Consider the following 288358-nt stretch of genomic DNA (forward strand, 5'->3'; position numbering starts at 1 on the left):
AACCAGCAATATTTCTATTTCTATTACTAACACATCCATTCAGCATTGATCAGTAGATCAACAGACTTTCCTCAGGGAAAACTCAAGAGTAAAAGTGCAATGAAATTTTGAAAAGCGCTTCTAATAATTTCTTAAATCCTTAATTAATCTTTTTTTTTTCTATAAAATAATGAGCCGGTTAAGAAAAGTGTACAATATTCTCCCGAAGGATATTAATCCCCAATAATCTACCCTTGAAGAGCAACTAATGTAGGTCAGGCATGGAGAGGCAGATCCACAGTTTAATGGAAACATATGACACAACTCACTTAGTCATTAAATGAAAAATATATACTGTATATACTCGAGTATAAGCCTAGTTTTTCAGCACCCAAAATGTGCTGAAAAAGTCACCCTTGGCTTATACTCGAGTTGCTGTCCCACATTTTTTTTTTAATCTTTATGCCTGAACTGTCACTATGCTCTACCCCCAGGCATCCTTCTTTAGACTCTGGCTGCAACTTTTTTACCCCCAGTTGATTCATCTACCTTCCTCACCTGTCCCATTCTGCACTAGACATTGCACTTTATATTAATATATAAAGTATATATAGTTTTGAAGGATTTTAACTCTTTGTGTTTTATCTTGGTTGCTGATTGAGCTAAGGGGGTAGTACTCTTAAGGTGTCATTGTTCATACCATATTGTTCTTGTTGACCCTCTTCTCCACTTACAGAGCTAGTTTACTGTTTTACTTTGAAATAAATATTTAAAAACATATACCCCACTGATGCCTCAATTAATGTCATTGTGTTGGCATTTATTTTGATTATTGAAACTTAGCAGTAGCTGCTGCAGTTCCCACCCTAGGCTTATACTCGAGTCAATAAGTTTTTCCAGTTTTCTTAGGTAAAATTAGGTACCTCGGCTTATATTCGGATCAGCTTATACTCGAGTATATACAGTAGAAACAAACCATACCTGGCAGTGTAAAGTTGATCCCACTTTTATAATGAATGTAGATTAGTTAGCATAAGCTTTCCATTAATATAATTTTAATAATATAATTGTGCTATCTATTCAAGTAACTGTAGCATGCTCAGTGGAAGGTATTATTGGTCTATTTAACATTAGGGGCCAGATTCATTAAAGTACGAATCACGAAATCCGATAGTTTCTGATGTTTGCAAAAGTCACAAAAATTCCGTTAGTTTGAATACGAAGATTTTGTACTTACGAACCGAAACTTCAGAAATGTTCATATTGAAATGATTGTTTGCGAATGGCGATCTGATTTTCACAAATTGTTGCAAAGTACGAAAAAAGTCACGCAAATTAACAAAAATATCGCAGAAAATATGACAAGTTGTAAACTTTAGAAAAAATTTAAAAAATTTTGGTATTCGGACCTGACATACTTTAATGAATGTGCCCCTATCTGTCATATTTTTTATTACAATTTTCTTAACTAGCACCCAGGCATTCTGTGACTTTGGTTGAAAGGAGTGCTCCTCCATGAACTATATATACACTCGGATATATAGCCACTTTTAGTTGGGTAAAAAGAACCAGGAGAACATAATACATAAAAAAAGGTGGTCCACACACCACCTTCTACAGGCCAGGACTCTGCTGTATTTCTACACCTAAAACACAAGGGACACTTCTTTGAAAATAGCAATGTCCAAATTTTGGACAAAGAAGACCGCTGGTTTGAAAGAGGTGTAAAAGAGGCCATTCATGTTAAAGTGGAGAAACCATCCCTAAACAGAGGCGGGGGACTTCGACACCATCTGTCTGCTACATACAATGCTGTTCTAACATCTGTACCCCGGCAGTTTCAGAACTCTTCACACATCCATTCATGCAACTCTAACAAGTTGCATGAAGAGTTTGAAGAGTTGCATGATACTTGGGTAATCCTTTCAAAGTAACTCCACAGCATTCACACCTGTGAGTTTCAGATGTCACCTCTCTGAAGAGTTACAAAGTGCCATTGTGATTGGATTAGTGGAAGAGTATATATGCTGAGGACTTCCCATACCAACAAGTTGAACTGGCACTCTTCAGAAAGGGAAAAGGGTTCTGCAAAAAAAAACACCCATAGACTCTGTTGTACTGTAGTTTGTGCGAAAACATTTGCAATTCTGTGCGTTTATTATGTGCAAATATAGTCCAGATTTACTCTTTGCAAATATAAATTTGCAATTTACAAAATCAGTTTAGTGAATAATTTTTCCGCCACTGAAGTTGTGGTGTAACTCAGAGGCAGAGGGGGTAATTTATAAAATTCATACATTGCAGAATAATTCCCACAGTGAACATATTTGCACTGCCCGTGTTTATATTTATAAAGCTGCATGAATTTTATAAAGGACCCCCAGTGTGTGTGCATAAATATTAGCAATTTGCAAATATGCCATATTTAAAAAGTTTTAAAGGGATATGGTCATGATATTTATGGAGTACTTTATATTTCTAAATGACACTGTTACACAGCAAATAATTCCCTCTGCCATTTAACATTTTATTCTTAAACCAACAAATATATTTGTAGCTGTAATATTGGTGTGTAGGCGCCATCTCAGTGCATTGTGCCTGAGTCTGAGCTTTCAGCCAGCGCTACACATTAGAACTGCTTTCAGGTAACCTATTGATTCTCCTACTCCCATGTAACTGGAGGAGTCCCAAGCCGGACTTGGATTTCTTACTATTGAGTGCTATTCTGATACCTACTGGGAGCTGCTATCTTGCTCCCTTGCCATTGTTCTGCTGATCGGCTGCTGGGAGGGATATCACTCCAACTTGTAGCGCAGCAGTAAAGTGTGACTGAAGTTTATCAGAACGCAAGTCACATGGTTGTGGCACCCTGGGAAATAAAGAATATGTGACATTTCAAATTTATTGAATAATTCTGCACCGCAGGAATTTCACAAATACATATTGTGCAACACAAGGCTATATTAGCCCTTTAACCCACCTGTCTGAAACTGAAATAAACTTCCTTTTTAATTGCTTAATGACACAACCGTGTTGAAAGGCATAATTAATGTAAGGACCTAGAAGCTCTACACCTTGTAGATGAGTAGAGTTAATGATCTAACATTTGTCTGGAAATATAATAGTCAATATTGAGCAGATGTCGAAATAAACATTTACAATACATTGCAACTGCTTTTCTACATACCCAGCGCAGAGTGGGAATTTAGGAAAATAATCTCTGAGAGATGGAACCCTGCTATGATTTCCATATCAGTTCCTTGCGTCCTAAGGCAATTCATTTATCTCCTCAGCCTAACCCAACAAAAGAGTTCAATATAAGCCTTAGGAGGCCGAAGCAGTGCCTTAATAAAGGGGTGTGTTATAGACCTACTTTATTTTTATATAAGGATATGACAATACAATACTACAAATATAGAAATGTAAGAAATGCTATGACTTTATATATTTTACTGGTAGACGCTGGTCCAAACAAATAACTTTTGTCTGTATAAAATGTTGGAACTCTTATGGGTAAATTACAAATAAAAATTATAATGGCTTCTTGTAAAATATAATAGCGGTGCTGACTGCTGCACAAAGTGGCCATTTCAGCTGCTGATTCAATTGTTTTTATAAAAACCTAAAACCCCGACCGCTGCATAAAAGAGATAAGAGTGGGGATTTGACCTTTTTTTTTATTTCTTTTTCTTTTTTTTTTCTGCTTCTATAACTCTGGACCACACATTATTTGGAAAATCCATTTGTGTGTAGGAGAAAAATGGCTGATGAAAGTGCTGAGATTGGTAAGAAATAAAACTGCACAAACATTAATCATGCCTTTTCATCATGAAATTGAATATACGATTTCCAGCAGTGTCAAACCATTCACTTTTTTATATAATCCAACAAAAAAAAAACACTTTAAGGTAAAACTCTCTGGAGGGCTCAACTACTCATAACTGAAGTTCTATTGACCACAGTTTTGAAGAATCTACTAACCCACAGTATTTATTTTATAGTCCTTTACACATATTGAACCAACATTGAACTAATATTTAAGGATTAACTAAAAAATAGTTCCACTGATGTCACTTCCATGAAGTTTAATACTAACAATTAGCACAATAAGGGGCACATTTATCAAAGTATGATTGTTTCCGAATACAAAAAAATAGTATTCTTTCTACGTTTTCGTACTGTGTGTATTTTCTGTGGGGTTTTTTTGTTAATTTGCGCAACTTTTTCATACTTTGTGACAGATTTTACTTGACAAAGTCGTATTTTTCGCAACGAGTACGAAAGTTTTGGAATCGTGACTTTCCTTGGGCCGGGTTGGAGCTGCAGAGTGCCATTGAGCCCTATGGGAGACTTTCCTTGGGCCGGGTTGGAGCTGCAGAGTGCCATTGAGCCCTATGGGAGACTTTCCTTGGGCCAGGTTGGAGCTGCAGAGTGCCATTGAGCCCTATGGGAGACTTTCCTTGGGCCGGGTTGGAGCTGCAGAGTGCCATTGAGCCCTATGGGAGACTTTCCTTGGGCCAGGTTGGAGCTGCAGAGTGCCATTGAGCCCTATGGGAGGCTTTCCTTGGGACAGGTTGGAGCTGCAGAGTGCCATTGAGCCCTATGGGAGACTTTCCTTGGGCCGGGTTGGAGCTGCAGAGTGCCATTGAGCCCTATGGGAGGCTTTCCTTGGGCCGGGTTGGAGCTTTTCCTTGGGCCGGGTTGGAGCTGCAGAGTGCCATTGAGCCCTATGGGAGACTTTCCTTGGGCCAGGTTGGAGCTGCAGAGTGCCATTGAGCCCTATGGGAGGCTTTCCTTGGGACAGGTTGGAGCTGCAGAGTGCCATTGAGCCCTATGGGAGACTTTCCTTGGGCCGGGTTGGAGCTGCAGAGTGCCATTGAGCCCTATGGGAGGCTTTCCTTGGGCCGGGTTGGAGCTTTTCCTTGGGCCGGGTTGGAGCTGCAGAGTGCCATTGAGCCCTATGGGAGACTTTCCTTGGGCCGGGTTGGAGCTGCAGAGTGCCATTGAGCCCTATGGGAGGCTTTCCTTGGGCCGGGTTGGAGCTGCACAGTGCCATTGAGTCCTATGGGAGACTTTCCTTGGGCCGGGTTGGAGCTGCAGAGTGCCATTGAGCCCTATGGGAGACTTTCCTTGGGCTGGGTGGGAGCTGCAGAGTGCCATTGAGCCCTATGGGAGACTTTCCTTGGGCCAGGTTGGAGCTGCACAGTGCCATTGAGCCCTATGGGAGACTTACCTTGGGCCGGGTTGGAGCTGCAGAGTGCCATTGAGCCCTATGGGAGACTTTCCTTGGGCCGGGTTGGAGCTGCAGAGTGCCATTGAGCCCTAAGGGAGACTTTCCTTGGGCAAGGTTGGAGCTGCAGAGTGCCATTGAGCCCTATGGGAGACTTTCCTTGGGCCGGGTTGGAGCTGCAGAGTGCCATTGAGCCTTATGGGAGACTTTCCTTGGGCCGGGTTGGAGCTGCAGAGTGCCATTGAGCCCTATGGGAGACTTTCCTTGGGCCGGGTTGGAGCTGCACAGTGCCATTGAGTCCTATGGGAGACTTTCCTTGGGCCGGGTTGGAGCTGCAGAGTGCCATTGAGCCCTATGGGAGACTTTCCTTGGGCCGGGTTGGAGCTGCACAGTGCCATTGAGTCCTATGGGAGACTTTCCTTGGGCCGGGTTGGAGCTGCAGAGTGCCATTGAGCCCTATGGGAGACTTTCCTTGGGCCGGGTTGGAGCTGCAGAGTGCCATTGAGCCCTATGGGAGACTATCCTTGGGCCGGGTTGGAGCTGCAGAGTGCCATTGAGCCCTATGGGAGACTTTCCTTGGGCCGGGTTGGAGCTGCAGAGTGCCATTGAGCCCTATGGGAGACTTTCCTTGGGCCGGGTTGGAGCTGCAGAGTGCCATTGAGCCCTATGGGAGACTTTCCTTGGGCCGGGTTGGAGCTGCAGAGTGCCATTGAGCCCTATGGGAGACTTTCCTTGGGCCGGGTTGGAGCTGCAGAGTGCCATTGAGCCCTATGGGAGACTTTCCTTGGGCCGGGTTGGAGCTGCAGAGTTCCATTGAGCCCTATGGGAGACTTTCCTTGGGCCGGGTTGGAGCTGCAGAGTGCCATTGAGCCCTATGGGAGACTTTCCTTGGGCCGGGTTGGAGCTGCAGAGTGCCATTGAGGCCTATGGGAGACTTTCCTTGGGCCGGGTTGGAGCTGCAGAGTGCCATTGAGCCCTATGGGAGACTTTCCTTGGGCCGGGTTGGAGCTGCAGAGTGCCATTGAGGCCTATGGGAGACTTTCCTTGGGCCGGGTTGGAGCTGCAGAGTGCCATTGAGCCCTATGGGAGACTTTCCTTGGGCCGGGTTGGAGCTGCAGAGTGCCATTGAGCCCTATGGGAGACTTTCCTTGGGCCGGGTTGGAGCTGCAGAGTGCCATTGAGCCCTATGGGAGACTTTCCTTGGGCCGGGTTGGAGCTGCAGAGTGCCATTGAGCCCTATGGGAGACTTTCCTTGGGCCGGGTTGGAGCTGCAGAGTGCCATTGAGCCCTATGGGAGACTTTCCTTGGGCCGGGTTGGAGCTGCAGAGTGCCTTTGAGGCCTATGGGAGACTTTCCTTGGGCCGGGTTTGAGCTGCAGAGTGCCATTGAGCCCTATGGGAGACTTTCCTTGGGCCGGGTTGGAGCTGCAGAGTGCCATTGAGCCCTATGGGAGACTTTCCTTGGGCCGGGTTGGAGCTGCAGAGTGCCATTGAGCCCTATGGGAGACTTTCCTTGGGCCGGGTTGGAGCTGCAGAGTGCCATTGAGCCCTATGGGAGACTTTCCTTGGGCCGGGTTGGAGCTGCAGAGTGCCATTGAGCCCTATGGGAGACTTTCCTTGGGCCGGGTTGGAGCTGCAGAGTGCCATTGAGCCCTATGGGAGACTTTCCTTGGGCCGGGTTGGAGCTGCAGAGTGCCTTTGAGGCCTATGGGAGACTTTCCTTGGGCCGGGTTTGAGCTGCAGAGTGCCATTGAGCCCTATGGGAGACTTTCCTTGGGCCGGGTTGGAGCTGCAGAGTGCCATTGAGCCCTATGGGAGACTTTCCTTGGGCCGGGTTGGAGCTGCAGAGTGCCATTGAGCCCTATGGGAGACTTTCCTTGGGCCGGGTTGGAGCTGCAGAGTGCCATTGAGCCCTATGGGAGACTTTCCTTGGGCCGGGTTGGAGCTGCAGAGTGCCATTGAGCCCTATGGGAGACTTTCCTTGGGCCGGGTTGGAGCTGCAGAGTGCCATTGAGCCCTATGGGAGACTTTCCTTGGGCCGGGTTGGAGCTGCAGAGTGCCATTGAGCCCTATGGGAGACTTTCCTTGGGCCGGGTTGGAGCTGCAGAGTGCCATTGAGCCCTATGGGAGACTTTCCTTGGGCCGGGTTGGAGCTGCAGAGTGCCATTGAGCCCTATGGGAGACTTTCCTTGGGCCGGGTTGGAGCTGCAGAGTGCCATTGAGCCCTATGGGAGACTTTCCTTGGGCCGGGTTGGAACTGCAGAGTGCCATTGAGCCCTATGGGAGACTATCCTTGGGCCGGGTTGGAGCTGCAGAGTGCCATTGAGCCCTATGGGAGACTATCCTTGGGCCGGGTTGGAGCTGCAGAGTGCCATTGAGCCCTATGGGAGACTTTCCTTGGGCGGGGTTGGAGCTGCAGAGTGCCATTGAGCCCTATGGGAGACTTTCCTTGGGCCGGGTTGGAGCTGCAGAGTGCCATTGAGCCCTATGGGAGACTTTCCTTGGGCCGGGTTGGAGCTGCAGAGTGCCATTGAGCCCTATGGGAGACTTTCCTTGGGCCGGGTTGGAGCTGCAGAGTGCCATTGAGCCCTATGGGAGGCTTCCAAAATCATGCACAGAAGGATCAAAGTCAGAAATGTTTTCCTGCCGTTTACGATCATTCAGATACGAAAATTTTGTGACTTTCGGATCGCCAATACAATATTATCGTGACTATTACGATTTTTTCATAAGCATTTTCGTGACATTTCTGATCATCAAAAATTATCGTATTTAATCCGAATTTTACCCATTTCGGGATTCGAACTTGTACTTTGATGAATCTGTCCCAAAGTCTTAATATTTTAAAGAGTCAAGGAACCCCTAGAAAATAAATACAGAAAGCATAAAAAAAAATATAAAAACTAGCATCTTCTATACAAATTATAAACTAAGGATGCACTGAATCCAGGATTCGGTTCTGGATTAGGCCAAGATTCTGCCTTTTTCCCAGGATTCGAATTCGGCCGAACCCACGCTCCTGGCCAAACCGAATACTAAAAGTCACATGACTTTTTGTCATGTAAACACGGAATTACAGAGGGTTCGGAGAAGGGCAACTAAGCTGGTAAAGGGTATGGAAAGTCTCAGTTATGAAGAAAGACTGGCCAAGTTGGGTCTGTTTACACTGGAGAAGAGGCGCTTAAGAGGTGACATGATAACTATGTATAAATATATAAAGGGATCATATAATAACCTTTCTAATGTTTTATTTACCAGTAGGTCCTTCCAACGGGCACGAGGGCACCCACTCCGTTTAGAAGAAAGGATTTTTTACTGAGAGAGCTGTGAAGTTGTGCAATTCCCTCCCTGAATCAGTTGTACTGGCAGATACATTATATAGGTACAAGAAGGGGCTGGATGGATTCTAAGCAAGTGAGGGAATACAGGGTTATGGGAGATAGCTCTCAGTACAAGTGAGGGAATACAGGGGTAGGGGAGATAGCTCTTAGTACAAGTGAGGGAATACAGGGGTATGGGGGATAGCTCTCAGTACAAGTGAGGGAATACAGGGTTATGGGAGATAGCTCTCAGTACAAGTGAGGGAATACAGGGGTAGGGGAGATAGCTCTCAGTACAAGTGAGGGAATACAGGGGTAGGGGAGATAGCTCTCAGTACAAGTGAGGGAATACAGGGGTATGGGGGATAGCTCTCAGTACAAGTGAGGGAATACAGGGTTATGGGAGATAGCTCTCAGTACAAGTGAGGGAATACAGGGGTAGGGGAGATAGCTCTCAGTACAAGTGAGGGAATACAGGGGTAGGGGAGATAGCTCTCAGTACAAGTGAGGGAATACAGGGGTAGGGGAGATAGCTCTCAGTACAAGTGAGGGAATACAGGGGTAGGGGAGATAGCTCTCAGTACAAGTGAGGGAATACAGGGGTAGGGGAGATAGCTCTCAGTACAAGTGAGGGAATACAGGGGTAGGGGAGATAGCTCTCAGTACAAGTGAGGGAATACAGGGGTAGGGGAGATAGCTCTCAGTACAAGTGAGGGAATACAGGGTTATGGGAGATAGCTCTCAGTACAAGTGAGGGAATACAGGGGTAGGGGAGATAGCTCTCAGTACAAGTGAGGGAATACAGGGTTATGGGAGATAGCTCTCAGTGCAAGTGAGGGAATACAGGGGTAGGGGGGATAGCTCTCAGTACAAGTGAGGGAATACAGGGGTAGGGGGGATAGCTCTCAGTACAAGTGAGGGAATACAGGGGTAGGGGAGATAGCTCTCAGTACAAGTGAGGGAATACAGGGGTAGGGGGGATAGCTCTCAGTACAAGTGAGGGAATACAGGGTTATGGGAGATAGCTCTCAGTACAAGTGAGGGAATACAGGGGTATGGGAGATAGCTCTCAGTACAAGTGAGGGAATACAGGGGTAGGGGAGATAGCTCTCAGTACAAGTGAGGGAATACAGGGTTATGGGAGATAGCTCTCAGTACAAGTGAGGGAATACAGGGGTATGGGAGATAGCTCTCAGTACAAGTGAGGGAATACAGGGGTAGGGGAGATAACTCTCAGTACAAGTGAGGGAATACAGGGGTAGGGGGGATAGCTCTCAGTACAAGTGAGGGAATACAGGGGTAGGGGAGATAGCTCTCAGTACAAGTGAGGGAATACAGGGGTAGGGGGGATAGCTCTCAGTACAAGTGAGGGAATACAGGGGTATGGGAGATAGCTCTTAGTACAAGTTGATCCAGGGACTGGTCCGATTGCCATCTTGGAGTCAGGAAGGAATTTTTTCCCCTCTGCGGCAAATTAGAGAGGCTTCAGATGGGTTTTTGCCTTCCTCTGGATCAACTGGTAGTTAGGCAGGTTATATATAGGCATTATGGTTGGTTGAACGTGATGGACGTATGTCTTTTTTCAATCTAACTTACTATGTTACTATGTTGCAAATTTTTCGCTGCACAAACACCGACATTTAACCCTTCCAAAACCTAATTAGCCTATGCTTTTTGCTACCCAGTGAACAGGTGGGAGGTCAGTCCCTTGACACAGTAATAGTTATCTTCTCTAGTAACTGGTTGGATGAACTACAAACAGTATGGTCTTTGCTGCTGGAACTTAGTATTTCCTTTGTTTTCACAGCAGTATGAAACAAACACCAGTGTTAAGCAAAGTCTTTAAGTTGCTGATGTAGTGTCTATTTATAATCTGCATTTGGGATATTTATATACTTACATATGGTTTCCCCAGCTGTGAGAAAATATTTCAAACCACTGTGGTTTGTTGCTTTTGGTACTCTAATGTGTATGCTAAAATATTTTAGCTTGTGTGAACTAACATCGTGCGTTTGAAGGTATGAATTGATGCATCAGTTCCGCTTGTGTTCAATGAATGGAGGTCCCGTGTAGCCATGACATGCCACTACCACTGGGTCTCCTTTATACATTAACAAAAGTCACATTTAGGAATATAAAAATAATATCTAAATGGGCAGCATTGGTTCAAGGGAGAACTGCATTTGCTTATATATGAAAAATACAGTATGTCCCTTTAACGAAAACGATACCCCCGAATAACGTAGGTCTCTCTAAAAATATACTGCATAAACAAGCTCATATGTAAAACCCTGCTTCATCTTAATAAACCATTTTCATAAAAATATACTTTTTTAGTAGTATGTGCTATTGGGTAATCCTAAATAGAAAACTGCCATTTTAAGAATTAAGGGCCGCCCCCTGGGATCATAGGATTCACAGTGCACACAAACAAGCCAAGGCACACATACATGCTAGGCCCCATCAGCCAATGAATGGGCAGAGTTCTGCCTTTTGCTCCCACACTACTTCCTGTTACAGTTAGAGCTGCATTACTTCCTGTCAGCTGATCTCTGAGGGAGCACACAGCCCATCACTAAATGGCGGCTCAAGGGAAAGGATGTAAAAGGGCAATATTTACTGATATATATATACAGGTATGGGATCCCGTATCCGGAAACCCATTATCCAGAAAGCTCCAAATTACGGAAAGCCCGTCTCCCATAGACTCCATTTTAATCAAATAATTCAGGATTTTAAAACTGATTTCCTTTTTCTCTGTTGCAATAAAACAGTACCTTGTACTTGATCCCAACTAAGATATAATTACCCCTTATTGGGGGCAGAACAGCCCTATTGGGTTTATTTAATGGTTAAATGATTCCCTTTTCTCTGTAATAATAAAACAGTACCTGTACTTGATCCCAACTAAGATATAATTACCCCTTATTGGGGGCAGAACAGTCCTATTGGGTTTATTTAATGGTTAAATGATCCCCTTTTCTCTGTAATAATAAAACAGTACCTGTACTTGATCCCAACTAAGATATAATTACCCCTTATTGGGGCAGAACAGCCCTATTGGGTTTATTTAATGGTTAAATGATTCCCTTTTCTCTGTAATAATAAAACAGTACCTGTACTTGATCCCAACTAAGATATAATTACCCCTTATTGGGGGCAGAACAGCCCTATTGGGTTTATTTAATGGTTAAATGATTCCCTTTTCTCTGTAATAATAAAACAGTACTTGTACTTGATCCCAACTAAGATATAATTACCCCTTATTGGGGGCAGAACAGCCCTATTGGGTTTATTTAATGGTTAAATGATTCCCTTTTCTCTGTAATAATAAAACAGTACCTGTACTTGATCCCAACTAAGATATAATTACCCCTTATTGGGGGCAGAACAGCCCTATTGGGTTTAATTAATGTCTATTGATTTTTTAGTAGACTTAAGGTATGGAGATACAAATTACGGAAAGACCCCTTATCCAGAATACCCTTGGTCCCGAGCATTCTGGATAACGGGTCCAATACCTGTATTTCAGTTTGGCACGATTCTTTAATAGGCCACCTAACATAATATAAACTATCTGTTGGTTAAGTATTCATTTTGGGGGTATAGATTTTCTTTAAATCTGAGAAAATGTTTTCTCTCCTTATTACACAGTTGACACATTCCCTCTGCAAAGGTTAAGGTTTCTTCCATATAACTTACCATTTCTAGAGAGTAACATGATTAAAAGCGAAATGCCTTGAGTGATGAGTGGTGCAGACGACAATCTTCGAAGCAATTAAAGATGGAAATGCTGATTTTATGTTGAGCAGTAATGCAACATTCATCGGATAAAGTTGGAAGATCCACTGGAAGATTTGTAATAAGAACCAACCCCACATTAATTAAAGATGAGAAATTGCACAGAATTTTAGTTGAAACTCAATCCAATGGCTAATTTCTAGGAATGAAAGCGAGCAGCGTGTAACACCCGTGACTATAACATTAGTTTGAGATCTTGCATATAGCAAGGGCACCATTCCCATCTGCATTCCTCCGTGGCTCCCATCAGTGGCACAATGTATTTTGCCAGAGTCATTAGAGTAGCTTAGATGAATGGAGACCAGTCACTGAACATGGCATGTCATTTAACCTTGACAAAAGATTAGGCTACACATGATTTATGCATAGTATCAGCCTTGTGGCAGGGAAGTTCCATGGTGATCCATGGCGGAGAAGTTGTTCCACATCATTCTAATGTTAGTCATGCCTCTTCCCCGTGTCACCAGCAATCAATAATCTAATATTACAAGGTAAGGTACGAGGAGCATCACAAACAAAAACTATATAATGTGTTTAACCTTTTATATCTTTTTCCATTATCTGCGAAATGACACATTCTCCATGTGTCGCTCTATTTCTCACCAATGAAATGTGAGTGTTGTAGTAACTGATGAAAGTATAAGGCTACAAGATCATCGGATGATTGAAGGGCACAAAGTCTCATTCAGCCCTGTAATTTGGATGCTTATTGCAAGGGCCATAGAAACTACGGTGTGCATCTATATTAGGGTTATCGGATTACTTAAAAATTCAGGGATACATCTAGAAAACCCAGCTAGAATGGAAGCACTGAATGAAATTTAGATGTGTCCCTGCATTTTCTACAAGTCAAAACAGGTTTCTGGGAACAAATTCCTTAAGGCTCTTAGAAAAGTCCCATTTACATGGGTTTATCCTATAGGCTACAGCTCACCCACTGGGTTTTCAATGCAGAAGCCGGGATAATAGCTGATCAGATTCCCAACTACAGACCGGTTTCGCCTTTCTTGGGGCTCATCAGTGTAGTGCAGGGTTTTCTGATCAGCTTAGGTAGAGCCAGGAGTGGGGATTCACGAACAGGCTAAAAGGGTTGAGGAGGCCTCCTCATACGTATTTAGTTTTCTACATAAACTACAAATCTGCCATTCTATGCCTAGTTTGTCTGGTTTTTAACTGGATGACCTGGCAGCTAAGATCACCACAGTGACCCTTAACTCTTTAACTGCCAAGCATGTACCCAGGTTCTTGGGTAGATAGTAGTGATGAGCGAATCCATTTCCGCATATTTCCATATTTTGCGAAACTTCCGTGAAAATTCGCAGCGGAAAAATGCGTTGCACGTAAAAAAAAATTTTGCGGCATGTCAAATTTGGGTGCAGTCACGTCGAATAGAACACAGTCGTGTCAAAAAAGGCCATGGTCACGTAAAAAAAACCCGGGGGCGACCAAAAAAAGATGCGAGCGAAAAAAAAGACGCGGGCAATAAAAATATTGTGCAACAAATGCGTTTTGCTATTTTTCTTGCCGTTTTGCGAATTTTATGGCAAAGTGAAACGGGACAGATTCGCTCATCACTAGTAGATAGAGGTTTCAGACCACTAATTACCAAATTATACTCACTATTTTCATTTTGGGGTCTATACATATCACATACTTTGGCATATCTATGCATATTGGGCATCAAACTGTTTGGTAGACCTCCGGTGTTCATATTTAGGGTGTTTTATATGGTTACTTAATGACCTGTAGGAGATAAGAAGTTGTTAAGTCATTTTTTAAATTTGCAACCACAAGAAATAACCCTGCACTATAGTTTTCAGGGTGCACAGTGTGTAATAAGAGATCAAAACAGATTCATAGAGAGAAGGACACACAAGGAAACCTTTTTTGGCACACCTGCATTATATAAGTTAAAATACGCTTTATTGAGTCACTTAAAATCCCTATATACGCTAAAAACCAATAGAAATAGAAAAAGTAGGAAATTTTTTAAATTTGGTCAAAATTTACACTTTTTGGAAAGCTTTGCGGCTTGGTTCTTTGGGGTAGAAATACATGTGTATCCATTTTAGAGATGTAGCGAACTGTTCGCCGGAGAACTAATTCGCACGAAAATCGGGTGTTCGCAAGTTCGCAAGTTCGCGAACTTTTAGCGAAGTTCGCAATTTTGGGTTCGCCTTAGCTGGAGCCAAATTTTGACCTCTCACCCCAGAGCCAGCAGATACATGGCAGCCAATCAGGCAGCTCTCCCTCCTGGACCACCCCCGGACCACTCCCTTCCATATATAAACCGAAGCCCAGCAGCCATTTTACATTCTGCCTGTGTGTGCTTGATGAGTTAGCATAGGGAGAGAGCTGTGCAGGGGTTTGAGGGACAGTTTAGGTAGCTTTGCTGACTAGTAATCTACTTTCTACTGCTCTGTATGTAGCTGCTGGGGACAGCTGTCCTGCTGATCTCATCTGCTGTAACCCAATAGTCCTTGTAAAAGCAGTTTATTACACAAGTTTAGAAATGTTGTGTGATTTCTGTCCTTTACAGCACAAAACGCAACGCTGTGTCAACAACGTATTTTTCAGAGAAATGTTTGCACTTGATCCCCCTCCTGCATGCCACTGTCCAGGTCGTGGCACCCTTCAAACAACTTTAAAATCAGTTTTCTGGCCAGAAATGGCTTTTCTAGGTTTTAAAGTTCGCCTTCCCATTGAAGTCTATGGGGTTCGCAAAAGTTCGCACTTTTTGGCAGAAGTTCGCGAACGGGTTCGCGAACTTTTTTTGTGAGGTTCGCTACATCTCTAATCCATTTTGGATTTGGGAAATGTGTACTTTTCTAAATGGCTTTCTAAATACTTTTTTGTAGGATTACACAACATAAAATGTTGTGAGTGTGTTGATTTTATAGTCAAAGTGGTAGTTTTTTGTATGTGTGTTTATATTATGGGAAAAAAATATTTTTTAAAAGCCTATATCTTGTTACAAGTCAAACTACATAAAAATTCTAGTGTATTTTGTCCTGAAAAAAAAAAAAGAAATATCATTTTCCTTGGTAAATTAAAAGACCCCCAAGGAAAGACCCCAAAAGTGAAAGAGCCCAAAAAGTTCAAAAACGGTCTGGCAATAAAAGTTCCATAAGTGCCCAAATTGGCTAGCAGTGAAAGGGTTAATAGGGATAACTAGGAGTAATCAATGGCAATTAGGAATTTGTAAAAAAAAAATTACTCAAAAATCACAGACTGTAGTTCCCTTGAGGGCTTCAATACCAGGAAATTCCCTACCACTCTGTTGAACTGAAGAAGCCCTTGGATGGGTGGTGAAACGTTTTCAAGAAAACTCAAAGTCCAGTTGCTTTAGACTTAATTCTATTAAATACTGCATACATTTGGTTATACTTTGCTTGCAGACTAAAAGGGAAAAAATGATTTTGTCAGATATCAGTAGGGTTAGATGTCAATGGGCAATTTTGGACAACAGCAATTAAATCAGTAGCAACCAGCCGTTTTACTCATTCTGCTGCCGGCAGAATTCTAAAAGCAAATTTCTAATTTGTTACAGGTATGGGATCCCTTATCCGGAAACCCATTATCCAGAAAGCTCCAAATTATGGAAAGCCTAATCAAATAATTCAGAATTTTAAAACTGATTTCCTTTTTCTCTGTAATAATAAAACAGTACCTGTACTTGATCCCAACTAAGATATAATTACCCCTTATTGGGGGCAGAACAGCCCTATTGGGTTTATTTAATGGTTAAATGATTCCCTTTTCTCTGTAATAATAAAACAGTACCTGTACTTGATCCCAACTAAGATATAATTACCCCTTATTGGGGGCAGAACAGCCCTATTGGGTTTATTTCATGGTTAAATTATTCCCTTTTCTCTGTAATAAAAAAACAGTACCTGTACTTGATCCCAACTAAGATATAATTACCCCTTATTGGGGGCAGAACAGCCCTATTGGGTTTATTTAATGGTTAAATGATTCCCTTTTCTCTGTAATAATAAAACAGTACCTGTACTTGATCCCAACTAAGATATAATTACCCCTTATTGGGGGCAGAACAGCCCTATTGGGTTTATTTAATGGTTAAATGATTCCCTTTTCTCTGTAATAATAAAACAGTACCTGTACTTGATCCCAACTAAGATATAATTACCCCTTATTGGGGGCAGAACAGCCCTATTGGGTTTATTTAATGGTTAAATGATTCCCTTTTCTCTGTAATAATAAAACAGTACCTGTACTTGATTTTTTAGCAGACTTAAGGTATGGAAAACCAAATTACGGAAAGACCCCTTATCCGGAATACCCTTGGTTCCAAGCATTCTGGATAATGGGTCTTTGGTTTCTACCCTGATGCAAATTTTTATTGTATTGCTACTTGTATGTTTTGGAAAGGAATATGGAGAGGAAATGGATTTCTCTTTTTAAGAGAAATATTTTCAGACTATTTCTATTTGAAAATTGCCAGGACAGATACAAGGCAATGTCGCCTGGAACTGATTGTGCTATTGTCAGTTGTGATGAGAAAGCTGGAGAGAAGAACTTGGGTAAAGAACCTAGAGGTGTTGATATTAGATTTGTTTCTACTGTAGAATGTATATGGGCATTTTCAGGTTAGTCGGCCCATCTCAACATAAAACTAATTATCATCATTTTAAAGACCTGCCAGCTCAGTTTTCAATGAGGCTTTATTCCCCCTGCTCTTTAACCAGCTTTATATTGGTTTGCTATCAGTGTAATTTTATCAGAAGCACCAATGGAAAATAGAACAAGACTTGTAGAAGGGATAAACTTACTTTTCAAAGAAGGTTGCAAAATCGTTTCTGACATCTAAAATGATCCAGAATTGCACCTAATTTCAAATAGAATTTCTCTGCATACGGACTGGTCCCTATTTATTACTCTTCTCACTCGTTTAGTTTGGAGGAGAATAACTTAACTCTAGAAAAAAACTCTTATGATTTCTTCTTTGCAATAGGAATTAAGATTGAAGAACGCCCCGTATAAAAGCAAAATTTGTTAAGTAATGTTGAAATTAGGTATCTATTAAGAGATGAACTTTGAATTATTTTTATTTTGCTTTTCCACCTTAATATCTAAGAGGGTGTCAAGAGTTTTAGTTTCAGTCTGCACTTGTCTCGTGAAGAACCCTAGGCACATGCAGTGTCAGACTGGGCCTCCGGGGCCCCGCGAAAAAACCCAGTGGGCCCCGGCGGCCCTGACCCGAATCCCCCAGGGTGCTCCCACGATCTGTTGATCTTTCTCCACCGAGGTGCCGCAGGTAAGTTATATTTAGGGGCGCTCAGCAGAGTGGGTCAGAGGGTGTTGGGGGCTCTTGCGGGGGGGGGGGGGGAAGGTGGCAGGGCCATTGGGGGGTGCAAGGGCCCCTGAGGCAGAAGCCTCGGTGGGCCATGCACCCCCCAGTCTGACCCTAGGTACATGTCAGAAAAATGCTAATGCTACACACTAACTAACACATCAAGACCATTAAGAGCAGTACGAGAACGCTACTGTTCTATGGATTCTTCAATTACAATTCCCATTATTTGCAAACTATTGATGGCAGGACATTAACTTTCGTATTTATTGCTAGGATCTCATGTTTGAGAATAGTTTTATCAGTAACATATTAAACAACAGAATATTACTATTTTAGAAATTCAAAATAATGTATCAACATTAGGTGGCACTGTTCTGTAGCAGGCAAATAATGCTTCAGTCAATATTCAAGTAGGATTTGGCTGACAATTAGTAATATATAAATAAAAGAATATTTATGTAAAATAAAGGGAAATGATGAATGGTGAGGACTTTGTGGTTTCTACTAGTAAGGGGCAATTGAACAAGTATAGGACCTGTTATCCAGAAACCCGTTAACCCATCAAAAGAAATATATAATTTTACATTTGCCTTTCCATGGGGACTGTTGGATGATTTGTTGGCGCTAATAATATATACACATTTCCCGATAACCTGTAGAAATAAGTTGACTGAAGTGCCAAAGATAATGCACCAATAGTGATCATAGGCACTGTATAAATGACAGGAAACACAATCTGTATGAGAAAAAATTAAATTATTGTTAGAATATTTTTTTCTGGAAATGATAAAGAGAAAGCTTCAATGGTACATTTGGCTCACCGTGGTGCTACAGGACACATCCATTTTACATTGAGATAAATGGTGCTCCTCAGCAATTTGTAGTCATGGTGAGATACAGTTGCCCATTACACTCTGTCTTATCTGTACATTCTTTTTTGAAGTTCAAGATATTTACATATGGAGAAAAGTCAGATTTTTTTCTAGATAATTTGGAAATTTACAAGTGGGTTTTCATCAGAACTCATTTTTTTTTCATTATTATTCCCAGAAAATAGAAAATAATTCCCATAATTCTTGATTTATCAATCTTTAGTTAACTTTTTTTTGTAAAATAAAAATTTGACAGCTTTGATCTGTCGAGTACAATTAAGACCTTTGGAGGCTTAGAATAGTAGAGGAACAGCCTGTCCTTCAAGGGGAAGTTAATCCCATCATTGTTTTCAGTTTTACCCAGTTTCAAGTGAAACACATTATTGTTTTCTAAGAGTGCCAATGTTCCTAAAATGGCTGCTGGAGCACTTCCTGTTTTGGGAAAAATAAAGAGGATTCATGGAAACAAATGCCCATTTGAACTCTAATTTTTCGAGTTATAACAATGCTTTCAACTCAAAAACTCGAACATTTTTGTTCCATCGATTCAAGCATTATCGTGACATTTTATAAATACAGCAATGATCAAGTTTAATTCTAATTTATACCATGCCGAGTTTATACGACTTTCAAGGCCGGAAAAAAAGAAATTTCAGTAAATGTGCCCCTAAGGGGCTGATTTACTAACCCACGAATCCGACCCGAATTGGAAAAGTTCCGACTTGAAAACGAACATTTTGCGACTTTTTCGTATGTTTTGCGATTTTTTCGGCGTCTTTACGAATTTTTCGTTACCAATACGATTTTTGCGTAAAAACGCGAGTTTTTCGTAGCCTTTACGAAAGTTGCGTAAAATCTTGCGATTTTTCCGTAGCGTTAAAACTTACGCGAAAAGTTGCGCCTTTTTCGTAGCGTTAAAACTTAAAAGGTGCGAAGTTTCGCGTAAGTTTTAATGCTACGAAAAATCGCAAGATTTTACGCAACTTTCGTAATGGCTACGAAAAACTCGCGTTTTTACACAAAAATCGTATTGGTAACGAAAAAATCGCAAAAAATACGAAAAAATCGCAAAATACCGATCTTTACGAAAAAAACGCAATCGGACTCATTTCGACCCGTTCGTGGGTTAGTAAATCAGCCCCTTAGTGTAGATTACCTACCATATCACTCCATTTAATTTAATTATGTCATTTTCAAGCTATATGTAGAGATGCCACCTTCTTGATCCCTTCTAGGCACCCTCAGTGCAGGGAATTTATTGCCACTATGAAGGGGCAGCTTTTCATAGGATTTCCTACCTACCACTTTGCCTAGACCAAAGAAGCTCTACACCCAAAGACTTGCCATTTTGGAAGTAGGAGCCTTTATTACAAATAAAATAAGTTTTAACAGTGCACACAAAGTAAAGTTGAAATTAATTGGTGTTCTGCCTTTTAAATGGGTGTTAAGCGTGTGTTGGGTGTCTGTTTCCATGATTCTATCCATGGTTTGTGGAAAACTGTGAAAACCATGAAAAATATATGGTTATTTTCATTTTTTGTTTCGCATTTAATTTGTTTAATGCTCTTTCAATTTTGATCTTTTAATAAATAAATAGACCTTTGTGGTTTTAGTAAAAATGAATTTATCTGTGATTTCAAAACCTCTAAACCCACAAAAATCAGAATGTTGATAAATCTGCCCCTCAAGTACCAATAGAGAAGGCACTCCTATAATATTGCCCTTAGCTTGTGAAGAGAATAGACCTACCTGCCAGGATGAACATTTTCACCCAGGTGAAAAACAGTGAGAGACCTTAGGGTAGCTTCACTGTTTTTCACCTGGGGTATATTTATCATGCTGTGTAAAAAGTAGAGTAAAACATTACTGGTGATGTTGCTCATTGCAGCCAATCAGATGCTTTGCTTTGGTTTTAAAACTGTTAAAATCTAATTGCTGATTGGTTGCCCTGGGCAACATCCCCGGTAATGCTTCACTCCACTTTTTACACAGCATGATAGATATACCCCTAAGTGTCCGTGGGTGCAGGGGCGCCTATCCATGCGTGGTGCGACTGCGGGGAAGCGGTGCGTATGTGTGCCCCTTGCCATTCCCCCTCCCTCCCCCATCTGGGCCCCCAGCAGTTCCTACCTCCGGTGCTGGATAGAAGCGCCCGCCCCCTCTGTTTCCTCCATCTTCACATGTAGGAAGTGCAGCATGACATCACTTAATTTTAATGGTTATAAAATAAAATGGTTTCCGTTTGCATAAATATGGTTTCGATAAAGCAAGGATCCTTGTATAAACATCATAATAAAGCTGCAGCCGACCTCTACCCACAACCCATCGGTCTCACCTCTGTTTTATCGGCATAAGCCATACCAGAGAGGTGGGGGACATTACATGTGTTCATATTCCCCGCAGTCCTATCTGGAAGTATACAAGTGTCCTGTAGCATCTGGAGACCTCTCTGGGTGTTTATAGGGCTTGATAAATAACACTAAGGGGCAGATTTACTAATACACGAATCCGAATCCCAAATGGGAAAAAATCGGATTGGAAACTAACATTTTGCGAATTGTCGCGACTTTTTCATAGCCGTTACAACTTTTGGGAATTGCCACGACTTTTTCGTAGCTGTTACGACTTTCGCGAGTTGTCACGACTTTTTCGTATTGAGCACTTTCGTACTCCTCGACAGTACGATTTTTCCGCGGCGGAGACGTGATGGCGACGAAAAAGCCGCGACAATTTGCGAAAAAGTTGTGACAGCGACGGAAAAATCGCAAAATACTGATCATTACGAAAAAAAACGCATTCAGACGCTTTTGGTCCGTTCGTGGATTAGTACATCTGCCCCATAGCACAATTTACACCACTTTTTTTCGTTTTTGGGGTGTTAAATATTTTACACAGCTCAAGAAATGAGCCCCTATATCTTTAAAACATTTGCTCTTTATCCAGTAAAAGGAACAGTGTTGTTTTTTTGTTTTTGCAACCCCAAAACATACTAGAAGCAGCAATATAAATCACACCATCCAAATAACAAATTAAATTTTATAACTGGTGGTAAAACTTTATTATTCAAGTTTAGATGTAACAGACATCTTTACTGCCTGATATTTTTTTTATTTTTTTAACTTTAATGCAATAAAAATACACAGAGAACATGGTTGTGGGCAGAAATGAACATGCACAATGAACGAACAAAAACATATCCGGTGTTGTAAGACAGACATCCATATTTGTAAGCAATTCTCATCAGAACTAAACGGTTTCCTTTTGTGAGCAGAAAGAGTTTGTTTTTCCTCTAAAGAAAAAAAATATTTTTTTATTTTTTTTGGTTAATATTTTTACTTTTTTCCGCTGGTGTGTATTGCTTGGTACAAAACTGACATTTAAAACGGTATAATACAGTGGCATATTGAGATGTTCCACATACCCTATGCCATTTTCAAAATGCTTTTAAAGCACAACATAATTTCAGTGTCCATTTTTTCTTAGAGATCATTTTTAAGGTCAGGTCCAATGGGATTCAAACATAACCATATGTATGCTCAACACACATAGGCATCGTATAACAAGAGGGGCTCCATCTATTGGTCAAGTTTGTGAACTGGCTTTGTAAAAGTAAACTCAGCCAATGGTCAATTCTTCATTAGTGATGAGCGAATGTTTTCGCCAGGCATGGATTCGCAGAGAATTTCCGCATTTCGCCATTGGCAAATTGTTTCACAAAAACTTTCCTAAAAATCTGCCGCGCGTCAAAAAAAATTGCAGTTGCGTCAAATTAGGTGTGGTCAAAAAAGACCCGTTTGGCAAAAAAAGACACGGGCGACAAAAAAAATAAAAAGATGTGGGCAACAAAAAAAAAAAGATGTGGGCAACAAAAAAAATAAAAAGATGTGGGCAACAAAAAAAAAAAAGACACGGGCAACAAAAAAAAAAAGACACGGGCAACAAAAAAAAAAAGACACGGGCAACAAAAAAAAAAAGACACGGGCAACAAAAAAAATAAAAAGATGTGGGCAACAAAAAAAATAAAAAGATGTGGGCAACAAAAAAAAAAAAGACACGGGCAACAAAAAAAATAAAAAGATGTGGGCAACAAAAAAAAAAAGACACGGGCAACAAAAAAAAAAAAGATGTGGGCAACAAAAAAAAAAAGACACGGGCAGCAAAAAAAAAAAATGTGGGCAACAAAAAAAAACACGGGCAACAAAAATAAAATGTGGGCAACAAAAAAGTGTTTCACGGATTTATCGTCGGCTTGTGAAATTTCCTGTCATTCCGCAAACTATTCGCTGAAGCGAAACGGAACAGATTCGCTCATCACTATTCTTCATAATTAGTGATGGGCAAATAATTCGGCAGGCATAGATTTGATGTGCGTCAAAAATTTACGCATGCAATTTTTTTTTTTCCGCTGATCGAGATTTTCGCCGATTGAATTTTTCAGCGAAGTGAAACGGGACAGATTCGCTCATCACTATCCATAATGATTTTCTGTTATAAACTTTAGATTACCAAGAAAAAATGGACAGTTCCATACACCCGTTATTGTATCTAGGTATAAGATGTGCCAAAGGAAAAGGGTTCTTTTGTGGCTCATATACAGATGTCTTTTTTTTTTTTTAATTTGTTTTTTTGCAATTTTTTTTTTTTTTTTACTTTTTTTGTTTTATTTCATTTTTAACTTTCCTCTATACATGTAGCTTGTGTGAGGTCTTTAACTTTAAATTAAAAACTAAATTAAATCCAATAATCACAAATTCAATAAATGGTTTAACAGATATTAAGGTTTTGTTTTTTTTATAATCTAAACAAATTTCCACACTTAAAAACATGGCATTTCAATGTACACTAAAATATTGTCAATAATGCCTTTTTTAACATAAAAAATGCAATGTATCCTTAGCTTGAACTTGACTGTAGTAATATACAAAAAAATATAGAATAAATTTTTCTATCACTAAAAAAAAAAAAAAAAAAGCAAATATACCTGCTTGCAGGTAGCATATGAAATACAAGTTATTATATGAAAATGGTTTGTAATTTTTTTTTTTAATTATAGTAAATATGTAAATATGCTTAAATAATATGCTTTGTTTTTTTGTATTTCTATTGGGATTTTCTTTAGGGAATCACCAAATAGGTCATACCTTATTGTCAATCAGGTAACAGCTACTTTGAAAAATACATATCTGTGGTATAAAATGGAAAAAAAAAAAAGCAATGGAAGACATTAATGAATTATTGATCAAAAGCATCTTCACCTTATTGGCCGTAGAAAGAATGTAGTGCGTCGTTAGTTTGGCGAGATGCTCCTGTGCAGCCGAATGTATAAATATTGAAGCTATAACAGTAATGAATGGCATTTATTTATGTACCTTTATATATTGGGCTTGAGCAAAGCTTTCACTCAAACAATATAAAAAACATTTTCCTTTTTCTTTTTTTTTTTAGATGGGGGCACGAGGCAAGGGCTTTAGAATTGGAACTAGTAAATGAACTCCCTTTTTTTTTTATTGTATTGACCACAGCTTTGGGCAGCTAATTATTTTCAAAGTGTCTATGAGACACAAGTGAATATATAACATTATTATACACACAATATTCAAGTAGGTCTTATTTGAGTGCACTATCCTATATATTTCATTGGTACAGCCTTTGGGTGTTAATGGGTGCTGTTATTGTATTTGGACATGAAATAAAGGGCCACTGGTTGGGCAACATTAAAAGTGTTTCCAGGGAAGGACTGGGCCACGGGGATACTGGGAAAAAAGTTGGTGGGCCCTGGTGGCCCAGACCTGATCCCTGTTGCTGCTCCCTGGTCACCGGTGTCCTCCCCTGACGCGTTTCACTTACTCAAGTTCAGGGAAGGATGTTGGGTGGGTGGTGGGGGGCCCTGCTGGTGGTTAGGGGGGGTGCGGGGCCCCTGGGGTGGCAGCCCCGGTGGGCCCTGCACCCCCCCAGTCCGACCTCGAGTGTTTCTTGTCTTACTGTCACTATCTTTCCTTTTAACTATCCCCACTACAAAGACCACTCATAACACTGTCCACGACTCTCAAGGTAATGGTGAAGGATACAGTCTAGCTGTTCAGGCCAAAGAGTTGAGGTTTAGCAACAGAGAGGGAGCCAGCAATTTCTGTTTAAACAGACATAAGCAAATCAGGGTACAAGACTGGACAATTCCGACATTCATATATTCCTTTTTGAAAATGGAATTCAACGATTATGGCACTTTTTTGTGTGAATTTCTGAACCAATAAATGGCCTTTATCTTCTATTAAAAATATTAATTTATATTTCTCTATGTTATTTTTTTTTTAATCACATCTCAATATGTCATGTATGCTTTTAATGTTTAAGACCTTTAATTATTAACATGCAGATAAAAACAAACAATAAGCATTTTGCCCTCATTTTATAGAAAAAAAAAAAAAAAGAGCCTTCAAATGTATAATAGCTCTTAGGCCATTGGATTTTATTTACTGTAAAGTTTAAGCACTGATGAGGTTTTTTTAATCAATGCAATGCACCATTGGGATTACATAAATTAGTCGGGGGAAAGGCTATGCCAAATATGTAACCTACCCGCGCCCAACTTGAAAAAAATAAAAGAAATCAAAGGCTGACCAATGTAAAACGATGAGCGACGCTAAGAAACGATAAACATACTTGCTGCAATTCATACAGGGCATAAGAGAAACTCTGAAATGTTTCAGATGAAACATACACAAAGCAATAAAAAGGATATACAAGTTTCATTCTAAAGCATAACAATGTGAGTTAACACCTTAAGAATACAAAAGTACTTGGAATGAATAGTGCTACCCTTTTATCCTAGATAGGCAAAGTAATCCTTCTTATTTTTCCTACAATATGCAAAAAAACATTTGTTTCATGTAACAGATTAATGTTAACTCCCAAGTACAGAGATATGGCGCCCAAGGCGTTGTCATTTTCTCTGTTGGCATCTATGGAGTTATAGGACAAGGGGGGGGGAGTAAAACCAACTACTGCAATAGAAATAGTTGCTTCATTACCTTATTTGCTACATCTGCAAAATGTAAACAGTGAGGCTGAGCCAGACCGACTCTAATGCATGATGTAATATCTTTGTTGCATACGTACATAGTAGAAAATAATTATTTCATGTCAGGCACCATTATTTGAAATGTAATACATTAATAATTACTAGAAAAATAAGACTTTGTTCTCCCAACTTCGTTACTGAAAAAGGACAATCTGAAAGTGGATCGAGTAGCTTGTAACATCTATGTAGGGACCATCCAACTTATGGGCCACTATTTGTACTGCTGGACTACTACTCTAATACGGATTCATAGAGCCCCCCCTCCCAATTGGGTACCCATTATCTTTCTTATGCTTTAAAATAATAAGTTAATAGAAGTGCTCCTATCTAGTATGCTAAGCAAAAGTGTGGCTGAGCCAGATGATTATGTTGTTATAAATCAAGTATCCAACCATGTGTCCCTGAGAATTCATGCTAAGGAGAGTTTCCTGCCCCCCTTCTTTAACAAACTTAAGTCCTATAATAAAATAATTATAGTAAGGTACCACTCAACAAATGGATATGAGTGTGAAAAACTGTATATGTTGGGCAGGGTCGGACTGGGCTGCCCAGACACCGGGAAATACGTGGTGGGCCCCGGTGGCCCAGACTCAATCTCCACAGGGCACTATACTGAGCCGCCGGTCTCCCTCCCGCCTCCCCTGACCGTAAGTTTCATTTAGGCACGTTCGGGGGAGGGGGTCAGATGGGTGGGGTTGAAAGACTGGGGGCCATTGGGGGGTGCAGGGGTCACCGAGGCAGAAGCCCTGGTGGGCCCTGCACCCCCCAGTCCGACCCTGCTTTTGGGGATAGGACTTCAGTGTGAAATGTCAAAGGCAAAAATATTACTAAAAACACTGAAAATCTCAAGTATTTTGTCCAACAACAAACATTGTATGATGCAAGGGACAACACAAAAATAAATTTAAAAAAAATATTGAATTTAACTGCATAGTAAGCTCTATTTATTATTAAATCAATTATCAAATGTAATGGGTTCACCATTAAAAAACAAAAATGATTACCACCTGGTTGCCACTACCCACAATAAATGTTTTGCAGTAAAGCTGCTGAAGCTTTTTTCCTATTTTTTGGGGTTCACCATTAATCTTATAGAATGACCTATTCTCAGCAACTCTTCATTTAGTTTGATTTTTTTTTTATATAGTTTTTGAATTATTCTGCCTTCTTCTGAGTCTTTCCAGATTTCAGAATGGGTCCACTGACCCCCCAACAGCCAAAACAGGCCACAATTTCATTGTTATTGTAACTTTTTATTACTTATAATACTTAAGTATTTTTTAAGCATGAATTTCTCGAACAGGCAAAATTCAACATGGTATTATTTTGTGCTGAAGTTTAAAAAGTAAAATCTATATTTTAAAACAATATTATACAACTCTTGGAACACTCCTGGCATTTACTTCATGCTGGTTAATATTTTAGATAAAGCAAACTGCATAAAGCATTGCGTGTCTTGCTTATGAGTCAGTTGAACTTTTGCAATATCGTATTGAAGTAGGTAAGGTGACTTTCTAATTGAAAAAAAAAAATACCATAGAACTTCACCATAGAAATTCAAGGATATCTACTTGGTATTTCCATTTGGACAACTGGAAAATATTTAAACAAAAAACATTTTTGTCCATTTTTTATTTTGTTAAGGTAGGGGGGAAGGAAAAATGATGCGGAACAGTATAAGTAAATTATACTTCAATGAAAAAGTCTACTTTTTGAATGTGGAAATCCTGCTGTATAAAGTAACTGTATAATAATTCTAATACTTAACATTTTAGATATAAAACAAAACGTAGAAAAAATATGAATACAGCAAGACCTTCTTAGGTAATCGTGTACGGCTAACAAAATTTCAAATTATACTACAGGTTTTATGATAGTGGTGAAATGCTATTTTTATCTAGAAATATGCCCTTTGCAGGAACATTTATTCTGGATCTATTATCCAGAAACGGGTTATACCCAAGGATCCAAAATATGGGAATGCAGTTTTACATTGACTTCTAGTTAAACAAACAAGTCTTCATTTTGGCTGATTTGCTTTTTATGTTTAATAAGACAGTACCTTGTACCTGTTTAGATATGTTTTTTAGTAGCCTAAAGGCATGGTTCTCCAATTTTGAGAAGAATCCCTAATCCTAAAAATCATAGATCCAAGCACCCCATACCTGCACTGGAAATGCTGATACTTATGGCCGATACTTGATAAGCGGTAGTTACAAAGTACATGAACCTTTGAACATGCTTGAGGAAGTGCTTTACTGGCCCTCATTAGAAGTTACAAGCCACTGAATTACTATTCAGAAAACCCATTTCTACTAAATTGTGCTAAGTGCTAAAGTTTTACTCTTTAGTTTTTCCATTCTTTTCAGCTTGTGCAATGTTCCTATGTAGGCCTCTCTGAATATGAGTTGTGAAGTCATACTTGTCCGTGCAAAGATGTTGGCATATACTACATTGAAAAGGTCCATTTTCCCCATGGCAACTCATATGTAGAGCATACATAACTTCATCCAGAAAGACAATGCCGCAGTGCACACATTTTGTTGAAAGTTCATCTTGCGTACTTTTATCGGATTTCTCTATTTTAGTTACATTCAAAGGACCATCATCCTTTGCACTCAATGGCGACTTAGATTTTTCTTTAGAGGCCCCATTTGTTCCTGATCCAGGTCTGGAATGCTTCATTGCCAAATCTAGAGGAATGTCATTGTCTGACCCAACAGAGGAATATTGAGCAGGCAGATTAAAGGTGGGATAAGGCACATAATTTGGGCAGGGATTTGGCAGGCCAGGCACATGACTCAAGTAGTGCGGATTTCCAGGAACTGACAGCTTATATTTACTCCAGAATCTCAGCCAGTCAGCTTCGCTCTGGAAGTCATTGTGAACAAAAGGAAGTCCAAAGAGCGGGTACTGATATTTTTCTATTGGGCTTCCAGGTGGAGAGTAATTAGGATGCTTTATAGGTCTCATGTACTTTTCAATCGGACTTCCTCTCTCTGAGCTTCCTTTACCATCAGAAACAGATGAGCTATTTCCTGGTTCTCCACTGCTTTCCTGAGGGCTTTTTATCTGAATGTGCAAAGGTTGCATCCGTTTGTGGATATCCATGGTTTGGCTGACAATCATGGTCTGCTGAGCAGAATGGCTTTTAGTCAATGAAGCTTGGGACTCATATTTATTCATACTAAGCTGCTGATTTTCTCTTTGATGACCTTCCATTGAGTGGTCCTCTGACCTTCTTTCTAAAGGACTTCCATTAGCTTGTTCTTCACTACTCGGTCTTTGATGTTTATTTAACTGTTCAGGCTGCAGTGCTTCTGGGTTAAGGCGCTTTCTTGTTCGTCTCCTAATGATCTGTTCACCATTGTTCTGCTTAATTATATTTAACGGTCTGGGAGTCTGCAAGGGAGATAAAACAAAATTACATAAAAGTAATCCACATTTAATAGCAATGTTCAGTTTACAATAATAATAAAAAAAAAACTGGAATAAGAAACTGAATTAGTTTAAAAAAAAGAACAATTCAAAAGAAACAAAAGGACTGAATAATTATTTCCACTTGCAACACTTGTTAATATATAATCATGGCATGAACTGACTACATTGCTCATATTTAATGCATAATGTTTTGTTTATAAGATCTTTGAATGCATGGAAACTTTTATTGTTTCTGGACCAATTTATTTCCCATTAGTGGGTCCAACACACAAACCTTGGTGTAACACGGTCTGTTTCTCTTGTCATGTTTGTGTAGGCAAAATTATAAGGTTGGTCTTTTTTTTCTTAATCCCCTATTTTTTTACATATAATTGACAATAACATTATGAGAGGTGCCTTATAATGACCAACATTTGGCCCTAGAAAGAGACAACACACAGAGTCCTGGATTACAATAAAAACTATGAATTCTTTAATTTCATTATTTCCTAAGTCACAGATTTTCATTGCAATCTAGGGCACTTCAGGTCATATCTCATCTATGTCCAAATTCTTACCAAACACAACAAAAGAATGAAATGTAAAAAAGTGCACTGACAAATGACAATTATATAATTACTAGTGATGAGTAAAAATTGGTGAAACCTCGGAAAAATTTGCAAAATGGCGTAAAATTCACAAAACATGACTTTTTGTGATGCAACCATGACTTTTTGTGATGCAACTGTGTCCTTTTTTATGCAACCACAAATTTTTTGCAGTTAAATTTCAAAAAATTGGATGCTGGCGAAATTTCGCTGTGAATCCACGTTCATCACTAATCATACTATTAAAAATCCATAACCCTACACTTAAGGGCTTTTCTCTACTAACACCAGGGTACTCATGGTCCTTGTTAAGGTAGTGTTTTTCAAAAGAAATAGCTAGAAAATGTAAGCAAACCTACCACACTCCATGACAATATGACCACTAGAGGTCACTGATTAGCTGGAGTTTAGAAGATTTAAACTGTTGCTCATTTGAGGAAAATGATGGCTTTTCACATATACAAATAGAAATGGCTCCTTAGGTAAAATAACATAAGCCAATACGTAAATCAATAGCGCTTCCTTTAAACAGAGGCATATTGAAAGAAAATAATTAAAAGGGCATTATTAAGAAAATATGTTCAAGTAAACCATGGCAAAGCAATTAAGTGAGTAGGTGTAGTAATCTATATAGATCAGAAAGTAGCTATTCATGTAGGACTGATCTTCAGTTTAATTACGATTTACCTATAGATTTACATGACAAAATATCTTAAATATCTTATTAAATTAAATTCCACTGCAAAAAAATTATAATTTGATATTTAGCCACTGAAATGCTGCATCAAAATATACAAAATAAGTTTTCCCATAATAATGTAACAATATAGCTGAATTATAGTAAAACCCCCATTTTACATGTTTCAAAGGCCCAGAAGATAAATGATGTACAATTCAGAATAAGGTACACTTTACTGTGTTAGAGGTTTTCTGTGGGGTTTTTTTTTTGTGTAAGTCCACAAAGATTTGTAGGAAAAAAGTAAAAACCATGCAAATTGTGGTTTTCGTGTTCTTTTCGTTTTATTTCTGCATTTTTATTCATTTGTGCATTTTCAGTTCTGGTCTTTTGATAAATGACAAGACATTCGTGGTTTTAGCTGAAATGAGTTTATTTGTGGTTTAAAAAAAGTCTAAAAACCACTAAAATAAGAAAGTTGATAAAGGTGCCACTTACTATAGTTTATATAAAGAATCCAGTCGTTGGAATAAGGTTCCAATAAGTTGGAATAAGGCTAATGGTGGCCATACAGAGGCCATTAGACCGATTCAGCAGCTTATGGGCCACTGTATGGGCACTAACGATGGGCCTACTGACCGATATCTGGCCTAAAATCTGTCTGGTCTTAGTCGGGCAGGTTTGATTTTTTGTAGGATCGGCGACTGCATCGGCTCATTGCTGTGGTCCCCAAACCAACGGGTGCCTATAGACTTATATCCCCAAACCATAGGTGGGGATATCGGGAAAAGATCCGCTCCCTTGGCGACCTCGCTAAGCGAGCAGATCTTAGAGGTATGGCCACCATTAATGGCACAAGTTAATGCAGATAACAGATAAGCTCGGTAAAATGCAATGGGTTTAGAATCCTGCATAAAAACCTGTAAACTAAACCCATTGTACTGTACGAAGCTTATCTATTATCTGCTATACACCTGTGCCATTTAGTCCTATTTCAGCTTACATGGCTATTCCCAGAATTATACAGAAGCCTATTTATGTAAAACTATAGCAGAATTTCTGAACACTTGGGTTTTACCAGTGCGATCAATAGTACATTATAATAAGTTTGATGGTACTGTTCCTATGAGCAGTGCAGCATTAATGTTACACTATGGGACAGTATTGCAAGACCAGTGATTTGTGCATGGCCATAAGAGGTGCAAACTAACTGGAATTAACTAAAAGACTGACCCCCATATGTAATAAAAGATACTAGGTTTGCCCAGGAGGAGTAACCCTGGGCAAAACGTAAAATGCGGGAACTTAAACTCAAGGGTTGACTGAACATAAATGTATGGCTCATTTTGAAATTTGGATGATTCCTTTGATATATATTATTCAGGAGATAGGAATCTGAATTTTCTGTGACTGCAATTTTAGATAGAGAATCCTTACTTTTCCCAAATTTTAAGATCAAGGTTCTGTATTTAGAAAAAATACAGATGAATAAAAAGCCACAAATTAATTGTATTTATATGTATAATCTCTGTGCTCTATAAAAGCTAAATAACAGGAAAATAAATATATAATGATAATAAATAATGTGTATAGATATCAATACCAGATCCTAACAAATACCAAACCCAAATATCAAGATTCAATATTTGCAAATATATCAAATACAGATCCCCAAAAAAATACTAAATGCATTTTTTAATTCTAAAGAATCTAGTGTTTGGTAAACAAAAAATTAAGCAACTCTGAATATGACAAACTAACTTGAAAAATTGCACAAAATGCATCACAGGGGCTTTACATGGGCTGTCACATGGTGCACGGAGACCTAGTAAGGAGAAGTCACATTGTACAATGTTCCGAAGCAAATATTAGTCATGATACCAGTCATTAACACTGGCAAAATCCAGCCAGTTCCCAAGCTAGGAAGGTACACATCCGACTTATTCACTTGAAAATATATAATGCACAAAATTCTACTTATTCCAGTGTTAAAAATAGATCAGCTATTCTGAATTTAGGCTTCCTCTCTAAAAAATACGGAATATGCTTAAAAAAAATAGGTTGTCTAGTCTCATACATAAAGTAAAATAAAAATAAGCATTTGGAGAGAAGACCAACATTAAAGTGACATTTTTAGATATTAACAGACAGGTTTCAGGATGGATTGACAAGCATACTCTGCCTAATTCCTCATCTTAAACCTAGAGAGCAACACAAGCATGAAAAAAACGTTGCCGGAGGTTCCAATGAGCTATAATTGGCTATTTGATATCCCCTATGCTGACTGGAAGCCTACAGAAGGCTCTGTTTGGCAATTACACTGGGTTTTTAAGCAATCAAAGCAACATGTTGCTCACGAGCCACTGGTTGGGGATCACTGTCTTAAACTAAACCCCCTCATTCCCCATAACCTCCAATTAGTTAGACCCCATAGTGCTACATACAGCTCTCCCTTAGGAGTGACATTAGACTTGGAGGGTGGAGCAAAGACCCAATTGACTGGGAAACTGTTTACATCAGTTCTACAGCCAATCAGCTTTTGCCCTGCCCTCAAGGCCAACTTCACTCCTGAGAAAGATCCGTGGTCTGTCCCATAACTAAAATAGGGGCTGAGGGAAGGCAGGGCAACAGTTTTAGATGGTGTGTTTTGAAAATATAGCCATAAACACTACAATTAATCAGAAAACATGTGGATTCTAAATTAAAATTGCATCAGTCATTCTCTGTGGGGTCATTACGGGTGTACTTTTTACCGATCTCTTCCAGGAACATAGGAGTGCTTTATAGCAAGACACACTTGTTAATATGATTATATGGCCCAGATATTTTTGCTTTTTATAAAGGTTCCAGGAACATAGGAGTGCTTTATAGCAAGACACACTTGTCAATATGATTCTATGGCCCAGATATGTTTGCTTTTTATAAAGGTTCCAGGAACATAGGAGTGCTTTATACTAAGACACACTTGTTAATATGATTCTATGGCCCAGATATGTTTGCTTTTTATAAAGTTTAATATTAGTAAAAATAAAATTCCACTGAACTAGTGCAGGTTGTAAAGTAAAAGTAAAACAAAACCTGTCGGTGTTCTTATTGAATTAACATTTAGTGAACAAAAAGAGCAAAATTCTTACTGAGTGAAGTTTCTGGTAAAGGCCACACGCGTTGCAGACATAGCCACCATTGGCATTTTTTCTCCAAAGAGACGTCTTTGTGGTCAGACAGTTGGCACAGAAAACACCGGATCCTCTACGCCTCTAAAATAAAGCAAAAGAAAAATATCTATTTAATGTTTGCACTTTTTTTTTTGCCCAATATCTGTTCAGTCTGTTCAGAAATAAAAGCTGTGCAGCCCTGAGCTTTCAGTCTATCAATACAACTTGCTCAATGAAACCAAATGAATTTGCCTTAGTTGTAATTTATTTTTAATTACTTAAAAAATGTAGAAATACAGTCTTTTTGGCTTCTGTATAAATAGAACAGAAGCAATCTATGTTAAAGGCATACTATAATCAACTATTAAATAGGTTTATGCGCTCCTTATTCTTTGTTTTATTTCATTTCATTTGAAGCCTGTAACTGTGGCCTGTACGTCAGAATTCTCGGCTGTAGACTGTCTCTGCAGTTAGTACAGGTATGGGATCTGCTATCCAGAATGCTCGGGACCTGGGGTCTTCCGGATAAGGGATCTTTCCATAGTTTGGATCTCCATGCTTTAAGTTTACTAAAAAATCATTTAACCATTAAATAAACCCAATAGGGCTGTTCTGCCCCCAATAAGGGGTAATTATATCTTAGTTGGGATCAAGTACAGGTACTGTTTTATTATTACAGAGAAAAGGGAATCATTTAACCATGAAATAAACCCAATAGGGCTGTTCTGCCCCCAATAAGGGGTAATTATATCTTAGTTGGGATCAAGTACAGGTACTGTTTTATTATTACAGAGAAAAGGGAATCATTTAACCATGAAATAAACCCAATAGGGCTGTTCTGTCCCCAATAAGGGGTAATTATATCTTAGTTGGGATCAAGTACAGGTACTGTTTTATTATTACAGAGAAAAGGGAATCATTTAACCATTAAATAAACCCAATAGGGCTGTTCTGCCCCCAATAAGGGGTAATTATATCTTAGTTGGGATCAAGTACAGGTACTGTTTTATTATTACAGAGAAAAGGGAATCATTTAACCATTAAATAAACCCAATAGGGCTGTTCTGCCCCCAATAAGGGGTAATTATATCTTAGTTGGGATCAAGTACAGGTACTGTTTTATTATTACAGAGAAAAGGGAATCATTTAACCATTAAATAAACCCAATAGGGCTGTTCTGCCCCCAATAAGGGGTAATTATATCTTAGTTGGGATCAAGTACAGGTACTGTTTTATTATTACAGAGAAAAGGGAATCATTTAACCATTAAATAAACCCAATAGGGCTGTTCTGCCCCCAATAAGGGGTAATTATATCTTAGTTGGGATCAAGTACAGGTACTGTTTTATTATTACAGAGAAAAGGGAATCATTTAACCATTAAATAAACCCAATAGGGCTGTTCTGCCCCAATAAGGGGTAATTATATCTTAGTTGGGATCAAGTACAGGTACTGTTTTATTATTACAGAGAAAAGGGAATCATTTAACCATGAAATAAACCCAATAGGGCTGTTCTACCCCCAATAAGGGGTAATTATATCTTAGTTGGGATCAAGTACAAGGTACTGTTTTAATGCTACAGAGAAAAAGGATATTATTTCTAAAAATTAGAATCATTTGTTTAAAATGGAGTCTATGGGAGATGGGCTTTCTGTAATTCAGAACTTTCTGGATAACGGGTTTCCGGATAAGGGGTCCCATACCTGTATCTCGAAAATGGTTTGCAAAATGTTTTACCAACAGAAAGGCAAAAATGTATTTGTATGATGAAGTACACATAAAGGGAAACTTCTATTGTGACATTATTAATAGAGTAATGCCTATTTATTTGCTATTTGAAAACATTAGTTCATCTCCACCTCAAAGGGCCACAGTCCCTTCATTTTTATTTTGTCTTTGCATATGTCAAAATGTCAAATGAAAATGTTAAAAGGCGGGAGTATAATTGCTTTCCTTCCCCCTCCTCTGCTTCTATGTCACTGATACCTTGTGGTTTTAGCTCCGCTAAAGATGTCATTTTCTAAGACTGTATAGTCATATAACAAACACAGAGGGAGGTGATATTGTGTGGTCAGTCAAAAAGCAGAATAGGGAGGTTTCGTAGTCCCATTATTGGCAGCAAAACCACAGCAGCCCTTGTAATAAGGAAAACGTTTTATCGAAAATGTTTTATTGACTGATAGATATTTAAAGGCTTATAGAAGCAATATAATCTCTAAAACTCTATCTCTATAAACAAACTGGCCTTGTATGGCTGGGGACCAAAGAAAATGCTAAACCCATATGACGATCCCCCGCAATGGCCCCAATACTGGTTGGTTGGATATTCTACCCAATAAGAGTCTTACAAATGCAGTTTAGTTCTTCACTTCTGTTTATAGGGTTTTTTTTTGGCAATCTAGAGTCCAAACAAATTTCAACAAAAAGGGACGTATCGTGAGTTAAAGAGCGACCTTACAAAATTGAGCTAAAAGTCATCTAAACGACTTTATTATACAGAAAATTACCAGCATTATAGGTTGAAAAATTCAGGGTTTATTCCAACTGAACCAATTTATTTAACTTAAGTCCATGCTGCAGTAAATCCGACAGCTGCCAGAGGAATACAATGCCTATAATTGTGCTCCGATACATTTCAAATGAAAAAAAAAAAGAAAGAAGCTTTCCACAGACATCATTTTGGCCTCATGACTAGAGCAGTTTCTTGGCATTCGATGGGCATTTGATTTAAGTGTTTCGCAATGTATTACTGAGGGAAAGAAGAGAAAGTCCTGTCACATGGCCAGTTTTCTAGAAGATATTTTTCCACCCATATATAAGGGTTCTCAAAGGTCCTCCTTAGCCAAAATAAGTATTAGCTAGCGATTGGCCATCGTGAATGTATCTAAATACCAATTGGTAATCTTAAATGTATTAAGGTATTAAAGGAAATGATAAAATGCACTCCAATAATGTTTAGGCTTTGATTAGGGGAAAAGTCAGACACCTGAGCTACCTAAAAATATGGGCAGAAAAAGATATACCTTTATTGGCTAACTAAGATAATCACCTTGAAAAAGGAACTACTGTAAAATGTTCTGAAAGCTTGCTATGATTATCTTAGTTAGCCAATAAAGGTATCACCTTTATACCACTTTTGTTATTTTTTTTTTAATTCAAAAGGATTACCCTGTAAACCTGATGCCCCTGCAAACTGTGATAGTCAGTTCTTCTGATTAAACATTGGATTTACTTTAGAGGACCAATTTTCATTGGAATTTCATCCCATTGGTTCCCCTTGCCTCCAGGATTTGGCACAGTATAGGACTTCTTTCTTTATGCACAGTTACATCTTTTGTAATATTAAATACAAAAAGTTTTTTTCCTTGAGTTTGTGGGTGTTGGTTGGTTTTTTGGGTGCTGTGACACTAGTCTAACCTGGGTGCAAGGTGTGTGAGACTCAGTAAGTGACCCTTCTAGGCAGCCTAAAGTCACGTGCGTCTGGAAGTTGCCTAATGGTGACAGAGAGAATAGTGGTACCATTGCTTCTTCTCTACTTAATTGTTGTAGGCTATTGTTCAGCTTTCATTGGAAGAACAGAAAAATGACAAGTTTTATGTTCTATTATACAAATCTGTGCATCAAGGTAAGATTTTGTACAGGGCTGAGGGCTTTAATATTGCACAAGAAAAATCACTTAATAAAGAGTGGCACTGAATGAAGAGTCAGCACAAGGCTGTCAGGCTGATGAACGTCCCACCGCTGCAATGTGTAATAGAAAACAAAGTTTCTCCTGCAGTATCTGGAGAAACATTCATGATTAGCAATGACGCATTAATGCTCGGTGACAATGTCTCTGCTAATGCCTAAGGAACAGATCGAACTAATGTATGCTTGTAGGTTGGAATCTGTAAAACGGTAACTAAAATGGAAATATATGGGAGTAAAGGAATGTATTTTGCAAACGTTGCACAATATCCAGCCTTGAGCACTGGAACCCTTTGTTGAGGTATTTCTTACGGGGCTTTTGTATAAGAATAGAAAGGTCTGATATACGAGGCCTGGAAATTCCATACTGGGGAAAAACTACACACAGATGCCATTATTGATGCATCTGGCACACATGCTGCTCACAACACACTGTTTATTCTAATGGGAATGGCACCTACGTTTATTTTTTTAATTGTAAAAAGAATAAACTTGATAATTGAATTATCAGTATAACATGGGGCCAGTAAACGCACGTTTATCAGTCCATTGCTTTGTGTTCTTGTAGAAGCTTTGGCCAGATCAGAAGCCCTTGTACATGAACCTTACTAACCTCGAAGTGTTGTCACAATGCCTGTGCTGTTTTTGCGATTTAAATGACAGATTAAGCTTGAAGGCTATTGGTTTGGCATCCCTAATATAGATTCTAACAAATAATAATCTGAAGAGCTACATTGACTTTGTTTATGACATATTGGTGCATTTGTGGTTGGTGCATCCAATTCAAAGGTTGGGATCTGGGGTTTGCAGGATAAGGGATCTTTCCACAATTTGGATCTCCATGCCTTAAGTCTGCTAAAAAATCATTTAAATATTGAATAAACCCAATAGGATTGTTTTGCCTCCAATAAGGATTAATTATATCTTAGTTGGGATCAAGTACAGGTACTGTTTTATTATTACAGAGAAAAGGGAATCATTTAACCATGAAATAAACCCAATAGGGCTGTTCTGCCTCCAATAAAGATTAATTATATCTTAGTTGGGATCAAGTACAGGTACTGTTTTATTATTACAGAGAAAAGGGAATCATTTAACCATTAAATAAACCCAATAGGGCTGTTCTGCCCCCAATAAGGGGTAATTATATCTTAGTTGGGATCAAGTTCAGGTACTGTTTTATTATTACAGAGAAAAGGGAATCATTTTCAAAAATTTTTAATTATTTGCTTATAATGGAGTACATGGGAGATGGCCTTTCCGTAATTCGGAACCTTTTGGATAACGGGTTTCCAGATAATGGATCCCATACCTGTACTTGTTTAATGTTTGTACCATATGCTATGTATTACTGTACTATGTATAGTACTGTATCTTATCTTGATCGCACAAAGAGGGGTACCATGGCAAGGTTATCCCTGGGCCCCAAATTTCTATATGCAAAACGAACCTTCACCCGCACTCCCTCCGCTCTCCAAAATCCACTCACCGCTCGGTGCACAGTGCTTAGAGGGATCGGCACCCTCCCCACAACTTCCAAACAGATAGATAGCAACGGCACTCAGGAGCTTAATACGGGACTATGCCCTTTAAATATTTTATTGCGGAAAATGCAACGTTTCGAGGCAAAGACAGCCTCTTTGCCTCGAAATGTTGCATTTTCCGCAATAAAATATTTGAAGGGCATAGTCCCGTATTAAGCTCCTGAGTGCCGTCCCCAAATTTCTATGACACCCACATGGGTAGAAACTTTAGTAAAGGCAATAATGACATATTATATTATAATATTAGTCCCATTATAGCTTACATAAAGATTAAACCATTTGTCTCCTAGATGTTAAGGAGAAACCAGGACAACAGCTTCTCTACCTAATGGCTTTGAGGGCTGGGATCATTAAGGTTTCACCCCCACATTTTGGGAATCTGATATTTTCTTTCTTTTTTTTCTTTACTTTAAAGATGCCAGCCCATGGTCCTCTATTGTGAAATACAGAGTCTATGGCAGCCTCTGGATTATGCCTGAATTTCTCCTCTCTTGAACCACAGGCCAGAGCCAACCTGACTGCCATGTACAATTAAAACTCTATGAAAAGAAATCATGGGAAAACTACTAGATGTTATAGAAGGCAGTACGGATATACCATACAAAAAATAATTTCCACTTTCCTTGAAGCAGGAATTTACTTTGTTTTCTCACTGCATTAAATCAAAGGGAGTAACTTACAAAACAATGTACTGGCAAGAAAACATTTCATGCCATGGATAATGGCAGCCGTGAAACAGGTTTTTTGCACCCTGCTGATCCATTCACAGTGAAATCAGCAGCACCAAAAAAAAAAAAATCTGTGTTTTGTCCTATTCCAATGAGGTTTCTCAAGTGCTGGATAAAAGAGCCTGCTCCGAAACTGCAACGATTCCCCTTATTCTGTCTGACAGAGTCAAGAAATATTTGTGTTCCTAATCATCCACGCTAATTTTATTTTCGAATAGAGCTGACTAAACGGGGTTGGAGAAAGCACCTCCTTGTAAGGACAGGCGCAGTACCTCACAAATCACATGAGCTTCTGCCCTTGGGTGCATATTTAGGAGACAATAGGCTTAGATGGGCACTTTGCCATAACTGTTGAAGAATAAAAGTTCTTTTGGTCTTTGCCTCTATCAGAAACACTCGGTCATGTGAATAGGTGGCAGAGCAAATTCGTTTAACTCTTCAGATGATGGACGAGGAATGTATTACACATATTTCTCTCAACAGCGAATCTGGTCACATTTATTGATTGATAATTTAATATATAAGGAATTATATATTAAAATGGCAAGTGCTATGCACATTAATAGGACAAAAGTGCACCTATCAGCCTACAATTTATATAGTGCGTGTGTCTGGCACTAGCAGACAATGTGCACTGTTGTACTGTTAATGGCACAGAGCTCACAGGTACAACAGAGCCTAGTATTTAGCATTTGCCCCTTGCCTCCCCAGCTTTTCTTTCTTTGTGCAACATAAATGAGATGCAAGAAAGGGTAAAGTTGTGGGACACCCCCTGCTGACACATACAAGTAGAGCTACAGAGACAGACACAGATCTTGCCCATCCATTGACAACACTGAGTTGCCCACAAATAAGTCCATGGCTCCGTCCTTTATTAGAGATTGCAGTAGCTCTTTGTGGTTCAGGCTTGGAGCAACAGGAGTTGTGCCTGCCCTCCTTACCTTACCCCCAATATCTCAAGAAATATGAAGGAGTTTAGCTATTATCTATGATAGCCACAAACATATAGTTGCACCTCAGTTGGCTCCTGCAAAACATCCATCATCTTTGCAGGGACAAGAGATTTTGCAGGATTCAGAGGGAGAATTTTACCTGACTCTCATTCATACCCCTGACCCTTTCCAAAAAAAATCCAGTATTGCCACCAATAATGACTTAACAATAACACAACTTAATATTTAATCAACTAAAACACATCAGTGGCATTCACTGTTACCAATATAAGCTAATAGATGTATTCAAGTGGACTCAAGTGGAGTAAATCTAATTGTTTAGTTCTTTCAACCAAATAGTGTAATTATGTGGTATATTAGGAGTAAGATAAATTATATCATGTAAAAGTTGAAATCAGTTGCCAAGTAACTTGACAAATGGGGCTTTTTGTTTTATATGAATGAGGTCAAATGATGCCACACACGAAAAAAAAAAAAACCCCATTAGGTCTTGAACGCAATGGGTGCCATAATTATTTCTAATCACAAATGTCCTATGGACAGCCCTGTATTACGACTAGGCGATAGTTTTACCTGAGGGTTTCCTAAACTTTGTGACCAAGAAGGGATGGGGCTTCTAGCCAGTGGGCTCAGTTTTGAATAGATTTGGGTGTAAAGGTGCCCATACACGGGCTGATTCTAGCTTATATAATAGATTATATCGGTCCCTTAGACCGATTCGGCAGCTAATCGGCCCGTGTATGGGCACTACCGACGGGCCTGCCCGACCAATATCTGGCCTGAAATCGGACAGTTATCGATCGAGCAGGTTAAAAAATCTAGTCGGATCGGGGACTGCATCGGCTCGTTGATGCGGTCCCCGAACCGACTTTGCCTATACCCGTCGTGATAATTTGATTGTTCGGCCCCAGAGCCAAAGACCGAATTAGCCTGGATTCTCCCGACATCGCCCACCCGTAGGTGGGGGATATCCGGAGAAGATCCGTTCGCTTAGCGACATCACCAAGCGAGCGGATCTGAAGGTGTATGGGGACCTTAACTTGGCAACATATAGGAGTGGTTTGTTGATTTGTAGAGGTGCCCAAAATATCAAGGACTTTACTCTGTGTGGAAACAGTGTAAGAATCTAATGCACTTGGAAATGCAGTTCATAAAATGTATCAACATCTCCCAAGCTGCTTATAGAAGGTCACGATCCATGCGATCGCTATGAAGGACTAAATACAAACTCATCTACTGTAACCAAAAAATAGGCATATTAAAATTGTGAACTGCAATCACATGAACATATTTTGAAATGAAACATTCCTAACCAAGAAAAAAATGCATAAAGGTTCCTACGGCAGCAGTACTGGGCCACACCGAACATTACGGCACATAAACCCTTATTTAATGAAACGCAGCTTACATAGGCATATTAGTCTCACTCCTGCTGACAACTTGTATTAAAATATTTTTACTTCATAATAAAACACTGTAATCTTTTCGACTGCTACAATTGCTGCACATCTGGTTGCAATTTTTGATATGTAAAGCCTTCAGTGTCTTGCTTTATGAAGACATACACTTGGTTTTCCTCGCTGAAAAGGATATAAACAGTATGTACATATTTGTCAGATGTAGAACATGATAAGTTGCCATTTGCTGTCAGTGAAGGCATCTTATGAATAACCAAGTCTGAGCTAGAGGGGGAAAAGATACAAAATGCTTAACACATGATGCATTACAACTATAGATACAGGGCTGCTTCAAAGAACGGTAAAGCTTGGAGATAAGAAGCGCGCAACTCAGTGGCGCTCACTGTGCAGCCTTGGCTGTTGGTGGGACTTTGGGAGGTGTAGTTCAAAAAGAGCTTGAGAGTATGTTGGCCTATTCCTGCATGTGTATTACATATAGGTGCCTCCAAGACAAATTAAGTTTCTAAAGCAAAGTCAAACTAATAGCAGCTACCCTTTACCTAACTGCTAAATGGTAACAATAATTCCCTTTTCTACTAGAGCTTAAGGTGGCCATACATCGACTGAGTTGGCAGCCTACTGGCCTATGTAAGGTGTCAACAGACCGGCCTGCCAAAAAACTGGCCATGTATCCATTAGGCAGGTTTGATTTACAGATCAAGGGCCGCATCTGGGAATTGATGTAGTCCACACCCCAACGGCCAACATAGTAGCAATATGATTGCCAAATGATCGGATCAGCCCGATACTGCCACAAAAGCATATTGAGAAAAGATCCATTGGTTTGATGACGTTGCCAAATGGACAGATCATTACATAAATGGCCATGGGTTCTGCTGAGGTCAAAATGCAGTAATTTAGTTCAAACCTGCCTGCCTTTGGAACAGTTCAGATGTCTTTAAAGGAGAAGGAAAGGCTATGAAGGTATGCAGGCATACTTTCAGTTCTCTCAATAGTGCCCTTAAGTCTCCCCATATTTCTTCCGTTCAGATGATCATAAGCCTCATAGGAAAAAAAACACTGAGCTGTGTAAAGAAAGTTCCCATAATGCCTTGCTCCTTCACCAAGACCAAGACCTGTGTACATACTCAGTTTGTAAGAAGCTTCTTGCTGATTGGCTCAGATCATACATTCCTAAGGGGGGGGGAGAGGGAGTTCTTAGCATTCTTGAGGGAGGGGAGACAGGAGAGAGCTGCATGTCTCTGGACAGGAAAACAATGAGACAAGAAGTCCTGTTTCTTTTGACAGAGGACTCAGTGCAGCATTACTGTAAGTGCTTATGGCTGTATTTAGATAGACCTTTCTGATAAAGCTTACTTAGTTTTTACCTTTCCTTCTCCCTTAAGGACCTTAAATCCTACAGACTATACCGCAGGTATCATGTCATGAAGGCACCTCTATATAACAAACACAATGAGATGCTGAATTAAGAATACGAAAAGGTCCTGCAGGAAACTTGAGGGCTAAATGATTATTGCCACACTCACACAAGTTTGAAACACTTTCAAAGGAGAGTGCTCGACTCCCTCAGCCCCAGTCTATTAACCGACAGTGTTTGTGTTTATGGTGTTTCTGTGGTTTGTCTCCTGTTTACAGAATGAAAACAATAGTCATGAAGAAGCAAACTGCTTCAGGGCTAAGGAATCTCATTACTACCTACTGAAATTGTTCTTTTGGAGCCGGTCCAATGCAAACTGCAATAGATTTATGGCATCAATTTTACAGCTAGGTGATTTTAATACACCAATCCCCATGTATCAGTGCCTGTTTACATGCAGTATCCTAAACCAGCATGCAAATGCTCTTATCGAGGGCCCGTGGCTCTCCAGCTGTCCCTCCATTACAAATGGTTAGTGAAGTCTGGAACTTCTTGCACCGACAGTTGTTTTAGACATCAGTCCTTGGACATGATGGAGTAGCTTGTCTACTGTATCTTTTATACATGGGACAAGAAGATGTCCAAAGAAGACTTATATTAACGTAACAAGTATTCTCTGTCTTTCTGGCAAGTCATAGAATTCATTAGCAATGGTTAGTTGTATCTTCAGTCATCTAATTAACCCCTTATCCCTTCATTTTATGCATTTTTTCACGTGTGCCTCCATAACAGGTACAGGTATTGGACCCCTTATCCGGAAAGCTCCCAATTACTGAAAGCCTGTCTCCCATAGACCCCATTTTAATCAAATAATTCAGTATTTTAACACTGATTTCCTTTTTCTCTGTAGTAATAAAACAGTACCTTGTAATTGATCCCAACTAAGATATAATTACCCCTTATTGGGGGCAGAAAAATCCTATTGGGTTTATTTAATGGTTAAATGATTCCCTTTTCTCTGTAATAATAAAACAGTACCTTGTAATTGATCCCAACTAAGATATAAATAATCCTTATTGGGGGCAGAACAGTCCTATTGGGTTTATTTAATGGTTAAATGATTCCCTTTTCTCTGTAATAATAAAACAGTACCTGAACTTGATCCCAACTAAGATATAATTACCCCTTATTGGGGGCAGAACAGCCCTATTGGGTTTATTTCATGGTTAAATGATTCCCTTTTCTCTGTAATAATAAAACAGTACCTGTACTTGATCCCAACTAAGATATAATTACCCTTTATTGGGGGCAGAACAGCCCTATTGGGTTTATTTCATGGTTAAATGATTCCCTTTTCTCTGTAATAATAAAACAGTACCTGTAATTGATCCAAACTAAGATATAAATAATCCTTATTGGATGCAAAACAATCCTGTTGGGGTTAATTAATGTTTTATTGATTTTTTAGCAGACTTAAGGTATGGAGATCCAAATTATTGAAAGATGCCTTATCTGGAATACCCTTGGTACCGAGCATTCTGGATAACAGGTCCTATACCTGTACATCATTTTACAAGATGACCAGGGACAGACATCATTGTGTAGGGTATAGAGCAGTGGTCCCCAACCAGTGGCTCGTGAGCAACATGTTGCTCCCCAACCCCTTGGATGTTGCTCCCAGGAGCCTCAAAGCAGGTGCTTATGTTTGAATTCCTGGCTTGGAGGCAAGTTTTGGTTGCATAAAAACCACATGTACTGCCAAACAGAACCTTATGTAGTCTTCCAGTCCATATAGGGTCTATCAAATAGCCAATAAAAGCCCTTATTTGGCACCCCCAGGAACATCTTTTATGCTTGTGTTGCTCCCCAAGTCTTTTTACATTTGAAGGTGGCTCACGAGTAAGAAAGGTTGGGGATCCCTGGTATAGAGGTTCCAGAACAGATCAAAAGGCCTGCAGGCTGTATCAGTTAGTGCCAATAAACCTGTGAGGCTGTACTGCGTATAAAGGTTGTAAGGCGAATGCCATATAAGTGTAGCCTTGGCTTCTCTCACCTGCATTTTCTCTGTAGGCTAAACATGTATAAATAAAAAAACAATGAAAAACTGGGAATTGATCTCTGTTGAGCCTAATGAGTGGGAGTCAATTACCAGATCAAGACCAAGGGGTGATTGTGGTATTACTCAGACACCAGGGAAGAAACAGAGTAGGGATTAGATGTCTGCCAAAGTAAGGATTAATATTTTAAATGTGATTGTTGAACTCTAAAAACTTCAGTCTGATGCATGAAGCTATTCTGCATTTTTAGCAATACATTGCCTGCTTATTTAAAATACATCCAAAATACGAAGGATAATTGCGGCAGTTTATCAACAGCAGAAAAAGGGACACTAGCACCAATTATAACAGTTTGCCTGTATACGTAGAGTTTAATTGGCTAATGACCTTCCCTCGATTCTTTATGCAACACTGTGTAAAGTGTATGATAATGCACAAGAGACACTTTCAGTCTCTGCAAATAGAAGAAAATTGTTGTCAAGAGAACTAATAAAATATTTTCTTGCCCGGCATAATGATGCTATTGCAAGCTAATGAGACCATTTTTTATCCATATGCCTGCAGAAGGTTTCCATGTCCGGCATAAGGTGATGCGCAAAGAACTTGTGTAGTAATATTAATGAGTAAGTACAGCATATGAAAAAAAATAAAAAAACGCTCTTGGAAAAAGTACGAGTGTATTTACAAAACAACATTAAAATATATATTAGCTATAAAATAGTTGGTAGTTATTTCAAAATATAATACTTGGTGATAAACAGCCAACGCCACTCACTCACTCATGTCTTGCTCGTTTACTCAAATTAAACTGGGCCCTCGTATAAACACACAAAGCTGAAAAAGGTGGCCCAACAACCCCTTTTACTTTTATTGGGGGATGTAAGGATATTTACAACATTTCACAAGATCTGACCAAATATCCTTGCAGGGTGGCCAGGTTTAGAGCTTTAGTTGGCCTTTGGTGCCAGTCTGTTTTACGTTAGTTGTTGCAACTAGAACTGGGGCTGTATGGATATGTTCATAGGTTTGATGATGAGGTAAAATGGTTTTGGGAAGAAAAGAGAACATTTAATTAAAGGAGAGAGTTCAAACAAGAATTAAACAAAGGTTATATCATATATTCCTGTCCTCGGTACCAATCCAAGGCCACCACAGCCCTTGAGCTGCTGTTCTTTTCTGATTTCCAGAACATACTATGGGCTGCTGCTATTTACCTGAGCTTAGGGACTGTATGTAGACTAAAATCCAAGATACAAAGCTAATTATTAATTCATTAAGATTTACTTTACATGGCAGCATAGAGCCAGGAAAGCTTGGGAGCACCTATGAAGGCCTGGATCAGGCATGGCCAGTAAAACAATTACACTTAATGCTAATGAAAAAAGGCAAAAATATAGGAAGGCTGGTATTTTTTTTCCAGAAAAAGTGGCCCTACTTGGATCATTACATTACGGTTATTGGGCTGCTGAACCTCTGGGCAGGTACGGTAAGCTCAGTACAGGTGTAGGACCTGTTATCCAGAATGCTCGGGACCTGGGGTTTTCCAGATAAGGGATCTTTCCGTAATTTGGATCTCCATAACTTAAGTCTACTAAAAAATCATTTAAATATTAAATAAACCCAATAGGGCTGTTCTGCCCCCAATAAGGGGTAATTATATCTTAGTTGGGATCAAGTACAGGTACTGTTTTATTATTACAGAGAAAAGGGAATCATTTAACCATTAAATAAACCCAATAGGGCTGTTCTGCCCCCAATAAGGGGTAATTATATCTTAGTTGGGATCAAGTACAGGTACTGTTTTATTATTACAGAGAAAAAGGAATCATTTAACCATTAAATAAACCCAATAGGGCTGTTCTGCCCCAATAAGGGGTAATTATATCTTAGTTGGGATCAAGTACAGGTACTGTTTTATTATTACAGAGAAAAGGGAATCATTTAACCATTAAATAAACCCAATAGGGCTGTTCTGCCCCAATAAGGGGTAATTATATTTTAGTTGGGATCAAGTACAGGTACTGTTTTATAATTACAGAGAAAAGGGAATCATTTAACCATTAAATAAACCCAATAGGGCTGTTCTGCCCCAATAAAGGGTAATTATATCTTAGTTGGGATCAAGTACAGGTACTGTTTTATTATTACAGAGAAAAGGGAATCATTTAACCATTAAATAAACCCAATAGGGCTGTTCTGCCCCAATAAGGGGTAATTATATTTTAGTTGGGATCAAGTACAGGTACTGTTTTATAATTACAGAGAAAAGGGAATCATTTAACCATTAAATAAACCCAATAGGGCTGTTCTGCCCCAATAAAGGGTAATTATATCTTAGTTGGGATCAAGTACAGGTACTGTTTTATTATTACAGAGAAAAGGGAATCATTTAACTATGAAATAAACCCAATAGGGCTGTTCTGCCCCCAATAAGGGGTAATTATATCTTAGTTGGGATCAAGTACAGGTACTGTTTTATTATTACAGAGAAAAAGGAAATCATTTTTAAAAATTAGAATTATTTGCTTATAATGGAGTCTATGGGAGATGGCCTTTCCATAATTTGGAACTTTTTGGATAATGGGTTTCCGGATAAGGGATCCCATACCTGTATATAAAATACAGCATTTCTACCCGTGTTCATATTTAGGCTTTTGTTCTCTTTTATCTGCCACCGATACCTGCATTCTAATTTTGTTGCTTTCAAAGCCCACTATGAAGAGCCTTTGATTAGGGATTCGCTTTTTTCACTTTCAGTTTGAATATGTACATAAAATAAACCACATTATTGTTAAAATATAAGACTGTATGAAGATGGAATACTTGATTCTTGGAAATCCGCACAGTTTTGTTAAAGTCCTCACTGACAGTGTCTCTTTAATTCTCAGCTCATTGCGAACAAGAGAATCTCAGATAAAGAATGTGTTCTTGTGCCCTATGTGCTCAATTGTATAATATATTATGTAGCTGTCAGATAACATGACTGGACTGCTCAGAACATGCAGCACTCATAAAATGATTCCACATGTCAAAGAAAAAAAAACATAATAAAAATGAGAAAAAACATAAAAAAAATATAAAAATAAACCATACATTCTAGGCACAAAATCAATAAATAATCATAATGCTGCCAGGGGTGAAATTTCAGTCTGTCTTTCTCTCCAAAATCTGTCTACAGTGATATCCAACTCAGCCTCCAATAGATAAATACACAGTACTTGAATAATAAAAATCAGTTTCATTTGCAGACCAAAATAAGAAATCTAATCATTTGAAGAACGTAAATTAAAAATGAAGACCAGTTCGATAACAGGTCCAGTAAAATGGTGACAGTAAAATTATATTTTGACAATTGAACTTTCCCTTTAACAAAAGCTCAAGCCTTTCAAATTGACCTTCTGCTTTTAGCTATACTTAAGTAGTGATATTTTAAACTTCAGCCTATTATGGCCCTCTAATAAGTTCCAAGTATTTGGTTTACAAAAAATAACCTATACTCACTGCCAAAGGTAGGTCCCCATAAAATTACAGGGGCATGGGCTTTTGTGAGCAATTCTATCAGTAAAGAAAACTATCAAGTCTTACACTAAGCTAGAATGAAGATGAAGGTGATGTCAATTTTGACTGTAAGAAAGTAAATTCTGACCAGCAGGTCCTCCATGTGTATTATTAGTGTAATTGTTATTGTATTTGATGCTTTCATTGCATTTCTCAGTTCCCCTTTCCTCCTGTACCCCAAAACTTGAAAAACAATAGAGAAAGAACTATAAAAAAAGAAAGTAAATTCTGAAGTGGATATACTAATGTAGGGTATGTGGGGATGTGAGTCTACCTGCCCTGACCTGGGGGAAAAGGGGCGGGGTGTATCAAAGTGCCGGAAGAAGGAGGCCTCAGTAGAAGACTCACAAGACCTTAGGGTAAAGACACACGGAGCTACTAGTAGCAGCTACTTGTCATGGCTACATAAATAGACAATGCTGATCATTTACTGATAACAGTCTCTATGTGTGATTTACCAGAGGCAATTCTCAGTATTGTCTATGGCAAGGCATTTTCTGGAGTTTAGTAGCCACGACAAGTAGCTGCTACTAGTAGCTGTGTGTGTCTTCACCCTTAGCGAAGGCTGGCAAAAGGGACATATAAATGAGGTGACGATAAAGAGGCAGGTAATAGCATTCTGCTCCACCAAGGGGGTGTAGTAAAGGGTACTACTATGGGTAGTTTCCACATGACACACAGATAGTTGTAGGGACGTCTTGTAACTTGTAGTAGACTGTTGGTTGCTGTGGGTAACTGCACTGGGCCAAATTAGCACATTATTAATAAATTAGCCCCACAACATTTTATTTAAATAAATCAGAATAGGTACATCATTATCTTAGTTCCAAAACTGTTGGACTCAACAGTCCAACCATGGAAGAGTCTACCTATTCTTCACTTATATATCTGTAACTGCCTTCCTTTATTTGTCATTTTATTGTGTTCATTTTGTATCGTTTGTAACACATTTTCCCATACATGAGTTCAACTCAGTCCCTGGAACAAAAAACACTTTTCAGTTATCTTTTTTTTTTTTTCTCTCCCCGAATATTACAAATTCTAATCATAATGGATGATTCCTGAAAGAACCAACACCTGTTCCAAAGGATTATTATCTAAATAAGATACAAATGGATTTAATCTGAGAAAAATGTCCATTTTGGCAAATGCTTTTATGCTACAAGCAACAAATGTTAGATTTATGTCCAACGTGTTACTCATAAAGCATGCGAAGTCAAATAGCACTGCAAACAGCGACGTAACTGTCAGCAAGTTTGGAAAATTTAAATGGTGGCTTAAAATTATATAGCAACATTTTCTCAAAAGAAATCGGGGGGGATTTGGCAATGATCTTATTATTGAAATGACTCCACCCCGGGATTTTATTATCCCACCCTAAAACATCATTATTTATAGTTCTGGCTATAATACTATCCAGCTCTTCCCTCGAGTCAGCTTCCTCTCTCTCATGCAATGCTGAGCTTGAGTTTGGAATACGGTATGAAAAGTCTGGCTGTCTAAGGAAGCAGCGGGGAGATCCAGGATTTGGAGTTTATACACTCAGTAGGCAAAGGAGAAAGTAGAATGGATACGGGAAATACTTCTGCTGCAATGTTTTGGCATACAGTGATTTTTTTTTTAGGTTTTTTTAAAAAAACTTTGAGAAAATAAAATGACAAATTAGGAAAAACAATAGACGGGCACTTTATTTAATGGCCGAGGCAGCAAAAGAAAATACGAGCTGTTTCAGAAAAACACTACATCATGAAACCAAGTCCCGGAAGACTTTTCCCCCCTTCCTGATTAATGCTATGTTAATCACAGCCTGTGGTCCAAAATTCCCAATCAATCAAGCAAAATTGGGTTAACACGTCTACATATGTTGCCTTATTAATGTGCTATTCAAGTCTGGCAGAGGATCCTCTTTCACGAAAGTGAAGCTAATTCATTTGTTTTCACCTTACCGTTTTGTTATGGTGTACAGGCAACAAGCCTCATGTGGCCTTCCTAATCTGAAAATACGCCAAGAGAACGAACGTGCTCAGAAGTGTTGAAAGAAAGGCCTATTCTCTGCCCAGGGAACTTCAGCTAATACAGGAAATGAACACAAGTTTGCTGTAAGCCGGCCAGCTTCTGAATCAGCTGTTCCTAACTCAAAGTCTCGCTCTTTTTTTTTTTATATAGAAAGAGGGGGAAAGAAAAATTTGAGCTGCCAAATATTAGAGATGCAGAAATGCAATTTGCCCCCACTTTTTGTTTTTCAGTGTGCATTTAGGAGCGGCGTAAATCTAGCATGGACCTAATCTGCTTTATTTTAACAAGTGTTCAGCTTATCAAAGCTTGCATATCAAATTAAACCCAATGAATTCTGGACTTGTTTGAGAGTGGAAGCCAAAGAGGCCCTAACTCCCTGCGTTGTGCTTGGCCCGAAGCCAGACTTAGTAATAAAGTGCTAAGCAGAAGACAGGAAATTCTAGAGAAGTCGAACAATGTTATGACAATGTTTATAACTTTTACAGTCAGGCCTGGCTGCACATCTGCACAACATCAGATCCTAGTCAGGCCCACTGAGAGGAAACCATTCTTTCTCTGGCAGCGATTTGTTTCAGCCAGATGTTATCACATTAACCGATATCTTTTCACCAAACAGGGAGAAAGGAAAAAAAAAATAAAATAAAAGTCTTTACATTTCTAAAGAGGAAATGGGAGTTTCTTGTTTGTAAGAAACAGAACTATAAATTAATCTTAGCCGGCATTAGACGTTACCATTACAAGATCCAAGACAGCCCTTAGACAATAGGGACTTTTCCTCTTTGATGTGATAACATTAAATCTTGTCTTGTGCATAGGAAACAGACAACAGCGCGGCACAGAGTATAGGCCTATTGGCTGTTTGTTGTGCGAGTGTCTAGGAATGCTTGGATGCATCTCAATTGGCTGTAAAATCTACCATCGCCCAAGAGTTACTAGGCAGATGTCGATGGAATGCCAGCCGACTATGGCGGACGTTGGTGAGATGAGTTTGTCTTCAACATAAGCTTTCTGTTTCCTAAACTATTTATCTACAATGCATGCTATAAAACAAATGTCTCTCAGGCTGCCAATGGGAATAGACTATGCACAAAGGCCAATGAAATAATGGGTTGCATATGCTATTTTTAGGAAAGCAAAAGAGGACACCTAAATGGAAACTAATGATTTACTTAGTCTATGTATATATAGAAAAGGGATTTTGGATTAAATAAAACTAAAAAGAAGGTAAGCGATAGATAAATAAAATACATCTTTATTGTTATTGTTGGTGTATATGGTTTGCAACTTTAAATTCTACATCATTTTACATTTGAATATTTGAGTTTTAGGACAACTGCACACAGAATGGTTTTGGGCATTCTGCCTGGGACATTATTTCCCATGGATCAGCAAATACCCCAAATTACTATCAGTCTCCCCTTCCTTTTTGCTGCCATGGGGTTGAATTCTTGGCTTTGTACAGCGCTGCGGAATATGTTGGCGCTTTATAAATAAATGTTAATAATAATAATTTCTGAGTGACTTTAACATGGCAGGTAAAGCACTGAAACCACTCTTTGTGCCACGGTCCTTAGAAAGGTAAAGGTCATTCTATAGTCTATTAAACAGAACGGATCAGAGCCAGAATGACTCAGAAACCATAGATGGGCGGCTTTTTATCAATGACCTAATGGTTTTGGCACACAAAGCAAAATGTAAACAATGGAAGCCAAGGGCTCTCGATTCACGGACCGATCCAAGAGTTGCTGGTAAATGAGGCCAATTAATACTTTCCACGTCTGTCATCAGCTGCAGGGCAGTCAGGGCTGGGGATATGCCCAAGAAGGGAAAACAGACAAACCACTGAGCAGTCACCATGCCTGCCCACCTTCTAATATTACTGTTAACTGCACTTGAAATCTTAACCCTTTTATTGCTGGTGGCTCATTGATTTGGTGCCCTGGATGTTGCAAAGGAGGCATCTGTCAGAGCTGAGCAGAAACACAATATACAAGTGCTGGCAATTTTGGTCCTTCACAGCCAATGCTGTACCATCTATGATCCATGGCACTTAGTTGATTGGACTTACTAGATGCTCTGATTTTGACAAAACTATAGTTTTTTTTATTGATAGTTTGGTTATTATCATCTCATTAAATATATATGTATGTTTTTTCCTGAGCGCTGCCCAGGGGTTTCCCTCAGGCTCCGTCTCAGTGGATCTTACCGTCCGATTTGCCCACAAATCCTGAAACAAAGGTCAATATCAAAAGAAGCCAGCTAACCAAGTGACATGTTTAAGACTGTAGAAGGAAACCAGAACACCTCCAGAAACCCAAATACACACAGCGCAGAACACTCCACACGTGGGTCAGAATCAAACCCAAAGGGTTGTGCAGTACAAGGCAGTATTACAGTTATGCCACTGCCAAATAGGAAAATATGCTGACTGGTTTCTTGGGTCAAAGGACCAAGGCTCTCTTCACCTCTTGTATCGGTTATTGATTGCTTTATATGTTACTCTGTATGTCCAATGTATGTAACCCACATATTGTACAGCGCTGCGGAATATGTTGGCGCTTTATAAATAAATGTTAATAATAATAATAATAATTATACAACTTCAGAGCATTACAAACACAAATCCTCCAGCTGCTGTTAAACAACAACTCCCACCATTCCCCCAAGGCTGCTGGGGATTGCAGCTGAATAACAGGTTTGGTATCTTTAATGCATATATTGAACTGCTACACACTGTACCCTTTATACTGCCTTCAAGTATTCCCTATAATGCTGTTGACCCATCTTTGCCCTGTGCTTATACCGGCCCAGGAGTACAACGCAAAAACCTCCTGTGGTCAGTAAGGGGTTAAACCAAAACAAAGCAGGTTTTCACTATTCTATGGCGACTACTTATCTGGGAGAGTAAGTGGGAGACCTTATCCATAAAAAGGGGTGATTGGTGATATTATGGCCCCACAATAAGGACTCATTCATGGACATGAGTACACGTATGCCACACATATTGCATTAGGCTGGCCACTGTCTATTTATGACCACTAGGGGCAATGCTCTACAGGGTTTAATGTACACCATAAAATGCATCATACATTTCTTTAAGAGACAGAAGGAGACCTTCCGGCAATATTTATTATAAGGCTAAATAACGTACACGCGTGTGAGTGTTTAAATACCTCTACCCAACAGTTTGTAAGAACTATAAATCTATATATAAAATAAAGTCTAGATACAATCTCCCAATACCCACAGTGCAAATAAAACTGCAGCTGAAGTGTACTGATCGATAATGTAATCTGACTGCTCTCCCAGCACATAAGCTTTCCCATTTGACCCCATGGATATTCTCTTTTAGCAGATATATATATATATATTCGGGAGCTCTCACCCACAGGTGAAATATGTAGTGATGACAGGATCCTTAAGCAGAATCACTGGGAGCCTCCTAAGAGCATGACTGCGAAGCAGTATGGTTATTTGATGGGAATACAGGATACATACTATAGTAAATCAGTCTACCCTGAAAATATAAGGAATCCAGACACAGCCATTAATCACAGAAAACCACCATAAAAAAAAAAAATTAAAATCAGGAATATTTGGGAAGGCAGCGTTGAAATGCGCAGAAAGGCACCAATTGAAACACTTTCTAACAAAGGTCATATGACAGCTGGAACTTCAGCAGGACAAAAAGGCCAATCACGTGCATGGTTTTGACAGGATTATTAATGATGTGGCCCACGGACGCCCACTGGCATGGAGCTACAGATGACAAAATAATACCACCCACCTGGACTATGAAAACAAAAGGCTTGGCCAGCAGGTGGCGCTCCAAATTATTCAGTGCTGGATTATCACAACTCGCACACTATGGTCAGTTTTATTAGAAGCCAATTAACCTGCCTGTACAGTGTTGTAAGAACTGCAGTACCCAGAGGAAATCTACAAAAATACAGGGAGAACACGCTATATCTGTGCAGATAGCGCCCTGGCACTGTAAGGCAGCAGCTAAGCGTCGTGCCACCATACTGCCCAGCACTACAAATTAAATCAAAATATTCTGTTTATGCCTAATTCATTTAAGGGGAACCTATCACCAATTTAATGCTCCCCCTATGGAGATGCAGACAGAGAGCCCACTACGGTTGGGGGAAGCAATAGTATTGTACCTCCTGCGTGCTCACTTGTCATTTACAACCACATGGGCAAAGTGCAATTTTTTTTTTACTTTTTCTTACAATTAGTGATGAGCGAATCTGTCCTGAAAGTCTGGCGAAAATTTTGTGAAATGCAGTTGTGTCAAAAAAAGACGCACAATAGCCGCAAGTTTTTCCTCACTCGGGGAATAAATGCTTGTCAAAAAGTTTGTCTCGTCACTACATACAATGCAGTGTTCTATCTCCCAACTCCAGTAGCATTGAAGCTGAGTGCAGAGTTGTGTCCACCACAATTGTGCCCAAGGTGCCAAACAAAGGCAATTGTGCTTTCATTTTGATGCAAATCAGGTACAAGTCGCATCTAGCCTCAAAGCTTGAGTTTTGGAATGTGTGTTTAGAATGGCATTTGCATCAGATTTACTGAGCGCAAGCCTTGTGCGCCAATTAACACAACCCTCTATGGGAACCATGAATGTTCTAGACAACTTGGAGACCTTCCTTTCATACCCTGGCACACCAGGGTGAGGCGCTTGATGCACAATGCTGGAGGGATCGGCACCCTCCCAGACAATTCCAAAAAATAGAAAGCAATGGCAATTACAAGCCGGGCAAGTCCTTGCAAATTTTATTGTGGAGGTGCAACATTTCGAGGCAAAACAATCCCTTCATCAACCTTGAAGGTTCTGCCAGGTCCAGGGGGTGGTAGACTCAGGGTTCCCCAGCTTCAATAGGCACAGCTGTGCACCATTCATCAGAATAGTCAGAGCGGATGCTTTTTGGACCGTTTTGAACCAATGTAGAAGTCGAGGAGCATGTTTAGACACAAGTACTTTACTGAATTGCATCAATATAGACTTTCCATTCTGTCCACTTTGCAGGTGCATTCCTAAATAACCCCCAATATGCTTATTACTGGAATATCCGGCAACACCAAATTGAATTACTTATTATGCACGTGTGTGTGTATGTGTGGAGGGGTGTTAGTATACATCAAGGGGATATTCTTTAGAAAATTACTATTATTTTCCCCATCCAGAGTGCAGGTTCTGCTGACTTCCAGTGGGGAAAAGTTTATATTGGTAATAGGTACCATTTAATCCTTTATTACACACAGACATAAGGAGAGGTGCAATGGCAACAGGTACTGAGCAAACAGTCTCCTAAAATATAAACTAATCATGGAGAGACTGGTGAGTGGAACTGAAGCTCTGTGTTCTTGTTAATAAGCAAAACAAACTCTTAACGAGAGCATAAGAAAATGGCAGTAGCCTCTAAGCCACGGAGAGAATGGCTCTTATTGATAAAGTCATAAACACCTTATGGTCCCAAAAGTCCTGAAGATAAAACTTTCCAGAAGTCCAGCTGTGGAATAAATAGATATTTGTGCCTGTGCAAGCAAACAACAGCCGATAAGTAAGAACGATTAGAATGGAAATTACCTTGGAGAATTAGCAGAAACGTTCTGCACATCAGGCATAAGGGAGAACTTTCATTCTTCACGGATGTGTTTGTCAAGAACCCAAGAGAAATCCCTTTAGATACTCATCATATTAACCAAAAGCCCCTAGCCCTTGGACAGATAATAGTTCTAATATCACTAAAGAGACAGATGTTCTGAACCTATGAAAGGGAAATATTTGCTCTTAATTTCAGCATAAATAATAATTTTATGGATATTACAACAACCGGTTAAGATCTTAGAAAATAAAAACAATACACCTGGATACAAAGGCTTTAAAGAGAACAAACCCTCAAGCTTCATGTGCTAAATATGGCTAGTGTGGAGTATTTTTATCAGCCCAAATGTTACAGGCAAAATGGACAAACTTTTTTTTTTTTTGCACTATCATGGTTTTTGACAACATTAAACTAGTTGCACAGAGAAAGATTTGGACTGGCCCGTTGGGATACTGGGAGGGCCCTCGTTGCTTCCTGATAGCACCACTGGAGATAGTGGCTTTAGCATGGGCACCAGTGGCTTGTAAAGTGTCAGACTAAAGTGCTTTGGGTCCACCAGGGTAAGCAAACCCTCATGTCCCCAGCCACCAAATGCTGTCCCTCTTCTCCCCCTCACACCACACTTCAAGGCCACTGGTGCCCATGCTAAAGCCACTATCTCCAGTGGTGCTATCAGGAAGCAACGAGGGCCCTCTATTGGCTTTCTCTCTGACTAGCACCTACTAATTGGATTTCTAGACCTACTAATCGACTAACTAGCCCTCTATTGGCGTTCTCTCTGACTAGCACCTACTAATTGGCTTTCTAGACCTAATAATTGACTAACTAGCCCTCTATTGGCTTTCTCTCTGACTAGCTCCTACTAATGCAGCATTTTGTGGATGCGTACATTGACCAGATAGTTGGTAGGGCAAACTCCAGAGACTTGCCTTGTGTAATCAGATTAAAATGTGGCTCGGGTAATTACATATGCACCTATTGCGCCAATAGCAGTAGTCCTGTCAGTATTCCCATTTGAAACATTGACAATCTTGATTCACCCTGGACAGTGAGCCAGTTAGATACTTGTGCAATATGGGCACATACATAAATGGCCACACTGCATTGTCAGCTGGTTGGATCTCTATAAGGCAATTACCAGTGATTCCATTGTTGGCTGTTACAGAGCTGTAAGTGCAACCTGGTGCAAGCAGAACAGGGGTTTTTGCCAAAAACAATTTTAACAGTTATAGAACTGAAATGGCCACAAAAGGCAAATACATTAGTTTAAAATGTCAGTAGCGTCACCTGCTTTATCAGCTATTTGGCTTAGTGCATGGATGATTTTAACCAAAGGGGGGGGGGGAGGAAAGGGAAGAAAGATGAGTTCTTGGAAATCAAATTCCCGGTGGCAATATTATTGTCGAAGAGCCAACAAATAATGAGAAAGTTGCTATGACAAACAGCATTCCATAACACTGGTCAAGGAACAGCTTCACATAAGTAGAAAACGGGTAATTTTTTAAAGAAACTGTGTAACCGTGCAATATTCATTAGTAAAGTGCCTTAGTCAAAGCAGAATAAAGAAGATCTAAAACATTAACTAATAATTATTGGTTTATTAATTGTACCCTGGATGAACTGCATCATGAAAATCTTTCAACTGAAGTTATTTTGGGCCATTAAGAGGCCACATGTTTGGGGAAGGTGTCAGCAATTTTAAAGTAAGCTTTGAAATAAACCTTTAGGCTATGTAGTTTTATTGTGCTTGCCAAATCCGACACTTAACCACGCAGGGCACGGCCATGCAAAGTGTGCTTTCTCCTCTGCAATAGGTTATTATTAACATTTGGGGGGGGGAGAGGGACATTCGCTTACTCAGGCTGTGACCTGTGATGGATTAAATCAGGGATCCCTAACTTTTGTTCATATGTGAGCCACACTCAGATGTATAAAAAGAATTAGTGAGCCACACAAGCATGAAAAAAGTCCTTTGGGGATGCCAAATAAGGCTGTGATTGGCTATTTGGTAGCCCCAGTGGACTTCTAGACTGCAGGAGACTCTACTTAGAGTAAAAATGTGTCTCTATGCTTCCCAAACTTCAAGTCAGAAATGCAAAAATGGCACCTACTTTGGGGCCACTGAGAGCAACATCAAAGGGGGTGGAGTGATTTACAAGCCACTAGTTGTAGGATCATTGGATTAGAGGATGCACCTGTCAATCAGAGCAGAGATAAATTCATGTGCTAAGTCCCACCAACCCGACATACTGCAGAGCAAAAAGTTTGCTTATTATTTTACCACTTGTGAGGGCAATATTCTTCTGTTTATATATATTTATATTATAGGTTTTAATAACACTTCCCTAGAAACAGGTGTCTGATATTTTGTTTTTCCTTTTATGTATTACTTTTATTTTCTTTTTTATGTTGCACTTTACAGAGATTATACATGATTCCAATCAGTCCCTGCCCCAGTGGAGCTTACAATCTAAGGTCCCTATCGCATTCCCATCAGTCCCTGCCCCAGGGAGCTTACAATCTAAGGTCCCTATCACATTCCCATCAGTCCCTGCCCCAGTGAGCTTACAATCTAATGTCCCTATCCCATTCCCATCAGTCCCTGCCCCAGTGAGCTTACAATCTAAGGTCCCTATCACATTCCCATCAGTCCCTGCCCCAGTGAGCTTACAATCTAAGGTCCCTATCACATTCCAATCAGTCCCTGCCCCAGTGGAGCTTACAATCTAAGGTCCCAATCACATTCACACACACTAGAGTACATTTTTTGAATTAGCTGATTAACCTGCCTGTATATTTTCGGAGTCAGGTAGAAAACAGAAATACCTGGAAACTAACGCAGACATGGGTACGTATTGCAAATAGTGACCAAACAATTTGTAGATTGTAAGCTCTTTTGGGCAGGGCTCTCTTTACCTCTTGTATTGGTTATTGATTGCTTTATATGTTACTCTGTATGTCCAATGTATGTAACCCACTTATTGTACAGCGCTGCCGAATATGTTGGCACTTTATAAATAAATGTTAATAATAATAACCGGAACACAGGACCCCAGAGCAAGGCAGTAAATTGAACCGATTTTTGGATTATAGATAAAGAGTATACTTCTACTATTCATTCTGCCATCATTCTTTTCATCATACTAATTTGATTTTTCTTTCTATCCATCAGGGTTCATCAATCTATGATGTAAAGACTGGATTGTGGACAGTGGGCACTTGTTAGTTTTGTATTAGTCAAGCTCCATCTTAATTAGTTGGGTGATTATCATTTCCTCAATATTGGGTTTATTGATGGACAATCAGCTGCTGTCCATTTTTTGTTTTCCCAGCACTAAGCACAGGCAATTCAGGGGTTAGGCTATCATTCTGCTTACATGCAGATCAGTAGCTGAAAAACCTCATAAAAGATAAATTATTTTGAAAAACATAATACAAAACAAAACTAGCCAAGTTATCCCTTCTTGGACGAGACAAGAAGCAAAAGAGCTCAGCGTATTCCAGCTGATGACTCAGATGAAGTGAAGTCAACACAGGATAATTCTGAACAAAAAACATTCCTGCATTAAAAAACGATATATAAATGTTAATATATAAAAATTGTATATAATGTATAAAATTGTACATTTTTGTTACCCAGTAATAACAATAATTTTGGAGCATCACATACACATTTTATGTACAAATGTTCCACCCCCTGACAAACATGAATAAAATATGAATCCATAGATTATTCTGCGCACATGTTCTGCCTATGCAAAATTGCCTTTATGTATTTGAATGGGAGCGGTTATACTGCTTGTCCCTACGAGTGGATGAATGTATGTATGTATGTGCAAACTGTATATTAAAATTGTACCGAACATGGAATTTTTGCATTCATTCAATTACCAAACAAGCTAAAGGCTGACCCAAATCCAATCCCTAATTTATTCTTAAATAAGAAAAATAAAGGGCAAACTGTATCATATGGGGGAAAATTGCTTTACAGTCACCTGGTTTATGGTTTGGATTTGGTTTAACTAAACACCGAGGGGGCTATTTACTAACTGATTTTTTTTTTTCTGATTCTGATTTTTTAGCTCTAAAAGTCGCAAAAAAATATGCAACTTTTCGTATATACTCGAGTATAAGCCGATTCGAATATAAGCCGAGGTACCTAATTACCTAAAATAGTGCTAGTGGGAGCCTAGGCCAGGGCACTGGAGGGTCTGGTTGCGGGGGGCCTAATTTGCACACAAAGGACAAAAGGTGCTAGTCTAGAGGGACCCATGGCACCCGACTTGAGTATAAGCCTAGGGTGACTTTTTCAGCACATTTTGGGTGCTGAAAAACTAGGCTTATACTCGAGTATATACAGTACTATTCGTCAAAATGGCTAAAAATATGAATCTGACAATACGCAAGCTAAAACTTGCAGAGATGGTGTAGAAGTCAATGACAACTGTCCCTTCTCTTCCTCGGAGGATCCTTCTTTTGCTTAGAAGTTTTAGAGGTTTTCAGATTTTTAACGCTGTTTTTTTTGTGTGACAATTCAAAAAAGTAGAGGCTTCAGTGCAGACGAATAATTTGCACTTTTGCAAATTTCCTGCGACTTTTTCACACATACTTTTTCAGTTCAGATATTCGTGAAAATGACTTTATTATTCATTTCTCATTTTTTTCTTTTTAAAAATGCAAATAGAGTTTTAGTAAATGATCCCCGAAGGATTGGGCCAAATTCTGAATTCAGTGCAGTCTAATAGAAACGCATTAGGTAGTACCTTAGAACCAAGTATTTGAGATTTTCTTTTTGTTGTGGTTACTAGGGTCCATATTACTCTAGTAACCAGGCACTGATTTGAATGAGAGACAGGTATATGAATAGCAGAGGGACTGAATAAAAAGAGGAGTAATAAAAAGTAGCAATAACAATAAATTGAAAGCTTACAGAGCAATAGTTTTTTTGCTGCCGGGGTCAGTGACCGCAATTTGAAAGCTGGATAGATGTAGTAGAAAAAGGCATATAATTCAAAAACTATAAAAAAAAATTGATAATGTAGGCCTATTGCAAAGTTGCTTGGAATAGGTCATTCTATCACATACTAAAAGTTAGCTTAAAGGTGAACCACCCCTTTAATGAAAGTGGCGTTAGGCACAACTTACTGTGGTGAAACGTGCAAGATGCCCACTGCACTTGTGGGTGTAAATGAGCCTTATTATCTAAAAAATATTAACACCTGGAGATCTGCTGTACCCCAGGAACTACTAAAGGAGAAATAGGGTGATGGGAGTATCTCAACCTTCCTAATGCTGTGACCCTTTAATACAGTTCCGCTCGTGGTGACCCCCAACCATAAAATTATTCCTAAGACCATTGGAAATATGTGTTTTCCGATGGTCTTAGGCGACCCCTGTGAAAAGGTCGTTCGACCCCCAAAGGGGTCCCGACCCACAGATTGAGAACCGCTGGTATAGAAGCCTCAATAAAATGGTAAATAAAACGTGAAAAAAAATTCATAAACTTGGGCAAAAACAACTTTGTGTAGAAATAATCATTGACATTAAATAAAAGCAATAATAAGCAGCGATGAGTGCATTTTTTCAGCAGGCATGGATTTGCAGCGAAACTCCACACATACTGCAAATTTCTTTCAGAAACTGCTGCAAAAATTTACTGCGCCAAAAAAGTAGTGAGCATCAAAAAAGTTTACAAAAAGTAATGTGGTAGCTGAACTTTTTGCTGTTTCGTCAAATTTTCAGCAGTTTTATTAATTTTTAGTTGAAGCGAGACAGGACAGATTCACCCATAACTAATAATAAACATTTCAGCTTTGTGCACAAGTGGACGGAACCAGTGATGGGTGAAATAATTCGGCTGGCATGAATTCATGGCGAACTTGTGCGGGCAGATTTTTTTGTGAAATTGCCCGACAAAATTTGTCCCCAAAAATTCACAGAACGACAAAATATGTGTTGTTTTTTTGGACAGATGCCATTTTTGCAGTTTTTTTTGCCGCAGCGAAACGGGACAGATTCACTCATCACTAGACATAACCCGGCACGTAGGGAGAAGAACAAATCAGCGGAGTAATTACACTCCCATTCATCCATGTTCAAATCCGGTTGATCTGATAAAATCGTAATTGCACCAATAATAATATGAATAATGGGATTACAGATAAAGTATTTTTTTTGATCGCTATCCGGGATTGCGCAAGTTTTTGTGACGATATTGAGTAAAACGTTAAATCATGTTCTCCTTCTGATTCCTTTTATTCAGTTTTTTTGTAATACAACGCTGGTTACTGGAAAATGCCTTACAGCTCTGATTCAAAACACATGTTCAACGATCTGAATGAAAATAAAGCAACTTTAACTCTCCCTGGAACATCCAACCAATATATCATTTGTGCATTTAGAGGTTTTTTTTTTTAAACTCGGTGTCATGAACACTTTTATGTCTGTAAGATTTATTTAAACTAGTTTATTTTATAATGAAGCTTGTCAGATCATAAAGACAACGTTTTTACATTAAGCAATATATTAAACTTTAACTCCTAATACTGAAGGAGGAATAGTAACTGCATTTCTTAGACAAGTCTTGGATGAAACACCCAAGGTCATTTTTTTTTAGGGGGGGGGGACGGGGAAATAGAGGCTTGTTGTGACCACACACAGCAATGGTGGAAATGGTTGGCTTCCAAGTTGACCTTGCTTCTCTGCAGTCAGTGGACAACCATCATCATCATCAAACATCAAGACTGAAATTCACACCATGCATCAAGTGCCCTGTGCTAGAGAGTCTGTAGTATCCCATGCACCAGTACTTATAATAATTAATTCTTATTAGGAATAATTAATTGATAAATATGTTAGGTGGCCATACATGGGAAGATATTAGCTGCCGATTTGGGTCCTTTAGACCCATTCAGCAGCTTTTCTGCCTGAGTATGGGCACCCCAATGGGCCTACCCAACCTTAAATTGGCCAGATCTCAATCGGGATCCGAAGGCACCTATGCTCACCATTGTAATTAGATTGTTTGGCCCTAGGGCCAAACGGTTAAATTAGGCCAATATCGCCCAACTTTGGATGGGTCTATCAGGAGACGATCTGCTCACTTGACGAACTCCCCAAATGAGCAAATCTTCCCACAATTTTCATATTTACATTCATATTTTACTTTGAGAAGTTTCTGACATATTTGACATTTTTAGTCTGCTAATAGCAGGATTTTGGCTCAACTGAGTCTGAAATCCAAGGGTTAAGTGAATACAGGAAGAGCAGAGATAGTGCACAGACAATAAGGGTCACATTTAAACAGCTGTTGAGATGAAAGCCTAAAACTGCTCAGAAATCACTTAAAATAGAAAATGAATGTAAATTGAAAGTGCAGAGAGGACAAGCCTGATTAAGTTTAGACTAAATAATTTTTAAAGGGTAATTTGATAAAATGTTTATCCCATAGGAAGTTCTCTGTGGGTAACATTTTCTGGTCAGCTGTTTTAAAAAAACAAAACAAAAAAAAACTCCTGATTGGTTGCTGTGGGTTAGAAGACCTGGGCAAATGTTGTGCCTTTTATTACAGAACCCACTTTGAAATATTTTGTTTTGCCATGGTCACTTTCCATGATGCCCAGTTAACGTACATCTTTTCCATTATAAATGGTCTGATCTTTCTGCCTCTGTTTTACTAATCTGTCATTATCACAGTTTGGAAACACGAGCAAGATGGCATGTTTCCAATCTTCGTCCCCCCAATGCCATCCCACCGGCAAGAATGTAAATTGCCGGTGGGATGGCATACGCATTGCTACAATTTCCCGAAGTTGCATCTCAAGGCAACTTCGGGTGGCTTCAGGAAATCATATCGACACATGTGCCATCCCGCCGATTTACATTCTTGCTTGTGGGATGGCATTGGGGGATGATTAATCGCCCATGGTAAAGAAAATTTGTCGTGGGGTGACAAATGCCACTGCCCTAATAAACTGCCAGTCAAGCAGATCATACATGAACCAGTCTATTGGTGTTATCAAGCTCATAAGTCCACCAATGGACTTTACTCGTAGTAGCTTATTTCCCTATACTTGCTTCCTTTGTTCTTTGTTGACAGCTCTTCATGTTATCTACTGCAGGAGCCCCCAACCACCGGGCCAGGGACCGGTGCCGGGCCATGGGCTGTGCTGACGTGGGCCATCTCCAGTCCTAAATAACTGTTCAATTCCCCAATGTGTTACACAGCCATGACAACGGGAATATGAATAGTGATGAGTGAATCTGTTCCGTTTCGCTTCGCTGAAAAATTTGCAAATCTTTCAAAAGATGACGGGGCTATAATTTTGTCGCACGGCTATTATTTCGTCACGCGCGACTATTCTTTTCTGACACCGGCAACAATTTTTGGACGTGTGTGGAATTTTTCTGCAGCGATTTTTTTTCATCTGTTTCGCGAAACAATCCGCCAATGGTGAAAAACACGGAAATTCGCCGCAAATTCATGCCTGGCGAAAAATTTTGCCCATCACTAAATATGAAGCCTTGGAAGCTTTCTGCTGATTGGGACAAGGGTCAAAGCACTTAAACTCCATACTAAGCAGCAGGCGATGTCACCACTTAGGTGGGAGTAAGAAAAGCAAGGGTGCTGGGCGCATCTAGTTGCAGAGAAACAAGCTCAGGTTCCCTCCCCCCCCCCGCCCCCCAAACCCAACCCCGGTCCTTGGTTGGAAAAATTGCCTTGCTTGAAACCGGTCCGTGGTGCAAAAAAGGGGACCACTGATCTACTGTATGAATCATCTGTGTTACCTTTAGATTTCTACTTCACTTATGTACAAAAGGAAGCAGTTTTTATACTAATACCCCCCTGGGGAGAGACAGAAGCAGGAGGGCATAGAGCACAGAATCCTACTCCTGTATATGGAAACAGTAGCACACAACCATAATATATCAGATTCTACTTGAGCACAAGCAAACAAATAAATGCATTGTAAGAAACAGCAAAACACTATTTACTGCAAAAAGCCGGCAATATGAACAGCCCCACTCTCCACTTTGTTACACTACAAATTTTATTTTATATCAACATGATTCCTTCACATACTGTGATTTGAGTTTGACAGTAAAATACTATTTTCTCTACCGGAGACCTTTCAGGTTTTCATTTTATGCCACTTCTAAAGAGCAGGGAATTTTACAGCCTAACTATTTCCTATAAATCCATGTAAGTCTGTTGGTAACTACTGCAGTGTCTCACTCTTAAGTATGATTTATACCATATGAACCGAAATAGTAAGTAGGTTTTTATTAATATAGAACTTAGACATATGTCTGAGCTGCTTCTGAAGTCTCTTTGTTTCATCTTGTTAACATAATCCTTGCCAAGGGCTTCCCACATTACGTTTTCGGAGCGCTAAACTGACTGGGGCGTTCTCTAAGGAAGCTAAGCCAGTGAGCGTAGCGAGTGAAAGAGAAAGTAATCAGGCTCTGGCTGTTAGGGAGCGTACAGCTGACAAGTTAAACATTTATTAACCGTTATTTCTGAAATACAGAAGAACACCACCACCTATTGAGAGAAATCACCCTGAAAATGTAGAACATTTTCATTATTGCAAAAAGTTTCACATTTTCATGAGCCATTTTAATTTGATTTCAGCTGGTAAATAAAGGCTGGGATTAAAAAAGACAGTGATAACCAGGGTTATCACTGGTATAAACCCCCATATTTTTATTTTACTCACGCACAGTTCTTTCTATAACGATGTATACTGCTTTAGTCTCTAGGGGGTGCATTTTTTGTGATACCAAAACCCAATTTTGTCACAGAAAAAAGAATGCAAATTATTATGCAACAAAACCGCTACAAATCCAAATGGAAAAATATCTGAAACCTGTCGAGATCATGTAGAAGTCAATGATAGATTTCCATTTTACATAGTGGAAGATCTTTCTTTGCTTCTTGGTTTAAGAGGGTTTCGGAGGGTTGTGATGCCAGCTTTTGTGCCACAATACATACAAATGACACCGTTTTTCTTTGACAAAACAAATGTGACGGATTTCATATTTTTTCAGTGGTTTTTGTGTGGTTTCAGAAAACTAAAAAAGACACAAAAATCTGAAGATCTTAAGGGGTAACAGTTTATAATGATTTTTGTCCCCCAAACTTATTTGGAATTTAATTATTTACTGCAACTGCTATATAAATTACATGCTATATAATCGACACTGGACTAAGAGGCTGTGAGCCCCCTGCCCAAAAACTGGACCAGCAGACTACCTGGTCCATTGCTACCATGGCCATATGCTTGGAATCAAAGGCAAAATTTTTAGCAACCTCACTTTTGCACTGAGTAGCTTCCTGAGAAAAAAAAAAACATGGTACCCACATATAATAAAAGGAAGTATGTTTACCCAGTTGCAGCAGTTAATCAGATGTTAGCATTTACTGGTCACCTGTTTATGCAACCTGCTGATTGGTTGTTATGGTTCTCTATTACATAATCCAATTTGGGCCATTTATGAACACAGTGCTATTTAGGGTGCACATTGCCATGTTTAATACTCGGTTGAGACCATTATGCCAAAATCAATGCTGCATTTCCATGTTGATGCAGATCAGGTGTAAGTTTAGTCTAAATTTTCATAGAGGGGATTGCATCAGTTCCGGAGCGCACATTTAAAAAAGGTGTTTGCAGTGGCTTCACTGGGTGCAAGTCTGATACTCCTATTGACGTCGACACAACCCACTGGAGGAACCTTGAAGCTACTGCAACATCCAGGGTGGTGGTAGCTCACAGACTTCCTGGCATCAATAGGCACAGTTGAGCACCATGCATCAGAAGAAGGATGGACTCAATGGCAATCATGCATAGATAGGAGTGTCTACCTACCTTAAGAATGCATGTACCTTAATGAATTGGGTCAATATGCATTCTCCGTTGTGTACATTTTAGAGCACCCGCACTTGTGGTTGCATTCGTATTTGACCCCAACTGATTTGTTAACTTATGTAAAGCTCAACTGGGCAGCCCACTAACAGTATTGACCTTGGATCCTTAGGGCCCAACTGACCATCTCACAAAAATTAGATATAGATAGGGGCAAACAGTACAGGTTTTATATAGATCCACAGAGGCAATAGGAACGTCCTGATAGGAACTGTCTCAGATTGTAGCCCACCAAGAGATACTTTAGTAGGCCAGCCTGACCAAGCCCAGTAACTAAGCCCCAGAGATGGAGGCAGAGAGGAGAAGAGCACTCTTATTCAGAGTGTGTGGTGGGGGAATAAAATTCCCTTTCACATCTCTCTATGTGCACTGCTGTATCCAGATTAAACATAATTTACCAACAGCAACTTTTTGTTGTTTTTAAAGTAAACCTAAACCTGAGAATCTAATAATGGACCTTATATCACATTTTGATTGGAACAAAAGAAAATACTAACACTGCTACAGCCCCAAAACCAGTGTAAACAATTATCCATTTTTTTTTTTTTTTTGCAAACAAAGGCTTTTAGCGTTTCCAGATAGCTATGTGGGCAGAATATAAAGATGGAATAAATTGAATTTGTACATTCCTTAAAATAACCTCAACACTTCCACTGATTGTTATGCATTGAAGTTCTCTCTAAAAGTAAATGAGATCACCATTCATTTCAGATGCATCTAAAAAGCTTGGAAGATTGATGTAGGTGAATGGAAAAACACAAAAATAGAACTGAACTGCACCTTGTCATTAGGCAGAACAACAACTTGCAACAGAGCAGGACTTTCCCTGATAGATGGGCAATAGCCCAAGCTTGTGGGAAGGGAAGGCGTTATAGGGTTGCCACCTGTCCGGTTTTGAAGGAGACAACTTGGTTTTTTAAGGAGCTGTCCAGTCTAAGATTTCCTTTTGGGTTTTTACGGGTTTTAAAAACTCAAAACATTTCTTTTAAACCATGCAGTCCCTTAACATCATCTCGCCTGCCCAATGAGATTGTCCCACCCCCCCCCCCCACATCACCAGTCCTCCCCCAGATATCATTGCCCAGTCCCCTTTGTCTTGCAGTTGTACATCCATCAGATATTTAGCAATTAGGCCAGATAGCAGTATGTCCTAATTGTATTGTATTTATATAAGCAGCTAGGTAAGAGGAGGACTACCCTATCCCTGGTTTGCTGCAGATTTATGAAGAATGGGGTGCTTTAAACATATAACTAGTGATAAGCGAATCTGTCCTGTTTCGCTTCGCCATAAAATTAGCGAAACGGCAAGAAAATGAGTGAAATGTCGGAAATTTCGTGAAACGCATTTGTCATGCGATTTTTTTTTTTGTCGCCCGCGGCTATTTTTTCGTCGCCCCCATCTATTTTTTGCCACCGCGGCTATTTTTTTGTCGCGTCCATTTTGATGCGCAACAAAAAAAAAATCCGTTTTCCGTATTTTTACGCAAAACAATTCACCAATGGCGAAATTCGCTGCGAATCCATGCCTGCCGAAAAAATCCACTCATCACAACATATAACTAGTACCAAACTGACAGTGATGGGAATACAAGCCGCCGGGACATGCCCTATCTACATTTGGCCTATTTTCAGCCAGATATCAGTCGGTAGGCCCATCGACGGGCCCCATGCACAGGCAGATATATCTGAAGGGCCCGAATTAGCAGATTAAATCTGCACAGGTATGACCTTTACTAGTGACTTTAAGGAGCAGATTTATTAACATTCTCATTTTTGTGGTTTTAGACATTTTTGAAACCACAATTAAACTCATTTCCACTAAAATCACAAATGCCTAATCATTAATTAAAAGATTAGAATTGAAAAAGCACGAAAATGAGACACAGAAAAAAAAACGTGAAAATCACAACTTTTTCGTATTGTCACACAAAACCCCGCAAAACCTCTAAAACCACTAAGAAAAGAGAGATCTTCCAGTTGTAAAAGGACATCTGCCATTGACTTCTACGTGATCTCAGGAGCTTTTAGATGGCGTATATTTGTCTTTCGGATTTGACACAGTTCTGTTGCATAATAAATGACAAAATATCTTGTTTTTTTCATGAAAAAATCATATTTCGGAGAAATAAAATACGAATTATGAAAAAAAGAGAGAATTCTGTTTTAGTAAATGCCCCCTTTAATCTTTTGGACACATTTGTAATAGATCTAGTGACCCATAGCAACCACTCAGATAGCCAATAAATGCTACCTGGGTTCCTAGACCTGGTGCCAAGGTGGCCCATTTATTACATTACCCCTAGCTATTTGCTTTACTCACCAGCCTTTTGTATAGAGTTGGTATAAACTGAATTTCAGATCTTGACTTTTGTTTTTTATTTATTTTTATTTTTTTTAAACTCTCCATGCATTTTCAAATAATATAGAATATATAAAAAGAAAGAAAGAAAATAAAAAGGAAGCACAAACCTTTCAACTACTGTACAGCCTTCTCAGGAAGCGTGATCCATTATGCTTAATTGGCATCTGCACAATAAAATACTTCAAATCTGAAGTGTATTAATTACTGGTTTATGGCTCGGGGTTCTATTATTCCGGCTACGAAGCAGAAGCCATAAAAAGCCTGCCATTTTCTTGCACAAAGGGGCAGTATAAGTTATGTGTGATTCATGGACGTTTCATTAATATTTAAGCTCATGAGGTTTCGACTAGCGGAGTGGAAGAAGCTGTTTGTTCTTTCTTTCTGCCCATAGGATATTGTTCAAGTTGAAGGAAAGTGCAAGATTGGGCAGAAGAGGAAATATATATTCCCTATATTCAGTGTAAGCATGTAGTCTACACAAGTCAACTGTTACAGCGACGCTTTGAAATATTTTTCAGTTCAGCGGCTGCAGTCTCTTTTTATGGACTTTTTAAAATTCCCTTTTTTTTTTTTTTTTGTTATTTTTGCCATGGAGAGAAGTAAAATGCTTCCATTCAGAATACCCATCTGAAATACGCAAATCAGTTCCTCTGCTTATCTAAAGTAAATTTCCAGGTTAAGCAGCTTACTGTTATACCGTTAGAACTAAGAGCATGGTTAGACTTTTCCACAAGACTGATTCTGTTCATAATCTCAATGGCTCGTGGTGTACGAGCTCGTAGCTTTTCTTCCACATGAATAATTAGAAACTCACGATGAAGAAAAATCAGATCATTAAAGATTGGATTCTTTGATAAAATGAGAACCTTTTAGGACTATACAGTTCTTCCCAGAGAAAACAGAAATTAACTGACATTTACATCCCATTATTTTTTACTGCATCAACTAAATCACGTACGTGAAATACCAAATTGCCCTATTCTGTCGTATCATATGGCCAGAGCATTGGCTAAGGTACCAATTGGGTGAGCTAAGGACTCTACTGATGGGGTCAACAGTCAATGTAGTTTTCAGTGTTAAAGCCTGTACTTTTGCATCATTGTTGAATGAGCAAATTCTCCATAAATAGGGTGTCATACAATGGACCTCAGTGGAAATAGAAAAACTTGTATAAAAATATTCCTGCTTGCCTAAAAAGTAAGGCACGGTGCCATAGGCTTGTTCGGCAGTTGATTATACTTGATTACACTATGGTCCTCCAAGAGTTGCCAAAATCTGGTGTTAAGCTGGCCATACACGCACCAATGATATTGTACAAAACCTCGCTGCGGATATCGGTCGATGGGGCGGGTTAAAAAATTTTGATCGGGCGCACATTGAAGGCATCTGAGCAAAAGCTACCTTCAGGGCTGAATCGGCAGAAGGAGGTAGAAATCCCATTGTTTCTACCTCCATATCGGACGATTCAGCCCTGAATGTCTGTGGAGGGTGGGAACAATCTTTTGTGTGACCGATGGTCACACGAAAGATTGAAAATCGCCACGTGTGTGGCCACCTTTATGTTGATGGCTTGACCAATAAATCAGATATTTAGCAATTTGGCCACATGGAAGTATGTCCTAATTGTACTTATTTAGGCAACTAGGTGAGAGGAGCACTACCCTATCCCTGGTTTGCTGAAGATGTTTCAAGATTTTTTTCAAGCTTTGAACATATTACTCCTCCTACAGAAAGGGACACAACGCTATTTTATAAAGATGAAGCAGCATGCTTTTTATTCTAAAGTTATTAATCTTTATTAAAAGTGTTGTTTTTGTAAATATACACAGTTAAAACGCATGTTTGGAAGCACTTTATTGTACATTTCCTCCCATAACACAGCTAATTGGCCCAGCAGATGTCCTGATTATTGTGGTTACATGTTGTTAGTATTTGCTTTGCTGTAGAAAAATAAACTCAGGTTTCAAAGAATTTAGGTGGGGTGATGGGGGTATAAATGTATAGAGCTTCTCTGCCACAAAGCAGCAACTTCTCTAACTCAATCAAGGCTTCTCAGAAAGGAATTATAGCTTCATTCTCCTATATAGGGGGCATATTTACTAAAGTGTGAATTTTATTCTTGTTTAACGGTGCTAATTGTCACAATTCATCAGGTGTAGTTTCACAACATATTATATTTACTAAGAATCGTACGTACACTGTTGCAGGAGAAATAGGGTGAATTTTCTCTTAGAGTCAATGTGTAAATTCGGTAAACTTTGTGAAAGTTTACTCGTGTATTTTCACTATCCAATTCACTATCATACAGGTATAGGACCCATTTTCCAGAATGCTCGGGACCAAGGGTATTCTGTATAAGGGGTCTTTCTGTAATTTGGATCTCAATACCTTAAGTCTACTAAAAAATTAATAAAACGTTAATTAAAACCAATAGGATTGTTTTGCAACCAATAAGGATAATATTATCTTATTTGGGATCAATTACAAGGTACTGTTTTATTTCTACATAGAAAAAGGAAATCAGTTTTAAAATTCTGAATTATTTGATTAAAATGTAGTCTATGGGAGATGGGCTTTCCGTAATTCGGAGCTTTCTGGATAACATGTTTCCGGATAAGGGGTCCGATACCTGTATTAGCTTGGAGAAGGTGATGCAGATAAGAAGATGCAAAAATGGCTGCTCTATCTTTATAATGGTACTTCACCAACCTGAACCTGAAGAAATACATTATAGTGTTCTTAGTAAATCGGCAAATATTCACTGGAGAAATTTTCCCTGGCAAATTAAGCTGTTAATGCGCAAAGAGAATATTTGCCCCATGAAAAGCTCATTTGCCAAAACTTGTACTGTTCTTTTGGTAAATTGGCAAATTTTCATCTTTAGTGAAAATGCTCCAAGTTTTCCCACCTCATCAGTCTGTTATTTAAAAAAAAAAAAAAAAAAAGTCAAAATCGGTTGGAATGTTAGTAACTAAGCCAGCTTATGGAGATGGGGAATTAAATAGAACCAATCTAATCTAGGCATAACTAGGTGCCCTAAGCCATTAGTGAGATACAGCATTTAAGTACTTCACATATAAAACGGATCTTGCCACCTTCCCACACAACCCATTATATGTTTACCAAGAGCAAAACCATTAGTGCACCGCATAATAAAACTTAAAAACACAGTTTTTTTTTGAGTTTTTTGAGGTTTTTTTCTAGGTGTCATGTTGCTCTATTCTGAATTAATGGGCAAAGTAAATCTGTTTACATTCTGTGAAACTGGTGAAGGTGTGAATGTTCATGTAAGCAACTTCTGGCAGCTCTATGAAGCTATCTCACGTTCACTTCCGTGCAGCCTCTGCTTCTTTCATATTAACTGCTCCCTTCAGGTTATAGAAGCTTTTTAGCTATAGAGCAAAAGGTAATAACAGGTATTTGTTCATTGGCAATGGCAGAGTGAAAGGTCTTGTGGGCTTTAAAATGGCACTCTACATTGCCATTATGATGAAAAAAAACAGACACTTAGCACCAATAGATATAGGTCTTTGGGCTCCAAAACAGATCATCATATGGCACCAATAAAACCTGGTTTATCCATATAAGTCTAATCTGGGAAGAATATTACATTATGGCACTTGAGACCTTGTGGTCCTCTCCTAGTGGACTTCCATAAGTACCTCTTATGATCAGATAAATGGCCCAAGAACCAAAATGTTCACATTAGCCTGAATTGTTGCATATAGTGCCAAGTCTGCCATGGTAATAGACCCCAGTTTGTGGCATTACCTAGACCAGTTACAGGTCCCAGTGCACATCTGGGAAAAGAGGAGGACACAGAGAGAGATGGGGTTTGTAGCCAAATCCACAGGATAGGTAGAAGAGGTTATAAAGAAACCCCTGCTGCAGCATCCAGCCAGATCTGGAGAAGCAGAGAAAGAGCTGCCAGTAACATTAACTGGGTCCCTGTGAAAGGCTGTGGTGTGCTTGGCTTGGGAGAAGCCCAGAGCTCCAGCCATATAGAGAAAGTGTTTTGCTTCCTGCTCAGCTGCTTGTGGATGCCTTTTGCTAGCTGTGTGTGTCCCCTGTGTGAGAACAGATGTTATGCGTAAGTCTGCTATGTGGGAGCAACTGCCTTATCAAAAGAGACCCCATGAGTTCCCAATGCACAGTTTATATTGTTATACTTGCAATTAAGATTTATTGCTTATTCTATGTTATATAGAGTTTATTTTTGTGGCCGATTTAATTTCCTAGTGGAATTCCCCTAAGGTGCACTCTTCAGTGCCACTAGGTGGAGGCACTGTGCTGTAAATCTTAGTTCCCAGTATCTTTCAAAAGCAAAGAGGTTTAGGCTGCTGGATTGCTATCAGTAACAGCTATTGCAGGGGAGTGTGATCCTGTGCTATGGCAATGTGCCAAGAAAGGGTTATACTTGCTTCCGGCGGACGTTTCTACACTTCCTTGCCCTGGTCCATTTGCTGGAGGTGCAAAAAAAGTTAAAAAAGGGGCAGAAAGAGAGTAAACTTACAGCAGAATTTATACTCCTGTCTCTGCATTTGAAATCTGCACCCTTTTCGCACACTACAGGTTATAACAGTCCCACTTCCAGTTGCAATCACCATTGAACCGCATCAAAAGCGGAAATACGAGTCTGCGCATACGCAAAACCGCGGTGGAACAAAATGCTTTCCATCTATACGTGTCTGCACCGCAAATTTCAAATACAGACAGGAGTATAAATTCTGCTGTAAGTTTACTCTCTTTCTGCGCCTTTTTTTAACTTTTTTTTTTTCCCCTGATGAAGACCCTTTTGGGTTGAAACACGTTGGGTCTTATTTTCTATGTTTTGTATTTAATTAAAAAAAAAAATTCTTTAGTAATTTTTGAGTGTGCATACACTTTTTTGCTTCTATTATTTTTTCTGGGATTGCTGAATGGGTTTTATCCAGTGTACTGCACCTCTCTTTTGACTGAGGTTCTGGTAAGGTGTGCACTTTTTTGTATTATTGTTATTCATTTGCTGGAGGTATCCAGGTATCCTCAGGTGGCAGCAGACCCAGGCACTCCCTTGGCCAAATCAGAAGAATCAGATTAAGTTTTCACACTAGTAAATTTTTGTCAACATGCAATATTTAATTTCCAAAAAAAAATAATTTAGCCTTGGGTTAAAACAAAATAAACAAACAAAAAAAAAACTAAAGAGCTCAGCGCATTTGTATTTCAAGTAATGGCATTTTACTTGCATGCAGTACATCACTCATGGCGGTAATGTATGAAGAGGGGTTCATTGTGCTGCAGCCCACACATGAATGCTAAAATTCGTTCAGCCTCTGGCAAAGTGTTTGATAAGTAGTCTAGGAGTTTAATGATGCATCCGCTAATGGCAGGGGTGAAATATAGCCCGGCTCTGAATGCCCAGAGCCCACTGAATGACCTTTTATACCTGCCTTTGTGCTGGAGCTTTGCTCGTGTTTGGAAAAGTTTTGGGGAGGCTTTTATACCGTGTTTAAAGGTTTTTCGGAATGCCGATCATTAAAAATGAGAAGGAATATTTATTAGCATTTAACACTTTTTAGCTTGTGTTTCAGGATAGTGGAAACATACTCCCACATCTTCACACATAGCAAAATACTGAACTCAATGTTAAAGATTATTATTTGCCGTTTGCGAGACAGACAGCGGCATCTTCCATGTAAAATGCTCAGCTCGGCTGGTGCTATATTTATAATGTAAAAATACAGGGGCTTAATTATGAACACAAGCACAAAAGTAAAGCACTAAAGTACATAACTGCACCACTTTAAACAATATCCACAAAGCCAATGTATCTGTCTGAGCTCCTCTGGCCCAAACGCCAAGTGCTTCTGAATATGGTGCAAGGTGCAAAGTACAGGGAACATGGATACAAGGGAAGCCTAGAAGAAGCCAAAGGATTTAGCATTCAATTTTCTGGGCACCTTTCCTTAGACTGGAATACTAGGAAAAGAATCTGGATTGTGGGGAAACTGCCCACCTTCTTGCTGCTAGCATTTATACTGTTATAGAATAGTTTTATATAGAGCCAAATAATTACAGAAGGTTGCACACAACAAATATACCACTAAGGAACATATATGGCCAAAACGGGAGATAAAGAGAGCCCTGCTTGTTTGAGTTATCAGGGTCTTCCCCTTCCCCTACAGGAGGCCCCAAATATTACCCCACTGGTTACCTGGGTGCTGCCACCTGGGTTTAGCCCTCCCAATGGAAATTAAGCCCATTCCATTCACAGTCATGTCCACTCCCCAATTATGACAAAACTCTACTAGTGAAAATTTTTCAACAGGTTTTACCATGAAAAAAAATGCCCATAGTTCCACGGGCACAAAAGAAAAAAAAAAAAACAGTGTGAAAAGAGGCCCATTAACTTTAGTGCATTTCATAAATTTGGTGAATTTTTCAGCAAACCGAAATGGAACAAATTTGCTCATCAAACTCCAGCCATAAATTTTGCTCTCACCCCCACATACCCATTTCCTGAACTATGAATCACACTTTTCCATTTTGTCCCCCTATTCTACTGGGCCTCTGACAGCAGTACCCCTGTTTCCCCCTAATGGCTGCCTTAGCCACGTTCTTCATGGTCTTCAAGTAATGCCCACAAACTAAAAACAGATGCATTCAAATATACAGGTATAGAACCCATTATCCAGAATGCTCGGGACCAAGGCTATTCTGGATAAGGGATCTTTCTGTAATTTGGATCTCAATAAAACATGAATTAAACCCAATAGAATTGTTTTGCATCCAAAAAGTATTAATTATATCTTAGTTGGGATCAATTTCAAGGTTCTGTTTTATTATTACAGAGAATAGGGAATCATTTAACCATTAAATAAACCCAATAGGGCTGTTCTGCCCCCAATAAGGGGTAATTATATCTTAGTTGGGATCAATTTCAAGGTTCTGTTTTATTATTGCAGAGAAAAAGGAAATCAGTTTTAAAATTCTGAATCATTTGATTTAAATGGAGTCTATGGGAGAAAGGCTTTCCGTAATTCAGAGCTTTCTGGATAATGGGTTTCCAGATAACGGATCCCATACCTGTATAGTGATTATATATACAGTGGAACGGTGTTTCACCAAATATTACGAAACTATAAATATTATACATTTTTATTATTCAGGTGGATTGTTGCCTATTTTACCTGTACTAAAACATAAAAACTGAAGGATAGAATCTTTATCAGGCTATTGAATATGAAAAGACTCATAATTTGCCTTTAAAATCAAATTAATTTTTTTAAAAATATGTAGCATAAATATAAAAACATTTCAGGACTGCAGTAAGCCGACAACATTTCATTCCAGAACCCTAGAGTTAACAATGGAAGCGTGAACTGCTGTGTCCATGGTAACAGTAACTAATTCTTTTTTCCAATCATGGAGGTAATTCTCTCCCATAGCTTGAATCACTTGCAAAGAAAAAAAAAAAAAATTCAAAGGCTTTTCTCTGAGCCAATAGCTTTGCAGTTAATCTGCTAATAGGAAATAATCTGCGGCTAATACACACATTCCAGGGCAGCAGTATGTTTTCCTAATACTTTGCTTCATGGGCCTCTTTCCAAAGAAAGCACAGTAAAGAATAGAAAATAGACATTCATTAAAAACACCATAATGCTACCTGGTCACAACTAATGCTGAAAACGTGCTGCTACTTGCAAGGCTTAAAAAATGTATTGTTTCACAAAAAAAAAAAAAGGGGTTTAGTAGAATTTTTCAAAGTTTTCAACTTCTCTTGCTCAACTTCAGGCCCCCAAAGCGCATAATAGTCTTCAGTGTCTCAGGCCCACTATTGTTTTCTTGAGACGTTTTCTTTATTTTGTAATACAAAAACCACAATCTTGCCCTTCAGCCAAAGTGTGATGTGTTGCTACCCATTGTTCTGTTTCGGAACTGTCAGTTTAAAGGGAGGGGGGGGGGAGGGAAAGCTTAGGGAGCCAATAACTTACAGGGTTTGTGTCATGAGATTTGCATTCGACACGAGGGTTCAGTGGAAAAAAATCTCGTTGTAATTAAGAGCGATTGATCATCTCGTACCCACAAGAGTAAAAGTTGTGAGAGCTTGCTTCCTGTTGCTATCCACATCAACAAAAACAACATCTAAACGGACGGACGTCGTATAGTAGAACTGGGAGATCTGTTGAAACTTCATTTTATGTTATTTTCTTTTTTACAATGGACCAATATACAATATAGTTTTGTAGGGGCTTTATTTAATTTTTTCAAAAAACCTCTGTATGGTATTCTGGCGTATGTTATTCTGTTCAAATTATATATATATTATATAAATATACACTGATAAAAACTGAGAGGCTTTATTCCCCATTTAAAGAATTATGGGTGAAGTCAAATGACTCCTTTATGTCTAGGGTTGCCACCTCTCCTGCCCGAGAACTCTGGGCACGGAGGAGGAGAGTGATGTCACGGGGTGGGTGTGCCATCATGGGGATAGGCCAAACCATCATGGGGGTGGGGCTATGATGCAACGACCGGCATTTGACCAACCGCAGCGTCAATCTTAGAGACTCCTGCCAGGTAGTTTTGACCCGAACAGCCATACCGTAAAACGGGCTGTGCAAGTCAAACCCAGACAGGTGGCAACACTGTTTATGTCCCTTTGGCTCCCTAAACATAAGAACCCCTGGCATAATAGTACAGATACAGCCTCATAATTCACAGACAGCCTGATTAATCTTTTTAGATCTCAAATGGACAGGTACCAGAACATGGCTTTTGCAGAGTGAAACTAAAGGATGCCATACAAGGGCCTATAAAAACTGCAGATGGAGTCGACAGTTTTTCAGATGGGCCTACCTGACCGATATCTGGCCAAAAATTGGCCAGGTGTCAATAGGGTTTAAAAATGAGAATCACATTGGTGTGATGATGGGGTTCTCATCCCAATGGCCTCCTGTTGTAAAAAGCAGCGGATACTTGAAAATGCTCTGCCTATTGCAAAAATTGTTATCATGTGTTCAATTTTATTTTTTTCCCCATTTTATTGGAAAATGTAGTCAAATAGTGTTAATGTAATTAGGCAGCAAAAAAGCAAATATACAGATATATAATTTGCCATTTATTTTACCTTAACCTCCTTCTTAAAAAGTGCCCTCTAGTGGTCACATTGACAGCTTATACACGTGTTACATCAGATTTGAAACATTTGAGACCAGTTTACTGCCTTTTCCACACTTTTCCTTCCATCAGCAATCCACATCATTGGCAATAAAGTCACAAAGTGACATTTTAGAATTATATTCTAATAAACAGGGCATGTGAACCAGAAGCTACCATAAAAGTCAATGATTGGCATTCTGAATAATGTTGACGGAATTATTAAAAATAATGAAAAATAATTCCAACGCAGATACATAGATTAAAAAGGGTTAATTTAAGCAGTCATTATCACATATATATGCTATAATACACAAGAGCAATGCATTTCCTATAAATTATATCCTTATAAATGGTGCTTAGTGATATCATCAGTACTAATCAGTACTTAGTGATGTAATTCCTGTCACATGACTCATTGAAACTTGTGTATTATTATAGGCCTTCAGCCTATGGTTGTGGAACTCCTCCGTGACTTATATTCTTATATTTTACAGCAGGGGGTACATTATTCACTATATCTAAACCAATGTTAGGACTATTTGTATTGTGTTTCCAAAAACTTTAGGCTTCATGCCTCACATTAAGTTTAAATGCACCCATTTTCCATTTCTAGTTCTGGTATATAATGCTCTATGACCAAGTCACAAAAGCCACTGTAACTGAAGCTAATGACATTGATTGTGCTAGCAATACTCCCCCACGCCGCTATAAATCATACCCTTTCCCTTCATCCCCGGAGACACATGGATTGTTATTGCACTGGAAAATAAATGAAATAAAATGAAAATAAATAAAGTTAAATAATGAACTCATTGTTACATCTACTGTATCAGACATTGACGTTAACCCTGTTGCTTTGTTGCTATTCACCCTGCATATTTGATTTCCTAGTGGATTGTTTTGTTCCTTCCCGAAGTCGAGCCACGTGCATCAAACACAAGTAGACACATTTGGCACAAAACATTAACATTTTCATAATTGTTAAATCTGTTAAGAATATTCCAGCATAAACAAAGGACGGCTTATATTTCACCACCACATTCGTTTGCTTCTGCAGCAAAAAAAAAAATATACGAGAGCAATCCTCCACACCAATTCATTGGCAGCCTCTGGGTGCGAGCCAAAGTCATTTACAATTAATTACAAAAGCAATGTTCAAGCATTAGTGCCACTTAACAATTTAAATTGTGGTTGCAATAAAGTTAAAGAAGTCACCAATGTTAGCTCCATTGAGGACATGTGTTCTATCGTTATAAGATATGCTCAGCAGCTTTCAGAATTCTGGCACCAAGACAACAGTTCACAGCACTAAATTGCACTGCGCACACTGCTTTCCCCAAAGTGGAGAAAAGGGCAGAAATAAAGTCATATCACAAGCGGAGAGTAGAATGCAAACTGGTCTTGAGAAATTTAGAACAGCTGCCAAGCGAAATATTAACCGTAATCAATTTTCTTAGAGATATTAACGCAAAATCATGATGATAAACTATAACCTGGCAAAATCACGCACCAAACCAATAAATCAGTATATAACTAATATGGTCTTAAAAGCTGGACAGCCATGTTGATCCAATTAGTACAGTTACAAAAAGAAACATTAAACAGAAAAGATAAAACATGTCCCTTTATCTTTCACTAATAATTTGTTGATCCGCATTGATCAGACGCCGAGAAAGTTAAATAAATCTTGAACACAAATAAAAAGGGCAGTTTAAGCATTAATAGGGGAATGTAATAAAAGTTGTAAATGGTTAATTATATCTTAGTTGGGATCAAGTACAGGTACTGTTTTATTATTACAGAGAAAAGGGAATCATTTAACCATTAAATAAACCCAATAGGGCCGTTCTGCCCCCAATAAGGGGTAATTATATCTTAGTTGGGATCAAGTACAGGTACTGTTTTATTATTACAGAGAAAAGGGAATCATTTAACCATGAAATAAACCCAATAGGGCTGTTCTGCCCCCAATAAGGGGTAATTATATCTTAGTTGGGATCAAGTACAGGTACTGTTTTATTATTACAGAGAAAAGGGAATCATTTAACCATTAAATAAACCCAATAGGGCTGTTCTGCCCCCAATAAGGGGTCATTATATCTTAGTTGGGATCAAGTACAGGTACTGTTTTATTATTACAGAGAAAAGGGAATCATTTAACCATTAAATAAACCCAATAGGGCTGTTCTGCCCCCAATAAGGGGTCATTATATCTTAGTTGGGATCAAGTACAGGTACTATTTTACTATTACAGAGAAAAGGGAATCATTTAACCATTAAATAAACCCAATAGGGCTGTTCTGCCCCAATAAGGGGTAATTATATCTTAGTTGGGATCAAGTACAGGTACTGTTTTATTATTACAGAGAAAAGGGAATCATTTAACCATTAAATAAACCCAATAGGACTGTTCTGCCCCAATAAGGGGTAATTATATCTTAGTTGGGATCAAGTACAGGTACTGTTTTATTATTACAGAGAAAAGGGAATCATTTAACCATTAAATAAACCCAATAGGACTGTTCTGCCCCCAATAAGGGGTAATTATATCTTAGTTGGGATCAAGTACAGGTACTGTTTTATAATTACAGAGAAAAGGGAAATTATTTAAAAAAATTAGAACTATTTGCTTATAATGGAGTCTATGGGAGATGGCCTTTCTGTAATTCAGAACGTTCTGGATAATGGGTTTCCAGATAAGGGATCCCAAACCTGTACAAATATGAATAAAAATTCACATTTTACAATGTTATATTGCTCATTAGGCTGTTATTGATTTGTGAACAATAAAATTCACAAACTTTCTTCCACTGTCAGAAGTGGTCGCTAAACAGTTTCTGCGGTCCATACGAAATTTGCGTGAAGACAAATTTGTTTGCACAGAGGCACACATTCTTGCATTGCAAACAATATTTCCGTTACCGACTTTTATCACATTCCTCCCAGGAAACTACTAACTCTGATTGGAAAGTTTATAAAAAAGTATTCTGAAAAAAATATGCTATGCAAACAATTTTTCTGTAATTTTTGCAAAAAAAAAAAAAAAAAAAAGTATTTAGTGACCTATCTGCACATTTTATAGTTTGCATCAAGTTTTTGTTGTCCAAATACACCAGATTTACACGTGATACCTGCAATTACAATTCACATTTTAACTTTCAAATGAAACTTATTACATTGCAAAATTCTTGAATTTTGCAATTTCCTTGAACTAGTAAAAGACCTAAAATGTGTGACTACCACCAAGTAGTGATGAGTGATTCGGTCCCATTTCACTGAAAAAATTGTAAATATTTGAAAAGATTTGCTAAACGGTAAAAAATCAGCAAAACGGCAAGAATGTTGCCTATTTTTTACGTGTGCAATGCTTTCCGCCTGTATTTTGTCTCCCGTTTCGCGAAATAATCCGTGAAACATGGAAAGTCACCACAAGTCCATGCCTGGCGAATTATTTCGCCCATCACTACAACCAAGATATTTTTTATTGATAAGCAATCTAGATTTGATGGCACATATGCAAAAGTTTATCAGAAGACTTCATTTAGGGTTTCTAGATGGCACGTGAAAATGCAACATGTTATATACTTGGACCTTGAATACAAGTTACTCTAGTATTTTTAGTTTTATTGATTAGTTCCAGGGAGACAATATTAAGTTCTGTGTAGAAACACACTATACATCACTAAATGCAGACAAAACAGTAGCAGGGGCTACAACTGTAAATATTTTGGAGAGTTCTTGGAATCTAAAAAAAGTTCATGTATTAAAACAGTACAAATGCAATAAATATATAGATAAATTATAAATAAATAAAATAACATTCCACTGGCATTGAGAGACCTCCTGTGGTATATTATAAATTAAAGTCTCCCTGTTCTGTATATTCTTGAGAATAAGCTGAATAGAAGAATAAAGATCATTGTCAAACAATCCCACATGTTCTGCTGTCAAAAACCTTTTGGTATCTACTAAAAAAAGAACTCAAGAAGGCTTGATAAAGGGCTGCATTGAAGCCCAAAGTCATCATATTTCAAAATAACTGGTTTGCTGCTGTTTTCATCCTTTTTACTAAAAAAGAACTGTCTCCACCACTTTTCTTCTCTAGATCATTGAAGGCCTTCATTCTGACCCTCCTCAGTGCATCACTTGTGCCTCTATTGCTTCCAGGACACCTCTGTTTCTTTCAAAACCATTATTTCTTCATGCCTCCCTCTTCCTGCTCTTTACCGCTAGAGCACCATCCCTGAATTCCTCTCTTTCTCAAATGCTACAAAATTAAATTTAATCTAAACCTACAGGAGTATTATTCAAGAATTAAACTTGGAACTCTAGTACCGAACACCATTATCCCCGTGCCCATCATCCTTTCCTTATCCTGTTAGCTGCTGCTTGGCATTCTGGTTGTTTGTGGTCTCAACTGGGATCACCATGGGGCCATAGTTCAGTTAACAATATGTTTCTCCCAGGTTTTCTAGGAGTTTTAACATTATTATTAGACTGTGTTCTTACATGGGAGGTGGAGCTTTCTGGACCTGCCAAGCTCACTAATTTTGGATTTTTCTCCTTCAGACCATCGGGAGCAACAAATTCCTATTCCAAATAGTTTTGATTTTCCACCGTCCTCTTCCAGAGATCCACAGCAAAGGCATAGACTCTTCCTAGGACTGAGACTGCTTTTGTCCATAAGTCATGTTCTTCATCGGGACATTTGCCCAGTGGACTGGGGGGGGGGTGAATTTTGGTTGTAAGTTGTAATTATTGGCCGGCATGTCGGTCTGAGTTATGTTAATTCTTTCTTGTGAAGTTTTTAATAAAAACACATAAAAACCCTCTACCCTTCACCACTTCCCACCCTGCTTACAGCAAACCCTAATTGTCTGCTTACTTGTCACCTTATTCACATGTCTGGACTGCAGTGGTACTGTATGTGCCTAGGGTCCTTGACCCCACCCCACCACAACCACTGAACTCTAGACGTGTGCCTCTCCTGCCTACCTCAAGCTCTGCATCTGGCACTTTAGTGGGATATATTTATTGTATATCTCTGTTCCTTGCAAGGGCTTGGAATGGGTGCAGTAAAGCAAATGTTAACATTTTTATTTGAAAAAAACCCAAGTTCCTAGCATGGTAGGCTGTACAGTATCAGACTATTGCCACAGATGAGAACCCAACAAAACCAAGGACACCAGAAGCCATTTGTTTGATAAGAAAGCTTATATTAACACATATTAAAAAAGCAGCCTACAAAACTTGAGATTTTGGGACTCAAAAGGACTCCTGAAATGTCATATATTTAAGCTTTTTCTTAAACATACTTTAACATAAGCTTTCTTCTAAAACACAGGAGGGCCGGTGTCATTGGCTTTCTTATACATATCCATACATTGTTTCTTTATTAAATAAAAAGCAGGCAGTTAATTCAAAAGGACGCATTTCACAAGACATGTTTATTGTTTCTGGAAAAGTCGATTCTGCATTTAAAAAAAAAAAACTTATTTCCACATTCCTTTCTAGAAACTATTTTTACTAATTAAAGGTCAGATGAGCCATTTCCTATTGATTCTTGAGTGATAGATTAACAGTCCATGGTATTGAACATTACTCTATGAAGTGCGACAGACATCTTGACAATGCACTTATGGTATTAAATTCATTAGCTCTGTAGTGAAGTAAAACTTGAGGTTTAAAACAAAAAAGTATATGTACTCGGTCTCATCTTTCATTTAATACACAATCTGAGAAATAAATATAGATAACCCTATCACTGTGACTTTTACTTAAAATATGGAAGCAATTACAAGTCTGTATTGAAGGCTAGTCCCTAAGGTAAAGCAGAGCTTTAAGACTATAATTGCCCTTGCAAATTGGCCAGCTAGAACAACAGCTCTCAATGGGGTTTAATATTCCCTTTTAACGTATCATTTCAGGAGGTGACATTAAGGAATAAGAAAAAAAATGTAAATGTTGTAGTTGATTTTAAAAAGTCACAGTAAAATGCTGTCCGTTCTTTTCCTGGAAAAAGACAGCTCAGTGTATACATTATAGATAGCGAAAATGTATTAACCGCAGCCTTTGGCAAAGTGTGAGCCATTGATGATGCTTAGAGAGAATAAACTTTGGGAGTAAAGTTCGATAAAATAGACGGAAAAAAATGTTTGCACAGAGATAAAGTACTAAAGTAAAGCTGCACTACTTTTGCAGTTGAGTGCTACAAAATAGTGAAGAAACTACACCAGAAAGAAATAACAGGGACGAATTTTTATAAATACAGGCTGCCTGTGTTGTGCATCCGGTATCACCCTCATTCAGTGTAAGCGGGGCACCATGTATGCTTACTAAGCTAAATCTTATCTAAAGAAGCGTCTGGAAATGTTGTACAGGTATAGGACCCATTATCCGGAAACCCATTATCTAGAAAGCTCCAAATTATGGAAAGGCCATCTCCCATAGACTCCATTATAAGCAAATAATTCACACTTTTTATAAAAATGATTCCTTTTCCTCTGTAATAATTAAATAGAACCTTGTACTTGATCCCAACTAAGATATAATTACCCCTTATTGGGGCAGAACAGTTCTATTGGGTTTATTTAATGGTTAAATGATTCCCTTTTCTCTGTAATAATAAAACAGTACCTGTACTTGATCCCAACTAAGATGTAATTACCCCTTATTGGGGGCAGAACAATCCTATTGGGTTTATTTAATGGTTAAATGATTCCCTTTTCTCTGTAATAATAAAACAATACCTGTACTTGATCCCAACTAAGATATAATTACCCCTTATTGGGGGCAGAACAGCCCTATTGGGTTTATTTAATGGTTAAATGATTCCCTTTTCTCTGTAATAATAAAACAGTACCTGTACTTGATCCCAACTAAGATATAATTACCCCTTATTGGGGGCAGAACAGCCCTATTGGGTTTATTTAATGGTTAAATGATTCCCTTTTCTCTGTAATAATAAAACAGTACCTGTACTTGATCCCAACTAAGTTAAAATTACCCCTTATTGGAGGCAAAACAATCCTATTGGGTTTATTTCAGGTTTAAATTAATTTTTTAATAGACTTAAGGTATGGAGATCCAAATTACGGAAAGACCCCTTATCCGGAAAACCCCAGGTCCCGAGGATTCTGGATAACAGGTCCCATACCTGTACATTATGTTTTTGGGTTCATTACCAGCCCAAAGCATCCACAGCCCTTTAGCAGAGAAGATATGTGCCCCAAAGATGCCCCCCAGTAGCTGCTCCCCATTTTCTTTATGAGGATGCACTACACATGCTCTGTGCTGCTGTAACTTATCTGAGCATGTGCAGTGTCAATGACACTTCTAACAATATCCAAGGTACGTCTTGCCTGTAGCATCTTTTTCTTGGGCAACGGGGTAGATGACACCGTACAGTTGTTCAGTATATACTCACCAAAAGAACCTTCAGAAATATTTACTCAATCACTACAAGTAACCAATCTGTAGATATTTAAAGTGATAGTGACAGCAAAATAATACATTTCATTATATGATTCTACCTCCAAAAGTACCTACTACTCATGTTGACCGTTTTCTCTGGAAAGCACTTGTTTTTTAAATAAACGCTTTTTAAATCCTGGACATGACTGTGAGACAAACCCAACTCTGTTCATGAGCGACGACGTGTGCGTGATTATGTCATCGCGCACTGAAGCAAGAAAGGGCAGCGCAGGACCCGTCGCCAATTGGTGGAAAGGTAAGCTTTTTTTTTATTGCAGGGGCGGCGTTCCAGGAACCCGGAAGAGAAGATGGCGGCGTTGTGGGACTTAGATTCAGAAGGTGCGGACAGAGGACCAGCTGGACCGTGGGATTTTTTTTAATAGAGTTTCAGAAGCTATCAGGTAAGTACATAACATGGCAAGATAAAAAAAAAAATCCTAACACTGTCAGAATTGCTTTAAGAAAATATTCAACCCAAAGCTCAGGCCCTTCAAGTGGAACATCTACCACTAATTCTGTACAAGAGTCCCTATCCTGAGGGTAGTACACCCAGAATTCTAATCCTTCTACTTTCCTGGTAAAAGTATCAGGCTGCTCACTAACTACCCTGAACCTAACTACCACTCCTACAGTGAGAGATAAAAGAATATGTATGTATGTATGTATGTATATATGTATGTATGTATAACTTTATTTATAAAGCACCACAAGGGTACGCAGCGCTGTACAATCTTACAATATACAGAATTACACACAGGGAGGACAAGTGTTATAATAAATACAATAAATAAGTATAAATACACAGGGAGTAAGTGCCATGTGGTATGAGACACGGTAGGAAGGAGGTCCCTGTCCCGTAGAGCTTACTAGGCCTACCTCCGCCTAGGCTCCAGTCTTCTTCCACCTTTCTGACCAGGTACGTGGAATCCAAGAAGAAAGAGACTGAGCTCCATCACCTTCTCCCTTTTATATTATAGAACATTTTTGGAAATGTCAGGAACATACTTTAACACAGGATCAGGAAACTGTTTTCCTTCCTAACTGCAATTTCTGACCATACAACTTAGCTGCCTGATAAGTTTAGGGGACTACCTACAAACATAAAAGGGTAACTAATGAATCAGCCCCCTACATTTACATGAAAGCCTTCCACCATTTTTTTGTGGCTGCAGCCAGTCCAATAAGTAAAATAACAGATTTGCAGACAATCAAAAGCTCCCGGCGCAGAATAACCGACAAATATTTAGAAAAAAAAATAAAACGAATGGAAAGCTTCTTATAAACAGAACATATATCTTCCTATAAATGAAGTAATGTATTGTTTATGTACATTATGAATTATTAGACCCAGGCATCTCATTTTTACATGAGCAGCCCACCAAAAATCTTCAAAGTCAAAACAAAATGTCAAGTAAGAAAACAGAGATACCAGCAGGGTCATATTGTTTCTCTCCAACAGAGCGCTTCTGTCAGAGAGTGAAACTGCTGAAATAAAGACTCATGTGCCTTTTTGTGTATGAACAGTAGATGTAATTTTATCTGGTTAAAATAAATGTTTCAGCTGATAGAATAGTATATTTTTTCACCCCCCCCCCCCCAAGGAAAAAGATGCTTCAGTGATTATCTGCATGAATTATCACGAAGCATTGAGACAGATGCTTTTACCATACTTGGTACGGTCAGACAGATGGAGGCCAAAGAAACCTGACAAGTAAATTCCTTAAAGGGATACGCTCACTATTAGACCAATGCTACAGCGTATTTGCAGTTTTGCTCTGGAAAAAATCGTTGTGATCCAACAGATGATATTTTTGAGGAATTTTCATTGCCAGGACACACATTTACAGTTTGTTTAGACATATTCCATTTCCAGACCCAAGGTCTTAAACCATAGATTGCTGGGATTGCGGGTAAGGGATCCCATACCTGTACTTTACAGAATATTATGGCATGTAAAAGATATGTAAAGCCTAGGTTACTTGGGGTGCCAAAATGATAGCCCCCCTCTCCAGCCAAATAAATTGCTAATGTCTTCCTGGGCTTATGCACCGATCCCTGGAAAAAAATGTCTGAGCTGGAATTTTTCTAATTTTATTATTAATATTAATAACATTTATTTATAAAGCGCCAACATATTCCGCAGCGCTAACATATAAAGCAATCAATAACCGATACAAGAGGTGAAGAGAGCCCTGTCCAAAAGAGCTTACAATCTACAAGGAGAAAGGGTTGAGACACAAGGTGTGGGAATGGGCATGACCAGAGTTGTGAGAGGTGGGGCACAGGGTATTGCTAAACTAGATTAGGGTAAGCTTCTCTGAATAAATGCGTTTTAGAGATCTCTTGAAGGCAGAGAGATTGGGAGAAAATCTGACAGTTTGTGGGAGTGAATTCCAGAGAAGGGGGGCAGCCCTTGCAAAGTCTTGAATGCGAGAGTGTGAGGGGGGAATGAGAGAGGAGCTGAGGAGTTTGGGTAATTTTAACTGTCCAGTCATAATGCATGGATACAACTGCTAACTTACCTAACAATAGGGTCAGAATGAAAGGCCCCCGGTTATGTCCATCCATATCAGAAAACCAACCTTATATTACAGGTATCGGACCCCTTATCCGGAAACCCATTATCCTGAAAATTCCGAATTACAGAAAGGCCATCTCCCATAGACTCCATTGTAATCAAGTAATTCACATTTTTAAAAATGATTTCATTTTTCGCTCTAATAATAAAACAGTACCTTGTACTTGATCCCAACGAAGATATAATTAATTAATAATTAATCCTTACTGGAGCCTAAACAATTCTGTTGGGTTTAATTACTGTTTAAATAATTTTATTAGCAGACTTAAGGTAGGAGATCCGAATTATGGAAAGACCCCTTTATCCAGAAAACCCCAGGTCCCAAGCATTCTGGAAAACGGGTCCCATATCTGTATAAACAAAATCTAATGGGCCTATTAGGGGCCTATTTCTTTGTGCTGTTTAAGATGTTGGGAATGATTCCGATTAAAAGGTATGTGACATATGTTTAAAAAAAAAATACGTTAATATTGAATGTTTATCATTTTTGTATTGTAAACTGAGCTACAAATTTGTTTCCACACAAAGTGAAATATCTTATTTCTTTTTTTAATCTAGTTCCATTAAACGAGTACTTCATATATTTGTAAGGATTATACAATGTATGCCCTCCAACATAAAACTAACCAGATGCCTAGTCTTTTGTTTAACACAATTATGCTTGGTTTGCAATGAAACAGTAGGCAGTTAAAAAATTTCACAAATAATCATGCATTGAAAATTTTTAGAGGTTAATTATAACACTGATACGAGAAAGACTGTCCGTATGTGCCAAATTAAGCAAAAAGTTTCCAATTTTAACTGTCTAGCAAATCACTGGTGCAGATAGTAATTGGCTTTAGGCTAATAAACTCATTTCATGGTTTGATTTTTTGCTGTAAATGATTTCAAACACAATTTGAGATATAAATGTATCTATATATTTGTCACAAAGAAGCCATTTACAGAAAAAAAAGGTTTGGGTGTGTATAATGAATAATATAATATAATGAACAATAACAATGTTGCATTGCCATTGCATTGATAAAAAAGATACATAACGGACGACAAAATAAATATTAATGTATGTGTTATTCAAACTTCAAACAGAAGAGTTTATGGGGCTGAGATTATTGCCCCCAATTCAGTTCTTTGGTAGATATTTGTAGTTTATACTTCCTATATATCCAATGTTATTAGTGATATCAATGCACAGCAGGAAATGTAAAAGATCCAGTTAAATATCTCCCCTAGAGGGAAAATGATAAGTATGAGGAGGGCAATAAGGTCACTATACCTTTAAGAAAGAATAATAAAATTGAGCTTTTGGTTTTGACCTCGCAGCAATAATCACACTGTATTGATTCCAACAAATACACTCAGAAAAGCATTTAGTGCACTTTATGGTGTTTTGGCAGCCATATTTGTCAACTCAAGGCAACATTTGGGCCATGACCCCTTTTTATCATCATAAGGGTTTGTTTTTTATCTCTTAATTCATTTAAATGATGCATTACATCAAGATCATCATGTACTGATGGCAGATTTTGATTGGAGAGCTATAAATATATATTTTTTTAATTCTACAGAATGATAAATGCTGTTGGTGTCCACAGGATGACTATAGTCTGTCATCTGAAGATATAGCCCTACATTTTTCAAGTATGTCCAGGGTTATAAATGCTTGCTCAACCTTCTAAACCAAAATACTTTTTACCTCTTTCCCAGTCTGCTGTTACTATACCAAGACACCTTGATTAGCCGTCATTCCAAAAAACAAGGTCTTTTACACGTTCTGGGTGATGGAATAGATTACTAAATGTAAATTCATGTCCCCAATGAGGGGCTTGCTTCTTATATACATGAAATGTACTGAAGTAAGAAAGACAAATATAGGGCAGATTCCTCAATAATCAAATTTCCTGGCATGTGAGTTGAACAGTTAGTTGAGCGAATTGTGGTCACAAAAAGATATGAAACAATTGCTTAGATGTTTTGGCCTGCAGGATCCCGTTACATGAAATTTCTGAAGGTAGTTCGTCAACTGCTGTTTTTTGTTGGCAAATAACCTCCCATATGTACCTATAACCATTAGCTTTGGAGTTTAACTGCAAATAGCTGGACTCAGGGACTTGTACAGAGCGACCTCCAGGCAGAAACCAGTACAGAAACCAGCATCATTTATCACCCAATTTTGGTAGTATTTTTTTTAAGAAATAACTAGAATATGATGGATCATATTAAATAGACACACTGTGTTATCAGACCTTGGTCTGATAACACAAAGGTAGTTGATCTACTAGTATTAAACAAAGAAGTCTGAGGTGTTCATAGGCAGGCTGAGGTCCATTATAATACTCAGATAGCTCTATTCAACCTCCAAGACTTCAGTTTGACAGCCTTATCTGTAAGGTATGTGGCACTGGGGAATATTGTTGCCCTCATTGGTTTTAATTGAGGCAAGCAGTAGCACCAAAAAGTTGCTTCTGTTTAAATTAAAAACCAAGTGTCAAGTACATATCAGATCGGACCCCTTATCCGGAAACCCATTATCCAGAAAGTTCCGAATTACGGAAAGGCCATCTCCCATAGACTCCATTTCAACCAAATAATTTCCATTTTTACAAATTATTGCCTTTTTCTCTGTAATAATAAAACAGTACCTGTACTTGATCCCAACTAAGGTATAATTACCCCTTATTGGGTGCAGAACAGCCCTATTGGGTTTATTTAATGGTTAAATGATTCCCTTTTCTCTGTAATAATAAAACAGTACCTGTACTTGATCCCAACTAAGATATAATTAATCCTTATTATAGCAAAAACAATACTATTGGGTTTAATTACTGTTTAAATAATTTTTTTTAGTAGACTTAGGGGCTGATTTACTAACCCACGAATCCGACCCGAATTGGAAAAGTTCCGACTTGAAAACGAACATTTTGCGATTTTTTCGTATGTTTTGCGATTTTTTCGGATTCTGTACGAATTTTTCGTTACCAATACGATTTTTGCGTAAAAACGCGAGTTTTTCGTATCCATTACGAAAGTTGCGTAAAAAGTTGCGCATTTTTCGTAGCGTTAAAACTTACGCGAAAAATGCGCAACTTTTCGCGTAAGTTTTAACGCTACGAAAAATGCGCAACTTTTTACGCAACTTTCGTAATGGATAGGAAAACTCGCGTTTTTACGCAAAAATCGTATTGGTAACGAAAAATTCGTAAAGAATCCGAAAAAATCGCAAAACATACGAAAAAATCGCAAAATACCGATCATTACGAAAAAAACGCAATCGGACTCCATTCGACCCGTTCGTGGGTAAGTAAATCAGCCCCTTAGGGTAGGAGATCTGAATTACGGAAAGACCCCTTATCCGGAAAACCCCAGGTCCCAAGCATTTTGGATAACGGGTCCCATACCTGTACAAGCAAATGGTTTTGCAGAAATAAACTGATGGCTAACTTGGTCCCCGTACACTTTGCAGACAAGTCCATACTTTTCATGGTCATCTTAGCCCATGCTTTGAATCCACTACTTGTGACAACAGCTATGATGTAAAAACAAGTCTTGGAAACAAACACAATATCGTTTTTAGGGTTAGTACTTAATGGCACTGTTATATAATGTTTTCGTGCACACGAACCATTATGTTTTTAAGAGATTTGTAGGATGATGGGCCCAGATGATGAAGCGTTTTGCCTATGGTCAACATGGGCAAGTGTTATTGTTTTAGAATGCTGTGTACTTAAACACACAAGAATGATTTATTAAATTGTTCACTTGAAGAACTGCCAGAGGTAGATATAAGACAACCTCTAAATAGGAAAGAAAAAAAAAATTAAAACCAGTTGCAGAATTCGGAAAAGAGGATCTGACAGAAAAATTGCCATTTTCTGAGAAGCTATAAAGAATGACAGTGCGTTTTCATCGCAGCACATCAATGACAAGTTCACAAGTTTATCAGGGTCTAAGAGTGTTAACGCTGAAAATACGTATATGACCTTGGTATTCTCTATTTAGTTCATTTTGCAGTAAACATAAGTTTCTGCTTGGGGCTCCTTCTGTTGTTCATTCAATCAATCACCTTTCCTTGGTGGTTGTCACTTTGTTCCAGTTATCAATATTAGATAATTCTACCTACTGTGCCAAAGGACTACATCTATCCCATTGTCTCGGTGATGAATGTCAAGGTTATCAGAATTACAGGCTCAGCCCTCACTGCTGTGAAGTGATAGTAGATGGCAAAATTATACTCAGGGGTACCATAATTCTCTGTGTGTGTATTATTTAGCAAAGCGGCTTCACGGCTATCTGGCACCTTATTAAAATATAGGCTCACATAAAATATATTGAACTGCAGCCAAATACCTTTGTTTTGTTTTGCAAGGGATTATATAAAAATGTATTGAGGTAAAGCAATATAATGGCAAGAGAAATAATAAATAGAACAAAGTGATGTTAAGTGTAGAAGTTGCAGTTTTTATTGAACCACTTTATAAATCTAAATCAGTTGTGCGTGGTGGGGATATCCAATGAAAGCAAGCATTATTTTACATTAGGGTTTAACAATTTTAGTTGTTGGTGACCTTTCAACACTTGTGAAAAGTCATCAGGAGGCATTGCAGCTCCCCCCCCCCCCCCGTGAATTTACGGTCATTCTGCTCTTTGATTGACCAACAGAATCAGTTCTACCATCAAAACATTTGTCCAAATTGATGAGAAGTACAAAAATTGGCCGGCATGCCAATGGTTTCCTTTTGTTCTCAGAAAAGTCTATTACTACCAGCCACTTATGTTAAAACTTAGATTTTCCCCTTTGCATGTGAGTGGACAAGCCCAACAATAACCAGCCCAAGTCAACAATGTACATTGCCAACATCTTCTGTATTTCAAGGCAATTACAATGATGCAGACATTTTTAAAGAGCACACACACAACTGTTATCCAAACCTAGCCAAGCTGAAATATATGCCCAACAGTGCCCAGTCAATTCTACAGATGACCCAACTTTCAAGGTAGCTCAGTGATAAGATCTCTAAAATGACATGTTCACCACCAATGTCTAAACTGAACTTTATCTTGAATTTTAGTAATTAGTTTTCCAAGTGACAGAAAGACCCCTTATCTGGAAACACCCCAATCCCAACCTTTCTGGATTATAGGTCCCATATCCGTGACCTGTACCCAATACCTGTAGTATATTATTAGTCTAAAGTTTAAACAGTATAAACAGTATAGACAGTATAAACCATGTATTCCATGGCATGCTTGATATATGCATGATAAGCTTAACATCTTGTAGATTGTAAGCTCTTGTGGGCAGGGCTCTCTTTACCTCTTGTATCGGTTATTGATTGCTTTATATGTTACTCTGTATGTCCAATGTATGAAACCCACTTATTGTACAGCGCTGCGGAATATGTTAGCGCTTTATAAATAAATGTTATTAATAATAATAAACTCATGATGTGCCTTGAACTTCCCAGCACACTTGAAAAGGGATGGAAGGCTGGGTAAATGTATGCAGTGTTGAATATAGGCATATACCACACTGTCCCACTGGATAGATACAGGGAAATGGGAACGATAAGCCAGCTAGGAAGTATTTTATTTTATAAATACAATTTATATCTTTATCATTCTTGTTTCTATGTAGACAGATGTTTGTCAGTTCCTTTGGGCAGCATGCATACAGTGCCTTGCAATCTCCTTTCCATATAAAGATGACAGATGGTATATTGACTAGTAAGGGGGACAATTTAGCATTAAGGTAAATGCAAACAGTGAAATTACCTCTACAGCTGCAAAAAGAGTTCTACACTTTTTCTGCTTACATATCTTGATTTGCTTAGTACACTCTAGTCCTGGGCAACAAATCTTATATAAATAGCATCACTGGAAGTTCCATCCCAGGTTAATCTGAGCCTTCACTGGGATCTAAACACAGTCCCCAAAGAATCATAGTGTTCTGTTCATTAGAAGATATGTCAGACTAAGTCCTCAAGATGCTTAGATGCTTCGTCCCCATTTTTTTTTTTTAATTTGCTCAGTTTATCTTGTCTTTTAACCTATAAGCTGCCAACAAAGAATTTTTTGACCTTTTAAGAAGAAGCATTGACTGTTGTTCAAATTTTAATTTTTCAGGGTTTTTTTTTTTTTAAAGAAAACTCCAAATAGTAGATTGTAAGCTCTTTTGAGCAGGGCCCTCTTCACCTCTTGTATCGGTTATTGATTGCTTTATATGTTACTCTGTATGTCCAATGTATGTAACCCACTTATTGTACAGCGCTGCGGAATATGTTGGCGCTTTATAAATAAATGTTAATAATAATTATGGTTCAAAATATCAGATATTTATTAAGTGCAACAAAGCCCCAAAATCTCAAATATAAAACATCAGCATCTAAAAGTTTGGTAGTTTATGTGGAAGTCAATAGGAGTCATCCTAGGCAAAAATCAAGCCATATTTTCAATTCAAAGTATTTGAGTTTTTTTTATTTGACCAAGTTTGTCTTATTAATAAATAAGCAAACTTTTTTTTTTAAATACGAGTTTATTTGAATTAGAAAAAAAGCTCTCCAGTTTACAAACTCGAAAACCGATAAATAAGCCCATAAGCTCTGCAAGAGATGCTGTATGTTCGCAAATGCTATAGGAAAAACATGTGCCGCAACTTGCACACAATTGTGCAATTTGCACCAGAATTTTGCACTTTTCACACTGCACTTGCGACATAAATGAGTCCTATTAAGTAATATAAAGGTACTTTATTTATGAACAGATGCATTCATTTTAGAAGCTTAGAACAGTTGAGATGACTAACAGATGCAAGATGATAAAACGTTCTAAACTAAAAAGTTATGGCAATAAATGCAAATATCTTATCGTTTAAAACAGACCATGGTAAACAAAGTAACACGGTTAGCAAAGTTAAGACAGCTTCAGGCACTTTCCTTTTAAGTATGATAAAATTAACGCAGTGTTTATTTTTTTGGAACTGTAATCACGTCAAAATAAAAAAAACACATTTAGATATCCATGGTAGCAGTTTCTTGTTTAGAAGCCGGGAGAGCAAAAATCAAAGTTAGACTAAGTAAAATTTTACTGAATGAATGCATCCTGACAAAATGAGATCAAACACATTCTTGCAGGTCTTATTAAGACTTGGTCAATAACATAGAAAAGCAGCATTTCATAGTCTTCTGCCTGAAAGACAAACTGAAACATCAGAACTCGGGATGTTTAGGGGCAAATGTTTTAAAATACAATTCATGTTTTTTATGCTAAAAAGTTACAACTTAGCTTTGGGTCTAGTAACCCATAGCAACCGAACAGATGTTTGTTTTCAAACAGCCTACAAGTTAATGCTACATGCTGAGTAGTCAACATAGGTTATAAAAGTCGGACCATCTTTTTGTTCTATTATTGATCAGTGCTGTGGAGGGTGGAGGTGGAGGATTGTTGACTTGATGAAGGCCTCCTAGGGTTTCTAATGCCCTGTAGCCTAACCATTGGCTCCAAAGACTAGGCACTAGTATTTATATCTATAATTCTTCAAAATAGTATATTAGATTACTGTCATCTTTTGTAGTTGTTGTAGGGGGAAGACAGCAAAGTCTTCTCCATTTGTCCCAACTTAAATATGGGCAGCTGAAAGCCTATTGCTAAAATAATGCTGGAAAGGAGCATGTATCAGCTCAATTACCTTCCTAATTATTGTCAATGTGGTCTCAACATTGTATCTTTAGCACTTTGCATTTGCTAGTGTTATATATATCACTAGTGGGCAGACAGGAAACCAAGGTATGGAAAGCCTGTCCTATGCAAAACCTAAAAGGATCACTTGTATGATTATTTATCCTGCAAAAAGTCTATATGATAACTAGAATGGTTTACAAAAAGGCCAGATTAAATCAAAGACCAGGAATCAAGATTACGTTTTCTACAGACGCAGAACATCTCCAAACTAAGGACATCAGAAAAGAAGGCTAAGATAAAGGAATCCAAGAAGCAGCTTGAAAATATTTGCAGTAATCCAATCCTACACCTCCAATAAGAATTTAATAAAACAGTAGGTAGAGTGGAGTTTAAAACTAAAATTAGAAAGATGATCATACTGCATATTGTAAATTTCTATAAAGACTACTTATATGCATACCTATATGGTATGATGGCAGACATGTTTATTCAATACATGTAAGTGCAATTATGCAGAGAAGGAATGTTGTAAAGCCTAAAATAGTGTATGCTGTCAGATTTACAGGTAAATCAAGTGCACATATGGTGATAAGGAATGTTCTGTGCAAACAGTGAGCTTTGTTCTAGTGCTGTAGAGGCAGGAGGTTCTCAGTCTTATTCACTAAGGCCTCACATGCTTTCATAGTTCATGCCCAGGTGTTGCTCACAGAGTGACTTCATAAGTATGTGGAACAACACATCTACAAGAAAGCCTGCTTGACAGATTCATGTGTTACATATGTTAATTCTGTTTTCATTTCATTTTGAATTCCCCAACAGAAATGAACCTTGAACTTTTCCTCAATAAACTCCAGCAAAATCATGTTGTGGTCAAGAGGTTAGCAACTAGTCTGCAGAGAAGAAGCCCTGAATGAGGCGCAGGTGGTAGCAATTACCATGTGCCATTTGGCTCTTCCAATCATGCCTCTAATTCTAACTTTGACAAGTTAAACTTTCCATTATGTGTTTTTGTTCAAAGAACATGGAGTTCAAGTGACCACTAAGCAGGGAAATCCCTCCCAAAATGCTAAACGTTACTCACAAATATTAATTTGCAGGGAAGGGGCAAACATGGCAGAAGAGAGGAGAAAGAAACAGAGAGAGGAGTAAGAAATATTGATGTAGAGATAAAACCCAGAGAGGCTGAAAAGGGACATGAGCCAATGATACAAGAGATATAAGATGTATGATTGTAAGCTCTTTTGGGCAGGGCTCTCTTCAACTCTTGTATCGGTTATTGGTTGCTTTATATGATACTCTGTATGTCCAATGTATGAAACCCACTTACAGGGTTGCAGAATATGTTGGCACTTTATAAATAAATGTTAATAATAATAAAATAATAATATAAAATATATATAAAATGTTTGTGTCTATATCTACTTACTGCAACCACAAGAAATGTTGGTACTCATGTGTCTGGGAACCACAGTGCACTTTAGCAGCAACAAGTATCCAATCTCCAAAAGTAAAGCGCACTCACAGGGCTTATAGATGCTTGAAAAGATTTATTGAACAATCCAGGATTGTTCAATAAATCTTTTTTAGAGTATCTATAAGCCCAGCGAGAGTGGCTTGTTTTGGCGATTCGAAATATATATTTTTTATGTATATAGCATGTTGGAACACTCACCAGTGTGCCTATTGGTCTGAACGAAACTCAGCAGGGTTGAGCTTTGGAAATGTTTTATCTGAAAAAAAAAATCGAAAATGCCTAGAAATCTAGTCTTGGGAGAAAAACAAATATTTTCTGCCAAGATCAAGATAAATTTCAACCTTGAATAAATCACTACATTTTTAGAGCATTCTTAATTTGTTGCTTTTCACCAATTTCTAAGCGCTGGTTTATTTATTCAGAGCAGCAACTAGACGTCACACTTTTGCACATTTGCACATTTTGCTACCTAGCCCCTTCAATGAATAGGGCTGCATTTTCCAGGCCCCTTCTAAATACGCCCATAAGACGGAAGAGCTTTACAAATACAACAATTGCTGGATGGTAATAGAGAAAAATGAAACTTTCTGTCACACATCCTTAGGTTATGTGCCGAATCTCATTCATATAACCAGAAAAACCAGTTAACCCGAATGAGAGGAAAAAATGCTCCTACAGAACTCAAGTCATGCAGAGTATGTACAATGTCGTGTTCACGCGGATGCAAACCCTATTTTTGCTCTGTTACATTTTAAAAAAAGCTTGCAATAATAGAACAATTTGCTGTAAGACTTTCACCTCCACCGTGTAATTTAGTGAAAAGAAATAACTAGCAGAAGAGTAAATTTGTAAGACGTTTCTACTTGTTGTTCTTTTAGACACCTTAACATGCTGTTGTAGTATAATGTGTGCTATGAACATTCATTCTATGTACACTTGTATTTGTAAGGATTGGTGGGAAAAAGATTAAAACCAAATTAAGAAGTGATTCACAGACTCCTCTACAAAAAAATAAAAAAAAAACATTTCATTGAATTGGTCAAACAATCATTGACATTGGCAGACCAATGATAAGGCCTCTTAAGGGAAGTTAGGTTGGGGAGCAAAGTCAGCATAGTATTGCAAGAGAATGCAAGATACTGCCGCTGATGTACTGAGCAGTATCTGAATCACAGATCACTTTACAGGTAGGAGCCGCCCCAACCAATCAGAGAAGAAGGATTACGAAGGTTTATTTCTGGCATGAATCTAAAGTTTCATAATACGAGGAGCTTCTGTAGTTTCATGTATCAACTACTGGTGTTACAGTGGGAAGCAAAAACTGCATATATTATGTATATAGGTGTAAATGGATACAGAACACGCATAGCATATAGTCTCAAGCAAGGAAGCTACCTGGCAGGTAAAAAAGAAGTGTATTAAAAATTTAAAAAAAAAAAAATGGTCTCCAATCCAGCAGGTGGCACTGTTGAAAGGGCATTTTGCCCTTCTTTGTTATGGCTCCTGCTTCTTATTCTGTTCCTATATCCTTTGTCTTTTGGTAGCTGAATAACTTGATCAGCTTGACAACCCAATAAATTGACTAACCAGAATTTTTAATACAGCATTTGGCCATGTTGCTAGTCTTAATAGCTGTCCTATGTTCTAGTTTATGGCCAGACCTGTACATCTGATACTAATATTCTGCTGCTAAATCTGAATTTTAGCCCAACCTTACTTTTGTCTTCTCCTTGTCAGTATCTTGCTTTTCTGTTCTATATATTGTGTCTGCCCTTTCAAAGTTTGTATGTTCCTGTGTCTCACTGTCTATTTTTTCTCTTGCCTTTGCCAGTGGCTTTTTACTGCGTCTCCCTGTGCCTCACCTACCTCCTTAAGCTTGGCTATATATGTAATTCCTTATCCTAGCTTGCCATTTATGTAAACAAGCTGAAATCCCCCTGCAGAAACACAATGGGTTTAAGTTGGCACTGCTCCCATTTCATCACTAACAATGGACAATACTCTTTCTACTAATAAGAGCAAAGGAAGTGTTTACTATCTATGATGCAGTCTCTAACTGAGAGGAGTATCTTTGGGTTTGGTTTGTGCACACAAAGCACACTAACCTTTATAGAGATTTTCGATAGTATATTCACACTTGGTACATTTACTGGCCCAGAATGAACTCAGGATGTGAAGCACCACTGACCCAAAATAAAGAACTGGTCCAAAAACAGCAGCACCATGACTCTAAACTGGGGACAAGCAGTCTTGAACTGCTGCCCCCTTAGATTTTCACAGCCATTCTATAACTAGACTGAAAACTGAAGACCAACTTTGGTCATTGTACTTGAAAATATAGAAACCATTATCTATTTACACAAGATTAGATTTAACAGGACCACACATAATGGCCTCGACTGTGTGTCTTGCTTAAGCTTTTCTTCCCCCTGATATGTCAATATTACTCTTGACAAAGAAAAAAAATCTACTGGAAAATGTAATAAAAATTACTAACAGGAATAAAGGCCCAATATGAGCAACTTGGTTTTACCTGAATTTTATATTCAACCCACTAGTATTTAACAATCCATCCACCATTGTCTATTTTATAGTTTCTACAAGTATACAATGTAATAAACCTTATTTAAGCTGGTCTTAAAAACGTGCTAATTCAGAATTTAATATCTGTCCAGTGAAGAATATTGCTTATTAATTTCAGTTCTTATGTCATTATTATTTATGTTGATGCCTATTATTTCCCCAGGCATATTCATGTTTACAAGTTAATGCCAGAAGTTTTGACCTACAACAACAAAAGGTTAATACCTTATATACAAAACAAGATACTGGGAATTAGCCCCAAATGTTGATCTCCTAACTAGGTTTTAGGCACATAAACTCATAATGAAAGTAGCAGGCCATTGTCATGGACACAATTAGTTCACTGTAAGATGATCAGTGTGCCTGTCCCTGCCCTCGTATTGTTTCTGTGCCTGTTTGTATCTTCAGCAATGTCAGATAACACCACTCAGGCTGGACAAAAAGCAGTCTATTGACTGTTTAAAAAGGTAAGTATTTTTTTTTTAGTGCTGAAGGGTTCATCAAATGCCAATTAGGACACTTTGTTAAGGAGGACATGATGCCATTCTCCATTCCACCTCATAACACTGTGCAGCACCCTAATGCACGTATAGCAAATCCCCACATTTTTCATATTTAGAGTGACACTTTCTTTCTAGTTAGGCCTATCTGGTGCAATACTAATAGGGTAGGTAGGGAGACTCGAAATTAAGGTAGATGTAGAGCACAATTAATGTGGGAGATCGTCCGGACGCAAAACTCTGGTGCCTGACAGGTTCAACTAAAATATGAGTCAGGAATTATAAGTATGGTAAATTATGTGCATCTCTTAATCTCTTAATTCATAGCAACAAATGAGATGTTTTCTTTAAATCATCATCAACAAGCTACCTGCTATGGCTTATTCGACCTACAATGAACCACCAGTTACTATAGTCTCCCAAAACAAAAAGACGGATTCACTTAGCCTTTGCTTCCTGTCTAGTCAGAATCCCAAACAAGTGGTATATACTGGGTAAAAACTTAACACAAAAATTTAAACCAATCAGATGTTGGCTTTGCGCCTTTTCATTTTAACTACACCAATGAAAATTATGCTACAGGTTACATGACAAGAGTAAATGCTGTCTGTGTTTTCATGTGATCCCCCTCTCCAAATCAGTATTCATAATACACTAGACCTCAGTTCATTCTACAAAATTTCTGAAATTTCACGGCCAGCAGCATAACTTGGCAAAAGGATCACATAAAAGGAAAAAAAAAGTAATTACATAGATAACAGAATGTAATGCTAAATATACATTTCTGATATGTTCTGCGCAACTTATTTTTAAACGCACATGTAGAAAAAAGGTTGGTGCTACATAATAATGTAAAAACAGTCTCTGTTGTAAGTTAATGAAGAGCACAACAAATAAATGCAAATACGTTTATTTATCTACAACATATTATGCTTATATCTGCTTGAGTTAGCTGGGGACTGCTCATTGGCACATAAAACAGCCTTTGGCTGTTGGCCATCCATTATGAAATATACTTAAATACGCTCTACTGATGGTAATTTATGATGCCTTACCGCCTACTTGACATAAAGCTTATATGTCTGAAGGACAATGAAATTACAGTTATTTGGTGCCTATGCAGTTTAGAGGTATTCCGCATAAGATAACATATGGTTAATTTATAAAGCCAGGCATATTTCTTTTTATGAAATGGATGTTCTTTCAGAAAACTCACAATGCTTCATTTCTCATCCCGTATATTGGGAAATTAGGTTACAAGCTTGGTTTTTAGCTGTCAAGCACTGTCATCAATATACACTTATAAGAGTTCTCTACAGAATGCATTTCATTCTATGACCTTTTATCTTTTATTGATCTACTCCAATTTCCATTTAGAATAAACCTGATGCCTTTATAAAGCTGGACTAATATATTTTTCAACAAAGTTACATTGGATAAAACTAATATACTGGATGAACTGAAAGTAGGATGCGGATGCTAGAATGTCTGCATTAGTATTGAGTAGATAAGACACATTAAAATATTCCAGATGTCAGTGTAGAAAAATAACTGTATACATCAACATCAAAATAACTGTATACAAAAAACCTCAAAAACCAAAGGTCACAAAAACTCCCTCCTCCCATTCATTTGATTGGCATCACTATTGCCTTATGCATTGCATGCTTCAAGAGGGGTGCATTTGGGCCATACTTTATATTTGGTTAGTTATTAATTTACAATATTTTTTCTTCTACTTATATACTGTGGTTTACGTATCAATATATTTTTCTTCAGTAGAAAAAACTGCCCTTGTCCTCTTACAGTGCAGATGAGAACACCACATGCTCATAAATTACTCTTTAAGATAAATACTGTATTAGGTAGTGTACAGCAGGGACGCCAGAGATGTAATGCATTCAAGTGTCACTCAAGAGTGACACTTTCAGGGAGCCAATCAAACTCTTACTCATGTAGAGCAAAGGGTCATGAAAACATGATTGACATGAACAAAGAGCTATGAGCTGCCCATTTTAGCAAAGAAATTGTCTTGGTATTGGCCCCATGGTCACGGCACAAGGAAGAGAGTTAGGCGAGACCCTACTCATGAGCAAATATGAAATCTACATTGTAAATCGATGTGGTTAGTTGCTTTCCTACATCAGTGAGGTGCCAATAACAATGAACCTGAACAAAATTTATATTGACTAATATCACTTTACATGGATTCTACGACAGTGCAAACTACTTTGCAGTCAATGGGACGTTCTAATCCTACAGCAGTTCCAAAGAAAATGAATACATAGTGTGTATACTGTACATGGCAAACACATTATCAGCCAGAGTTTGGTTCCCTTCACAGATATGAAACAGCTTCTCTGGTGGGACAAATGTCAGTGAGATTTTCCCCTATAGGAAATATACAAGCTCTTAACTCTGTGTCCTACAATATACACCTGATGCCTATAGTCACAAGCATGAAATAGACCATGGATGTGTTAAATAAGGGCTCTGATTGGCTATATGGTATCCCCTATGTGGACTGGCAGCCTACAGGAGGCTCTGTTTGGCAATATACCTTGTTTTTATGCAACAAAAACTTGCCTCCAAGCCAGGACCACAAAAATAATACCCAAAGTCAGATTTGGTTATTTAGTACAGGTATAGGACCCGTTATCAAGAATGCTTGGGACCAAGGGTATTCCGGATAAGGGGTCTTTCTGTAATTTGGATCTTCATACCTTAAGGGGCTGATTTACTTACCCACGAACGGGTCGAATGGAGTCCGATTGCGTTTTTTTCGTAATGATCGTTATTTTGCGATTTTTTCGGATTCTTTACGAATTTTTCGTTACCAATACGATTTTTGCGTAAAAACGTGAGTTTTCCTATCCATTACGAAAGTTGCGTAAAAAGTTGCGCATTTTTCGTAGCGTTAAAACTTACGCGAAAAGTTGCGCATTTTTCGCGTAAGTTTTAACGCTACGAAAAATGCGCAACTTTTTACGCAACTTTCGTAATGGATACGAAAAACTCGCGTTTTTACGCAAAAATCGTATTGGTAACGAAAAATTCGTACAGAATCCGAAAAAATCGCAAAACATACGAAAAAGTCGCAAAATGTTCGTTTTCAAGTCGGAACTTTTCCAATTCGGGTCGGATTCGTGGGTTAGTAAATCAGCCCCTTAGTCTACTAAAAAAAACAATAAAACATTAATTAAACCCAATAGGATTGTTTTGCATCCAATAAGGATTCATTACATCTTAGTTGGGATCAAATACGAGGTACTGTTTTATTATGACAGAGAAAAAGGGAATCAATTTTAAAAATCTGAATTATTTGATTAAAATGGAGTCTATGGGAGAGAAGCTTTCTGTAAGTCGGAGCTTTCAGAATAACGGGTTTCCAGATCCCATACCTGTATTAAATATTTTCACTCATTTGCTAAAAGTTTATTTGGTTTTTCCCCAAGAAAAATATTGAATTCTTTTAATGTATATCTGTACCTTTAATCTGAATGTGACTGAAAAGAAAATACATTTTTTTAATATTACCTGTTGCTTTAAAATGACCTTTTATGGCCAAATAAAATCTTAAACAGGGATTCCACTATTTCCAAAGGAATACTGAATTACTGATTACACAGGAACAGATATTAGGCTAGCACAATACTGAAATTGCTCCGGTCGGTTTCTAAATGTAACCTCTATTCCAAAACAGGTGGAAAAAAAAAGTACATTTCAAAATTATTTTTGAATGAAAGAGTGAAATGTTCCTCTGAAGTGTTACTGCTGAGAATTGCATCGGTTCCAGTACATAAAGCCGAAGAATGATAAAATTCAAGAAAAGAGTGTTCCCTCATTTGTCACAGCACACTTTTTTTGGCCCAGAGAGGTCTTTTCAATCGCAACTGCAAGAGTTATATATTCTTTGTGACTATATTAACGTCAAAATGAAAATGTACGTTGAACATTCAAGGACGTAGGTATTTTAGATCAAGCTGAACATAACAGGAGATAGAACAGAGCACCACTGGCATCCAAAAAAGTCATAGCTCGGGGTATCATGTTATCAGGATGCTTCAGTTTTACCCAGAACTCTGGCTTTAGTTTTCTGCCCCAGTTGAAGCATGTAAAATGTGCTTTGGGTGCCATGTTTTTCCACATTGTGATGTTTATTGACTTGGTGGATATACGTGTGACAGGGTTATGTGGCCTTGGAGTGTTTTTGTATTTTTGACGGCTTGGTGTTATTGCTGTATCAGGATCTCCTTTTTCTTTAATAAAGCTGATAAATTATAAACATTGACTATATCACCGATACATTTGGAGAACTTTTTGAGTGCAAACTCATCCTGTGATTTAAATTGATAACCTTTAAAGCCCTTTCTAGTTCCACTCTCAAATAAAGTCTCCCTATAAGTCCAGGAAAATGTTATTAGTAGTTGACTCTTTGTAGCTGGTTATGCGTAATACACTCTACCCAGAAACAGAATTGGCTCACCTGTACTAAGTTTTATACAGGAAACATATCCAAACTTCTAGACAACACAGAGAACAGTGCTACATATTTCATGATTGCATTTTATTTCCCAGAAGGGTTTGCCGAGCTGCAGAAAGGTAACAATTCTAACTAACAGGCTTCCATAAAAATGATGGGAAATAAAAAAAAGAAAAGAAGCAGGGTATTGGAATCTGTCTCTTTGCAGCTGTGCTTTTTACTCACAAAACTCCGTCATTATGCCCAGTCAACAATGCATTCCTTTGGGGTACGTCCTCAAAGTGAATTAACATGAGTCCCAAACGTACGTAAAGCAGTCAAAAACGTTTTGTAGATCTGCAGATAGTTATACCAATGACAGCTCCAAACAACTGCTGCATTGTAAGGGCATTTCCTAAACGTATATTTAGTACTTCCTCAACCAAAATATCTCAGCTTTAAGTTCTGCAAAGTTTCCACCTCTCTTTCGAAATCTCTCTTTACAATTTAGCCCTGGTAACAAACCCATGTATTTTTTAGCTCAGTCAAGGGTGCATCTGGGTCTGCAAGAAAAAAGTCTCAAAATCTCTGGTTAAAAATACTAAAGGTTTGGTCCCTTAGACCAATTCGGCAGCTAATCGGCCCGTGTAGGGGCACAAACGACAGGCCTGCCCGACCAACATCTGGGCTGAAATCAGCCAGATATCGATCGGGCAGGTTAAAAAATTTAGTCGGATCGGGGATCGCATTGGCTTGTTGATGCGGCCCCCGAACCCCAGGGCCAAACAACAAAATTAGCCTAAATTCACCCGATATCGTCCACTCTTAGGCGACCTCAGCAGGCGAGCAGATCTTAACGTGTATGGCCACCTTTAATGTTACCAGGGACATTTTTTCCCGCAGGGCTACGAACAACACTAAGGGGCACATTTACAAAAGCACGAACGCACGGAGCGTATTTTTGCGAATTTTTCGGGCGTCCGCACGACTTTTTCGTACGCTTGTGCAAAAAAATTGGAAAGGTTTTACCGCTGTTTACAATGGTTCGGTACGAAAATTTTGTGACTTTCGGATCACCAATACGATAATATCGTGACTAAAACGATTTTTTCATAAGCATTTTTGGGATATTTGCGATCTTCAGAAATTTTCGTTTCCAATCCGAATTTTTCCCATTCGGGATTCGAATTCGTGGATTAGTAAATCTGCCCCATAGTGAAAAAAATATACAATCCCTGTAGGAAAGGTTTACCCCATTAAATACTGGAACATAATGATATGTGCCAAGTAGTTTTTACTTTAAATGCCTCCCCAAGCACTTTTCTTACACTTTTTGTCTACCCCTCTAACCATTTCTTAACAGTGATTGAGCCCTACTTCTCTTTTCTGATGAGTCTACAATGGTTAAGTCAGGTTTGAGGGGGAGTCAAAGACCAGATAGACTGGGGACATGGGGCCTTATGTACTTATGTCATTTTATTAATTTCCTCCCCTGTTTGTCAATATAGTTATTGCCAAAATAACACTTTTTTTATAGGGCAGGACTTGCCCAATTAGAACATCACTGAAGTAGGGGGTGGTAGTTGTCCTCCTCCAGTTCTTCCATATAGTGATCAGTAGCTGTTTGTCAGGATCAGGCAGGGGTTGTGCATGCTTCAAGCACTTCTGTGAATTCCCCATCCCTTCATTACTTATTTGCATAAGATTAATCAAATTGCAAGCCAATATCATTAATCTATGCAAATAAGCAGAAGACACAGTAATGGAACCTCAACGTCTCTTCCGGCTTGCTTCAGGATGACATTGTTCAGGCCCAGACTGGCAATCTGTGGGTTCTGGCAAATGCCAGAGGGGCTGCTGTAAGATGCCATAGACACTCACTATTTATTGGGCTGGGGGGGCTGTTTGGGCCTCTGTGTACTTGGAATGCCAGGACCCAGGCCCAGACTGGCAATCTGTGGGTTCTGACAAATGCCAGAGGGGCTGCTGTAAGATGCCATAGACACTCACTATTTATTGGGCTGGGGGGGCTGTTTGGGCCTCTGTGTACTTGGAATGCCAGGACCCAGGCCCAGACTGGCAATCTGTGGGTTCTGACAAATGCCAGAGGGGCTGCTGTAAGATGCCATAGACAGTCACTATTTATTGGGCTGGTGGGGCTGTTTGGGCCTCTGTGTACTTGGAATACTTGGAATGCCAGGACCCAGGCCCAGACTGGCAATCGGTGGGTTCTGGCAAATGCCAGAGGGGCTGCTGTAAGATGCCTTAGACAGGCACAATTTATTGGGCTGGGGGGGCTGTTTGGGCCTCTGTTTATTTGAAATGCCAGTATCTATTTTGAATCCCAGTCCAGACCTGACATTATTGACCCACTGATCAAAATAGAAAATGTAGACAAATAGGGCACAAAAGGTGAACTTGCCCTTTAGTATAACAAATATTAAGGCAGTACGGCTATAAAACAATCAGAAAAAAACTGTGCTGTAACAGATACATTAAAGGAAGCAACTAAGAAACAATTAGAATTATCAAAAGAAACAGCCGCACACATGTGAAGCCTCTTTCTCTGTTCCAATTTCACTCGCAGGTGTATCTCAAGGACTTCTCCTCCGATTCTTTGTATCACCCCTACAGACTAATGAGCATCCATCTTCAGATTTAATTATTGGTTTCTGACAAGCCTACATAATAGGAATCAACTTAAGCAAGCGCGGTCCCCTGTGGCATGTTCAATTACTCAGGTTGTTCCCGCACACTACAGGTCTGAAGGGTTGTTAATTTAACAGTGTCAAAAAATAAACATGTACATCTGCGCAGCGCTATCCTATGACCCTTTCTGTCCTGAAATATAGGGGAAGGTGGCTTATCATAATGAACAAACTCTTTAAATACATTCTGAATTTCATTCACAAATTACATTATCCGGTGCCTCTAAACCATTAACTATAGACACGCTTCATTAAACGCCAAACAAAACATCACTTGCAAATTCATTTCGTTCGTTTTCATGATTTATAATAAAGGTACAGTCGTAACCCTGTCTAAGGGTGTCAAGTCATTGCTCACTACAGCTCCCAGCATTCTTTGCAGGTCAATGACATCTTGAAATTAAAGAACATGGGTATTCATGCCTTCAGACAATTAAATGCCGGCGAATATGTCATGCCATTAGCCAATTAAATGCCAGTGAATATGTTATTACTATAAAAAGAACATGAAGTTTCTATCGGCATACAACGGGCTAATTACTCACCTACACGGTTTCTACTAGAAAAAGGACTAAGGGTAACGTGCAAAGGCTCCGTTCCATCTCTGCAACTTCATGGTGCCCAGAAAAAGAGAATGTTTTGGCTTGAACTTTGGACTGCTACCTGTAGTGGCTATAACCTGCATGTCTTATTTCTGGTGGAGAGTATACAAAGTACCCTTCCTATTCCCTAACTCAGTGATCCCCAACCAGTGGCTGGGGGGCAACATGTTGCTCCCCAACCCCTTTGATTTGCTCTCTGTGCCCCCAAACCAGGGAGTTATTTTTGAATTCCTGACTTGGGGGCAAGTTTTGGTTGAATAAAAACAAGATTTCCTACCAAATAAAGCCCCTTTAAGCTGATAGGGTGCATAGAGGCCCCTAATAGCCAATCTTAGCCCTTATTTGGCTCCTCCATGAACTTTATGGCGCTAGTGTTTCTCCCCAAGTCTTTTTACATTTAACTGTGGCTCACACGTGCCCTAACTGGTAAATGGCATATCAATTAATTTTGGAGCAGCAGCATTAAAGGAATGACGCAACATTTCCCCCATGTGTAGCAAAAAGGCACTCGGTTTACCCAGATGCAGTAACCCAAAGAACCCAATAATGCTACCTGCTTCTTGTTTACTATAGGTTAATGCACCTGGGCAAACTTTGTACCTTTTATTACATCACCCCCTTATCTATTCATTTTTAATACAATATTTCATTTTCAGCCAATCAGAGAACACTCACTGCTATCTATTTACAGAGAACAGCGGTGAGCTTCAGGGTACCCTGGGAGGGCTGGAAAAGGAAATGTATTTTTATGGCCAGAGTACTGTTGGCAACCCCATTCCAATGAGTTATCACCATGCAGGACACACTTAATGTAATTACACAGAGCAATTCTTCCACCAGGAAACTCTTTAAACACATGACAGAAAATGGTATCTGACAAACACTTGCTGTGTTAACGAAGGGTTTCAATGATATTGCAAAACAAATAAATACATAAAAATGTAATGGATTAATATACCTGGCAGCAAAACAAAGGGCAACATTACAATAAAGCATAAAAACGGTTCCCTAATTATCATAAAAGCGGTTTATTTTCATATCTTTTTCAGTAGAAAAGAGATGATTGTTAGTGTATTTACCAATATGACAAACACCCCAAAATAGATACAGATTGAAATTAAGACAGTGTCCCTAGTGCTAACATTGACAAGGCTTATTACAGCGCTTGCTCTCCATCCATCTCTTGATTATGGAAGGTAATTAATTTATCAATAAAAAAAACACACATAGAATTCATAAAAGTTCATCAGAATTCATCAACTCTACAGAGAGATTTCGACAGTAAAATCTCTCTGTAGAGTTGATAAATGTAGTTGCGTCTTGGGAATCTTCCATCGGAGGCAAATTACTTATATTAAATATACTGTAAGGATATCAATGGAGTTAGAGGATTTCCTTGGTAAAGGAAAACATCTCACTCCCCCTCACTCCCTTTCTGCATTTCAATCTGTAGAACCTTTTGAATTAAATTCATTCTGAGTAAAACTGTCGAAATTAGTTGGACCAATGGCAAAATACCTTGTATGGGACCCATGATTCATGTCCAGATTTTAGTAAACTGCAACCAACTCTCAATTTACCCAGATAGCCTTTGCTTTTTATATGATTACAGAACTCAACGACTATTGGGGTGCACTAATACACATATATATATTAGTGATGAGCAAAATGTTCCCATAGATTCCAGCAAAAAAATACCCCCCAAAAAAGTAGATTATAATGTGTTTGCCAAAGTGTTGCCATTTTGCAGATTTTTCGCCACAGTGAAACAGGACAGATTGGCCCATTATATACTATAGTTACCCCCAACATACATAATGAAGGATTAAACTACCCACCATTTTCTTATATTCAGAATTTTAAAGCTGCCAGAACACGTTTTTAACCTTGTTTGTAGCCAAAAAACCCTTTATTTGTCTCTTGGCTGAACGAGTTCAGCTCTCTATTTATATCACCCTTGGCAGGCTAATTCATGGGTAAGGGAAGAACCTGACAAGCGCTATCTCATTTAAGAAAATGTAAGCAATAATTATGCTGCTCGTCGTTAAATTCAAGCAGGTTTTATTTACAGCATTCAAATATTATTGGTCATGCTTTCATCTCAACATGTAATTATTATTAATGCCATTTGATTATATCTGCCTAAAAAAAACCAAAGCATTTAATCTGTGTCTGTGGGACAGAGACAGACCTGCAAAATCCATTGGAATATCAGAACTACCCAAGAACCTACAGATATCTGTATAGGAAAAACTAGACACCATTAGGCAACTACATAACCACTTTGTGCTCGGAATGCTGCTGTGGGGTATTGGTTTTGTCTAAAATTTCTTGTAAAAAATTTGAACCCTGGTTATTTAGAAAGTGCTGGATGCTCAGACCCAAGAGACGCTATTTTCAAAGGGGGATGGGGGGGAAAACTTGCGTTCATAAATGAGCCCTCATGCCACTTTGTCTCATTAAAACCTTTTACTTTTTTCCCCCCGATAATCTCAGTCTGAATTTTTGGTCCCACAAAGAATAACTATGTTTAATTATTCTGCAATAACCAATTAAAAAGGAGCATTCATACCAAAATAAGCACTGGGAACAATGGGATGTAAAAAAAAAAAATATCCTTCATGTTTTCTATTTTTTTGGAATTGGCTAAAATCCACATAAAAGATTATATATCCTAAGGCAAACCAGGTTAAATTAAAAATGCATGTATCAGCAGGAAAATGTCTTTGAAAACACTATATAATAGTATTTGTTGTAAGGTGCTCAAAAATGTGAGCAATGCAAGACAAGAAAGAACAGCAAAAGAAGAGGCAATATCTTATGGAAGCACTCTATTGGACTAATACATTTTTTTTTGTTACTATTGGCTATTATTATTATTGATATAACCATATTTCTTAAAAATGCGGTTCAATAATTTAGATGAAAATAAAATGCTTATTCTGTATATAAAAATAAAATACAGGTAAGGGATCCGTTATCCGGAAACCCATTATCCAGAAAGTTTCGAATTATGGAAAGCCCATCTCCCATAGACTCCACTTTAATAAAATAATTCAAATTTTAAATGATGATTTCCTTTTTCTCTGTAATAATAAAACAGTACCTGTACTTGATCCCAACTAAGATATAATTACCCCTTATTGGGGCAGAACAGCCCTATTGGGTTTATTTAATGGTTAAATGATTCCCTTTTCTCTGTAATAATAAAACAGTACCTGTACTTGATCCCAACTAAGATATAATTACCCCTTATTGGGGGCAGAACAGTCCTATTGGGTTTATTTAATGGTTAAATGATTCCCTTTTCTCTGTAATAATAAAACAGTACCTGTACTTGATCCCAACTAAGATATAATTACCCCTTATTGGGGCAGAACAGTCCTATTGGGTTTATTTATTGTCTAAATGATTTTAGTTAGTAGATTTAAGGTAGAAAGATCCATATTACGGAAAGAACCTTTATCTGGAAAACCCCAGGTCCCAAGCATTCTGGATAATAGGTCCTATACTTGTACTAACAATAAAACTAATAATTGAAATATTAGGTTGTAAATAGTGTTTTCAAGTATGGGGTATGTGTCAAAATATCTGTGAAGCTTCTAATTATACCCTTTGGATTCATCGATTTCATATTGATGGCGTCTTGCTATTAAAAGGCTTCAAACACAACAGTTTGCATTTCAAAAGACAGTAGAGAAAGGAAATCGGTGCTCTTGAACTAAATGGCATTATCTGTAGTCTGGCTGTAATTGGTCCTTTCAGCTGAAAATGTATTATGATTTTAAGTGATTTATATGCAAGTGAACCAAAATGTATAACCTAGAATTCAATCGTGCTACTGGTAATGCTATTATTAATGAAATGTGTGTTTTGGGTCATCTTAAAACACAACTAATCATAAAAATTGAATTGTCTTCATAAACACTTATTTTAGAGATGCAAATTAAACTGAAATTTAATTGGTCATTGGTCTCTAATGTGTGGAAGCGGTTACCTGCTCATCCCTCAACACTGCTTGTTTTTATAAGCAGCAGATTATTATTTTATGAAGATTTTTTTTAATACAGTCTACATAATGTTTAGGGTTAATATGCCAGAACATGTACCCACATGTTTGGGTTGATCAGTAAGCCTTAGGTCAAGAATTTTGCTACGTGAACATTTTTGTTTATAAAAAGCAGAGACCACAGAACATTTCTACCTGACAAACAAAAGGGTTCATGGATTTGAAGGTGATTTACATGGTCCTCATAAACAATAAATGTTTGGATTACAGGTCCCTTATCCTGAAACCTGTCATCCAGAAAGTTCTGAATTACGGAAAGGCCATCTCCCATAGACTCCATTATAAGCAAATTAATAAAGTTTTAAAAATGATTCCCTTTTCTCTGTAATAATAAAACAGTACCTGTACTTGATCCCAACTAAGATATAATTACCCCTTATTGGGGGCAGAACAGCCCTGTTGGGTTTATTTCATGGTCAAATGATTCCCTTTTCTCTGTAATAATAAAACAGTACCTGTACTTGATCCCAACTAAGATATAATTACCCCTTATTGGGGGCAGAACAGCCCTATTGGGTTTATTTCATGGTTAAATGATTCCCTTTTCTCTGTAATAATAAAACAGTACCTGTACTTGATCCCAACTAAGATATAATTACCCATTATTGGGGGCAGAACAGCCCTATTGGGTTTATTTCATGGTTAAATGATTCCCTTTTCTCTGTAATAATAAAACAGTACCTGTACTTGATCCCAACTAAGATATAATTACCCCTTATTGGGGGCAGAACAGCCCTATTGGGTTTATTTCATGGTTAAATGATTCCCTTTTCTCTGTAATAATAAAACAGTACCTGTACTTGATCCCAACTAAGATATAATTACCCCTTATTGGGGGCAGAACAGCCCTATTGGGTTTATTTAATGGTTAAATGATTCCCTTTTCTCTGTAATAATAAAACAGTACTTGTACTTGATCCCAACTAAGATATAATTATTCCTTATTGGATGCAAAACAATCCTATTGGGTTTAGTTAATGTTTAAATGATTTTTAGCAGACTTAAGTTATGGAGATCCAAATTAAGGAAAGACCCCTTATCCAGAAAACCCATGGTCCAGAGCATTCTGGATAACAGGTCCCATACCTGTATAATAAAATATTAAGGATATACAGTCTACAGACGTGGCAATAGGAAAATTTGAGTCATTTCTTATAAAACACATAAATTGTTGTTTTAAAACAACGTACCAAGAAAAACACCATTTAGGTCTAGAAAATAGGACAGATTTGCAACAGATGAATTTATTACTGTAAATATCTGAAGCTAATCAATTTCAACATTTGTGGACACCTAAAAAAGTTATAAAGATGGAAATATATCAGCAAGTGATATGCCAACTTAATAAAAAAAATACTTTTAGGATTTTTTTCAATTTATGAGACTTTTTTTTCTAAATATGATAAACCTAATTTTAAAAAAAATGTGCCGAATATTGTTTGATTAAACTTGTTTTTTACACTTCAATGTTATAAAAACAGTAGCTTAAGGTTGCAATACACGAAACCCCCGGCATTTCAAAGCCTTGAGAACGTACAGGGTATAACGTTTGTTATTTATCCCTTCCCATATTGTTATTTTGAATTGTGCCTAGCAACCGGATTATTAACGTATGTTTACCCAAAAAGCCCCCAGGCTAAAAGGCTTCCCTCGCTATTCCCTTTTATTTAAATTCTGATTCACCTTCTCCTGAAAATAATTATGTAATTCTGACCCACTTCACCACTGCTTTGCCGTCACACACCCAAATAATGATTTTAGCTGCCAACGCTTTCTACGCCCTTTTTCTTTCCCCTAGTAATGAATGTAATTAAGTGTAGTACATTCCATAGGGTGGAGTTGCCCATTATCTGCATCTGTACAGAATATAATGACTTTTTATCACACGTTATATTTGTTTAAAATGAAGGGGCTTGAGTTGGCATGTACACGTGGCATCAATCCCACTGCATGTTTCACTTAACATCCTAATCCTTCGTGGCAAAAAGAATGTGTTTTTTTCAACGCTTATTATCAGGTAGTTTTTAAACTCACAACTCCAAAACAAATGTATAAATAAAATTAGATTGAAATAATACTTATTATTTAGCTAAATGTTATTATCGTCAAGATAGGCAGCAGATATCTTGGCCAACACATAGAATTCTTTGACCCAAGACCCAAAATGCTAAACTAACCTCATACTGTGGTTACATAAAAGCAATGGAAGCAACCATTTAATGCGCTGCAGCCATTTCAGTAAATGTACTGTGACACTAATACATGCACGGAACATGAAAAGATGAATTACTCAATATATTGTTACTTGCCTCTACAATATTCTAAACATTCGTACAACTTCTTGCTTTATTTATTATACCAAGAAAAACACTGTCAGATTTCCAGACATAATCTTTTCCATATGACAATTCTGAAAGCAAATCTTGCTGTACGTTAGAATATCAAAACGAATGGCCCAACCGCATTTTCGGCTTGCTCAATCGTTTTGGAAATTTCCTTTCATTGCTGTTTTACTGTAGCGTTGACTTTCCTCTGTCTTTACTGGTTATTTACAGTTTTATGAAGTCAACGGCTACTGTTATGGGAAATCAGGAAAAAAAAGAACTGGCTGACAATGCTGAGTTTCTACAGCAGGTAGGGGGCCCTCAGGTTTGTCATTTCTAATCATTTTTTTATATATATAAATCTTACAGAGCTAAGATTTTCAAACTAAAGCTAAAACACATCTCGAAAAGCCAACTGGAAAAATGCCTGTTTTTAGTGTTTATGTTGTGAAGTACATTCACACAACCACTTATTCTTTTAAATTACCCATTTTAATTTCGTTTTTAGACTGAACAGTGTTAGCAGTGATTTACAAACGCCTCCTTGAGAGTCTGAGAAAAACGAGGTTTCTGAGGCAACCGTGTAACTCATCCTCTCTCTAATAGGGGCTATTTATAAAACTTTGTCTGGATTGAGGAATCTGAGAACAAGTTTATAAACCATGGAACTGTGCATTAAGTATGAAAAACATGAAACGAGAACACTTTAAAAATGGAAAAATGTCTTACCCTTAGCAATGACTGGGACTCATCCTTTGATTTGCCGTCTCCTGCTGTAGGGTACTGTGGTGTATGCTGCCCAGACTTTTCTCCACTTGCACCTGCTGTCACTCCTTGAAATCCCTTGGATTCTATAGACAAGCCATACAGTGGCCTTGCTAGATGTGCTGCTTCCACATTGGGGCTGTCTCTTGAGGACTTTTGCTGTTCTTGGTTCACAGACACTGTGGTTAGAAGGCCCAAGCCCATCTGCGAGTAGGACGGGCTTGTTCTCAAAATGTCTGGTGCTCGCCAGGCAACACCCCGAAGATCATCGACAGCACTATCAGACCAAGATTTCTCCCTGAGCGTTTCCTTATCCTCGAGCTTCTCTTTTTTCACAGTGCTGTCAAATATGGCTTCTCCCATTTTGGAATCAGGAGCGACAAGGTTATACACTTTTAGATCAGTTTTTGGTTCTTCCTTAATAGAAGATGCTCCGTGATGCTCTCCTCCATTAGATGTAGTGATTTCGGACTCCTGACAATGAGCAGAGTTAAAGTGATCCAATAGTGACTGCGTGTCTGCTGCTGTAAAGTTGCACTGACGACATTTGTAGCAGTTATGCACCCTCCTAAAAGAGAAAAAAAAATTGCATGTGAGGAATAGAATTGTTTATGTGACTATGAGTTTAATGAGAAAACAAAACTTTTTTTAGGGTTTACCCATGACCTAGTTGTAGCTGGCTAAATATAGATTTCATTGATTCCTGCAGGGTGCACAATGCATTTTCGTTTGCCTGACAGGAAACAATGAATCCTGTGTACAGTCAGCCTCAAGAACTTTGTGTGGTTTTATTCTTACATTCATTCAAAAACCCTCATTACAAATAAAATATTTAGAAAACCATATCTAAAAGGGAAAAACATAGTAAAAAACATCAAATACGAAACAGTTAGAATTTGTTTTCAAATCACTTTAGTTTAAATTGGAGCTCATGTGGTTTTTAATCATAGGTCTTGGGCAGGAGGGATACTTATAAAAAGTAAAATCTAAAAGTGAATTAAGCAAGGTTTGTGGTCAATGTAAAGTACCAAAAAATGTATGAGAGGTAAAGAGGGCAGGTAGAGGGTGTTATCAAGGATGTCTTTCAAAAACCTTGACGAAAAAGACAATTATAAAGGTTAAGTGTTCAAACCAAGCTAGGGGTTCAATGTGAAAGTTAGGGACTTTTGGCAATGATGCCATAAAACAGAAAATGATAGTAGAAACAATACCCTTGGGGATCTTGAGAAAGAGATACATTGCACAATAATATCCAGAGTGTACCAAAGGAACACTTTACGGAAATGGTGATTTTTTGGTAATCACGTTACTGAGCCATCATTGCCCCAGTAAAAGAAGCAGGGAACCCTGGACCAAACGGCCATAAGTAAGAGGCTTTAATATGCCCATGGCTTACTTACTTTTAGCTTTACTCAAACTTTGAAGTACTTTTGGGGGAAAAAAATAAATTTAAATTGGGCACAGAAAGGGAACTCCACCTGTGGGCAATACTGAAATTCTCAGCTGAAAAGATTCAGAATGAACAGATGTTGTCCTGGTTGGGACGTAACTTTCACGTAATGAGCAGAAGAATTTGGCTTGCCAACTGTGTGGCCAAAAACATAACAGATAAAGTCACATTTAGCCAACATTTAGCTTTATTTTAAAATGGTCTTTTAGTGTACTGAAAATAATGTGAGCACTAATCTCAAGTGAAAAGTGCACTCAATTATGTTGCTGCTTCTCATTTGGAAGTTTATATCGGTATAAAATGGTCGGACAGTTTTCCTAAGTTGTGTTTGTCTAATGATTTCTGTTCAGTTTTGGGGTAATTTCTAGTAAAGGAAGCGAATCCATCAGCTGGGAAGCATTGCTTGCCTTCAATGTGTTAACGGCTCCGCTTGTATATATATTTTTCAGAGACCGTATTATAACACTTTATACAAACAGGCATGCCAACTCTTAGCCTCTAATTACTCTGCTGTTTGCATTTTCCTTAAGGTAAACATGAACAAACTTAATTGATTTTAGAGATATTAAAGAAGAACGAACACTGGATTATGTGGCCGTTTATCAAGACAAGGTGTAAAACCAGAAGTACAGACACAAACGGATATTTTTATATATACATAAAGTATAAATTCATATAAATGAGAGAGATATCAAGTGGAGCAGATCTTCTTTCAATTAAAAACTATGCAACTAGAAGTAGGTGATCAGAGTTTTTAAACTAGGAGCCTGATAAAGCAAAACCTAATATCTCCTTCAACATAAATGTATTGCTTTCTGACCCACAAGACATTTCTTGAGGGCACCCAATCACTACCCACTATAAGCTGTATTACAGTAAATGTCATAGACCAAAGCCTGCTCAAACTTGCACTCAAACCTTCAACATTTAATTGTACCTAAAAAAAAAAAAAAACAGTAGTTAAAGGGGTTGTTCACCTTCAGTTTCCAAATCATTTTAATAAACCACCAACAATACTCTCAGCGTGTTTGGCCTTTTTACTTTTTTCATAGAAAAATGCTCTCTGTAAAAGCGACTTTTTATACCTGTTAAATCAGTCCTTCTGTCTCTCCGATCAGTTTTCTGAAGGGATGGGAGTGGCCTATTTTGAACCTGAGACACTTAGAACTCCCTTTATTCTTACATTATCACATCCAGGCTTTGCCCTTTCTTTTTTCCTATTAAACCAACTGTTTGTGCACCAAACAGACTGTGCATGTCACTAATGTAACATACTGTTATGTTAGATGTGCAGCACTTTGTCACAGGAAGCAGTTTCAGACTGACAGGAGACACAGCCAATAGGAGTTAAGTCTGGCAATACCATGCATGACATCATATAGACTAATATAAAAGCAACTGTAGTGTTTATAGGGGTCGCTTACGCCCCCAGTACAAGGTTTATTCAGAAGTGAAGAGTCAGCAGAGGGATGAATATCTCTTCAGATGTATATTTTTTGTTAACCATGTATATGGTAAGCATTGTTCTATTAAAGTGAACTGTTAAATTGTGTATGTTGGAAAAAAAGGACAACAACCCCTTTAAGACCTCCCTTTGTTGCTGAAGTCTGTCATATGCAGATAGTTGCTTAATGGTTATCAAATGCTACACCCACTGGGACTAAATATTTCTCTACTTTGTACTTCTATAACCAGACTTTACATCCGATAGACTAATTAGACATAATTCTTCAACATGGGCCTTTTCAGTTCATCCTGCACCTCTCCCCTGAAAGACCAATAAAGCCCATCTTCTGGCTTTTGCATTCTTTGTAGTGTGAGGTATTTTACAGAATAAGTAAACCTTTTTTTATATCAGTAAAATTACTCTAAACAGCCTCCAGAATTACCTACCTTTGTCCCAGCATTCTCTCTGACCTGGTTCCTCAGTCAGAAGGTGTTCATTTTTCTTTGCTTCCTTGTGCAGAGTGAAGCTTTGCCCCCCACTTCCTGTTCAGTTCTCTCATCCAAAAAAAAAACCTGCTAATGCAGACTGGCTCCTGCTGCCTCCAGGCATGCGCAGAAGGCTCTCCAGGTCGACAACAGAAGTCGAATTGAAGAGAGAACTGAACATGAAGTGGGGGCGGGGCTTCACGGGGCTGCACAAGGAAGCAAAGAAAAATGAACACCTTCTGACTGAGGAACCAGGTCAGAGAGAATGCTGGGACAAAGGTAGGTAATTCTGGAGGCTGTTTTGAGTAATTTTACTGATAGAAAAAAAAGGTTTACTTATTCTTTAAGTGAAGTTAGTGTCTATTCTATATCTTTGTTCCCTTAGAACCTATACATTTAATTCTGGTGAATGAGAATTTAAATATGAATGATTAATACAAATTCCAAATTATAAAATGATAACCACAGAGGTTATTGAGTGAGGCCAGTGACATCTTATGGGAAGGGGCCCCAACGTTACTAGTGAGCCACAGTCTCCAAAATTAATTGATATGCCATTTACCAGTTAGGGCACGTGTGAGCCACAGTTAAATGTAAAAAGACTTGGGGAGCAACACAAGCACCATAAAAGTTCATGGAGTTGCCAAATAAGGGCTGTGATTGGCTATTAGGGGCCTCTATGCACCCTATCAGCTTACAGGGGGCTTTATTTGGTAGGAAATCTTGTTTTAATTCAACCAAAACTTGCCCCCAAGTCAGGAATTCAAAAATAACTCCCTGGTTTGGGGGCACTGAGAGCAACATCCAAGGGGTTGGGGAGCAACATGTTGCCCTCGAGCCATTGGTTGGGGAACACTGACTTATGGGTTACTGCACTGAGGCAAATAATATGTTTCTGCATAATCCTGTTTTGGTGCGAGACACAATAAATACCATTTTATGTTTATTCTTTTACTTGAAAGACAACAAAAAATTTGAAAATGATTTCTGCAAATAATTGCAATAGCAACATTGCTTATGAATAATATGACTAACTTGGAAATATTTGACTTCTTGAACTGGCTACAAATTGATCTAGTGACATTAAAAAAAAAAAATCTGATTTTCCTGCCTCAAACCTGGTTGCTCACACACAAAAACTCGTTTTGTGTATATTGATGATTATGCTGAATAATGTCAGTAGATCTCCTCAGTGGGAAAATAAAACCACAACTAATGTTGTGAAACTATTATTTATGTAACAACTACACACGTATCATTGAAGTATGTGTTATGGTAACCACCGTGCCTACTCATTTAAAACAACAGGAAATATCTTAACGAGTATTACATTTTGTCATCATTTTCTAAGATGTTCACAGATGATGTTCAACAAACCTGGGGAAATGGAAACTTTACCGGTGGGTTTTTCCCATCTTTGTTCTGAAAACAAACTTATACACACATTCTAAAAGTCCTAAATCTTATCAAATCTAACCACAGAGAACAACTACCTTCCATTCTGAAAAAGTAACTATATGACTCTGTGCAATAGTAGTGCAACAATAACTGCAGGAAATAACAAATCCAGCAACGATTTTTTTTTTGTTTGTTTTGTTTTTGTTTTTTGATGCAGTATTTCATAGCCTCTTATGTGTTTGGACAGAGTTTGAGAACAATGCGTTATGTTATAATATAACAGAAGAATGTTGGATTTGCCATAAATGAAAAAAAGTCAGGAGTCCCCAACCTTTCTTACTAGTTAACCACAGTCAAACGTAAAAAGACTCGGAGAGCAACACAAGCACCATAAAAGTTCATGGAGGAGCCAAATAAGGGCTAAGATTGGCTATTAGGGGCCTCTATGCACACTATCAGCTTACAGGGGGCTTTATTTGGTAGGAAATCTTGTTTTTATTCAACCAAAACTTGCCCCCAAGTCAGGAATTCAAGAATAACTCCCTGGTTTGGGGGCACTGAGAGCAACATCCAAGGGGTTGGGGAGCAACATGTTGCCCCTGAGTCACTGGTTGGGGATCACTGTATACTACCTTTGTACGATTTTAGGTGTATAAACCTAAAATGGTATATATAAGTGACAATGAGGAGTTTAAGTGTTAAGCTATAATTTGGTTTCTCTCTAAAAGCAGATTTTGCTCAAATATTCGACTGTTCTTTTGTCAAAGAGATTTGCAGGATAAAGAATTATATGCTTCATGCTGACTATTCCTCAATTTTCCACTTGTGGGAAAAGGAGCTGTGCTTTGGATTTGATATACTTAAATCTAGACAGCAAAGGATGCCCTTTTTTAAGAGATAGCGTTTAGGTAGCACCTTTTCAATATTACAAGGAAAATGGAGTTTGCCCAAATAACATGAAAATGCTAAACCGGGCTTCTTTAAGCTGATAAATATAGGTCATTGTTTCCACTATTTAACAAGGTATCAAAATGTCCCAGTTGTCACAATAAAACACTTGAATGATGATCTAGTTTTGTGATCTAGTTCATAAAAATATATATAAATATAGATAAAATCTACAAAAATTTACACTAGGGTTAATGTAGTGCACAATAGTGAAAACTTAGAGCCTTCTGGCTTGGGCAATCATTACTGGAACTTTGCATTAAGTTAGGAAACTTATGTGAAGACACAATCATAAATATGACCCATAGGAAACTCACGGCAATGCTTGGACAAATCACAAATAGATGTCGACTAAAATTTGTGATAAAAGGAGAAAAATGACTATTTGCATTTTTAAAAATTCAAACCGAATTGTCGTTTGTGCTTTTTCATGAAAAAAAATACTTGCATGCTAGCCACTATCACATTGCTCCATTCATTTGCGACTAATCCCATTGACTTCTATAGACCCTTGCCAGCTTTTACTTACTGATTTTTTTTTTTTTACGGTGGCCTTTTCTTTTTTTAAATAAATCTATTCGACAAGATTTAAAAAATATGCAAATATATTTTTTTGCTCTGTTTTTTTAATGAATTGAGAAAAACGGTAAACTCAGCTTTTAATAAGTAACCCCCTTTGTGTCTTTCATTGCATATTGGGGATAAACTAAATTAAATTAAATAAGGTAGGCCACCCCATAACACAGCATGCAAAAAATATGCTGTATCTCAGTACATTAGCATGTCTGTTTTTATATATTACTACAAAATGTTTGTATCCCCCTGATAATGAAGATATCTTACAAGCAATGCTTCATATTAATAGGTGGTAATAGACTAAAGAAAAAAGCATGAAGATAAAATATAGCTGTTTCCAACATAAAAGCTCGGCATAATTATCTGCCATATGCCATGCTTTATATCTCCGCTATCCCTAGAGGTTTTAACTCTGCTTGGTAAAAAAACATTTAACGAGCACATTGTACAAGGAGGGAAAAACAGTCATGGATGCCTCATCCATTGCTCTGAAAAGAAAGAGTTAAGCTTTATCCTCCCAACCATTAGAAATAAAAGTTAACATAAATAGTTATTTCAATGCCTTATGTAGTTATATATCTAAGGATCATATAACTTTAATAAGCTTTTGATAGTTGTGCTATTTTAGTTTTAGGGCAATGATTTTATTTTTCCCCCAATACTGAATCTTATGGCACCGGAAGGGGTGGCCATAAGGGAGCCCATCTTCAAGAATTTGATGGCCACAAGCACTGCTTAAAAGGGTGGTTCACCTTTAAGCAAACATTTAGTATGCTATAGAATAGTTTATTCTGAGCAAATTTTCAATTGATCTTCAATTTTCATGTTTTACAGTTTTTGAATTTGTTTTCTTCTTCTGCCTCTTTCCAACTTTCAAATGGGGGTCATTGACCCCGGAAGCCCAAAAAAACGTTGCTCTGTAAGGCTACAATGTTATTGTTACTGTTACTTTTTATTACTCACCTTTATATTTGGGCCATTAATTATCCAGTATCTCATTCAAATTAAAGCCTGGTTGCTAGGGCAAATTTGGACTCTAGCAACCAGATAGCTGCTGAAATTCCAAACTGGAGAGCTGCTACATAAAAAGCTATATGCCACAAACAATGAAAAATAAAGACCAATTACAAATTGTCCCAGATTATCACTCTCTACATTATAATAAAAGTTAAGTTAAAAGTGAGCAACCCCTTTAAAAAAAATCTCAAAATGCAGAATGTGCTACTTCTTAATATTTAGTCCTGTGTCTTCTAATTCAGGTAGATACATTGTATGTGTTTTGAAGTTGGAGAGGGAAGGACTTGAAAGATGAAGATGGAAGGCATTGGCTTGTGAAGTGGGAATAATCACACAAGTGAGGAAATAAATCCTGTGAGTGTCGTTCTTCTGGACTGTATTATATATATATATATATATATATATATATCTCAATTCCTTGAGAAAGGTCCTAATGAGGATGGATATATATATATATATATATATATATATATATATACACATACATACACCAATAAATACTTTTTGATCACATTAAGTCCTGTGAGTGCGGTACACACAAAAACAAGTTGAGTCTGCTGCAGAGGAACTATTGAAGAAGTGACTAGAATGGTAGGATAAGAATTTTTAATATTTCACTGAAATCTAGGGGAAATTTAGGTTTCTGATAAAGTGGCCCCATACATCTGACCTATATTAGACTAAACCCTTGGTCATACATGGTCAACTTGCTCCACGATTATTATTAATTTGATCTACTGTCTGTTTTGCCTTTACATTTTCAATTTCCCTTTTTGTACCCCAAGAGCATTTTACATTGCAGATGACATTCTAAACCTTCGATCCCTGTGAATGTATCCCCGTTTAAAATGTAAAATGGTGCAGCTGCTTTCCATTTATCAACTGTATCATTTACTAATATCACTAAATCCTTCTGCAATAACTGCTAAAGTCCCATTATATATATAAACCATGCATCTGCATCTAAAATTCATAACCTTATATGTGGAACTGCTTCAATAAATGTGTCTTTCATATTCTCATTCCCCCAATTTATTTAAATCCCTCTGCAGAGATAAAACATTCTGCTCAGACTTGGCTACTTTACATAATATGTCATCAGCAAAAACTGTGACACTCCTATTAATACCTAAAGTTGAACAGGATTAATAAACAAATTAAAGAGCAGTGGGATTAGGTCTGATCCCTCGGGTTTTGTTCTGCCCAGCCTGAAATTGTTCAACCGGTGGCAACCGCCTGCATTTTAGCTTTTAGCCAGGTCACTCTGCATATACGGAGCCTACATCTCAAAATTCACAAAGTACCTTCCTTAATGGAAACTTTATCAAATTCACAAGGTGAACATTTAAGTTACGATTTAAATTCATATAATGGATTTGTAAAGAACAATTTGAAAGTCATATACAGGTGAATTTAATAACATCATAACATAGATGCAGATATACTTAAGCAAGGTGAATATTTGTTATCATTGCCAAGTATAAAGGTAAAGAGTTTTTGTCAAAGGCAAAAGCTACCTGTTGTAGCCACTCAATCCATCTGATCTCCTTGCTTATAATTCAATTGTTTTAAAAGTGCCACTTAATATCTTTAATTACTAAAGCTGTGCTATCTCAGTCCCCTTAGATTATTAGTACAGGTGTGGGATCCCTTATCTGGAAACCCATTATCCAGAAAGCTCCGAATTACGGAAAGCCTGTCTCCCATATACTCCATTTTAATCAAATAATTCAAAATTTTAAAATTGATTTCCTTTTTATCTGTAGTAATATAACAGTGCCTTGTAATTGATCCCAACTAAGATAAATAATCCCCATTGGTTGCAAAACAATCCTATTGGGTTTAATTAATGGTTTATTGATTTTTTAGTAGACTAAAGGTATGGAGATCCACATTATGGAAAGACCCCTTATCTTGAACACCCTTGGCCCCGAGCATTCTGGATAACAAGTCCTATACCTGTATTGCAGGTGTCTATCAGATTATATTATATTGAGTATAATCTTGCACATTTAAACCCAAGTTAGGATTTTGAGCAAATTAAAACTAAATAATAGCCCATACCTGTAGTGTCGGGACAGATCTTCTTCCACCTGGACAATAAAGTCACATTTGGTACATGAGTGTTCTTTGCTTTCTTTGATGCTCGGCTGCCCATCGGCCCCATGCTGGTGATTCAGTTCCTGCTTGACCTCACATGCCTGGGCTTCATGTGCATTCTCATAATGAAGCAGGAGGACATCTACATCAGGAGAGGAGAATGAGCATTGATCACACTGGTGTTTAACTCTTGTGCTCCCTGTCACCCCAGCAGACAAGTGCAACAGCAAGAGAGCACAGTGAGAACAATTACTTTTTTTGCAAGCAAACGGGTAAGTAATTTCTCCAAGGTGCTTTTCGGGGCTGCAAAGGCCTCTGGGACAAAATGGACAATGCTTAATAGTACACTTGTGAATATTGTGATGCTGTTGATAATGGCGTAGAAGTGGCCCAACCAATATTACTTCGGGGCCATGGCTCTTAGAGTACCTAAAGTCACAAAATTGACAATTGTAGTTTGTAACTATTATATCCTCAGTTGGTACACTGGAGACATCTTTCTTTTTAGCCAATCCTTTCTCTATTTTTGTTGGGAGCTGTTCATCAGAACTTTTGGTAATTTCATTTTGATTAATGACCGATCCCCTGAAGATCTTGTCATTCATATCTGAATTAGGGCTTTCTGATTTCCCTCCCCCATGCTGTTTGCTGTGGTGCTCTAACAGTTTGGAATTGCTGGATGATTCGCAGCTGAAACTACAAAACTTGCACCAGTAGTAGTTGGTATCATCTGTACCATTTTGCCTGCAGGAATCTACTGGTTTAATGGGTACTGAATATCCAACAGGTATATCATCTGCTGCTTTAACTGTGATTTTGTCTTGCCATTTTCCCAAATCTCCAGGCTCACAAGAACGAGGAATGGGGCTCGATTTATTGGTGCTTTTCTCAGAAGGTTTACCAGAATCGGAGGACATTTTCATTTTGTTTGGATGCGTCTTAAGAAAGTGTTGCTCCAACTCTGTGGCCGAGTTGCCCATATATGTGAAGTTGCAGAATTTGCAGCGAAAGTACTTGGTGTTTCCTTGGCAGTCTGGAGTTTTACGCCCAATGCCAATAAACGTTCCACCAAAGGTCACCTAGAAAACAAATTAAGAATAAGCTTAGTTACATTGTAAGCATTCTAGATAACACTTTTTAATAGCAGGAAAAAAACTATTTTAGAAAGGTGCTATCTGGCAATGGTCAATTTCAGGCCACTGTCTGTGTGGAAGATCAAACGGAAACAATATCCAGCCATCAGTCTATCGACCAACTGTTCAGTTAAGCTGGCTTTGTATAGAAAACATTAAGAAAGTTATCTCCAGCCTGTTGGCTGGAGCTCTTAACGGGTCATACCATAACCCTAATTATTACACCATATTGGGCCTATTTATTATGCTGTGTAAAATGAAATTTGCTGAACAAAAACGGTGTAAAACAAATCTAAAAGTTTGCCGTCCAAACCCCAGATTTTACACCGTTATTTCACGCGAGTTCCAGCAGAAGAAAAAATGCATAAAAAATTGTGCTGTTTTCTACACGGAGAAACCTGCCGACGTGCCACCATTTTTTACATAGCAGCATAATAAATCTGCCCCTATGTGTAGGCACAAATACAAACAATCTTTTGATGACCGTTTCCTTTTAAATTTGTAGAATTCACATGATAACCACAGTTATGTCAGTCTCTCCAGGGCCTTTACGCTGCCATTATGAGCTCCTCCAGCTTTTGGCTACACAGAAATAACATCAGATCATACCTCCACCCATTAGGCCATGCCCAAGCTTTATAGAGAGAATTTTAACACAAGATTGAAAAGATGATCGTTGGAAGGGGATAAAAGCAAAACAAAACAATAGGAGGAACAATAAACCCCCAAGAATGCTTAATTTCATTATTATCCTATATTTCTATATCTTCAACATATTCCATAGTCCTTTACAGAGATTATATCCTTTGCATGAGTAGCTCAGTGGAGCTTACAATCCAATATCCCTATTACATTCCCACACACTAGGGCCAGTTAGAAGCACAACTAAAGAAGCAACAGGAATCTCTGCAACAGAATTATAACTGCCCTACTTTGTCTTTGTCAGCTTCATAAAAGAACTAATTTGACTTGATCAGTAAATTACCACAGCCTCAAAGCAAGTTCCTTTGTGTACGCAATATAGTTCCTTCTACTCTATTAACTGTTCAGTATGGTTTTCTCTACTGTGAGACAGACTTTACTATATAGTTCTCTTTCTGCAGCCATAAAGAAACTACTGGTAGACCCAGACCTTAGGTAAGATGATCTGGTTACCATAAATAGAACTGTCCATACAAAAGTCTTGGACCTACAAGTAATTGTGAAACTGCTCCCTCTCTAGTTCCACATATGATATTTATATACCTCTATATAACCTGTAGTGAACAGTAAAGAAAGTGTATACTGAATCACTGCATAGAGCTAGTCAGCAGCAATTTCGGGGGCTCTGAGCCTTGCCAGTACTTTCAATGACACACCTTAGATCCACCTCTGCAACACCCTAATCCAGGGCTCCCCAACCTTTCTTACCCGTGAGCCAAATGTAAAAAGACTTGGAGAGCAACACAAGCACCATAAAAGTTCATGGAGAAGCCAAATAAGGGCTAAGATTGGCTATTAGGCAGCCTCTTATCAGCTTACAGGGGGCTTTATTTGGTAGGAAATCTTGTTTGTATTCAACCAAAACTCTCCCCCAAGTCAGGAATTCAAAAATAACTCCTTGGTTTGGGGGCACTGAGAGCAACATCCAAGGGGTTGGGGAACAACATGTTGCTCACGAGTCACTGGTTGGGGATCACTGCCCTAATCTATGGTAACCCTGCCCCTTTCCTGTAAGCCCACCTCTGTTTTTCTCTTAGATCAGGTCAGTCTTGGAGACAAAAAGGTTAACTGGCAGCCATAGTTCTTTTTTCTAAACCCATTATCTAAAAAAATAACATCAAATTAGCAACTGAATTCTTTTCCATTTGGAAAGGTGAGATTAATAAACTCATTTGTGAATGAAACTAAGGCAATCAGTATATCAATATTCCTTGGGGCTGTGTACAATACTTGGTGTTCCTTCACATACTCTGATTACAGTACTGCAGTGACAATTAGCCTCATTATTTAATGATTAGTAGAGCAATTTAAAAGCTTTAGGCATGAAATGATTAATGAAAATATTGGCCCTCAAAGCACAAGATACATAGTTGAACCAGCGAATTGCACTTATTTTCTAATGTAGATAAAAAGGCCAAAATAAAGATATTTAGGATGGTTAAAAAAAAGACCTTGGCAGTATCTTTGGACATTGGTTATCTACTAGTTTTATTGGTATGCTCTTCCAATGGGTACCACCGATTTTTCTAGTGCCCAAATATGTTAAATTATTAACATGGTCTCTTGTGGGGGCAAGACACAAGAATAAAAAAAAATAAAAATTTTGATCTGGGCCAAATGACTGTACTGCAGTTGCACCAAGCCCCTCCAAGAGCATCAGATGCACCAGTGATGGATTAGGAATTTTTTGACCCACACATTTTTGACACCTCTGAATATGTCAGAGAGAGGCATGTTCTCCATTGATTAGGTCTCTGGATAGGATGGGGTGTAAGTAGATATTTTATAAGAAGTGTAATATGAGTAAAAAGTGTTGTTACTGTTACAGTCACTAGATGGCCCTGCTAAGTAGGAGAACTCCTTGAAAAGGTCCTAGAGCAAGTTCTTCTCTGTGACACTTAATGGGGGTTTCCTTAGATAGCCTTTATAAGGTGGGTAGTAGATGGCCTCTTTGGCCAGTATGAAAAGACAAATGTGAATGATGCCAGGGAGTCTAAGGTTTACTACCTCAATGAGGTACTCAAAGTTAGTCAACAGTTAGGTTAGCTAGTAATAGGTTAGACCCATGGAGATCACTGTAGGTTGTGAAAGACAGTGGTCAGACAGGTGGTTGAGCAGCTGAGGCTTCAGTGAGAGTCGGTGCCCCAGAAGTGCCTGACTAAGACTGGACAGACCATAGAAATTCTATTGTGGGTTGACCCCTGTGCCTTTGGACTGTAAAGTACGGAGCTCCTGACCTGAAGAGAGAGGCAGTAAGGTTGGCAACAAGTGGGCCCAATGGCCTGCAATTCCTTGCTTTGATTAGTGGTCATTATGTTGGAATTTGTGTGACAAGCTTGGAGAAGCTTTAGTGGTGAGTGTAAATAAATCTGCAAGATCATGGTGGCCTCCAGTTTATTCTGCTCTAAGTGTGTAACTACAAGTCCCCTCTGTTCTGTGATGTGGTATGTACCTTAAGAAGATAATTTGGACAATTACTACAAAAGTTATTGTGCACCACATTGTGTGTGAGGAGGAGCCATGTTACCATCCTCCCCTATAACTACTATGTTGGCAAGATGTCCACCTCTAACATGCAGCGTAGGAGACACGTTGCAGCAGATGTACCACACAACATTTCTGCAGCATTGGTAGTGGGAGAAGGCATAATGTTGCCACAGATGTTGCCCATAACTGTTGCACGCACGCACACACAAACACACCCTACTATAAAAACAGACAGTGGCTGCTCTCCTTTAATGTTTGAGAAACAGATCAACTTCACAAATGTTTAGTGAGACACTGGATTGTCTTGTAAGACCCAGGCAGGCAGGCAGCTGATCTCCATGCTAAAACAATATTCTGATTTAAAGCTGCCAGGCTGCAAGCAGGGGAGGAAACTCTTTCCAGAACTGATGTTGTCAATATAAAGGTTGCCATAGCAGGCACGGCTGCCCTTCCCTGGAGTGTGCCACACCTGTCTGGTGATGTTCCTCCGAGATTGTGAGCCCCATACGTCAGAGAGAAAATGCCTTTTTATGACCCAGAAAAACACTTAATTTTTTAGGTGTGGAAATATGTAACCAACGCACTTCTCTCTCTAGGGCTTGGAGAAGGTTTCCACGCCTGCGTCACATTGTCCTACCCTGTACACAAAGAAGTGGTCAAACATGTTGTTCTCTAAACTTTTGATTGACAGGGAGTTTACTGATAACGAAGTCTGGTTCCAGATCAGTGCAAATATCAGAGCTGCAGCGTGCAAGGCAAGTGAGCAGAAATGGAGCCAGCGGAAGAGGCATGTGTGCAGGACTAGTTACAACATATGGTAAAAAGGACCTTTACATGGGGCTCAAACTTATTAAAAAGGAAGGGCCCTGACTGTGTGAGGAAGGGTAGGCAGGAGAAGAAAGGTGGGTGCAAGGAAGGTTAAATGGCAATGCAGCTAGAAAGGAAGGGATGGATCAGGAAGAGGGGATAGTGGGATATAGGAAGAGCAAGAAAGGAAGTACCCATATTTTTTTGTTATACCCAACACCTTGTTTTTAGGGTTGACTTTTGGGGGACAGTATTTCAGTATCAGGGCGGGCCAAGCCGCCTGGGTGCCCTAGGTAGCCTTGCTGGCCACCTCGCCCCTGCACTCACACCCCCACGCACAAGAAACAAGTGGAGGGGGGGGCATGTCGCTCATAGACAAGCAGCGGTGGAATGGGATGTTATATCCCAACCTGATTCCTGGCTGTCTTCATTTGTCTGTACATGTTGGAGAATGGATTGACAGAAAAAAAAGAGTCAGCCTATCAGCTTGACGATGCACAGTCAGGTCACATTACATGGGGGGGGAATATAAAGGGAATATTAAATTGTATGATTCATTTTTTTATAATATTCAGTATTTAACCAAGGAGGAACAACTTGGGTTGCTGTGAGTAATTTAACAACAGTTGGAGGATTAAGGCCTAAGGCACATGGGGCGTACTCTCCAACAACATTGTTCAGCTGGCAGAGATGCTCAAATTTGGCCACTCAACCTGTTATTTACTGCAACTGCACCCGGCTGTCACTAGTGGTAGAGTTTGGATAAAAAACAGTGTGTATTTTTGGGCCAAAGAATTCCCTGTGCATACAGTAACAAGCAGAATTAATTAAATGGAGGCAACAGGCAGTTGCTGGTGTATAACCACCATTCCTGACATTAGCCTAAAGGTTGTACATCTCTGATTTATGTTATCCCAATTATACACTGTGAAAACACAGAAAAGAGCAGATTTTCTAAATTAGATTATAGGGATTATCTTTAAGAAAAAAAACTTGCTTGGGAGGAATCCATACATTGACAAAGAAGCCCATACTTATTTCATGGAAACAGAGATTTAAGCAGGAAGTTATTAAAAAATATTTTACTATAAATTTCCAATTGGCATGGTATGATTTTTCCATGATGTTATTGTTACTAAGAGCCACTGATTCAGAGGAGTCTGTAGAGGATAAAAAGGAAGCTCCCACTAAATAAAGTTCCCACTTTATTTGATAAGATCTTCTATACACACAAGACAAAGGTCTTCGGTAACTCAGAGAAGGGTTTTTCTATCACTCTTGGGATCTCCTCACAAAGAAGAAAAGAATGTGTCTAGGACTAAGTTCCAGGGAAGTTAGGGTAGGGGACAGGTCTGAACTTAAATTCAAAATAGGCCCTGGCATTTCAAGTACAGACAGACCCAAACAACCTCCCACAGTCCCAATAAATTGTGCCATCTTACAGCAGCCCCTCTGGCATTTGCCAGAATCTACAGATTGCCTGTCTGGGCCTGGTGGGGGATACCATGATTGAAGACTAACTAGTGCAGAGCTAGGTCTCATTTTTATGGTTCCTCTGGGATGACAGAGCTAATCCTGAATGATTAGTAGGGTCAGTTCCCAAATGGGTTACCCACTAGGAGTAGTAACCACCAAGTGTTAGGGCTGTAGCAGACGGGGAGACTAGTCGCCCGTGACAAATCTCCCTTGTCGCGGGCGACTAGTCTCCCCGAAATACCATCCCACCGGCGAGTATGTAAATCGACGATGGGATGGCATACGCGGCACCGATTTCTCCTAAATCGCGGAAGTTGCCTTGAGATTTCACCAAAATCGCGGCGCCGCGTAGTCTCCCTGTTTGCCACAGCCCTTAGGAGTAGGAATAGCTCTGTATAATTTACTACTACAATACACTGAGCCAGAAGTGGACACAACACGAAAGGCCAATATATGCTGGTGAGTTTTATGAAATCATTCTGTGCACTTCATTACAACAGTACATGGATGGCCAACTGTGGGTTTTTTTATGGCACTTAGTATATTCAAGGGCTCCATGGACTTCTTTATATGACATTTATGACATTATCTGGCTCTCAAGTATGCATAATGACTAATAATCTTCAGCCTACTATGTTAAAAAGTTGTGCAGCACTGTGTTTACATCTACCGTCAACACTGTTAGGGAGCATGTATCTGGGAGCAATATAAAGTGCTAAGCAAATATATTAGAATTCTTCTCAAAATAAAAGCAAATAAATCATTTGCAACACTCACTTTTACACAACAGAAAGCAGTTTACTAATCAAAAACTGAACCTCAATAATATTGGATGAGCTCAGATTGGTGGTTGGCCTCTATACTGTGGCGGGACCAACATTTCCTCTCCTTTGAGTTAGAACACAGTATAGAGGCCAACCACCCTTCTGAGTGGAGCCTTAAATGAACCTGTGTGTTAATGTATTGAAACCTATTATTTAGGCTAGGAAAACACATTTTCATGTTTAGGATTTTTTTCCTAGACCAAATTGCATTTAAAAGCAAAATGCAACTACCCCGTTCACACTTAGCATAAACAGTGAAGTCAAGGGGACGCGTTTGCTTTTTAATGTTTGTTTTCCTTCCCATAGTCTTTCCCTTTTTTGTTTTTATTTTAGCATTACTTAAAAACCCAGCCAGAGCACTGTGCCTTAAGTGGCTCTAATGATTAAATACATCCATTATTCTTAAGAGTCTACTTAGAATTTACAGACTCATCATTTCAAGCTTCCTCTGGGCATCCAACACAAAACTGCTGTGAAAATCCCAGCTGTGAATTTTTAACAATTGTACATGAGTAAAAATAAAATACAGAGTGAGGCTGCCAATGCAATATGCCCTGTAGCCCGATTTCCATCATTTGTATTAGTTCAAATACTCATGGTGCCATGTTGAATTTACACAAGCCATGTTTAATACGTGACTATTGCATAAATGATCAACCTGTCTGATGAAACATTAACACAACACGTGTGCTCAGCTATTTATTCTGAAACATTTTTTTTCATCCAGGTTCGGTGGTTTGTATGGGAAGGGAAAGGCAACAGGACAGTGGATTTCCTAGGTAGCTCAGGCTCTTGAACTTGAAACTCAGAACACGTGTCTCATTTCCTCAACAACATCAGAAGGATTCGAAAGAATAGAGAAGATTAAGACTTTGAGTGGCGACTATATGAAAGACGATATTGCGTATCAACAGAGCTGCCAAAAGGGCCTTGTCTGCTATTTACAGCTGTACGAGAAGGGGACGGCACATTTTTATTACACGGATGATAAATGAAGTCTGCACGAAGGATATCCAGGATACCGCATGGTCATTCTGAAATTTTAACGGTCGAAATTTCATTTTTTCTGCCATTGAACAGGAGATCTGTTACAGTTAGGGAAACACATACCACCCTAATGACTTTAGATGCATGTATGGCAGGCTAACTATCCCAATCAATATCCATGTACTAAGGATATCAGTTGTATATAGATCGGCCTTGTTTAAAATGTTATCTACCAGTGCATGGTACATCATCAGATTAGGAGGAAAGGAGTCACAGCTTCTATATATTTGCTGTTAATAACAATAGAACAAACTATTATTTCATGGTTGAGCACACAAAATGCTGGGCAGGTGGCATCCCTTTTTCACTGGTCCAGACCAAGTTAAATGGCCAGACAGATTTTTGCTTGTAGTGCACCCTTGCAGAATACATTTAGTTGGGAATAGTTAAGGTAAGTGAAGTACTATAGCTCTGTGTGGAGTCAGTAGAAACTAGTTTACAAAACAATCTAAATAGGACATTCATGATCATGCCCCAATTTGCCCATGTTCTGTTGCACCCAACCACTATGATGATCTGCCCACTTGCGGTCTGTGATTCAGGCTATTGCATCTGTCTGGGCCTACCATTGTCTAAAGGTCCCCATACACCTTAAGATCCGCTCACTTGGTGATGTCGCCAAGCAAGCAGATCTTCTCCCAATATCCCCCACCTATGGGTGGCCAATATTGGGAGAGTCCAGGCTAATTCGATCATTTGGCCCTGGAGCCAAACGATCAAATTATAATGACGGGAATAGGCAAAGTCGGTACGGGGACCGCATCAACGAGCCAATGTGGTCCCCGATCCGACTAGATTTTTAAACCTGCCCGATCGAGATCTGGCCATACACTGCCCGATTAGCTGCCGAATCGGTCTAAGGTACCGATATCTGCAACTAGAATCGGCCTGTGTATGGGGACCTTAAGAGCTCCTGATTAGACTGCCACTTGTCCTTCTGCACTGATGGTGGCGCTGTTATTATTATTGTTAACATTTATTTATAAAACGCCAACATATTCCATGGCGCTGTACAATAAATTCCAGGGATGAAAGTAAAAATACAAAATTTATAACCAGAGCTGTTATCTGACACATATATATATATATATATATATATATATATATATATATATATATATATATATATATATATATATATATATATAGAGAGAGAGAGAGAGAGAGAGATAAGATGCAACCCAAACAGTTATTTTATAGGCTGGCCGAGTTGGGAAACAAGTCAAACAGTGCACTGTTTGCTATATACTGTATACTGAATATACTGATATTTTTGTAGAAACTTTTACAAATGAAATGCCGGGTCCTGGAAGTCTGCGCCATGGAGAGCACAACTCCCTGCCCCAAAACCAGTCCTGCGTAACCGCCAACAATTTCAAAGCCAATTCTGGGGGAAAGGGAGTTATCAGGCTCAAAAATTAAAGGCAATCCATCCCCAGTCAAGTTGCAGGGGAGAATACTCTTTAATCAGCAAATGGAATAATCAGGAAAGAAGAGCGGAAGGCAGGGATGATAACAGAGAAAGCAAAATCAAAGCGAGGAACAAATATTGAAACAGATGAGGCATACTTAAACACCCTTTCAATTACTTCACATCAACATTACACTAAGAGGGGGAGCTTCTCACGTTTTTTCCATATCAACATCTGTTGCCTATGGATGCGAAAAGCTTAACATTTGGTAGAGAGGCATGCTAATTTTCTGTTTTTAATTTGGTTAAAAAATTTGCATTAAAAAAAAAAAACAAGAAAAACGAACATGTCTGCAAAAGCTTTCAGAAGGCAGATTGCTCAGATTACTTTGTGTTTAACTTCAGAAAATGTTCCTCGTCTGGGAAGAGGCAGATCTGAACGAGATAATCTCTGTGCTGCCTACGAAGGGCTTTTTGTCTTCCATATCTTTTCATTTTCTGTATTCCAACCCCCCCCCCCACCTTTTTCTTTCTGGCTGGCTTTGGCAGACTGTGTAGTCTAGGATCAGCTGTTTTATTTCGGGCAGGATTAGTTCAAACAGATAGCGAACACATCTGTTTTATTTCTGAAAACACTGCATAGGAAAAGTGTCCGATCCATTCTATCGAAATATAAACTTTGCTATTAATACTGAGGCACAGACAAAAAGGGAAAAAGGGGGCTAGAGGCAAAGCTCAGGGAATGCCTTGGGCCCAGGCCATCATCATGTCTGTTTACATTTGTGCTTGTACACGGTTAACCTTGACCTGTTTAACTGCCACACAGTTTTTAGCGAACGTGTATTCTAGTTTGAAGCATGTTTTCCTTTTACAATAAGTCCTTTTATTTTTTGTTATACCACCACTGAAAGACCTCTTTATGTATCGTCTACATCTGGCTGTTATCAGCGAGCAGTCATGTAGGCTCTGGTATTTTCCCTGTTTCTCTCACATCATGCCACCCACGTACAGGTCAAGTTCTAAATTACCTCCTACCCCTGTGAAAAAACGCAGGATGTCTGGAACACAGTCCTCTCGGCATCTACTTGTCGTACGCTCAGCTTGTTTACCACCATGCCGAACTGTTAAACACAAACTTTGAATGGGTAAAGATTGTGCTATTGATTGCTTTTCTCAAAAGAACATCTGAAGCCTCATCTTTCTTTTATCCTTTTTTTCTGTTGGGTTGGGGACAGGGCTGGTTTATTTAGCTTCCTGCACAACTGGGATCAATAAGTTCAAGTTAACATGGATAAGGGTTCCACATGGATCACTTTCGCAAGAACAGACGCTTGGCGTAGTTTAAACTTTTGGAGCCTGTATCATTGATCATTGTTACAGCTCTTTATTGGGGAGGAATTTGTTTCAGAAAGGGGTTTGGATTGTTGCTATTGACATTCTAATGGCATCACCCCGGGGGTTCCAAGTGCTTTAAACAATTTAGAGAGATTTCATATGGATCTGAAACGCAGATGTTTCACGTCTAATTCCGTTGCTTGTCCCATAGAGCTCAGTTGTATAAATGTTGGGGTGGGGGGGGTCTTTTTCTAAGATTTATTTACTACGATACTACAGTGTCATAAGATTACAGGTATGACGTTTATAGTCATTGTTAAACATTACGGTGTCTGCGGTTTTGTGGTGTATCTAATGCACTACTGATGTAACAAAATCTTATTTAACGGAATAAATATAGTTGCCATGTCCATGTCTCAACCTCGCCATAAGTAAATACCCTTGCAAAAGTCAGAGAATCCTGTTAATTAACCAAATACTCCCTAGGCACCGCACCAATGTTGTCCCCATTCAAAAAAGATTAAATTTAGCATCACAGTTGAAAAATGTCTTCGAGAGCTGCACTTTGGATGGACGTTGAAATTTAGATGGAAGCCAGATGAGCCGACAGAGCTCCATGCCTGATAATGGATTGCTTATTTTAACTCAGTTGGAAGAAACCCTGCTTCTGCAGCTGCGTCTGAACTAAAATTCCCATCATTCTCGGCCAGTGGATATAACAGTTCCAAGGCTGTAGATTCCATGCTGTGTGTTCCTTTAGATTTACCAGGTCTATTTAGTTGCAACTCTATGTAGGGTAATTAGTAGTTAATTCTTATTATGTTCGAGTCTACACTAGTTTCAAATGCAGCCATGCAGCATGTATCCAAAATAATTTGTAATTAGCCACGCAGCATATCTATTTCAGATGCCCATTTTTATTATAGACATTACAATCAGTTCTTCTAAAACATTCTCTATTGACTCTTGTGGATAAATATGGTTTTCTTTGCTTACATACCTATGTGGATATGTCTTAGTCTGGCAGTGGTTGCCAGGAGTTGAACTTCATCAACATCTGATGGCATGCAAGCTGAGTAGAAGTATTTTACATGGGTACAATGACCAGCCCCCAGGGTGCTGGCCTTATTTTCACTCACTTGAACGCAGCACTGAGCCCAGCATATTTTATTTATAAATGAAAAGCACCATGAGAATCGCAATCTGCTTTTCTAAAAACCATTACCAAAAAAAATGATGGATCTTTTTTTTTTTTTGCTTAGGTCTGACAACACTTTTTGAGGAATTTTCACCTCAAAAGTTCTAGGGAATATTATGAGGAGATTTTAGGATTAGGCAGGGTGTGTACACTGGATACCATCTGGCTAGGCTTTTCAGCACATAGCATAGAGTGTTTCAGTGGCAGCTGGGGTTTGGTTTATTGGTTAACCCTAGGTGCTCTGAGGAGGTGAAGAGCACATAGCATAGCAATACATTCCATGCCTTTACCAGGATATCTTTGCACGTTTATCAGCTGCTTATATGTTGTGCTAATTATTTTTATATTCTATAAAGCAGGGTCTTACCTTACATCTCAGTTACAGAGACCCTCTTCTGCCTGGTTTTACTCAGGCTGCGGCCAGAGGAAGCAAATCAGGAATTTCTGGGGTGTGTAGTCCGTCTTCCATTTGTTCTTGATGCACCTTTGTTGGGGGCAGGGTTTAAGGGTAATAAAATAGCTGGTGAAAGAAACTGTTCCGTTTTCCAGCTGACACATTTTTAGATTGATAAAAACTTCTTACAAACTTTTTAGAGCTTTCACCTCTCCCCACAAATGCTCTGACCTGTGGGCCAGTCAATGAATTACATTCGAAAGTGAAAGAAATTCATATCATTCTTCAATGGTGTCAGCAGGAATACAGAAACTATTTCTTTCACAATTGTGCCTCCAGCCAAGGTGCATCTACACGCATGATGGACTACATTACCCAGAATTCCCTTCCTAAACATAGTTACATAGGGTTGAAAAAAAGACCAGAGTCCATCAAGTTCAACCCTTCCAAGTAAACCCAGCACACACAACCTATACTGACCTATCTATCCACTCACACACAGGCCCACACTGACCTATCTATACACTCACATACAGACCCATACTGACCTATCTATCCACTCACATACAGACCCACACTGACCTATCTATCCACTCACATACAGACCCACACTGACCTATCTATCCACTCACATACAGACCCATACTGATCCATCTATCCCCTCACATACAGACCCATACTGACCTATCTATCCACTCACATACAGACCCACACTGACTTATCTATACACTCACATATATAAACTATATATATATATATATATATATATATATATAACCACTAATACTAACTGTAGATATTAGTATCACAATAGCCTTGGATACTGTGCTTGTTCAAGAACTCATCCAGGCCCCTCTTATAGGCATTAACAGAATCTGCCATTACCCCATCACTAGGAAGGGCATTCCCCAACCTCACTGCCCTCACCCTGAGGAACCCCCCTACGCTGCTTCAAATGGAAGCTCCGTTCCTCTAATCTAAAGGGGTGACCTCTCATGCGTTGATCATTTTTATGGGAAAAAAGAACCCCCCCATCTGCCTATAATCCCCTCTAATGTACTTGTACAGAGTAATCATGTCCCCTCGCAAGCGCCTCTTTTCCAGAGAAAACAACTCCAACCCTGACAGTCTAACCTCATAGTTTAACCCTTCCATCCCCTTTACCAGTTTAGTTGCAGTCTCTGCACTCTCTCCAGCTCATTAATATCCTTCTTAAGGACTGGAGCCCAAAACTGCCCCCCATACTCAAGGTGAGGCCTTACCAGGGACCTAAACCACTTTCTTCCCTGGCAGCAGCCTGACTGAAACCAGGGAAAAGAAGGTCTCTGTAGCAGAGATTTAATGATAGACTTTGCTTTGCAGAAGACTCAAAACAAACAGGACAACAAATAGGCTCCAAACAGGTCTGGACTGGGATTCAAAATAGGCCTTGGCATCTCAAGTACACAGAGGCCCATCAGCCTAATAAATAGTGACTGTCTATGGAATCTTACAGCAGCCCCTCTGGCATTTGCCAGAATCCACCAATATCTAGTCCAGGCCGGGCTCCAAAGAGCTAAGTGATGGCACAGTAGAAGAAATAATGAAAAATAATATCATTTGTTCATTCCAAGCTCTAAAACCCCATCAATCTAATTTGCCTCGAAATTAAGAAGGTAAAACATTTAAATGCAATTCCACTCCCCCTTTCCAAGTCAAAAGAATAGGAAAAAAAAATGCTGGACGTTTAATCATAAAGAAGTAAAAAGCTGGAAGGGAAAAAAAAAATCCTGCCTGATTGATTGTTTTTAATCAGACTTAATTACGAAAGGTTTTACATATCCCTTAAAATAACTGAACGCACAACATATTGAAGCAATTTTTATGAAGCTTAGCTGGGCCAGCTAGCTCCCTTTTAAATCAGTCTCGAGACCGAACAGCCGTGTGGTCTCCTGAAAAATGACAAGAGATCACAATGAGCTGCATGCAACAGCTATTCATTCACAAGAGAACATTTCCATGAAGGGGGTTTTTTTTGTGCATGTTTGTGTGACTCGGAGATTTGCAATAAAATGGTAACTGTAAAACAAGTGGATTGTAATGGAATTTTCGCACCAACTCAACTGTTTTGAGCAGTCGAATACGGTTTTGCTCTATGGAGGGCGGGTAGAGCTCAATAGCAGCTCTGATCCGCAACACTCCACAAAACTAATAATTCCTAAAGCAAATTAATGGGGAGCTACTATCAATTCTTTAAAATGTTTAGTACAGGTATGGGACCTATTATACAGAATGCTCGGGACCTTGGGTTTTCCAGATAAAGAATCTTTCCATAATTGGATCTCCTACCTTAAATTGGCCAAAAAATTATTTAAACAGTACTTAAACCCAATAGGGCTGTTCTGCCCCCAATAAGGGGTAATTATATCTTAGTTGGGATCAAGTACAGGTACTGTTTTATTATTACAGAGAAAAGGGAATCATTTAACCATGAAATAAACCCAATAGGGCTGTTCTGCCCCAATAAGGGGTAATTATATCTTAGTTGGGATCAAGTACAAGGTTATCAGTACATGGGTTACCGCTACTGAGCAAAAGTAATGCATTATATTATATATGGGGATTACTATTCCTAGGTAGACTTTCTTCCTAAAGTTATGTGGAAATTTAGGACATGGCTTCCTGAATGCAAAGAAGATTCACTGAGTTGATGCTAATGACGCAGTCTATCCAGGCAGATTATGGGTGATGTTTCTGAAGTTCTGGAAGACCTTCGTAGCTATGGTAAGCAACTCCCCTCAGGAGATGATTTGTGTGAAAGCAACATAGACTTGGGTGGCAAGTTGTTAGGGATGGCAGACAGGCTGTATAATATCTTTTGTGCAGATACCAGATTCCACAGGGAGTTGGGGAGCAACAAAAGGATGAAAAATGTTCATGAGGGTGCCAAATAGCGGCTTTGATTTGGTAGCTCCTATATGGAATGGCAGCCTAAATGAGGCTTGTTTGGCAGTACTACTGGTTTTTATGCAACCAAAACTTGCCTTCAATCGAAGAATTCAAAAATAAGCACCTGCTTTGAGGCCCCTGAGAGCAACATCCAAGGGGTTGGGGAGCAACATGTTGCTTATGAACCACTAGTCGGGGATCATTGCCATAGAGGATAACTCTGGCATGGGGAAATGTTGAAGGCATCAGAGAACCTTTGTCTAGGAGAGGAAAGTTAAATCTACCCCCAAATCTCCTTACACATATACAAAGAAGGAATAGTCTATGCACACAGAAAGCTATGCCCTCAAAATATTCTCTCTATTTAAGGAATACAAATTCTACTTATACCCTACACAAGCAATGTTAAGAACAAAAAATCACATATAACGAGAGACTCACAGTGGTGATCACTGTATCATTTAAATGACTACTCCAATTATTTAACTACAACTTATCCCTGCTGTTCTCTTCCCCCATACCAACCACATTCCTATTTTTGAACCTATATTTAAATACGCTTCAGTTAAGTCGTACTATATGCATCTGTTCGGCCATACTCTGTTTGCATTTAAAAGTCATGCATATTAAACAAGAAACACTCAACACTGTGATGCCAGATTTGATAGCTGACAGCTTGACAATCCTGGCACAGTGATTATTTTTGTGCTTAAAACTGGGAAAGACTATCTGGCACCCCTTCTGGTGCAGTATTATAACCGCTGCTTATCCCTGGCAATAAGAAAAAAAAAAATGTAGATTCCAGCAAAGCAAGACATCATTTTTTTTAAAAGACAGCTGGCACTGCAATAAAAAAAACACCAAATTGTAGGTCTTACAATTTAGACAATAAATGCTGCAAAGAATTCAGTCATGCCGAGACTGATACAGGTAAGGGATCTGTTATTCAGAAAGTTCTGATTTACGGAAAGGCCGTCTCCCATAGACTCCATTATAAGCAAATAATTCTAAATTTTAAAAATGTTTCCCTTTTTCTCTGTAATAATAAAACAGTACCTGTACTTGATCCCAACTAAGATATAATTACCCCTTATTGGGGCAGAACAGCCCTATTGGGTTTATTTAATGATTAAATGATTCCCTTTTCTCTGTAATAATAAAACAGTACCTGTACTTGATCCCAACTAAGATATAATTACCCCTTATTGGGGGCAGAACAGCCCTATTGGGTTTATTTAATGGTTAAATGATTCCCTTTTCTCTGTAATAATAAAACAGTACCTGTACTTGATCCCAACTAAGATATAATTACCCCTTATTGGGGGCAGAACAGACCTATTGGGTTTAATTAATGTTTTAATGATTTTTTAGTAGAATATTTGGAATACCCTTGGTCCCGAGCATTCTGGATACCTGTTCTCTAAAATGTATTTTCACGGTAGACCCATTTGACACATTAGAACCACATAAATGTACTAATCAGACTCTTCCTGCCTTTTGTCCATTACCTACATTCTAAGGGCACTAAGTTTGCCCAGGAGCAGTAACCAATAGCAAACAATCAGCATGTAGCATTCCCTTTTCTCTGTAATAATAAAACAGTACCTGTACTTGATCCCAACTAAGATATAATTACCCCTTATTGGGGGCAGAACAGCCCTATTGGGTTTATTTAATGGTTAAATGATTCCCTTTTCGCTGTAATAATAAAACAGTACCTGTACTTGATCCCAACTAAGATATAATTACCCCTTATTGGGGCAGAACAGCCCTATTGGGTTTATTTAATGGTTAAATGATTCCCTTTTCTCTGTAATAATAAAACAGTACCTGTACTTGATCCCAACTAAGATATAATTACCCCTTATTGGGGGCAGAACAGCCCTATTGGGTTTATTTAATGGTTAAATGATTCCCTTTTCTCTGTAATAATAAAACAGTACCTGTACTTGATCCCAACTAAGATATAATTAATCCGTATTGGGGGCAAAACAAGCCTATTGGGTTTATTCAATATTTAAATGATTTTTAGCACACTTAAGTTATGGAGATCCTAATTATGGAAAGATCCCTTATCCGGAAAACCCCAGGTCCCGAGCATTCTGGATAACAGGTCCCATACCTGTATAATGTCCTTTTAAAATACATCAAGGCAGGAAATTATATATTTGTGTCAGTAAGTAATTAAGGTCAGCTTTCCATACTGATCAACACTTATGCATATGGCGATCATACAGGTGTGCCCGCAGTATGACTACACCAGAAAATAACATGGTCTAGTTGAACATAAACACAGGCTACAGCTTGGGAGTGATTGGGGGAGTCAGAAGCTGTGTAATTAAGGGACATTTCAGGATGATGACTGAGCTGTACCATGTACAACATGGAGGTTTCTTTAAAACAGCCACACAACTCAACATAGTCATAATAAAATTCCTATTGTTTTAGACTGGCCAAAGAAAGTGTTTTGTTTCAAGGAAGTGGTATTTCTCTATCATAGTGAACACGAATGACAAGGCTTGATATGGAATGAATCAGGATAGCACTGGGATAAAATGATGATGCATGGGCCAACAGAACAAACATATTCATGGAGGTTTACTAGCTTTCCTACAGAAAATGAATGGCCCAGAGCTAAATCTATACCTTGCGGAAAGCCAAAAAGTGAAAACAAAAATTGTACTGGAACATTTATCACGCTATAGACATTCACTGTAAAATACTTCACATCTGTTTATTTAAAGCTCTGGACAAAAAGCACATTTTGGATTAAAAAGACTTGTTTTGTATGTTGCAATGCGGTACTAATAACGGTCATCTGTGTGCCGCTTAATTATGGGAAAAGCAAGGTGAGATAGCATTCCCAAGATTAAAATGATGGCATTTATTAGTAAGTTTCCTTCTTTTGGCACGTGCAATCGGGCAATTTGTATAGGCAAAGATATAAGGCTCTGAGAGCAGATGGCAGAGTTAATACATTACCAGCTAAATAGAGTTTAGCTTGCTAATTGTAAGGGAAACATCTATGTAAAATGAACTTGACACACATTAATCAATGGGTAGAATTAGCAGGGTGAGCCATAGAAAGCATTTTGTACATGAACTGTACCTACAATCATAATAACATGGAAAAACAAAAACACATTGGGGGCCATTAAGATTTTTTAGCACTAAAAGTCACAGGAAAAAAAGATTTACTATGTGTCCAAACAGCTAAAAATACAAATTCGCCAGCTAAAACTTGCCAAGATCATGTAGAAGTCAATGGCAAAGGCAGATGTCCCTTTCCTTCGTGTAACAAACAAAAAAAAAAAAATCTAGTTTTGGGGACTATTCTGCAACTTTTTCCCCGCACCGAGTTTGGACTTTTTTTTAGCAAATATGAGAAATATTAGAGTTGTAGTAAATCTTCCCCATCCTCTTGTGTTTTTTTATAGGTCTATGAACTTAAAGCTACAATGTTTTTGTATTATTTCATTCAATTATTTTAAACAACAAAATTGTACAATAATAAGAAAAAAAACGTTATTGTGGCAGGAGAAGCAGCAAGCTTTATCTGGACATTTTCTTTGCGATGATCCAGATGCAAGCTGTTATATTTGAGTGTTGATTGGAGTGTTTACACAAATATAATCTAGTCAAGGGTCTAGAGTCATTAAAGTGTGTAAAAAAAAAAAAAAAAAAAAAAGAGATCATGACTTTAGAACAATTTTGATGGTTGATGGCGGGTACACAAATGCAAGTGGGGGATATTTACCCTTTGGGCTATATAATCAAGTTATGGTGGCTGCCAATGGGCAATAGAAGGCAATTTAGCTTAAAACCTTTGATGCATGCTAAAAGGGATATATTTATCCTTTACAATAAAAGACTGGACTCTTGTTTCTATGTATACCATATTTACTTATATAAAAATTCTCTGTCCCAGTGATTGATAGCACTACAAATCCCGACATTCCTCAAAACCCAAAGGCTAACCATTACTCATCTATGCAATGACCTCCTTGATAAATAAACTGAACTATAGAAACCAAGGGCAGTTAGAGCTTACCAAAATAGATATAAATATATTGATACCTTGCAACCTTGGGCAGGTTATTTAATCTTCTTGTGCGTCAAGCATAAAATCTAGACATGGAGCTGTGCACCCCGGAACAACAACAAGTCTCTGACTGCAGAGCTCACAGTCTAAGATGGAACAATATCTAATGCAAATCATATGTTCATCCTAGATACAACGTTCTGTTCTGGGAAGTTACTAGTTAATCATTTCAATTTTGAGACTGAAGCATTGAGCTGTTAAGAGTTGCAATTCTTGGAAATCTCTGAATAAAAAAACGGTCCCCTTTTATACTTGAAAGAAGAATTTTACAACCATACAGACGCTAGGTGTAGGTCTCAGGACTATAACATAATTATGTTAATCATTTTGCTCTTCCTGCTGCTGCATCTCAAGAGCTACTTCATTTGCTAAGTGATCCTAAAGTAATGCATGGTATATATTTGGTCTAAGTTTTGAAGAGCAGAGATAATGCTCATAATAACCCTGAAATAATTGGAACTGGCAGGAGCCATCTAATTGCCATGCAAAGGCATCATACATGAAAAGGAGCATGTATAGTTTTTAAAAAGCTGCATTGTTTTCTTAAAATATTGTATGGTTTCCGTAAAATGTTTCAGTTGTGAAAAACACATTTATACTATTACCCTCTTCCCATCCTCTTGCAGAGAACCTACATATATGTATACTGTTAGATTGTAAGCTCTTTTGGGCAGGGCCCTCTTCACCTCTTGTATCGGTTATTGCTTTATATGTTACTCTGTATGTCCAATGTATAAAACACACTTATTGTACAGCACTGCAGAATATGTTGGCGCTTTATAAATAAATACTAATAATAATGTATACTGATGTTACATTTTTGGTACTGTAATATACTTCATTGTGCAGTGGGCTTCCCAGGGCATGAATGGTAATTGTCTAGTACCAAACTCATTAGGTGCCACCACCCCAGAAACATGGAGGTAACGTCATCAGAAGGGTCAGGAAAAAGTCAGCCATGCACACACCAATATTACCGTACGAAACGTTGTTTTGTGTGATATTTGTCACGTGTATGGCGGCTCGAAGAGCCAACCGATATCACAGAAGGCTGAAGGTTAAAATATTTTGATCCGGTGCCTTTGAAGGCGACTGAGCAAAATCTACGTTCAGGGCTGAATTTCCAGGTGGAGGTAGAATTTCTATGGTTTCTACCTCCATATCGGACGATTAAGCCCTGAACATTAGTGTAGGAAGGGAACGGTCTTTCGCAGGAAAGATTGGAATTGCTACGTGTATGGCCACCTTAAGACAAAATGGAAGAAGATTAGATGTTTCAGAAAAATAGATGAAATGCTCTTCCAGCCCCTTCCTGACCCACTGCACTGCAGTTACCCCTCAGGTTCCCGACCTGCTGCAGGACCCAACCATCTGCCTAAAGGCTGACAACTAGTGGGATGTTGTCCAGTTTTGCAATCCACATTGAGTTTAGGTGATGGGCTGAATGAGCAAATCTAAAAAAAAGGTTCTATGGGTTAAAACGCAGAGGACCCAGAGCTAATGTCATGAATGAATGGGCAATGTAGCAAAATGATACATTTGGCAACTACACTGGAAAAACTGATCTGTTATCAGAAGAAATAAACCCAAAGCCTTCATGGTAGTTACTGCCAATTTGGTTTTTTTCACAGTTCCATTTGGCACAACTGTGCCTTTTTCTCCCCCCGTAGCCTGGACATTCTTGCTTTAACATAGGATTTTCTTCTCAGCTACTTTTAAAATTAAATCCATTGATTCAGCACTCTTGCTTTTAAATCTATGTCTCCTGAAAATCCATCTACTAAACTGAACTGCTTTTACAGACTAGAGGTAGGATAGAAATTATAAAGCAATTTTTGGCTATAAACCTGTACAGAACGAAAAAGAAATATGCTAAATATAATTTTAATGACAACATCTGTTAAAATAAGATGACATAAAAGCATTTGGTGGAAACAAAGTAAAAGCTTTGTGTATATTTTCTAATGTACCTTTTTAAGAATATTAAAAATGTTCTTTGAGGTATTTTTGTACAGGGAAGGGATCTGCTATCCAGAATATTTGAACATAGGGTTTCAAGGATAAGCAGCTCTTAACTGGGAGGGTGCCTTAAACATATTAAAACACATTGTCATCAACATAAATGTATTCTGTTTGTTAATATTAATTACAAGGGCTATTATTAGTTCAAAGGCAAGTATGAATAATTATTAAGGCAATCCATTATGGGAGGGGCAAATGCTTGTCCCCAGCTTTCAAGTGTCAGGCTACAATTGGTGCTTGGGGCCAGAGGGAACTGGGGTGTTATACACAAAGGCTTTTTGACTGTATGGGGACCTTGTAACCATAAACCCCATATCCACAAAGCTCCTAATTATGGCAAGGTCATCTCCAATAAAGTCTATTTCATGTGAATAATTAAATATTTTTTCAATTATTTCCTTTTACTCTTTGAAGGACATTGTACAGGTATAGGACCCATTATCCAGAATGCTCGGGACCAAGGGTATTCCAGATAAGGGATTGTTTCGTAATTTGGATCTCCATACCTTAAGTCTACAAAAAAAATCAATAAAAGATTAATTAGACCCCATAGGATTGTTTTGCATCCAATAAGGATTAATTATATCTTAGTTGGATCAAGTACAGGTACTGTTTTATTATTACAGAGAAAAGGGAATCATTTAACCATTAAATAAACCCAATAGGGCTGTTCTGCCCCCAATAAGGGGTAATTATATCTTAGTTGGGATCAAGTACAGGTACTGTTTTATTATTACAGAGAAAAGGGAATCATTTAACCATTAAATAAACCCAATAGGGCTGTTCTGCCCCAATAAGGGGTAATTATATCTTAGTTGGGATCAAGTACAGGTACTGTTTTATTATTACAGAGAAAAGGGAATCATTTAACCATGAAATAAACCCAATAGGGCTGTTCTGCCCCAATAAGGATTAATTATATCTTAGTTGGGATCAAGTACAGGTACTGTTTTATTATTACAGAGAAAAGGGAATCATTTAACCATGAAATAAACCCAATAGGGCTGTTCTGCCCCCAATAAAAGTAGTTTTATTACTACAGAGAAAAGGGAAATCAGTTTTCAAATTATTTATTATTTGATTCAAATGGAGTCTATGGGAGACGGGCTTTCCGTAATTCGGAGCTTTCTGGATAATGGGTTTCCAGATAAGGGATCCCATACCTGTACTTGGTGATAACTAAGCTGCATGAAGCCATATTGGTGGCAAAATAATAATTGGGTTCATTTAATGTTAATAAAAAAAAAAAGTAGACTTAAGATATGAACTTCCAAATGGCATAAAACCCTTTATCCAAAAAGCATTCCAGATAGATCTCATACATGTAATTCCTTTTACTGGTTTCAACTGATTTCATTACATATTTTCATAAATCTAGATATTGGGCATGCTCATCAGCCCTCAAGTCATGTCCAATTTTACCGTTGCCTGGATTCACCCTTGCCCTGCCTACGCCCTACTATCACTTTATTTGAAGCCCCGCCCCTTTTTAATAATAGAAAACTGGACTGTTCTGCTAAGAAATATGGGCCAAGTAAGCTTTACAGCATGCGTTCTGATTGCTTTTCACCAATGCAGAACTGTTTGCAATAGTTCAGAAAAATCAATCATTCATGCCGCTTGCCTATGTGCTGGGTCAAGGAAAATAGAAGCTCTGTCATAAACATGTCACATTCACTGTTTTTGACAGGAAGTCCAGTTGCATGATTGCCAGGATGTATACTTCTCCAGTCAAGCAGAAAAGGAGCAATAACAGAAAGTAAGCACTTTCCCAATACTGCACTACTATAGTCAACATTATAGGTTTTTGGACACAAAAATGGTGTCATTTTATATCTATCAAATTGAAAGTAATACACAGACACATATTATTCCAGTTATATTAACCTATCATGTATTTTTGGTTCAGTATGCAGATCGGTGAATGCCGCTAGGCTAAAAAAATGTCCGCATCCATTAGCGCGGTTGTCCTTAACTCGAGTCTGACCCAAATGCCATCTACATGAAGTTGTACTGTATGTCCTCCCAATGTGTTCTCTCATGTTGTGTGGCTATGACATGGTAATAGGCTGTATGCTCCAAAGAGGCAGCCATGTACAAAGACCTGGTACAACCACTGTAAAGGGCCACATAATATCCAATGTATAACAATGTTAGCTATGTAAAGACTATCTTAGTACAAGTAGCAATGCAACATATTTACCAAGAGTATAAGACAATTTGTTTGAAAAATATAATACAAGCATGGGATGCATTAGAAGGAATATTCTAATTCTTAAAATTGATTCCCTTTTCTCTGTAATAATAAAACAGTACCTGTACATGATCCCAAATAAGATATAATTACCCCTTATTGGGGGCAGAACAGCCCTATTGGGTTTATTTAATGGTTAAATGATTCCCTTTTCTCTGTAATAATAAAACAATACCTGTACATGATCCCAACTAAGATATAATTACCCCTTATTGGGGGCAGAACAGCCCTATTGGGTTTATTTCATGGTTAAATGATTCCCTTTTCTCTGTAATAATAAAACAGTACCTGTACATGATCCCAACTAAGATATAATTACCCCTTATTGGGGGCAGAACAGTCCTATTGGGTTTATTTAATGGTTAAATGATTCCCTTTTCTCTGTAATAATAAAACAGTACCTGTACTTGATCCCAACTAAGATATAATTACCCCTTATTGGGGGCAGAACAGCCCTATTGGGTTTATTTAATGGTTAAATGATTCCCTTTTCTCTGTAATAATAAAACAGTACCTGTACTTGATCCCAACTAAGATATAATTAATCCTTATTGGAGGCAAAGCAACCATATTTGGTTTAATTAATGTTTAAATTCTTTTTTAATAGACTTAAGGTATGAAGGTCCAAATTATGGAAAGACCCCCTAATCTTGAAAACCCTACATCCCAAGCATTTTGGATAACAGGTCCCTTACCTTTATTTTTCTAATTAGATCAATTCTATATGAACATGACATTCATCTGAAGCCTATTTAGCAGAGAATGGCTCTATTTACAATACAATTTTCAAGTGACTCACAATACAATTTTAGTGACTCACTGTAAATTAATGCTTATCAAGAAAATCAGCATGTGTTTCCTTTGTTTACTGTAGAAGAGAGTGAAGGGGCTTCAAGCAGAGAAACGGGCCAGACAGCCGAAGAAATAAAACCGCATATCCATTACACAATGTCAATTGTTGCTAAAAGTCACTAACCTGCACGTCATATGTTCCATTTAGCAGAACAGGCCTCTGAGAGTTGATGTCCTGCAAAACCCCTGAAAGCACAGAACGATTCATCTTTTGGAAATCTTTGGATTGACTAAATTGTACCATATTGTGAAGTGCCAGGATTTTGGTGTCAAGTTCAACATCTTGCCTGGTTCGGTTGTGTAGGCCGAGATGGTATTTACGGAAGTGTTTAATAAGGTCTGTGGGGTCATTTCCATAATATCCATACCCACAAATGTTGCATTTAAAATCCTGAAGCTCTGGGGATAAAGGTGCTGAATCAGAATTGTCATTGACCAGCAGAACAGCTTGAGATTTGTTCAGCCCTGCAATCCCATCTGAAGGCACATGAAGGTTATCTGAGGCCACCGAAGCTGGACTTGAGCTTTGACAGTCTACTTTGCCACATTGCACCGTGAAGTCAGTAGCCCTTGGTGACATATCATTTTCCTCTTTGGCCTCCAAACTGTCCACACTTGTAGCTGAGGCCAGTTCTTGGGTGTCATCGGCTTCTGATTTTATTGGGGACTTAAGAGGATCACAAGCAGATCTAGTATCTAACGCTAACATATTTCTGTCTGTCACCTCCATTGGAGAAAAAGAAACATTTCTTCCCTTAAGGTGGCTGTAGTTAACTACAGCTCTTTCACTTAATGCCAAGCTTTCAGAGTCCTTGTTGATGCTGGAAGAAGGCTCTTGATCATGAAAGCTATGGTCATCACTGTTATGTTCCACCGAGTCACTTTGTTCACTATTTTCTTGCATCGGATCTGTGGAAATTTCCTTGCTTCTAATAATGTCTTCTCTCTCGGATGCAGCAGACTCTGTTATCTGTGCCTCACCTTCACTCGCAACGTTTCTCAGAGGGGGGTTCTTTTTCCGGACCATATCTGAGGAAAAACGCAAATAAAATTAATTGCAGTGTTTCAGGTAGGTGAGTTATATGGCATATTAGAAAACATGATTTTACATGAGCCCGAAAAGATAACCATATGTATGAGCCACAATTCATAGTTAAGCAGTGATGACATTTTCCCGAGACCCCAGAATCATAAAGACCCCAAAGGTCCCTATTTAAGAAGCCCAATAGGGATGATCATCCTTTGGCCTTACAGGATAGATGTTACAACCCCTAGTATGTAAAATAGCCCATTCTGTTCTTCTTGTATGTTATAGAAAAGAAGAAAGTAGTTGCCATTGAAGGCAGCTGGTGTGATGGCAGGGTGCTAAGAGCAGTTTGTCCATGGGTTACATCTCTTTTATTCTTGCAAAACTTGGAACCCCACACTAAAGCTGTAAATACACTATTCTATTATTTGTTAAGGTTGCCACCAGTAGGGTGGGCCAAATTGGAATCTTTAATTATTCGCCTTGCAGGACAACAATAGATCTTAATGGGACTTACAGGGACCTGTTTTGAGTCCATCACATCAACATGCCAATGAAGTGTTTACACAATGGGATTCTAAAACCTTCCCAAGGCCAGACATCAGTCATACAACTGTCTCAAGGGCCCCATACACAGCCCAGTAATCGGCCTTGGTCTGAAGAGACTCAATCACAGCTTTTATTGTAATACAGAGCATCAGATTCCCATCTAATGTCCTAAATCATCTCATTTATCTACAGACTTCAAAAGGAGCATCATGTCAACACGTGCCATGTCAAAATAATGAACATGTTTGCTCAAATTACTGTGGATTTATAGAAAAGCAATGACAGTCAGGCCGTGTTTTTATCACCTGCATATTGCAGCTTAACTACAGGTGATGGCTGGACAATAGAGATGTAGCGAACTGTTCGCCGGCGAACTAATTCGCGCGAACATCGGGTGTTCGCAAGTCCGCAAATTCGCGAACTTTTGGCGATGTTCGCCATGGGTTTTTTTGTGCTGCGTTTTTTCGCCTCGGTTTTTCGCCTTTGCGTATACATAGGAATAGCTTGCGTTTTTTTTTTTGGCGTTATTTTTTGGCGTTTTTTTTTACAAAGTATTTTTCAGAGAAATTTTTGCCCTTGATCCCCCTCCTGCATGCCACTGTCCAGGTCGTGGCACCCTTTAAACAACTTTAAAATCAGTTTTCTGGCCAGAAATGGCTTTTCTAGGTTTTAAAGTTCGCCTTCCCATTGAAGTCTATGGGGTTCGCAAAGTTCGCGAATATTCGCGAGTTTTGGCGAAAGTCCGCGAGCGGGTTTGCGAACATTTTTGGCGATGTTCGCTACATCCCTACTGGACAACCCTGAATTTATATACAGTATTTTTAAATAATTAACGAAAATATCAATTAAGCAATATATGTTGCAGATGTGCCACACCACCCCTAGGGGTGAGCCTCAGATCAAATCTACTCTTTGCAACAATGTAGGAAGCACCATTTTTTTTAGAAAAATGGATACCAACTGAATGTCCTTAGTAGGGTGATAATGATCTCTTTCTGGATTTTTAAGCTAAGCTTTTCTTAACATAAAATGGAAACATGAAAATTGTTGATTCCTCAAAAGTGAAAATTGCCAAATCTCCCAACTTAGAACGAGTGGTAGAAGAAAGAAGTGGTAGAAAAGTAGAGGAAATTAGAAAACTGGAAGAGATCTCCCACTTAATACATTATAACAGTCAGACCTATCTAAATATCTGGTCACCTTAAATAGAGGCCAATAATGTTACTCACGATGAGCAGTTAGTAACCCAGGGAATACTCCAGTACATTACTAATATATATATATATATATATATATATATATATATTATATATATATATATATATATATAATGTACTTACATATATAAATGGTAGTGTATGTCTACCGAGATGTAATAGTAATTTAAACATGTAATTTCAATGCAGAAATGACTTGTTGTCAGCTTTGCACAGGTGTTAATGATGACAAAATATACTTGGTACCCCTCTTTTTTTTCCCCATCTGTTCCCCCTACATGTTAAACGCATAAATAAAGAAAAATACATTTGAAACATGAAATAAGGTCTCCAAAATGCTTGGAGTAGATGGTGAATAGCATGGGGGGTTAGTTGACACCTCTAACAGCGTTTTTTGAACTACATCATACCCCATGGAAAGAGCACTGGGCAATTCTGCTAGAAAATCTGCAGCCCCACACATTGCAATATTGCCTATATATATATGGAAATGTAGGGTAAGAAAACACACTGTGCCTAACTGAGCTGAAACCTCTGCAGCCCCACATGTATTCTTCCCAACATTGCCCAATGAAAAGAGAATAATTTCAGCACAAGTCTGCAAAATACATTTTCTATTTGAGGCTTATTTAAAAAAGTAATCCCAGCATTCCCTATGGAGAGCTGAAGTTCAACATTAGCCACAGGTTGGACATTGGTTATTTAATAACAGCTACACAATACAGTTAAGTTCCCCAGTTAGGGAAACGCTGTATAAAGATGTAAAAGCAGAGAGGCTTTCCATCACTGGGTCTTTATTCTTGAAATGCCAATAGGAAGCAGAGATTGATCCATATCAAGACAATCTCCTGATTAGTTCATAGCCTATCCAGAAACAAGATGGCTCTGCCATTGCTGTGCGGGTGATAGATAAATCAATGATACAACGTACGTGGCACGAGATAGGAATGTTACACTCTTGTTTAATTAGCATTCTGCACAAAATGTTCCACGCTGCTAATGAATTCCCTTATCTAACATTCATTTTATGAGCAAAGTGAAATACAAGCGCTGGTTCTGATACTGCCTAACAATAAAACATAAAGGAATTATATCTGAGCATTGAAGGCTCCGTTTTAGTGCCAAGCTTTAAGGGGACGTTGCGCCTGCAATTAATTGATTCTACAGATCTTTCCAGACCAGTGGTTCAGTTTGCTGCAAACAGAAGGCTGATCATCCAACATAGCGCATGTTTGTAGAGCAGAGGCAATCTCTTGGAGGGCCACCACTAGATGGACAACCTTGCCATTTGCCAATGCAAGCCTATATTTCAATATAGGAAATCATACAATTGCACTTGTTTGGGAAACATGATGGTGGTTTGTCCTATTTGGTGCAACTTGCCCAGGTCCCATCTCACTAACCAACAGCCACTGTGTGTGGTTGCTTTAACTTTTTAGAAACAAGTTACTTACCCATTTCTCAGGGAAAATGTAACATTGCCAACATTCCACCTTCCTTGCTATATCAGGTAGAGAAATGCCATATAAAGGGGCAAAGTACCTTGGGGTGTTAATCAGTTTTGATTAGGGGAGACCTGCATTTGTCCAATCAGTATGGAGGTGTGTCATTAGCCATGCTGCGAGGCTCCTCCCCAAGGAATGGCCAACAATTGCTTTAACTCCTTAAGCATGCCTACTTCCCCTGCCTCATTCCATATATCTGTGCAGTACTGGCTAGCTAAGAATTCTGGGATTAGTTTTAAAACTAGCTAGCTAAGCTTAGGATGGACCTCCTGGAGATAAGCATTACACAGTGCAACCCTACACGGTGTTTTGAACTACCCCAATCACCTATCAGCAATCATCCTGCAGTTGGGGTTCCTGGTACCCCATTATCCATTTGAGACCTGACCCATTCAACAGAATTTATTCTAAGATTTCTAATTAATTTCTAATTAGCTTGGAAGGTTATAGATTTAATACATGCCCAATGCAGCAGGGAGAGTTACTTTAAAGAATGGCCAATTGTTAGCAACTTTTCAGTTGGTCTTCATTTTTTATCTATATATATTTTTTAAATTATTTGGCTTCTTCTTCTGGCTTTTTCCAGCTTTCAAATGGGGGTCACCAACTCAAGTAGCCCAAAAACTACTGCTCTGCGAGGTTACAATTTTATGGTTATGGTTATCTTTTGTTATTTGATCTTTCTATTTAGGTCCTCTCCTATTCCTATTTCAGTTTCACATTAAAACCACTACCTGGTTGCTAGGGGAATTTGGACCCCAGCAACCAGATAGCTGCTGAAATGTCAAGCTGAAGAACAGCTGAACAAAAAGCTAAATCATTTCAAAAACCATAAATAATAAAAAAAACAACTGAAGACCAAATGCAAATTGTCTCAGAATATCACTCTCCGCATCATACTAAAGGTTAAGTTAAAGGTGAACAACCCCTTTACGATGTTTTAAATAAAGGGCACATAATGCTCATTAAATGTAGCTGAAAATCATTTCCTTTGGAATTTTCTTCTAAGCTCTCGGCGAGCACTAAACGCTCATATCTGTGAGTGCCACGCCGTGCCCCCTCTCATTAGGGAAACTTGCAGCCGAGAATGACTGCTCACTGTGGCAACAAAGAGATATTTACTTGCTATGAGAGCGGTAAAGTTCCATCTTGGAGTAAAACCAGCAGAGTTAATTATCTGACAAAGCTCTGGTCTGGAATTAAACACATTAGAATGCAGACAGGGAACCAGCGTATCACTGTGTGTCTCAGGCTGGAGGCCACCTCCTGAATCCTTAACATGTCCCGTGCCATTATTTCCTTTACTAATAGGTTCCACTCTACCTGCTTGTTACTTGGGTATCTTCCGCTGTGTTCCTGGCCACTATATTACTAGAGGGCCATTTACTAACCATTTACACACCAACAAGTCCTTGTATTCAAAATGTGTTTTGTCTCTTTTTATATATAACCCCTCTCTACAGGGACTCCCTGTATCTCAACTTTACGGATATGGAGGTGTTCATTAAGGGTTTAACTGCATCAGGTAATTTAAGTAACTGCTTTCTCCAGGCCAAATTGTTCCTAAAGACTATGGTTACCAGCTCACCCCTTTAAATGTGGAAGTGGGATACACACCAGTGTAGTAATGAAATTAAATGATGCTGCAGACTGCATTTGAGCCTAAGCAGCCATTTAGAATTTTTCTACAATGATATATCATAATCCAGGCACCATGTATAATCCACAATTGTCAAAGGGGTAAGGTGACTCTAGTCTATTCTGTCTCTTTATATGTGCATGTATAAGGAGTAATGTTCTTCCTATGCTGGAGTAAGTAAAAATCCAAGCCCTCCATATACTGAACAAAAAGCAGTACCCCAAATGGTTAAAGATTGTGGTACGTTGTTGCTTCCTGCAGAATGCTTCCGTCTGGAGTAAGCAATCAACCACTTTTTAATTATGGGCACATATGAAATGGGCCTTATATTTCCTATATGTCCTGTGTAGACAGGACTGGATAGATTTGAAACCATGTGCACAATATAGCCACTATTGCATCTACAAATTGGGGCACTACTGGAACTACTCTAGGTGGTTCTATTGCTCCTACACTGAAAAGTTATTATGAATCTAGTCCTTGTGGTACAGGTACTGGACCCCTTATCCAGAAACCAGTTATCCAGAAAGTTCTGAATTAGGGAAAGGTCATCTCCCATAGACTCCACTGTAATCAAATAATTCACATTTTTAAAAATGATTCCCTTTTCTCTGTAATAATAAAACAGTACCCGTACTTGATCCCAACTAAGATATAATTACCCCTTATTGGGTCAGAACAGCCCTATTGGGTTTATTTAATGTTTAAATGATTCCCTTTTCTCTGTAATAATAAAACAGTACCTGTACTTGATCCCAACTAAGATATAATTACCCCTTATTGGGGGCAGAACAGCCCTATTGGGTTTATTTAATGGTTAAATGATTCCCTTTTCTCTGTAATAATAAAACAGTACCTGTACTTGATCCCAACTAAGATATAATTACCCCTTATTGGGGGCAGAACAGCCCTATTGGGTTTATTTAATGGTTAAATGATTCCCTTTTCTCTGTAATAATAAAACAGTACCTGTACTTGATCCCAACTAAGATATAATTACCCCTTATTGGGGGCAGAACAGCCCTATTGGGTTTAATTACTGTTTAAATAATTTTTTTTTCTTAAGGTAGGGGATCCAAATTACGGAAAACCCCAGGTCCCGAACATTCTGGATAATGGGTCCCATACCTGTACTACTGAACCTACTTTACTGGGCCCTGTTGCACTCTCCTGCTGCATCTGTTTAATCTTGCTTGTTGTATATACTGTCAGCACCATTATCCTGAACAACATACAAACAGGCAGCTCTGCTTCAGCGCTGTGTATACTGACAAATCACTGGCAAATCACACAACAAACTGCTCATTCTCTCCCTCTGCTTGTTCAGGGCAGACTATGCAGTTGATTAGAATACTGATAGTTTTTTTAATTTTCCTTTGTCATTAGGGAAAGTCTTGGCAGGCTGTATGTCTGATCTGACCGCCTGCTCCACATGCCCAGGGAATGATAGAAAACTTTAGAAGCATTCCAATGTGCACCTCAATATAAACAAAACTGGAACAGACCCACTAGCTTTAAAATTGTTTGTGGAAGAAGGAAATTATTGAGCACAGTGTAGTCACTCCTCTCTCCCCCCTTCCCCTTGCTTTCCTCAGAAAGAGCAGGTGCTTAAAAAAGAGCTCATCTATTGGTCTGGCACTGCTAGTTGCCCTATGGAATGCTGGGTAATGTAGTTCCAGAAGCCCCATTTGAAGAGTCAAGGCAAAGCAGGATTTTAGACTAAGAAGCCAGGACAGTGGGCTATATGAAAATTGTGGCTGTTTCACATATAATGGAAGGTATGAAGTCTCTATAAAAATATATTGCATCAACAAGCCAAAGCACACATACATGCTAGGCCCCATCAGCCAGTGAATGGGCAGAGTTCTGTCTTTTGCTCCCACACTACTTCCTGTTAGAGCTGCATTCAGGGTTGGTGGGTTTTCCACCAAATTGGGCTACTAATGTAAAGCCCAGGTGGGTTTCCAAAGTACAAACCCACCAAGGTACAAATTTGGACTAGTTTTTGGAGCCTTGGAGTTTGGAAACTAGCCTAGTTTTTTTTTCCTCTGACATGCCTGTCCTAGTGCATGCTGGGTAATGTCGTTTGTATCTTACAATTAGCCTACAGCTAAGGTTAAAATAAAACGACAATACCCAGCATGCAATTATAGACAGAAGCTCCCTTTTCTATTCCTCTTTGCTAAACCTGAAAAACTACTTCAGGTATGGGATCCCTTATCCAGAAACCCGTTATCCAGAAAGCTCCGAATTACGGAAAGCTTGTCTCCCATAGACTCCATTTTAATCAAATAATTCAGATTTTTAAAATTGATTCCCTTTTTCTCTGTAATTAAAAAAACAGTAGCTTGTATTTGACCCAACTAAGATATACTTAATCCTTATTGGAGGTAAAACAATCCTGTTGGGTTTAATTAATGTTTTATTAATTTTTTAGTAGACATGAGGTATGAAGATCTAAATTATGGAAAGACCCCTTATCTGGAAAACCCTTGGTCCCGAGCATTCTGGATAATGGGTCCTATACCTGTATTACCTGCATGGACTGGGCACAGAGGGCAGGCCATCCCAGTAACCGGAGAGGGGGCGCAGGGCATGGGTAGTGAATATACGCTTTAAAAAGGCATATTTACCATATATATATATATATATATATATATATATATATACTTTTATTTTTTTGAATTTTTTTCATTGTGCATATTGGGCTAGTTTTGGGCTTTTGGCTAGTTTTGGGCTGGTTTTAGAACCGACTTTGGCTGGTTTGGAAAAATAAATCTTACAACCCTGGCTGCATTATTTCCTGTCAGCTGATCTCTGAGGGAGCACACAGCCCATCACTAAATGGCGGCTCAAGGGAAAGGATGTAAAAAAGCAATATTTACTGATATATATTGCAGTTTGGTAAGATTCTTTGATAGTTTATATCATATTAAGTGACCTATCTGTTGTTTAAAGGAGAAGAAAAGGTATAATCAGCCGTGTGCCAAGCTGAACGGGCGCCCTAGGCAACCTGGTCGGCCACATCGCCCCCCCGCATGTGCTTTAGCGGTGGTTCGCGATGCGATAGATCAGCCCCCCAATAAATTGGGGGGCTGATCTATCGCATCGTGATAGGCAGCTGCCTCTTCTGCCTACCCCTAGTTCCGGCCCTGGGTATAATCACTGGGGGGGGGGGTGCCAAAATGTTAGGCAGCTACCCCGGGTCGGGTATCAGGTGATAACAATCACTGGGGGGAGCCTAATATTTTGGCACCCTCTCCCCCAGTGATTATACCTTTCCTTCTTTAAGTATTCGTTCTGGGGGGTATAGATTTTCTTTAATAGTATATTGGTATCTCAAAGGTTAATTGAGAAAAAAAAAAAAGAATCACACTCAAAGGCTATTCATTCATTCTAATTGTAACATGTAAATGAAGGATGTTGGCTGTCTGACACCCCGTCCCTCTGCAGTTGAACTACACCCCAACCAGAGGGAGCCAGGTATGATACCCTTTAGCTATATTAATGTATGCATTATATACCCCACAAATAACAAAGAGAATCCCCGCTGCACTGTATAATGACAGTAAAATCCCCTCTGCACTTGGCTAATACGTCTCAGGCAGACTAGCTGAAATCCCATGTAACGTTGTGGTGAAACACAAGGAGATCGCAAGCACATAATAAATCACATTGTCTTCTCTGATAAAAATGCGTGTAAAGGGTCGTAACATCCCGGAGATCCCACTCAAGGACTGTTGGCGGAATGATGAATGAACGCCTTGGCAGCAATAAAGTCGCACACATAAGGGATCATTTATTAAGCAAATGCAAAGTGCAGAAAACCGACGCTGATTGCCATGAGTTGTTACCCACAATGCACCATTCCCTCTCAAAATCTTGTAACCTATAGCAACCAATAGGATGTTTGCTTTTAAACAGGTGATTAATAAACGCTACCTGCCGATTGGTTGCTATAGGTGAATAGACCAGCAAGGGATTTGCAGATGAGCTTTTTTTTTACTTTTTTAATGTTCCCTCTGTATTTGGTTAACCCTTTCCCTGTCAAGGACGTAGAACTCAAAAGGCTAGCAAGAAAGTTAAAGGGGTTGTTCCCCTTTGAATTAACTTTTAGTATAACATAGACATTGATATTCTGTGACAAAATGCATTGATTTTCATTTTTTTTTAAATTTATTTAGCTTTTAGCTCAGCAGCCCTCCCAGTTTGAGATTCAGCAGCTATCTGGTTGCTAGGGTCTTGTTTACCTTAGACACCAGGTAGTGGTTTTAATGAAAGACTGGAATATGAATAGGAGATGGAATGAATAGAAAGAATAAAAGTGGAACCAACAATATAGATTGTATGCTTTTAGCCCCAACCACTTAGATTGTAAGCTCAACGGGGCAGGGGCCTCCTTCCTACTGTGTCTCATACCACATGGCACTTATATATATATATATATATATATATATATATATATTGTATTTATTTATTATATCACTTGTCCTCCCTGTGTGTAATTTTGTATTCTGTAAGACTGTACAGCGCTGCGTACCCTTGTGGCGCTTTATAAATAAAGTTATACATACATACATACAAGTCTAGGCTCATTATTTGAATAGTACATGTAGTCAGGAGCAGCAGTGCAAGGAATAGTGAAGGACAGATAGTTACTGCCCTCAATGCAATTACAAATAACTGAACACTATTAATGAACATATATAGGAGTGTTGATTAAAATTAGATTTTTTCATTCATTATGAAAACCTGTATTTTTATTGTTTTGAACGTTTGACTCAAAAGTTGTCCTTTATGTTGCCCAATGCTTATAGACAAGATATAAAGTTGAAAAGTGCATTTTAAAGTAGATTTATTTTTCCTGGAAAGATTAGCAGCATCATTTCTCAAAGAGACATATTATGTAAATATCAGCGCATTAGACAGAGGAAACCATCCCCGACCAAGTCATACGCTCGGCATAAAAGCAATATAGGCGCTGGCAGCGCACTTACCCCCAGGACAAACAGCAGATTGCAAGATAATGGGGTCCTGTGTAGCCAGGAACTTTTGCATTAAAATGCTTTCATTCCGGCTGGATCGGGGCTGGATGTGCTGGGGCCCAGGATACAATATCCTGCTTGTGCCACCTTGATATATAATCCAATCTGCACCACCCTAAACTACATATCCCAGCATCCCCTTACAGCCAATAGTGGCAGCTGTAGTTCCACCTCTAGGCACCCTCTTCCCTTATAAAGAGGCATTAATACAGAGAGGGTTCGGACAATGCTTTTGGACCTAGACACTGGGGCCGGAGGCACCCCTATGGGTTTAAAAATTATTCCTTTCCCCAGAGCAGAACAAATGGCGTAGTGCAAAGTAAGCAGTGCAAACAATCCCATATCCAGGGGATAAGAGACATGAGAGGGTAGACAGGGTGGGATTAAAAATAGAAGTCTTGGGTCAGCAAGAGAGGGACTGACACCGAATTTTGCCTCTCTGCCCATTTATAAACACTGGGCAAATTTATACATGGGCAGTAACCCAGAGCAACCAATCAGGGACTGTTTTTAGGAAGCTGCAGGATGAGCAACAAAAGCAAATATTTGATTGGTTGCCATAGGTTTCTGCCCAGGGGCAAATTTGCCCAGTGTTTATAAATAAGCCTTTATTTACACCACTGGTTACTATAAACAGTATTTCCAAATTACAACATTATCTGACACACCTTGCCTTACTATACACACTGTGTCCCACAGTCGCAACCCCTTCCTCTGAGCCTTCCTTGCGTTTTCTATATACACTGTCCCACAGGTACAACCCCTACTTCTGACAAAGTCTTGCCTTTTTTATATCCACATTGCCACAGTTGCGGCTTCTTTCTAAAACCATTTGCCTTACTATATGCAGTACACTATTTCACAGTTATAATTCATTCCCTTGACACCTTCTTGCCTTTCTACCAACAACACCTTCACCTACTAAACAACCCAATGTCACATTTACATTCATCATGCCTTACTATACATGTTATCCCTCAGTCATAATGATTTCCTCTGACTATACACAATATAACACAGTTACAGCCCCATTCTTACTAAACCCACTATTTCACCATTACAATCCCTTCTGTTTTGCCTTACTATACACACTGTCTTATCAAGCCCTTTCTCTTTACAGCACTGAGAAGAGTAAGTGGTTTGGAGCACACAGTCTCCATTAATAACCATTAGTGTTCAATCACCATTTACTTGCAGTGCACGAGTTTGGGAAGTTCACAAAACAATACCTAAAGTTTTTCCGTTATTTGCCAAATTAATTACACCTATTTATCAAGTGCACAGAATGTCAGTTTTGTTGTTAAATATGAAAAATATGCACCTAAATGTCACTGGAGCGGCACCATGTAAACAATTATTATACAAAATAGTATTTAACTGAGAAGCCTCGAATAATGCAAGGTTCTTTTTTTTTTTGGTTCTTTAGGCATTGGATATGGATATTTGGATAGAAAAATAAGAGATAAATACATGATACATAGACAGCCAGATAGATGATATAGATAGATATTCTAAAACATCACTATCCCGATCATCCTTTTTACATTTTTTCTAAGGAAAATTTCCCCTTTAAAAGGGCACTCGTCTCACATAACCAATTTATAATTGCAAATTAAATTCCTGTATCAGAGAATGTGCAAAGGCACGAAATTCAGTTAAATATTCATGAATGTTAATTAGACTCTTAGACAATGGAGCAACTTGTACTTTGACTGCTGCCCTCCTCTAATATGATGGTTAAGATAAAACTAGAATGTATTAGTGGGGGACAGAGGTCTATGGCTGGGGGTGCCGCAGTCAGGTTAGGCCTAGTAGTGCCCAGGGTTATTCAGCCTCAGTCTGACTGCTGCTTCTTCCTATAAATGGCTCTTGTTTCTCACCATAGCTACGGGAAATGCAGACAGCCTGACAGATGGAGCAAATCTTATGTAGACTCTTCGATTAGATGCCTTACTATGTTCCATCATTCAACCAGGGCTTCTAATACTATGGGCCAGAACCCAATAGAGGTTCCAATAGTGGACAGTGCCAATAGGCGAACCAGATGTGCCAGTGGAAATCACAATCTAATGCTCTGACAACGTTAGCTGAAACTTGGACAAAAAAAGAACCCCAAACTCCATCACCCACAACTTCTCTGGAATTCTGGGGTAAAAACACAGCATTGTGGGTAGGAAAAACGATTGCTCATTTTGCTCACTGGCAAGTCAATATTTTGCTCTGGAACATATACAGGAAAATATCTGGAAGTAAGCAGCCAATCACAATGGTCCTGTTAGAAGTCAGGGCATTCCTTATTCTATATAGAACACTTATAATGTGTCAAAGATGAATATCTCAGAATATTACCCTGTCTACAGCAGACCCTGTGACTATGGGGGGATAGTCATGGGGTTTGCCATATAATTTGGGAGGAATTTGTAGTCACTGAGGACATGTGGGGAAACAACATTTGCTATTGAAACCTGTATCTGTTTGACTATATTACACTGCTGGTTCTGATACCTGAAACAGTGTAATAGATGCCAGCTCATTAACACACATTATGAACTGAAAAGTTGCTTAGAATTACATTTCATTGTGCAGAAAACACTTTTTGAGTGGAAATCCTCTTTAATATTAAAATGCATTTTAGTAGCCTAAAGGCATGCTGCTCTACAATATGGAAAGACCCCCTTATCCAGAAAACATTATTCTGGATAATAAATCCAATGGCTGTTAATTTTGTATTAATGAAAATGTAGAACTGAAGGATTTATTGTCTCATTTCCCAGATTATTGTGCAGTTATGCAAGGAGCAATCACTGCCGGCTCATCTCCAATCCCAGGAGCTGCGCCTGCAAATGCCTGTAATCCTTTCCCATGCTATAATGAAGTGCATGCCTCAAGCACTTACCAACACTCACACCTAGGTATCAAGTACTTTGCGAGAGAAGAAAAGAAATAAACCGAGAGCATCTATAAACAGAGGGTCTGAATAAATGGAATGTGTCGGAGCGGTGTAACGGGAATCCTCACTAATTGGCCCATAAAGCAGGGTCTGCCACTTTGCTGAGGATTTCAAAGAGGCTCCGAGAGGGAAAAACAACCTCTGACAAGATGCTAAAATTCGTGATTGAGTTTTTAGTGTTCTCCTGTGTGGCAGCCATCGATGGAAATTGCTATCACACCAAGAGAAGGATCTAAACAGCTTCCATATGTGTCCGCTTTATGTTGAGGAGAAGCTTCCTAGCATGGGCCATTAATCATATGGACCAAGGAAGATATCTTCCCCAGGGAAATCCTACATCTGGAAAAAAGCGCAGTTGGTTTCTGGGGGGTGTCTGCAGGAAAAACACTTGGACTTTCTACTGACACATGGAAGCAGCTGTGGAAAAGTGCATTCAAAGAATCTGGCAAGGCCTGCAGGGAGTCTGAGAATGAGAAGGACGTTTTTAGCCCTTGAACCTTTTAGTCAGTGGTATTTTAAAGAGATGCTATCAACCCACCATGATTTGAAAGGAGTCTCCTGGATGCATAAACCAGCCTTGGGCAGAACCATGGCAGTGGTTATGGACTAATTGGGCATAGTCTGGTCATAATGGGTTAAGATTCATTGCTGGGAAGTTCTAAGGGTTGTGGTCAAAAACCTACTGGATATCACCTTCAATAGGTTGACATCTCTGCTGTCACAAGCGCACGTCCAAAATACAAAATGGATGCAAAATTAAGCATGCACTGATGCAAGGTACCTATATCCATATGTGCAGCTAAGCACTAATGCACCCACCCAGACCTCTCTACTCACTTGCAATTACCCTGCAACCTTGAACCTGGGGTTAACCCTAGAAGGGAATTCCCTTAGCAGTTTGCCCCCATTGCCAAGTGGATCAGGCACTAATACCTAATTTGCACACAAATGGAGTTGGAGAAATGTGTGCTGAAACTTGCCCACTTATGTGTTACCTTGCCCACTTGTGTGTTACTTTCTATGTCTGCTTGTGTGTTGGAATTGTGAGAAAAAAAACATTGTGTTCAACAAAAACAAATCCAAATATTGCACTGTACAGCATCATAGTATGAACATAAGTGTGCAGAGATCTGTTTAACAATGGTTCAGAACTGCTGTAGGTGCAATTATGTAGCAGATAAACCAAATAACTACAGTAAAGATAACAGATTTACAGTGCCCTATAATAAACAGCACTTTGCATAACAAACCATGGATTTAAATGAATAAACAAGGGTTACATGAAAGAACTCACAAGAGCTAACAATCTAAAAAATAAATGAATAACATTCATGTTTTGCTGTTTGTGCCCCTTTAATGGTGTCCCTGTGTGAACTCAAGAGGGTTATACAAAAGAGGATTCATTGAATGATAGAAGTTACATTGTGGCTAACAAATCTCACCTACGAGCTTTGCTGCTCTCTGCATAATAACTCTCGGGTGCAACTGAGCTGTGCAAAGTACATTCTCTATATTGTACCCTGTGATCTAAGAGACTCAGTATTCCTCCGACTGAATGGTTTCTGTTGTCTTGGTCCTTTTTTCATTATTTACAAACCTCTGCAATGTACAGAAACATGGCATGTCCCTAGAAGGTGGAGGTTTTATTTGCAGGCACAGGATGTCCAGCTGGCGTGCTATAATATACCTCTCCAAATAGAGTTTGATTCCAGCAATCATGTTGCTCTGCCTCAGTTCACATCATTTATAGAAAGCAATGTAAAAAAAAAAGACCTGTCCTGAGTCCTGTATTAGGGCAGTGGCACTTGGGGTGATTCCCAGTTTCTTGTTTCTTGCCATGCCAGGTTGAGGGGCAAAATGCAAGAATAGCCACTTCTTGACTTTAATGATATATAATTGGTGCACTTGCAGATCTGGCAATTGTTACTCGGAAAGAGAAAAACTCTAAGAATCACCAATGTTCTGTTGGCCTTATTTGTTCACCGTGATGTTGAATCAGGTAGGGGCAGATGTTGCACAAATACACTGCCTGTGGGCAGGATCTATAGAGGAAGGACCTGGGGGACAGGGGGGCCACACAGAAAATGTGCATGCTCACTGCCTGTGTGGGCCGGTGTGCAAAACACACAAGCCCCTCCAATAGTTTTCTTTTAAGGGGGGCCCAGTGTCCTCTCATTATGCCATTGGGCAGGACACAGCTCTGCCAGATATTAGGAATTGTTTAGCAATGAGCAAATCTTTGTTTGTCGACACATTCATGAAACAGCAAGAATTCACCAAACGAACTGAAGTCAATGGCCGATTTTTCTGTTTGAAACCAGGTGAAAGATTTTGCTTATCATTAGAATTGCCGGAGCTAAGCACCACCTAACAAGAGAAAGTCCCACCTACCAGCACTCTGTGGAGCACAGAAAAGGCAGACTGCATACATAGAAGTTACACCTATGGTAAAAGAAGCAGTGATTTCCCCAAATACAACACCATTCATGCACACCAGTCCCTTTTACAAAAACAATGAAAACCTTTCCTGCATTCCAATACAATTTCTTATCTTTGCTGATTATTTAGTCCTACAAAAAGTGCTACTTTAAAAATCACACTCAGTACTCTCTCCGAATATATCTTGTCAGATACTGTAAATCACGCTCTCGTTTGCTGCAAATTAAACCAAATGAAAATTAAAAGCATCTCCTCTTTAAATCTTTAAACATTGCTCCTTCAGAATACATTAGTAGGCTTATTGACGCTCCAATCAATCAGCTTTTCTAATAGAGAGATTTGGGCCCACGAACAGTTAGAGCGCACAGGGTTTCAAAGGAGATCTCCTTTTAGACTTTTGATTTCCAGAGAGTGCTGCTTTAATTAAAACTGAAGATTGTTATTAAAAAGGCTAAATCAATAGCTAATGAGCTTTCTCTAAAAGCCTAATCAGGTTTAACAACATAGACATCGGAGTTTAGAAACAGCAGACCTCAAATATTTGCAAGTCTAGAGACTGCCTGCTTTGAACTCAGCTGTGTTTGTTACTGGAGTCATTGGAACTACAGCAGCTCACTTTAAAGCACTGCTCCCCCACTAGTGGCCATAAGCAACACGCTGCTTGCCTTGGCCTCACAATGACCAATAACCAGGCACTTATTTTGGCTTGGAGGTGAAGTGGTCCATCTATTTTGACTTGTTCCAAACAAGCAAATCACTGCCTGATTTAGCCACACACATGCTGGGTCAGACTGGGCTGTTCCAAACTGCAGCTAAGTGGCATGTGTATGGGGTTCTGTACCAAGACTTTCCAAATGATATCCGGCCAAAAAATTGCCATTTATCTATCAGACAGGATGAAGATCAACGGAGTGCATTGATTCAGTCCTCATCTGACTGGTTTCCATATGCTTGCTTTATGATCTGCCTATGATCAGATCTGCCCAACTCTTGCAAAGGCCACACACACAGGCCGATAAGATCCCAACCCAGTCTAGAAGGACCAAGTCAGCAGCTTTAGTCAGCCAATGTATGGCCACCTTAAGTCTCGGAGGCACAAAACTGTGCTCCCCAACACACAATGTAGTGGGCCTATTACATTCAACATTTAAATATGGATCACAGGTGCAGACGGTTAGGGTCCTCTGCTTTAAGTCAACTCAAAGGAGGACAATCCCTTTAAAGTGTTTTTGGGGATGGGATGTTTAGCTGGAAGGTGTCCCTCATGGACTCCTTGCCACTATGAGAATTAAATCATTACTTTGGTAGGATATGGCCCCAAATGTCTACTTAAGACTTTGGGTTCTCAAATCCAGGTCTTAGATTTCTCCTGCTCTGACATAAATATGTTTATAATTAGTTCACGACAATTGACCAGAATACCTGTAAATCTATAAAGGTAATGGCACACTGGGCTGTTTTGGGCACTTTGAGTGTCGTGGGTAATTGTCTTCCCAAAACAGTTCATGGGCCATTACCTTAAAAATAACTCATAACAAAGACCAAAACTAAAAATCCGTTTTTATTTGTTAAGCAAAGAGATAAAAAATATGTCTACCCATTAGGTATCTCATATTTAGCTCATTTTTTAGGGCCTGGTGCCTGTAATAACATCTATTTTTCCCAGTTGCCCTGTGTTGATATTTGAGTGTGCCGAATGTGCTTGTACAAACTAGCAAAGCTTTTCAACTAACAAACCAATGCATCTTTGTTCTAAATGCAAACAAAGAATAAATGCCTCATTCACATCAAGACTGTCCCACCAACATAAAATGATATGATAATAGGTTAACACATACTGCATTCTTGAGCATTAAGCTTCCAGCAAGACTAAATGTGCCCTTCAAGAGAGAAAAGTCTGCAGATTCCTTTTACAGTATTAAATGAAGCCAAACTTACACACGTTTAATAAGATCTGCTCTGCTTTTGTATCAAACAGAGCTTCATGCGAGATCACTAAACATTTAAAGGGGCTAAACCTGCTATCCCACAGCCACAGTCCCTTCCCAGAGGCTATTATCCCCCCCACTGCTACTATAGGCATCATCTCTCCCTACTATACCTGCTATCCCACAGCCCCAGTCCCTTCCCAGAGGCTATTATCCCCCCACTGCTACTATAGGCACCATCTCTCCCTACTATACCTGCTATCCCACAGCCCCAGTCCCTTCCCAGAGGCTATTATCCCCCCACTGCTACTATAGGCACCATCTCTCCCTACTATACCTGCTATCCCACAGCCCCAGTCCCTTCCCAGAGGCTATTATCCCCCCACTGCTACTATAGGCACCATCTCTCCCTACTATACCTGCTATCCCACAGCCCCAGTCCCTTCCCAGAGGCTATTATCCCCCCACTGCTACTATAGGCACCATCTCTCCCTACTATACCTGCTATCCCACAGCCCCAGTCCCTTCCCAGAGGCTATTATCCCCCCACTGCTACTATAGGCACCATCTCTCCCTACTATACCTGCTATCCCACAGCCCCAGTCCCTTCCCAGAGGCTATTATCCCCCCACTGCTACTATGGGCACCATATCTCCCTACTATACCTGCTATCCCACAGCCCCAGTCCCTTCCCAGGGGCTATTATCCCACTGCTACTATAGGCACCATCTCTCCCTACTATACCTGCTATCCCACAGCCCCAGTCCCATCCCAGAGACTACTATCCCCCCACTGCTACTATAGGCACCATCTCTCCCTACTATACCTGCTATCCCACAGCCCCAGTCCCTTCCCAGAGGCTATTATCCCCCCACTGCTACTATAGGCACCATCTCTCTCTACTATACTTCACTGCTATCACAGTCACAATATCATCCCTTGGTATTGGTGTTTCAGTTTGTTATATGGTAGGCAGAGTACCCTATGCATCTGGCTATGTATTTATATTGCCTGACTACTATATTGGAAAGACCAAAAGCCAATCTTGTGCAACACATGGGATCTATCTACCAATTATGTTTGATTAAAATACCAATTTTTTTTTCTATTGCACTTTGTGCGGCCTAACTCCCCCATAACCATTCTCTGGGAAAATCCAATAATGTATGTTACTGCTATTTTTTAATGAATCTTTCTCTTAGCTTTTTGATAAAAGATTTCTAGCTCTTTTGATTGTTTATAATAAGATGGTATGATGCCAAAAACCCTCACGTTGCTCTTTGCCATACAAAGGAAATTTAATTTAAATCTTGGGGATTTGCCAGGATCATAAAGTACACGCAAAGGAGGAAAAACACACACACACACTCAGTAGTATTTATGGGTCGATAAATATGATTCTTGCCACCGGCTTTGCTTGTAGCAGGATAGAAAGAAATTACTAGATAAGGTTTAATACCTTTGTCTTAGAAATAATTATAATTTTCACCACTATTGCCCAAGCTGCTAACGAATACATACTGTATTCCTGCAGCACTCTGTTGGAACTACAAACCCCATCATCCTTTGCATGGGAAGCTGCATGTCGGTATCAGTAGGGAAACCACACAACGCGGATCTGTTTGAAGTCTGGATTGTAAGTCTTGACTTGTAAAAGATCAAAGACCGCACACCTTCTCAGTTATCAGCCTATGGTGGCTCAAATGCAAGAGAATCATTTGCAAGTTCCATTATAAATATATATTTGGATTCACCTTTTTACCGATTTCCATAATGATGAAAAGGGGTAAAGAACAAGAAGAAATGGTGGGGGGCAGCCTAGGGAAATGCATTATGAAGGGACAAAGCATACATAGGAGACTTTATAAATAACTATTGGAGGTTATTCATTGGGAATAGTCTGTTTATACTGTATTTGTGTCTGTAAATATTGATAGAAGCCATACAGTTGCTATTTATTAACATGGTAAATTGCACTAGTTGGCCTTCTGGAATTGACTGGGCATTCTCCCCTAAATTCATTAGAAACAGACTTCAGGCAGGGCCAGCTTCACTGTTCTAATGTATGTATATGATTAAATAGCCTGTACGGTGATACATCACAAAACTATCCCAGGATATGTATTCACTTCTCCTAAGCACCAACCTGCAGGAATGTGTCAATTAAGGTTCCTCCATAGTAGGCAGAATCCTCTCAAAATGTTACCATAGCCTTTACAGAGAGCTAGATACAACTAAAGGGGTATAGGTATTGCCCTCTCCTAGGCTTACTGTAACTGAAACAACCCCCTAAAGGTTCAAAGCTTATTCAGAAAGATATCATAAACTAGCATAGGTATGTCCAAGTACTAAGGAGAATTCAGCAGGAACAGCCCCCTAAGTTTGCTCATAGCCTGTACAGAGAAATACCATAAAACTATGGCAGCATAGGGATTCCCCTGTACAAAGCACAATTCAGCAGGAACAGCCCCCTACGTTTGCTCATAGTCTGTACAGAGAGATACCATAAAACTATGGCAGCATAGGGATTCCCCTGTACTAAACACAATTCAGCAGGAACAGCCCCCTAAGTTTGCTCATAGCCTGTACAGAGAGATACCATAAAACTATGGCAGCATAGGGATTCCCCTGTACTAAGCACAATTCAGCAGGAACAGCCCCCTAAGTTTGCTCATAGCCTGTACAGAGAGATACCATAAAACTATGGCAGCATAGGGATTCCCTGTACTAAGCACAATTCAGCAGGAACAGCCCCCTAAGTTTGCTCATAGCCTGTACAGAGAGATACCATAAAACTATATGAATATGTACAAAAACAAGCTATATTATTGTACATATACCCCTAAACTAATCACAATCTAGCAGAATTTGAAGGGTATAGCAACCCATATAAATGGCCAAGGGGCTCTGTTAGTCAGTAGTGCAAAGGCAAGTGTTAGAATTAGTTTCCTTCACCAGATGGAAAATAAATGTGTTTTTAATCCTATAAATCAGTGAAAGGAACAGAAAGCAAAGTTCTCAGCTATTGTAGAAATGTGAATTTTGAGCAATCTTTCCTCTTTAAAAACAATTATACATTCACCATTCTGTTTCCCATCATATATCTTTTGGCCCAAACGACTTCCTTTAAATGGGAAAAAAAGGAGAATAAAGCTCTGTTAACAACGCTTTTACTAGCACACCATTTCCATTTTTATTAGAAAGGTCCATTCATATCTCAATACATTATAGCTCAGGGGTGTTCAGCTACACTTAACATATACAATGATCATTATCTATATGGCAAAATGCAAGCGGCTGACAATAAACTGATTGTTTCCAGTCGCAAGACATATTTCTTCATTGTTACCAAATGCTAATTTGTGCTAGGAAAGAAAGAGGAGAAAGCTTTGAAGGGCAAGAAGGTCCGGGAGAGAATATAAAGGCTTTTAAGAACACTATTTATTTGCATTAGACAAACAAAATGTAATTAATAGGACCCCCATTACCCTTAATAGTCAAGCAGGAACTATAAAAGTTGAGATACCAAATTTTAGGAGAATCTGTTTTTTTTTACCATTTTAGGTGCTGTGGTGTGTGATTTCAATTGCCCTCACTAGGGGTCATTTAAAGATTGCCAGGGTGCTAGTGCTAGAGCGCTAAGGGTGCTCATCCTGAGAGCACTTGAACTCTAGGGGGCACTTTGCTCCTGGCACCGGATTGAAAATAAAGCCGTAGGGCAGGTGATAAGGACAGGGTCTCATTGTGGTGTGTGTCTCTTGCAGATTCTTAAAGGTGCCCATACACCTTAAGATCCACGACACCTATGGGTGGGCGATATCTGGAGAATCCAGGCTAATTTGATCATTTGGCCCCAGGGCCAAACAATCAATTAATCAGGTTAGGCAGTGATCCCCAACCAGTGGCTCAGGGGCAACATGTTGCTCCCCAACCCCTTGGATGTTGCTCTCAGTGCCCCCAAACCAGGGAGTTATTTTTGAATTCCTGACTTGGGGGCAAGTTTTGGTTGAATAAAAAAAAGATTTCCTACCAAATAAAGCCCCTGTAAGCTGATAGGGTGCATAGAGGCTGCCTAATAGCCAATCACAGCCCTTATTTGGCACCTCCATGAACTTTTATGGTGCTTGTGTTGCTCTCCAAGTCTTTTTACATTTGACTGTGGCTCACAAGTAAGAAAGGTTGGGGTCCCCTGAGGTTAGGGGACATGTAGAGGTCCTGCATGCCTCCCAATGGCTGACCCTTTTAGACAGAGCATTGCCCAATGCAGGCATCATTCTAGCTTTTTGGTAATTGGATTTTCAGATAAGCAATATCTAGAATGCTCAGGACCTGGGATTTTCTGGATCAGGGATCTTTCTATAATTTGAAACGCCATACCTTGTTTTGCCTCTAATAAGGATTAACTATATCTTGGTTACCATTAGGGTTGCTACCTGTTCGATTTTGACCCGAACATTTCGTTTTTTCTGTTCAGGTCTCAACTGTCTGTTTAGTTTTTAGCCTTATTAAACTTAGTATTGCTGTATTTCAAAGATTTCTCGATAACTGATTTCTCTGTAATGATCCAATACCGTTAATTAAAGGATTGGATTTACTCATCATGCAGAATATAGATAGAGATACAGTTGCCACCCATGTGACCCAGTTTTTCAAAGGACTGTCTAGTCCAAAACTAATGGTGCAATAACCCCACTTTGGCATCATAATCCTGCTGACATCATTGTGCCTGCTTCTGATGTCACCATGCCCATGTCCAAATCACTGCCCCACCCCTAATGCCATCTGCCTCGCCCCCTTTGGTTGGGTTTAGCCTCCAGCAAAGGTGGCAACCCTAGTTACCATAAAGTACAAGGTACTGGTATATTGCTACTGAGAAACTCTATGGAAGACGGTCTTCCTCTAATGTGGAGCTTTCTGGATATTGGGTATTCAGATAAGCTATAACACCTGTACACATGGAACAGGGTGTTGCTTTTAATATGAATCCAGTTATGACACTTTAAAGAGATCATTGCCTTCCCACTATACCCCTGCCCACAAAAGTGCAAGGTAATAATTCCCACCCTTCCAGACAGTGGGAGAGAGAAAGAAAAAGAGTTCCCCCCCACTATATCTAATGATTAGCTGGATTTCACTAGGCTAAGAATGAGTCTGCATGCAGGAAATCAAAAAGCGAAGTTGAAAAACAGAAGCAAAAGCAAAGAAATACTCATAAATGACAACGTCCGACTTAGATTAGTAAAAATGAAGGTTTTGAGCACCTTGCACTCTTTGTGGTCTGAACCTCAGCACTATAGGAAAGTATAAATGCAACACCTCCCACGCACGCTCAACGGCTAGGTCAGAACAGAGGATCTGTTCAGGTTAAAAAGCCATCTTCCTTTTGGCATCTGCTTACTGTGAGAAAGGGCTTTTAGAGAAATTAGATTTTCCCATGAACTTGTGCAAAATTGCGAAGGAACGATCATTCACAAGAATCATTTTTCGCAATGTTCATCCGTTAACAACTTTTCTTACATGTACCTAGGTTTATGTGCGGTGTATAACAAAGTTTTCCTGGTTTTTGTATTTATGGAGGAGGCATGTAAATGCGTGTACAGGTACAGGACTTCTGGTTATCCAGAATGCTCGGTACATAGGGTTTTCAGCATGAGAGGTCTTTTCAAAATCTCTATACTGGAAATTCCCTGGTCCCAAGAGCAATCTGATTAACAGATCCCATAGATGGATTCTACAGATTGCATATATATCAATCCAACATGGCAGAAAGCTTTTTATTTTACTGAAATTGAAAAAGTAGTTTCTTTTCAAAATGAGAGATCCTATGAGAGGGTCCCATCCAAAGCTGGCCATACTAAAGCTGGCCATACACGCACCTATACTATCATACGAAACCTCGCCATAGAAGGCGCCTGACCAAAATCTGCCGTCAGGGCTGAATCGGCATAAGGAGGTAGAAATCCTATTGTTTCTACCTCCTTATCTGCTGTTTCAGCCCTGACGGTGTGTGGCGGATCTGATATCGCCACGTGTATGGCCAGCTTTAGGCCGATAACGCAAGGGCGAGTCAGCAGCTTATCGACCAATGTATGCTTGCTTCTACCTGTCTGAATCAATCACATATTGGCAGGTTTAATAATTCTGTTTAGTGAAGAATGCATTGGGGTGATAATGGTGCCCTCATCTTTACATGTACAGTATGGTCTAATTAAGGCTCAGAGCCCCAAGCCCCAAGCCGATCCGGTTCTTTATGGACATCGATGCAGCAATGATGGAGTATGGGGGGCATGGTGGTTCAGTAATATTGTTGCCTTGCATTGTATTTCTACATGGCCTTCCTTCTACCATCTAAAATCATGCATTCAGGGGTGTTTTAAATTTCTTAAACGCCATTGGGGCAGGTATTTGATGTAAATGATGAACAAACTCTGTAAAGTGTTTCATAAACATGGCAGCACTATATATAAATTCAGGATGGTCATAATAATTGAGCTGGTATGCTAGAACCCAACTACTCCAGAATAATGGAGTTGACAAAAACTGTGACAGGCCTATTTACTAATTTTCGAGGTTGAGGGAAAAAGCGACGAAAAGAAAAAAACACAGCTGGATATTCACAGTGGCATTTTTTCATGGAAAAAGTTGTATACACAAGTGAGGCTGAAAAACTCCTATGACTTCTATAGAAACTTGCCAACTTTCTGGCAACTTTTCACTTTCTTTTTCCTTAATTAATCCCAGTCATTCAAGGTTTCAGAACGTACAGTATGCATATATTTACATTCACATTTTTTCGACACATTTTTTCTAAAATGCCACATGAAAGCCCTCCAAACACGTGTGGTATTCTACGTGTGGGCCTTTATTTGTTGCTGAACTACAACTCCCAGAATCCCAGAGGTGGAAAACTCTGTTGCTGAGATACTCAAAGTTGAAGTTCTCCAAGATCAAAAAATCTGCTCCTGGCTAAGTTAATACAAGACCTGTTATCCAGAATGTTCGGGACCAAGGGTATTCCAGATAAGGAGTCTTTCCATAATTTGGATCTCCATACCTTAAGTCTACTAAAAAAATCAATAAAACATTAATTAAACCCAATGGGACTGTTCTGCCCCCAATAAGGGGTAATTATATCTTAGTTGGGATCAAGTACAGGTACTGTTTTATTATTACAGAGAAAAAGGAATCATTTAACCATTAAATAAACCCAATAGGGCTGTTCTGCCTCCAATAAGGGGTAATTATATCTTAGCTGGGATCAAGTACAGGTACTGTTTTATTATTACAGAGAAAAGGGAATCATTTAACCATGAAATAAACCCAATAGGGCTGTTCTGCCCCCAATAAGGGGTAATTATATCTTAGTTGGGATCAAGTACAGGTACTGTTTTATTATTACAGAGAAAAGGGAATCATTTAACCATGAAATAAACCCAATAGGACTGTTCTGCCCCAATAAGGGGTAATTATATCTTAGTTGGGATCAAGTACAGGTACTGTTTTATTATTACAGAGAAAAGGGAATCATTTAACCATTAAATAAACCCAATAGGGCTGTTCTGCCTCCAATAAGGGGTAATTATATCTTAGCTGGGATCAAGTACAGGTACTGTTTTATTATTACAGAGAAAAGCGAATCATTTAGTGTTTATTAACTTAACTTAACTCTGAGGTAAAGAAGTTAATAGGGAGAAAAAGGAAAGCTTTTAAGAAATATAAGTCAGAGGGGACAGTAGATGCGTTTAATGATTATAAACACTATAACAAGTGTTGTAAAACAGCAATCCGGAACGCAAAGATAGAAAATGAGGAGCGCATCGCGGCCGAGGCCAAGACTAACCCCAAAAAGTTTTTTAAGTATATTAATAGTAAAAAGATGCAGGTTGAGGGTGTGGCCCCATTGAGTTATAATAACAATATGGTTACAGCGGATACAGAAAAGGCAGATGTGCTTAACCAGTTCTTTTCTTCTGTGTATACAGTAGAGGAGCCAGAGGGCCAAGTCCCACCCAATAGCTTCACTGTTGCCTCAGCTCCAACTACACAGTGGTTGGCACAGGATATGGTGCTTAAAGGGTTACACACGATAAATGTAAACAAGGCACCTGGGCCAGATGGAATACACCCTCGGGTACTGAGAGAGCTAGGGGCAGAATTGCAGTGGCCCTTGTTTCTGATATTCTCAGACTCTCTTTCATCAGGTATGGTACCTAGGGATTGGAAGAAGGTGAATGTCATTCCCATATTTAAAAAGGGAGTAAGATCTCAGCCTGGCAATTATAGGCCTGTAAGTTTGACATCCGTGGTGGGCAAGTTATTTGAAGGCTTGTTAAGGGATCACATTCAAAATTATGTAGTGGAGAATGCCATTATGAGCAGTAATCAGCATGGCTTTATGAAGGACAGGTCATGTCAGACCAATTTAATTGCTTTTTATGATGAGGTAAGTAAGAAGCTGGACAGTGGGGATGCAGTAGATATCATCTATTTGGATTTTGCCAAAGCATTTGATACCGTTCCCCACAAACGACTGCTTTCTAAGCTAAGGTCTATTGGTCTTAGTGAAGCCATTTGCACATGGATAGAAAACTGGCTACAGGATCGGGTACAGAGGGTGGTTGTTAATGGCACATTCTCTACTTGGAATAAGGTCCTCAGTGGGGTCCCTCAGGGTTCTGTACTGGGTCCACTTTTGTTTAATTTGTTCATAAATGACTTAGGGGAGGGTATTATGAGTAATGTATCAGTGTTTGCAGATGACACAAAACTCTGCAGACCAGTCAATTCTATCCAGGATGTGACATCCCTGCAGCAGGATCTTGACCAACTGGCAATCTGGGCAGCTCAGTGGCAGATGAGATTTAATGTGGATAAATGTAAGGTCATGCACCTGGGATGTAAAAATATGCAAGCCCCGTATACCCTTAATGGGACTGCACTAGGCAAATCCATAATGGAGAAGGACCTTGGCGTCCTTGTAGATAATAAACTTGGCTGTAGCAAGCAATGCCAAGCAGCAGCTGCAAGGGCAAACAAGGTTTTGAGCTGTATTAAAAGGGGTATAGATTCACGGGAGGAGGGGGTTATTCTTCCCCTTTACAGAGCGCTGGTAAGGCCCCATCTAGAATATGCTGTTCAGTTTTGGTCTCCAGTGCTCAAACGGGACATTACTGAGTTAGAGAGGGTCCAGAGAAGGGCAACTAAGCTGGTAAAGGGTATGGAAAGTCTCAGTTATGAAGAAAGACTGGCCAAGTTGGGTCTGTTTACACTGGAGAAGAGGCGCTTAAGAGGTGACATGATAACTATGTATAAATATATAAAGGGCTCATATAATAACCTTTCTAATGTTTTATTTACCAGTAGGTCCTTCCAACGGACACGAGGGCACCCACTCCGTTTAGAAGAAGGGAGGTTCCATTTAAACATTCGGAAAGGATTTTTTACAGTGAGAGCTGTGAGGTTCTGGAATTCCCTCCCCGAATCAGTCGTGCTGGCTGATACATTATATAACTTTAAGAAGGGGCTGGATGGATTCTTAGCAAGTGAGGGAATACAGGGTTATGGGAGATAGCTCTCAGTACTAGTTGATCCAGGGACTGGTCCGATTGCCATCTTGGAGTCAGGAAGGAATTTTTTCCCCTCTGTGGCAAATTAGAGAGGCTTCAGATGGGGTTTTTTGCCTTCCTCTGGATCAACTAGTAGTTAGGCAGGTTATATATAGGCATTATGGTTGAACTTGATGGGCGTATGTCTTTTTTCAACCCAACTTACTATGTTACTATGTATTTAACCATTAAATAAACCCAATAGGGCTGTTCTGCCTCCAATAAGGGGTAATTATATCTTAGCTGGGATCAAGTACAGGTACTGTTTTATTATTACAGAGAAAAGGGAATCATTTAACCATTAAATAAACCCAATAGGGCTGTTCTGCCCCCAATAAGGGGTAATTATATCTTAGTTGGGATCAAGTACAGGTACTTTTTTATTATTACAGAGAAAAAGAAAATCAGTTTTAAAATTCTGTATTATTTGATTAAAATGAAGTCTATGGGAGACTGGCTTTCTGTAATTCGGAGCTTTCTGCATAATGGGTTTCCGCATAAGGGATCCCATACCTGTACTAACAACCGTTCATATCTGTGGGACTATAATTGGGGCTTTACTAAAATTCCTAAGTTATGTATTAGTTAGGAAAATGTCATTTCTTTGTTACCGCAGTTCAAGTCATGAACAGAAAAAGAAAAACCACATTTGGCTTATTTAGAAAGTTGCATTACCATCCCAAGCAAAACCAGCACATGAAATTACCAGAATTATCATTTCCCAGAATGATTATTTTGGTGCACCAGCTTATAAGAAAAAGAAAGAAAGTTTGGTGGGTGGGTGGTACTTATGAATTGTCCTGTTTATTTGGACTTAGACGTTAGTAGGCACAGAGCTGACCACATGGAAATGATAAATATCCCCTAATAAATTCCAGAGAGGTCACAGTCTACAGTTCCTTCCAGGCATCTGCCAACCATACAGGTTTTAAAGACAATAATTCTCCCTCTTGTGAAAGGTTATAAGCTCTAGACTTAGAACTAGGTGTGAAGGTTTGAAGCAGGATGAGAGGACAGAAGCCCTGTTTATCAAGCACCATTTACTAATTGGGATTCTATTTAAGGAGCACTACCACCAGGAAATGAAAGTGGCCTAAAAGCAATTACAAACAATGTTCACCTTGCCTGGGTTTTTAAACATGTGTTGCCATTTCCAGACGGCACAACAATTGCATTTCTAATGGGGGGTATCCATTCTCCATTCCTTCAGTGTGGTCACCATGTGGGTGGCCATATCAGTCTAAAATCTGGACCCTAGGCTAGCTATCAGATTGCACTAGGTACCTATGGAATCCCAACTGGAGATCAATATAATGATGAAGTCCTCACCCTACAGTGGGATTTTCAAATCTGTCCAATCCCTGGTTAGATATCTGTCAAAAAGACAGTCAGATTACATCCTTACATGGCCCATTAAGTTGCTAACACAATCTGGAGGAGACCACTTGGCAGCTAATATTGGCCCTTACACACAATGGAACTTTTGGCTGCAGCCAGACATGTACAAAGCAATATTAAGCAATACAGTAGTAAATGCAGTTTTATTATTATTATTATTATTATTACAATAGCATTATTTATTTAGTCTAGATGGTCCAACTGTAATCTGATTGGTGGATGATGGGGGAGCATAAGCCAAGTGGGTATGTCTTAAAAACAAAATCTCAGAAGAAGCAAAACTTGGATTCTTTCCCAGGATTTCTGTTGTTTTACAAACAAATAAGGCAAGGGTCTCCTCAATGGCAAGGAGCTGTTCCTGGAACCATTTCCCTAGCTTTGCATGCACTAATCATAACATCCTACGCTACATTTAAGAGCCTTAATAAGGGTGAAACCAGTCTGAATTTGGGATCTGATGAGTACCTACTGTGGCTGGGCCTTAAATCCCAATGGGTGAGCATCACCAACGTGAGTATCTACTGAAAATGGCAGTCGGAAGTGGAACTTTAAATCCTTCCATTAATTCCTTCTGTTTTACCAAGATCTATTAAAACTGGCCCCTTAAAGTTGACATGTGTAATCAAGCAATCATGGCCACCTTCAGCTTACTCAGCTAGACATTCCTTCTGTTGTATTATTATCCATTATTAAAAACGGTGACAACATATACACCAGCACTTTACAGATTGTTTAATCCTTTGCCAAACCCCTCCCTAGAAAAGCTGACAATTTAATTTTCCTGCCACTGGCACACCAACTCATTATGGTCAGTTTCATCAGAAGACAATTAACATAACTCTAAGCTTATGGGCTGTGGAAGGAACCCAGGGCAAACTGACAAAAACCAAAGTTGGATTCAGGAAATCCACCTAGCTGCTACCCAGGATCAGGCTGTAAAAACTTAATGAGGAAGCTCGGAGATTGTAATTGTATTTTCTGCTTTGTTTGGTCTTTGGCATGACTTGCAACTTTAGACTAATGGTGTCTACAGTCATTTCAAGCCAAGGCCTTTAGTCTGACGGAAAGGCTTGAGGAAGATACAAGGAGGTTTATAGAAAAAAAAACCTTATAAACAAACCCCAAAGCTTATGCATCTCTTTCAAAAGTGGTTTAAATCTAAGACAAAAAGGGTGATTTGGCTTCATCGTAGGGTAAAAAGGTATTTGGTTGGCAGGGTACAGCTGCTGTATATTGATGAATACCTTGAAAATAATACGGAATAAAATAAAGGATTTTTGTAAGGGTAATGGTTCAAGGGACATTTGTTGGCCTCACTTAATCTTCTCCAGCAACTGTCTGACGTTCCCATCTCAAAGTTGTCTTAAGTAGTAGCCCACAATTGCTACTGCAAAATCCATATGAATTGAACTTCAGATGTTTTGCCACCCAGGCTGGAGGCGATTTAAAGAGGGTGACAAAATGTCCCATGTGATATTACCCTAAAAGTGATGCATTATAGGATGCTGGCGACTGGGTCCGTACAACTAGTCTGTACAACTTTGCACACACTGAACATACTACTACTACTACATACTAGTAACATACATAGGGGCACATTCATCAAAGTATTAGTTCAAATCCCGCAAATCGCAAATATCAAGAAAATGTTTATGAAAAAAATCATAATAGTCGCAATAATATCGTAGCTTGAATGAATCCGAAACTTTCGTACTCAGCGCGATTATATGATTTTGTCGCACAAATTTTGTCACAAATGTACGAAAAAGTTTCAGAAAATACGCATAGTACGAATTTTTTGTATTCGGACTCAATCGTACTTTGATAAATGTGCCCCTAGGTGTTTGCCTCTATTTACGTAAATGGGGAGCAGTGCTCAAGGGAGCCCTGTATTGTGACAATGCCCATTGAGAGGTGCATACATTAACACCCCACTTTTTTTACCAATGATGCTGTACACAATTTTCTGGGGTCCGTACCAAACATTTTATTATTTAGAAAGAAACTTCATTTACAAAGTGCTTTTGCAAAGTTAAGTTTTGAGAACAATTTTCCATGTTTTAAGCCACAATGCAGCGGTTTTCACAACAATCCCAGTGTAATTGAGGCCGTACATGGATTTGCACTTTGTGAAATTGTGCCTAGTGCAGTAAAGCACATGAAATTGCAACTGTGCTCAATGTTGGTCTGTGCTTGATTCTTTAGGGAGCCCTGGAACTGGCAGCACCCTAAAGCTCCAGGGATCCTCGGTATCAGATTTACAATAAAAGCCTTGCGTTAAGTTTTAACGCTACGAAAAATGCGCAACTTTTCGCGTAAGTTTTAACGCTACGCAAAATGCGCAACTTTTTACGCAACTTTCGTAATGGATACGAAAAACTCGCGTTTTTACGCAAAAATCGTATTGGTAACGAAAAATTCGTACAGAATCCGAAAAAATCGCAAAACATACGAAAAAGTCGCAAAATATTCGTTTTCAAGTCGGAACTTTTCCAATTCGGGTCGGATTCGTGGGTTAGTAAATCAGCCCCTAAGGGTAAGACTTCTACCTCTGTTACTCAAGCTGTGTTTCCTGTATTTTTTGAGTATAATCCTCAGTATCAGACACAAGTAGGCTTGCCACAAATACGACCAATTGTGAGGTGCTTGTTTAGGCACAAGTACCTTTAACGAATGGCATCGGCCATTTAGAATTAGAAAATGAGCCCTTTTGCAATTTTATTTATAGCCTGATGTATTCTGTAAAGTAGCCATACATGCATACCAATAGTTTGCCCCAAATCAACCTACTCCTGTATTATTAAGGTATTACTAAGGGGGGGTACAAGTACATATGTCTAATACCCATTAATTATCTAAGGTGCACCTCTGGATCAGTACAGTCAGTACATTCTAACTGTGCCAGACTGATCCAATGTGATTACTCATTGTTGTGCCTTTGATGGTATTTATAGTGGCCTGGAATTACAGAATGACTGTGCGGATTTATTGACCGTGTAGCCAACACATCACAACTTCCACAGACTAGGGGCAAAAAAAGTCGGAAACCGTTTCATAAACTTCTAAACGTTAGAAAAAAAAAAAAACACAAATCCTGCAGCACATCTCTGATAAGGATAAGCGTGCCAGGGTTCCGAGCTACAGCTGCACTCTCAGGCATGGGCTTCACGTCAACTTCCAGTGTGTTGAGAGGAGAAGGAGGAAAAGTAACAAGAGACGGGACATGGGGGGAGGCAAAGGGGTGGGACAAAGAGCTCCTTTCCTCAATGCTTCCTGTGATAAGATAGCTGTGTTGCAAAGCATTCATCTCAACTGCACTGCTAGACTGACTGCGGCTAATGCTGCCGTCACTAACCTCAAGCCCGCTGCTCAGGAGCTCAGCCCTAGCAACCCTGTCTTTACAACGTAATACATTGTATGTATGTATGTATAACATTATTTATAAAGTGCCACAAGGATACGCAGCACTGTACAATCTTACAATATACACAATTACACACAGGGAGGACAAGTGTTATAATAAATACAATAAATAAGTATAAATACACAGGGAATAAGTGCCATGTGGTATGAGACACAGTAGGAAGGAGGTCCCTGCCCCGTAGAGCTTACAATCTAAGTGGTTGGGTAACATACAGGCACAAACTGGAAGGTAAGAGTGCACCAGGTATGGGCAATTGCCCTTAAGCGCAGGACTAGGCAAAATAATGTTTTAGTGCTCCAGAAGGTAACAGCTGAGCTTTATCTTAAAGAGAGTGGGTGAGTGTTCCCTACGGAGGGATTCAGGGATAGAGTTCCAGAGGGAAGGAGCAGCAACATTATATGCATTAAAGGGCATCTCCACCCAAAAATAGTTTTACATGAAAGGAAAGGCAATTCTAAACGTCTTTCCAATACGCATTAAACCTATGCCATGGGCTGTAGAATTAACCCTTTCGTGTGTCACCTAGTGTAGGCGTTGGTGCAAAAGTACAATTGTTCCGACACGTTCTCTTTGATCAATATGTTTACTGGCAACACCCAGAATGAATAGAGCAGAAACCCCTGGCATGAAAAAGGGTTAAATGCCTGCGTGTATATATGTTTTTATTTTATTCAGTGCTTATTGTTATATTAAAGGAACAGTAACACCAAAAGAATTAAATAGCTTTAAAGTAATTGAAACATAAAGTACTGCTGCCCTGCACTGGTAAAAGTTGTGTGTTTGCTACACAAAGATTTATATAATTTATATAAATAAGCTGCTGTGTAGCCAAGTTGGATAAAAGACACAGGTTATATAGCAGGCAACAGAACTCTGTAGAATATAATGGTGTTTTATCTGTTATCTGCTAAGTAACCTGTGCCTTTTCTCCTTTTAATGGCTGCCCCCATGGCTACACAGAAGCTTTGTTTATATAAACTATAGTAGGCAAACACACAACTTTTACCAGTGCAGGGCAATGATGCATTATATTGTAATTACTTTTTTACACTTTCCTTTTGTTGGTGTTACTGTTCCTTTAACAGAAGTTCCTGTATGTAAAATCATTTGGCAAACAACCCCATTATAAAAAAAGAACCACAAAAGATCAATGTAACAAGCTCCATATCAGCCAATAACTTCCTTGCACACATCTACACACAAACACAGACACACACACAAATACAGGACATGCTGATTATGGGCTTTCAATGTAATTGAGCCTGGGAGCAGTCACTTGCACTTTCCTAGACTAGAGAGGGAGAGATAAGGGAAAGCCAATTGCTTGCCTTATAGAGACCTGAAAGATAACCCTAGCACTTGAGTCAAAGTATCATGATAAGCAAAATAAGCGTCCTTACAAAGCTCAGTGCATGAAGGAGCTACATGTGTCTAATGGGATAGAGATGAGCACAATATTCGATAACTAGTAGGGACCATGCTCTCTATGGCAATTCTGTTTTTGTACCTGGGTTTAACCATGTTGATATCACAGTACAAACAGTATGAAGGGAAGCTTAGTAAGATATCTTCAAGTAAGTAGAAGCTACAGATTCTCACATACAAGGAGTAGTCCCTATAGTCGACCATACATTTGGAAGGTTCATTAGTATGAACATCTTGGATAACTTGTGCGGGTTCAGATTAAATGAATCAGATTGAATCTGCCCAGTGTGGTTCTCTTCCCATATTCTGCACAGCCTAATCAGTAATTGATCAAACACTGATGAGTTATTGACCACGGTGGGAAATGTTGTAGGTCCATTTTAGATCAATAGGTAACAAAATGGCTGAGCAATGTTTGCGTCAATGATCAATAGGAGTCATTTACAAAGTGAAAGGCAGGGTAATCGGCCATGGTTTTGTTCTTTTGCACCCTGACTTCCTATAGCAAGTAGTAGGGACAGGACCACAAAAAGCAGCTAGATGTCTGCTTTTGCTTTTGCAATTCTTCCCAAGGTCTGACCCCAATATCTAACTAGGTATGGACACCTGTTTGGCAGTTCTCCAAATGATTAGAGGTCATTTATTCAACCAATGATCAAATGAACAATAGGTAAACCCATGGACCTATAGAATTAGATTTAGAATCTGCTCAGAAACCAGCTAATTTGGACCAAAATAAATGGCATAAGTTATTAGAAGGTACCCAACTGATAGGTCTCGGGGAACTCTCCAACCCTCATTATTTTATATTCTCACCCTACCCAGCTAGGCCCAGCCCTGAACACTGGATCTTTTCAGCTCTACAGATGAGCACACTAGCATTTCTATAGATTAAATATTTGGTTAACATATTTAAAAAAAAAAGATACATATATATACTGTATATATATAATAAAAGTATCTAGATTTCTGTGCAGAAATCATCAGCGGTCAGTCAAATGAATTTTTCATGGCAGGTGTGCCAACGCAGCTCTCTGCATATGTCAGCAAGGCCAGATTCTTCATATACTGACTAATCTACAGGGAACTGCTGGAGACAATACATCTTTTAGGTAAATGGTGGAGCATAGCAGGAATGAGACAAGGCTCAGCTGAACCGTCTCCCCTATAAAAAGCTACAGTAAATTTGCTTGCCAAAACTGACGAGGACAGCAGAGATATGGAAGTTGTAAAACGGTCTATAGGTTTCATCTCAGCAGGAAAACCTTGGGACCCCTGGAAAGAATTAAAAAAAAAAGGGGCCAAAGACGGCTGCTCTAGAAATCATTTTTGTGCACCACAACAGCAGCAGTAGATTTGTCCAAACCTGGCCCACTTGGGCTTAGATATAACACTACAAAACCTACAACATATCAGTTAAAGGGCACACTAAGCACAGTGCTATGGAATATGTTGGTGCTTTCTAAATACTATATTTTATTTTAAAACTGCTTTGGTAGTTTTAGCCTTTGCATTGACAAATTATCTTTAATTATCATTTAATTACTTGGTGAATTATTAGTTTGTTAAGGGTTCTAAATATAAGCATTGGACTTCCATGATCCGTGACCATTGTGGTCGGAACTACACAAAATGTAACTATATCATTTTCCCCCAGTACAACGCTACCTAACTAAACATTACACAATGATTCAGGCATGAATAAACTTTAATGATGTAATATTTTCCAATGGAACCCCAGGATGTGTGTCTGGCAGTAAAGTTTGGGACGCAAGATATCACCTTTCCAATTTAAATATAGATTTTTTTTAAAATAGGTGTTTTACAGAATTAATTTACAGAATCAAGATGGCCATGTTTAAAAGGCATGGTGACCCCTAGGCCAAGATCTAGACACAGGCTTATCTTTATCTGTCAGCAACCTTACACATGTCAACCATTGCTTTGATAATGTCAAATGATGCCAGACCATTCCAGTAGCCAATAGGACAGGGGTCCCCAACCTTTCTTACTCATGCGCCACAGTCAAATGTAAAAAGACTTGGAGAGCAACACAAGCACCATAAAAGTTCATGGAGGAGCCAAATAAGGGCTAAGATTGGCTATTAGGGGCCTCTATGCACCCTATCAGCTTACAGGGGCTTTATTTGGTAGGAAATCTTGTTTTTATTCAACCAAAACTTGCCCCCAAGTCAGGAATTCAAAAATAACTCCCTGGTTTGGGGGCACTGAGAGCAACATCCAAGGGGTTGGGGAGCAACATGTTGCCCCTGAGCCACTGGTTGGGGATCAGTGCAATAGGGCATCTACCCATGCAAAGGTGAGTAAGACCAACTAGAGCTTTTAAACAGGGATATTGTGCTATGCCCTGTAGGCATTTATACATAATATATGATACCAGATTTAAATTTGGGCCACGTTGTGTAACATTTAGCACAAAACTATTAAAACTTATCATAGGACTAATTTACTAACGCAAGTGCAATTCTTAAAAAAAATATCACCATAGTTTTTCCCCACACTGCAGCATTTCCTCTCCAATTCCAGCTGTTCCATGTGCCGTGATTCATAAAAAAATGCATCATGTTAATACACGCAACTTCCAACTCAATTGACCCTTAATACCTTTTTTTCCCCCAACATTAGCTCCATTACAAACTCAAAACAAGTTAAAAATGGGTTAAAAAAAAAAGCCTGCTTTACTGTAAAAAAAATTACAAGATGCTTTTAAACCGACTGTGACTGATCACGAACATCTGGAAGTGCATAATGGCTAACCACTGACAGTGACCACACTAATAGGTGCAATCACAGTGTGAAGCTCTCTGAGGTAGAGCCAGTGATTAGCAATAAGGCATTCACTACTAAAGTGCAGTTTTTCTGGGGGGGAGTGGGGGGCAAAGAGCCAAAAAGTGGTCCCTTTATATTGCTTGTGTGTGCATTATCTGTTGCAGGCAGGGTTGGACTGGAAGGGCACCAGGAGAAAAACCAGTGGGCTGCCGATATAGGCCCACTCTCAACGCTAACTGCACATCTTGGCACTGGTGTATTTCCACCCAATTGCAACTACAAAGGTAGGTGGTGGGGGGGAGGGGGGTTGACATCGCAACCAGGGTGGGGGCCACCCCAGTCCAACCCTGGTTGCTGGAGCGTAGCATGAGCCTGTTGGTTTACTATGGGCTTTCCCAATGTGATATTCAAATGTTACGTGGGCAATGTGTGCTTTTCCCAATTTCTGTGAAGGTTTTATTATGAAACTACTTTTCACATAATCTAATGTTTTATTCTATTGCTTTCTTCCTGACCTCTTGAGTTTCCTAAATGGGTGCCTGTTGGAGAGGGTTAATTAGGGAGAAAAGAGTGCAGAATAAGTCGGGGAAGAAATTAGTTGTCTGTTTAAGAAGTTGTTTGTGCCTTTGATACAACTAGATACTGAAAACTGTCCATGCATTAGACTTGACTTTGGCCTGCAGGTCCTTTACTAGTGGGACTAGTATGGACTTAATTGAACACTAAATGCTAAATTAATTTGCTTCATTTGCCCCAATGATGCTGGCAATACCTGCAACTCATGCCGGGGCATTATGATTGCATTGAACATTGAAAAGGGCTATTTATACTTTAAAGGAGATTGTGGGACGAGCGACAGGAGCCTAAAAAAACCTGCACATCTCAAAAAAACAGTACTATGGAAACATATGAATAAATGTAAAGAGATATATTTGTATTAAAAGAAAAAAAACATGTCAGTTTGGAAAAAATATATTTCCTTTAGACTCTTTCCACTATGTCCAAAAATGTTAAACTTTCCCATTAAACTGCCGAGTCGGTTTTTTTTTTCTATGTAAAATGTTGGGGGCTTTACGGAAAAAAACCCCCATCATACTGTTTTATAATTAAGTGCAAAACTCTTTTGTTTAAATTGCATTTTTGAAATATTTGTTATCCAATAACCACAATTAAACACAGCTAGGCTAAATTAATTTATCGTCCTCTTTTTATAGCCTTTATTGTGCAGTGATTTATGATTTTTTATTATTGCTGGAAGATTGCACATAACAATTTACATGTTTATTTCAATGGTGTTTAAACAGTAAAAATCTCTCTCTATAGCTCCCCGGAGTATTGGCTGCAGTTTAATTGGAGAGAAAAAGAGACTGCTCGCAACAGACTCTGCACTTCAGGAATAAAAAAAAAAAGGGGGTAGGAAGAAAAGTGGTTGCAGTTATCCCTTCCATCTCTATTACCCAGGGTTTAACCCATTAGACGATATTGTTGTGATCGTTACAATTAACGGTATCCCCGGCACATCATTACTATCCATAAATATCAAAGCACATGTTGAAGCAGCACATTATGTAGGTTTGAACCAAGTACACAGTGTAAATATAGAGAAGAAAGAATGGAAAAGCAGGATCAACATTTGGCTAATTTTAGGGTACGGCCCTCAACGTTGTGTAAACTCTGCGACTGGAAAACCCAGTGACCTTCAGAGTTGGTCTGTGGTTCTGCCCGTAAAAACACAATGTATTTCGTTGTTGGGTTGGGAAAGCATTGCGTTAGAATTAACCATCTTAATAGGGTGTTAGAGTTCAGCAGCATCACTGAACTTTAACACCTAATTGAAAATATTTGTATTCGACTGTTTAAAAAAGCCAACCCAGCCTTTAGTTTTTGCTACAGTATAAAACCCAGATTAAATTGACTTTTCAATGATAAATAGCTTGATATTGTGAGACAATGTGCGCTTGGTCTTCGCTGTTTTTGAATTATTTCGCTTTTTTTAGTTTAGCAGCTCTCCAGTGTGGAATTTCAGCAGCTATCTGGTTGCTAGGGTTCACGTTATCCTGGCAACCAGGAAGTGCTTTGAATGAGAAGCTGAAATGTGTATAGGAGAGGCCTGAATAAAATGATACATAATAAAAAAGTAGAAATAAAAATAACATTGTAGCCACACAGAGCAATCGTTTTTTTGCCTGCTGGGGTCAGTGACCCCATTTTAAAAGTTGGGAAGAGTTAAAGAAAACTATAAGAAATTAAAAAAAATGAAGACCAATTGAAAAGTTGCTGATAATCGAGCATTCTATAACATACTAAGGTGAACTAGATTGGAAGTAAGTCTATTTTCGTAAAATAACTATTTTGCCTCAAGAAAACCTATTAGAAAACAAACAGCATAAATGTAATTAATTCCATAAAGGAAAAAAAAAATAACATTGTAGCCACACAGAGCAATAGTTTTTTGCCTGCTGGGGTCAGTGACCCCCATTTTAAAAGTTGTGAAGAGTTAAAAAAAACTATAAGAAATAAAAAAAAAAATGAAGACCAATTGAAAAGTTGCTAATAATCGAGCATTCTATAACATACTAAGGTGAACCACCCCTTAAGTAGATTGGAAGTAAGTCTATTTTCGTAAAATAACTATTTTTCCTCAAGGAAAACCTATTAGAAAACAAACAGTATAAATGCCATTAATTCCATAAAGAAATAAAAATAACATTGTAGCCACACAGAGCAATAGTTTTTTGCCTGCTGGGGTCAGTGACCCCATTTTAAAAGTTGTGAAGAGTTAAAAAAACTATAAGAAAAAAAAAAAAAAAATGAAGACCAATTGAAAAGTTGCTAATAATCGAGCATTCTATAACATACTAAGGTGAACCACCCCTTAAGTAGATTGGAAGTAAGTCTATTTTCGTAAAATAACTGTTTTTCCTCAAGGAAAACCTATTAGAAAACAAACAGTATAAATGCCATTAATTCCATCAAGAAATAAAAATAACATTGTAGCCACACAGAGCAATAGATTTTTGCCTGCTGGGGTCAGTGACCCCCATTTTAAAAGTTGGAAAGAGGCAAATAATTAAAAAAAACTATAAGAAATAAAAAAAAAATGAAGACCAATTGAAAAATTGCTAATAATCAAGCATTCTATAACATACTAAGGTGAACCACCCGTTAAACAGATTGGAAGTCTATTTTCATTAAGAACAAGTACTATTTTGCCTGAAGGAAAACCTATTAGCAAACAAACATTATAAATGTCATTAATTCCATCAAGAAGACAATTCATCAGGTAAAACCGACTCCAAAATATCAGGCCAACTAATTAAAGCCACAAGAAAAACGAATGCAGGATTTAGCTTATTCCGTCATAGCCTCACAGAAATGATATATCGTCGCGGCCGGGCTGGCACGGAATCCCAATTACATTCATGCAACCTGTTTTTCTGACATAAGGAAGCGCCATTACGCCCGTTGTCTTGACATTAAAGCAAACAAACACACGGGAAATGCTCATATAAACATCCAACGCACATGACTTTCCAACTCATCCGAAACAACAAAGTCAAGAGCTGCGGATACCAGAAAAATATTTTTTTTTGTCTTTCAATTTTTTTTTTTTCCTCTGACAAAAAGGAAATCCTTCAACAGACTATTCCCGACTCTTGTAGGCACAGAAGGATTAGGGACGTAGCCAGGGAATACACAGGAAAATAGTTATAGGAATCTGACTAAAATAATCCACAGTGGTTTCTGGATAAATGTCTTAACATCATATTTTACAAAGTATGACAAATGGAATTTTAATATCCATATGTACTCGTACATGAATCTGGTTCTGTTTTTCCATCTCTTAAAAAAAAAAAACACACTAGCTTCCTCGAGCCAAGCTGATCTATTAATGTCATAGGCCTGTATAAATAAAAGGGTAACTTATACCCCCCCTAACACATTTTCTTAATTGATGTCTGTAGCACTTACCCTTGTGTCGAAGCTTTGCCTTTGTTTAACCAACGTTGTATCTCATTTTGTAAAGGGCAGAGTACAGTGTCAGTGCTACATAAGAATAAAGAATAATAAATATATTATCACACAAAATAAAAGAATTAAAGAATCATTAAGACAAAATATATTTTTTTTTGGGGGGGGGGCTTATTAACGTATACATATCCGCAGTGCAACATGTGGTAGTAATTAAGTATAACATATATGTATAAACCGTGCATTCTAAACGTTTAGGATCACCGAAATAAGTCAACACCTGCTCAGGCCGACGCTGCTGAGCGTTAGTTGTATGGATTCCCACACACAAATATAAAGATTGTTTTTTTCCCCCTTTTATCTTAGCATCTAAAACACTTGTCTATATCATACACATCAGAATATTTTTAAAAAAATTATTTTGTAAAAATTTGATATACAGGTATGGGACCTGTTATCCAGAATGCTCGGGACCTTGGGTTTTCTGGATAAGGGATCTTTTTGTAATTTGGATCCATAACCTAAGTCTGCTAAAAATCATTTAAATATTAAAGCAACCCAATAGGATTGTTTTGCCCCCAATTAGTGGTAATTATATCTTAGTTGGGATCAAGTACAGGTACTGTTTTATTATTACAGAGAAAAGGGAATCATTTAACCATTAAATAAACCCAATAGGGCTGTTCTGCCCCCAATAAGGGGTAATTATATCTTAGTTGGGATCAAGTACAGGTACTGTTTTATTATTACAGAGAAAGGGGAATCATTTAACCATTAAATAAACCCAATAGGGCTGTTCTGCCCCCAATAAGGGGTAATTATATCTTAGTTGGGATCAAGTACAGGTACTGTTTTATTATTGCAGAGAAAAGGGAATCATTTAACCATTAAATAAACCCAATAGGGCTGTTCTGCCCCCAATAAGGGGTAATTATATCTTAGTTGGGATCAAGTACAGGTACTGTTTTATTATTACAGAGAAAAGGGAATCATTTAACCATTAAATAAACCCAATAGGGCTGTTCTGCCCCCAATAAGGGGTAATTATATCTTAGTTGGGATCAAGTACAGGTACTGTTTTATTATTATTACAGAGAAAAGGGAATCATTTAACCATTAAATAAACCCAATAGGGCTGTTCTGCCCCCAATAAGGGGTAATTATATCTTAGTTGGGATCAAGTACAGGTACTGTTTTATTATTACAGAGAAAAGGGAATCATTTAACCATTAAATAAACCCAATAGGTCTGTTCTGACCCCAATAAGGGGTAATTATATCTTAGTTGGGATCAAGTACAGGTACTCTTTTATTATTATTACAGAGAAAAAGCAATTCCTTTTTAAAAATTAGAATTATTTGCTTATAATGGAGTCTATCCCATACCTTTACAATTATTATACAATCTGTGCACGTCTTACTGTATGTATAAAATAGTCTCGTGGATAGTTGAGTGCCAGGGTATGGCTACTGCATATTTCCATTGTGTTTATGTCTCTGTGTATCTATATGGATTTATCTATAGAAGACAGGAAAAGCCGAACTGAGTTTTACCATCTGGGCTCAGTGCTACCAGTTCAGCTGCTGGGGAAGCCTTAAGCTAATTGGAGCCTTCTGCCCAATTGGGCAAAATATGACATGCCTATTATACGTTCATAGTTACTGACAAACGGGGAGTAATCCCTTTAGCACAGGTTAAAACACAAAATGCCCACCCTTAGCCATTTATCCCACTTTAATTTTCATGTTTCTTTTTTATTCTCCCAGTTAGTTTTTGGTTAAAGCGTAGGGCAGATTTATGGCTCAGTGTGTGTTTTATAGATTTATTTTTCCCTTTCTGTTTAATTCCTAAAATGAATCGTTAAGTAAACACTATATTTACATACATACATGACAACAATATAAGCCTTTCTTGTAACTGAGCTTAATATGTGACTCCATGGGACTATTTTATAGTCTTCAATACAAAATAGAGAGGCTAAGTGAAAGACGGTACTTTCTTTTACCTTCTCAGTACATTTACCTATCAGAAAAATTTAGAGAGATACCTCATGTGACTCCCCCCTCAAAAAGACTCTCAGAACTTGAGAATACAGGTATGGCATCCCTTATCCGGAAACCCATTATCCAAAAAGTTCAGAATTACAGAAAGTCCATCTCCCATAGACTCCATTATAAGCAAATAATTCTAATTTTTAAAAATAATTTCCCTTTTCTCTGTAATAATAAAACAGTACCTGTACTTGATCCCAACTAAGATATAATTACCCCTTATTGGGGGCAGAACAGCCCTATTGGGTTTATTTCATGGTTAAATGATTCCCTTTTCTCTGTAATAATAAAACAGTACCTGTACTTGATCCCAACTAAGATATAATTACCCCTTATTGGGGCAGAACAGCCCTATTGGGTTTATTTAATGGTTAAATGATTCCCTTTTCTCTGTAATAATAAAACAGTACCTGTACTTGATCCCAACTAAGATATAATTACCCCTTATTGGGGGCAGAACAGCCCTATTGGGTTTATTTAATGGTTAAATGATTCCCTTTTCTCTGTAATAATAAAACAGTACCTGTACTTGATCCCAACTAAGATATAATTACCCCTTATTGGGGGCAGAACAGCCCTATTGGGTTTATTTAATGGTTAAATGATTCCCTTTTCTCTGTAATAATAAAACAGTACCTGTACTTGATCCCAACTAAGATATAATTACCCCTTATTGGAGGCAAAATAATCCTATCGGGTTTATTTAATGTTTATATGATTTTTAGTAGAGTTAAGATATGGAGATCCGAATTACAGAAAGACCCCTTATCCGGAAAACCCCAGGTCCCGAGCATTCTGGATAACAGGTGCCATAGCTGTAATAATAACATAAGGTGGTGTCTGTTACATTTCTATGGACATAATTGTTTATGTAGGGGCAGTGTGAGTGCAGTAAGTGCATCGCTGAGCCCAATAGCAACATTTTTATTCGTACATTTCTATCCGAATTGTAAAAGGTTTCATGAAATACAAAACAGTAATGATTTGGTTTCACTGGGGAGGGACATTTTAAAGATTTCTGCCTGATTGTTCTTAATGAAAAAAAAGTCAATAATCCAAATAAAGTAATTCAAGTAAAGGTGTGGGATCTATTATCCGGAATGCCTGGGATTTTAGTTTTGAGGACAGAGTATTCCCATAATTCCCGTAATTATTATAGAAGAATGCAATTCTATAAAAATGAAAAATTCCTCGGCTAAAAACTGCTCCATGGGTAATGGCAGTGCTGGGATTTAAAGCTTATTTGGATAATGGGTTTACAGATAAGAGGTCCCATATCTGTAAGAATTATTTATAAGAAAGAGACTTTGTTTTTAACACTGCAGTGGGTAAAGTTGTATCCCCATCTTTTGCTGTCTATACAATTATATATGGTAACTGGTCTCTAACCCTTATAGGGTTAATATATTCACATTCACAAATAAAAAAAAAATATTGTAAAATAAAATCAGCCTATCGTAAGATTAATAAATAACCCACAACCCTCCACATTATGTTGAATCGAGTACCCTTTGATCTTGCACTTACTGACCTAGCAACTTGCTGGATTAGTAACTGGGTCAACTACTTAGTTCTTTAAAGTAGAAATAACTTGTAACACCCAAAACACCTTCCCAACAGCCTTTAACTACAGAGGACTCGGGTATTTAGAGTTCAGTAGCCTAAAACAGCTTGAGTCAGGTTGGACCCCCCCCCACGCTTTTATTTAGAAACCTCTTCATCTGTACGTGTGTATGTTTATACATCCCTGCCATCTGCATGACAATGCCACGGAATTTATAAATACAAGCAAGCAAAGGCAATCATCATAAATCTGCAATGCATTACTCAGTCCCAATGAAACCCAAATTGCTCAAGTTATATTGAGTTATGGTGTTCTTATTCTGTTCCTGTGCTCAGTAATCAGACCTAAACAAAACCCACAGTCTACACATTAGAATCTCCCAGAAAATCCCCCAAAACCAATTCATTTAGACATTTTAATGCGTTTTAGATACAAATACAGGTATGGGATCCCTTATCCGGAAACCCGTTATCCAGAAAGGCCATCTGCAATAGACTCCATTATAAGCAAATACTTCTAATTTTTAAAAATGATTTCCCTTTTCTCTGTAATAATAAAACAGTACCTGTACTTGATCCCAACTAAGATATAATTACCCCTTATTGGGGGCAGAACAGCCCTATTGGGTTTATTTAATGGTTAAATGATTCCCTTTTCTCTGTAATAATAAAACAGTACCTGTACTTGATCCCAACTAAGATATAATTACCCCTTATTGGGGGCAGAACAGCCCTATTGGGTTTATTTAATGGTTAAATGATTCCCTTTTCTCTGTAATAATAAAACAGTACCTGTACTTGATCCCAACTAAGATATAATTACCCCTTATTGGGGCAGAACAGCCCTATTGGGTTTATTTAATGGTTAAATGATTCCCTTTTCTCTGTAATAATAAAACAGTACCTGTACTTGATCCCAACTAAGATATAATTAATCCATATTGGAGGCAAAATAATCCTATTGGGTTTATTTAATGTTTATATGATTTTGAGTAGAGTTAAGATATGGAGATCCAAATTACAGAAAGACCCCTTATCTGGCAGAACAACCCTATTGGGTTTATTTAATGGTTAAATGATTCCCTTTTCTCTGTAATAATAAAACAGTACCTGTACTTGATCCCAACTAAGATATAATTACCCCTTATTGGGGGCAGAACAGCCCTATTGGGTTTTTTTAATGGTTAAATGATTCCCTTTTCTCTGTAATAATAAAACAGTACCTGTACTTGATCCCAACTAAGATATAATTACTCCTTATTAGAGCCTAAACAATCCTATTGGGTTTATTTAATGGTTAAATGATTCCCTTTTCTCTGTAATAATAAAACAGTACCTGTACTTGATCCCAACTAAGATATAATTAATCCTTATTGGAGACAAAACAAGTCTATTGGGTTTATTTAATATTTAAATGATTTTTAGCAGACTTAAGTTATGGAGATTCAAACTACGGAAAGATCCCTTATCCGGAAAACCCCTGGTCCAGAGCATTCTGGATAACAGATCCCATACCTGTATTGTATGTAATACACATATAACATAAAATACTTCTCTTTTGAGCAATGGAATAACCAGCTGTCTAATGGTCTGTAGATTAGAAGACTGGCACACAATACAACACTATGCACTTTACTTTACTTTACTATTCGCACTTCCATAAGAACAGAAAATGTTCTGTCTTTCAACCTACACATCAAGCAAAATGGGGAAAAAAAATCCCAAAGTCCAAAAACATATGTACAGTGAGGAGGAAGCAATTTATAAAACATAATCTGATAAAATAAGGCATACACCTAAATTAATAATTTCTCATTCCCTCCAGTTCTCTTTCGCTCAAAAAAATGATTATTATGAACTGCTTTGTTTAATTATAAATATAAAATAAGTCATAATATTTACGTTCTTGCATAAAACAAACACGGTCATTAAAAAAACCACGTAAATAAGTGTCAAACCTAAAGTTTTATATTCGCTGAGATCGCATGGGCTGTTTGAGCAACTTTATGGCCACAGATTCATCAACTGAGATCATTCTACTGATTACTAAATCTAGGGTCTGCTTTTATCATTATGAAGCAATCGTTTTCTACCAGAGTTTTCCAACCCACTTCCTATTGCCAACTAATATATATTATACAACATTCAGTCTTGTACACTTAAGAAATACACCCCTGCAACAGCGAGACATTATTTATAAAGCATGGAAACGATAATAATTCTCCATATTTAGCTGAAAATATTCACAGATATCAACACATAGGGACAAAATTATGACCCAAATCCACGTCGTTCTTATTGCTGCTTGTCTTTGTATAAATTCATTACAGTTCGTTTGCCTCAGGACTGACCCAGTGTATGTATTTATTCACCTATATTGTACATACATTTATACATAAATATATATATATACACATACATACAGGTATGGGATCCGTTATCCGGAAACCCATTATCCAGAAAGCTCCGAATTACGGAAAGCCCATCTCCCATAGACTCCATTATAATCAAATAATTCAAAATTTTTTAATTGATTTCCTTTTTCTCTGTAATAATAAAACAGTACCTGTACTTGATCCCAACTAAGATATAATTACCCCTTATTGGGGGCAGAACAGCCCTATTGGGTTTATTTCATGGTTAAATGATTCCCTTTTCTCTGTAATAATAAAACAGTACCTGTACTTGATCCCAACTAAGATATATTTACCCCTTATTGGGGGCAGAACAGCCCTATTGGGTTTATTTAATGGTTAAATGATTCCCTTTTCTCTGTAATAATAAAACAGTACCTGTACTTGATCCCAACTAAGATATAATTACCCCTTATTGGGGGCAGAACAGCCCTATTGGGTTTATTTAATGGTTAAATGATTCCCTTTTCTCTGTAATAATAAAACAGTACCTGTACTTGATCCCAACTAAGATATAATTACCCCTTATTGGGGCAGAACAGCCCTATTGGGTTTATTTAATGGTTAAATGATTCCCTTTTCTCTGTAATAATAAAACAGTACCTGTACTTGATCCCAACTAAGATATAATTAATCTTTACTGAATGCAAAACAATCCTATTGGGTTTATTAAAGTTTTACTGATTTTTTAGTAGATTTAAGGTATGGAGATCCAAAATACAGAAAGACCCCTTATCCGGAATACCCTTGGTATCCATTCTGGATAATGGGTCCTATACCTGTATATATATATATATGTATATATATATATCCTGATGACAATCCTCTGTGGATTGAAACGCGTAGATAGCATGTTGAAATAAAATTTCTTCATTTTTTGGACATCAAGGCCGTGAGTGCTTTCTGTATACAGTGTATATTATATATATATATATATACACACACACACATACATTTATATATATATATATACATATACGTATACACAAACATTAAATTACCTAATTTAAGAAATAAAACCATTAAACACAATACATTTTTTTCACCGTCTCATACTACTCTAAGCACCTAATTCCCAGGGCATTAAACACATAAAAATACAACTTTAACACGAATCAGGGAAAACTTTTCTAAAATGAATTCATAAAGTTTCGGGGGAATTTTAGCAGCAATTGAAGCTCGTGCTATGTCTCCAGTATAAACGCTCCATGTCAGGCTGACAATGAAAGCTGCAGATACCCACATGAAACATTGCCCCTGCTCTTTTAAGTCGTTTACCATTTTGGGTCTTGTGTATGAATATCATGAATGATTTAAACACACCACAACCATACGGCCTGTTTAAAAATATGCAGATATTTACACTGTTAGCTCATTCTTGGTTCTAGAGCTGAGCCATTGCCAAGTGCCAAAAAAAGTACACAAATCAAAATATGTTACCTTTGTTCAAACAATCCTCCCTGTTCATTATATAACAGAAACTGTCATGCATAATCTCTTCTATAACCAAAGGAAATTTTTTTTTTCTGTAAATGGTTTAGGAAAACCCTAGCAAGTAATATGAACGCCGACAGAACAGGCGTACGCTTTGACATGTATAAAGATGTCATTCCGGATTGGATAAATAATATAATAAACGCTGCTAATCTGGTTCGGACCCAAGCTATGAGCAATTTAATAACCTAGCAACTTCTTTAGGAGACAAAAAAAAAATACACTAGTGACTTATCCTGGTAGAATATATAATTATAGGAACAAATTGGTCATGAAGCACGGAGGCAGCGATATTTGCAACTGGGAGGAAATTCATGATTGTGGGCATAAAAAAAAAAAAAATATATATATATATATATATATAATAAACACAAATACTGTATTTACACAGCCTAAGCCGTGTCGTACTTGGGAAAGCAAGTAGGCATGCATCGGCTTAGCATTTATATATATACATATCAGAAGGGAGATAATGGGGCAATTGTTGAATCTCCCATAATATGATACATACACAACCTAAAACAGATGCAGCCTGTAAACGCCAGCACACACCTTTCCTATTGGAACCATAAACGACGTGGAATTATTGGAGCCTGTTGGGTTGGTTTTTCTGTTAATAGGAACATCCTAGCAACAGATAAGTAAAAACATAGAAAAATAAATCAGGCTAATGGAATAATAGCACATAATGATGATTCTGGTTTTTACTGCATCCAAATCCTTTTGGAGTGCCGGAGTTTTGTTTATAGTGGTTTCATTCAATCAACACTGAAGGAAGGTTATGGTGCATCAAGGCGCTTGCTGCAAGCAGCCCGTTTGTTAGCCAGACCTGGGCTATTTGAAGGAACCCTCCTCCCTAGTCATAAGCTTTGTTCTTGGAGAAAAATTTATACATTAAAGAGAGCAAGTATGAACTCCGTCATAGGGAGGGAGAGCAGGAGAAGTGAAGCACTACTGAATTATAGTCTATACTTAGGGTGGAGCTCCAATCCCAATGGGTGGAGTGCCTAACCTGGAGGAATAAAAATTTGGCACAGGCCTGCGTTGTTTGCAAAGGTTCCCTAGTTCCAAAACGATGGTGATTCCACATCGACGTCAGTTTGTCTGCTGTCTGCTGCCTTATGAGGGCTTGCACCCAGGAAGTTTCAGCTTAATCCTCAGCGTGTTTGTTTTTCCAAGTCGCTGCATGTGGGCATTGCTGAATGGATACAAGCTGGGTGCATCTTTATCATCACCAACAATAGGGAGAATAATAAAATGTTTTAAAAAAAAAAATGTTTTATATCTTTGATGACACATAACACAGGCATCTCTAAGCACAAGTAGGGGCAGATTAATAAAGGTGGGTAAAAAGCGGTGTAGAAATACGGCTTTTTATAGAGCCTATTGCGGTGTAAATCATGGGGCATTCGATATGCACATTCAGTATGAAGCTGTATAGAGTTGTCATATACAATTTTATTAACTATGCTGGTTTCTACACTTTAACAGGCTTTATTCCCTTACAACTCAATAGATTTCACCAAATTCAGTTGATGCAGAGTATTTACATACAGATTTTACAGTAAAGGGAATGCTCAGCTTTGTCCACACTATGCCGATCTTGTAACCCTTTTTGGCATTGCACAACTTTATCAAAATGCAATATGGTGCTGCTTAACTACACTTCCCACTCGCCCCATTGCCAAAGTGTCTGATGGGGTAAGGGGAGCAGTGGTAGTGAAGGTTCCGTTTAGTAACATATTCACTAAGCCATATTTCACACAAAGAGATTAGTAGCTGTAACTTATAATTGGTTGAACTGTGTTTTCTTGTTCAATACGGGGTAAAAAAAATCTGCTCACAGAATATAAGGAAACCTATATCTAGCCAGTTTCATGTAGCATCTACTCAATCTCTCTGCTTGACTTAAGCTATATGTCTCACAAAATAATAAATCCAGATTTTAGTAGTAGACTCGTTCCAAAAAGTTTTTAATAAATTCTAAATGTACAACCAGAAACAGAAAATACATTAGCTGGTGAAGGGGGTTAACCCCCTAATAAATGGGAAAACACTATGAAATCTCTATATTCTGTCAGTTACGTTCTTAGCCCTTATTAGTACTACAGAAGTGTCAACTTGTGCCTACCTCAAGACGTCAACCATCAGTCCAGTTATTCTAACACCACATCAAGTTCTACACCAACCCTACCTGCTAGCCTCAGGTTATTGAGATGGCTACACACCGCAGATTGGATATATTTCCATATTACAAACAGCAACATCATAATTTGATTCTTTCATTGAAAACCAATCGTCTATATCTTGCTGAGATACAACTCCCAGCAGCCTCTGACAGCCAAATTCCGGTACATTTGCTTGTATCTCCAGTAAGTTATTGATACTGTAAATGTTCTGTGCATCCTCTAGGTCCTGGCACTCAAAGTATATTTACTTGCATTTGAAAGCACTTTTTTGCATATACGTTTGTAAAGGAAAAACTTTCCACAACCAGTCAATTATTTGTATAATGGTGTGTATTTTGCTCTGCACAACAGATTTCATGCTCACGCAAACCCGGAAGTTCTATTGTAAGGACGGTTATTGTGTACACAGTTAAAGCCGGTAAGTGGAGCACTCTATAAATCACCTTATAGCTTAGAGTTTTCTGAAAACCTTTTTTATTGTGTTTGTGCATATATAAGTAGATATGTAAGTACCTTCATACAGTATGAGCTTTGTGCTAGCTGTCGAAGCTTAGTTGTAAAAAGTAACTAAATGCTTAAAATGTTTGCAGTCATCATGAAGAACATTTCTTTCTGGCCGTATGACTACCGACTTCCTTAATGACCAACAATGACCAACATTGTGTCTTGAGCCATAAAAGAGTCACAGAGCCTCTATATAAGGTTTACACCAGTGTTTCCCAATCCTTCATCATTTTTAGATATACAAGTATAGAATGAAAGTTTGTTTAATCGTTTGCTAAACTGATCTGGTTCCGAGGTACCCCTTCCTCTTCAACTACAGGTATCGGGCCCCTTATCCGGAACCCATTATCCAGAAAGCTCCGAATTATGGAAAGCCCGTCTCCCATAGACTCCATTATAATCAAATAATTCAGAATTACCTTGGAACTGATCCCAACTAAGATATAAATAATCCTTATTGGATGCAAAACAATCCTATTGGGTTTAATTAATGTTTTATTGATTTTTTTAGCAGACTTAAGGTGTTGAGATCCAAATTACGGAAAGACCCCTTATCCGGAATACCCTTGGTCCCGAGCATTCTGGATAATGGGTCCTATACCTGTATTAAAGTTTGATTTGCACCCCTGTACCATGGGCAGGCCCAAAAAAAGAATGCTGTTTTCTCTTTATGGGAAAGTTAAACAAGGGCAGAGCAAATCACGTTACAGTATTTGCAGTAAAGTTTCCAAATGAATCAGAATAAAAGCCCCATTTAAGGTAACTACAATCAATGCGACTATAAAATGAGGTTGAAAATTGTGTTCATTTAAAACATAATGCTACTAATAGGCTGCGAGAGATCATATTGATAAAGATACAGACGTTCAGCCTACAAGACTCGTGGCTGGAACTCATTCTGACTTGGAAACGGAGCTTGAAAAACTGTGAAAGTCACTATAGTCACAAACCGCGGCGGGGATCAAAAAAAAAAGAATTCCGTAGTTGGAAAGAATTTCAATCAAAAGATCCCCAAATAAGATTAAAAGTGAAATGACCGATACCCTTTGCTCCATGCTCAAAAAAATTTAATTTGGATTTTTTTATTAAAAGAGGGGGAAAAAAAGTTACAAAACCCAACAATTACCGAAAGCCAGAAATTGGCAATACATCACTGAACTAAAAGGAAACATTTAGTGGATTAAGTCGGCATGGAAAGGCTTACTAATGAAGTTTCATGCTTAGTAAAACAGTCTTAAATTCCCATCTACTTTATCAAGAATTATTTGTATATATTCGTGTGCCTCCCCAAGATATATGGCTGTATTAAAGATTTCATTATTAAATGGGCAGAAATGAATATTCACGGGGAAAAATATATAAATGTTCAGAGCCGGCGAGACCATTAGTGGAGCCAAGCAGGTTTCTTATAAGTAGGTTGAGAGTTGACATATGTAAAGCATCACCACCGGGGCCAAGGTCGGTAAAAAAAATTGAGTAGATCGCAAACAGGTCTAAGCTTGACCTGCCCATATCCGAATAAGGCATCTTTGTAAATCAAGTGTGGTCCTAACTGTTGTTTAAATACATTTACTTCATTAGCAACCGCTGACTGGCCAACCCAATCCAAATACAATTATTCCACACTGTAATAAAACATTTGCTCTGAATAAAAGGATTTTTGACTAAGCATCTCCTCAGAGGCTTGAGGGGGGATGCCCCAAAAACTTTCTTAATTTTTCCCCTTCAAAAAAAAAAGTCAGAAGCCACCAGTAAAATGAAACCTGCCAACTCAATTTCTGCAGCTGGGATTCACCTTGTTTTTGCCACTGGATTATTTATTCTTTTTTTTTTTTGATGATGATTAATCGCTTGCCAGGTTTGACATCTTTCCAAAATGATGTTTTTGAAAACAATTCGAAATACAGCGGAACGCCACTTGGATTGAGAGAAAGCATGCAGTGTGCTAGTAACATGGGAAATCTGAGCTGCAAATTATATCTGCTTACACTGGTTTTGGTCTTAAGTTTGTGCAACAGGCTGAGAAGAACTTCCCCAGCCAACTGTGTTTGACAGCGAGAACCTGCTATATACAGTGCAGAACTTTCTATATAAAGCCAGGTGCTTTGCCAGAAATACACCAGAGATGATAAAATCAATCGCAGTCGGTGCACCTGCCCCTTTGGGCACAAGGAAAATTTTATAAATGCGCCCGAGTGTCAGGACTGCATATTATTTATCTTTTTTTTGTGGTTCTTTTGATGAACTTTTTAATTCAAGTTGGTTTTATAGATTCCTGGCTAAATGCATTGTAGGATCAATCAGTAACATTGTCTTTCAGTGTGATCTACTCTTGGTATGTCAGTGATACAGTAAGCGAGGGGAAACACACAGGACAATTCTAATTCTATTTTCCCTACTAATTTGTCACAATCAAAAAATATTCCAGAAGACCACAGGCAAACTTCCGCTCACTTTTATGGCACAAATCATCCAAAGTCAAAGCAACTTCTTCTACTGAATAGAATAGTTTGGGCACAGGGTGTTCCAATCTCTGCTCCATCTGTGCAAGACACGTACACACAACACTCACACGTCTGTGCAATTTTGGATCTAATGTGGTTTGTAAACCTAGCACCTTAGAAATCTAAAACAAGTCCCACAAATAAGGTCAAAAAAATAGATTTAATATTAGAAAAAGCAGCAATCCTGAACACCGACAATTAATTTAATAAGATAAATACAAAATAACAGACCTAAGGCAGAATCACTAAGGAAAGATTAAATACAATTTCAATAATAACACATTATTTCTACTCTTAAATAAATGGAAGTAATTCAGTTGCTGTTTAGCTCCAAAAAAAATATACTTCTGTACAAAAGAGTGAAAGCAATAGATGATACATTTAGTCCTATTGTCTCATAAAACGATATATTCTCGAGTTATTGCTGATTTACATAGTTACAGGCACAATTAACTCATGCAAACCCTACTCTCATATACAGTATATAAAGTCTTAATAATGAATGTCGTATCATAGCTAAAGGCTAATGCGTGGCGATTAAACTCATTACAAGCCAGTTTTTGACATGACACAAGTTTTACTAAGTTGACTGTTTAAAGATATATATTGTTCACCCTGATGCTTAATGCCCAACATCTATAGTTTAGAAAGGTAAAAAAATAATTTGACAAGGCAAGAGAGATTAGATAAGATAGATATATAGATGACAGATATATAGTTTTCTAAGCAGTAGACTGACTTTAGGAGTACAGGAATAAAACTATTTGTCATTACGAAGCAAAGATCTATTAACTTTATTTTTTTATTATTATTATTATTATTATCCAAGGGCACAGCTATTCTGCTCCATCCTAATCAAGGAGTTAAAAAGCACCAGCAGGCTGGACTAGAACTCTAGACAGGAGCCCCCACAGGGTTGCGACACAGCACCATATGGAAAATGTACTGTGTTTTTTTTTTTTATGTTAAAGTATCTGTCTAGTGTTATGAACTCCAAATTTGACTTGCGAGGTGTAATATTTGGGACAGAAACGTCTGCGTTTATAGTTGTCCATGCCTGCCAAAAAACGAATCCAGGCTACCACAATAGTTGTCCTGTGGAAACTAAATTAAGCAAAGGCAAACAGAGATTGGAAACTTGTCAGTTGATTGAATGAATGGGTTCATTGACACTCAGGCAGAATACCTTAATCAGAGAATCCATCCCTGCTCGGGAACCTGTGTTTTTTTGCTGCTAATTTATAGTTATCTGATTTAGGGATAGCCGCAATCACCCCTACAAGTTGCATAGAGTATCCTATCCAGTCACTTGCACAAACTTCTTGCCTTTTTTCACAAAGTCATAGGAAGTCAAAATTTAGAATCAGAATTTTGCAGAACTGAAATTAAAAACGGCACCCAGACCTGCCAGAGACCTTTAGCTGCTCTGAGACGGCATTTATTTTATTTTTTTTAACCCTTTAGCTGCCAGGCAAGGCCTAGAGAAGCAGTCCAGTCCCAAAACACACAGGCCAAGTCAGATAGAGCGCATCTAAAATGAATGAAATTTGCGCCTGAACAGAGCTGAATGCAAAAGATAAGTCAGTGTTTGTATTAGCCACGTCAGAAAGAAGCAAGGGGGGGGGGAGAAAGATTCAACCACTGGAAAAGAAATCAAAATGGTTAGTATCATTTCCAGACAGTCCTGTCAGCATCAGAGGTTACAGGAAATAGTTCATACAAGCCGTGTGTTTATTCTTCGACCAACTGAATTCAACTCTGTGTGTGTGTGTGTGAGGGAGAGCGCCTGTGTGCACCCTATAGAATATCCATTTTCAAAATTTCTTCTAAAAATTCTGCACACCCACGACTTCCATTTACAGGAAAAGTTCCGAATGCAAAAACGAAAAAGTTTCGGCGCCCGCTACCTTTGCTGCCAATCACGTGAGATGCTACAAATTCAAACTTTAAAAGCATTTTCATTTTCATCCACCAAATAACCAGAAATGTATTCAATTAAACTTCTTGATTTGTATTCCCTCTACAATGAAATCTCTGGCCAGATTTTGGGCTAAGCATTTTTTTTTTTGTCTAAAACCAACAGGAAAGTAATCTGATACCAACTAAATCCAAAGATCTTTAATTGCTGGGCTTTTTAGAAAGAAACAAAAAGTCAAAACACCAACTGACACAGTGATGAAGAGTCTCCTTAGACTTTTCTCAGCTTCCTTGCGTCCTGATGAAGTAAAGCCTGCCTGTGATTTACATGGATTTATCATTTTCATTCACATGCCCCAAGGAATTTCTCCCTTTGCTCTTTCCTACAGTCTCCTCGACCCCAAATCTTTTTCCGATATAAGTTAAAAAACTTATATCTATATATACACACACACTTCCAGACTTGAGTCCGGCACATTTATCAGAATCTTTTCCAAATATTCTCCAGCAGAATTGTTTCCCTTTACTTCTTTACATTCTTGAATGGACAACCCAAGTGACACCAAGGCCTAAACTTTTTCTTATATTTTGAATTTTCTCCATCTCTATGAATAATGGTGCAGATAAGGGACAGAAATAAATCCCATCAGGAATCAGGACTCTCTTTCTGCCAGGCTGCTAATTCACATTCTCCTTTCAATGTTCCCTCTTTTATCAACAGGGAGAATCTAATGAATACAACGGATTAAGAAAGAAGAGTAATGACTCATTTCACATTGTTTGTGCTTCACCCATGCTGCAAAACTATCCCTAAACCACAGAGCACAGATAGAACTTAATACAAAAAATAATAATATTTAGAAATATAGACTTTTAATAAATCAGTGAATATCCCATTCATTCACAAAAAAAAAAATACAAACAACAGAATTTTAAAACTGCTTCACCGATTTGGCTTCTGACCACCACAAGTGACAAAAATAAAATACAAACTTCCTAGATCAGGATCCCATTCACCCCCGGCCCCCCCCACAGCACCACAAGTTAATCCACAGAAAGAAAGAAAGAAAAAGTTTTGTTTTGCAACTTACTAATACTCATCATTGCCCCTGGATCCCAGCACTTCTCATGATCAACACGAAAAAATTTTTTGCAGCAGGGAGACTTTATGTAATTGTGGTTTTCAGATTTCAGTCACAGAAAAAAAAAAAACGAACACACACAAAAACAAGAAGAAGTAAAAAAATTCCCATCCATTATCTCATGTTTTCACATGTCCTGCAGCGAGGTGCTGCTTTAAGTCACAATGAAAATGACCTGGAAGTTCATTTAGTGGAGCAAAAAGAAACAAACAACAACAAAAAAAAAGAGAACAACACACAAAAAGCCTTGTTTCCTTCTCTCTTTTTTTTTCCCTCTTCTGAGTCTGAACTTGACCCTCCTCGAGCAGACAGTGGCTACTGCAGCCTAAGCCAGGACTACTGCAGATTGAGGGAGCCAATTTTCACTTCTCATGCTTTTTGACCCACCATGCAAAAAAAAAAAAAAAAGGCCCCACTGCACGTGAAATCTGAGAACATGCATTTACCCTCCTCTCTCTCACCCTGGTGCAGAAAATTAAAGAAAAAGTCACTTGTTTGGGTTCAGATCGCCCACATTTAACAGGCACTCATTTTCACAACACATGCACTAATATTTACATTTGCCAGAAAGTAAGGGGAACAGAGGATAAGATGGGGGGGGGGGTAGGAAAAGTCCAACCTGTGGGCCTTCAACTGGATGTATGACTCCAAGCATCCTCTGACAGCTTAGCGTTGTCAGTGGCTGCTGGGAATTGTAGTCCAATAGATACAGAAAAGGTCCAGGGATAGATTATGGGAAAGTAGGGGGAAAGAAGGAAAGAAAATGATAGGAAAAGGCAGATATAGGAGATAACTGAGGAGACGGGGATAAAACTAGAGGGAATGTTGGGGTTGGAAAGAGTAGGAGCGAAATGAGTTTGGGGACATAGTAAAGAAGGCAAGAGTAAGGATGAGCTTGGGGGAGACAGGATAGGGACAGAGTGAGAGGAGGTGGGGGGGATACAGAAGACAAGACGGGGGGTAGGCGTGCTGGGGGGAGATTAGAGAGGGAGCTGCTACTGGTGTGCAGCGGATCTATCTGTTGGATCTGTCTCCCCCCCTCCCCTTACCTGTTGATTGATCTGCAATAACCTTAGCAGCAGCAGCAGCAGCAGTCTGGAAGATGGTGGAACTGTGGCGTGAGCCATGAACCGTTTCCTTGTTGTTTGCAGAGTTGATCTTTGATTATTTTTTGTGTTTGAAAGGGGGGGGGAGAAGAAAAGGCTTCCTGTTCCCCCCCAAGTGTGTATGCCTGAGAGCAGAGACCCAGACAGGAACAAGGAGAGGGGTGTTGTTAAAGGGGTGGGGGGGGGGAGAGAGAGAGAAAAGAAAATCTGGATGCTGTGGCTCTAACAGGAGATCTGTGGCTCTGGAGGAATCACACAAAGATTGCAGCGAGATGAGTTCTTTATCAGAAATGTTATCGCTTGTCAGGACCTCAGTCTCCCAGCATTACGTCAGTTTCAAGACACCAACACTATTAATATCAAAGGAGCCTTAAGCAGAGGAAGGCACCACCCCCCGACTGCACAGTCTTAAAGGAACAGCAGCCTCCCCAGCCAGGCACACAAGCACAGCACAGCCAGTGAGGGGAGGGAGAGAGAGGAGGAGGAGGAGGGGGGAGGCAGAGAGAGAGACTCAGCTATCCCAACCCCCTTTAGCTCCAGCTGAATTACAAGTTGCATTGTGTGCTGCAGGGGCACAGGTTGCTGGGAGAACCTTGCAAAGTTTGTAAATAAAACAATTCAATACAAAACAATATTAAAGGGGAAAAAAAACTTTGAGGCTGCTGAAAAGAAATATAGTAATTTTTTTTTTATATTCTATTCTATTCTATTTGGACCTTATTTTATAGAAAGCCACATACTTAAAGTTTATTATTGCTGCTTTGTTTTTTTTTGTTTTTTCTTAAACTATGGATTTAAAGCCTAAGCTGCTTTCTAGGTCCAGCAGCTAAAGGGTTAAAGCAGCTATTCTGGATGAAAACACTGTTACTTTATTTGTAATCAGCATAAAATTAGATTTAAGTTTATGAGATACAATGTAACATAAATGCTTTCTTTTCTGCCAAGCCGGCAGTTCAACACCCCCCACCATCCAGCCGCTGTTTTCATTGGCCAGCAGCTAAGAGGTTAAAGCAGTTATTCTGAACCAAAAGTCAATGTTACTTTTTTATATATACATAAAATCAGATTTAACTTCATGGGACACAATGTAGCATCCTCCTTTTCTGCCAGTCAAGTAGTTCATCCCCCTGAGTGCAGTTTTCTGTGCCCAGCAGTTAAGAGGTTAAAGCAGTTAAAAACTTTGTTACTTTTTCTAAACAACATAAAATCAGATTTAACTCCATGAGATAAAAGGTAACCTTAACCTTTCCTGCCAGTCAACCCTCTCCCTCCCTCCAGCTGCTGTTTTCTGTGCCCAGCAACTAAGAGGTTAAAGCAGTTATTCTACACCAAACGTTGTTACTTTTTTTAATCAACATAAAATCAGATTTAACTCCATGAGATAAAACATAACCTTAACCTTTTCTGCCAGTCAACCCTCTCAATCCCCCCCAGCTGCTGTTTTCTGTGCCCAGCAACTAAGAGGTTAAAGCAGTTATTCTAAACCAAACGTTGTTACTTTTTTTAATCAACATAAAATCAGATTTAATGCCATGAGATAAAACATAACCTTAACCTTTTCTGCCAGTCAACCCTCTCACTCCCCCAGCTTCTGTTTTCTGTGCCCAGCAACCAAGAGGTTAAAGAAACAATGTTGCAGAAATAATTTACAGTATTGCGAACTTATTATTTTTTTTTTTTTTCCATGGGTTAAAAATCAATCAGTGCTTAAATGATGCGCTGCTCAGACGACTGAAAATTACTTTTCTTGTTGATGAATAAAAGTTGCCAAGTTTACTTTGTACTGTGCAGTCAATGAGCTGGTGAGAAATCTGGCCGAGTAACACGTGTCAGCGGGGCTTTAACCCCTTAGCTGCCGCCTTCCCCCCCCCCCCCCCCCAGCTCTGTAAAGCAGCTAAGGGGGCTCAGACAGTAATGCTGTAGGAACAATAGCTGTTTAACAGTCTATTCTCCCTGGAAGACAAAAGCACTCACTGTTTTTACTATGTTTTGCAGCAGAACAAACCTTGTCCAGTTCACTTTTTACTGTGCTGGCAAAACTTGCACTGGGTGCATTGGAGTCAGGAAACAGTAAAAGCACATTAGTATGAATAGAAAGTATGCAGACACAACAGGGCATTTTAGTGCAAAAAGAAATCCCTCTGTCTGTGGGATAAAGGACAGCATGTTGCATATTTCTGCAATGTAATTGTAAGTCTGAAAGGTATTTGCCTCCAGAGGTATTTTGACGTAAATTAATATTTATCTTGTTAAATTCTTTTGTTGGACTGGGGAGGTTGCGTTAAAAAAAAAAAAAAGTTTCATTATGTAAAAATAGGAGTGTTTTGTCAATGGGCAAAAAAAAACCCCAACAAAAAAAAAAATATATATATATAAAGTCTGTGTTACAGCCTCACTTTTGGCAGATATAATTCTAGACTTAAATGTGAGATTGCTTTAAAAATATAAAATATTGAAAATGAATGATAGCATTAATACCATATAATAATATATTCATAAATAGATATATGTGTGTGTGTGTTTTATTTTACATATATTTTTTTCCTGTGCATTTTTTTGCAGATATGTAGTAATACTTTTTACTTCTAATTGATGGTATGGGAGCTGTTATCCCGAATGCTTGGGGTTTTACAGATAAGGGATCTTTCCATAATTTGGATTTTCATACTTTCATTTTCTATAAACATTTTAAACCCAATAGGGCTGTTCTGCCCCCAATAAGGGGTAATTATATCTTAGTTGGGATCAAGTACAGGTACTGTTTTATTATTACAGAGAAAAGGGAATCATTTAACCATTAAATAAACCCAATAGGGCTGTTCTGCCCCCAATAAGGGGTAATTATATCTTAGTTGGGATCAAGTACAGGTACTGTTTTATTATTACAGAGAAAAGGGAATCATTTAACCATGAAATAAACCCAATGGGGCTGTTCTGCCCCCAATAAGGGGTAATTATATCTTAGTTGGGATCAAGTACAGGTACTGTTTTATTATTACAGAGAAAAGGGAATCATTTAACCATTAAATAAACCCAATAGAGCTGTTCTGCCCCAATAAGGGGTAATTATATCTTAGTTGGGATCAAGTACAGGTACTGTTTTATTATTACAGAGAAAAGGAAATCATTTAACCATTAAATAAACCCAATAGGGCTGTTCTGCCCCCAATAAGGGGTAATTATATTTTAGTTGGGATCAAGTACAGGTACTGTTTTATTATTACAGAGAAAAGGGAATCATTTAACCATGAAATAAACCCAATAGGGCTGTTCTGCCCCCAATAAGGGGTAATTATATCTTAGTTGGGATCAAGTACAGGTACTGTTTTATTATTACAGAGAAAAGGGAATCATTTAACCATGAAATAAACCCAATGGGGCTGTTCTGCCCCCAATAAGGGGTAATTATATCTTAGTTGGGATCAAGTACAGGTACTGTTTTATTATTACAGAGAAAAGGGAATCATTTAACCATTAAATAAACCCAATAGAGCTGTTCTGCCCCAATAAGGGGTAATTATATCTTAGTTGGGATCAAGTACAGGTACTGTTTTATTATTACAGAGAAAAGGAAATCATTTAACCATTAAATAAACCCAATAGGGCTGTTCTGCCCCCAATAAGGGGTAATTATATCTTAGTTGGGATCAAGTACAGGTACTGTTTTATTATTACAGAGAAAAGGGAATCATTTAACCATTAAATAAACCCAATAGGGCTGTTCTGCCCCCAATAAGGGGTAATTATATCTTAGTTGGGATCAAGTACAGGTACTGTTTTATTATTAAAGAGAAAAGGGAATCATTTAACCATTAAATAAACCCAATAGAGCTGTTCTGCCGCCAGTAAGGGGTAATTATATCTTTGGTGGTTTTCCCAACTAAGATATAATTACCCCTTACTGGGGGCAGAACAATTCCCCAGGTACTGTTTTATTAATACAGAGTAAAAGGACATTATTTGATTAAGATGGAGTCTATGGGATATAGCCTTCCTGTGTTTTGGAGCATTCTGGATAACAGGTTTACGTATAACGGATCCTATACTGGTATTTCCTTGCAAGAGATGACACCTAAAACCGGTTTATCACAGCCTGAAATTCATTTTGCTGCATTCAGAGCTCTAATAGGAACACTGGAAATCTCTGTGCATTTGGAAGTTTCCGAAGAAGTTATATTTTTATCGCTTTTATTACATGAATGGGTCTCTATAGTACATATGGAAAATATCAGTTTTAATCCTTCAGAATATTTTTTGTTCGTTCCATCTTAGTTTAAGTTCAGGCGTTATGTGCTTGGAAATTTTAAATGACCACAAAAATATTTACTTTTTTTTTTTTGTTATATAAAAAACTTTAGCCAAGGAACATGTTGAAAAACAACCAAATCCACTACTTTCCAGTCCTTTTACAATTTCACTTTTTTTTTTTTTTTTTTAGAAATGAAAGCATGAAACATTAAAATAAGTCGTGGTGAATTGTATAATATTTTTCTCTCATTTCTGTAGGCTGTGATAAATTATTGAATTTCAGCTGCGGGGAAATTACAAGGTTATTAAACAGAAATATTTGATGGGTTTTTTTCATCCCCATCATTTTTTACATTTTTTGCCCTTCACAATGTATCCTCAGTACTAAAGTAAAGGGAAAATATTTAACTCTTTATCAGAGTTATCACACTCTTTATAGGCATTTAACTTTATATCCAAGATGCGTAAAGTCCTCTTGCCAAAAACTGTCATCTGTTTGTCTTTTATTTACAGATATGGGATCTGTTATCCGGAAACCCATTATCTAAAAAGTTCCGAATTATGGAAAGGTCATCTCCCATAGACTCCATTAAAAACAAATGATCTTAATTTTTAGAAATGATTTCCTTTCTCTCTGTAATAATAAAACAGTACCTGTACTTGATCCCAACTAAGATATAATTACCCCTTATTGGGGCAGAACAGCCCTATTGGGTTTATTTAATGGTTAAATGATTCCCTTTTCTCTGTAATAATAAAACAGTACCTGTACTTGATCCCAACTAAGATATAATTACCCCTTATTGGGGCAGAACAGCCCTATTGGGTTTATTTAATGGTTAAATGATTCCCTTTTCTCTGTAATAATAAAACAGTACCTGTTCTTGATCCCAACTAAGATATAATTACCCCTTATTGGGGCAGAACAATCCTATTGGGTTTATTTCATGTTTAAATGATTTTTAGTAAACTTAAAGCATGGAGATCCAAACTACGGAAAGATCCCTTATCCAGAAGACCCCAGGTCCCGAGCATTCTGGATAACAGATCCCATACCTGTACATCTCATTTAATTTGCATATTATTACATGTTATTGTGTAAAAAAAAATGTTATGGTGTTCGGCCTGAATAGCGAGGGAAAGACAAATGCAAAACTGGTCGGGGCAATAAGTAAGGTTTAAGATTGCTTTATTTTCTGCTAAACATTCATGACAACATATTGGCAAGAGTTCGGCTTTATATTAACTTATCAATGTGAGTGGGAGCTACCATACAGTTCCTCGGCAAATAATCCAATTACATTTCATCAGTAGACACCAAGGAACGTGGTGCCCCCTGGTGACCATATTGTCCAGGATATAGAAACTAACCCAGTTACTTTTGAACAAATCTTGTCTAATCAAGTGACTCGATTAACCGTGAAGTGATATTATCATTATCCTTTATTTATGTACTGAGATATATTCCATATGACTTTATTGAGCTCGTCCAACACATTAGTGGCTGCCCCAGTGCAGCTTAAAAACTAATTCCCTAACTGACACAAATACTAGAGTCCATTGCATGTAAAGGGAATCATTTAACCATTAAATTTACCCAATAGGGCTGTTCTGCCCCCAATAAGGGGTAATTATATCTTAGTTGGGATCAAGTACAGGTACTGTTTTATTATTACAGAGAAAAGGGAATCATTTAACCATGAAATAAACCCAATAGGGCTGTTCTGCCCCCAATAAGGGGTAATTATATCTTAGTTGGGATCAAGTACAGGTACTGTTTTATTATTACAGAGAAAAGGGAATCATTTAACCATTAAATAAACCCAATAGGGCTGTTCTGCCCCCAATAAGGGGTAATTATATCTTAGTTGGGATCAAGTACAGGTACTGTTTTATTATTACAGAGAAAAGGGAATCATTTAACCATGAAATAAACCCAATATGGCTGTTCTGCCCCCAATAAGGGGTAATTATATCTTAGTTGGGATCAAGTACAGGTACTGTTTTATTATTACAGAGAAAAGGGAATCATTTAACCATTAAATAAACCCAATATGGCTGTTCTGCCCTCAATAAGGGGTAATTCGGAACTTTCTGGATAATGGGTTTCTGGATAACGGATCCTATACCTGTACTTGCATAGGGGTGGATATAGCAAATGACTCTTAAATCTACTTTGGGATAGTGTTGTATTAACTGCCAGCTGCAGATCACATACACCTCATACAATTATTCCTTTACTGCTAATGCTTGATATTATTCTAAACCAGTCATATTCTTTAGCTTTCCTGATCATGGAGCCCTTTGCTGCAAATTATTGATACCCCTTATCCTAAAGCTTTATTAAAAGAATCAACTCGCATCCCTAACTTTCATCTATAATGTCCTTGCTTGTGTGAGACTTTGGCATCCCATTCAGTCTTCATCTCTACCAACTGCCTTCATTCATTTCACTGAAGGGCTGGTTCATATTTGTTCCCTTCAGCAGAGTTTTACAGTCTTGATCCAACATGCCTTTTCCATCAGCTAAAAAAAAAAAAGGTCTGTCATACAAAGCATCCTTACTGTAATCCCTAAACTCAGACACAAGGATCAGAAGACCAATCAGTCACCAAAACATCAGGTCAACCACAACAAACCTTCTAATTGCTAGGCCCCGGCATGAAGGGGAAAAAAAGCAAGTAGTTAGCTGCTATCTAAAGTAAATCCCAGGGCCCGCGAGGCATGATGCACAGCACCAAACAAATCCAAGATGAAAGGATATATTATCATTCCTTACTGATTCTGTGAAGGACACATTATAACATATCTCATAATGGGCAATTTGAGATGCGGGACAATGTGTTCAACCATGTTTCTTAGCGATACATCATCATACAGTTCCAATCAGGGGAAAGATAAGTAGGGCGTTCATTGATCTCCATTCAGGCAACTATTTGTGCCCCAAAGGGTAGGATCTTTAGAGCTTTATATATATATATTATAGTAATTTACTCTTAAATAGAACAGTTATGCAGCAATAAACACTCTCTCCAAATCCCCACCCATGAAGCTTACAATCAAAACACAATGAGATTAATGGGCAGGCTTGTCAAAAGGGACTTTTTTTCCCAAAATAGATATCAACACACTTTTGTAGGTGAGTATTAGGAATTTTGTCGATCATTTCTTCTCTGGATACCAAAGGGTCTTGTCCACTGTGTTTTATTTTATATGTTTCAATTTATTCCTATAAGGATTCTGAGTGTTTACCCACTGCATGGTTTAGAGGCCCAAGAGTTAGGGCCACAATTCACACAGTTCTGAAGTGGAGAAGGTACAGCACAGCCACATTGTACATTGTGAGGGGGAGGGAAAAACAGATATAAAGGGGCACTTATGCATCATGCTTTGTGCAACTGAGGGGGGCAGCTACTGTGGAGCATTGCACAACTGCAACATACACTCCAGGTGGGGAGGCAAAACAGTTATATAAAGTGAACACACAGCGTCGGACTGGGACGCCAGGGTACAGCGAAAAAACCCAGTGGGCCCCAGCAGCCCAGATCCGATCCCCTCCAGGGTGCTCCCGCAGGTAAGTTTTTTTAGGAGTGCTTGACGGAGGGGGTTGAAGCGTGTTGGGGTCCTCTGCAGAGTGGGGGTGGGGGTGAAAATTATTTATTATACCGTGTAAAAAAAAGCTGCAAAATTTGCTACACATCGGCAGGCCGTGTTTTTTCTTCTGAGATCCTCGGACAGAGCTGCAAAATACATTCCTGTTGGCTGAGCAGGCCCCAGGTCTCAAGCATTCCTGATAATAGAGCCTATACCTGTAACTATTTTTATTTATTGCATTGTTTGTCTCCCAGTTAGTGATATCACTGTATAGTGAAAGTGTACAGCGCTGCATATACAATAGTGCAATATTAATATAGTTGTATTATTATTATTATTAGGGACACTTTTTTTTGTTTTTGGGGGTTCAGGCCAGTGACTCTCTTGGAGGATCCCAGCAGCCCATTCCAAATAATATTCTTTCATTTCCAACAGCACCCTGCCCACCCTACCCATATAGAGGACTAAACCTTCTCATTCCCCGCTTGTTTAGTCAGTTATCTATAGAGTTGATGACACAGCAGCTCTAAAAAAGAACTGCTGGGCTGAAAGTCTCCTATTAGCAGGGTAAAACTGTTGATATCTCAGAAGCCACTTACAAAAGCAAAATGAATGGAAATGGCAAAAGCACTCAGAGTAGCACCCTAAGTTTACAGGAATTTTCTGTTTGGGTTTATAGCCCATTTAAAAAGTATATTAAACTTCACACCCATATACTCCCCAGGAACCTATATCCTATACCCTATATACACTATATACCCAAAAAACTGGGCATTAGTGATAGGACAGCCACCCGAATTTTCAGATTAACTCTGTAACGATGCTTATAAAGATAGATTGCTGCTCATTTTTATAGAGGTTTCCTAAGCTTCCTCAGACAGACAGTTGTGATAGTTTAGCTCAAGTGCCAGGAATTCTCCATTTTAAAAAGAAAAGTGTCGTTCCCTGGATATCGGATTTTGCGGCTAACATGAACATGATTTTTTTTATATATTATCAGTGTCTCTTTAAAGCATGGGTCCCCAACCTTTCTTACTTGTGAGCCACAGTCAAACGTAAAAAGACTTGTAGAGCAACACAAACACCATAAAAGTTCATGGAGGAGCCAAATAAGGGCTGTGATTGGCTATTAGGCAGCCTCTATGCACCCTATCAGCTTACAGGGGCTTTATTTGGTAGGAAATCTTGTTTTTATTCAACCAAAACTTGCCCCCAAGTCAGGAATTCAAAAATAACTCCCTGGTTTGGGGGCACTGAGAGCAACATCCAAGGGGTTGGGGAGCAACATGTTACCCCCCAAGTCGCTGGTTGGGGATCACTGCATTAAAGTATAAGGGAACTTAAAATCACTGGGAAAAGGGGGAGGGCAATTTAATAGTATTTGTAGGCACATGATAGGAATTCTTGTAAAAGGCATAGCCCTGTGCATGCTGGGATGGTTATTTTTTTTTTAGACAAGAGGCTCATCAGCTCCAGTCTAAAGGTTAGCAGGTTTGCCACTGGGTTGTGCCTAACAAATTGGCATTGGTTTTTGGTTTCCTTATTCCGTAATACATACTTAATACACTTGTACATATTTGGACTGCCCACTAGGAAATCCAGGAGTCATATAACCTGACAAATGGAACATCCAACAAACAATACTGCTATTAATATTATTTATATTATTGTAGTTTGTTATTCAGTCTTTAGTGCAGTGATCCCCAACCAGTGGCTCAGGGGCAACATATTGCTCCCCAACCCCTTGGGTGTTGCTCTCAGTGCCCCCAAACCAGGGAGTTATTTTTGAATTCCTGACATGGGGGCAAGTTTTGGTTGAATAAAAACAAAATTTCCTACCAAATAAAGCCCCTGTAAGCTGATAGGGTGCATAGAGGCCCCTAATAGCCAATCACAGCCCTTATTTGGCTCCTCCATGAACTTTTATGGTGCTTGTGTTGCTCCCCAAGTCTCTATAAATTTGACTGTGGCTCACGAGTAAGAAAGGTTGGGGACCCCTTTAGTGCCTTTATTTCCTTCTCAGATCCACTGCCCCCATACTCTCTATTTTTGGAGGAGAGAAGAAATAATGTGTTGATATGTTCCTTGGGCATTTTGGTATGGAGATCCTCTTTAATAATCTACAAGAACGGAGATTCTTTAATATTCTTTGTCATTATGTTTATACAATGCATTATATTTCTTGCCGATATTCTTGAATATTTCTCCTTATTCCGAATTTTCTTTTTGAAGCCGACGGTTTGATTTCTCAAGGTCAGAGGTTCCTGACAGAATACACCTAGTGGTTAACTTTGCTTGTTTTTTTTTTTATTTTCTCTTGCCAAATGTCCATTTTATTGCTGACTTCAATCTGTTTTCTACACTGATTTCAACAGTGCCAGATGGCATCTTCAAGTTTCCAGCTGAACTAACATCCTCCTTCTTTTTATGTTATTGGGCCTTCTACATCAACCTAATCCAGCTTCTGGTTATGGTCAGGTTGGCCCGGGAAGTCGCAACTGCTGACTTAACTGATATCTTCATCTGTCTGCGCAGGAGTCTAAATCTGAGTTCTACAGACGGAATAGAGCATTACTACTTTTATTAAGGGATTTTAATATATTAGAGAGTTTTAATATTTTCCCCTAACTAAGTATATTTTATATCTGTGTTTTAACAGCACCAATGCCTTATATTTAAATGTTAATTACTTATATATATATATATATGTATACTATGAAAATGTTTGTAATGATAATTTTTTGAATGGGGACAAAAATAAACCATTTTTTATACAAATATAGATTTTGACTTCCATTACCAAAAAAGAGCAAACATTTTTGAATGTAATAAATGTTATTGAATTTCATGGAAACAGCTATTTTGCTTTCTTGTACAGGCATGGGATCCATTATCCGGAAACCTGATATACAGAAAGTCCATCTCCCGTAGAGTCTTTTTTAAGCAAATAATAAACAACAAACAGTGCAAACAGTACATTGTACTTGATCCTCACTAAGTTATAATTCATCCTTATTGGGGGCAGAACAGCCCTATTGGGTTTATTTAATGGTTAAATGATTCCCTTTTCTCTGTAATAATAAAACAGTACCTGTACTTGATCCCAACTAAGATATAATTACCCCTTATTGGGGGCAGAACAGCCCTATTGGGTTTATTTAATGGTTAAATGATTCCCTTTTCTCTATAATAATAAAACAGTACCTGTACTTGATCCCAACTAAGATATAATTACCCCTTATTAGGGGCAGAACAGCCCTATTGGGTTTATTTAATGGTTAAATGATTCCCTTTTCTCTGTAATAATAAAACAGTACCTGTACTTGATCCCAACTAAGATATAATTACCCCTTATTGGGGGCAGAACAGCCCTACTGGGTTTATTTAATGGTTAAATGATTCCCTTTTCTCTGTAATAATAAAACAGTACCTGTACTTGATCCCAACTAAGATATAATTACCCCTTATTGGGGGCAGAACAGCCCTATTGGGTTTATTTCATGGTTAAATGATTCCCTTTTCTCTGTAATAATAAAACAGTACCTGTACTTGATCCCAACTAAGATATAATTACCCCTTATTGGGGCAGAACAGCCCTATTGGGTTTATTTAATGGTTAAATGATTCCCTTTTCTCTGTAATAATAAAACAGTACCTGTACTTGATCCCAACTAAGATATAATTACCCCTTATTGGGGGCAGAACAGCCCTATTGGGTTTATTTAATGTTTTAATGATTTTTTTGTAGACTTAAGGCAGTGATCGCCAACCAGTTACATGTTGCTCACCGACCCCTTGGATGTTGCTCCCAGTGGCCCCAGAGTAGGTGCTTATTTTTGAATTTCTGGTAAGGAGGCAAGTTTTGGTTGCATAAAAATCAAGAATAAGGTCAAACAGAGCCATCTGTAGGTATGTGGCCATGTGGCATGTGCCATGTGGTATGAGACACAGTAGGAAGGAGGCCCCTGCCCCGTAGAGCTTACAATCTAAGTACTTGCAGATTGTTCCCTGCTTAAAGAGGACTGTCACACTATAACTGTCCCATAGTCCTTGCTTTCTCCTCCTACGCCACCTTTGGGCTAGTGCTGTATTTTTGTACTGAGATATGATCGGGTGTTTCTAAGTTGTCTTGTGAGCACTTTAATGACTTATAATGGCACTGAAGAGACACGAACAATGGGCCGGCATACATGCACTGTAGTGTGGCCATAGACCATGCACAAATAAAACATAAATCAAGTCCTAGCTAATTTATGACTCTATAGAAACACAAGCACAAAGTGCTTTTTTGCAGTTGAAGTATCTTTAAAAGAAGGCTATCAAGGGCAGATTTATTAAAATTCTAACTTTTTCTGCAACTTAAAAAAAAAAAAAATTGCAATCAAGGAAAATCAAGAAAAATACTTGAATTTAATCGCAATTTTCTTTTACAATCAAGTTGTGCCTTCATAAAATGCCATTTACAACTAGATGACATACAAGATTTTTAACATGAAGAACCACATTTTTTTAATAGTTGCCGAAAATTGGCCCAATTTATGTTTTTCTACCCACTATGTATTTCTTATTAGTGATGAGCGAATCTGTCCTGTGTCGCTTTGCCCAAAAATTTGCAAATCTGTGAAATGAGTCACGCAAAACAGCCACAAATGATTTTTTGTTGCATGCCAAATTTTTCCGCACCGAATTTTTGCACCCATTTCGCAAAATAATCCGCCAATGGCGAAACGTGGAAATTCAATGCGAATCTATGTCTGGCAAAAAAATTCGCTTATCTCTATTCCTTATGTCTAGAATTTCATTGGGAAGCATTTACAATGCCCCTGGGCAGAAGTGCAAGAGCACAAAGTTGCATAAGGGCTTCCCTGTGCACCTCATGATAGATAAAAATCCAGGGCAAAGTGCATAGCACAGTATGGGTGAGGGCAGGCCAACCTTGTCCTTACCACCTACCCTATTGTGCATCCTCATATGCTCCCTAACTTCAATGTCTGAATGATGGGGATGGGTAGGGTGCAGACAGCCCTGTTTGCTCCAAAACTACAACAATTCAAAAATGAAGCACCATAGTGTCCAAAAAATGGCAACGTCATGCTGCCCCCACATAACTAAATGACCCCTCATGTATCTGCATAAACTGGCTTAAAATAATTTACACACAAGCTCAGATAGCTGATGGAGAAAGTTGCGTGGTCAAATGCAGGTGTTAAATCAGTGATCCCCAACCAGTAGCTCAGGGGCAACATGTTGCTCACCACCTCCTTTGATGTTGCTCCCAGGGACTTCAAAGTAGGTGCCCATTTTTACATTTCTGGTTTGGAGACAAGTTTTGGAAGTCTTCTGCAGGCCAGCAGATCACTTGGGCTACCAAATAGCCAATCACAGCCCTTATTTTGCATCATCTAAATAACTTTTTTCATGCTTGTGTTGCTCACCAACACTTTTCACATCTAAATGTGTGGCTCATAAGTAAAAAAAGGTTGGGTATCCCTGTGTTAAATAAATGACTTACTTGTATCTGTAATGTTGCATCTCATTCGCACTAGATTCATGGCTAATACACACTAATCACGTACCCTGACTTGCTTAGACACAGAACCTTATCATGCTTAGACATCCTTTCCAGGCTGCAAGAAGTTAAATAATTGCTGGTGGCATGGAATAGTCGACGTGTGTAGAGGACTGGACATCCCAAACTTAGGTTAAGGAGAGAAAGGCATAAATGGGATGTTATAAACCCCTAAATCTTGAGGATGGTACCACTGTAGTAGGTGTGTATTCCCCGTTGACTGAGGTGCATAGTTGTCCATTTATTTCACTAAAAAATTGGACCGCCTCCCTTATTATTTAAGTGGCAAAGTATATTGCAAATATTTTCAGGAAAACTGCACGCTTATCCAAATCCATCTGACATTTTTTGACTTTTAAGAGCAGTCCTCCAGACTGACATGGTCTGGCGATTTTGACTGGCCAGCCTGGATTTGACAAATCCTTACTTCTCTTTGTTTATTGGAGGATAGCAACAGAGTGACTGCAACAGCCAACCACCACTAGTGATGAGCGAATTTTTTTGCCAGGCATGGATTCGCAGTGAATTTCCGCAATTCGCCATCGGCAGATTGTTTTGCGAAACTTTGGTGAAAATTTGCCACCTATAACTTCAGCAAAAAATGTCATTGCGCGTGAAATTGGACACAGTCGCATCAGAAATGCCTGTGATCCCGTAAAAAACGAAAAAAAAAAAACGCGGACGACAAAAAAGAAAAGAAGCGGGCAACCAAAATGCGTTTTACCAATTTTTTGTCGTTTCGCGAATTTGATGGTGAAGTGAAACGGGACAGAATCGCTCATCACTAACCATCACCTGTCCCCTCAGCTTTGGGTGGAGTGACAATATAAAAGAATATATTGGGGGCCTCTCTTCCATGGAGAAGGTGGTATAAGCCTTAGGTTGATTGGTCTACACAACCCCCCTTCCTTCTACCCAGTGCAGAATAGGGATATATATTCCAATAAATATTATAGCAATACTTACCTCTGTGCAACTTAGTAAAGCAGTGGGCTTATTGACCCTGAGGGATCATGCACTGCACCTCACTTGTCCTCCCCAACACCCCACATTGGGTGAAAGTATAAAGATACATGGTAGTATCTCTATGTACCCACCTCTTTTATGGTGCATTTTTTGTTCTTCTTTTGTGTATATACATTGATTTTCTTTTCATATGGACAGTTACAGAAAAATAGAGTAAATGCAATACTGAGTCTGCCAATCACCTTATGGGAATTCTGGGTAGTTTTTCCCTAATCTTTTTGTCTTAATAGTCCCTAAGCTCTGACGTTAGGCCAGCAATAACCATTTTTGTCATAATTTTCTTGACTTGATGGAAATGGTCAGTCATGTTTATTGTTATGGCCATTAGCTGACAGACACAGTTTTGCCACCGGCGTGTGAGCCAGAGACAAGTAGTTTTATAATGAATGATTGTGATACTGCCTGATTCACTTTGACAGTTGCAGTTTGTACAAAGCGAAGTCTGTTCATTGATATTTGTCACAGAGATATGTCTCACCTGAATGATAGTAAGGATAAATTACCAGCCACTGATGTATTTGTGTTTCCCCCGTATCGCGTACCCATACATCAGTACTGCTTACTCAGCTTTCATGAGCAATAACTGGATTTGAACACACATTTCTTGATCACATGATCAAGAAATGTGTGTTCAAATCCACTAAGGCAGTGCTGTCCAACTGGCGGCCCGCGGGCCGCATGCGGCCCGCGACCCCCCTCTGTGTGGCCCCCCACCTGTCTGGCTGCTTTGATGGCTTACTCTTGTGTAAGCTTTAAATTGTATCAGTAACTGCCCCCCTGCATGGTTCTCACCTCAGATTCAGGCTGTAATCAGGCTGTATTGTTTAAATATGTAATTCCATGTGTTGTTCACACCTTTTAATCTCTGCATTGTTCCCCCCTGCAGTGTTCACACCTCAGGCTCAGGCTGTAATCACCCATATTGTTCCCCTGTTCACACCTCAGGAGCAGTAGAAACCCACAAATAATCCCTGCACACTACAAAAAGAACATATACTGAGGTGGTACTGCAATTAAAAAGTTTTTTAATATATAGTTATTGTGCAGACTGTAGGAGCAGTGCCAGCATTGTGTCACTGTAGGCTGCCTGTGTGTGCCATACACACAGGCATCATAGGGCAAGCAGAGTATGGCACACACAGGCAGGGTAGGGAAGGCAGAGTATGGCACACACAGGCAGAGTATGGCACAAACCAGCCAAGAATGGCAAACACAGTGAAAGTATGGCACACGCAGGCAGGGTAGGGAAGGCAGAGTATGGCACACACAGGCAGGGTAGGGCAGGCAGAGTATGGCACACACAGGCCAAGTATGGCACAAACCAGCCAAGTATGGCACACAGGCAGGGTAGGGAAGGCAGAGTATGGCACACACAGGCAGGGTAGGGAAGGCAGAGTATAGCACACACAGGCAGGGTAGGGAAGGCAGAGCATGGCACACACAGGCAGGGTAGGGAAGCAGAGTATGGCACACACAGGCAGGGTAGGGCAGGCAGAGTATGGCAGGTTTTTGCTGTACTACAACCATTAATATGGGTATGGTCATGTGATAACATGGGTGTGGTTTCAAGTGGGTGCGGTTTCAAAAAGGGGAGTGGTCAAAACTGGCTTCCATTATCGGCCCTCCACCACGTAGGTCGGAAAAATTCCGGCCCTCGGTACAACAGAAGTTGGACAGCACTGCACTAAGGTATTTTAAAATAGCATTTCTGTAGTTGGAGAAGTCTTTTGTGTACTTGACCCCTCTTGTGAGCAGACTGACTTGGCTTAACTTTGTTTTTTGTAATTAGTGAATGTATGGGTGTAGTCTTGAGGGATCCCATCTAGATCTTTGCCAACCTGTGCTTAGAAATCCTTGCATTTTGTTTAACATTCATTCCTCCAACTGAAGCAAACATCAATGGCTACATCTTTCAACTGCAGCTGGATCTATACTGCCTTTACAGCCACTCAATGTAGCACATTTTCCAATTATTAAGCCAGAACCTTAGCGTTCTCTCTATAGGTGGTGCATATGCAGCCGGCAGACATTGATCAGCTGACACAGCTGCTCACTTCTGATTGATTCCAAGTAATGATGAGCGAATCTGTCCCGTTTTGCTTCGGCGAAAAATTCAGATATCTTTCAAAAGATTCACAAAACAGCGAAAATGTTGCGCGTCAAAAAAAAATTGTCGCCAGCAGCTACTCTTTTGTTGCCCATGGCTATTCTTTTGTCACGCGGCTATTCTTTTGTCATGCGGCTATTCTTTTGTCGCCCGTGGCTATTGTTTTGTCACGCGGCTATTGTTTTGTCGCCCGCAGCTATTGTTTTGTCGCGCGGTTATTCTTTTAATGCCCGCAACTATTCTTTTTTGATGAGCGGCTATTCTTTTGACGCGGGCCGACAATTTTTCGATGCGCAGCAAATTTTTTCATCCGTTACGCGAAACAATCAGCCAATGGCGAAACGCGGAAATTCGCCACAAATCCATGCCTGCCGAAAAATTTCACCCATCACTAATTCCAAGGTCCACCAGTGTTGTGTGTAGACCTTTGGACCCTAAAATACTGGTGGTGCATCACCTTAAATGGGTCTGCCAGGATCTTTGAAGCACTATGAATTTAGTTTAGTTTAGTTTAGTAATTTAAAACAAAATGGTTAGATATCAATTGGACAGGCTTGAGATATCAGCACATTTTTGTTGTCCTTCTCCAACGGGTCTCTGGATGAATAAATCAGATCATCCCAATTTGGCCTGCCGCATTGGTGGTCAAATTCACTTGTTTGGCTTTCCGACCAAACCAGCAGATCTCACCATGTATGGAATGCATCAAGGCAGGAATTCTGCACAAGAGAAATCAATAAAGGATCAATAACATTTCATCAAAAATATTAAATAACATTAATAGAATGGCTGCCTGGAGGAGTATGTGCATGATTTATGTAGCATTCCTATGGAATGGAACACAGAACACAATGCCTTCTTCCTTAAAACTTGCGCGAAAAGTTGCGCCTTTTTCGTAGCGTTAAAACTTAAAAGGTGCGACGTTTCGCACAAGTTTTAACGCTACGAAAAAATCGCAACTTTTTGCGCAAGTTTTAACGCTACAAAAAATCGGCAGATTTTGCGCAACTTTCGGAATGGCTCCGAAAAACTCGCGTTTTTTCGCACAAATCGTATTAGTAACGAAAAAGTCGCGACAATTTTCCGAAAAAATCGCAAAATACCGATCATTACGAAAAAAACGCATTCGGCCCGTTCGTGGGTTAGACTAACTCTTTTTTGCTAAACATTGGTTTATTGGCAATATTTACTGTAAAGATAACCCAGAAACAAATATTATGTTGCCTCTGGACTGCAAAACATATAACTCCCAAGAATAAAAAAATTACAAATCTTGAACTGTAGGTCCCACCCACCTATGAATATTGCCACACCCACCTTTCCCTATACCCCCCTCCAAATGAGTTGACTTCTCAGTAATCCACTCTTTGAGAGTCCACAATTTGGAACTGTCCTGTTTAAATTGGGTATATGGGGGATATGTAAGGGCTCTAAGTAGTGATAGAGGCCTAAGAATCAGATAGGTTTGTGTAATATATTGGAGTAAATAATGATATGTTGTTTTGGATAAATTCCTGGGTAACTGATGTTCTAATATAGGCTCTAACAAGGTTCTGAACAAATGTTACTGGGGAACTTGAACTCAACAAGTCTGAACTTCTCCAACCTAATGATCATTGCTACTCTGTATATCAGCTCCATACCAATTAACCCTATGAAAGTTTATATTCCTAATTTTAAATGGTCATTAATGACTAAAAACTGGTACTTTGGAGGTGGGATTTTCTACTGCCAATCATTAAATATAATGTAACTTGACTGAAATAGAAATTCAACTTTTTTTAAAACCCCACTTAACGCAGTAAATGCAGCACAGTGCACCACACAATACACTATACAAAGCACCACACAAAATACATTTACATACTGAGAACAAAATAAATTATAGCAATGTATGCAATTCGGCTTTCCGAAGTCACGGAAAGTTGCTCAGGAAGAATCTTCACACAACATTGGAAGACTGAATCGATGCGTAGGGCTTTCCACCAGCGATTCCCTTTGTTGCCAGTGAAAAGGCATTTAGGGGAGATAAGTTGCCCGCGGTAGCAGAGATCTATCACAGGCGACTAATCTCAGTGTGGGGCATCAGCCTTACCCTGCATAGCATGTTGCTTTAGAAGCCACACTACGGTTTATATAAATAAGATGCTCTGTAGCCATGGAGCAGCTATTCAAGATATTTGGGTTATGGAGCACACATTTACATAGCAGAGAACAGATAAACTGTGTAGAATACAGTGGCTTTAATATGTACACAATAGGATAAACCGGGATTAAATGCCATTCATGTCTCTACAGAACCATATAACTAGTGATGAACGCATCTGTTCCGTTTAGGTTCGCCGAATAATACGCAAATCTCTCAAAAGATCTGCGAAACGGCGAAAATGACGTGCGGCAAAAAAAAATGTCACCCGCGACTATACTTTTGTCGCCCGCGGCTAATCTTTTGTCGCCCGTGGCTAATCTTTTGTCGCCCGTGGCTAATCTTTTGTCGCCCGCGGCTATTATTTTGTCGCACAGCAATTATTTTGTCTCCCGCGGCTATTATTTCGTCGCGCAGCTATTCTTTTGACGCCCGCGGCTATTATTTTGTCGCACGGCTATTATTTCGTCGCCCGCGGCTATTATTTTGTCACATGGCTATTCTTTTGTCGCCAGCAGCTATTATTTCGTTGCGCGGCTATTCTTTTGACGCCCGTGACTACTCTTTTTTGACGCCGGCGACAATTTTTGGACGTGCGTGAATTTTTCCGTGGCCTGGTGCCATGCCTTAGTGGGTGCTCCATAAACAGATACAAAATTCTGTTGCATTGAAATTACTGATCCTATAATCTTTAATTTACTTATTTATTAATTACTTTTGGAGGGTGATAATAAACAGTTTTCAATTCCAGGATAACAGAGCAGAAGTCCCCGCTTCTCAGTGTTACAGATCCATGAAACAGACACCGAATTCCACCTCCATCACCCTGATAAGCCCAGCAGCACAACCAGCTCCCTTCTCAGTGACTATGTATAATGCATGGAAGAAATTAGACTTACAATGTACTGGACATGACTTTCAACTTGCGACCATACTCAAGAATTACTGTTTGGTTGGCTTATTAGATTGCTACAGGATTTCGTAGTGGCCATTAGTGATGAGCGAATCTGTTCCATTTCACTTCGCCGAAAAATTTGCGAATCTTTCAAAACGGCGAAAATGTCGTGCGGCAAAAAAAACTGTCGCCTGTGGCTATTATTTTGTCGCACAGTTATTATTTTGTTGCGCGGCTATTCTTTTGACGCCCGCGACTATTTTTTTTTTTACACCGGCGACAATATTTGGATGTGCGCCGAATTTTTCCGCGGCTAATTTTTTCATCCGTTTCGCGAAACAATCCGCCAATGGCGAAACGCAGAAATTCGCTGTGAATCCATGCCTGGCGAAACATTTCGCCCATCAGTAGTGGCCATACCTATACTAGAATTTTGAGGAAAATGTATTCATAGCCTGCATTATGGAAAAAGGCCCCCTCAAATGTTTGCTCTCCACTCATTTGGGGGGGGTTATTAAAGTCCCTTAAGAATGAGTTATAATTATATTATTCCCTAAACCCACCACATATGGTTGAAGTAGAGCAGGGATCTCCAACCTTTTTTTAGCGAGCCACAGTCAGATGTAAAAAGTGTTGGGGAGCCACACAAGCATGAAAAAAGTTCTTTGGGGGAACCAAATAAGAGCTGTGATTGGCTATTTGGTAGCCCCATGTGGCTGCTGGCCTGCAGGAGGCTCTGCTTGGAGTAACTGTGTCTCTGTGCTTCCAAAACTTGTCTCCAAGCCAGAAATTTAAAAATGGCACCTACTTTGAGGCCACTGAGAGCAACATCCAAGGGGGTGGTGAGCAACATGTTGCCCCAGAGCCACTGGTTGGGGATCACTGAAGTAGAGGATCAAGTCACATATCTTAGCCCACATATTTATATATCTGCCTCCTTCACCACACACAGGGAAAAGCTAGAGATGGTCATTACTAACATACCCTCCCTTTAGCTACAAGGGGGTAACATTTTGTTTAATCCTTGAAAAACAACGTTATGTATAGAATGTATACATGTAGTATAAAAAGTGTCCATCATTTCAACCTGTTTTGTTTTCTGTTGGGCTGTAGGGCACATTTACCTCATTGAAATTTGGATTCTAATAGTCATGTATTTTTACCCCACAATGCATTGTTTTTTTCCCCAGAAGTGCAATGTCATTATGGGTGCCCTCTAAGTTGTATTTATAGTATAAAAGTGAAAGTTGTTCTCATACCTAGGTGAATAGGTGCAATTAGGGTGTGGCCACAACATGTATATAGACAAGAGGTCCTCTGCATTTTCAGTTGCATCCACCACAACTACACACAATGCACCTATATTCACGCAAAATAGTGTCTGTTGTGGTAAATGACATGCAAGTTGTGTTCACATCCACACATGCCATTATTTCAGCATTAGCAGCCAATTTACTTAGCGCAGGTCAGTTGTGGTTGTAGAAGGCAGGAGTTAATGCCAGGCGCAGGATTATAGTAATTCCAGGGTTGCAGAAATCCTTGCAGCTGTAATTAGTGATGAGCGAATCTGTCCAGTTTTGCTTTGCCGAAAAATTGGCGAATCTTTCAAAAGATTCGCGAAACGGTGAAAAATTTGCGAAACGGGGAAAATGGGCGTAAAAAAAATGAATTCTTTTGATGAGAGACAATTCTTTTTGGCGCAAGACAATTCTTTTGACGCGCGACAATACTTTTGACGCACAACATTTCTTTTGACGACAGAGACAATTCTTTTTTTGACGCTCAACAATTCTTTTGACGCGGGCGACAATTTGTTTCCATGGTGAATTTTGGTGCCTGTTTCACGAAAAAAATCCGGCAATGGTGAAACGGGGGATTCTTGAGGGATACCCAGCAGGTGAGAGTATTTTCTGACTGCTGGTAAGTTTTTCTGACCTGACGTACTGGGCCCAAGTCTTGCATTATATTCTGGGCATGTCTTGGCTAATGTAATACACAGAGCCCCAGTTATATCACATATCTATATATAACTCAGTTGAACTATAGACCCTTACCACAGCTGTGCAAATTTTCGACTTGTTACTGTAATTGAAAGTCACAATTGCATGCACGGCTGCACTACAGCAAAGTGGAGCGGAGCACTTTATATTTTTGGAGCAGAGGTTCAAAAACTGCTTGGGTGAATGTGCAGGTGTCTCATGGTTCTGTTGCCCACCAAGCCAAGCGTTGGAAACCGTCTCATAAGATCAGGGAGGTGCAACTGACGCTACTGCATCCATTTTTTAATGACCACAACTGCCCTGAATGATACCTTATACAGGCTTTATGATAACAATGGTGCGCCCTGCTGGTTCCTCTTTGTGGTTAGGATTGTACAGTATATACTGTATGGGCAGTGGGTAGTGATGAGCGAATCTGTCACATTTTCTCTTGACAGAAAAATTTGTGAAACTGCTAAATATGTGACTTCCGCACAACTTTTTTTAACATGTGTGACTTTTTTGGACGTGACCGCAACTTTTTTTGATGTGACTGAGACTTTTTGCTGTGACCATGAATTTTTGGACACAACTGTGACTCTTTCCTTGCTCAGTGAATTTTTATTTGCGAATGTTTGCTGCAGTTTTGAAAGAAAAATTCGCCAATGGCGAAATTTTGCTCATTGCTAGCACTGATGAAGGTGATGGTGATGAAGGTAGTGATGAGCGAATCTGTCCCACCATAAAATTCACAAAGTGCCAAGAAGATTTGCAAACTGGCAAAAAAGTTTGTGAAACGCATTTTTCGTGCAATTATTTTTTTTGTCATCCGTGTCTTTTTTGGTCGCCTGCGGGTTTTTTTTTTCAACCTCGCTTTTCTTTACGCAACCGTGCCCTTTTTTTATGCGACCGCACCCAATTTGACGCAACTGCGCCCTTTTTTTTTTAACGTGAGCGCGGCCAATTTGACACCCAACAATTTTTTTTTACGTGCAGCGAATTTTGACGGAAGTTTTGCGAAACAATTTGCCAATGCCGAAATGTGGAAATTCGCTGTGAATCATTTGCTCATCACTAATGGAAAGTTATGGTGTCATTTACTGCAATCATACAGATCAGTTATTCCAGTCATTTAGCCAGCCATATTGATAAAGATATATTTATCCATACATTCATTGAGACAGATTGGGTGATGTTTTCAACCTTCCAAGAAATCACCCATTGCAGTAAGCTCAGCTTTATAATAGCATCTCAAGAAGATTGTGGTTCTTACATGGAACTTCTGAGCACTCTTCATATTAAGTCAATGTATAATACATTTCAAGGTCACTTATAATAGTCAAAATGGGACTAATTTCAGGCATAACCCCGCTCCCCTCCAAAAAAAATACTTTCAAAATGCCTATACATTCTGTTGCTGGTGGCATCTATCTGCTGGTGAGACTCTACATGACTGTTAGGAGACACATTGTTCTTCCTATAATCCAAACATAGTTGATAAAGAATATCAGCGACAAGCTGTCTGCTTTTATTTTAAGATAGTATTGACTTTTAGTAAACCAACAGATGAACTATATCCAAATGTACAGCTCATTTGTCATGCAGCACAAAAGCCCAGCCTTAGCAAATGCCATTCTTTATACACAAAGGAAGTTCAGTCCCTTTTACCCAACGCATGTTAAAATCGCAGGAGAGTGTCAGAAGTAGGGAAAAAGTTACAAGACCACAAAAGGCTGTGAATTCTAAACATGGACAATGATAACCAAAAGATCAAAATAATGATACAGTTGTGACACTTCCCCCGTCTGTAGAAGGCATTTGTGAGAACTGGAAGACAACTCTGGGGTACAGAGATATAGTAACTCAGTTATATGCAAAAAAAGTAAAGTATAGTGAGTGCATAGGTTTCTAAATTGTGAAGTCCTCTCCCTTGGGAGTTCACAGCAGAATCTTAAGCTGGCCATACACTTACAGGTATGGGATCCCTTATCCGGAAACCCGTTATCCAGAAAGCTTCAAATTACGAAAAGCCCATCTCCTATTGACTCCATTTTAATCAAATAATTCTGAATTTTAAAACTGATTCCCCCTTTTCTCTGCAGTAATAAAACAGTACCTGTACTTGATCCCACCTAAGATATAATTACCCCTTATTGGGGGCAGAACAGCCCTATTGGGTTTATTTAATGGTTAAATGATTCCCTTTTCTCTGTAATAATAAAACAGTACCTGTACTTCAGCGTTTTTCAACCACTGTTCCGCGGCACACTAGTGTGCCGCGAGATGTTGCCTGGTGTGCCGTAGGCAGGGCACCAATGTACTAGGGGGGCACTGCTCTTGGCACCAATGTACTAGGGGGGCACTGCTGCTGGGCACCAATGTACTAGGGGGGCACTGCTCTTGGCACCAATGTACTAGGGGGCACTGCTGCTGGGCACCAATGTACTAGGGGGGCACTGCTGCTGGGCACAGAGTTAAATTTTTTAACATTTTCTAATGGTGGTGTGCCTCGTGATTTTTTTCATGAAACAAGTGTGCCTTTGCCCAAAAAAGGTTGAAAAACACTGCTGTACTTGATCCCAACTAAGATATAATTACCCCTTATTGGGGGCAGAACAGCCCTATTGGGTTTATTTAATGGTTAAATGATTCCCTTTTCTCTGTAATAATAAAACAGTACCTGTACTTGATCCCAACTAAGATATAATTACCCCTTATTGGGGGCAGAACAGCCCTATTGGGTTTATTTCATGGTTAAATGATTCCCTTTTCTCTGTAATAATAAAACAGTACCTGTACTGTAATTAATCCTTATTGGATGCAAAACAATCCTATTGGGTTTAATTAATGTTTTATTGATTTTTTAATATACTATGTACTGTAGGTATGGAGATCCAAATTACAGAAAGACCCCTTATCCAGAATATCCTTGGTCCCGAGCATTCTGGATAACGGGTACTATACCTGTACTGATAAAATTGTACGAAACCTAGTTTTGTACAATTTTTGGACTGTGAGTGGGCTCTGAATTATCGTCCAGATAATTTTCGTACCATGGCAATTGGTCGTTTAGTCAAACGGCCAGCGGATAATGATAACATCTGCACATGTATTGTCTACCAGACAATATCTTCGGGGCACCTACAATGGAAGTCACCTTTGTACGATAGATGTCTGCCAGTTATTTCATGTTCAGAACATTTTAGATTGTTGTATTTAAATGTACGGACAATATCCGAACATTCATCGGAATAAGACTAAAATCTGAACGTGTGTGGCCAGCTTAATGGATCAAGTTTGAAAAGGATACTAAAGCCACAGATTAAAGATAGTAGCCCTGGAGCAGCCTCCCCCCCCCAACCTCTTCCAAACCAAACCATTACACCTCCCCACCCTAATACTGCCTCATTTTTGTTACCTGTTGACAAAAAGTACAGTAGTACAGCGGGGTTGTGCCCTGCCACCTTCTCCTTCCAATGATTCCAAAAGAATGTACCACTGGCACCAGTGTGGTTTGGTAGGGAGGCCTTTCCAACTAAGAGCCTTTGGCTGTCAGTGGGTTCCTGGAAGTACAGTTAAAGTGCCACAAGTTGTATATAGTATAATGAAGTCTTACACAAAGATAAGGCATATTGTTCCCCTCAGCATGGGGGGCAAATGCTAATATTATTCCCCCAAACCCAGCCCTGGACAATTTACCCCATTTGTTTAATATCCCATCCCCATAGCATCTCATTTTCTCCACAAAAGCAAAAATACTTTGTGCCAAATAAGAGGTTTAGTTTTGACATTTACATAGTTTGTAAGTAAAAGATGCTGGAAATGCTGGGCTGTTAACAAACAGAACAAAAATTCTATTTTAGTTCTGTCTGGTTGCATTTATTTATTTTGTTTTAACCCCTTTCAACTTCATAAAATCCTTTTTATTTTAGAAATCAGGGTTTTGGTTTATATATTTAAGGCTAGTCCAGGGTGGCAAATGGCAGATTTCCCTTCTTCATACTAATTATTTTGATGTCTCTTTCAGAGGATGACTTTAGCAATGGCTTCATTACTTGTATTTATTATTGTACTTATTTGCCGCAACAAAAAAAATCACCAAGTTGACTTTGATGTATTTGGAGTGAGAAAAAAGTTGTGCATTACTCCAAATGTCAATGGGTATTTTTCTCCTACCGTGAAAAAAAGATGAGAAAAGTTAAGAGTTGTAGTAAATCTGCCCCTAAGTGTTGATCCTAACTAATCCTCAGTCTGTTCTTTCATACATTTCATGATAACTAACCTTAAAACTGCACATCCACCCATGGAACCAGCCCCACAATTTTAGAACCACTGGTGTACATGCTTACGGAACTCATTTGGGTCTTCATATATGTTTGCAGCAGTATGACATAACATCCTAAGGCAGTGATCCCCAACCAGTGGCTCAGGGGCAACATGTTGCTCACCAACCCCTTGGATGTTGCTCCTGTGGCCTCAAACCAGGTGCTCATTTTTGAATTTCTGGTAAGGAGGCAAGTTTTGGAGCCATAAAAAACAAGTAAAATGCCAAACAGAGCTTTCTGTAGCTTGCCAGTCCACATAGGGGCTAGTAAATAGCCAATGATTCTCACTGGCACCCCCAGAAACCTTTTTCATGCTTGTGTTGCTCCCCAACGCTTTTTCCACTTGAATGTGGCTCACGGGTATGAAAGGTTGGGGATCCCTGTCCCAAGGGCTCATAATACATGTATAAAAGGAAGGGATGAGGTTCATCCTGGTGAGACAGAGGACTTGTTAAAGGAGAAGGACTCCAAGTGGAGCTCTTTAAGCTGCTAAATTAGTAATTACTTTCATTATTATCACCACTTTCCCCTCTATCTTGGCACAATAAATAGGAGTCACGGGGATACATTGGTCACCTTTATGTTTTCTACTATTGATTCAACGAACCCACTTTTTTTTGTTGGGACTTTTTCGTAACCATTACGACTTGCACGAAAAGTCTAGACTTTTTCGTAGCCATTACGATTTGCTCTTGTCTTGACGCAACTTTTGCGTATTGAGCGTTCGTAAGCGGCAGGCGAAACTTTCAGACTTAGCATGATTTTGGAAGCCTCCCATAGGACTCAATGGCACTCTGCAGCTCCAACCTGGCCCAAGGAAAGTCTCCCATAGGGCTCAATGGCACTCTGCAGCTCAAACCTGGCCCAAGGAAAGTCTCCCCTAGGGCTCAATGGCACTCTGCAGCTCCAACTCGGCCCAAGGAGACTCTCCCATAGGGCTGAATGGCACTCTGCAGCTCCAACCCGGCCCAAGGAAAGTCTCCCATAGGGCTCAATGGCACTCTGCAGCTCCAACCCGGCCCAAGGAAAGTCTCCCATAGGGCTCAATGGCACTCTGCAGCTCCAACCCGGCCCAAGGAAAGTCTCCCATAGGGCTCAATGGCACTCTGCAGCTCCAACCCGGCCCAAGGAAAGTCTCCCATAGGGCTCAATGGCACTCTGCAGCTCCAACCCGGCCCAAGGAAAGTCTCCCATAGGGCTCAATGGCACTCTGCAGCTCCAACCCGGCCCAAGGAAAGTCTCCCATAGGGCTCAATGGCACTCTGCAGCTCCAACCCGGCCCAAGGAAAGTCTCCCATAGGGCTCAATGGCACTCTGCAGCTCCAACCCGGCCCAAGGAAAGCCTCCCATAGGGCTCAATGGCACACTGCAGCTCCAACCCGGCCCAAGGAAAGCCTCCCATAGGGCTCAATGGCACTCTGCGGCTCCAACCTGGCCCAAGGAAAGTCTCCCATAGGGCTCAATGGCACTCTGCGGCTCCAACCCGGCCCAAGGAAAGTCTCCCATAGGGCTCAATGGCACTCTGCAGCTCCAACCTGACCCAAGGAAAGTCTCTCATAGGGCTCAATGGCACTCTGCAGCTCCAACCCGGCCCAAGGAAAGTCTCCCATAGGGCTCAATGGCACTCTGCAGCTCCAACCCGGCCCAAGGAAAGTCTCCCATAGGGCTCAATGGCACTCTGCAGCTCCAACCCGGCCCAAGGAAAGTCTCCCATAGGGCTCAATGGCACTCTGCGGCTCCAACCCGGCCCAAGGAAAGTCTCCCATAGGGCTCAATGGCACTCTGCAGCTCCAACCCGGCCCAAGGAAAGTCTCCCATAGGGCTCAATTGCACTCTGCAGCTCCAACCCGGCCCAAGGAAAGTCTCCCATAGGGCTCAATGGCACTCTGCAGCTCCAACCCGGCCCAAGGAAAGTCTCCCATAGGGCTCAATGGCACTCTGCAGCTCCAACCCGGCCCAAGGAAAGTCTCCCATAGGGCTCAATGGCACTCTGCAGCTCCAACCCGGCCCAAGGAAAGCCTCCCATAGGACTCAATGGCACTCTGCAGCTCCAACCCGGCCCAAGGAAAGCCTCCCATAGGGCTCAATGGCACTCAGCATACTGAAGCTTGAATGAATCCGAAACTTTCGTACTCTGCGCGAAAGCTGTGAAAAAGTCGTGACTTTTCGCGCAAGTCATAGAGACATTTTCGAAACATCTGTAATGGCTACGAAAAAGTCGCGACAATCGAACCGGATCCGGGATTCGGTACATCCCTATTTTCTTAACGTGCCAAATTGTATATCTAAGGCTTATATAAATGTTCTATAGTTATTGTCCTGGTAGGAACAGCTTTTTCTCCACTGCAACAAGAACATTTCATCTTCTTTCAAGAGTAAGTGAATGTGGATAAGGAACATCACATATACCTTTTCAACACCACCTCCCCAGAGAAAAATAATACATTTTCAATATTCCATGTAAATCTTACAAAGGCCTTTTTGTCTTTATGAACATTTACGGGTGCTCATAAAATATAGATTTCCTTGGAACACAACACAATAGCTTACTTTAACAAATGTGTTCCATCTGGCTGTATGACATTTCATTTCTTTAATCTTTTATCAGTCTCTCTCTATGAGTACCATTTGTTTTATAAATATGTTGTAGAGCCAGAGAGACAAACTGTAAAAAGGACTGATGTATCTTATAGAAGCAGTTGGAGTGGACACGTTGACAAAACCTACTTTTTATGAAATCTTTCATATATGGTAATTAGAGCCGAGGATTAATGATAGTGACCAGACCTCCACTTTTTCAAAAAATGAATACTGGTATGGCTTCTCCATACCTTGAATCAACTAAAAAAAATAATTTCAACATTAAATAAACCCAATAGGACTGTTCTGCCCCCAATAAGGGGTAATTATATCTTAGTTGCGATCAAGTACAGATACTGTTTTATTATTACAGAGAAAAGGGAATCATTTAACCATTAAATAAACCCAATAGGGCTGTTCTGCCCCAATAAGGGGTAATTATATCTTAGTTGGGATCAAGTACAGGTACTGTTTTATTATTACAGAGAAAAGGGAATAATTTAACCATTAAATAAACCCAATAGGGCTGTTCTGCCCCCAATAAGGGGTAATTATATCTTAGTTGGGATCAAGTACAGGTACTGTTTTATTATTACAGAGAAAAGGGAATCATTTAACCATTAAATAAACCCAATAGGGCTGTTCTGCCCCCAATAAGGGGTAATTATATCTTAGTTGCGATCAAGTACAGGTACTGTTTTATTATTACAGAGAAAAGGGAATTATTTTTAAAAATTATTTGCTTAAAATTGACTCTATGGGAGATGGCCTTCCTGTAATTCCAGACTTTTTGGATAATGATTTTCAGTATAACGGATCCTTTACTTGTACGACATTTAGTAGCCCTACAGAATGATTTCTTTATATGATTATTCAAAGGGGAAAGTGATGTTGACTACACTTGACTACTTCATGTTGACTACACTTAAAAAACCATGTCCAGTCTTCATATAACAAACATATGAGCTGTGCTGTTAAGACCGGCTATATGTAATGCACTTGCAACATTTAATTTTGCTATTCAACAAAACTTAATAAACGCTTCCCATAATCTCCTAAGTAAACTTATTATCAGCTTTATTCTAACAGAGCCTTAAAATTATCTGTGTACCTGCCAGCTCTCAACTCAGCGAATACAAATTTCATGTTGCAAGTTAAAAGAAAAGGAGAAAAACGACACTTATTCATATGTAAGCGCCCTTCAGGCAGTAGAAATCAAAATTAAAAAGATGCCTAAACAGAAAACAACAAAAATGATTTCTGGTTAAGAGAAATGGTCTAGAATTGTCCAACATTTTTTGTGAATTCGTGCCAAAACTTTTGCCAAAAGAAAGGCCATTGACTCTAATACATATGGGCAGCTTATCTCTGCTAAATGCCTTTCCACTGGCAACAAAAGGAATCGCTAGTGAAAAGGCCTACAAATTAATGTGGGTGTGGTTTAAAAATAGGAGTGGCTTCCATTGTTGGTTCTCCACCGAATAAATTCTTGCCCTGGAAACCACAAAAGTTGGGCAGCACTGATCTAGTATATTGCTTGGCTAAAATACTGCCTAGAAATTGCAGATGCCTCATTCTAATTACTAATTAATAATTTAGGTTTCTATTGGAACATTTTCCTAAGAGATCTCTTTTATAAAAAAGCTGGTATATTTAATTGACATGTTTTTGTTCACTTATCCACTCCTGTGAATACTGATCCAGGTTGGCACACTGGTTTATACCAGTGAGCATAGATATTATATTCTAGTTCACCTGGTTGATGGCAGTTCCATAGCAAATCCCTTTGGTTTGTGTGGCCCAACCAATGAGATGTTTGCCCAGTGCAACTTGATGTCTGCATTGAGCAAATAGATAACTGAATAAAGTCAAAAAAGAGAACCCTGTTGTAAAAACGAAGGATATTTTAGCAATGGGCCTTTGCATGTGGATTAGGTTTGCCCTGTCAACACTTCTGAATGAGACATATGTAAAATATAAACCTTGCATAACTATGTAATGCTGTAGATATCTGGGGGTATCTTGTCCAGCACAGGCTTTTGCACCCAGCCCCAAGCTCTCCATCAACATCCAGCCCCTCCATGGTGTGGACTGCAAAGAGTAACATCTAGGTGCCTCTTCCCCTTGTATAGGCTATGGAAAAGGAACTTTAATCCGCTGGGCCTATGGAAGCACATTTCTCCTGTAGGGCGTAGCTTACGCTCGGTCACAGTAGGGATGGGGAACTCCTTACATCTCGGTTGCTGAGCAGTCAAACAGTGTGCTCATTAAACAAGTACTAAATGGAAATTCTGCATGTGTTTGAAGAAGTAAGATACTAACCATAATGTGATTTTAGACCAAAGGCAATACAAGAACAAATAAATAAAAGAATAATGTGTCAAATAGTTTTTTATTGCAGTTCCTTTGGGCTGACTGGGGTAAGGGAAATGGTTAGTGAATATTTATATCCATTAAATATCCAGTTAAAACATAATAATAGGAAACAGCAATATCTAACAGTCTGGCCCAAAACCTGTCCTAAATGGTCTACACTAAAAATGCAGATATTTGCTACCAAGACTGACTGGCGGCCAGACCTCTGATTCTAACATTGTTTCCAGTCATTGTTACTTGGCATTGCCTATCTTGATCATTCTTACTGTACCTCTTCCTTAGCATCCAAGTAAATCCAGGCCATCTCCAGACTGGCAGATCCTTTGCCTTTGTCTTTTCATTGTTGGCTCAGGCATACAAGAGCAACTAGATACTAGATACTAGAGACTGGTGCTCGTTGATCCAGCAGCATTCCCAAAGTATCTCCTAGTGCCATGCTGCTGTATTTAACTTTCTCACTGCCAAGGGTGATCATCCGGTCTCTTGTGTTTTTATAGCATTATTTTTGGATAAAATAAGTTCACTTTAGGCAATTTAGCAATGCTAGGGCTGCAATAATAAAAATCCGGTGCCAGATTCTGAATCCAGCCTGCACCAGTGCGAGATGATCCCATACAAAATGACATGTTGTTGCTAGAATCCTCTGGTACTTCTGCCTTGTGCATCCAGAATGAAGGTTGGGGCGTGCCAGGGGGCACCTACATCATGCCCACCTATATATATATTTATATATAGGAAGAGAGAGAGAACAAAGTGAAGCACACCTGCCACCAAAATAACAACCCTGGGAGCAGGTCAAAAAATAGAAATATAGAGAAAAAGTAACGTATGCTCAGGGACTTGGTGTAGAAGAAAAAAATTTATTGAAAAAACTCCAATGTTTTGAGTACAAACAGTACTCTTCTTCAGGGAAAAACCCAAGTTTATTCATTGGCTGATAGACTGGAGGTTGTGTTTATCTGAGTTGAGCATGCTCAGTAGCCAACAGCCAAGGTAAAACCCTGAGGGGGGGGATGAGTGGGTTACAGGAAGAGAAGGATTCCCAAGTAATTATGGGGATGTTGCAGCCTTACTATTAACCTTTGAACAACCAGAGTGGCAGTAATTTAAAGATTTCATAGAGGCTGTTCACTGATTACATTTTTGTCGGTTTACATGTCCTTTTAGGGGGGATATAATAACTATGTATAAATGTATAAGGACACCATATAATAAACCCTATAATGCTTTATTTACCAGTAGGTCCTTCCAACAGACACAAGAAGAAAGAAGGTTCAGTCTAAATTGTTCTTTACTGCACAAGCTGCAAAGTAGTGGAATTCCCTCCTTGAACCAGTCGTACTGGCTGATACATTAGATATCTACAAGAAGGGGTTAGATGGCTTTTTAGCAAGTTATGGGCTATAGCGCTTAGTACAAGTTGATCCAAGGACTGGTCCGATTGCCATCTTGGAGTCAGGAAGGAGTTTAACCCCTCTGCGGCAAATTGGAGACTTCAGAAGATGTTTTTTCCCTTCCTTTAGATCAGCTAGCAGTTAGGCAGGTTCTATATAGGCATTATGGTTGAACGTGATGGACGTGTGTCTTTTTTCAACCTAACTTACTATGTTACTATGTTACTATGTTACAATGTCCCTTTCATGGTAGCGCCAGGGCATTTCATGGACATATAGTGCACCGAAACTCTAGTGCTTTACAAATTTTACATTTTGTTTTCCATCTTCAAAAGACGGGTTCTCAAACTTATATTTGATCTCTTTATGTACTTTCACACAGAGGAAGCAAAAATGCCTTCTCTTTCGTACGTACGCATCCAGATTGTGGAATGCCAAATAGTTTTACTCCTCGTGTTTTTCGGGAAAGTCCTTTGTAAAAAAAAAAAAAAGAGCTCAGAAAAGATCTTGTAACATGTATAATTTTGTTTTCAAAATGAAACCCAGACTGGCTAACCTATACTCATTATAAATAGCGTAAATATAGCACTAAACCATGCCACTGTTCTCCTCCTGACCTGAAATGGCCTTTCGTGACTGGTAAAGAAATATATAGAGTGTTCTGACCATCTGCCACACAGCAAACATTTGCCCCCAATGGGAGTTTACACAGCAAGATTAAAATAAAGTCTACCTATTCCTCAAACTGAGCGCAGAATGAGTAGCGCTATTTAGACACCGAGGCACAGATGGCACAGATTCAGTTACAGGGTACGTATCTCAGAAGGTCTTTTTGTTTGTCACAAAACACATTTAAAGTGAAACGGCAATCTGTTTACATAGGGCTTCTCTTTATTATTCCTGATAGAAATCATAGTTCTATTAAAAAATAGTAAAATTAGCAGGATATATGTACATCAGCCACTTAAGGGTTTACTTGAGGGTTTAAAGGAGAACTAAAGCTTTACTAAAGAAGCAGGGTAGAACTGTTGTACATTATGTTTTGGGTTTCTGTATAGTGATGGGCGACATTTTTCGCCAGACATGGATTTGCGGCGAATTTCCGCAGAAAAATTCGCCACACGTCCAAAAATTGTCGCAAGAATAGTCGCGGGCGTCAAAAGAATAGTCGCACGTCCAAATTGTCGCAAGAATAGTCTCAGGCATCAAAAGAATAGTCGGGCGTCCAAATTGTCGCAAGAATAGTCTCAGGCAACAAAAGAATAGTCGCACGTCCAAATTGTTGCAAGAATAGTCGCAGGCGTCGCAAGAATAGTCGCAAGTCCAAATCGTCGCAAGAATAGTCGCAAGAATAGTCTCAGGCATCAAAAGAATAGTCGGGTGTCCAAATTGTCGCAAGAATAGTCTCAGGCAACAAAAGAGTAGTCGCGCGTCCAAATTGTTGCAAGAATAGTCGCAAGAATATTCTCAGGCAACAAAAGAATAGTCGGGCGTTCAAATTGTCGCAAGAATAGTCTCAGGCAACAAAAGATTAGTCGCGCATGCAAATTGTCGCAAGAATAGTCTCAGGCAACAAAAGAATAGTCGCACGTCCAAATAGTCGCAAGAATAGTCTCAGGCAACAAAAGAATAGTCGCACGTCCAAATAGTCGCAAGAATAGTCTCAGGCAACAAAAGAATAGTCAGGCGTCCAAATTGTTGCAAGAATAGTCGCAAGAATATTCTCAGGCAACAAAAGAATAGTCGGGCGTCCAAATTGTCGCAAGAATAGTCTCAGGCAACAAAAGAATAGTCGCGCATCCAAATTGTCGCAAGAATAGTCTCAGGCAACAAAAGAATAGTCGCGCGTCTAAATTGTCGCAAGAATAGTCGCAAGAATAGTCTCAGGCAACAAAAGAATAGTCGGGCGTCCAAATTGTCGCAAGAATAGTCTCAGGCATCAAAAGAATAGTTGCACGTCCAAATCGTCGCAAGAATAGTTGCAAGAATAGTCTCAGGCAACAAAAGAATAGTCAGGCGTTCAAATTGTCGCAAGAATAGTCTCAGGCAACAAAAGATTAGTCGCGCATCCAAATTGTCGCAAGAATAGTCGCAAGAATAGTCTCAGGCAACAAAAGAATAGTCGCGCATCCAAATTGTCGCAAGAATAGTCGCAAGAATAGTCTCAGGCAACAAAAGAATAGTCGCGCATCCAAATTGTCGCAAGAATTGACGCGTGTAAAAAATTTAGCTGCGCGTAATTGGACGTGGCTGCATCAATTTGGGTGTGGTCACGTCAAAAATGGGCGCAGTCACGTAAAAAAAGCTCAGGCGACCAAAAAAAGATGCAGGCGATAAAAAAAAAGTGCACGCCAAATGCGTTTCTCAAATTTTTCGCCGTTTCGCAAAATTTTTTGCCATTTCGCAAAATTTCTTGCCGTTTTGAGAATTTTATGGTGAAGCGAAATGGGAAAGATTCGCTCATCACTACCTGGCACTGATGAGCGAAACTTTTCGGCAGGCTGGATGGATTTGCAGTGAATTTCCACTTTTCGCCACTGGCAGATTTTTTTCTCAAAACGCCCGCAAAAATTCAGCGTGGAAAAAAATGCGCCAATATTTTTTTTACCCGTGTCATTTTTCCCGTTTTGTAATTTTCAGCGAAGGGAAATGGGACAGATTCGCTTCATCACTAGCTGTCACTTACCTGAGCTTAGGGACCGACTAACACCTGCATTTATATACTGTATATAGATTGGAACAAGGACAGCACTCCTAGAATGTAAAGAATTGTGAACAAAATGTAAATGCAAAAATAGAAAGGTTTATTACTCGACATTTTGGTCTCACACAGAAACCTGGAGTATATACTGTATATATAGAATATAAACGGTGCTCAACACCCCCTTTGATGTTGCTCACAATGGCCATTTATAAATTTCTGGCTTGGCTGTAAGTTTTGGAAGCCCAGAGACACAGTTTTACTCAAGGCAGAGCCTCCTACAGGCCAGCAGTCACATGGGGCTACCAAATAGCCAATCACAGCCCTTATTTGGTTCCCCCAAAGAGCTTTTTTCATGCTTGTGTGGCTCACCAACACTTTTTACATCTGAGTGTGGCTCGCGAGTAAAAAAGTTTGGGGGTTCCTGTCCTAGAGGATGATAAATAAATCCTGCCAGTGGCTGTTTGACAGTAAACATATGTACAGGGTTGGACTGGGCCGCTGGGACACTGGGAAAAATCCCGGTGGGCCCCGGCGGCCTAGAACTGACCCTTGCCGGGGCTCCCCCTGCCCAACCGTTCCTCCCCTGACGCATTAAATTTACGCGCTCTCAGGGGAGGACGTCGGGTGGGGGACCCTCTGGGGGGGGGTTAGGGGACCGGTGGGGGGCACCTGCACGGCCCCTGGGGCAGTAGCCCCGGTGGGCCCTGCATTCCCCAGTCCGACCCTGCATACGTATGTGCCTGCAAGACTTGCCTTAAAGCTAGAAATTTAAAAATGAGCCCCTGATTTGAGACCACTGGGAGCCCCTATCTAACTATCGAGAGGAATTCCAAGCAGATTCGTACATGTATTGTATGAGTCTAAGCACTTTATGAATAGCATTAAAGCATTCACATTCATTTGTCCCTGACTTGCAGTTGTGCTTGTATTTTTAATTATATACATTCTCTGATTTTTTTGAAATGCTGCTACTGTATATGTGAACCCCCGAGGCCTTAAACTGATGCAGCATATTTATTACAGTGTGTAAATAAAAGTTACCAGTGATGTTGCACACAGCAACCAATCAGCAATTAGATTTGAACAAACACCTACCTTTAAGTTAGAAAACAAAAGCAAAGATGTGATTGGTTGCTATGGGCAGCATCACTGGTAATGTTTTCTTACACACTGTGATCAGTGATGGGCGAATTTGTCCCGTTTTGCTTCGCCGAAAAATTCGCAAATCTTTCAAAAGATTTGCGAAACGGCGAAAATGTTGCACGTCAAAAAAAAATTGATTGTCACCCGCGACTATTCTTTTGTCGCATGGCTATTCTTTTGTCACCCGCAACTATTCTTTTGTTGTGCGGCTATTCTTTTGTCGCTTGTGGCTATTCTTTTGTCGCGCGGCTATTCTTTTTGACGCGGCTATACTTTTTCACCTGGCTATTCTTTTTTGCGCGGCTATTCTTTTGTCGCCCGCAGCTATCCTTTTGTTGTGCAGCTATTCTTTTGTCGCCTGTGGCTATTCTTTTGTCACGGTTATTCTTTTTCACCTGGCTATTCTTTTTCACGCGGCTATTCTTTTTCACCTGGCTATTCTTTTTCACGCGGCTATTCTTTTTCACCTGGCTATTCTTTTTCGCATGGCTATTCTTTTGTCGCCCGCGACTATTCTTTGATGCAGGCGACAATTTTTGGACGTGCAGCGAATTTTTCCACGGCGAATTTTTACATCCGTTTTGCAAAACAATCACCAATGGCGAAACGCAGAAATTCGCAGCGAATCCATGCCATAAATATGTTGCCATGTTATCACCATCCCAATCTAAATGGCTGCCTTGGATACTTAAGGTCCCCATACACGGGCCAATTATAGCTGCCGATATCGGTCCCTTGGACCGATTCGGCAGCTAATCGTCCCGTGTATGGGCAGAACCGAGCGGCCTGGCCGACCGATATCTGGCCTGAAATTGGCCAGATCTCGATCGGACAGGTTAGAAAATCCAGTCAGATGGGGGACCGCATCTGCTCGTTGATGCGGTCCCCGAACCGACTGCCCCATGGCTGCAAATGTAATCCAATCGTTTGGCCCTAGGGCCAAACGATCGCATTATTTTTCTTTTAAGCTACTTGCTACCCGATATCGCCCACCCGTAGGTGGGGCTATCGGGTGAAGATCCGCTCGCTTGGCGACATCGCCAAGCGAGCGGATCTTATAGTGTATGGGGACCTTTAACTCTACGAGGAGCAGTTCAATTACCAACAATCTGTGCTTGGCCACCTTCTAGGGTTGGCTGCTTCTGGTTTAACCAAACCCAGTTCCATATCAAATAGTTACTACATTCCTGCATGCCCAAATTGTTCCATATAAACTTCCCTAAACATGTTGGGAGGAGATGGTAGAACTGTATCACACACTTATTATATATGGAAATACATAGATTGCCTCTATTTGCATTCAATAGAAATTCTATCCATTCTATTAAGAGCTAAATATCCTGTGATTGTGTCACTTTTACAGCACAAAAGTTTTTCTTGCAATTAAATGTGTGCTAATAAAAATGAATTCTCAGTTTAGCATTCATTTATATTTCTATTTTATGCATATTTATACATATTTATTTTATATGGGTGCCTCAATGACAAGAATGTTACAATATGGGCACTGCCCTTGCACAGCGTGTGCCCGGAGGCAGCTGAACAGTTCCAAAGCCAGGCCGGCTCAATGAATCAGCTCAATGAATCAGCTCTGACTCAGCGTTTAGCAGAACTACTCACTTAGCTCACTTAACCCTTATATGGACATTACCAGCGGCATTCAGCACTTGAAGGGTTAAGTCGGTTGTAGTGATGAGCGAATCTGTCCCATTTCGCTTCGCTGTAAAATTTGCTAAATGAAAAGAAAATTAGCGAAATGGCGCAAAACGTGTTTGTCACGTGTTTTTTGTTGTCCACATTAAACTATGAGGTGAGACTGTTGAGGTTGGGGTTGTTTTCTCTGGAAAAGAGGCGCTTGCGAGGGGACATGATTACTCTGTACAAGTACATTAGAGGGGATTATAGGCAGATAGGGGGGGTTCTTTTTTCCCATAAAAACGATCAACGCACCAGAGGCCCCCCCTTTAGATTAGTGATGAGCGAATTTTTTCGCCAGGGATGGATTCGCAGCGAATTTCCGCATTTCACCATTGATGAATTGTTTTGCGAAACTTCCGTGAAAATTTGACGCAAAAAAAATTGTCGTACGGATTTTTTTTTGTTGCGCGTCAAATTGGGCATGGTCACGTCAAAATGGGCACGGTGGGCACAGTGATGGCAAAAAACAGTGTGGGCAACAAAAAAGACGCGGCGACAAAAAAATACTGCGACAAATGTGTTTTGCAAATTTTTCGCCATTTCGCAAACTTTCTGGCGAAGCGAAACGGGACAGATTCGCTAATCACTACCACTGACTTAAATGCATTTGGAGTAAAAAAAAAAAAACAGCATGTAAAAAATGTTGCCCACGTAAAACTTGTCGCACATATAATTTGTCGCCTGTTGACCTTAATGCATTTTGCAAATATTTTGCCATTTCGCAAATTTTTCAGCAGTTACGTGGAAAGGGGACAGATTCGCTCATCACTCATGAACATGGCTTTAATCCATTGGATGTAATTTACTAATCACACATGCATTGAAGTTGCTTAGGTAATGATAAATAATAACTTGTATAAAAAAATTCAAATAAATTTAAATGAAAAATTAAAAAATATTATTAAAATGATCAAGACGTTAGTATATTGCACATAATTTGCGGGTACAGCCTGAAATTGCAAGGCACCCATATATAATAACAAATAAAAATACAATAAACACAATACAAAATAAAATTTTGTTCCCAGTTTAATGACAATAAAGTTGGATTTTTGAAAAATGTTTCGCAAAAGCTACAATTTGAAGTTTTTGCTTGTATTTTTTTTTTTTTGCAATGCCTTTTAAGTGCCATTTGATTGATTTTGGCCAGCTCTGAGGTGGAAAGCCAATAAAACCTCTGGCAAACAAATGTTTACAAGTTTAACAAAATGCTATTGATTTAGTTGGCAAAAAATCTTTGGAATGTACAAATATGTCCGCCTATGTGAAATTTTGATGCATTTTATGTATTTACGGGGATATGCCATAAAAGTCAAAAACGTATGCCTTTGAGCAAACAAATTTTCCTTTACACCAATGTAATATAGATTTTGTGAAACTGTTTGGAAGAAAGGTTGCAAACTTTATAGAACTATATACACAGGGTATGCTTGGAATATTTCTTTCCTTGTTGGTAAATCTGTACTGTACTATAGTGTCTGCTGCTTACATCATTTCCCCTCAAGGAACTATATACACAGAGCATGCTTGGAATATTTCCTTCCTTGTTGGTAAGTCTGTACTGTACTATAGTGTCTGCTGCTTACATCATTTCCCCCCCAGGAACTATATACACAGAGCATGTTTGGAATATTTTCTTCCTTGTTGGTAAATCTGTACTGTACTATAGTGTCTGCTGCTTACATCATTTCCCCTCAAGGAACTATATACACAGAGCATGTTTGGAATATTTCCTTCCTTGTTGGTAAGTCTGTACTGTACTATAGTGTCTGCTGCTTACATAATTTCCCCCCCAGGAACTATATACACAGAGTATGCTTGGAATATTCCCTTCCTTGTTGGTAAGTCTGTACTGTACTATAGTGTCTGCTGCTTACATCATTTCCCCCCAACGAACTATATACACAGAGCATGTTTGGAATATTTCCTTTCTTGTTGGTAAGTCTGTACTGTACTATAGTGTCTGCTGCTTACATCATTTCCCCCCAAGGAACTATATACACAGAGAATGTTTGGAATATTTCCTTCCTTGTTGGTAAATCTGTACTGTACTATAGTGTCTGCTGCTTACATCATTTCCCCCCAACGAACTATATACACAGAGCATGTTTGGAATATTTCCTTCCTTGTTGGTAAGTCTGTACTGTACTATAGTGTCTGCTGCTTACATCATTTCCCCCCAACGAACTATATACACAGGGTATGCTTGGAATATTTCCTTCCTTGTTGGTAAATCTGTACTGTACTATAGTGTCTGCTGCTTACATCATTTCCCCCCCAGGAACTATATACACAGGGTATGCTTCATCTCTTGTTTCACTTTATTTCAAGGCTCGGCGAATACAGAATAGATTTTATTAACCAAACATTGACGGAAGGGAAATGTTAACACATGATCACTCCTAAAGCGTGCAAGTAATATTTAGCTCTGTGAGCAGCCTTGCCCTTATATGCACTTGCTTCAGTATGCTAAAATAACATTGGGTGATACCTTAATATTTCATCTGGGCTTGCCTCTGTAAAAGATAAATGCTTAGCTACACCCATAATAGAAAGATAAATAGACACAGCTATTTGCTACTTACACAGCCAGAAACAGACTCTGGTAATGTACACATTGTAATTATTGATGACATATAGACAACATGGGAGATTACTTGCAAGTCCAATATATCATTGATAGGGCTAATTCGTGCTGACATGGACAGGACTGGTTGAAAAGTAGGTTAGACAATGAAAGCATCCCGCTGTGTTTCTAACGAGACTGGAAACAATTATCTTCTGCCCTTTATGTGATTGTAGTAGTGAGATTCAAGCCAACACTGCAACTGGGAATGTTTTCCTTCCCCTATTAGAAGCTCATGTTTTACAGGGACATTGGAAATCCACAATGTCATGCATTTATACAGTGGTTTTATATACAGTATAGGGGGATGTGTAGCAAAATAAGGAAATTTGACTCAGTAATAACAACAATCAAAATGAATCCATGAAGCTTAGTAAAAAAGAATTTGTATAAGAAATGTAACCAAAAAATACCCATTTATATGGGTTTATCCTATAGGCTAAAGCTCACCCACTGGTTGTTTAAAGCAGGAGGCAGGATAGTAGCTGATCAGATTCCCAACTACAGACCGGTTTTACCCTTCTTGGGACTCATCAGTGTAGTGCAGGGTTTTCTGATCAGCTTAGGTAGAGTCAGGAGGGGGACCCACAAACAAATCAAAAGGGTTGAGGAGACTGCCTTATACGTATGCAAATAGACCATAGGGATTCTGGGAACAAATTCCATAAGGCTCCTAATGGCGCCTTATGGAATTTGTTCCCAGAATCCCTTTGGTATGAGGCGGTCTCCTCAACCCTTTTGATTTGTTTATAAGAAATGTGGAAATTTGCGTGCAAACTCACACCAGCACATACAAAAAGTGATAACGGGAAGACAAATTTACTAATTTTCCAGGCAAGGATTTGCGGAGAAATTCTGCATTTCGGCACCAGTGAATTTGTTTGTGAAAAAATTGCAGTGAAAAAAATCACCAAAAAAAAAGAGAAAAAAACACTGCAAAAATGAGAGAAAGTGAGAAAAAAATGTCCATGGACTTAAAGGCATTTAGATTTAGAAAAAGTTGCTTGTGTAAAAATAAAAAGTTGCACACGTAAAAAAAGTTGCACAGTGGCTGTGAAAAAAATGCCTATTGGCCAGTGCATTTTACAATTTTTTTGCTGATTTGCAAATGTTTTTAAAGTCGATTCCGTTAATTTACAGGGAAAAAAACAACACAAATTTTTCCATTCGATTTTTAAAACTTAAATTAATGTTTTCTATGATGAAAATACCCCCCCCAACAAAGATTTTAATTAAAGTTCCCCAAAGTTTGGAGAATTTTTCAAATGATACAATTTATAAGTTTAACCCGAATTTGAAAATATTGAAATTCTTGATATATAGCTGTGATTTTCTCAGCAAAAACACAAATTAGAATTTTAATTAATTTGTACAGGATTTAGACAGCAAAGAGACTGTTCCAGCTTTTCTTATAGGCACTTATCACCTAAAAATTGTTTCGCAGGCACTCAGGATGGGGGAAACAATAGCAGTTTTTAGGAAGATCATCCATCAAGTGCTCGGGCCACCGTACTGCAAAGGAGCTCTTGTGTGGGCTGCCAAGTTGTGGCAACTGCATACACGTACTGAGTGAGTGCCTCGGCACTGATGTAGGTCTCCCAATCTTTTGTTGCACACATGCACATACTGTAACAAGTGAGCTGGGGCACTCGTCATTATGCATGAGATTGCTCCAACATGGCTCTGGCGTGGGGGGTACAGAACTCTACAGGGAGCCTTTCTCGGAAAAATACTCCTGCTTCACCCATCCAGAGTGTTAGCCTCTACCTCTGGTGAAAAAAACTATTTTTAGGCGATATTGTAGCCTACAAGAGTCCTACAAAGTATTCTATCAATGGATGCTCAATTACATTTCACACCTTTTCACATTACAGGTGTAGGACCCATTATCCAGAATGCCCGGGACCAAGGGTATTCCGGATAAGGGGTCTTTCCGTAATTTGGATCTTCATACCTTAAGTCTATTAAAAAATCAATAAAACATTAATTAAACTCAATAAGATTATTTTGCATCCAGTAAGGATTAATTATATCTTAGTTTGGGTCAAATACAAAGCACTGTTTTATTTTTACAGAGAAAAAGGAAATCAATTTTTAAAATCTAAATTATTTGCTTATAATGGAGTCTATGGGAGACAGGCTTTCCGTAATTCGGAGCTTTCTGGATATCGGGTTTCCGGATAAGGGATCCCATACCTGTATATCTTATTATTAGTGATGGGCGAAATGTTTCGCCAGGCATGGATTCGCAGCAAATTTCCGTGTTTCGCCATTGGCGGATTGCGGCACGAAACGGATGAAAAAATTTGCCGCGGAAAAATTCGCTGTGCGTCCAAAAATTGTTGCAGGCGACGAAATAATAGCCGCGCGACAAAATAATAGCCGCTGGAGACGAAACAATAGCCGCGGGCGGCGAAACAATAGCCGTGGGCGACGAAATAATATCCGCGCGACGAAACAATAGCCGCGGGCGACGAAATAATAGCCGTGAGACGAAATAATAGCCGTGCGACGAAATAATAGCCGTGCGACTAAATAATAGCCGCGGGCGACGAAATAATAGCCGTGCAACGAAACAATAGCCGCGGGCGACGAAATAATAGCCGTGCGACGAAATAATAGCCACGGGCGACGAAATAATAGCCGTGCGACGAAACAATTGCCGCGGGCAACGAAATAATAGCCGTGCGACGAAATAATAGCTGCGTGACGAAATAATAGCCGCGGGCGACAATTTTTTTTACGTGCGACATTTTCGCCGTTTCGCAAATTTTTCGCTGTTTTGCGAATTTTTCGGCGAAGCAAAACGGGACAGATTCGCTCATCACTACTTATTATCTAACTAATCTCCATTACAACATCTCCAAATTCCACTGGTTTCTTATTGCTCACTTTTCACTGGGACCTTTCTTCCACCCCACACTCTGGACACCCATCAACCTTACTCCATAAGGGGAACAAATGTGCCTACATCACTAGGAGAAACCATGTTTAGAGATGTAGCGAACTGTTCGCCGGCGAACTAATTCGCGCGAATTTGGGTTCGCCGGCACCGAAAAAATCGCAAAACTTACGATAACGGTACGAATTCTCCGAAAAAATCGCAAAACTTACGATAACGGTACGAAAAAGTCGCAAAACTTACGATAACGTTACGAATGATCCGAAACAGTCGCAAAACTTACGATAACGGTACGAATGATCCGAAAAAGTCGCAAAACTTACGATAACGTTACGAATGATCCGAAAAAGTCGCAAAACTTACGATAACGGTACGAATGATCCGAAAAAGTCGCAAAACTTTCGATAACGGTACGAATGATCCGAAAAAGTCGCAAAACTTACGATAACGTTACGAAAGCTCCGAAAAAGTCGCAAAACTTACGATAACGTTACGAAAGCTCCGAAAAAGTCGCAAAACTTACGATAACTTTACGAAAGCGCCGGAAAATACGAAAAAGTCGCAAAATTACCGATCATTTCAAAAAACGGCGTGTGTCAATTTTTCAGAGGTTTTTGCCCTTGATCCCCCTCCTGCATGCCACTGTCCAGGTCGTGGCACCCTTTAAACAACTTTAAAATCAGTTTTCTGGGCAGAAATGGCTTTTCTAGGTTTTAAAGTTCGCCTTCCCATTGAAGTCTATGGGGTTCGCAAAGTTCGCGAATATTCGCAATTTTCGGCGGAAGTTCGCGAACAGGTTCGCGAACTTTTTTTTTGAGGTTCGCTACATCCCTAACCATGTTATACTCCCCTACCAAAATAAACTCTAACACACTCAGAGGTCATGCCATGTCCCACACCTAACTAACCCAACATAGGAAGACACCAAACAAGCACTTTTCTCCTAAGGGTCACAAACACTGTACTATATTTATATTAAATGCCAACAAAACCACTACAAATATCACTAATTCTGTTCACTCAATGGGCACCATTTCCACTTAATAAGTGGTCTAGAAAAATCAAACCATCCAGTCAGTAGGTGGCATCTACTGGTCACTAATGTTCTCTCTAATTTCCTTTCCATGTGTGCAAAAATCATCTCGTGTGCACTTTTAAATGAAATATTTGTGAGTTTAAATGTGTTGTCACACTAAATTCTTTCCTCACACAACATTTTGTCATGTACAAATAAAGGGGAAAGTAAATATTTGATTTGGTTGATTGGGGTACTAGACTTAGAACAAATATTGTCACTTAAATATAGTGCTCCCAACCTGTATTGTAGCAAGTGTGCACATTCATACTAGACTCAAGGATGTTAGATGCATAAAAGAATGGGTAGCTATCCAATGGAACTCCTAGCAACATCATTCATACAAAAAAATGTTTGATACAAAAAACAAAAAGTTTTTGCTTCTGTTATTAAATTAAATATAAATTTGATGAAAAACATCTGGTTCCAATCTGAGTGTTTTTCCCCAGCTGATCGTGTACATTAATAAGCTCATAAATCTAAACAGGGTCACGATTATCCATGATTCCATTCGGCACCATGCTGGTGGAAGTGTTTGCTCTACAGCCCAATTCACATAATATTTCTTCTGAATGGAAGATTAGTTTGATCTCTGTGTTACTCTGTATCCTCCTTACCATACCAAGCCAATTTTGACATACAATTCTTTATATGTCATATATTCCAATCATAGGGCTGAAATGATTTATTATTTTCAGAATTTAATTTTTCCTTTGCTCTACATAATTTTCCACATGGCACCACCCCTGACATTCCTTCATCCTTGGCTTCTATAAAAAAAATTACTTAGCATAACTAATCTCATTTTTTTAGCTGAAATAATCCCTCTTTATGGTTCTATGGGGCCCTTGTCACTACTGGAATGTAAGGACTACAATGTAAAGCAGGGGGCTCAAACTCAATTTACCTGGGGGCCGCAGGAGGCAAAGTCAGGATGAGGCTGGGCCGCATAAGGGATTTCACAAAAAAAAGTCCATGAAGGCTTGCATTATCGGATAATGCAAGGTACGGCGGGCGGGAGCTGCTGATTGCGGAAATGACGTTATGCCATCATAACAGTTATTATGGGAAGACGTTCTGTGTGCACAATTAGCTGCTAAGGAGCTAATTGTGCACACAGAACGTCTTCCCATAATAACTGTTATGATGGCATAACGTCATTTCCGCAATCAGCAGCTCCCGCCCGCCGTGCCTTGCATTATCCCTTGAATCGCAATAAAAATCGCGATCCATTCATTGCTTTTGCGAAGGCGTTGGTGCGGGCCACAAAATATTGTACTGAGGGCCACAAATGGCCCGCAGGCCGCGAGTTTGAGACCCCTGATGTAAAGGAAACATATATTTCAGGGAGGTCCAACAAAAGAACCTGCAACTGTAGTTAAGTCGTTCTCAGTCTTTACAAACAGCCCTTATACTTTACCAACAGACCAGCTTATTTTCTGTATTATTTTGTTTTGAAGTACCACATATACATGTATGTTAATGTTCACTTATGTAGTTTTCCATTTACAGCAGTTTTTTTTTTACTTCATTTATGTATCCAACAGTATCTTCCCTCTCCCCTCCTGGGGTCATGCACCCAAAGAACCCTCAACTATCCTACACATGGTCTGCTTATGTACTGGCTGATATCAGATATGGGACCTTTTATCAAGAATGCCTGGGATCTGGGGTTCTTCTTGAATAGGGAATTTTTTTTGTAATGTGGGTTCTCCTACCTTAAATCTACTAAAGAATCATTTAGACACTAATTAAACCCAATAGGGCTGTTCTGCCCCCAATAAGGGGTAATTATATCTTAGTTGGGATCAAGTACAGGTACTGTTTTATTATTACAGAGAAAAGGGAATCATTTAAACGTGAAATAAACCCAATAGGGCTGTTCTGCCCCAATAAGGGGTAATTATATCTTAGTTGGGATCAAGTACAGGTACTGTTTTATTATTACAGAGAAAAGGGAATCATTTAACCATTAAATAAACCCAATAGGGCTGTTCTGCCCCCAATAAGGGGTAATTATATCTTAGTTGGGATCAAGTACAGGTACTGTTTTATTATTACAGAGAAAAGGGAATCATTTAAACATGAAATAAACCCAATAGGGCTGTTCTGCCCCCAATAAGGGGTAATTATATCTTAGTTGGGATCAAGTACAGGTACTGTTTTATTATTACAGAGAAAAGGGAATCATTTAACCATTAAATAAGCCCAATAGGGCTGTTCTGCCCCCAATAAGGGGTAATTATATCTTAGTTGGGATTAAATACAGGTACTGTTTTATTATTACAGAGAAAAGGGAATCATTAAAACGTGAAATAAACCCAATAGGGCTGTTCTGCCCCCAATAAGGGGTAATTATATCTTAGTTGGGATCAAGTACAGGTACTGTTTTATTATTACAGAGAAAAGGGAATCATTTAACCATTAAATAAACCCAATAGGGCTGTTCTGCCCCAATAAGGGGTAATTATATCTTAGTTGGGATCAAGTACAGGTACTGTTTTATTATTACAGAGAAAAGGGAATCATTTAACCATTAAATAAACCCAATAGGGCTGTTCTGCCCCCAATAAGGGGTAATTATATCTTAGTTGGGATCAAGTACAGGTACTGTTTTATTATTACAGAGAAAAGGGAATCATTTAACCATTAAATAAACCCAATAGGGCTGTTCTGCCCCAATAAGGGGTAATTATATCTTAGTTGGGATCAAGTACAGGTACTGTTTTATTATTACAGAGAAAAGGGAATCATTTAACCATTAAATAAATCCAATAGGGCTGTTCTGCCCCCAACAAGGGGTAATTAAATCTTAGTTACAAGGTTATTATTATTATTATTTATTTATTATTACAGAAAAAAAGGAAATCATATTTAAGTAATTTAATTATTTGATTAAATCGGAGCCTATGGGAAATGGACTTCATGTAATTCAGGGCTTTTTAAATATCAGATTTCCAAACGGATCCCATTTGACATAATCACTTATGTCAAAGTTGACCTTGTTAATAGTGTGACATTTTGAAAAAAGGTTTAATTCTTGGGCTCTTTATACATTTCTGGGAGAAATCATTATCAAACATGAGCATTGCGCTCAATTTTGGATATAACTCACGGGGCAAATGCCTGTTTCTTTTATGACTTCTACATTGTACTAACCGATGCATAAAAAAAAAGTCTGACTTTTCAAGCGCTGGGTCTCCTTTAAAGCCCAAATGCCTCTAAAACCCACATTTAATGAATGAGTTATCCTAAAGTGTATGTTTTTATTAAGATAGAATCAAAGGCAATAGAAATAATCAAAAGCACATGAAAAAGTTATATTTCACTAATAACATACACTTGCTGGGCCATTATTTTTTATGGTAAGACCCCACATGGGAATCTACTGCTTTTGTCATTAACGGAACCCACTTTGTTTGATGTCAGTGTTCTGCTTAGTATTTCGCTTGTACGTTCCTGCGCCAGAGAATATCCTATTTGTCCCACACTTTGTTTTTTTTGTATGGACCGATCTGCGCTGTCACAGATTTCTCTATCTCCCCCCCCCCTACTAGTCACCAAATTCACAAAATGTGTCTCGCTCGCATACATATTTTCCCACATTTCATCCAGATTAATGGAACGGTTCTTGCATTTCTAGCGATACCACTTGAAAAAAACCCTTTAGGGTTTCACAAAGCCTATTCAAGTTTCCCATTGGATCAGACCTCAAAGACAAAGTTGACATCAATATCTCTTTTTTTGTTGTTTTTTTTTTTTTTTTGTTCCTGACCACGTGAATATGGTTTCTATTTTTTAGATTAGAGCATGCATAAACCAACTGTCTATTACCATTTCGTGTTTCTTTGTTGCTTTGATGGTTTACAGACTCCATGTTTATAGATCAACCCTCCCACCCCCCCGCTACGATTCATTCATATACTGGAATGATGCATTTTAATTTGAATGATAATTCTGTTTTGAAGATATAATTAATAGCACATTGAAAGGGGGGGGGGGGAACACAATAATTTGGGTCTTTTTTTTCTGTTGTACAGATGATACATAACAATCTTTTTTGTAAACATCTGTAAATAATTAACTGATGACACTTTATTCTGCATTTCCTTCGGCTTCATCGGGGGATTTTCGAGATAAACGGCGCAGTAATCCCATTTCAGGAAAAAGACGGTCTTTTCTTTTGTGGCTCAGGGATAATTTTCTGTGATGTTGTTTGGTTGCATTATAGGATGATTAAAGGAAATCTGCCCACATTAATTTCAGAGACGCCTAGAATAGTCCTCCCACACCCTTTATCATTCTCAAACGTTAGTCATTTTATAATTTAGCAACAGGATGATTTGATACGGCTTCTGCCTTTATACAGGAGTTTTTTTTCCTTTTTAATGTTTTTTTAAAGATAATCTCATTGAACAATTTCATCACAAGTAACCAGCGGCTCCGATCAAGATCTCAATCAATGAAAAGCATTTGTGTTTTTGCCTGACTTTCAGGCTATTTTATATAGTAACTTACTGACTCAGACACACAATTTGTGTATGGACTTGTCATATAAAAAGTAGGCCAGCAACTGTTCAGGCCTGCTCCACCCATTCTATATGAAGGCTCTTATTCTTTCATGTTTCACACTTCAAATATTATATAAACTAGACAGGTTTAGACATTCATTATACATGGCACAGGTTTGCTTTGTCAGGAAATACTAAGGGGCTGATTTACTAAGACTAATTCGAATCCGAATTGTAAAAATTCCGACTGGTAAACGAACTTTTTGCGACTTTTTCGTATTTTTTGCGATTTTTTTCGTTGCCTTTACGATTTGCATGAAAAAACGCGAGTTTTTCGTAGCCATTCCGAAAGTTGCGCAAAATCTGGCGATTTTTTCATAGCGTTAAAACTTGCGCGAAAAGTTGCAATTTTTTCGTAGCGTTAAAACTTGCGCGAAAAGTCGCGCCTTTTTCGTAGCGCCGTTTCGCGCAAGTTTTAGCGCTATGAAAAAATCGCAACTTTTCGCGCAAGTTTTAACACTACGAAAAAATCGCCAGATTTTGAGCAACTTTCGGAATGGCTACGAAAAACTCGCGTTTTTTCGCGCAAATCGTATTGGTAACGAAAAAGTCGCGGCAATTTTCCGAAAAAATCGCAAAATACCGATCATTACGAAAAAAACGCAATCGGGTGCATTCGGCCCGTTCGTGGGTTAGTAAATGTGCCCCTAAGTCTGTATCTATTTTTAAAGTCTTATTTATTAGGTATGGGATCTGTTATCTGAAATACTTGGGACCTGGGGGTTATCTGGATACAGGATCTTTCCCTAATTTGGATCCCCATACTTTAAGGGGTGTATTTCTTTACATTAGATACAAATATCCATTGGAATAAATATACAAAATGTCATCTACAAGTTAGAAAACAAAAGCAAAGATCTGATTGGTTGCTATGGGCAACATCACTTGCCTGCAATGTTAATTAATACACCCATAACCCTTACTGTATATGTAATAAAAGGCAATAAGTTTGCCCACTAGCAGTAACCCATAGCAACCAGTTCTCTGACTTTTAAACAGGTGACCAGTATATGCTACCTGCTGATTGGGTACTATGGGTTACTGCTCCTGGGCAGTGCCTTTTATTACATAACATTTCTGGATAACAGTTTTTCAGATAAAATCCCATACCTGTACCATCAATTTTTTCTGCAGAAATGGAATACAAGTATGGGATCTGTTATCCAAAAACCTGGTATCTAGAAAGTTTCAATTTACAGGACCATCTCCTATAGACTCCATTTTAATCAAATAATTACAATTTCCTTTTTCTCTGTAATAATAAAACAGTACTTGTACTTGATCCCAACTAAGATATAATTACCCCTTATTGGGGGCAGAACAGCCCTATTGGGTTTATTTCATGGTTAAATGATTCCCTTTTCTCTGTAATAATAAAACAGTACCTGTACTTGATCCCAACTAAGATATAATTACCCCTTATTGGGGGAGAACAGCCCTATTGGGTTTATTTAATGGTTAAATGATTCCTTTTTCTCTGTAATAATAAAACAGTACCTGTACTTGATCCCAACTAAGATATAATTACCCCTTATTGGGGGCAGAACAGCCCTATTGGGTTTATTTAATGGTTAAATGATTCCTTTTTCTCTGTAATAATAAAACAGTACCTGTACTTGATCCCAACTAAGATATAATTACCCCTTATTGGGGGAGAACAGCCCTATTGGGTTTATTTAATGGTTAAATGATTCCTTTTTCTCTGTAATAATAAAACAGTACCTGTACTTGATCCCAACTAAGATATAATTACCCCTTATTGGGGGCAGAACAGCCCTATTGGGTTTATTTAATGGTTAAATGATTCCCTTTTCTCTGTAATAATAAAACAGTACCTGTACTTGATCCCAACTAAGATATAATTACCCCTTATTGGGGGCAGAACAGCCCTATTGGGTTTATTTAATGGTTAAATGATTCCTTTTTCTCTGTAATAATAAAACAGTACCTGTACTTGATCCCAACTAAGATATAATTAAAATAATTAATCCTTATTGGAGGCAAAACAATCCTATTGGGTTTATTCAATATTTAAATGATTTTTAGCAGACTTCAGTTATGGAGATCCAAATTACGGAAAGACCCCTTATCCGGAAAAACCCAGGTCCCATACCTGTATCCATTTTTAATGGAAGCCCAGGTTTAGAGTTCATTCTTAGAAGAACTTACAATATTGCATATACTTATACAGTTAATTTAAGTTGATAAAATACAACTATCAATTTCAAGCTCAATGTCATCCCCAACCAGTGGCTCAGGGGCAACATGTTGCTCCCCAACCCCTTGGGTGTTGCTCTCAGTGCCCCCAAACAAGGGAGTTATTTTTAATTCCTGACTTGGGGGCAAGTTTTGGTTGAAGAAAAACCAGATGTATTGCCAAAAAAAGGTGTAAATATTGTTTAAATTCTTTGCATTTTGCCTCTAGGTGCCCAGTAGCTACAGATATTTGTCATGTTTACGTGTTTAGTAGTGATGAGCAAATTTTTTCGGCAGGCATGGATTCGCAGTGAATTTCCGCATTTCGCCATTGGTCAATTGTTTTGCGAAACTTCTGTGAAAATTCACGCAGAAAAATTCATCACATGGCAATGTATTTTTGTTGCGCGTCAAATTGGGTGCGGGCGTGTCAAAAAAAGCACAGGTGACAAAAATAGACGCCGGCGACAAAAAAGACGCGGGTGACAAAAAAATTGCGCGACAAATGTGTTTGGTGAATTTAATGCCGAAGCAAAACGGGACAGATTCGCTCATCACTAGTGTTTAGGGTAATTTATACTGACCAATAAGAGAGCTCAGAAAAATGCCATGTTTGTAGCCTATAATATATAATATGAGATTCTATTACTTCATATCATCTAAACCAGATTACTTTTACTTCTCCTACTGTTTATTTTATGTGGATATATCTGAGTCTAATAAATGTTACATACTGTATACATTATGCACTGAATAAATGTAAAATGCTGCTACAATCAAATACGTAATAAATATCTGCCAGCTCTCACAAAGGCTTCCTTATACAGTATGTTAGAGACATGTGTTTGCAAATACCAGAACAACAGATCAGATCATGTCCAGGTACAGCAGAAAGCATAATTGCAATAACATAATGTTCCCCCTGTGCTCTCAGGGGTGCTGTATATTTATTTTTACAGTCACTAAGTCAGGCTTAACATGAAGCAGCTATTCTCTTTCTCTCTTGTTCTTTTTTGGGTTCTTATTGTGTCTCTGGATAAGCAATTATGTTCTACTTCATGCTGAGTGGTTAGCGAGAATTAACAAGTCCCATTTTCGGTTCCCCTCTTTTGCTTCAATATAATCAATTGATAGATGTCTCGGAACAGTATGAAATGTAATAAGAAAAAACGTTCCTATGAAATAACTTGGATTTATTAAATGTGCAGAAGTGTGAAGAGGTCTGGAAGGAGTGAAGGGCAGAGAGGGCCCCCCCAGCTCAAGATGGCCCCCATGGCCAAAAATGTCCTTGGCAAAATGTATCAGTTTCATTCAAACTGATTCAAATCCTGTTCTGAGTTCTGGCAGTAATGCCTACGTTTAATGGCACTTGCAGGGTTAAGTTAAATGCCCTGCTAAAGGAGGAATGCAATGTATGAGTGTCAGGAATCATCGGAATCAAAACCTTGACTTTCTGTTGGATGGTGCCTGCACTAATCTTTGAGGCATTGGGGGCTGTTTGAGTGGGGGCCGGTCACTTATGTTGGTGTTCATCTGTCATCTCTCCCTTCTGCTCTCTTTCCTCCACCTTTCTCACTAGCACCATGTGTCAGTGATCCCGTAATTAATGTGCTTTATATGTCTGCTCCCTGCAACAGATACTGCTCCATCATCAAAGCTCCCTAGCCTGGTCCAGTCAGTTACTTTGTTGTTTTCCTGCCCGACCCCTGCCCAGCTTCTTGCCTTATTCCTGGTTCCCGAGTCCTCACATTGTTCAAGTGCCCTCATCCCTGATCCTTGATTGATTATTGTTGGATCTCCTCATGCAACCGTGGCCCATTCCCTGGATTAGTCCCTTTCTTCAGCCAATTTAGACCTTCGGCTTATTTCTTGGACACTTCTTGCCAGCTGCCTGCCCAGAACTTCTGCCAGTTTGCTGCCTGACTCTGACCACCAGCCTGGAATAAGAACTTGTGTTTTTTTATTACTCCTTGCTCTGTTCTGTTTTCTTATCTCGTCATTAAGTCACCTCTCTCCATAACATGACTATCATCAAGCCAACTTTGTGTATTATACCGCACATAGGGGCCGATTCACTAAAGGTTGTTAACGCTTATCACATAGTTTTTTGCGTTAAAAAGCATGCGATAAATAGGTACTGATCCATAAATGTAATTTCGCATGCGTTATCACTCATATTGCATGTGTGAAAAAGCGCATTATCTTACTTATAGAATAGAAATAATACTAGCGCATGATTCACAAACGCACATGAAGCGTTAAACATGCTAAATAAAAATCTGTGCGAATATTAACATCTACTTGGAGTAGGCGGTACTCCAAAAATACTGCTATTTGTTAGCGTTTGTGAAGACAAGATGGAGTATGCAGTCGGATTATTGATATATTTGGAAGAAGAGGATCAAGTATGTGAACGTCCTAGAGTGATGCAACCTAGAGTTTTCAGGGAAATGGTTATTTTCAGAGCGCTAGTTTTCAGAAAGTAATGGTTATGTGCGTAATAGCGAGGGCTAATATTGTGTGCGGGAAAAATATTGCACGCGGTGTGAATTATCGTGCATGCGTTAAAATATCGCTTAAAATCGCTCATTGTCAGATAAATAATGACAAGAACATTGCTTTTGACAAGTGTCCTTTTAGTGAATCGATCGTTAACTTGCAAAAAATAAGAAGTGATATATAAATAGCACTCATTTTTTCGGACTTTAGTGAATCGGCCCCATAGGCTCCTTTCCATCCAGCTTTCTCCTGTGGCCAACAGTGAGAGTGAGAGCCTACTTGTACTCTTACAGTCAGGCTGTGGTTCACTAATTCTTGATTTATGCCACCAGTTGCCCGACTTCCATCACTGCTAAAGCTTGGTTGCACTGTTGCAAATACAATTGGTCACAACTTCTTAGATTGACACAGGGACATTATCTGGAAACATTCTAAATCACATAGTACTGCAATACAGGTATGGGATCTGTTATCCAGAATGCTCGGGACCTGGGGTTTTCCGGATAAGGGATCTTTTTCGTATTTTGGATCTCCATAACTTAAGTCTGTTAAAAATCATTTAAAGTTTAAATAAACCCAATAGGCTTGTTCTGCCTCCAATTAGGATTAATTATATCTTGGTTGGGATCAAGTACAGGTACTGTTCTATAATTATAGGGAAAAAGGAAATAATTTTATAAAATTAAAATGATTTGCTTATAATGGAGTCTTAGGGAGATGACTTTTCCGTAATTCGGAGCTTTCTGGATAACGGGTTTCCGGATAAGGGATCCCATACCTGTATAAACAATCAGTAATGTGATTTTGTTATGACTGAGCAGTGAAGGAGATGGCAAAGTCATGAATGACCCTGATGCACCCCACCAGGGAAGAGGAGTTATAGTAGAGTTGTTAACTGCAAAATCCAAGGGAGGAGGTATAAGAATAATAGTGATGGACCTAGGCCAGAAGTTTGAAGGATGCCTGGAATTCTTAACTTCTTATCAGTCAGAACCTGAAAATAGGTCCCCAGTTTGCATGATCTCCTTTAATATACATGAAATAACATCCTACAAAAGACAACAAAAATTAAAATATGTTATGTAATTAATTTGACCCCACTTTTAGGATGCAAAACGTCCTCACAGAGAAGTTTTAGTGGATTTTGGTGATGGAAAGAGTATTTTGGTCAAAGCAAAATACAAGAATTGAAGACTTTTACAGTGACACCCCCAGGCAGGTCCTGAAGGCCTTCTGCCTTTCTCTGTCGTTCAGTATAAAATGGCATCTATGTGGGCATTTATCAATGTTCACTTTTTTTTTGTTGTGCAAAAATACTATTTTGCTGCTAAATAAACCCACAACTTCTAAAAGTTGTTGACATCACATAGAAGTCGATGGCAGGTGTCCTTTTCACAATCACAATCTTTCTTTGTGGTTTTCAGGGTTTTTTGACACTTGCATTTGTTCAACAATACATAATAGTTGCCGTTTTTACATTTTAGTTCTGAGTCTTTTTTCATTTGTGCATTTTCAGTTCAGATTATTTAATGAATGACTATGGACTATGATGTATCACTGACTAACACCAAAATATGAATGTGTATAAAAGTAACTAAAATATAATGTGCTGCTGCCCTGCACTGGTAAAACTTGTGTGTTTACTTCAGAAAGTCTACTATAATTTATATAAATAAGCTGCTGTGTAGGCATGGAGGCAGCCATTCAAAGGAGAAAAGGCACAGGCACATAGCAGATAACAGATAAAACACTATTGTATTCTACAGAGCTTATCTGTTATCTGCTATGTAACCTGTGCCTTTTCTCCTTTTTTCCAGCTTGAATGGCTGCCCCCGTGGCTACACAGCAGCTTATTATATAAATTATAGTAGTGTTACTGTAGCAAACACACCAGTTTTACCAGTGCTGGGCAACCGTGCATTATATTTTTATTACTTTAAAGCTCTTTTATTTTTTGGTGTTACTGTTCCTTTAATATAAGTGAAATAAAAGTTTGCCACTGGCACAATCACAACATTTTGGGGGCTTCATCCCTAGAATCAGGCTTTATAACTGATCTAGACTTTCTAATAAACGTCCCTACAGCCAAACGGGTTAAGCCTGAGGAAGAAACACTATCAATCTACTGCAAGATAGAAAGAAACACTAAAGTACATACCAAGAATGATAGCTCACGTTGATTCATTTGTTCTGAGACCCAAGCTTTACACTTTAATAACTGCCATCTGACTGCAGGTCACTCCGGTGGCAGAGATATAATACATTGCTTTTCTTTAGATTTTGATTTAAAATGGACTGAGCCAGTAAGACACAATAATCATTAACAATTTTTTAATTAAAATATCAGTTTATAATATATTTTTGCTCCTCTTAGACCAGTGAAATGACACTTCCCGTCTACATGTTCATGAAATCCAAGAACATGGCTATCGTTACCTTTAGAAAGGTCTGTAATTGGAAAAAATATTGGAATTGGAAAAAATTAAATATTATTTATTTAATAAAGGGTAACAAATAATTAGCAATTTGAATTAATACAGGAAGTGAAAGAAATAAAGGGGATAGTGACCCCCCCTCTGCATTAAAGGGCTCAGTAGTTGCCAGTAGCCCCTAGCATAGGACAGCATTGTGACCCACCGGTGTAAAAGAGCTCTGAGACTCTCTCTGCCACAGGGACCCCAATATTTGATGTTACAGTGCCCCCAGCAATATATTTTACCATAGGCCAAGATTTTCATAACTCAGTGGCCCCAGTAGAAGATGCCACAGTTGGAATAGATATGTTCATATATTCATAATCTACTGTTCTAGCAACATATGATCCAGTAGCCCCATCATTTCATTTCTTTTCCCTGACACTATATGGGATAGTGGCCTCAACATTTACCAAAAAAATATTTGTGCCAACAATATACGAAACCAAGCTTTTCATGACACGGCAACCTCAGCATTTTATAACACATTGGCTCAGAATGTTATTTCACTTTGAGTCACACACTTAAAGACTCAGAGGTCCCAGCAATGTATTTAAAAAATAAAGACCAGTATCACAAAGGCTCATTTACCACCTCTAGTGATGAGCGAATCTGTCCCGTTTTGCTTCACCATAAAATTCACGAAATGGCAAGAAAATTCATGAAACGCATTTTTTGCATGATTTTTTTGCCGCCTGCATCTTTTTTGTCGCCTGAAAGACCTGACTGCAAAGTGCAATTTCAGATGTAATTATTCCCATGAACTTGGCGCAATTGGACTTATGCTTTGAGATAAGTTCGTCACAATTGCTCTGAAAACTCCATATTCATGAACTCTGTGTTAAAATAATATCTGTACCCAATTCAGCTGTGCATATGGATGCTGATAGAGGTTATGATGGCTTCAGAGTTATTCCTCGTAACTTGCCGCACTTGTGGGTGATTTACCCCAACAGACTACCATGGTGCAATGAGGCTTGGCACAAAAACGCACAATTGCAAAAAGTATTTGGACACACGTACTTTTTATGGTGTCAGTTCGCTCAATTCAGAGCTACCACAATTGTGGTTGCAGTTGTAAATGACTCCTGAATAGTGATGAGTGAATCTGTCCCGTTTCAACACAAAATTCGCGAAAAGGCAAGAAGATTCTCAAAATGGCGAAAATTTCAAAACGCATTTGTCGCACAATTTTTTTTTTGTCACTGCCCTGTTTTTGACATGACCGCACCCGATTTGAAGCGTCCAATTTGTTGTGCGCCAAAATTTTTTGCGCACGGGGAATTTTTCTGTGGCGAATTTTCACAGAAGTTTCGCAAAAACAAACCGCCAATGGCGAAATGTGGAGATTCACTGCGAATTCAGGCCTGGCGAAAAAATTCCATCATCCCTACTCCTGAATACCTATGTTTGAGAAATATTCCATTAAATAATAATCAGTTGCTAAGACAAATAAACTATGTTCTACTTTTTATGCACTTATCCACATTGATATACTCACGTATATATAAATAAATAAGAGTAACCCCTGTCCCAATGGTATTTACTCAAGCCTTGCAGTAAAGCAAAATAAAGGAAACAAAGTCCATTTATGAATAGGGAATACATTTCTCTAAATAGGTGTTACAGTCAGTGAAACAATGAATAATCCAAATGTTAGTGGCCCTATTACTGCATTTCATGTCTGAGACATTATTTCAATAATAAAACCTTCACTTCAATCTCCTATGAACATGCATGATAAGTTGACGCTGCGCAAGAAAGAATAAGGTCTTTGTAAAATACATTTGTCCATGGCAAAGATCTAGTATCACCTCTCCGCAGATTTTTGTGGTCACGTATATCTATATTGTATTCCGCGGAGGTTTCAGTTTAATCATGATGTGTTATAACGGCAAAACAGAATTGTACAGTAGTATTTAGAACGTACGTGGGAAACAATAGCTTTTTTGTTTGTCATCGCAGACAGGCTGATGGTTTCCAAAGGTTGTGCCTGGGGCTGTTATTCTTGAATGCTGTTCCGTTCCAAATTCCACTAAATAGACCTCAAAAATGAAGTCTTAGTCTTGTTTAGCACCCCAAATCATTGTGTTATTTAGCAGGAGTGGGAGAATAAATGTCAGAAATGTGTTGTGTGTATGTGTATATATATATTCTATATTCACACAAACTTCATATATATGTGAAGTGTTCGTTTTTCATATTGCATCAAAGGCAAAGGTCTTAAATAGTGATGAGTGTATCTGTCCCGTTTCGCTAAAAAGTTTGCGAAAAATTCACGACTTTTTTTTTACGCGCATTATTTTTTTGACGCAGGTGACAATTTTTTCTGTACTTTAACAGGAGTGGGAGAATAAATGTCAGAAATGTGTTGTGTGTATGTGTATAAATATATATATTCTATATACACACTCAAACTTCATATACATGTGAAGTGTTTGTTTTTCATATTGCATCAAAGGCAAAGGTCTTAAATAGTGATCTGTCCCGTTTCGCTGAAAAATTTGCAAAAAATTCACGACTTTTTTTTTGATGCGCATCATTTTTTTGATGTGGGCGAAAATGTTTTGATGTGCGGCGAATTTTTCTGCTGTGAATTTTGATGCCCGTTTCACAAAAAAATCCGCCAATGGCGAAACGCAGGAGATTTGCCATGAATACATTCATGGTGAATTATTCGCCCATCACTACTCTTAAACTAGACTGAGTGGGATTTTCTGTAATACACAACTGCAGGTGCAAAGTAATAAAATGTCTTCTAAAATGTGTTCTAACATAAAAAATATACAATGTGAACAAGTTTTTGTTTGCACAGTCATTACTCTTAGGGGCTGATTTACTTACCCACGAACGGGTCGAATGGAGTCCGATTGCGTTTTTTTCGTAATGATCGGTACTTTGCGATTTTTTCGTATGTTTTGCGATTTTTTCGGATTCTTTACGAATTTTTCGGATCCAATACGATTTTTGCGTAAAAACGCGAGTTTTCCTATCCATTACGAAAGTTGTGTAAAAAGTTGCGCATTTTGCGTAGCGTTAAAACTTACGCGAAAAGTTGCGCATTTTTCGTAGCGTTAAGTTTTAACGCTACGCAAAATGCGCAACTTTTCGCGTAAGTTTTAACGCTACGCAAAATGCGCAACTTTTTACGCAACTTTCGTAATGGATACGAAAAACTCGCGTTTTTACGCAAAAATCGTATTGGTAACGAAAAATTCGTACAGAATCCGAAAAAATCGCAAAACATACGAAAAAGTCGCAAAATGTTCGTTTTCAAGTCGGAACTTTTCCAATTCGGGTCGGATTCGTGGGTTAGTAAATCAGCCCCATAGTGATGATCTAATCTGTCCCGTTTTGCTTGGCCAAAAGATTTGTGAAATGGCAGAAAAACCCGCAAAACGGTGAAAATGTTACACGGTAAAAAAAATTTGCTGCTTGTGTCATTTTTTGACGTACAACATTTTCTTTTGATGAACAGCATTTTTTTGCATGTGACAATTTGTGTTGTCGTGGGCTACAATATTTTTGCGTAGCGAATTTTGACGCCCATTTTGTGAAATAATCCTCCAATGGTGAAACACGGAAATTCGCCTCGATTCCATGCAAATTCTTTCGCCCATCACTAATTACTCTTTAAAAAAATAAATCTGAATTCGAAGTGATTTAGTACTATATAATTACAAATATTTATACATATACAGGGTGAATCTGTCCATTTTGCTTTGCTCAAAATGCGGCTACCACGTGAATTTGTTTATATACATGATTTTTTTTTACAGAACATTTTTTGACGTGACCACAACTTTTTTGATGCTACCGCAACTTTTTTTTTCTCATTCTCAAGAAAGTTTTTTGTTGCATCGAATTTCCACAGCAGTTTTGTGAAAAAATTTGCCAAGGCAAATTTGCCAAGTTTGCCTTTTTTGTTATTATTTAACATTTTTGTCATGCAGCTATCACACTAGATTTTTTTCTGCTATTTGGTTGCTGAGCAGCAGTCTGGAAGTCAGAATGGAAGGTGAATAGGACTGTGGAGACTTGTTCCCTCCTATTATCACTCTTGCCCCGTTGCACCTAGCTGACAAAAGACGCAATGACCCCGTTGTGTGGGTGGAGTTCGGCCACAGCTTTATTATCAAATACAACGTCCAAAATTAGTCCTTGCCATGTATATTCAAATTTTCCAAACAACAAACCATTTTGTTAACGAATGCCGGCCACAGGGCATTTTGTTGCATCGAATTTTCACAGCAGTTTTGTGAAAAAATTTGCCAATGGTGAAATGTGGAATTTTGCAGTGAATCCATGCCTGACGAAAAAGTGGGTTAACTTTCCCTTGAAGCTATGTGAAACTAAAAACAATGAGGAGATTAACTGCTCACTAGTGATGAGCGAATCTTGCAAAACGGTGAAAAATTTTGACATGACCAAGGCTTTTTTTTTGATGTTCAACAAAGTTTTCGGAACCAAAATTTCGCTTAACAATTTGCCAATGGCGAAATGCAGAAGTTTGTGTGAATCTATGCTTGCTAAAAAATTCATTACTACTTCTTACTGAAAGTTCAATGGCAGTCACTGACTATTCTATTCCTCTATTATTCTAAGCCTCCATAGGAATCAATGGCACAGACAGATCTAACCTCCAGAATTTCTTTTTTAAAAAGAGTTAATCAAACAGTAATAAATCATGAATTATGGAATTTATTTTCGCCCATTCAAAATTATCTAGAAGTAAGACAAAATCTGACAAAATTGCTTTTGGATTTTTTTTTTTTACAAACTTTTTTTACAGATGTAGAAAAGAGGAAAGTGATTTAATGAAAATATTTAAAACTGTAGTTTTCCTTCAAAATAGTTTGCGCATCAGGAACACTGGTCTGTTTTACTGTGCTGGCCTCATCCACACCAAAATCTCTTCCCGCTCAAAATATTTGATATTTATAAGAAATTATAACATTTTTACAGCAATTTGGGAACTCACAGGACTCAAGATTCATTCAAAATAAAGGAAACAACAGTTTAGGTTTCAATGAAAATATTTCGATAACAAACTTGAGAATTCTCAAGGGTTCTGTAGAATATTGGATCTGCAATATCATCAAAGTCTATGGGTAGTGATGAGCGAATCTGTACTCGTTTCGTTTTGGCGAAAAATTTGCGAAACAACAGGAAAATTCTCAAAATGGCGAAAAATCCCTAAAACACGTTTGTGGCACGATTTTTTTTGACACGCGACAATTTTGCCATGCCCGCACCCATTTTGCCGGGACCTCACCCATTTTCATGTAACTGTGCCTGATTTGACGTGACCGCGGCTATTTTTGACATGCAACAAATTTTCCCACACCGAATTTATGCTGACGTTTCGTGAAACAACCAACCAATGGCGAAATGCGTAAATTCACTGCAAATCTATTCGCTCATCACTATCTATGCCTATATTCACACTCTAGAAAATGAATGCAAGAAGCATCCGAAATTATCATGAAAATGCAGAAAGATCATTTTCGACATGGTGATTCCGTTCTCTAATGCGAAACTGCACATTTATTTGTTGAAGCTTTATGTTATCAGAAATATTGTTATTTCTGGTCTGTACTTGCCAATTGATGGCCAACCAAGGTAATACATTTCATTGTGAGCATTTTCAGACATACATTTCATTTATACATTTAGATTTACATATAGAGCTTTATGGAATTGTGAATAAAAAATGAAGCGCTTAACTTATCTGAAATCAGCCTTAACATCACTGGGAACAATAGCTATTATTCATGCTTGATGTTAGGCAGAGCTCTAACATTTATTTTATAATAAAAAGCAATAAATGGGCAATTTCACGATGGTTTTACACACGCCGGAGCTATTGGATTGCTTGCTCTGTGTGAATGCAACGTTTGCATATTGAATCAGAGCAGATTTAATATAAAACCAGGACACGTCCCATAAATCTACACAACTTTTCAGGACCTTGTCTGTGGCATCCCTGGCCGACCATTAAAGTTAAACCCTATGTTACCTGAAACAAAGACGGATGAATCCAGAACACTTCCAATTTGTCGATGACTCTAACCATGTGAGAAAAATCTAACATTATTAACATTATGAAACGTTGCTGCTTTTTACATCCTAATACTTATTTCAGTTATTGTCCCGTTACATGAAATGATTTGTGTCCATGGAAACTCTCTGAACATATATGTTCTCAAAATGTATGCGCTGTAGATGTATTACAGCTAGAACATAGAGGCCGATTTACAATAAGAATAAGATTTATTTTTTATTTCATGTGAGAATACAAACATATATATTTATACGTGTATAATGGATAATGTTCCCCCTATTGTAAGATATTAGAAGTCACAAATGGGTTACATGACTAAATGAAAGGCCTCTAGTGATGTCACACTTTTATCTTGTTTATATCGTAGTCAAAGAGCTCTATTTGCTGATATATAAGGAGTCAACTGTTGTGTCTTTTATACACTTGTGCTCTGCCCTATACTTTCCCACTTTTTTGACTTTGCCAAAATGGAGTGTAGAAACCTGTGTGTGCCTCATGAATACAGTGCTGCTTGCTTTCGGCAGCACTGTATTCATTGGGACAAAAGGGGAGAATATATCAGTATCCTTCTTCTCACTCCCCACCAGTCCGTCTTTGTGTGTAGTGCAACCAGACCTTAGTGTACTTTTAAATAAACATCAAAGGGGACACTAAGGGCCCTAGAACTTGATTCTGGGGGTGTAGTAAAAGACCCCTGTAGCTTGCTCTCATACTGGGGCAGTAATGAAAGGAAATGCATTCCCCCTCATTAGGAGATTATACATTTTTCTTCATGCATATCTATAAAATCTTTTAGCAGAGTTCGCCTTAAAATTAACCTGTAATATGATGTAGATAGTTGACAGTTGGCCTTTTTTTCTTATTATTTAACATTTTTGTCATGCAGCTATCACACTGGATTTTTTTCTGCTATTTGGTTGCTGAGCAGCAGTCTGGAAGTCAAAATGGAAGGTGAATAGTAACAATAACAATAATAGTTTTGCTTGCTAGAGTCAGTGACCCCCAGCAACCAGTTAGTATTTTTAGTTGTAGGTGAACTTCAGGGGGGAAGAAGAGGTGCTGGGAGTCTGGAACAATCAAGTAGCATCCGTAGCTGCTGTTATGGTGGGCTCGGCCAGCCAGGGACCCCAAACCTTAACAAACCTATCTGGGCCACCCCTGCTTAAGTAGGCAAGTTTATACATAGAGAGGACTTCAGCTACCAATTATTTCCACTGTGTGATAGTGGGGGAGTGGGCAGCCTCCTATTAAGCACTTTTCCCTTTCTTGCATAAAACAGCAATGTTCTTAGAAGATATGTTGATACTTTCCCAGGACTATGTTTTCTACCAGCCCTAGGAGGCAAGCTTCGAGTGAATCCAGGGCAAGGATAGACCAAGAAATCCATCACATCTCCCTAGAACCCAGCAATGTTAGGGCATGGATAGACCAAGAAATCCATCACATCTCCCCAGAACCCAGCAATGTTAGGGCACGTCCAGAAGATATGGTAAAATGTTCCTGGGACTTGTTTTACATTTGAAGCACAAGTTGTTGGAAGTGGAGGTGTGATGGGGTAGGGTACATCCTGTGTATTGTGTGAAATTTGACATTGTTGCTACCTTAAGGGAGGTATGTATGGGTAACATCATTCCAGTCATCTAAATCAGTGATCCCCAACCAGTGGCTGGGGGGCAACATGTTGCTCCCCAACCCCTTGCTCTCATTGCCCCCAAACCAGGGAGTTATTTTTGAATTCCTGACTTGGAGGCAAGTTTTGGTTGAATAAAAACAAGATTTCCTACCAAATAAAGCCCCCTGTAAGCTGATAGTGTGCATAGAGGCTGCCTAATAGCCAATCACAGCCCTTATTTGGCACCTCCATGAACCTTATGGTGCTTGTGTTGCTCTCCAAGTCTTTTTACATTTGACTTTGGCTCATGAGTAAGAAAGGTTGGGGACCCCTGATCTAAATCTAAGTGGAACATGTCTACAAGACTTTTAAGGTTTGGCAGCTGTGGACATTGACTCTTGCCCACATGATAGACCTGCAAATATCTTCAAAACATGATGTTAAGTAGTCCATATTCAGCAACTAGAGCACCAAAAGACTTGGCCTAGGTTACAGTAGGGTTAACATGTGTGATAAGAGCAAGGAGTGCCTGATAAACTGAGAAAATTGCAGGAAAATTGCGCTGTCGCAAAAAAATCGGATTGGTTTTTCCACCGTTTACAATCGCTCAATACGAAAAAATCGCAACAGCGACTAAATAGTCGCTCAAAATATGATAAAGTTGTGGCGGCGCAGAAAAAGTCACGACAAATGCGAAAAAGTCATGACAAATGTGAAAAAGTCGCGACGGCGACGAAAAGACGGCGAAATTTACGTTTCCAATCCGATTTTTTCCCTTTTGGTATTCAGACTCGTGGATTAGTAAATGTCCCCCTTTGAGCGATCATATCTCAAATTTGTTTCCAGATTAAACATATATTTACCGTTAAAAGTTCCAAAGAAAGGAACTGGTTAAAAAAAATACATTTTTTCAGTTTCTTTCCTTCATCCTTAATGCCTGACAGATCCTTCACATTTGTTTAAAAACGAGAAGCAATAAATGGGAGATTTCATGAAAATTTGACTCCTGCCAGAGCTGTTTTCTCTGTTCCTCGGTTCAGATGTTGTGCAGCCATTGAGCCTGCTGGAAGCCCTCGTGGGGATTTTCCCATTAGCACATGTTCAAATGAACAATTAAAAACAGGGAGGAATGACATTTTTGAGACCAAATTGATAGAGACCTCTCAGAGAGCATTAAACCACTTCCATTCTTCTTTCATTATTCTGCTGCATTCCTTTAGTTGAAATTATAGAAAAAGAAAAGACAAAGAAGACTGAATATAAGACAAAGTGAGGTGTATATCTATATACGGGTTAGGGCTGAAGGTTACCTACAACTTAAACACAGCCAATATATCTGCCTTCTCTTAGGGAGCTGGTCTGAGGCTTGAAAGGACCTGTCGCTTTGATCATGAAAGTGATGCCGCTTGTTTTCCCAAGTCTTGCTTGCTCATTTATGACTGCAATTTTGGGCACAACTGTGCCTTACAGGGAGTTGCAACCGCCTCAGTTGTGGGCGAAGCATCAAAAATGGACCCAGTTGCATGTGAATGTGGTAGCAAAGCAGATGACAGTTGTGGACAGAGTTAAAATTAAGATTGCGTGAAATTTTTTGGAACGGGTCTGCTATTGATGCAGCGTGCTGTGGGATCTTGGAGTTAAGAGGCCAAAGAGGCAGGAAGGACATAATTGTGCAACTATACATAAGTTGGTTTTGATACAAGTACCCAAAGAATGGTGTCAATGTCTGCAGTTTTTTTTTGCATGACCTGGGGATACTTTAAAAAACACAAAAATGTAATCAGTGATTGGTCTCTTTGAAATGTTTAAATACCTTCCACTCTGGTTGTTCAAAGGTTAATAGTAAGGCTGCAGCATCCCCTTAATCACTTGCGATTCCTTCTCTTCCTGTAACCCACTCGGCCCCCTCCCTCAGGAATTTACTTTGGCTGTTGGCTACTGAGCATGCTCAGTTCTTACTCAGTCATGCTCAGCTCAGGTTACTAAACATACCCTGCAGTCTAGCAGCCAATGAAGAGATGGCATTGCTGGTTTCCAAAGAAACTCTGCTCTAGCTAAGCACTCTGCTGGAGAAACATTTTTTTTTTTCTCCTTAACTGCTCAATCCAAAAAAGACTTTTTATCAAAGTAAGTTCTGCCTGTGTAAGCCTGCATTCTTCATTGCATGAACTTTACAGCACAAGTGCTGTTTGCAGATGAAAATGTTACTGATAATGTCAGAGGGAAAATGGGCGCCGGGTGAAAGCTGCTATTTGGGAATATGTTAGGGTGCTGGCAAATGGAGGGGATATACGCAGTACAAAAGGTGTGGTTTGAAAGGGGAAGATGTGCCCAACTTATATACATGGTAGGAAAATGTAGGGTTTACAGGTAATGCCTTTGCTTTACCAACTACATTTCATACAAATGGCGTTTATGACTCCTGAACATCCCACACCAACACCAATCCAACTTGCACAATATTACAAGTGCTGTAAAGTTCATGCAATGAAGAATGCAGGCTTACACAGGCAGAACTTACTTTGATAAAAAGTCTTTCTTGGATTGAGCACATGTTATGTGCCCAGCAGCAGACAGAAATTTTGCAGTGTACGCAATGATGTTACAATTCTGGAAAGAAATATTGCATTGTGGGTAAAACATGGCAAATTGAGTCAGTTTTAAGGTAAGTTGCTGAACCATAATTAGACTGATACAGAAGGATGGGATAAATGAACTATATACCCACACGCTATTCATGTTGTTCCACTTAACTTCATTTTTGGTAACAGGACAAAGATGTGCCTGAAATATTGCAACAGATAAAGAGGAAATTATTGACATTGTATAAAAGTCCTTTTTGTTTTAATATCTTGGCATGTCGGTTGCAGGAAAACTGCGCAGCAATTACAGCCAACCACACCCCTGGAGTTGGCAGAAGGAAAACAGTAATATCTTTACACAATATTGTTTAATATAGCGAGCAAATAGTTGCATGGAAGTGATTGGTGCCTGCGTTAGTAACCCAACCGTTCCATGGCTCTAACCAACAATACAGGGCAGATCCAGCTCCAACTCACACTGCAGCAAATCAACCACAGCTTACAGTACAGGTATGGGACCCATTATCCAGAATGCTCAGGACCGGGTGTTTTCTGGATAAGGGGTCTTTCTATAATTCGGATCTCCTTCCTTAAGTCTTCTAATGAAATTATTTAAACAGTAATTAAACCCAATAGAATTGTTTTGGCTCCAATAAGGATTAAAAATATCTTCTTTGGGATCAAGTACAAGGGACTGTTTTATTATTACAGAGAAAAGGGAATCATTTAACCATTAAATAAACCCAATAGGGCTGTTCTGCCCCCAATAAGGGGTAATTATATCTTAGTTGGGATCAAGTACAGGTACTGTTTTATTATTACAGAGAAAAGGGAATCATTTAACCATTAAATAAACCCAATAGGGCTGTTCTGCCCCCAATAAGGGGTAATTATATCTTAGTTGGGATCAAGTACAGGTACTGTTTTATTATTACAGAGAAAAGGGAATCATTTAACCATTAAATAAACCCAATAGGACTGTTCTGCCCCCAATAAGGGGTAATTATATCTTAGTTGGGATCAAGTACAGGCACTGTTTTATTATTACAGAGAAAAGGGAATCATTTAACCATTAAATAAACCCAATAGGGCTGTTCTGCCCCCAATAAGGGGTAATTATATCTTAGTTGGGATCAAGTACAGGTACTGTTTTATTATTACAGAGAAAAGGGAATCATTTAACCATGAAATAAACCCAATAGGGCTGTTCTGCCCCCAATAAGGGGTAATTATATCTTAGTTGGGATCAAGTACAGGTACTGTTTTATTATTACAGAGAAAAGGGAATCATTTTTAAAAATGTGAATAATTTGATTAAAATGGAGTCTATGGGAGATGTCCTTTCCGTATTTTGGAACTTTCTGGATAATGGGTTTCCAGATACCTATACATGTACAAAAGGGCATTCCATTTTTTTCAGATAATGAACCAGATATCTGAATTATAATTTACATTTGACATCTGCAACCTGTCTGCTCTATTCAGCAACACCGTGTATGAGATAAAAACTATGGCCTGTCTAAAATTTCTGTTCAGGGACTGGCAAGGTCTCAAAAATCCAGCCGGCAAGAAGCATATTTGGTCGTGGATGCAGTACTTTCTAGGTACAGTAGGTCTGCAAAGGCCCTTGTTATAATAATCCAAGGGCCAAATAAATAGATGAATATTAAATGGTACAAACTGCCAAAAAATCCACTTGTTTGTTGACCTCACAATGAGCGAATCGTTCTGTCTTTGGAACGTAACTTATAAAGAGAGCGTTATTAAAGGGAACTTGTCAGCAAAAGAAATAATTCCAAATTATTTTCTATTGCTCTTGTCAAGCAAGATAAACTTCACTTACACTATATAAATGATATTAATCATGTTTCCTTCAGTCTAGGGATTCCACAATCACAGCAAAAAGGCAGGCGCCATTTTGTAGAAGCTGTTATGAAGGCAATTTCTGTATCATCCCCAAGTCTTGTTTATGTGCCAGAATGGGGGGCCCGATATACATACCCATACACTGACTACACTGTTAAATGGTGAGGTGGGGGAGGAATGTGAGGATTGTAGTGATTTCTAGAACATGCTGAATGGAAAGTGAAAGTAACTGTTTTCCCCACCTTCATGCCTAAGGCATAGAGGCGGGGCAGGCAATATATGATTGAAAGCTGGGATTTTTTCACTGGAGTGTTCCAAAATGTTAAGCACCCCCCCAGTGATTGTAATCACTTACCTCATACCCCGGGGTGGTGCTACTGTTAGCAAAGAAATACCCGGCGCAGGGTATGGATGTGTTAATAAAAAAAAATGTGTGTTTCATGTTTAATTTGAAAAATACTTTTATTATACAGCTTTTTATGTCCGGGTGACAGGTCCCCTTTAAGGAAAGCACGCACACTCCCTATGAGAAGGCCCAACATAGATGGAACTCAGTAGACTTCAATTTGAAACAGAAAATACAAAAATGTGGAAAGTGTCCATAAGCAAATGCTGCTCATTCTTGGTATCCAACTGAGAGATGCTGATGCAATTTTAAATCCTTAATGTTCCTTTAACAACCTCAAGCATGGATCTAATTCAGAAAACTAGAGGCAGATTTATAACATGCGATTTTAGGCAGCTTGGATATTTACATTTTAGAGCGAGGTGGCCCAACAGTTGAAGGTCTGCTTGGCTCTTCCCCAGTAGTGTTTAGATTTAGTGCAGCTAAGCAGAAAGGGAACTTGTAAGGAACATTAGCCATCCTCTTAAAGGAACAGTAACACAAAAAAATTGTATCAAAGTAATGAAAATATAATGTACTGTTGCCCTGCACTGGTACAGCTGGGGTGTTTGCTACAGAAACCCTACTATAGTTTATATAAATACCCCGCTGTGTAGCCCCGGGGGCAGCCATTCCTGCACTGGTACAGCTGGGGTGTTTGCTACAGAAACCCTACTATAGTTTATATAAATACCCCGCTGTGTAGCCCCGGGGGCAGCCATTCCTGCACTGGTACAGCTGGGGTGTTTGCTACAGAAACCCTACTATAGTTTATATAAATACCCCGCTGTGTAGCCCCGGGGGCAGCCATTCCTGCACTGGTACAGCTGGGGTGTTTGCTACAGAAACCCTACTATAGTTTATATAAATACCCCGCTGTGTAGCCCTGGGGGCAGCCATTCCTGCACTGGTACAGCTGGGGTGTTTGCTACAGAAACCCTACTATAGTTTATATAAATACCCCGCTGTGTAGCCCCGGGGGCAGCCATTCCTGCACTGGTACAGCTGGGGTGTTTGCTACAGAAACCCTACTATAGTTTATATAAATACCCCGCTGTGTAGCCCCGGGGGCAGCCATTCCTGCACTGGTACAGCTGGGGTGTTTGCTACAGAAACCCTACTATAGTTTATATAAATACCCTGCTGTGTAGCCCTGGGGGCAGCCATTCCTGCACTGGTACAGCTGGGGTGTTTGCTACAGAAACCCTACTATAGTTTATATAAATACCCCGCTGTGTAGCCCCAGGGGCAGCCATTCCTGCACCGGTACAGCTGGGGTGTTTGCTACAGAAACCCTACTATAGTTTATATAAATACCCCGCTGTGTAGCCCCGGGGGCAGCCATTCCTGCACTGGTACAGCTGGGGTGTTTGCTACAGAAACCCTACTATAGTTTATATAAATACCCCGCTGTGTAGCCCCGGGGGCAGCCATTCCTGCACTGGTACAGCTGGGGTGTTTGCTACAGAAACCCTACTATAGTTTATATAAATACCCCCGCTGTGTAGCCCCGGGGGCAGCCATTCCTGCACTGGTACAGCTGGGGTGTTTGCTACAGAAACCCTACTATAGTTTATATAAATACCCCGCTGTGTAGCCCCAGGGGCAGCCATTCCTGCACTGGTACAGCTGGGGTGTTTGCTACAGAAACCCTACTATAGTTTATATAAATACCCCGCTGTGTAGCCCCGGGGGCAGCCATTCCTGCACTGGTACAGCTGGGGTGTTTGCTACAGTAACCCTACTATAGTTTATATAAATAACTCGCTGTGTAGCCCCGGGGGCAGCCATTCCTGCACCGGTACAGCTGGGGTGTTTGCTACAGAAACCCTACTATAGTTTATATAAATACCCCGCTGTGTAGCCCCGGGGGCAGCCATTCCTGCACCGGTACAGCTGGGGTGTTTGCTACAGAAACCCTACTATAGTTTATATAAATACCCCGCTGTGTAGCCCCGGGGGCAGCCATTCCTGCACCGGTACAGCTGGGGTGTTTGCTACAGAAACCCTACTATAGTTTATATAAATACCCCGCTGTGTAGCCCCGGGGGCAGCCATTCCTGCACTGGTACAGCTGGGGTGTTTGCTACAGAAACCCTACTATAGTTTATATAAATACCCCGCTGTGTAGCCCCGGGGGCAGCCATTCCTGCACCGGTACAGCTGGGGTGTTTGCTACAGAAACCCTACTATAGTTTATATAAATACCCCGCTGTGTAGCCCCGGGGGCAGCCGTTCCTGCACTGGTACAGCTGGGGTGTTTGCTACAGAAACCCTACTATAGTTTATATAAATACCCCGCTGTGTAGCCCCGGGGGCAGCCATTCAGAAGAAAGAGCACAGGTTACATAGCAGATGACAGATAAGCTCTGTATAATATAATGGTGTTTTATCTGTTATCTGCTATGTAACCTGTGCCTTTTATGCTCATGGCTACACAGCAGCTTTGTTTATATAAACCATAGTAGTGTTTCTGAAACAAACACATAACTTTCCTCAGTGCAGAGCAACAGTACATTAAATTTTAATGAATTTAAAATACAGGTATGGGACCCATTATCCAGAATGCTTGGGACCAAGGGTTTTCCCGATAAGGGGTATTTCCATAATTTGGATTTTCATACCTTAAGTCTACTAAAAAATAAAAAAACATAAATTAAACCCAACAGGATTGTTTTGCATCCAATAAGGGGTAATTATATCTTAGTTGGGATCAAGTACAGGTACTGTTTTATTATTACAGAGAAAAGGGAATCATTTAACCATTAAATAAACCCAATAGGACTGTTCTTCCCCCAATAAGGGGTAATTATATCTTAGTTGGGATCAAGTACAGGTACTGTTTTATTATTACAGAGAAAAGGGAATCATTTAACCATTAAATAAACCCAATAGGGCTGTTCTGCCCCCAATAAGGGGTAATTATATCTTAGTTGGGATCAAGAAAAGGTACTGTTTTATTATTACAGAGAAAAGGGAATCATTTAACCATTAAATAAACCCAATAGGGCTGTTCTGCCCCAATAAGGGGTAATTATATCTTAGTTGGGATCAAGTACAGGTACTGTTTTATTATTACAGAGAAAAGGGAATCATTTAACCATTAAATAAACCCAATAGGGCTGTTCTGACCCCAATAAGGGGTAATTATATCTTAGTTGGGATCAATTACAAGGTACTGTTTTATTATTACAGAGAAAAGGGAATCATTTAACCATTAAATAAACCCAATAGGGCTGTTCTGCCCCCAATAAGGGGTAATTTAAGGAAAGACTAAGCCCCCTGACATGGTTATAGTTAATCGCTAAGCAATCTGTAATGAAGGGATAAATGGGGTAGTTTGTAATTTTAGTATTTCCCTGGATACAGGACACACAGCTAATTGTTTTTCTTCCTATACAGGAATTATGTATTAATGGTGGATTGCTTCTCCTCTTCATTGTACTTACGTAATTGTATAATAATTTAGGTTGAAAAAATACATTAATCCATCAAGTTTCTGTACAAAATCCCCTTTGTAACCGTTGAGCCAAAAAAAAAAATAATCTTGTAGCTTTTGCCAGTTTTGCCTCGAGGGGGCCTTCTTTGTGCCGGGATCAGGATGCAGTGAAATGAATACAGCATTTAATGATCACAACATTTACAATCTAGAAGATGTGTGGTTTGGTGAACTGCACAAATCTTACAACACTCGCTAGATTACATAATTCCCTACAAACGGTGTAGCTCAAATTCTTAGTATTATATTACCCTGATTCAATGTGCAAAAGGCACTTTATTTTCAAACGTCATGTCCCAGAGCTGCGGTAAATCTATAACATAAAATGAATTAAAAATGTAGATAAAGAGCAAATGCTCTAATCAAATCTTGGTCTTAGAAGCAGTAATTAAACAGCGGCACATTCATTCTGTCTGTGCGACGAACAGTTAAAAACAGCTTTAAGGGTGGCCATTAATGTAATAGGTGGATATGTTTTTTCTTTTTATTTCAGTTTCCTATTCACTTGCTTTTGGGCTGCCTCATTATTATTATTATATTATTTATTTATAAAGCGCCAACATATCCCGCAGCGCTGTACAATAAGTGGGTTTCATACATTGGGCATACAGAGTAACATATAAAGCAACCAATAACCCATACAAGAGGTGAAGAGAGCCCTGCCCAAAAGAGCTTACAATCTACAAATGGGAATAGACTCATCCCTTTAGAACCTCTGGAACAGAGGAACTATCCATCCTAACGGGTATAATAGATGTATCTGCATTTAGTGAATTTTTTTTAAAGTCAATCAAATGATTTTGTATGTACAGAATATTCATATTATATTCATACTAACCTATGTCAGTGATTTTCTCAACTGGTCAGCAGATTAAGCTCAAGTTAAAGAAAAATAACCTGCTGTGGGACCTGGGGTTCACCGAGTTAACATCCCACCACCAAGCTTTGCAATGCTGTACCTCCATATGGAAAATTAAAGATGGCCGTGCATTCCACAGTGGAATGCGCAGACATCTTTAATTTTGTTTTAATCGATAATTGTGTACTGGTGGCTAGCTTGGGATGTGTTACAGGTTCCAACAGTATCAGCGTTCACCGGGATTTTTCCAGGTGTTCGGTGGGTTAGTCCAGTTCTAGGCACCACCAACCGTGGGCTGGAGCTACTCTTCAGTGAAAACTGCACTAGCCTGTGGTGCATAGGGCAGGCTGTAAGTACAGGGCTCCGGTGTGGGTCTAAATTATGTATACTCAAGGGCGCTTACTGGTATTATAAACAAAAGCCAAAGTACAAGTATGGGATCTGTTATCCAGAATGCTCGGGACCTGGGGTTTTCCAGATAAGGGATGTTTCCGTAATTTGGATCTCCTACCTTAAGTCTGCTAAAAAAAATTACTTAAATAGTAATTAAACCCAATAGGATTGTTTTGGCTCCAATAAGGATTAATTATATCTTAGTTGGGATCAATTACAGGTACTGTTTTATTATTACAGAGAAAAGGGAATCATTTAACCATTAAATAAACCCAATAGGGCTGTTCTGCCCCCAATAAGGGGTAATTATATCTTAGTTGGGATCAAGTACAGGTACTGTTTTATTATTACAGAGAAAAGGGAATCATTTAACCATTAAATAAACCCAATAGGGCTGTTCTGCCCCCAATAAGGGGTAATTATATCTTAGTTGGGATCAAGTACAGGTACTGTTTTATTATTACAGAGAAAAGGGAATCATTTTTAAGAATTAGAATTATTTGCTTAAAATGAAGTCTATGGGAGATGGCCATTCCGTAATTCTGAACTTACTGGATAACGGGTTTATGGATAAGGTATCCCATACCTGTACCACAAAAGACTTTTATGATGAATGATTTTATTTCCTGATTAAATTGTAAGGGCAATAAATGTGCTGATTAGTTTTACACAATGGGAGTGTGCCCCCTTCTTTTATGCTATCCGGTGCAGGTCTACTACTCCCCTACTTGCCCCCCACCCTTGGAGAGAATGCTGCCTAATAACGCAGACAGCTCTCTATGCAAGGGGTATCTGCAGGTGTCTAAACTGTAAAACTGAACGCAGAATTCTACAGCCATTCTGCAAGAGCAGAACTCAGTGTGTATAATCCAAAAACAAACCTCAGATTGCGGCCTTTATTGCACTTTGCACACTACATTCTGCTCTGCAAATGACCCCTATTGTCACAATAAAAGTACTCTGTAACGTGACATTACTTGTGAAGAGTTCAAACCGAAACACACTGCTTTTGAATTAGAAAGAATGTGATTTCGACTTCAAGAAGTAGAAAAAAGGTAAAACGAAGTTTGGACTTTGATACAACCAAAAAGAGACCTCGTAGAGTGAGTTCTCTGCACTTTAGCGAAGCTGCCAGAATCTGACCTTTCTGTATTGTGGCTAATTGCGTCTGCGTCGGGTTGATTCTTTGAGAATTGATAACAAAGCTCCCATTTCTCACATGTCATCTAAATTACAAAGGAAAATAATGACCTCTCAGTGAAAGCCCATATTACCTAGCAGTTTAATATCCTCTTTGATTGCGCTGTCTGAAACTCCCAAAGAAACCCTCTTTTCATATATATTTAAAGGTCATGTAAACATGCGTGTCTAGCAAATTAGATGCAAATGTAATTGTCGGAGCGTTCGTTAGCGGGATAGGCGCGTGTAATCTGGTGTTTGACAGAAGGCTATTGACTTTTTAGACAATTATCTGAAACATGATTTAACTAGGAAAGCAAATAATTTTACAAAGCGACTCCGAGGAATTTCCAGTCTTTGTATTTCTTTTTCAATTAGGACTGATTATGACTTGATTATTGTTAAAAGTTTTCTGATTTTTTCAAATCCACCCAAATGGATAATGTAGCGCAGAGGGAAGGGTTCGTAGTTAGTTACCAGGCAATGCTAATTTGGTACAACACAGATCAATATAGGATTATAGAAAAATATTTGCCATTGCCTCCGGTCTGACCGCAGTTAATGGTTTTGCTTTGGCTTCTGTAATTCTGAACTTTCCACAGAAGTAAAAGTGTATGGGCGGTATGTTCCATTTTGTCCTTAATGATTGACAATTTATACACGTATGGAGATGGGGTAGGTTTTTTTTCTACCTCCTCCTTAGCAAGTAATAATTTAATGGGAACAACAAATACAGATGGAGCAAATTTAACCAAATGGTTAGTTACATAGTTACATAGGGTTGAAAAAAGACCAGAGTCCATCAAGTTCAACCCTTTCAAGTAAACCCAGCACACCTAACCCACACCTACCAATCTATACACTCACATACATAAACTATAAATACAACCACTAATACTAACTGTAGATATTAGTATCACAATAGCCTTGGTCATTGTCTAACCATTTCACCTTCTAATGGCTGCCATATTGTTCCATATGATATATGATATAGAAGTCCTTAATAAACATGAATAAAGTGAATAAAGAAGTGAATAAAGTACCTCCTGTTGTTAATAAAAAGGATATCATAAGTCTTCTAATATAATACACAAGTTTTGGTGAGTCATGTGACAGAAATGACATCACTAATCACCGATTATAACTGATTACATCACTATGCACCGTTTATAAAGATATAATGTACAGGACATTCATGGCTCTTGTATATTATATACTGTATATATTATTTATTAACAGTTTTATGTAGCAATTCTACACACTGAAGACAACGCCATTACAAAATGAGTAGTGATGAGTGAATCTGTCCCGTTTTGCTGAAACATTCGCAAAACAACAGGAAAATTTGCGAAACGGCTTTTTTGCCACATGTTTTTTTTCTCGTGACCGCGTCAATTTTTGACGCGACGGTGCCTTTTTTTTTACACGACTGCGCCCATTTTTACACAACTGCGTCCAATTTGACCCCTATTGTGACGCGACCGCAAGGTAAATGGTTGGGTGAGCAGGAGGGCCGACTGGGAATTTTCCTGGTATTCTGGTGGGCTAGTCCGACACTGCCTAATAGGACTGGTAGTTTGGAGATATCTCTCCCAGGCCATATTGCCTGTAATGAAGGGATCCCAGTGCATAGGGAATCAGGATAGAGAACTCCCTGAGGGATCCATTACAGGGTGTCGCAGAGGGGAAGTGAGATTCCTGCCAGTCTGCCCACAGGGGAGTGTCCGTCTGTATTACACTCTGTATGTGGTGTTGCCTGTACTACTGGCCTCTGAGAAGCTGTATTGTGAGTAACCCGGGGGGTGTTCAATAAACACTTGTTATTGTGTTGTTTGCAAGAACCTCTGGCGCCCTCTGTTTTTATTTTTCTGTATAAAAGCAAGAGTAGTTGCACAACACCCTCACCTTCCTCTTCCACTTAGTGAAGGCCTATTCTGGGTATCTATCTATTTATCTATCATCTATCTATACATCTATCTATCTATACATCTATCTATCTATCATCTATCATCTATCTATACATCTATCTATCATCTATCATCTATCTATCATCTATCTATCTATCTATCTATCTATCTATCTATCTATCTATCTATCTATCTATCTATCTATCATCTGTCTATCTATCTATCATCTATCTATCTATCTATCTATCATCTGTCTATCTATCTATCATCTATCTATCTATCTATCTATCTATCTATCATCTATCTATCTATTTATCTATCATCTATCTATACATCTATCTATCTATCTATTTCTCTATCATCTATCTATACATCTATCTATCTATCATCTATCTATCTATCTATCTATCTATCTATTATCTATCTATCTATCTATCTACCTATCTATCATCTATCTATCATCTGTCTATCTATCTATCTATCTATCTATCTATCTATCTATCTATCTATCATCTATCTATCATCTATCTATCTATCTATCTATCTATTATCAATCTATCTATCTATCTATCATCTATCTATCATCTATCTATCTATCTATCTATCTATCTATCTATCTATCATCTATCTATCATCTGTCTATCTATCTATCTATCTATCTATCTATCTATCTATCTATCTATCATCTATCTATCATCTATCTATCTATCTATCTATCTATCTATTATCTATCTAACTAGCTATCTATCATCTATCTATCATCTATCTATCTATCTATCTATCTATCTATCTATCTATCTATCTATCTATCTATCTATCTATCTATCTATCTATCCATCTATCTATCTATCTATCTATCTATCTATCTATCTATCATATATCACCTATTTAAAATATGTGTAAAAGGTTTTAGTTAAATAATTCACTTTAGGCTTATGATTATTATAACAAATTTTCTTTTCCTTACAGAACATGAAGTATGTGAGTCCCTCAAATGATTCCAAATACATCTCTTTCTCCATTTCATTCCAGCCGTTTGCTCCTTGTCCCTTCTCTGCAAGAGCCGATTAGGCAAATGACCTTAACTCACCCCCCCCCCCCCCCCCCCCCACCTGGTCTCCTTGGCTCTTTCAGTCACTAGTTCAGTTCTAGTAAATGTCAGGCCTCAAAGGGAAAATCTTGGAGAAATGGAGAAATTCCCAATTAAAAGGACACTTGTACCTGAGTAAATACATGAATATATGCTTCTCTTCTGCGGGTTAAACGTGGAGCTGTGAGATGTGCCAAGCCTGGCCCCGCGCCATCCCACTCCGACCCATGGATAAAGGGATGCGTCATGCATGAAATACATTCCCTCAGTGAGTGGGGGGGCACAGAAGGAAGCGACAATCAGACTGACTGTAGGCCCAGTACTAGTTACACACAGAGGGGCAAATGAGCATCGATATTAACACTATACAGGGGACAATTGCTTCATCTTTTTTTACATGTATAGAGTTATGTACAGGTATGGGACCCATTATCTTGTGACCTGGGGTTTTATGGGTAAGGGGTCTTTCTGTAATTCAGATCTCCTACCTTAAGTCTACTAAAAATAATATTTAAACACTAATTAAACCAAAAAGGATTGTTTTGGCTCCAATAAGGATTAATTTTTTCTTAGTTGGGCTCAAGTACAGGTACTGTTTTATTATTACAGAGAAAAGGGAATCATTTAACCATTAAATAAACCCAATAGGGCTGTTCTGCACCCAATAAGGGGTAATTATATCTTAGTTGGGATCAAGTACAGGTACTGTTTTATTATTACAGAGAAAATGGAATCATTTAACCATTAAATAAACCCAATAGGGCTGTTCTGCCCCCAATAAGGGGTAATTATATCTTAGTTGGGATCAAGTACAGGTACTGTTTTATTATTACAGAGAAAATGGAATCATTTAACCATTAAATAAACCCAATAGGGCTGTTCTGCCCCCAATAAGGGGTAATTATATCTTAGTTGGGATCAAGTACAGGTACTGTTTTATTATTACAGAGAAAATGGAATCATTTAACCATTAAATAAACCCAATAGGGCTGTTCTGCCCCCAATAAGGGGTAATTATATCTTAGTTGGGATCAAGTACAGGTACTGTTTTATTATTACAGAGAAAAGGGAATCATTTAACCATGAAATAAACCCAATAGGGCTGTTCTGCCCCCAATAAGGGGTAATTATATCTTAGTTGGGATCAAGTACAGGTACTGTTTTATTATTACAGAGAAAAAGAAAACCATTTTTAAAAATGTGAATTATTTGATTAAAATGGAGTCTATGGGAGATGGCCTTTCTGTAATTCGAAACTTTTTGGATAATGGGTTTCCGGATAAGGGTTCAATACCTGTACATAAAAATAAATTAGCGTTATACCTTGTGCAAAAAAAAATAATCACTAAATAAATGAGCAAAGCAGAATACATTTACCCTTCCTATGTTTCAGCGCCGCTATTTTTCAATACTTCCTATGAAAAACCACAATTAGTTTAAAAAGAGATTTATTTTTTTTCCAATACAGAAAATAAAATAAAATGCCTACCTTGAAACATATAATACAAAGACATTCTTCTAATGAAAATAGATTTTTGTATGTATGCAGTTTGGGGATTGAAGGGCTGCATTTGGAGTGCAGGTAGAGGTTCTTGAGTATTTAGGAATAAGAGAAGGGAATTTACCTGTTACCGTATGCGAAAGCTTTGAACTGTTGCTCGGTTTCCCTAGGTAATGAAGGGTGGAATCTATTTCTAAATATCCATAGATCTTGTAGAGAGATGCTTCAGGGACATCCGTGGCATGTTAGCAGAGTATTTGCAGGTCTCCAGCGCAGGGATTAGAGGACTTTAGGGGATGTCTTTGTACAGGATAAGTAAGAATAAAACCTGCTCACCCTGTGGATCGCTCAAACCATATAAAATACAAACATTGCAGGTAGAATTCTTCTTCTTGTGAAAAATACCTGATAGCAGATGCCACTTTTCTTGAAGAAAAATCACATAAAGTTCTCCCGCTTGTATAAATGTATTTCATATTCAGCAGTATATTAAATGTATTATAGCTTTTGATACTTGCTTAAACATATTTTGACACTTCAATCATGTACAATGTTTTAGAATAGGGCTGCCAAAATGGATGCCTACAAGCCAACTGTGACCCTCCAAAAGCTTTATTTTACCTCCAGCTGCTCAAGCATTCCAATGACGTCTGTGTGTAATATAATAATTATATAACAGTTCAGCCTTCGAACGCAGTAAGTGGAATAATTTGCCTGCTACAATTGTGCCCCTTAGGGCCCATATACAGTACAGGTATTGGACCCCCTTAATGATTCCCTTTTCTCTGTAATAATAAAACAGTACCTGTACTTGATCCCAACTAAGATATAATTACCCCTTATTGGGGCAGAACAGCCCTATTGGGTTTATTTAATGGTTAAATGATTCCCTTTTCTCTGTAATAATAAAACAGTACCTGTACTTGATCCCAACTAAGATATAATTACCCCTTATTGGGGGCAGAACAGCCCTATTGGGTTTATTTAATGGTTAAATGATTCCCTTTTCTCTGTAATAATAAAACAGTACCTGTACTTGATCCCAACTAAGATATAATTACCCCTTATT

The 288358-nt window shown here is 38.9% G+C and overlaps 1 protein-coding gene and 1 long non-coding RNA gene across 8 annotated transcripts; one reads left to right on the forward strand and one right to left on the reverse strand.

The window, feature by feature from the left end:
• Positions 1-26741: 26741 nt before the first annotated feature.
• On the reverse strand, positions 26742-208632 carry trps1 (transcriptional repressor GATA binding 1). 6 transcript variants are annotated; one of them, XM_002940009.5, is made up of 7 exons: positions 208169-208632; positions 191342-191416; positions 150553-151457; positions 125421-126535; positions 116000-116603; positions 33438-33560; positions 26742-29001 (listed from the first exon to the last, which is right to left on the reverse strand). In XM_002940009.5, exons 3-7 carry the CDS (start codon positions 151453-151455, stop codon positions 27940-27942), a joined length of 3807 nt encoding a protein of 1268 aa, XP_002940055.1. In that variant the 5' UTR covers positions 151456-151457; positions 191342-191416; positions 208169-208632; the 3' UTR covers positions 26742-27939. The 6 variants fall into 6 exon arrangements, with proteins under 6 accessions (XP_002940055.1, XP_031759865.1, XP_017950659.1 ...); XM_031904005.1 differs by lacking the exon at positions 208169-208632 and adding an exon at positions 207069-207531; XM_018095170.2 differs by lacking the exons at positions 191342-191416; positions 208169-208632 and adding an exon at positions 154676-154779 and having other exon boundaries at positions 125421-125598; positions 126358-126535.
• Positions 156323-165692, forward strand: LOC116411551. 2 transcript variants are annotated; one of them, XR_004223194.1, is made up of 2 exons: positions 156323-156466; positions 164185-165692. It is a non-coding gene; the product is annotated as an uncharacterized LOC116411551 (long non-coding RNA). The 2 variants fall into 2 exon arrangements; XR_004223193.1 differs by lacking the exon at positions 156323-156466 and adding an exon at positions 158026-158143.
• Positions 208633-288358: the final 79726 nt, after the last annotated feature.

Source organism: Xenopus tropicalis, chromosome 6 (assembly GCF_000004195.4).
Source record: "Xenopus tropicalis strain Nigerian chromosome 6, UCB_Xtro_10.0, whole genome shotgun sequence".
Lineage (NCBI taxonomy): Eukaryota > Metazoa > Chordata > Amphibia > Anura > Pipidae > Xenopus > Xenopus tropicalis.

Coding starts and splice junctions, on each gene's coding strand:
- trps1 (XM_004915061.4), bottom strand. Junction 126,536..150,552: donor ATGGAACATATGACGTGCAG/GTTAGTGACTTT, acceptor TTTGTTTTCTAG/GTGACCTTTGGTGGAACGTT. Junction 29,002..33,437: donor TTTACCAGAAACTTCACTCA/GTAAGAATTTTG, acceptor TCTCCCTTGCAG/ACTCCCAGACCGTTAAATAT.